This window comes from Ictidomys tridecemlineatus, chromosome 11, assembly GCF_052094955.1.
Source record: "Ictidomys tridecemlineatus isolate mIctTri1 chromosome 11, mIctTri1.hap1, whole genome shotgun sequence".
Lineage (NCBI taxonomy): Eukaryota > Metazoa > Chordata > Mammalia > Rodentia > Sciuridae > Ictidomys > Ictidomys tridecemlineatus.
In genome coordinates this window covers 130117199-130363235 of record NC_135487.1, presented here as the reverse complement: position 1 = coordinate 130363235, position 246037 = coordinate 130117199, and the positions used below count along the sequence as shown (strand labels likewise).

The window sequence follows — 246037 nt, the reverse complement described above, 5'->3', positions numbered from 1 at the left end:
CTGGGTTCGATCCTCAGCACCACATACCAACAAAGATGTTGTGTCCGCCGATAACTAAAACATAAAATATTAAAATTCTCTCTCTCTCTCTCTCTCTCTCTCTCTCTCTCCCTCTCTCTTAAAAAAAAAAAAAAGAAAAAAGAAATTAGCCAAACTCAGAAACTCCAAAGTTGAGTATTTTCTCTCAGATGTGAAAGCCAGAGTCAAATAAAACCAAGGGGGAAGAAAGCATGGGGTACCATAAAGATAAAGGGACCATCAGCAACGGAGAAGAAAGCGATTGGGAGACAGAGGGAGGGACGGGCAAGGAGGGGCGACACAGAACGAGTTCTTTAAAAAGAGACGTTGTGTGCACACATAAATATACCATGGGAACTTCCCCTTTATGCATGATAGAAAGAATCAATCGAGGGCTGGGGCTGGGGCTCGGGGCAGAGCACTTGCCAAGCACGTTGAGGCACTGGGTTTGATCCTCAGCACCACATAAAAATGAATGAATGAATGAATGAATGACTAAATAAAGGTATTGTGTCCATCTACAACTAAAAAAAATTTAAAAAAAGAAAGAGAATGAACCAAATATATAACAGACGAGTGAAAGGAAGTCTAGTAGAAGAAGGAGAATGGGGGAGGGGAGGGAGGATGGAAGGAAAAGAGGAGAATCATAAACTGAAATCGAATTCCAGGCAGGTATGAGTTTGTCGGGATTAACCCAACTATTATGTATAACTATAAAGCTCTTAAAAAAAAATAAAAAAAGAAAGAAAGCTGGAGCTGCTGGGCGTGGTGACACACACCTGTAATCCCAGAGGCTTAGGTGGCTAAGGCAGAAGGATTGCAAGTTCAAAGCCAGCCTCAGCAATTCAGTGAGGCCCTAAGCAACTTGGCAAGACTCTGTCTCAAAAAATAAATAGGGTTAGGGATGCGGCTCAGTGGTAAACTACTCTTGGGTCAAATCCCCAGTATCCCACCTCAAAAAAAAAAGTATATGAACAGAATTTGCTATTGTACAAAGCACTGAAAGTTGTGAATGTTTTTATTATTGGCTGATGTCCCAGATATAAGGAAATGTCAATCAGCAATTATTTTTTTTTTAAAGAGAGAGTGAGAGAGAGAGAGAATTTTTAATATTTATTTTTTAGTTCTCGGCAGACACAACATCTTTGGTTGTATGTGGTGCTGAGGATCAAACCCGGGCCGCACGCATGCCAGACCAGCACGCTACCGCCTGAGCCACATCCCCAGCCCCAGCAATTATTCATTGAGCATCTACTATACGCTGACCATTTGTATTAATCTTCTATGGCTGCTATAACGAATTATCAGAACTTCAGTAGCTTAAAACAACACAAGTTTATTTCTTACAGTTCTGGAAGTCAGAAATCCTAAACTCAAAATTTTACAAGGCTCTGTTCCTTCCAGAGGCTCTAGGAGAGAATCTATTTCCCCGTCTTTTCTAGCTTCTAGAAGCTTCTGCATTCCTTGGCTCATGGACCCTTTTTTCCATTTTTAAAGTTAGAGGCATGGCATGGTTAAATTAAATGAGTAGGAGGCCATTAGCCTGAGACTGTCTGCATACCTTGAGTTCCTAGGAGACAAACTCCAACCAAACTGAGTATGTAAATGAACCTAAATCTAACTCAGGAGTACAACCGCCAAGTTTCAGCCAATCACAGGCAGCTAACTTATCGCACCAGCCTCACATAAGGTAGACACCTTTGCTTCTGGGACAAGCTATAAAAGCTTGCTGCTCACCCTGATCTGAATCTCTTCTGGTTCTGAGAGCTTCCTGATCCACAAATCCTACTGAGCTCAAACGCTGCTAAATTTAGTCTGTCCACAATTGATTCTGTTTTGTGCTTTGAGAATTGAACCCAGGGGCACTCTACCCCTGAGCCACGTCACCAGTGTTTTCATGTTGAGACAAGTTCTGACCAAGCTGTCCAGGTGAGCCTAGAACTTAGGATCTTCCTGCCTCACCCCTCCACCTTGGCCCCGTAACTGGGATTGCAGGCATGGACCACCTAATTTTTCTAAATATTTCATCAGCATCTTCAGATACTTCTCCCTCTCTCTAATCACTGCCTCTGTCATCACATCTCCTCTGACTCATGCTCCTTCCTTCCTCTTGTAAGAACTCTTGTGATGACGTCGGGCCCACCTGGATCATCCAGAATAATCTCCCCATCTCAAGACCCTTAACTTAATCACATCTGCCAAGTCCCTTTTGTTATGTCACATAACATGTTCAGGGACCTTTGATGTGGACATCCACGATGAGGACATCTCTGGGAGGACAATGTTTTGCATTATTGTGGCAGTAAACACCCCAGGGAGAAGATCTGAGCTCTCCGGGAGATTCTGTCCTAAGGTAGGAGAGATGGATAACACTCAGATCAAAGAATTCTTTCAGAGGCTGAGAAACGCTACAAAGACATCTTAAAAGAGCAACAAAAATGCTGGCTATGGTGGCGCACTGCTGTCATCCTAACCGCCGGGGAGGCTGAGGCGGGAGGATGGCAAGCCTCAGCAATTTAGTGAGGCCCTGATTCAAAATAAAAAAATAAAAAAAAGACTGAGGGTGTGGCTCGGTGATAAAACACCCCTGGGTTCAAACCCCAGGACAAAGAGGAGGAGGAGGAGGAGGGGGAGGAGGAGGGGGAGGAGGAGAAAAACAATGACCCTCTTGGCAGCTGAATGGAAAGTACTTTCTTGAAGGGAATCCAAGTAGGGCACTGTGATGGCTGCTGCCGTGCACCACGCAGGTGCACTTCTCCATATGTATTTGGTAAGGGCCCTTGGGTTTCTCTTCTCATGTAAAAACTCAGATGAGGGAGGTTAGTGGAATAACATTCAGCCCCCACTGCTGCTCTTGGTCTCAGGGCTGCCACTGGTGTTAGTTTCCTTCTCTAAATTCCCTTCCCTGCCAGTCATGATGGTGCAATGCCCATAATCCCAGCAACTCAGGAGGCTGAGGTGGGAGGATTGCAAATTGGAGGCCAGCCTGGGAAATTTAGGGAGACCTTGTCTCAAAATTTAAAAAACAAAATAAAAAGAACTGGGAATATAGCTCAGTGGTAAAGCATCCCTAGGTTCAATTCCCAATAAAACAAACAAATAACACCCCCTCATCAATATCCCCTCTAGTAGTTCCAGTGGCTTATCTAATGCTATCGCCCAAACCCTAATTCTGAGCTGTCTGAGGTCCCCTTCTCAGGCCAGGCTTGCTGTACTTAACCATTCATGGTCAAAATATGCAACAGACTACCAACAGACTGAGGGCGTAGTGGCACATACCCAGCTACTTGGGAGGCAGAGGCAGGAGGATGGCAAGTTTGAGGCCAACCTGGGCAACTTAGCAAGACCCTGTCTCCAAATAAAATAAAAAGGGCTGGGGATGTGGTTCAGTGGTAGGGCACCTGGGGTTCAATCCCCAGTGCCACACACACACACACACACCCCACATGCACAAAAGAGGTGCCTCAGTGGGTCACCAAACACATTTCTCTCTGCCCCCACTATATAGAAGCAGCCCTACCCTTCTCCTTCCAGGGCCACTTACCCCTGACAACATGGCCATTTCTCTTCTTGCCTGGTGACTGCTGTGCAGGGAGTTCGAGGTGCCCACGTGGCAACCACAGCTGTTGTTGATGCTTATTGTGGCCCTTTGGGGATCAGAACCTCTAATCCTGAGGAGCCAGAGTGGCAGGCTAGGATGCACAAAGTCCCCTGTGGGTCTCCAGGGTCAGTGGAAGTCGGCTGCTCCTTTCCTCCCCCAGGGTCCTCTCAGAGCTGCCCAGTCTTCTCTTCCACCAAGTGTGTGGGTCAGAGCAGTGTGTCTTTTCTTTTCTTTTTCTTTCTTTTTTTTTTTTTTTTTTGGTACCAGGGATTGAACCCAGGGGTGCTTAACCACTGAGCCACATCCCCAGACCTTTTTGTTTTTAATTTTTTAAAATGTTTTTTTAGTTGTAGATGGACACAATCCTTCCTTCCTTCCTTCCTTCCTTCCTTCCTTCCTTCCTCCCTCCCTCCCTCCCTCCCTTCCTTCCTTCCTTCCTTCCTTCCTTCCTATTTATGTGGTGCTGAGGATCAAACCCAGGGCCTCACACTTGCGGGGCAAGCGCTCTACCACTGAGCTATAATTAAAATTATTTTTAATTTTGAGATAGGGTCCTGCTAAGTTGTTCAGGGCCTTGCTAAGTCGCTGAGGCTGGCTTTGAACTTGCAATCCTCCTGCTTCAGCCTCCTGAGCCATTGCAATTACAGGTGTGCCCCGCCACACCCGGCTCTTTCCTTTTTAAGATGGGGTCTCACTCTGTTGCCCAGGCTAGTCTTGAGCTCCTGGGTTCCGTGACCCTCCCTCTGCAGGCTTCCTTGTAGCTGGGACTAAGGTGAGCAGTGAGCACACACAGCTCTGTGTCTTCCCAAGGTTTCTAGAATGCTGGCGTCTTTTGCTTCTCCTACTGATCAGCGTGTCCCATTGTCACCATGATGTTCTGTAGGATGTCCAGACAGACTTGTTCATGATGGAGCAGGGAGGATCCACCATAGCTGGACTTTGGCTAGGACTATTTATTTGTACCTGGCCCTTATAAGCTGCCACTCCCAACAGAGGGGTGAGATGACACTTGGGTCTCCAGGTATCAGTGTCAATTCCAATGCTGTTGCCGGTCTTGGGGACCTGTCCGCCTCTCTATAGTCAATCAGTTTGGGGTCTGACAATAGACTCAGGTCAGGGAAATAGACAAAGGAACGTAAGTGTTTTTGTTTTGTTTTTTAAACTGGGATCTCGATCTCAGAGTCCTGCTCATTCATTCTCACTTTCTTTTGATCACACGTATTCAGCCTCTGTCTTGTCTCTGGGGATACCATGTTCTATTAACCAGGGAGACCCACGCTTCTTGTCAAGTCCCCGTGGCTACCCCTTTGACCTCACTAGTCAGGATGATAATTAAACTCTGACCCCCGGCTTCTGGCGACTAAGTGCGGCCACCAGCTGCTATTGCTGCAGGACCCCAGCATCCCTGTGGGTACAAAGGGGCCAAGCTAATGACGGTGTCCTCTCCTGTTAGGGGTGGCTTACAGAGGAAAGCCACCCCTGAGCTTCTTAGTGATGTTGGCATTTTTCTCACCGGCCCTTCCTGATGGCTTTGGTAACCAGGGTTCCTCCGTCTTCTCTGGACCGTTCTTGGGAGGGGCTTCTGCTCTCTCACAATTGGCTCTAGCAGCCTCCTTCCCTGAGGCATCTTATCCTTTCTCCCCCCAATGACTACAGCAATTCAGGCATCGGACTTTCACTCCGCAAGAGCTATCAACTTCCTCCATATTCCTAAAAGCCTCTGGGGCATGTCCTTACCAGGAATTTAAATTCCATCCCAAGAAAGTGACCCCCAAGTCAAGAAATGCTCCTTTATCTGCTCTTGCATTTCACCCCCGGATTAAGCATCATCAGAAGGCAATACCATAGCTACTCCCCAGCTGGTGTCAGTACGCGTTGGCTAGTTGTTGGATACTTTGGAACATCTGCAAGTATCTCCTTTTCTTCCTTTATCAGGTTCGGCCTGTTCTCACTGGAGTATGGGGCAACCTAATCCTAATTAAGACCCCAACAGTCAGGAGTGCCAGCTCTTAACAGGTAGAGGGGGGCTCCCTCAGAAGGCTCTGAGCATCCAGGGGAGTAGAGGGAGCCAAACTCTCTGAGGTCGCCTCCCACCCTCTGACCCCAGATATTTCCATTCAATGTATCAGAGGCTCTGGTTTCCCAGCCAGGGCCCTGACCTTGGGTGCAGATCTGCCTGTGGGAGTTAGGAGTTGAGTCTTCAGATTTTTTTTTTTTTTCTTTTCCTACTGCTGTGGATAAAAGCCTCTTTGTAAGTCATCAAAGAGGCCCTCTGGCCTTCACAGTTAATTTTCAATGTTTGTTAACTGCTCTCGGCTTTTCACGATCTCCTGCAAGGGTTCAATGCAACTTAATAACAGGCAGCCAATTCCATTGTCCCCGTACTCACTGGGGCTATCCCTCTGCCGAACCATAGTCTTCCACTTTACCACCAGTGAACATGTAAGAGACTGGAGCCACCCTCTCCTCCCAAAGAGTGTCTGTACCCCTACAAAATCCAGGAGGGGTTCTTTTCTTTTCTCCCCTCTTTCTATTTCCCTCCTTCTTTCTCCTCCTCCTCCTCCTTTTTCTTCTCTCTCTCTCTCTCTCTCTCTCTCTCTCTCTCTCTCTCTTCTAGAGTCTTGATGGGTGCAGCGGTGCTAGCCTATGATAATCCTAGCAACTCAGGAGGCTGAGGGAGGAAGATTGCAAGTTTGAGGCCAGCCTGGGCATCTTAGTGAGACCCTGCTTCAAAATAAAAAAAATTTAAAAATAAAAGGCTTGGGGATATAATTCCATAATAGAATGCCCCTGGGTTCAGTCCCCAGTACCACAAAAAGAAAAAACGTTATAGAGCTAGAATCTCGGGTCTTGCTGTGTTGCCCAGGCTGGCCCTGGACTCCTGGGCTCAAGTGGTCATCCTGCCTCAGCCCCTCCAGTAGCTGGGGGACTACACGTATGCGCCAGGGGTGAGTTACGCAGTTTTCAGATCCCACCTTATTCTGCTCTCTCAGACCACTGCTGGCACCAACTCAGTCAGTTCAGGTGGTTTGGACAGGAGACGTGGAAACAAAAATTAGGAGTCCAAAGGTGTACCAAATGGTAATACAAAGGGGAAAACAAAGGGGAAAGAAGCAGAAATAGGCCAAGCAAGCCTCTGGGCAGTGATAAGTATCAGGTGATTTTAAATATTAAGAGAGTAGGACGCAGAATTAAACAAGGAGAACCTCAAGCTATGACGTAGACCTTCCCAAGCTGCAGTCTACCCAGTGAGAAGGTCCAGAGCAAAGAGTGTCCTGTTGAGGAGTCCAACAGTGGGCAGAAATGACCAGACCCTAATGTTCACACTGTGCTTCACCGCCATTGGCCAGGGACTGTCGAGGAGGAAGGCAGCCCTAGCTCTGACACTGTAGTGGACTCCCAAGGTAAAGCAGCTGCTGGTGGTAGCTAACTGTATTCTAGCAGATTCTTGTAGTTATTTATTTGGGACTGAGGATGGAGTCCAGAGGTGTTTTACCACTGTGCTACATCCCCAGTCCTTTTTATTTTCTATGTTGAGACAAGATCTCACTAAATTGCCCAGGCTGGCCTCCAACTAGTGACCTTCCTGCCTCAGCCTCCAGAGTCACTGGGATTACAGGTTGTGCTGGCCACCGCGCCTGACCTGAAGGGCGACTCTACATGGGAGTTGCTGTACCAGGTCTTTTGTCTCTGAGTCCAGTGCTGTTTCTCTATACTGCCTTCCTCTGGACTATGAGACGCAGACTTTGAGAAAGGCTTAGATAAGGACCCTAAGCAAACAAGGAAGTTGGTGGAATTCTGCGGAAGCTCTCTGCCCCAGTGGACGGAGGGAGAACTGGAGGAACCCTGAGGCTTCAGGAAGGGGGGCTCAGGTTGAAGCTGCCAAGTTTCTGTCTCCCTCAGGATGAGAGAAGGAAGGAAGATGGGAGTGGAATCAGCTGTTGTTTGGGTGTAGGAAGGAAAGCTGGCTCTCTCCTCGGAATGGCGCTTTAACAACTCAAAAAAAAAAAAAATGTATACACAGGAGGAATCTGATCCTTTAATTTCATTGGAATCGGAAATATGGGGCTTCTTTTGCTTTTCTTTTTCTTTTAAATGATACTCTTACTCATTCATTTTTGCGGGACTGGGGATGGAACCCGGGGCATCGCGCATGCTAGGCGAGCACACTGTCACTTATATTGGGTGTTGGAATTGGTCCTAGGCGCACTTGACCATTGCGCTACATCCCCAGCCCCTTTTATTTTTCATTTTATTTTTTTTTCCATTTTCAAATACGGTATTTAGGTTTAAATGTAAAATTACTGGGGATGTAAAAAGAAAACAGACAAAGGAGAAATAGAACAAATGGTTACCGGCAGTTAACACCCGAGTGTGACAGATTCACAGCCCCTTCACAAATAGGAGCCTTTTTATTTATTTTTTTTTTATTTTAAGACAAGTTCTCGCTAAATTGCTGAGGCTGGCCTTGAACTTGCAATCCTCCTGCCTCAGCCTCCAGAGTCACTGGGGTTACAGGCATAAGCTACCACACCTGGCACAATACTCTTATTTTGAATGTATACTAGACATTTGGAACACATTGGAAGTTAGTTGCTCAAAGGATTAGAGGTGCTTAGCTGGGACATCAAGGGTTTAGAGGGTGAGTCAACTCAAGGAACTTCCAGAGAGTCTTTCCCGAGGGAGTGACTCTGATTAGGCTGAAAACAAGTTGCTTGGAATTCTTTGTCCCGAACAGTTACCCTTTTATGTTACCAGATATGGTTACACTTATTCACGTACCCAGCACATGACCAAAAGGAGGAGCTGGGAGACAGAACATAACAGCTTTTCTGTTTGTTTGTTCCCTGAGAAGCCCACAGGAGCCTGGTGACGTGGCACACCCCTGTAACCCCAGTGTGACTCAGGAGGCTGAGGCAGGAGAATCCCAAGTTTGAGGCCAGCCTCAGCAACTTAGTGAGAGCCTTTCTCAAAATATAAAAGGCTAGCGGGGGGGGGGGGGTGTAGCCCAGGGGCAAAGTGTCCCCACATTCCACTCCTAGTACAAAAGATAAAGAAGAAGAAAAACGGAGGCAGAGGAGGTGGGGTTGTGGGGAGGAAGAAAGAAGAAGCCCGTGGATCTGAGTGCAGTGGTGCTCGCCTGGACTCCCAGCTACAGGGGATGCTGAGGCAGGAGGATTGCAAGTTGGAGGCTAGTCTGGGGGGAAGAGGGTGGGGGACTGGGAATGTCACTCAGTGGTAGAGCATTCCTGGGTGCAATCCCTAGCACTGAAAGAAAAGCCGGGTGCAGTGTGCACGTCTGTGATCCCAGCACTTCAGGAGGCTGAGGCAGGGGGATAGCAAGTTCAAAGCCAGCCTCTGCAAGTTAGCACAGCCCTAAGCAACTTAGTGAGACTCTACCAAGAAGAAGGAGGAGGAGGAGGAGGAGGAGCCGCCGCCCATAGAAAATGATATAATCCTGAATTCTGAGGGCATATTCTTTTTTTTATTATCTACAAGTATTTATTGTAACACTTGAATAGAACTACAGGAAGCCCTTGGCACGATAGAAAATATTGATTCACTGTTAGGTTACAAAAATTTATACATAGCAAAATTTAATGCTCTTTACCTAAAAAAAACTGTTAGACTACTTCAACAAAACTTTCAAAAATTCCTGGTAATAGCTACCAGAATTAGAAAAGTAAAATTAGGCTTCAGACACTGCCTCTTCTAAAACACTCCACTGCAGGGGGAAAAAAAAATTAAGTCTGTCATCTGAGAGCATCTTCTTCTTCTTCTTCTTTCTTAAAAATATTTTTATACCTTTATTTTGTTTAGTTTTTTTTATGTGGCCCCCCCCCCATATCTTCTTAATTCTCTGAGGAACCTGAATCCCAAACAGTTTAATAAAAGACTGGCTTTCCCAGAAATAAAGTCAGACTCCAGATCCCCGATTCCTGAATCAGAGCTCGGCTCAGTGATGTCATAGGATCTCTGCGGCTCTGCTTCCTGGTCCACTGAAGAGTGGAGGAGGAGTCAGAAGAATGACGTATCTCCTGGGGACTCTTGGAGGTCCGACCCCAAGGTTGCAAGGGTATACAAAGGAAGACTCTCCAGTGACTCTTTTCTTTTTTGTGGAACTGAGGATTGAACCCAGGAGTACTCTGCCTCTGAGCTATCCCCCCCTCAACCCTTTTCTTCTTCTTCTTCTTCTTTTGTTTTTTTTTGGTCCCAGGGATTGAACCCAGGGGTGCTTAACCACGGGAAGGCACACCCCCAGCCCTGTTTTGTATTTTTCTTTGGGGACAGGGTCTCACTGAGTTACCTAGGGCCTCGCCATTGCTGAGGCTGGCTTTGAACTCAAGAACCTCCTGCCTCAGCCACCTGAGCTGCTGGGATCACAGGAGTGTGCCGCCAGGTCCAGCCCTTTTCCTGTTTTGAGACAGGGTCTCTTTGAATTGGCCCCGTTGGCCCTGAACTTTCCATCTTCCTGCCTCGGCTTTGCAATTGCTGGGATCATAGGCAGGCGCCAACACACCTGACGTGACCATTTCTTATTATCGTCCCTAGCCACACCTAGAATAGGAATGTCACTCAGCCAGGAACAGCCTCAAGTGTTGGGAGCATCGTAAGTTCCAGGCCAGCCGGAGCCATTTAGTGAAATCCTCCTCGGTAACTTAGTGGGACCTTTTCCCAAAATAAAAAATAAAAAGTTTGGGGATGTAGCTCAGTGGTAAAGTGCCCCTGAGTTTAACCCCTTGTATGAGAGAAAAAAAAAAAAAAAGAGAGCAAAGTATTTATAAGTGAACTCCAGAGAGAAATGATGAGTCATGTGTTAAAAAGGCATGGGGTCAACGGTCCCTGTCCCCCCCCACCTTTGACACCACTTCGGAGAGTACCACTTCGGAGAGTACCACCTCAGTCAAGCCTTACCATGGCATTTATCTGAGACCTAGATTAGCCTTCTGAAGAACTGCCATTTTCTTGCTCAAAAACCCTCAATAGCTCTGATCACCTTCCAATAAAGTCTTGCAAAAGTGACCTTTCATCTGATTTCCTTTCCCCTGTCCCTTTTTTCAGTCCACGGGCTCTCTCCTTGCAGTTCCCTCAATAAACACGCTTTTCTGTCCCGGGGTCTTTGGACATTTTCCTTGTTCTTTTTCTCGCTTCCCCTTCATCTGCCTGTTTTTTTTTTTTCCCCCAAGGGCCATATTAGATATCACATTATTTTAGTTGAAAGGGAGATTTCTCTAGTAAGCATTTCATTTGTGTCATTCAATTGGCATTTATCATATATTTTCTTGGGCTTACAGATAATTCCAACAGCTCCCAAAACTTTTTTTTTTTTTTTTTTTTACAAATTCTCCAGCCTCAAAGATAAAACATTACTCTGCTCTTCGCCAAATCCAGCAATCTGTGAACTAAAGTTATCAGACTCAACTGCAACTCCTCCTTCTTCAAACTTGCTCTTCCGAGTTCAGTTCTAAAACACACGGCACCTTCTCCTCTAAGTCCAGGCTCAGACTACCCACCCTCTTTTATTTCTCGAATCTCGCCCATTCTTCCGGTGGCTTCTTCTCAAAACATGACCAATCTCTCCTTGAAAACAAAAAAACAAAACAGAACCAACACAAAACTTCCACTTGTTTTCGTTTTTTCCTCTAAGTCAAGGTACCCGCTTCTCTTCCCCGTTACTGACATCCTGCTCACATTGCCCTCTGAGCTGAGAACCTCCTACTATGCCCAAACCTGAAGACCCACTACTTCTAATGCCAAACTGCAGTCTCTTCTACTGGATCAGTTCTCTTCAAAGGGCTTTCTCTCCTCCTTCTCTATCACTGGTTTCCCCTTCATTTTTCTTCCACCTGACCTATGTTTCTCTCGATTTCTTCTTTGGGACTTGTTGCAAACTTTCCCGTCTATGAGAGTGATTCTTAGCTCTATCTCAGGCCTGACTTCTCTTTTAAACTCTCCTTGTTTGTTAGGTACTTTTTCTTTTAAAATTTGGACTTGAACCCAGGGGTGCTTTCCCACTGACCCACATCTCCAGACCTTTTAATTTTTATTTTTTATTTTTTGAGACAAGGTCTGGCTAAATTGCTGAGGCTGGCATTGAATTTGTAATCCATCTGGCCTCAGCCACCAGAGCCGCTGGGATTACAGGTGTGCATTACTGCACCTGGTTTAGGCACTGTTTTGTAGATGTCCCAGATACTTCTCCGTCATGGTAAATTCCAAAGTTAATTTACCATATTCTTTTTCTTCTGGGTTCTCTCCCAATCAATCCCTTCTATCTTTTGTCCTTTGGGTCTCAATCAGTAGCATCACGTCCTTCAGCTATTATTATTATTAGTGGTGCTGGGAATGGAACCCAGGGCCTCAAGCATGCTAGGCAAGTGTACTATCGCTGAGCTACATACATCCTCAGTTATTATTTTTCTAATAGTAATCTTTGAGAGAACAATTTTAGTGGAGTTGTTAGTGGTAGTGATGAGTCCTGGAAAACTCAGGAATGAATTCAGAAAAGAATTATAGAACAGCAATTTTCTCCAATTTATATAGAATTTTCTCTTCTACCCCATTATATCATGGGAGAAGAGATACATCCAGAGAAAGGTCCAAGGAGTTCCCAGAAGAGAAGGGAACTCAAGTCAGAACCAGTGGGGTTCTTGGTATATGAAAGGGAAAAGAATTTCAGCAGGTGCCAGGCAAAGGCATAGACAGAGGTTTATTTAGAAAGGTAGATACACACTCAAGGGAAATGCGGGCTATCTCAAGGGTGAGAAGCCTTGCCTTGGGTTGGGGTCAAATATTTATAGAAGGGCTGTCAAGCCTGGACTGGAGGTAGATCTAGGGTGGAGCCCCACAATTTCTCGACAGTTTTCCTGAGCTCAAGTATTTCCCTTATTTTACAATGGCTTAGGCTAACATTTACAACTGTGTTTTCTGCATTTCAATGGCTGGAAGGTGTTGCCCTTAAGATTCTGAATTTTCGGGCTGCGTTGTGGCTCAGTGGTAGAGCGCTTGCCTAGCATGTGCGAGGCACTGGGTTTGATCCTCAGCACCACGTCAAGAATAAATAAAATAAGGTATTGTGTCCAACTACAACTAAAAAATATTTTAAAAAGATTCTGAATTTCTCTTTCCTTATCCTAAATCCCTATCTCAATTTCGCGAAATAAAATTGTTCTCTTGAATATATCAATTTTTTCCCCTGGACGTTATATTTGTTTTGCTTTTGGCATGTTTATAAACTGGACAATTTTTTCATATTGTACTATTTCTTTTCTTTCTTTTTTCTTTTTTTGTGCTGAGGATTGAACCAAGGGGAGCTTAAACACTGAGTCACATTCCCAGATCCGCAGCCCTCCTTATCTTTCTTTAATTTTGAGACAGGGTCTGGCTAAGTTGCTGAGGCTGTCCTTGAACTTGCCACCCTCCTGCCTCGGCATCCGGAGTTGCTGGCAGTACAGGCTTGAGCAACTACATTGGCCTCAAGCTACAGAATTTCTTTCTTTCTTTTATTTATTTTTTTTTAGTATTGGGGATTGAACTCAGGTACACTTTACCACTGAGCCACATCCCCAGTCCTTTTAAAAATTTAATTATTATTTTTAAATTTTGAGACGGTCTCAAAGTTTGCCACCAAGCCTAGCCAAACTGCACCATTTCTTAAGGAGAGGGATCATTCTCTTTTGAACTTTGGAAAAAGATCCTGGTTTTACCTTGGCCACCTGAGCCTGATGATGTCAGACTGAGTGCTTCCTGGAGGAACAGATCAAGGAGCAGTGACTCAGAGCTCCTTGTAACTTGCATTTCTAGTGCTGGGGAACTACCTTTTTGTATTTACTACAAATACACTAAGTATCCTAATCGTTAAGGGGTTTTCTAGGAGAGTTCATGCGCTTTCACTTTTGCATCTGGGTCAAGTCAACAGTCCCACATTAATAAAAATAGCCTCAAAAAAATCACCGCTGTGGAATGAACGTAATCCGATCCAGGAGGGACACCTCTTCTTCTGATCCCCACCCCTCACCGCACCTTTTTGCTATTTCTCCCCAGGGCATGGCTCCATTCCCAATAAAAAGCTTCCTTTGGAATGCGGGACTTTACAATCCTGTAGGTGGACTTTCCCCTTCAGGCCCACACCTAGCTTCTGAAAGCTGGGGGCAGGGGGAGGAACTAAGCTTCGGAGATCGCTCTGGATTGCTCACGGCGTCGAAGATTCCTCTTCAGACCTGAATAGGTACACAACAAATATTCGTTGAACAAATAAACGAGAGAAATGATTTAAAGCCCAGCCACAAAAAACGAAGTCAATCGCGTAAGACATATGTCCACTGGGACTGGCCAGCTTTAATATTTTTTTTTTTTTTTTTTTTTTTTTTTAAAGAGAGAGTGAGAGAGAGAGGGGGACAGAGAGAGAGAGAGAATTTTAACATTTATTTATTTTTTCTTAGTTCTCGGCGGACACAACATCTTTGTTGGTATGTGGTGCTGCTGAGGATCGAACCCGGGCCGCACGCATGCTAGGCGAGCGCGCTACCGCTTGAGCCACATCCCCAGCCCGCTTTAATATTTCTTAACCTTCACTCTTTTCTGCGCATTGCGACCACTATCCCTACTTCTTGGAAGCTAGATTTCAAGAAAGGTGGGTTCCCACCTGGGGTTGAGCCCCCTTGCGCTCAGGACGAAGGTCATCCCAATACGTGTCAGTGTACGTGTCTGGTACCCATTCATTCGGCAGCTGTTCATCAAGCGCCTAAGGCGTCTCTGTGGCAGGCGTTTGGGATGAAGCAGCCAGCAAAACAGAAGATCCTTGCCCAACAGAATGATGAAAATGATTTTTTTTTTTTAGAATCATGTAAATTTATGGTGATAAATATTTCAGAAAAAAAGAAGGCTGTCAGGCTGGAAAATGACAGTGGAGGTCAGGAGACAGGAAAGGAGAACCAAGGCTGGGGCTCAGGTCTGGACTGGGGGGAAGCGAGACGCACTGGGGTGGAGGAAGCTCTGATGTCGGAGGACAAGGGAGATATTTTCTGCAGAAAGTGACAAGAGAGTGTCCTGGCTGGTGCGCAGGCAGATGAAGGACAAAAAGGGCTAGGACCGAGATTCCCGCGGAGAAAGCCGCAGGCAGGAGGCTCTTTTCCAACACAGCCCAAGAGATGCTCTGCAGGGAGACGGCCGAGGCCCAGGTGGGGGACGGCCACTGGCGGCCAGCCACTACGCCCCGAAAATGGCCTCCCGTGCCCCTGGCCGCCCCGCCCCGGCGCTTCGCGGCCCGCCGGCCCACGTGACCCAGCCCGCCCCTCCCGCCTACCCCGCTCGCGACCCCGGGTCTGGGTCCCCACGGCGGCGGCCCCGCCCCCTGGGAGGAGCGGACCAACCGGAGGAGCGCAGGGGCGGGACGGGCGGTGACGGCCAATGGGGGTGGAGCTCTGGACGGGAGTAACAGGTTGGTGGGAGGGGGAAGGAGCGAGCGCGAGGCGCGGAGGGGGAGGGCCGGAGGCGCGCGTGCAGCTCCGCCGGAGCCCGAGCGGAGCGCCCGCCCGGAGCGCCGACCCTGGCCGGGGTGAGTGACCTGGGAGCTGGCAAGGGTACCTGGGAGGCAGACGGCCCCCCAGGTGAGCCCCGAGGGGCGGGGGTGCAGGCGAGCAGAGATTGCTACTTGCATTGCACAGGTGCTGAGTTGAAGGGGAGAGATGGGGAGGTCCGCTAGGGTGGCAGGACTGATCAAGGGTTGACCCCTGCTCTCAGGTGCTAGAGCAGGGGCCAGAGAAGGTGTCAGCGTTGGGCACCTGAAGCTGAGGCTACTCCCAGGGCATGAAAGCGTTTCAGGGCCAGGAGATCTCTGGAGGTCAGGTGCCAGCCTTAGGGGCAGAATTTTTCTTGGAGACCGGGGTGACGGTGGGGTAAAAGAATTAGTCCCAGCTGGGCGAAGGGAACTGCTGCCTGAGGTTCAGAGACCTAAGGGGAGGGCAACAGCAGGTGCTGTTTTCCTGAGGTTGCTTTTCCGGATTGCCAGTCTGAGCTGGCCACAGACACCTCTCTGGGTTGGAGATGGCTCTGAGGTGCGGAATCTTTCTGTAACCAATCACCTACAGGTGAAGGCAGCTGCCAGCAGAAATACGGGAGGGGAGAACAAGAGGGCACCCCCCATCTCCTGGCTAGGTGTGAAACTATCTAAGGCTTTCCTTGCTTTCCTGCCAGGGAGCATTTTTCCTTATTCCCCCGGAGAGAGAATGTGCTCTCCAAGAGAGGGATATGCAGAAGCATAGATCCATGGGTTTACAAAATACCTAGAAATCCTTATTTCTCATGAGAACTCTTTCCTCCAAGCACACATAATTTCTTCTTTAATTCTAGATCGGGGCCACTGAGTGAGGTCTGGGAGCCAAATCAGTTTCCTTGATGTTTTCCCCGAAGCCTCATCACTCCCTGAAACCCCTTGAGGCATCCCTGATCCCTGATCCTTGATGGCTGTCAGATTGGCAATAGGCACTAGTGGTGCAGGAAATAGGCAGAACTCCCCAGGAGACCAAAAGACTAGGGGAATTACACCTCCAAATCCCCAGGCCAGTTGAGAGGTGCTCACTGGGGCCCAGACAAGACTTCTAAGGCAGATTTCCTTGCCTGAGGCAGCTATGGAACCAGAGCTAACCTCAGCTTGGCCCCTTGGATGCCCTGCCTGAGGAAGGTTGTAATTGGGAAATAATTAGCAACTGCTGTTTGTAGATGGTCCGCATGCACGTGCCACAGCACCTCTTTTTTTTTATTGGGGGTATTTGGGAGTAGGGGTCTGGCTCTGGGGGCCTGCTAATCCAGAGATTTGTCTGACTCTAAGAGGATTCTGGCTTCCTAGACCGCTGCCTGCAGTTCCCAGGCTGGTCTGCATGCCATTACCCTTGTGGGAGGTGCGGAGGGGGTAGGGCTGCTTCTCTTCGGGCCAGGGAGGGGAGATCTTGGCTGGGGATGTGGCAAGGTAAGTGTGGGATCAGGAATGCAACTTTGGGAACTTGAGAGGGAGTGGTGAAGGGAGACAAAGTCTTCCTGTCACACACTGTTCTGTCACTCACCGGGTTCTTTGTGCATCTGCTTCTCCTGCCTCTTCCCTCCTGAACGGGTGCCTCCTCCTTGGGAGCCTTGGCTTTGGCATCCAAGCTGGACAGAGCCCTTCCCGTGGTCTTGCCCTTCCTCCCGCCTCCTCTGGTCTGCCGTACCAGCTGCCCATGTAGTTTCCCTGGCCCTCCCCTTCCCCTTGCCTCTCAAACCAGTCCAGCCAGTTTGCAGGGGCCCAGTTCTTCATTGTGTTTTTTCCCCCACTGGCCAAGCAGCTCTAGCCTGGCTCTCAGGTTTCTGCCTTTTTCGGTGGACCTAGCCAGGAGTCCACTTGGGGAGAGGGTTCTATTTGGACTCATGGGAAACCTTGTTATAGAGATAAGAAACTTTGTCAAGTTATAGAGATAAGAGAAGGGGAGCTGTCCTTTTCTATTTTGACTATTTACTTTATTTGTTACCATGCAGGGGCTTCTAATCTCTGTTCTTCTGATTCTCCTGTTTTCTAAATATGCCAGTTATTTGGCATCTGGCATATCGCCTGGCCCTCTGTGTACCAGTTTGTCCTGTGTGTGTGTGTGCCTGCCCACACACACACACATACACACACACACACACACACACCCCGAAACCACCCCACCCCCACTTCCTGCTAGAAGTCCAGGGACCCTGTCACTCCTAGTTGGGAACCAGATGCCTATGGCTGGGCCAGAGGTGATGGAACTGGGGCAGGGCAGGCTAATGAGTAACTCAGGAGAAGCGGCTGTCGGCCCAGGTGCAGCGGGTCCTCCTCTCTGCAGGAGGAATGGCAGAGGCAGACTGATGAAGCTGAATTAACTTGTGTCCTAGTCTCTTCCCAGAGTACAGTCGGTGAGAAGAGCCCTGGGCAGATGCGGGGGGAAGCAGGGTCGGGCATCTGGTGAGAGCACAGGCCCTGGGCTCCATGTTGCCTGGTGCCCAATCATTGTTTACCTGCCTCTGGGACTTACGCAAGGCCTTGGAGCTGCCCTGTTCCCTTGGCCCCGCCCTGCTGTCCTCGGTAACTGAAGGAGGGTAGGTTTCTGGTTTTCCGTGTTGAATCATTTAGAACCCTGCTGTCTGACCCACCCCAAAGATCCCTCAGCCCTCCTGGCCCTTGACCCACATGCCTTGGGACTAAAGGTGATTGAGCCTGGGGAGTCATGGGATCTGGGGCAGTACTCGGTACTTTGCCGGGCCTAGGTGGGAACTGTTTGACCTGCATCTGGAAGATCTGTAGACGGACTGACGGGAGTTCTGCCATGCATAAGTCATGTGACTTTTGAGAGCAGCAGTCTAGGCACAGATGATTCTAGGATCATGACTGCGTAGGGCCAGGACTTCAGACCAAGAAGAGGTCTGGTTAGTAGGGTGAGAGAGAAATGGCTGTGGGCTATCGCTGGGCGACCTTCCCGCTGCTGGGCGACTCAGCCTAGGTTCAGGATACAACCTTCAACAAATATTTGTTCACATCTACCACGCGAGGCACTGGGCTCAGATGTCGATGGTCTTTGCCCTCTAGGAACTTATAGTCTGGTGGGGGGAGCTAGAAAACAATCACTCCAATGTAAACTGAGATGAACTCACGCGAGGGTTAACTGTAGAGCATATAATGGGGATCTGATCTGGTTTGTGGGAGGTAGCCGTCAGGGAAGGCTTCTCTGAGGATGTGACATCCTTCTGTGAACCAAGTAGAACCAAGAAGTTACAGTGGAAAGGAGGTCATTTACGTGAACAGTAGCATTGACTGTCAGATTTGTGACAGGGCCTTCATGTTTAATATATTATCATTTCCTCGCTCTGTTAAAGTGAAATCTAATAAGCGTAATAAAGTGCAAAAATTTTAAGAGCATAACTTGACGACTTTTTGCCATCGTGTACGCTGTGTAATTATTTATTGTCATTCTCACAGCTGATTACCTTGTGAAGTTTCATTATCCCCATTTTATTGATGAGGAAACAGAGGCTCAGACAAATGGTGATTTGCGAAAGGTTACAGACATCAAGTGAAGAGCTGAACTAGGATTTTCCAAGCCTGATCTCGGCTCTACTGCAGTGTCTTTTCTACCAGATGAATGGTTTGGAGAACTACTATACCTCTCTGCTTTCTCAAACCTTTTGAAGATTTTGTGGCAGAAATTTGTGTGGGGTGTCTCCTGGGGGAGGATGCATGGCTTTCACAGTTTTCTCAAATCTAGTCCCAACGCCCCCAAAATGAAGAACCTTCCCCCAGAAGGACCCCTCCCTCCCTGTTCCTTTCTCCTGAGGAGAGGGGCTGGGAATGCTAGAGACCCCCACCAGCCCTTTCTCACCTGGAGCTATGCCTCTGCATCTCTCCCTCTCCCTTCTTGTCTCACCCTGGTTGCTGGATTTCTAGCACTTCTACAAGATTCCTAAAAGGGATCTTGCCAAGTTTCCTTGGCCCAGAACTCAACAAGGAGGTTGCGTTGGGCATGTTTACTTTTCTGTCTGGCACATTAGAGGCTCCTCCTGGAGGTTGGGGCTGGGCTCTGGTACAGACTAGCAGAAGGGGTGGGGAAGCTGGATTTTTTTTTTTTTCCTTGGAGTAGAACCTCTCCCCCAAGTTCCTGGAGCCAGAGCACACCTGAAACATTCCATCTGCTGACTCCAAGCTTGGAATGCGGACCAGGGAGCTAGTCCGGCATAGCCTTGCCTCTGCCTACCTGTTGGGGGTGGGGAGTGTGTGTTTGGATTGGCCCACTTAAAACCTAATTTAAGTCTTTTCTTTTTCGTTTGGTGTTTGTTTGCTGGGGATCAAAACCAGGGCCTTACACATGCTGGACAAGCATTCTGGCACTAAGCTGTGTCCCCAGCTATAGATCGTTTCTTGAATAGATAAAATGTATCTACATGGTCTCAAAGGCAAAGGGAGTAGAGAGCCCATGCCTTTCTATTGTAGAGAATAGAAACACTCCCTTCTCCCATCCCTGACCCTAGTTCTCATTCCCCCACCGCAGATGCATCACTGCCATCAGAAAGGGGATGCCACATTTTGAGGTCATCTGTATTTTAAATGAGCTCTGGGAGAGGAGGCCCCCTTTTCTCCAGGGGGTGGAGGTTATCTGGTAGGCAGGCCTTGGATCTGCCTTTACTCAGGGGAGGACGGAGGCACTTGGTGTTACATGTGCGCAGTATGTTTGAAAATCAAGCAGAATCTTTAAACTCTTGACAAAGCCAGGCTCCCCAGGGCTGTATCAGAGGAAATGGATTCTTCTAGGTCAGTGAATTTCAAAGTGTGCTATCTGGAACAGCAGATAGTACCAGATCGTATCAGCCATCACCAGGGAGAATTTAGTTAGAAATGCACATTCTCAAGTCTCACCCCAGACCTACTGAATCAGAAACTGGGGGGGTGGGGACCCACATTTCAATGTTTCTGCTGCTCAGGTAAAGTATGAGAACCACTGTGGTGGCTACCAGGAACTGATAAGGCAACCAGTTTCCTTAAAGGTGTTTGGGTTTCTGTTGCAAGTTGTTCAGCTAAAACCCTTTTCTTCATTTTCTAGGATCCCTCCTACCCATGAGCAGGCATCCGCCATGGCTGAGCCTCGGGGCCCGGTAGACCATGGAGTCCAGATCCGCTTTATCACAGAGCCAGAGGGCGGTGCAGAGATGGACACCATCCGTCGTGGAGTGCGACGCCCTACTAAGGATGCCAGAGCCAATACCTACGGGGTCGCCGTGCGCGTGCAGGGCATTGCTGGGCAGCCCTTTGTGGTGCTGAACAGTGGAGAGAAAGGAAGTGACTCCTTCGGGGTCCAGATCAAGGGATCCGACAACCAAGGGGCCCCAGGAACTCTGAGCTCTGATTCGGAACTCCCCGAGAACCCCTACTCGCAGGTGAAGGGGTTTCCCGCCTCCTCGCAGGGCAGCACGTCCGACGAGGAGCCTGGGTCCTACTGGAATGGGAGACTACCCCGATCCCAGTCCCAGGCCTCCCTGGCAGGCCCCATCCCTATGGACTCCAGCAACAGGAGCAGCAGCTTGCTGGAACTGGCGCCCAAAGAGACGTCCCCAGACAGCACCATCGACACGGCTCCCCTGTCGTCAGTGGACTCCCTCATCAACAAATTTGACAGTCAAGTTGGGGGCCAAACCCGGGGACGCACGGGCCGGCGTACTCGGACACTGCCCCATGAACAGCGCAAGCGGAGCCAGAGCCTGGACAGCCGGCTCCCACAGGACCCCCTGGAGGAACAGGAGCGCCAGTCCCCCGACCACTGGACTCCGAGCGCCAAGTACGACAATCACGTGGGCAGCCTGAAACAGCCTTCCCAGAGCCCGAGCCCTGTGCGGGGCCTTAGCCATCCCCATCCGGCTCAGGACTGGGTCATTCAGAGCTTTGAGGAGCCACAGGAGAGAGCACGGGATCCCACCATGCTGCAGGTCAGCCTCAGTCCCTCCCCACCTGTCCCCGCTCCGTCTCCCCCACGCTGGCTCACCAGCCCCAGGACTCGTCCTGTGCTCTCCATCCACTGAGTGGGTGATGTTCCCGTATAGGAGGTGATTCTGTGGGCAGAATTCTAAAGAAAGTGGAGCTAACTCTGAAACCACTATCCACAAGCCAGGCATGTGTGCACACTGGTTTTTTTTGTACCAGGGATTGAATTTAGGGGCGCTTAACCAATGAGCCACATCCTCAGCCCCTTTTTATTTAGAGACAGGGTCTTGCTGAGTTGCTGAGGCTGACTTTGAACTCATGATCCCCCTGCCTCAGCCTCTTGAGCCTCTTGGATTACAGGTGAGCGCCACTGTGCCTGGCCATGGTGCGCACACTTGTAATCCCAGATCCTGGGCAGGAGGATCACAAATTTGAGGCCAGTTTGGGCAACTTAGCGAGATCTTCAATAACTTAGCCATAGCCTGTCTCAAAATAAGAAAATAAAGGACCCGGGATGCAGCTTAGTGGCAGAGCACCTCTTGGTTCAATTCCAAGTACTGCTAAAGAAAAAAATAAAGAAATCACTATTCACAAGCATGGAGAGTCACTTGTCATTGCCGCAGCCATTAACCAGGCCTCAGTCACCTGCAAATATTGATTGGCTGGGTCTACAGTTTTCATAAGACCGACTTGGAGAATATGAGCAGTTCCCCGGTGCTCTTGCCAAAATTCCACAACTTCTTTCTTTATCAAGAATGTTATGCCGAGGACTGGGGATGTAGCTCAGTGACAGGGCACTTGCCTTACATGTGTGCGGCACTGGGTTCAATTCTCAGCACAGCATACAGATAAATAAAGGTCCATCAACAACTCAAAAAATGTTAAAAAAAAAAAAAAAAAAAGAACCTAATGCCGAGCCGGGCAGGGTGGCACACACCTGTAATCCCAGCAGCTGGGGAGACTGAGGCAAGGATCGTGAGTTCAAGCCCAGCCTCAGCAACTTAGAGAGGCCCTAAGCAACTCAGTGAGATCCTGTCTCTAATAAAATATGAAAAAGGGCTGGGGATGTGATTTGGTGGTTAAGTGCCCGTGGGTTCAATCCCTGGTACCAAAAAAAAAAAAAAAAAAAAAAATTTTTAAGGAAGAGGGGGAACAACTTTACTTAGAAACAAAGTTATGTTCACTCTAAAAGTAAATCATTTAGAAGCTCTAAGACATCAACCACCGCTAGTGACAAATTCCTGGTGACAGAGCTCAGGGCTTGTTAAGATCTGCTTACTGAGGAATAACGACGTGACCACGGTGTGTGTGTGGGGGTGTCCTGCCTGCGCTCCCCCCTGGCCCATTGCTTGGCCTTATCATGCTTGAAGCTGCCGCCTCCACTTCACGGTGGCTCCATACCCACCTCCGGCCTAACCTTCCTATTTTTTTTCCTTCTTTCTCTTTCTCTCTTTCTCTCTTTTCAGTTCAAATCGACTCCGGACCTTCTCCGCGACCAGCAGGAGACAGCCCCACCAGGGAGTGTGGACCACGTGAAGGCCACCATCTATGGCATCCTCAAGGAGGGGTAGGCAGGGCCCCCCGACACTGGAGACACGCCCTTCCCTTCTTTTCCCTTCTCCTTGTTTATTCCCCCTTTCCTCTGCTCACTCTTGCTTCTGTCCCTTTGCCTTCCAGAAGCTCAGAGAGTGAAGCCTCTGTGAGGAGGAAGGTCAGTTTGGTTCTGGAGCAGATGGAGCCTCTGGTGGTGAGTGGCCTTCCTCAGGCGGGAGCCAGGGTCCCGGCGAGGGCTGGGAGGGCTCCGGGGGTCGGGGTCTGGATCAACTCCCGCCCTCTCCTCCTGGCTCACCTCCAGCAGATGGCTTCTCCTGATTCGACTAAGACCATAGCAGGGCAGAGTGAAGTCACCCGGAAAGTGGAGGAGCTGCAGAAGAAACTGGAGGAAGAGGTGAAGGTGAGGGGGTTGGAGATGCAGAGGGAGGCAGGGGGAAAGCCGTGGCCGGAAGGTGGACTGGGCGGCTCTTGAAGAGGGAGATGAGCGCTCAGGTGTCCCATGAGGCTAGACAAGAGTGTGCACGAGAACTAGCAAGGACTCTTGGGTTCCCTGGACTCAGGAGGCCGAGTACATTAGGATCCAACTACTTCCCATTGCATTTTCTTTGGGAGTTCTCATCCTGGCTCTGCTATTTACTGGCTGTCTATAGCTTGAAAAAATTACTAAACTTCTTCGCCTCTGTTCTTTTCATCATGTAATAATGACGGCTATACTCGTAGCTGTCATTGATTGAACATATTTTTTTTTTTTATACTGAGAATTGAAGCCAGTGGCTCTTTACCACTGAGATACATCTCCATCCCTTTTTATTTTGAGACAAGGCCTCACTAACTTGCTGAAGCTGGTCTCAAACTAGAGATCCTCCTGCCTCAGCTTCCTGAGTTGCTGGGATTACAGGCATGCATCCCCCATGCCCAGCTTTTGAACACAAGTTTTGTAGCAGGTGCTGCCCTGGGTAATATGTAGTCATTATAGAAACCTTGCAAAGTTGTTGTTTCAGATCTTTCTGAGGCAAGCACTTTACCACTGAGCCACATTCCCAACCCATCTAGACCCTTTTCTGATGAGAAATCTTAAGATCAGAGAGGTTAAGTAAGTTATCTGTGACAGTAAGTTGCAGAGAAGAAACGAAAAATTCAAGTCTCACTCTAAAAAACTGTGTATCCTTTTTTATTTTGTAGTACTAAAGATTGAACCCAGAGGTGGTCTACCACTGAGCAAATCCTAGCCCTTTTAAAAAAATTTTTGTGGTACTGGGATTTAACCAAGGGGTGCTTAACCACTGAGCCACACCCCAGCCCTTGTTGTTTCTTATTTTGCAACAGGGTCTCTCTAAGTTGCCTAGCACCTCACTTAAGTTGCCTAGGATAGCCTGGAACTCGAGATCCTCCCGTCTCAGCCTCCTCAGTAGCTAGGATTACAGGCGTGTGCCACTGCATCCAGGTTTCGGTTTCTGTCCCTTTTTATAATACTGCTTCCATCTTTCACAGTATTGCCTTGTTTGTGCTCAGTGAGTGTTGGACTGTGATCTCTTTGTTTTCTAGAAAGCAACGCAGTGGACTATAGCGTCAAAGTCGATTGGTTCTAATTTTGGTACCGTTGTCTTGTTGTAACTGACCTTGGACCAGTCCTTTTTTTTTCTTTCTTTTTTTTTTTTCCCTTTTTATGGGTTTGGGGATTGAACCCAGGGATGCAGTCAACCACTGAGCTATCCCCTCAGCCTCTTGGATGAATTCTTTAAGTGTTCTAAGCTTCTGTTTCCTTAAATGTGAAGTGGGAATAATCATAGTATTATTATTTATCATTTAGTTATTTGTTGCCTTATAACAAATTATCCTCAAACTTAACAGCTTAAAACAAGAATTTCTCAGTGTCTGATGACCAGAAATCTAGGACCCGCTGGACTGAGTCACTCTCACTCGGGGTCTCCCAGTGGAGCTTTTAACTGTGGCTGTTGGCATTAGCAGACTTGAGTAAGGTGGAAGGATCCGCTTCTAAAATGACTTTCTCAAATGGCTGTGGGTTGGGGCCTCAATTTTTGGCTCTATGGCTTTATAAAATTGCTTGGGTGCTCTCACAATAGGGCAGCCACCTTCCCTCAGAATGAGTGACCCAAGGAGGAAGCCCCCATGCCTTTTTATGACCCAATCTCAAACTTAGACATCACTTCCTCATTTCCCTATTTGCAAGAAGGGAGCCACTAAAGGCAGCCCGTCCTCAAGGGGAGTGGAACAGAACATCAGAATCTCTGGATGTGTTTTAAACCGTCCCTGGTCCCCAGGTGATTCGGAAGGCCCTTGGTTCCGTGCCTGCCGTGCAGCGAGTGTCCAGTGCCTGTTAGACATTCCCGTCGTCGTTCTGGGTCTTTCTGAGAGTCTTCATCCCTTTCCCAGAAGCGACAGAAGCTGGAGCCGTCCCGGGTTCGACTGGAGCGGCAGCTGGAGGAGAAGGCGGAGGAGTGTGACCGGCTGCAGGACCTGCTGGAGAGGAAGAAGGGGGACGCCCAGCAGAGCACCAAGGAGTGAGTGAGGCGATGGCACGTGGGGGGCGTTAGCGGCCCCACTCCCAGGTCCAGGGAAACGGGATCTTCAGAAGCTGAAGGGGGGCGGTTCCCCCAGGACCTGCTCTTCCCTTTCTCTAGTAATGGTGTTAGGTGGACTGGAGTTGGGCCACCTGGTGGCCTCTGTGCCTCAGGTGCTTAATCTGCAAACTGAGCTTCCTTGTCCGCTGCAGGACAGGCACTGGTCTTAGCTCCTGGGGTACGTCAGTGAGCGATGCAGAGAGGCACCCTCTTCTCCAGAAGCTTAGTTTTATATATTCTGGATATTAATCCAGAAACTTCTGGAGAAAGGGAACTGACAGGGAGCTAGCATCGTCTGGAACTTGGTAACACACGAGAAGACGGTGAGTAGAGCAGGCTCAGCAGATCAGGAAGGTCAGGTGCTCGGGGGGCAGACTGCAGTATTGAGTAAGGTGGTCAGGAGAGCCTTGGTTAAGACTCGAACAGCCATGGTGGCCCACACCTGTAATCCCAGCGACTTGGGAGGCTGGGCAGGAGAATGACAGTTTTGAGGTCAATCTGGATAATTTAGGACACCCTGTCGCGAAATAAATAAAAAGGGGTGGAAATGTGCACAGCAAAGGAGACGATTAAGAATATGAAGAGAAGGCTGGGCTGTAGCTCAGTGGAAGAGTGTCCGCCTCCCACGTGTGAGGCACTGGGTTCGATCCTCAGCACCTCATAAGATAAAAAAAAAAAAAAAACAACAATGTGAAGAAAACCTGCAGAATGGGAGAAAACCTTTGCCAGCTATTCTCCTGACAGAGGATTAATATCCAGAATATATAAAGAACTCAAAAAACCAAATAACCCAATTAATAAATAAGCAGATGAACTAAACAGACACTGCTCAAAGGAAGAAATGTAAATGGCTAATAAATATATGAAAAAAGTTCAACGTTGTTAGCAGTTAGGGAAATGAAAAGCAAAACTTCGCTTTCATCTCACTCCAGTTAGTTGGGCAGCTGTCAAGAATACAAACAGGGCTGGGGTTGTGGCTCAGTGGAAGAGTGCTCACCTGGTATGTGTGAGGCCCTGGGTTTGATCCTCAGCACCATATAAAAATAAATAAGTAAAATAAAGGTATTGTGTCCAACTACAACTAAAAAAATAAATATTTTTTTAAAAAAGAATACAAACAATAGCCAGGTAGGGTGGTGCGTGCCTGTAATCCCAGCAACTAAGGAGGCTGAGGCATGAGGATTGCAAGTTTGAGGCCAGCTTTAGCAACTTGGTGAGACCTCATCTCAAAAGATAAAAAGGGCTGGGATGTAGCTCAGTAATTAAGTGCCCCTGCATCCCTGGTAACAAAAAGAAAGAAAGAAAGAAAGAATACAAATACAAACAATAATAAAATGCTAGAAAGGATGTGTAGAAAAAGGAACACTTTTACACTATTGTTGGGATTGTAAATTAGACAACCAATATAGAAATCAGTAGGTGGGTCCTCAAGACCTGGGTGGAATCACCGTATGACCCAGCTATCCCGCTCCTTGGTATTTGTCTCTAAGAATTAGTCATACTGTAGTGGTATATGCAGACCTGTGTTTATTGCAGCATAATTTACAATAGCCAAACTATGGAACCGGCCTAGATGTCCTTAAGTGGATGAATGAATAAAGAAAAATGCGGTATACTTACTCAATGGAGTTCTATTTAGCCATCAAGAAGGATGAGATTATGTCATTCTCAGAAAAATGGTGGAACTTGAGAACATTATGATAAACCCAATAAGCCAAACTCAGAAAGCCGAGGGTCATATGTTTTCTTTCATATGTGAAAGCTAAAGAGGAAAAAGGAAAAGAAAAGTGAAGGGGACCAGGGGAGGGAGGCAGGGAGGGAATGGGGAACCACTGGGAATTGATACTGGCCAAAATACATTGTTATATTATGTGCAAGTGTGAATATGTAACAATAAAACCCATTATATATACTATAATGCGCCATTTTTAAAAAGTGGGAAAAAATAAAAGGGTTGGGGATACAGCTCACTGGTAGGGCACTCCTGGGTTCAATCCCCAGCTCTGAAAAAACCAAAATAGATGCTGGGCGCAGTGGCACATGCCTATAATCCTAGTGGCTCAGGAGGCTGAGACAGGAGGATCGCAGGTTCAAAGCCAGCCTCAGCAATAAAGGGGAGGTACTAAGCAACTCAGTGAGACCCTGTCTGTAAATAAAATACTGAATAGGGCTGTGGTTGTGGCCCAGTGGTCGAGTGCCCCCGAGTTCAATCCCCAGTGTCAAAAATAAGTAAATAAATAAAACAAAATAGAACCCAAACAAACAAAAGATTTGAATACATACTTAAAGGGGGTTAAAGGGGCTGGGGTTGTGGCTCAGCGGTAGAGCGCTCGCCTAGCATGTGCGAGGTCCTGGGTTTGATCCTCAGCACTACATAAAAAATAAATAAACAAAATAAAGGCATTTTGTACAACTAAAAAAATAAATATTTTAAAAAAGGGGGGTGGGTGAGTGGATGAATGAACATGCAGTGTTTAGAAGACTGCCTGGCACCTGATGTTCCATGGTGTCATCTATTATTAGGCTCCAGAACATGAAGCTGCTCCTGGACCAGGGCGACAGGTTGCGACACGGACTGGAGACCCAGGTGATGGAGCTGCAGAACAAGCTGAAGCAGGGTCAGGGTTCTGAACCTGCCAAGGAGGTGCTGCTGAAGGTAGGGAGTGGGATTATGTGCCCAGTGTGGTTCCTCTTACCTGGAGCAGGCTCAAGTCTGCCCATTCATGGGTAGATGGCTGGTTTCAGGTACTCCTTAGTGTGCGTGCAGGCAGACTCAGGTGGGATTGGCCCTCAGCCCAGAATAACAGGTTTCCTTTATCCTAACGAGGCATCTTGGTGGGCAGGGAAACCTGGGTACCATATCTAGCACAAGGTGCTCAATAAATGTTTTTTTTAAAAATATTTTTAAGTCGTAGATGGACACAATACCTTTACTTATTTATTTTTGTGTGGTGCTGAGGATGGAACCCAGGGCCTCACATTGGCTAAGCAAGTGCTCTACTGCTGAGCCACAGCCCTCAATAAATGCCTCTTGACTGAATGAATGAATTGGTAAACAGAGGATCCTAACCTGTCACCCTGTGCTCTTCTCTTCCCTTTCCCCAGGAATTGTTAGAGACCCGGGAGCTTCTGGAAGAGGTCTTAGAGGGGAAACAGCGGGTGGAGGAGCAGCTGAGGCTGCGGGAACGCGAGCTGACGGCCCTGAAGGGGGCCCTGAAGGAAGAGGTGGCCTCGCGAGACCAGGAGATGGAGCAGGTCCGCCAGCAGTACCAGCGGGACACGGAGCAGCTTCGCAGGAGCATGCAAGATGCCACCCAGGCATGTGGCCAGGGCAGGGGCTGGGGGTTGGGGGTCTTGCCTATTTGGACTCTTCATGGTTGAAACGGGGCCTCTCCCTAAAGGACATGTGTGAGATGTGGTCGGAACCGGGCCAGGAAACCTAGAGAGACAGGGGGAGGGAGAGCAGGTCCGACTCACTGTGAGGATGTGTGGCCAGAGGGCCGCCGGGAAGTAACGGGGGAGGCTTCCTGTAGAAGACAGAGAAGAGGAGGCGACCTGGGGGGAGAGAACCTTCTGCTAGCCTTGTGCTAGGTACCACTGGGATGTTGGGGTGCAGCTGGCTTGGTGCCCTCTGGGCCTTAGCTTCCCCCTCTACACTGCATTTTGCCTTGAAGTAAGCCTCCTGGCACCCACCTTTGCCCTTACCTAGGACCACGCCGTGCTGGAGGCCGAGAGGCAGAAGATGTCAGCCCTGGTACGGGGTCTGCAGAGGGAACTGGAGGAGACCTCAGAGGAGACCGAACACTGGCAGACCATGTTCCAGAAGAACAAGGAGGAGCTTAGAGCCACCAAGCAGGAGTGAGAACCTTGCCCTTGTTCCAGGAATACTTTTCTGTGACTCTTGTACCCACGGCCTTTCTCCCCGGGCTGTACTTGTACTCTGCCATCTCCCAAATGCATGTCCACCATGTCCACCTTCCTCTCTCTCTCGAGAGTGGGTACTCGGTGTAGTGGCCTCCAGGAAGGTGGGTTCCACTGTCGTACACACCTCTCCCAGACGTGAGGTCTGACCCTGTTCCCTTTCCCCTTTGTTTGACCTTGGCTGGGCTCAGACTCCTGCAGCTGCGGATGGAGAAGGAGGAGATGGAAGAGGAGCTTGGGGAGAAGGTGGAGGTCTTGCAGAGGGAAGTGGAGCATGCTCGAGCCAGCACCAGAGATAATCTCCAGCTCGAGGAGCTCAAGAAGGTACGTGGGAGCTGGGGCGCAGAGCAGCAGCTGGTCACCTGGGCTATCCACAGGACTTCCTGCAGGGCTCTGTCCCCTGTGCTGGTCTTCAGGCCTCCTCCTGCCCCTGGTCTCCTCACTGCAGAGACAGGGCTCGCAGCAGCCAGGTCGGGGTGTAGCCAGAGGCTGCTGGCTGCCCCCCAGGAGACTTCCTGGTCAGCAGCCTTTAGGTGGATTTGGAAAACTCCAGGGTCCTTTTCACAGGCTCAAACACGTGATTTGGTCAGCATAGCAAAAGCCGCTGTCCTTCAGGGGGGTTCATTAACTACGTGATGAAACAAATGTGTACAGTTAGAAGGCCGTTCATTAATTCCTAATGAGAAATTTCATCCCATGGGCTGAGTGCTCTCATTGGCATGGGCAGCTGACCTACAGAGAAGCCAAATTGTAATCTGAAGGCTGTTCAGAGAGTACACAGTCAGGACGTGGGGAGCTAAGGGGTCCTGGTGTTTCAGGTCTCCATCTCTCCAGTCTCCAAGGCACAGCCTTGCTGGTAAGGCAGAGACACTTAAAGTTCATGGTCAAGTTTTCTCTTTTGTCCTTTATTTTTTAAAAAAATTAATCCTTTTTTTTTAAAAATCATACATGGATAATATTTCATAGAAGAGTCACAAATAATAAGGTCATAAAATTGAAGTGAACCCAAATAATTTCTTCATATTCTTGCTGTTTCTTTTATAAGGAGGCAATAATTATTTTTGGATGACTGTTCCCTACAATTGATGAAAATACTTTCTTCCATTTATGGCCTCCTAAAGATTCTTTTAGCTCTTGTGCTTCATTGATCCACAATCCTGGATATGTAGTAGATGCTCAGTTAACAAGTATTAGTTAATCCATGCTTGTTTATTACAACTCTACTAAAAAACTGCTGAGGTGGAATTAAAACAACTATATTTTTAAATGAAGAAAGAAACTGCTGTAAATTATTATTTTGCAAGAAATAAGAACCCAAGATTATGCAAAATATTTGGTGGAGAAAAACATTTAAAAAAAAAATGCTAGTTGGGCACGGCAGCACATGCCTGTAAACTAATGACTTGGGAAGCTGAGGCAGGAGGATCACAAGTTTGAGGCCAGCCTCAGCAACTTAGCAGATCCTATCTCAAAATAAAAGATAAATCACATCCAGGATGTGAGATGTGATTCAGTGGCAGGGTGCTCCCCTAGATCCAATCCCTAGTACCACCCCCCAAAAAACAGAATCCATAAAAAATGTCAGCCAAAGATACATTGATGAGTATTGTGTCGTTATGTAATTTAAAACTGTTTTCCCAGGAAGCTGGGTGTGGTGGTGCGCACCTGTAATCCTGGTACTCAGGAGGCTGAGGCAGGAGGATTTAAGTAAGCAAGTAATTTAAAGTTAAGTAAGTTTACTTAAGTAATTGCCAGCCTGGGCAAGTTAGGGAGACCTTATCTCAAAATAAAAAATAAAAAGGGGCTGGGGGTGTGGCTCAGTGGTAGAGCGCTCGCCTGGCATGTGTGAGGCACTGGGTTCAATTCTCAGCACTGCATAAAAATAAAATAAAGATACTGTGTCCACCTAAAACTAAAAACTAAATATTAAAAAAATAAATAAAATAAAAAAATAAAAAGGGCTGTGGATGTAGTCAGAGGTAGAAAGCTCCTGGGTTCAATCTCTAGTAACACAAAAAGAGGAGAAAACTTTTTTCTCACAAAAGCTTCCCAAAGAATGATGAACTCAGAAATACTCTTAAATATTTATTACGTTGTTTTGAAGTTAACAACTATCAAGGATAGTCTGGAATCTATCTAAGTTCACTGTATTAGCTAACAATGAACTTGGACAGTTCTTTCAACAATCTTTTTTTTCTCTTTTTATATCAGGGATTGAACCTGGGGGTACTTCACCACTAATCTACATCCCCAGCACTTTTTATTTTTTTATTTTGAGAAACGGGTCTCACTAAGTTGCTGAGGCTGGCCTTGAACTCCAGATCCTCCTGTCTTAGCCTCCCAAGTTGCTGGGATTACAAGTGTGACCGCCATGCCTGGCCACCTCTCAACAATCTTAGTCAATTTCTTATTTGGGTAAAACCGAAAAAGTAATAACTAGTGTTTAATTTATCTCATATACTAAATGTATTTTATCACATATTTAGTAAATAAACAAATAAATTTAGTCTGTTGGGAAAACAGACTAAACAAGTCTAACAGAACTTTCAGTGTGCTGTTTTTCTTTTTCTTCATAATTAGTCCTATTAGTGTCTTACGTTGAAGATTCACCATGTTACGTGGTCCTTCAGCCTAATTATGGTTATTTTTGAGTTGTAAGAGTAACTAATATCTAAAGAATTCATATTTTAATTTTCCTTTGAAAAAGAAATTAGAGATGTCCTAATATTTATAGCATAACATTTTTGGTTTTCACTATTTTATAGACGACCAATCTTGTTTTGTCCATCAGCTAACCCACTCTCCCCCTGCATAATTTTTTAAATGGAGTTATATTTTACATACCGTGAAGTTCCTCCTTTTAAAGTGTACAGTGACTTACTGTGATCACAGAGTTGTGAGACCACCACCACTGTCTAGGTACAGCACAAGGCCCTCTGTTCATTAGTAGTCATTCTCTCCACCCCCTGGCCGCCACTGAGCCGCTGTCTGTCTGGTTTTGCCTATTCTGGTTATTTCATATAAGCACAATCCTACAACATGTGGCCTTTTGTTTCTTTCACTGACATGTTTTCAAAATTCCTCCATGTGGTAGCAAATGTCTTCATCCCTTTTTTATGGATGAAGAAGATTCTTCTCTAGGAATATGCTATATTTTGACCATTGATCAACTGATGGACACTTGGTTTGTTTCTGTTTGACCTATAATGACTAATGCTGCTATGAACATCATATACAAGTTTTTATGCAAACTACATTTTTCAGTTCTTTTGGGTATATACTGAAGAGTGGGGTTTCTGGGCCTTATAGTCAGTGTGTGTTCAGCTTTTTTTTTTTTTTTTTGGTGGTACTAGGGGTTGAACCCAAGGCCTTATTCATGCGGGGGCGGTGCTCTACCACTGAGCTATGTCCCCATTCCTTTTCTTTTATTTTGAAACAGAGTCTCAATAAGTCGCCCACGCTGGCCTTGAATTTGTGGTCCTCCTGCCTCAGCCTCCCGAGTAGCTGAGATGAGAGGCATGTGCTACTGCACCTGAGGATATTCAACTTTTTGCAAAACTGCCTAACTGCTTTCCAAAGTGGCCACATCATTTTTTTTTTAAATATTCTTTCCTGTAAAATGTGTGAGAGTTTCCCTATTTTTCCATCCTCTAGAACCTTAGTCTGGCTCTTGGTTCCTTCAAAAATCCCCTCCCCTTCTAGGAGCTTCGCTGGGCCCAGGATGAGCTCAAGGAGCTGCGAGCGCAGCGGCAGAACCAGGAGGCCGCCGGGCGGCACCGCGACCAGGAGCTGGAGAAGCAGCTGGCCGTCCTGAGGGTCGAGGCCGACCGAGTCCGAGAGCTGGAACAGCAGAACGCCCAGCTGCAGAAGACCCTGCAGCAACTGAAACAGGACTGTGAAGAGGCTTCCAAGGCAAGGGGAGTGGGCACCGGGCTTGGAGGTGGAGCTGAGGGTCTGCAGGGCTGAGGAGCCAGGGGCTGCAAAGTTCCCTGTGACGGGTACGTACCGCCCTGCTCTGCGGGACCCTGGACCCGAGGACCCACCGCGTCTGTGCAGGGCCCGGACTCCCAGGGAGCCCTGCCTGGGACCCCTCCTCCGTGCTCCTGGGTCCCCTGGGTGTGCGTGCTCCTGGCCCGAGCCCCGAGGTCTGAGCCCCTGCTCCCCCCTGCCCGCAGGCCAAGGTGGCAGCGGAGGCGGAGACCGCGGTGCTGGGGCAGCGCCGGGCAGCCGTGGAGACCACGCTGCGGGAGACCCAGGAGGAGAACGACGAGTTCCGCAGGCGCATCCTGGGTCTGGAGCAGCAGCTGAAGGAAGCCCACGGCCTGGCCGAGGGTGGGGAGGCGGTGGAGGCGCGGCTCAGGGACAGGGTGCAGCGGCTGGAGGTCAGTGGCACCCACAGCTGGCTTCCTCCCGACCTGCCCCTCGGATCTCCATAAACCCTGGCTTGCCCCGGCCGTCGGGTTTTGCCTATTCTGGTTATTCCATGGCGCAGTTCTACTTGTAGAGCCATTCTGTTCTGCCTTCCCGAATCTTCTGTTTGCCTGGTTCGTGTCCCCACGTGTGCTCTGGGAATGTTTCAGACCGTCCACCTCTGAGCTCCCCCCTTTGCCTGCTCTCTGTGTCTTGATTCTTTGCTGGTTCTTGGAAGCCAGTTTTTCTTGCCCACCATTTTCATAAACACCTGCCTCCCCTCCCTCCCATCCCCCCACATCCACATGACCTGGACCCAAGTTCTGCCCGGTCTCAGCCCAAACCAGGCACTCTCCCCTCTTCCAGGCAGAGAAACTTCGGCTCCAGGAGGCTCTGAATGAAGCTCAGGAGGAGGAGGGGAGCTTGGTGGCAGCCAAGCGGGCTCTGGAGGTCCGGCTGGAGGAGGCCCAGAGAGGGCTGGCCCGCCTGGGGCAGGAGCAGCAAGCCCTGAGCCGGGCCCTGGAGGAGGAGGGGAAGCAGCGGGAGGTACTGCGGAGGAGCAAGGCAGAGCTGGAGGAGCAGAAGCGTTTGCTGGACAGAACTGTGGACCGACTCAACAAGGAGGTGGGCCCTGGGTGTTCTGGACCCTCAGAAAGAGGCCCAGCTTATACAGAGGCTTGCCTGGGGGTGGGCTGGGGTGAGGCAGAATGTGGGGCATCTGCCTGCTTCAAAGATACCTCAGGTGTCGCTGGCTCCCCCTGTTTTCTCCTGCCCCCCCCCCCAACAACCTGCTCTTCATAGTCTTCATTGTTGGGGGCTGTTTCCTGGAATTCTGCTTGAGAAGTCTCTAAGATCCAAACTCAAGAATCTTCCTGAATAGAGTTTTAAACTGAGGGAGGGAAAGGAGAGAGGGAGGCAGGGAAATAAATTGCTTTTGGCGGATAAGGTTCTTCTCACAGTTTCTTGCCTTACAATACAAGACCGACACCTCTAGGATCAGTTCTAAAGTACCCATTTTACCCTTTCTGAAATTGGATTGTGTCTTATAATTGGAATAGGTATGTTACAGTTCAGTTGGCAGATTCTTTCTTAGTGTTACACCTTAGAATTATTGTCACCTTGCGTTTTCTGAAGGTTTACTTTGTTTCAGACACTGAGGAAAGTTCTTTGTGTAATTAGTATCATTCTCTGACAACTCTGCAGTGTAGGTACTATTATTATCCTATTTTATAGATAGGAACAGAGCCAGAAAGGATAAGTACCATGCCACTGGTCACTAGTGGTAGAGCCAGAGCTTAAACCCCAAACCTGTGTATCCAATAACTATCCATACTCGGGCCCTAGGCTTCGAAAGAGCAAGAGAGGGCCGCCTTAGCAGGAACAGGCTCTAGGCAGAGTCTTGTGAGCGGGGCCTGGGGAGGGGACAGGGTCTCTCCTGACAAGGTGCAGGGCTGAAAACTCTTTTGTACATTTCAGCTGGAACAGATTGGGGATGACTCTAAGCAAGCCCTGAAGCAGCTCCAGGCCCAGCTGGAGGACTACAAGGAAAAGGCCCGTCGGGAAGTGGCAGATGCCCAGCGCCAGGCCAAGGACTGGGCTAGTGAGGCTGAGAAGACCTCCGGGGGGCTGAGCCGGCTCCAGGATGAGGTGGGAGCCTAAATGGCAGGCGGATGGGAATGTCGCTCTAATGTCCTTAGGTTTGAGGGTCACTGCCTCTGAAATGACCCTGTGGCCTGGGTTCCTGGGGCTGAGGTTTAGCTGTAAACACTTGTAATGAATGACATATGAAAGTGGTGGATGGTAGAGGGTGTTTCCTATCCTAGGTACAGACGACAGGGAATGCATTGTCTCTAGAGCGGTGGTTTTTAAGCTATGCTGCACATTGGTCAGCTGGGGAGATTTTTAAAAATCTCAATGCTCAAACGGTATCCCATACTACTTAAATCAGGATCAGCATTTTTAAAAACTCCTTAGGCTGCCAGGTGCGATGGCATTTACCTGTAGACCCAGCTACTTGGGAGGCGAGGCAGGAAAATCCCTTGATCTCAGAAGTTTGAGACCAGCCTAGATCGTAACACACACACACACACACACACACACACACACACACGCACACACATACACACGCGCACACACACGCACACACATACACACACGCGCACACACACACACACCTACACTCCTACCTTCAAAGACCTCAAGTGATTCTAATTTGTATACAGAATTTTGAAACAACAATGAAAATGAACTAAAATTCAGTCTGCTTTTTATCATCATGTTGTGCTGGCAATTCTAAAGAATGTCACCGAGGGGCTGGGGCTGTGGCTCAGTGGTAGAGCGCCTGCCTTGCACATGTGAGGCACTGGGTTGTATCCTCAGCACCACATAAAAATAAATAAATAAAGATATTGTGTCCATCTACAACTTAAAAATATTAAAAAAAAAAAAAAGAATGTCACTGATTTCTTCCCTCAAGGGCAAACTGACCTCACCCCTCAGTTCCCACCTCCATGTGACACTGAACTCTTCCATCCTCCCCTTTGGCAGATCCAGAGGCTGCGGCAGGCCCTGCAGGCCTCCCAGGCTGAGCGGGATACTGCGCTACTGGATAAAGAACTTCTGGTCCAGCGGCTGCAGGGCCTGGAGCAAGAGGCAGAGAACAAGAAACGCTCCCAGGATGACAGGACCAGGCAACTGAAAAACCTTGAGGTGAGGACCTCGGGGGGTGGTCCTTTGGGGGAGAGTGCAAGGAGGGGGTTCTGGGCCCCGGCACAGGTGGCCTTCTGTGAAAGGAACCAGGGTACTCTAAGCCTCTTCCTGTACTGGCACCCCAAGTGGATGGGTTTTGTTGGGTTGCAGGATTTTAAGCAACCTTAAACTAAATACCAATGCTTAGAAATTTATAGGTGTCATATAAGCATTTAGATTTCTGGCTTCTTTTATATTTAAAAAATGTAACACTGAGCTTCTAGACCTGAGTTTTGCAAAGCAACAGTTGACTGGAGCTGAGCAGGGCATCCCCCCTTTAGGGTGAAGAGTGGTCTTCAATTTGCTATACTTGAGAACAGTAATAACAGCAGTAGCAGCCGCAGCAAACATACATTGTGCCGGGTGCCAGGCCCTTAAGACTCATTTCATTTTCAGGATAACCCTGAGCTAGATAGTCTTGCTTTCTCCGTTTTACAGATGAGGAATACTGAGACCCAGTATGATCTTCAAACCCGACAGACTAGTCCCAAGTCCGTGTTCTTAGCCTGCCTGGCTTAAATTTGCTCTCCCCGGATATGGACTCTGGTGCTTTGGTTTTGGGGTTTGCCTTCCTGCCATGACCACAGTCTGCTGCCCATGCCGCATGTGGTCAGAAGAGGGCGCTAGGTCCACGATGGCTCTGGGCAGGGGCGAGGCTCTAAAGGCTCCTGGGCCTAGGCCAAGGGAAAGGCAGTGGAGGCTGGAGTTTGACAGGGCCCTTGTCTGAGCTTGGCATTCCGTTGTCCGGCATTCGGGGAAGAACTGACCTTGTGCCCTTCTGCCTCAGGAGAAAGTCTCTCGCCTGGAAGCCGAGTTAGACGAGGAGAAGAACACCGTGGAGCTGCTGTCAGACCGCGTGAACCGTGGCCGGGACCAGGTGATTCCCACTGTGTCTGCTCCTGACTGTGTGACCTCTGGGCCTTCTCAGAAACCATTCTAGCCTACGTCTTCTGTGATCCGGAGACTTCTGGCTGCAGGCTCGAGTGTGGCTAGGCCCACTTCAGGGCCTCTTCTACTTTAGGAGGAGTCGGCGGGTTTCCTCCAGTGGAAGGAAGCCAGGAATTTGAGTGGAGGGAAGAGTCCTGCTGGCCTGGGCTGCTCCGACCTGACTCAGGGCTGCTGCAGTTAAGGGCTGCTGGTTCCTGCTGGGACTAACGAAGCTCTGTCTCAGTCTCTGGCTCCTCTCATTGGGATAGATTGTGATGGCTGAGTGGCTTGGGAATTTGGGGGTTCGCAGGCCATCCTCCAGGGTCTGCCCCACCAGGGCTCTGTCCTGCTCGGCTCAGCTTACTGGCGCATTCTTTGCCCTCCCCAGTGCTAGTCCCTGTCTCCCATCCCCCAGGTGGATCAGCTGAGGGCAGAGCTCATGCAGGAGCGGTCTGCTCGGCAGGACCTGGAGTGCGACAAGATCTCCTTGGAGAGACAGGTAAAGGAGGGAGGGTTTGGGAGATGGACCTGGGGGTGGGTAGAATGACCACGTGGAGTACAGACTGACCCAGGGGGCTTCCTGTCCTCAGAACAAGGACCTGAAGACCCGACTGACCAACTTGGAAGGCTTCCAGAAGCCCAGCGCCAGTTTCTCTCAGCTTGAGTCCCAAAATCAGATGTTGCAGGAGCGGCTCCAAGCTGAAGAGAGGTAACACGAGCCTGTCCTTCCTGGCTCCTTCCTTCCTCCCTCTGTCTGGGGCTCCCTCATCTTCCACCTCAGGCCTGGCCAACTTGGCCTGATCTTCGGGGAGCCCCCTTTTCTCCTGATACAGAGCAGAAGGAGTTGCAGAAATTCTGAGATGCCAGTGTCCTCTATTCCCTCAGTTCTTTGGATCTTCCCTCAGCCCTCCTTGTGCTGTCGACGGGGCTCATGATGGAGAGAAGTCCCTGGAGGCAGAAAAGAACCAAGCAAGGTTCTCTTAGAAACGGTGATAGCTTCCATTCCACTCTTTACCTTCCTCTCCCAGGGAGAAGACTGTTCTGCAGTCCACCAACCGGAAACTGGAGAGGAGAGTTAAAGAGTTGTCTATCCAAATTGATGACGAGCGGCAGCATGTCAACGACCAGAAAGACCAGGTAAGGACATGGACCCTGAGGCCAAACCATCGTGGGCAAGTGCGTTATGTGTTTGCTTGCAGGATAAAGGAGGCCTCCATCTCCTGTAAGGTTTTCGAACCTAAACTTTCCTTGTGTAAGGACAGAGAGACTACATTGAAAGGAGAGAGTAGAGCAGTCATAGTCAGCATGTGTAGTGAATGCTGGTTTCTCTTGCTGAGTGTTCTGCATGCATTAATTCATTTAATCCCAGGGCAACTTCTGAGGCTAGAGAATTTGCCTATGGTTGCACTTTTTCAGAGGCAATTATCCCTTGTTAAGATTGTTACAGGGGGGCTGGGATTGTGGCTCAGTGTAGAGCGCTTGCCTCCTATATATGAGGCACTGGGTTCGATCCTCAGCACCACATAAAAATAAATAAATAAATAAATAAAGGTATTGTGTCCATCTACAACTAAAAACATATTAAAAGAAAAGATTGTTCTAGGGGCTGGAGTTGTGGCTCAGTGGTAGAGCACTTGCTTAGCATGTGGGAGGCTCTGGGTTCGATTCTTAGCACTACATATAAAAAAAAATGAATAAAATAAAGGTCCATCAGTTTCTAAAAAAAAAAAAAAAAGATTTTTACAGAGGAGATTCTAGGCCTTGGTAGCAGGTGCGTTTCTAATGTGGGACTTGGTATCCTGTCCAGTTAAGCCTGAGGGTGAAGGCTCTGAAGAGGCAGGTGGATGAAGCAGAAGAAGAGATTGAGCGACTGGATGGCCTGAGGAAGAAAGCACAGCGTGAGCTGGAGGAACAGCATGAGGTCAATGAACAGCTCCAGGCCCGGATCAAATCCCTGGAGAAAGAGGCCTGGTATGAGCTGCCCTTCTGCTCCCAGCTCCACGGGGGCAGCACAGAATCTCTCAAATGGGGGATTCAGCCTCGTCCCCTTCCTTACCAGTATTCTTTCTGACTCAGGCGCAAAACTTCCCGTTCAGCGGCAGAGTCGACCCTCAAACACGAGGGACTGAGCTCAGATGAGGAATTTGACGGTGTCTACGACCCCTCATCCATTGCATCACTGCTCACGGAGAGCAACCTGCAAACCAGCTCCTGTTAACTCGTGGTCTTCCAGGGTCCAGAAGCAGGCTCAAGGCCTTCCCCAGCCAGCCCCGCTCTGCCCCGCTCTGCCCTGCAGGCCTTGGATTTGTCTTTCCTGTGGGTGACCCACTTATTCAAACCTAAGACAGGGATGGGTCCAAGGGATGGTGATAAAAAAAGACATCAGAACGAGCTGATGGATGAACTTGGCCTTTCCATTGGAGAAGTGGATATTTTAGGCCTGTAAGGTCCTTCTCTTAGATGCTGACTCCTCCTTCCTCTCTCTCTGGTGGAAGGATAGTCAGCATACAGACTGAGAGAGACTGAGAAGGGAAGGAAAGGGTAGAAATTGCCATGTATGAAGCTTTGTTTCTTTAGCCACTAACCCTATGGCTCAGGGAAATACCCTATGCTATTCTGCAACCTAGTTTTCTCCCACCCTGGAGCAGGGTGAGGGGAACATTATGGGTAATGAGCACGCCGGCGTGACTCTACCCACTTCTCAAATGCTTCTCTTTGCACAGTCGTGGGGCCCATGTGGTTGTCCCATCCATTTCCATTTCCTATATATTTTTTTTGTCTTCAAGCCAGTGGGTCCAGGGGACCCTTCAGCCTCTCCCCTTCCATCTTCATCCTTCTTACCTTGTTTCTTTCCTCTCAGTGCCTTAGCCATGGTGAGGAGATAAGTATGCTCTTCTTGCCTTTTATACCTGCACACTCAGACCTCTCCCAAAACCATCCTTTTCCCAGCTGGGACCCTCATCCTGCCCTGCTTCCTCAGTGACTAGTCAAAAACGACTGGCTGCTTTACTGGTGAGCCCTGGGTAAGGGACTTTGGTAGGGCCATAATAAGGTGGTGGGGGCCTGGTTCTGCTCAGGGTTTCCATCCTCCTTTTTGTCTCCCTCCTCTGTGACTATGGTGGTTAGAAGGTGACTGAACCTGGGAACCCTAACAACTGTGTGTACAAGTTCAAAAGCAAAGGTCTCAGTTCCTGTGGCCTTCCTTGTGGTTTCTCTGACTAGGTATGTCCAACCTCAGTGGGGAACCAAGGGATCCTTATTTATTTAAGAACTGGGCCCTTATTTAGGGTTTCCCTTGGATTTAGAAGCTGACTCTTGGTACAGATCAGAAGATGTGATGGGTTATGTGTCCCTCCTTTGGATTTTGGGGAGAGCCAGTCCCTGGTGGGGAGGCGGTAAGGGGGATGATTCACCTCTTATTTCCAAAGCAGGCTCTGCGGGGAGCCTCGTGAGCCTGTGGAAGAAGGCTGTTCTCACCAATGACTTGTGATTTCATGATTAAAAAAAAATTCCTATGTTCTTCTGCAAATCAGACATTTTCTCCTAATCCAATCCAGCCTTGTTTTTATTTTTAAATTAAATATTAAGATTATATAGCTATATTGAAATCCTTGTCTTCTTTTTTTGGTGGCTTATTTAGAGGTCTAAGTTTTACAAAGAAGTTGTTTTAACTCTACAGCTTAGTGGCCATGTGTCTTTTACCAATGGTCATATGTACCTAGAAAACCTGGCAGTGTTTATAGCAGCATTCATATTCTCTCCTGTACAACCTTCTCAGAATAGCAAGGCCAGAAAATGTTTTCTTTGAGGTTTTATTCCATTGGTTCCCAGGGGTATCCCTAGCATTCACCTCCCAGGCAAAAAGATCCTCATTCATTACTAACTGGCATGGGAACTTACCTGGGAGGTGGAGAAGTTTCTGCCATCCCTGCCTTTGTGTTGGTTTGAAGAAGGAGCTGGCCATTCACCAGAGCCTATTGCCAGGTCCTGCTGGGCCAACCCCCTTAACTTCTCACTTAAGAGTGGGTCAGATCTCCTGAATGATTCTGCCTACTGCCCATGTGGACCGGAGGCAAGCAGACCAGCCATCTGCTGAGAATAGCTGGGCTGGGAAGAAACTCCAGGGTCCTGCTGGGCCAACCCCCTGTCTTCTAAAAGCCTTCAAGATCCCAGCCTAGGCCTAGGTAGCAAATGCTACTGAAGAAGGTGAGGCTCATTCTTTTTCTAGAATACAAATTCCTTTTAAGGCAATGTGTCCCGCCTCTCCCCACCATATAAGGGTAGCTTTGGTTTAATAGCTTCTGCAAAACCAGCCCCACCCAGAGCCTGGCTGGCTTTGACTTTGGCCTGGGCATCTTGCCAGGGAAGAGCACCTGCCAGACTGGCTTAGGCTAGTCTGAGTGAGCTGGCCTTTGGTGCCTGCCCCGCCTTTTTTTTTTTTTTTTTGACGGAGAGATACTGGGTATTGAACCTCGGGGCGCTTTACCACTGAGCTACATCCTCAGTTCTTTTTATTTTTATTTTGAGTCAGGGTCTTTCTAAATTGCAGAGGCTGGCTTAAAAACTTTCCATCCTCCGTCCGGCCTTCGCGTCCCCAGTCGCTGGGATTCCAGGCGTGCGCCACATGGCTGGGCGGTGCCTACCCTTCCACCTCTGGAAAGGTTTACTCAGCTCTCCCCAGCCTACAGGCTGGAATATCCAGGGAGAGGAGAAGGCGACTGTGTGCAGGTTCCACGTCCTCATTCCCTATAGAGGGGCACATAGGGTGGTTCCCTCGGGCCGACCCTGATCTGGGGAGCTGAAAGGAGACTGAAGAAGAACGTGGAGGTGAAACCACACATCCTGGACAGAACTGGGCAGTTGAACAGCCTCAGGTCACTTCCAAGCCCCGCCTTTATGTAAATCTGAGGAGCGCCGGAGGGCGTGTCCTGGGGCCGCCCACCTCGCTCTCTCGCTCGCCCATTGGCGAGCAGTGTTCCGGGGCGTGGCCTACCTTCAGCCCGCCCCTGACGCGTCTATATAAGGGGGTGATTCCGCGCGCGCCCGCCGACAAAACGCCGGACGGCACCGAGGAGGGGTGGTCCCGTGTGGCTGTCCCTGCGGGAAAAGGATGAACGGGACGCGAAACTGGTGTACCCTGGTGGACGCGGACCCGGAGGGCCAGGCTGCGGTAAGGAAAAGCGCCCAGACCGCTCTCCCCACTGAGAATCCTCGGTTTCTAGTTCCGCCCCTCCCGCGCCCGCTCCGAGTTCGCTGACATCACCTGGTGCTGGACTCGGGCGGTCAGCCCTTCGCGGAGCTTTTCTCTCTTTTCCTCTGACCTGCCTTGGGGCGGTGGCGCGGGAGGAAGACGTCGGAGTCTCGGGGCCCCGAGGTGACCCTTTCCTTTGGGAGAACCCTGCGGCTTCTGCCCGGGACTGGGCGCGCGTGAGCCCTCGCTTGGGCCGCGGGTCCCAGTGCACATTACTCAGGCGTCCGGTGGGCAGCTGGATTGGATTGTGGGAGACAGAACTCAAGGGACCGGATTCCTGCCCCGCCTTGGACACTGTGTCCCGCCAAGGCGGAGTAGGCTTTTCTGTGGGTCCTGGTGACCTCAGAGGCCTTTCAGAGAATTTTGTGGTGCTCTGGATGGATGATCAGTAACAGGATACAAGAAACAGGGGTGGAGGGTGAAATCCTGGAGTTTGGAATGGAATTACTCCGAGATTGGCTAGGGATTTTGCCTTTCCCCAAGAAGGATGGAGCATTCTACCTGGTGCTCACCTTTTTTCTTGAATTTCTCCTTTTTGCCCCTTGCAGTTCTCCTGCTCCCCTCCCCCAGTCGGTCAACTGATAGCTTCCTGGGACGGTTTGTTGGTTTTGCTTCCGTCTCCAGCCGCCAAGCCCAGGGCAAGCGGATGAAGGGATGCAGAACCTGGGCTGAGAAAGGAAGGGAAGCGAACCTCCAGAGGGTTTTTGGACTCGGTAAAGGCTGGAGAAATGGAGGTCGTTTTTCTAGTGCAAGCCAGTGTGCCCTGCTTCTCTCATTTCCTGGCTCGCAGTCCTTGCACATTTGTGCCATGACCTCCTCCAGCTGACCATATGGTTTTTCCCCTTCACAGGCAAAGGAGGATAATTTGTGGCTAAATATTTCTAGGCTTTGCTGGGGAACCTAACCTAGCATAAGCGTGTAATATTTCATCAATTTCTAAGCTGTTGTGGTGAGAGTGAAATGGAAGTCAAGGTGATGGCTAGTTTGATCCCCCTCCCCCCATCTGATTTCCTTACCTCTGCCCATCTCAACATGCCCTGGAGGTAGAGCTAACCCAGCTTCCCAACTGCCGCTGGATTGTGGCTCTTCTTTGTAGAGTATTAGTAGAATAGATGCTTATTTGAATTTTAGGGTCCAGGTGATCATTTAACTCTATTTGCAGTTCCCTTGTTATTTCTGTTTAGGCTTATGAATGTTTCTGCTGCTTTACAAATTTTGCTGCTGCCCAACTTCTGTCCCCTACATCCTAGTCTTCTCCAGCTGTAGGATGCTGAAGAGATAGGAAAAAAAAAAAATCCATCCCCTGTTGTGTCTAGCCCAAAGTCCTACTCCATTATCTTACTGTTTTGGAATGGTTGAGGCAGGGAAAAGGGTGTGAGATGAAGGATAGGGGTGTTTCCTCTTCTTTTTGTTGCTGTAGAAAAGAGATCCAGAAAGAGGTCTAAAACTGTGACATTGGCAGCACTGAGAATGAATTGTCACCCTCTGCTTTCCCTTGATATTTTTTACTGCTTGTTTGGTTTGGCAGAAAGAACAGGTAGAAAAATAGTGAGCAAGGAATTCAGACATAGATAACCAGAGATCTCTAAGAACAAGAGGAAGAGAAATTTCCTTTTATTCCTTTTTTCTAGGTTGAACTTGAGATTTATTTTACACCAAAGCTGGGAATAAAATAACCATTGGGTTTGATCTTGAAGACATTCCTGGGCTCTTAAGGAGGGGGAGGAGATGATAAACAATCAGTCAGGAGATAGGCATTGTCCTGAATTCTTCTTCTGTGAGCCAGCCTGCAGATAGAATTTGTGGCTTTGGACAGTCCCTAGAAAATTGTCATACAATCATACCATTGAATGAGTGCTCAGTATATGTGAAAAGTGAATGAGTGAATAAATAAATGAACAGATGTTTTTTCTGGAGTTGGCATTGTAGGCTTTTGATTGGAGTGTTCTAGTAGAAATCAGGATCTTGGATCTTGGTGTTTGCTCAGGAGCCAGGCCATGTGCCTTAGTACCCCATATATGGAGATGGGAATATAGCTAATACACTTTCTGGATTGTTTCATTACAGACAGGTGTGTGCCACTGTGCCTGGCCCTTTTTATTTTTTATTTTGAGACAGGATCTTGCTAAATTGCTGAGGCTGGCCTGGAACTTGCTATCCTCCTGCCTCAGCCTCCAAGGTTGCTGAGGTTACAGGTGTGTGCCAGTCCACCATGCTGGATTATTTTTATTGTTGGATGCAGATGCAGCATGTTCAAGAAGCCAGTGTTTTTCAAAACCGTAGACCTTAATCACTTAGTGGGTCTGAAGTCACCATAGTGGGTAAAACCAGAATCAAAAAAGAAGTATGGGGCTGGGGATGTGGCTCAAGCAGTAGCGCGCTTGCCTGGCATTCGTGCGGCCTGGGTTCGATCCTCAGCACCACATACAAAACAAAGATGTGTCCACCGAAAACTAAAAAATAAATATTAAAAAATTCTCTCTCTCTCTCTCTCTCTCTCTCTCTCTCTCTCTCTCTTTAAAAAAAAAAGTACATGGTTAACACTCTGAGTTTTAGTAAGGATAGATTTTTTTTTTGGCAAAACTTTGTTTCAGTTATATCTAGATATGTACTTTCAACATATGCATGTTTATTTACTGAACCTTGATGCAAAATTTATTTTTTAGGTCAAAAAAGTTTGCAAGGGCTGGGGTTGTGGCTCAGTGCTACTAGAATGCTCACCTAGCCTGCGTGAGGCACTGGGTTCAATCCTCGGCACCACATAAAAACGAAGTAAAGATATGTGTTCACCAACAACTAAAAAATAAATAATTTTTAAAAAAGTTTGTAAGCCACTTTGGTAGGTTATATCAACATATAAAAGTACAAAGTAAGGCTCAAACTCATTTTTTTGGTGGGGGCGGTGGGTACCAATGATTGAACTCAGGTGCACTCAACCATTAGCCATATCCCCAACACTATTTTGTATTTTATTTAGAGACAGGGTCTCACTGAGTTGTTCACTGCCTCACTGTTGCTGAGGCTGGCTTTGAACTTGCGATTCTCCTGCCTCATCCTCTTGAGCCACTGAGCCCAGCTCAAACTCATTTTTATTAGACATTTCCTTTAACTTTCTTTGGTAAAACAACAGAGAGTAACTCTAGCTAACTTAAACAGAAGAGGAATTTATTAGAAGGCAACGGGGCGGTGCACAGAATTTAAGGGAAAACTTAAGTCCAAATTGAGGAAGTGAGTTCTGGGGCCTCAGAAGGTGGAAGGAACTAAGGGAGATTTTCTACTTTTGGATGAATTGGTTCCAACTGTTTTAGGTATTATTTATTTATTTATTTAGTTAGTTAGTTAGTTTTTTGCCATTCTGCCCAAGATTCCATGGAGATGGTGCCAGGGAGAGGGTTCCTTGATTGACAGGCCCACAAGATTACTCAGTGAAGAATTGAGATTCTTCAAAACAAAACCCGTGTTACCAGAGGAGAACAGAAGTTGTGGGATAAAAGATGTCTGTGACGTTTGACTTTAGCATGATGAACTATGATCCCCCCTTTTTTTTTAATGGAAAGAGTATATGTGCATGGTTTTTAAAAAATCTAAATAATACCAAATGGCTTTTAAAATAATATAGTGGACCTCAACTTCAAGCTTTGCACCGTGGAAATAGCCACTTTCAACTGTTTCAGTTATCTTGTCTCCTGTTTACCTCTATGTTAAAAAACATGCTCATAGGTTTATAGTGATATTTCTTGATTTATCAGTTGTAGGCATCTGTTGACTTCCTGTTGTAGGAATTATGGGAGGACTTATACTCCCACCTCTTACATTCTCCTTTCCCATGATCCCGCAGTTTCTAGCTGAATCATGATTTCTGTTAAAAGCATTATAGTTAAAGGCATGGCTCTGGGAATTTAAGGTGGGCTTTAGTCAGGGCTCTGATGTTTTCTTTGACCAGAATTACTTTGGTAAATTAATTTCTTCATTCTCAGTTTCCTCGTGGGTAACATAGGGATAATAATTAACACCTCATGAGGTTGTTGTAAGGATTAAGTAAGATAATACATACAAAACATTAAGCACACTTCCTGCCACATGCTTGCTAAGTGCTCAGGTGTTGGCTGATATTTTCTATTCATTTCTCCACTATTTTAACCTCCTTGGAGCACCCTGGCCAAAGGATGGGGGAAAAGTCGGGGGCCTCTTGGGCTTGGTCGAGGTGTGTTCCTCATTCTGTTGACATTCGTTTTTTCTTATCTGTTCCTTTCCCTTTCCTTGATTATTTAGATCCCTCTGCCTTTGGAGGACCCCAAGGGTGAGAGAGGGCCTTGGAAAGACCCAGAACAAAGATGTGGGTGACCTTTGCTGAGTCCTTACTCGGCCAGGACTGGTCCTAAATGGGGGTGTGTTTAGGGTTTATTGTTGACGTCCCTCTTGGCCCTTTCCTTCTCCTTTTTCTGGCCTCAGAGCCAAGGCACTGTTGTCCCCCGATTAGCGATTCCCTTTAAGTAACCTGTCGGTGTCACCCTTCCTCAGAGCAGTTGTGTTTTTTTCATCCTGCCTAGTGTTGTGTTGGGTTGTGTTTGATTTATGTTGGCCAGAGAGGTTCTTTCAACACCATGGTAGATCTGGATTCGTCATCGGTAATGTGAACTCTTGTCTTTGCCATGGAGTAGGTGATATTCCTGTAGGACCTCTGCTAAAATTGTTTAATGCCAAATCTTTCCTGAGCCCCACTTTTTGAAAACCTAGAACTCTGGTTTATTGAAGGTTTACCATAAGCTTCATATATTTTTTAAAAAAATTTGTAGTTGTAGATGGACAGAATGCCTTTATTTTATTTGTTAATTTTTATGTGGTGCTGAGGATCAAGCCCAGGGCGCCTCGCATGCTAGGCAAGCACTTATAACAGCTTTATTGAAATATTATTCTTTTATTATTTGGTACTAGGGATTGAACCCAGGAGCACTTAACCACTGAGCTACAACCCCAGCTGTTTTTTATTTTTTATTTTGAGACAGGGTCTTACTAAGTTGCTGAGGCTGGCTTTGAACTTGCAATCCTCCTTCCTCAGCCTCCCGAGCCACTGGGATTGTAGGTGTGCCCCATGGTGCCTGGCTAGGGTTCTTATATTCATAGAATTGTGCAGTAATCAATAAATCAATTTCTAAAAAGTAAGTCAATTTGAGAACTTTTTTTTTTCATTTCATAATGAAATCCTGACCCAAAAGCAGTCATTCCCTATTTCCCCTAGTCCTAGGCAACTACCAGTCTGCTTTCTTTTCTGTATGAATTCAGTGTTCTGGACATTTCATGCAAATATAACCACGCAGTATGTGATCCTTTGTGGTTCATGTCAATGAACATGCTGTTTTTAAGGTTCATCCACATTGTAACTACATTTTGGTTGTTTCTACTTTTTGGTGTTTGTGAATGATACCGCTGCAACCTTTGGTATACAAGTTTTTATGTGGACAGATGTTTTCATTTCCCTTGACAAGAAATACCTGGGTGTGGAATTGCTGGATTGTAGGATTTGCAGTTTAAAAGAGGGCTGATCCTTGGTGCTTATTCTAAAGGAATGAATAAATTCTCAAGTGCTGAGATTCTGGCTCTGTGATACCTGGATGGGGAAAAACTAGGTAGAGGAATCTTTCAAGTTTGGTGGCTGTTTCTTCCAGTCGTGAGACTTGCCAGACTCAGCCCATAAATTTCTCCTCACACCATCCAGCTCCTGCATTTTCTTACTTTCAGGAGCACTGTGCCTGATACCTTCCAGCCTGCCAGGAATTTGGAGAATGCTGGCTTTTGCCTGTGGAGGGAACTGTTGGGAGACTGTCCTGGTTACCAAATCAATTGGCATTTGGTGACAACATTGCTTATACTCTGGGGTGGAGGGAGGTGTGCTCCTGGATGGTTTCGGTTCCAGACGTGTGTGCTCAGAGCAGGTGGGACTGGCTTCCTCACCTGCAGGTAATTATGGTGCATGCCTCTTTGGGTCACAGCACAGAGCCTTGTGTAATGCCTTTGTTTCCTAGAGGTGGGCAGGTTCAGTTGGTGGAATAGGTGTGTGCTTAGAAGGCTGATAACCCAAATTTAAGCCTGGTTAGCAGAGGCAGGAAAAGGAGATGGGATGGGTACATGAAGGAAGGAAAAGGAAATGGTTTCCTAGGGTCTGTGGCACAGAGACTAAAATCACAAAGTAAAGTGGACAGAGAATACAGAGGCAAAGTCACTTTTGCTAGCCCTTTGAGGGAAAGAGCCCCTAGGATTTTACCTCTTCATTCCAGGCTGGCTAGGCGCGAGGCAGGTATCCTGGAGAGCAAGTGGCTCCGCAACAGTGTCTCCTGCAGAGCTGGGGATCAGGAGCCTGCTTCCCTCTGTGTGTCAGCTCACACCAGGCCCCAGTGCCAGGCTCCTGGTCATGAGAAGGACTGTCCCATTTAGGACCCCATCCCAGATCTCTCTTCTCATTTCATCTCCCAGTCTCCCTGGTCAACCCGCGGCCTAGAGCTTGTTCAGCCCCTGCCTCTGGGTAGGTAGCCAGATGAAAAGCAAACACTGATTTTGTTGGCCAATCTGTCAGGAGGAAGAAAGGGAGTGAGTCTTCGCATTGTGCTTTGCAAAGGGCCACTTCTGGGAGAGAGCACTGAGCCTGCAAGCTGCGTGGCTGGGAGTCTGCTCCAGAGCAGGGTGGGCACCCCACCATCCCGCCTGGCCCTTGTTTTTTTTTCCCCTGGCTTATGGGGCTTTCCCCATCCTTCCGTCTTGTTACAAGAGGATGACAATTCCCCTTTCTCAGAGTGGGCAAGTTGAGTGGCTGCTACTGCAGCAGCTGTATGTTGGGGCGGGAGAGGCACAGAATTGAGGGACAGAGTAGTGGAGGAGTGGGGAACAGGGTGAAGATGGATTCAGAATGCTGGTTTCCACTCAGAGAGAGTCTCTACTTCCTTTACTTCTCCTTAGAAAAAACTTTACCCTGGGTCCTCCTTGCACTGCCCCCACCACCCAGTCCTAGGGGCCACACAGAACCCTGGAGAGGGGCCTGGGGAAGCAGGTTCTCCCAATAGTGATCTTTTCCCACTGTCCTGAGCCTGCGGGATGAGAGCCCCTGGGGCGCCTAGTGATCTCTGGAGCCTCCCTACTTATCTCCTCTCTTCTCTTTTTCTCCCTGAGTCTTGATCGCTGAACCCTCCGCCGTGTGTTTACCCCTCCTGCTTTGAGGAGTGAGTCACCCTTGGAGATTTGTTTGAACAGAGTGCAGAGGCTGCCTGTAATTTGGAGGTTGCTGGGCTTCTCCCCATAGTGTTTACGAGGTCGGAGGCTGCTTACCTTGTCATCAGGGCTGCTTTTTCCCTGAGAAGAAGCCACCACTTCCATCTTGCCTCTCACAGAGTCCCCAGTGGGGCCCACCCTGCCAGACATTTGGGGGACTTCTCAAGCTCCCTGGAGCCTGTTCACGGGTATGAGGTCGCTCAGCTCCAGAACACAACTGACCCACCAAGCCCAGAAGCCCCAGGGGGCTGGGCACACGGCTCAGGCGGTAGCACACTCCCCTGGCATGCGCGGGGCGCTGGGTTCAATCCTCAGCGCCACATAAAATAAAATGATGATGTTGTGTCCACCGAAAACTGAAAAATAAATATTAAAAAATTCTCAAAAAAAAAAAAAAAGAGAAGAGCCCCAGGTTTCCCTCCTTGGCTCTGGGTTGGGGGCGGGGGGGGGGGGGGCTGTGGCCTTGTAGACTAGACACTCTCTGGTTCTGGAGGGAGAGGTGCCAGAGAGAGCCCTAGAGTTTTCACTAACTCCATTTAGACAATTTGCTTCACCACCACCCTCCCCGACCGGCAGGCTCTCCAGAACTACCTGAAAAGTACTGCTGTCTCACCTCTGTGCAGTGGTTTACGGTTTGAAAAGCACTTTCACATTGTTTCTGCACATCCACCTCCCCTGCCTAAATGTCAGCAGGACGGGCGCCTCCACTTTACACAGAGAGACCCAAGCCCAGAGAGATGAAGGGTTTGCTCAAGGATTAATGGATTTTAGTTGGGACTGCACATCCTACCCTTAACTCCAAGTTTAGTACTTTTTCTTTCCTTTATTTTGTTTTATTATAGGAGTATTGCACAATTTTTATTGTTTGTTTCTAAAGTCTAAAATACGATAGAAGGATGTAGAACAAAAGGTCTTTCACTCACCTACCTGCCTCTCTTTAGTGTATATGACTTATATGCTTTTCCTATGTGGGTTCCCCCACCCCAAAGAAAGGCCATGTGACATGGTGGTTAGGAGCCCAGACCGAAACAGTAGGTTCTGGATTTGAACAAAGTTGTGTGACTTTGGACAAGATACTTCTGTGCCTGAGTTTTTGAATCTCTATGTTGATAATAATACCTACTATATAATATTTTTGTGAAGATTAAATGAGTTGATAACTATGAAGCCCTTTGAACAGGGCCCAGATACACAGTAATTGCTATGTTTAGGAGCTGGCAATTACTGATACTATGTACATGTATATATGTACTTAAATAAATGAGAAATCATATTTTATTTTTCCATTACTTGGAATTGAACCCAAGGGTGCTTTACCACTGAGCTACATCCCCAGTCATTTTTTATTTTGAGAAAAGGTCTTGCTAAATTTCTGAGGCTGGCCCCAAACTTGCGATCATCCTGCCTTAGCCTCCTGAATTGCTGGGATTACAGGTGTGTGCCACATCACCTGGCAACCTTCTTCCAACACAGAAGTGATCACTGTCTTGAATTTTGTGTTTATTTCTTTGCTTTTTGTTATAATTTTATGACATGCTCAAATGATACCTTGTCCAATTTGGCATGTTTTGAATTCTATATACCTATTGTTTATATTCTATAGGTTGCTTTTTTACTTAACATTAAGATTCATTCTTGTTGATGCATGTTGCTACAGTTCATTTATTTTCACAGCTGAATAGTAATTTATTATACTAAAACACCAGAGTTAATTTATTCCTTGTCAGTGGGCCACCTGGGTTATTTATGGTATTTTTATTTAAATTTTTAAATTTTGGGGGGGGTACTGGGAGTTGAACCCTAGGATGCCTTACCACTAAGTCACATCCCCAGCTCTTTTTATTTTTGTTTTGCCACAGGGTCTTGCTAAATTGCTTAGAGCTTTGCTAAATTGCTGAGGCTGGCCTTGAACTTGTGATCCTCCATCTTATCTTCCCAAGATGCTGGGATTATAGATGTATGTCGCCATGCCCAGCTTTTTATTTTTATGTATTTAGTGATATTTTTCTATTTCTGGCAATTCTGTAACCATGCTTGCATATGTATTATTGTTGCATTTACAGGTTTAGTAAAATTCCCCCGTGTTATCTTAAGCAATAACATTTTAATTTGCATTTCCCTGATTACTAGTTAGGTAGAACATCTTACATATATCCAATTACCATTTAAATTTCTTCTTGGAGTTGCCTTTTTTGGCCTTTGCTTATTTTTTCTTGACCCACCCTCCCACCTCTGGGTCTGCTTGTTCCAGTACTGCATACTGCTTCTCTAAACTGAAAAGTCTAAATTTCTTAAAAAAAAAGGTTGGGAGAGGATCCAGATAATCCCTGACTTGCATGGCCTGGAATTCATGTACCTACTGCATATCTCCCCCCCCCTCCCCAGTATTGGGGCTTGAACCCAGGGCCTCACTCTTGCTAGGCAAGCACTCTATTACTGAGGTATATCCCCAGCTCAGCATATGTCTTCTGAGTAACTACTCTGGGCCAGTCACTGTGCTATATGAGCTATCCATGTCTTCTAGGAGTTTGTGATTTGGGGGAGCAGATGAATGTATAAGTAGTTATAAAAGAATGGGGTCAGTGTTGTGGCATAGGATATGTAGGGTGCAGTAGGTGCAGATAGCAGGCTCTGCACCTGTGAGTCTTGAAAGCTGAGTGGGAATTCTCTAAGGCATCAAGGTAGGGAAGGGCATGTCACTAAATGCTATTCTTTTTTCTGGAGAGGAGAGAAAGGTGATCTAAGTACTATTTTGTATCATTTTGTTCTGTCAAAATGCATTCCCTGGGAATGTAGTGCAGTGACTGAGCGCTTGCCTAGTGTGCCTGGAGCCTCTGGGCTCAGTCCCAGTACCAACAAAAACAACACACACACAGCCACCACCACCCCCCCACGGAATACACTAATGGGGCTAATTCTAGGTGATAGGAAATTGATTTTTTTAAAAGTATGGTTCCACATTCACATGCAATCCCTGTACTCTTGGCTCAGTTTGCCCCAGTGGTAACATGTTGCGGAATGTTGCTGTGGATACAGTACATTTCCATTCACCACAAGATCACCCTAATCCCTTTTAGAATCACAACCTCTTTCTTCTTGCCCTCATCCTTTCTTTAACTCCTGAAAACCATTAATCTGTTCTCCATTTTTATAAAATCATCATTTAAAGAAAGTAATATAAATGAAATCATTAGTATTTGTGATTGTTTTTTCACCCATCATAATTCTCTGGAAATCATTGCATTTACCAATGTTTTGTTTCTTTTTATTGCTGGGTCATATTCCATGACAGTAGGAATATAATAGTTGGTTTAATTGCTCTCCCATTGAAGGCATCTAAATTGTTTTCATCTTTTTTTTTTTCTTCCTTTCCTTTTGTTCTTCCCCCAGTTACTGGGGATTGAACCCAGGCATGCACTCTCTACCACTGAGCTACATCTCCAGCCCTTTTTATTTTTTATTTTGAGATGGTCTTGCTAAATTGCCCAGACAGACTTTAAACTTGCCATCCTCCCCCTCAGCCTTCGAGTATTATTACAGGCATTGCATACAACCACATGGACTCATTCTACAGTCTTTGCTTCGTTTTCAGCTCTTCTGTTCAGTGCATATCCGTTTTGGACTGCTATGCTGTCTTCGTGAAATGACCCTTTTATCATATCTAGTGTCTGCCTCTGTCTTTTGTAATTTTCGTTATTCTGAGCTATCAAAGTAAAGCCACTTTGGTCAGTGTTTACATGACATATCTTTTCATATCCTTTTACTCTCACCCTGCCTTTATCCTTATATTTGAAGTGCATTTCCTGTAGATGGCATTTATTGGGTCATTTACTTTATTTCATTTCTTTTAAATGGACAGATAAAATTGTATGCATTTACCATTTACAATGTACTGTTTGGAGTATGTATACATTGTGCAGTGACTGAATCTAGCTAATTAGCATGAGCATCACTTCACAGAGTTATTTTTTTTGTGTGTGTGTGTTATGAAAGGGTCATTTTTCTTGGTGTATTTAGACCACTTACATTTACTGTAATTATTGATATGGTAGGTTTGCCATTTTCTTTTTGTATTTTGTTCTCTCTTTATTCCATCTCTCTTTTCTTTTGCCTGCCTCCCTATTACTTGAACACTTCTTAGGATTCCATTTTGATTTGCTCTAGTATTGCTTTATATGTGTAACTTATCACAATTTGCTGGTGGTGTCATTTTACCAGTTTGAGTGGTGGGGGGCGGGGCTAGACTCGGTGCTACATGCTAGAAATCCCAGTGGCTCAGGAAGGAGGGTGTCAAGTTCAAAGCCAGCCTCAGCAATAGTGAGGCCCTAAGCAACTCAGTGAGACGCTGTCTCTAAATAAAATACAAATAGGGCTGGGGATGTGGCTCTGTGGTTGAGTGCCCCTGAGTTCAATTCCTGGTACCCCCCCCCAAAAAAAAATCTTTTTTTTTCCTTTATATCTCTTTACCCTCCCATTTATATTAATTTAAGTATTTCCTCTGTATAACCATATTACATGGTGTTATAATTTTAGCTTCAATCATCAGACATAACTTAGAAACCTGAGAAGGGGAAACCCCTGTTGTATTTAACCATATTTTTTCTATCCTTGTTTCTTTCTTTATTATTCCCTCTGCTTAGAGAACCTTGTAAGCCATTCTTTTAGTGTAGGTCTGCTGATGAGAAAGTCTCTTAAATTTCCCTTCATCTGAGGATATCTTGATTACCTCCCCTTCCTGAAAATACCTTCCCTGGGGATAGGATTCTGAATTAACAGTTCTTTCAACACTTGAAAAATATATTCCACTTTCTTCTAATCTCTGTCATTGTAATAAGAAATCTACTATTAATTGTTTTGTCCTGTAGATGATGTGTCATTTTTTTTCTGGCTTTTAAGATTTTCAGAAATTCGTTTTTAGTTATCAGAAGCCTAATTATGATGTATCATGATTTTAGGTTTGTTCTATTTGGGGTTTGCTTGGCCTCTTGGATTTGTAGGTTTATATCTTTTGCCAGGTTCTGGAAGGGAAAATTTCTGTCAGTTTCTTTTTCTTTTCTTTTTTCTTTCTTTCTTTTTTTTTTTTTTTAGTTGTAGTTGGACACAATACCTTTATTTTCATTTATTTTCATGTGGTGCTGAGGATTGAACCCAAGGCCTTGCACATGCTAGGTGAGCGCTCCGCCACTGAGTCCCAGCCCAGCCCTCTGTCCCTGTTTCTTTGGGTACTTGTTGAGAGAGAGAGAGAGAGAGAGAGAGATTTTTTAATATTTATTTTTTAGTTCTCGGCAGACATAACATCCCCATCTGTATGTGGTGCTGAGGATCAAACCCGGGCCGCACGTATGCCAGGCAAGTGCGCTACCGCTTGAGCCGCATCCCCAGCCCCTCTTTGGGTACTTTTCAACTGATCCCTGTCTCTGTTGTCTGGTCTCTGATGACATGAATGGGTGTCTCAGGGACTCTAGCCAGCCTCCTGCCCTGTGCTCTTCCAATTGGAATGCCTGGGTTCATGAAAGAAACCAGGCTGATGACTTCCATTAACTAATAGCTCCTTTGTTCTGGCTGAAAGATGCCCTGCCCTGGCTTTTCTCAGCTGCCTCCAGGTACAAGGAGATACAGTGTTGTCCTGAGGAGGAAGAACTGGCAGCCTCTTTGCCTGTTTTGAAATTGTTTCCTCTTCTTTCTTTTCTATTGTTTTCTGGAATGTCACAGAGCGGTCACTGTAAACTCAGAAAATGCTTTACTTCCCCAAGGGCTGTGGCAGGCGGCAGCTCTCAGGATGTAGTAGCAGAAGGAACACAGGATGCCTGGAAGGCCTTGGAGTGCTTAGGGAGCCACCCAGGAATCATTCAAATGAAAGCAGACAAGGTAATAGGAGCCCAGAATGCAGGGTAGCCTCGGGAAGATGTGGCCTTGAGGTGAACTCTGTGGGGCTTGAACCTACCCCAGGTGAGAACGGGAAAGGGCACTGAAGATGGAAAGCATGGGGCGGTGTGGCCAGTTTGAGGGACCACAGCAGGAGAGTAACCAGACTGGAGAGCCCTGTGGATCTGCCTAAGGATCTAGCTTTTATTTGGTAGGAATTAAGTGTTTATAAAACCAGCTACTTTTCGGGGATTGGAAAGTTTTGGGGTCATTCCAAGAAGTGGGAATAGGCTAACATTTGTGTGCTCCCTCTAGACATTTTTAGTTAACCCCCTCATTGCCAGGGTGGGGTAGAGCACCCCTATAATCCCAGCAGCTAAGGAGGCTGAGGCAGGAGGACTGGGAGTTCAAAGCCAGCCTCAGCAATTTAGCAAGGCACTAAGCAACTCAGTGAGACCGTGTCTCTCAATAAAATACAAAATAGGGCTGGGGATGTGGCTCAGTGGCTGAGTGTCCCTGGGTTCAAAAAGAGAAAACCTCATTTGGATGTAGTATTCCATTTTATAGATAAGCACACTGAGTTAACTGACCACACTGAGATTTGAGTGTCTGACCAAAGACTGACTTCTTCTCCACCAAGTTCTATAACATTTGAAAAGAAGGTTCCTTCAAACCTTCTAGGGTAAGATAGCCCCTGCTTTTCCCTCGTGCTCGTTTTTACCCTCTCTCATTTTTAAATTGTATCCAGAAAGTTAAATTTTTACCCTTTGAGTCATGAAAGAAAATCTACGTTATCTTTTGAAATTAGGATGATCTCTAGATAATACCTATCATCTTGTCTGCTTTCATTTGGATAATTTCTGTGTGGCTCGGAGAAATGGGTTTTAGATTTAGGTATTTTTTTGTAGTCTGGGTCAGGAAGCATTCCCTAGTCCTGAAAGTGCAGCGATGACGTCGTGGCTGTTTGCCAGGGCCCTTGTGGATTGGAGTGATCACTCCAGGGACACCCTCCCTGGGGGATGGGGAGTGGTCCTCTGGGTGTTTCTTGTGATGTGAGAACCACAGTGGCTCCCCTGGAACTGTTTGGAGCAGTGTGCCATCGAGTGTCTGGTATGGTAGAGACGCCCCGGGGACATGCCAACACCTAGGAGTGACTGATCTATGGCCAGCTAACACCACATCTCTGGGCCTGGGTTCTCGCCTGTGAGCAGTGACTGGTCCTAAGGCTTACTGCACAGGGCTGGCTAACATGCACCTGCACCAGCAGAACTTGTACTGCAGACTGTAAAGGTAAGGAGTCACTGTTGCTGTCATTGTCATTGTTAGGGCAGCGTGGACATTCTCAGACTGACTCTCCAGAGTGAACTGACAGGAGAGGAGCTTGAGCACATAGCCCAGAAGGTATTGAGGTTCCTGGGGTCAAGGCCTCACCCCTCACCCCTTCTTCTTCCCTGCTGCTGACCACTCACCCCAGTGCTGCCTGAAGCTACCCTGCTGCTGTGAGCTTGGGAGCCCCTCCTGTCAGACACATCTAGCTGAGCTCAGCATTACGCACTGCTTTAGCGGGTGGGGACCCACCGAAGTGAAACTAACCTGCAGTTTCTACTAATGATCCCACCGAGTGTCCTTGTGTCCTTGTGGCTTCCTTTGGAGGTTCTGAAATGAATTTTTGGATGGGAAGCAAACTAACGCTTCATGTCTTTTGAGGAGCAGGTCTAAGTACTGGTCAAGGGACAGGAGTTCTGGGCTTGTCGTGTGGTTTGTGAGCCACTCTTCTGTCTCTCTTCCTGGCAGGCGGGCAGGAAGACCTATGCCATGGTGTCTGGCCGTTCGACTGGTCATTCTCTGGCCTCGGAACTGGTGGAGTCCAATGATGGACATGAGGAGATCATTAAGGTAAGCATGACACCCCCTTCTCCCGCCCTCCTTTTTCCTGCAGGCACATGCAAGGGGACAGCTGAGTGTTGCCAAAGGGAGCTTGTGGTCTGACTGGAAGGGCTAGACCTGAGTGCTGGTTCTTGGTCATCTCCTGGACAGATCTTAATTAACCAGGAAACCGCAGTTTGCTGTAATGACTTTGGTACAGCCTGGCCCGGGGCACGGGGATGGATGGGATGATTTTTCTGGGTACGTGTCCACTTTGCCTATGTTTTGTTACTGGAGATAGCGGGGAGATGTGTTTATGGTACTTACTTTTAAGAATTAAAATGATTTGGCTGGACATGGTGGCACATGTCTACAATCTCAACAACTCTAGGGGCTGAGGTAGGAGGATCACAAGTTCAAGGCCAGTTTGACCAAGGTATCAGGATGCTGTCTCAGAATACAAATAGAAAGGTCTGGGATGTACTTCAGTGGTAGAGGGGGTTCAATCTCTGTACCAAAAATAAATAAAATAAAACAGTTTGCCTGGTGCATTGGTGCACATCTGAAATCCCAATTACTTAGGAGGCTGAAGCAGGAGGATCTTAAGTTCAAGATCAGCCTCAGCAATTTAGTGATACCCTATCTCAATAACAAATAAAAAGGGAGTCAGGGGTGGTGGTGTATGTAGGAGGATCATGAGTTCAAAGCCACCCTCAGTAATAGTGAGGTGCTAAGCAACTAACTCAGAGAGAACCTGTCTCTAAATAAAATACAAAATAGGGCTGGGCGATGTGGTTTAGTGGTCGAGTGTCCCTGGGTTCAATCCCAGGTACCCCCAAAATAAATAAATCAATAAATAAAATAAAAAGGGCTGGGGGTGTAGCTTAGTAGGGTAGGGTGCCTCTGGGTTCAATTCTCAGTACCAGAAAACAAAATTAATACAATTTTTGTTATTTCTTTTGTAGAAATAGTTTTTTGTGATATAACTCACACACCGTACAATTGACCCAGTATTCAGTGGTTTTTAGTATGTCCACAGAGTCGTATAATCATCAATATTGCTAATTCCAGAATATTTTCAGTTATTTTTCCCAGCTCCTGGCAACCAAGTCTACTTTCTATCTCTTGGATTTGCCTATTCTGGATATTTCGTTATATATTTATTTATTTTGGTGGGGGTACAGGGGTTGAACTCTGGCGCTTGTCAACTGAGCCACATCCCTAGCCCTATTTTGCATTTTATTTAGAGACAGGGTCTCACTGAGTTGCTTAGCAGCTCTGTAAATTGCTGAGGCTGGCTTTGAACTCGTGATCCTCCTGCCTCCACCTCCTGAGCTGCTGGGATTACAGCCCTGGGCCACTGCCCTTTTTTTGTGTGTTGGGGATTGAACCCAAGGCCTTGGGCATGCGAGGCAAGCACTCTACCAACTGAGCTATGTCCCTAGCCCTGGGTATTTTGTATAAATGGAACCATACAAGAGATGACCTTCTGTCTGTCTTTCTTTCTTTCTTTTTCTTTAAAGAGAGAGAGAGAGAGAGTGTTTTTCAATATTTGTTTTTTAGTTTTCAGCGGACACATCTTTATTTTATTTGTATGTGGTGCTGAGGATCGAACCCAGCACTGTGCGCATGCCAGGCGAGCACGCTACCGCTTGAGCCACCTCCCCAGCCCGACCTTCTGTCTTTCACTTAGCATACTTTGAAGGTTCATCTATGTTGTAGCTTGTATTGGAACTTACTCCTCTTATGAAATAGTGAACGTGAGTTGGTAAATACCTGGGTTGTTTCCACTTTCTGCTCTTATGAATAATGCTGGTATAAATTCTCATGTGCAAATTTTTGTGTGAACTTGTTTTCAATCCTCTGGGTATATCCCAAGGAGTGAAATTGCTAGGTCATTTGGTAACTCTATATTTAATCAAAAGGAACTGTCAAACCTTTTTCCAAAGAAGCTGCCGCATTTTACATTTCCAACTTTCTCTACATAGTGGTCAACACTTGTTACCTGACTTTCACATTATAGCCGTCCTGGTGAGTGTGAAGTGGTATCTAGTTGTGGTTTTAATTTGCACTTCCAGCATGACTAATGATGTTGAACATCTTTATGTGTTTATTTCCTGTTTATATTATCTTCTTTGGAGGAATATTTATTAAAATCCTTCACTCATTAAAAAAATCCAGTTGTCTGGGGCTAGGATTTATAGCTCAGTGGTAGAATGCTTACCTAGCATGTGTGAGGCACTGTGTTCAATCCTCAGCACCACATAAAAATAAAATGAAGATGTTGTGTCCACCTGTAACTAAAAAATAAATACTAAAAAAATTCTCTCTCTCTCTAAAAAATAAATAAACAAAATAAATAAATAGAATGAAGGTATTGTATCTATCTACAACTAAAAATTTTTAAAAACCCAGTTGTCTTTTAATTGCTGAGTTCTAAGAATTGTTTGTCTATTCTGGATATTAGGCCCTTATCAGATATGATTTGCAAATATTTTCTCCTATTTTGTGGATTAACTTTTAATTTTCTTAATAATATCTTTTTAAACATAGAGGTTTTTAATTTTGATGATGAAATTTCTATGAGTAGGTCTGTGATCCATTTTGGGTTAATTTTCATGTATAATATGAGGAAGGAGCCAAGCTTCATTTTTGATAAGTAGGTATCCACTTTTCCCAGCACCATTTATTGAAAAGATTATCTCCCCACTCCATTGAATTGTCTTGGCATTCTTGTAAAATGTCAGTTGAGTGTATTATTACAGTATTATTATTGTTTCTAGATGTTCAGTTTTATATCAGTGATTTACATGTCAATTCTTATGCCAGTAACCTGTCTTGATTTCTGAAGCTGTATAGTAAATTTTGATATTGGAGAATGTATATGAGTCCTTCAGCTTTGTTCCTTTTCAAGGTTGTTTTAGCTACTTAGGGTTACTTGCATTTTCATACGAATTTGAGGATCAGTTTATAGTTTCTGCAAAGAAGCCAGACTGGATTTTTTTTTTTCTTGGACTTTTTTTTTTTAATTTTTTTTTTATTGGTTGTTTAAATGGATTTTTTAAAATATTTATTTTTTAGTTTTAGGTGGACACATATCTTTATTTTGTTTTTATGTGGTGCTGAGAATCGAACCCAGTGCCTCACGCATGCCAAGCGAGCACGATACCACTTGAGCCACATCCCCAGCCCCAGACTGGATTTTAAAAATAGGAATTATGCTCATCCACAGGTCAATTTGGAGAGTATTGCTGTCTTAACAGTATTGAGGGTTTTTTGTTTGTTTGTTTGTTTTGGTTGTAGTTGGACACAATACCTTTATTTTATCTTCATGTGGTGCCGAGGATTGAATCCAGTGCCCCGCACATGCCAGGCAAGCGCTCTACCTCAAGCCACAGCCCAATATTGAGTTTTACAATCCAGGAGAATGGGATGTTTCTTTCTTTTTTTAGGTCTTTGATTTCTTTCAACAATGTTTCTTAGTTTTGAATAAAAAGTTTTGAACTTCTTTTGTTAAATTTATTTGTAAGTTTTTTTTCTTTTTAATACTATAATAAATGGAAATGTGTTTTTCATTAATTTTTGTTGATTATTAGTATATAGAAATGCAACTAGGGCTAAGGTTGTGGCTCAGTGGTAGAGCGCTTGCATAGCACATGTGAGGCCCTGGGTTCCATCCTCAACACCACATAAAAATAAATAAACAAAATAAACATGTTTTTTTTTAATTTTTTTTTAGAGAGAGTGAGAGAGAAGAGAGAGAGAGAGAGAGAATTTTTAATATTTATTTTCAGATCTCGGCGGACACAACATCTTTGTTTGTATGTGGTGCTGAGGATCGAACCCGGGCCGCACGCATGCCAGGCGAGCGCGCTACCGCTTGAGCCACATCCCCAGCCCCCAAAATAAACATGTTGTATCCATGAATAACTAAAGAATATTTTTTAAAAATAGAAATCCAACTAATTTGTATATATTGACCTGGAATCCTTAAGCCTTGCTTAATTTGCTTATTTTACTATGGTTTTTTTCTCTTTGAGGATTTTCTATATGGGTTATGTCATCTACAAATAGAGATAATTTCACTTCTTCCTTTCCTATGCCAGCATCTTTAATTACTTTCTTTTTCTTACTCAGAGTCATTGCATGCCCCTTGAGGAAAGCAAAACTACTTTATCATTCTGTCAGTGTAACCATTATGAGCATCTTATAGTGTGTTCTCTCAAATATCTTCCTGTACATATCTATTTTTTTCAAACCAGTGAAATTGTATTATTACACTGTTTTATTATGTCCCCTGCCCTCATTTTAATGATATATTATAACATCATCTATATCTAAAATGTGAATAACTGACTTTTTTTAATATTGTATTTTTTTAAAATACCTTTATTATATTTTTATGTGGTGCTGAGGATCAAACCCAGTGCCTTGCACATGCCAGGCAAGTGCTCTACCACTCAGCCCCAGCCCAATACCTGACTTTTTTCTTTTTTTAATGATTGATCTCTCTTTTACTTCTTTATTTTATTTATTTATATGTGGTGCTGAGAATTGAACCCAGAGCTTCACACATGCTAGGCAAGTGCGCTACCACTGAGCCACAGCCACAGCCCAGTATCTGACATTTTAATGACTATATAATATTCTGTTAAATACATACCATAATTTAATTAATCACCCATTTTTGGACATTTTGTCTCTTTTCATTCTTTTATAACCATGCATAATATTTTGCGGAACATCTGTTACTAAATTGTGTATGTAATTTATAATGCAAGTAATACAGAAATATTGTCTAAATTTTAGAAGATTCAAGCATGGTATGCAAAGTATTTAAATCCTCTTTTTTACCCCTCTTTTACAGAAGGAGCCATAGTGAATAGTTGGCTATTCATTCTTCTAGTCCCTTTTCCGTATTAAAAAAAAACAACCCATATATAGTTATATGTTGTTTAACTGATTTTTTTTTGCACTAGTATAAATTCCCAGAAGTAATTTTAATAGTTCCACAAGTAAACATATTTTCAACTCTTCTGTTTTGAATCACAAAATTGCTACCCAGTAAATTGGTGGTAATAATTTATCCTCCCTCCTTCTACCAGTATATCAGGATGGGCTCTTATGTGGAATTAATTTAACTTGAGGTTTCTTTTTTTTTTCCTTTACTTTTTTGGTACTAGGGATTGAACCCAGGGTTGCCTAACCACTGAGCCATATCCCCAACTCTTTTTAGTTTTTATTTTGAGACAGGGCCTTGCTAAATTGCTGAGGCTGGCTTTGAACTTGCGATCCTCTTGCCTCAGCCTCCTGAGTCCCTGGGAATACAGGCATGTGCCACTGCACCCAGCTTAATTTGAGGTTTCATGACTAAATAGCATGTCTTTCTTCTTTCAGGTGTACTTGAAGGGGAGGTCTGGCGATAAGATGGTCCATGAGAAGAATATTAACCAGCTCAAGAGTGAGGTCCAGTATATCCAGGAGGTGGGTACCCCTTCCCTCTGAGGAAGTACCTATGCCATTTTGCTAAGCCTTACATTTGGGGGGGCTCTTCTTTTGTATGGGGACTGTTTTTTTTTCCCTTCTCACTTTGTATCACTGAAGTGCCACCACTCTCCCATGTGTCCCGTGTCACTTTTTTTTTTCGTTGTAGTTGGACACAATACCTTTAATTTTAAATTTATTTTTATGTGGTGCTGAGGATCCGTCCCAGTGCCTCACACATGCCAGGCAAGTGTGCCGCTACTGAGCCCCAGCCCCAGCCCCCGTATTGCTTTTAACCCTTTGGATCCAGCCCATTAATCAGTGGATACTTACGGAGTACCAGGTGCCTAGCAGTCTCCCTGCATCCTGCCTAACATTCTAGCACCTTCCCAGCATTTCCCAGCGCACCCCTGGCTTGTCTCTCCTTGGCACTCACCACCGTAAAATATGCTCTCGTCATCCTCCCAGCTAGGATGCACCATTACCAAGGCAAGGTGTCCTTGACTTTGTTGCCGTGTAGGAAGGACCGAGCTGTCACCCCACTTGACCAAGGCTCCAGTGTCATGAGCCAGTGCTTCCCACCGTGCCAGGCTCGCAGCAGCGTGGGCTGGGGAGGGAGCACAGTTTGCTTTCTTTCCCTACCCTGGAGCTCAGGTGCCTCGCCCTCCCCTCCCAGGCCAGAAGCTGCCTGCAGAAGCTCCGGGAGGACATAAGTAGCAAGCTTGACAGGGACTCAGAAGACGCTCTCCATCGACAGGAGACACAGGTAACGGGTGGAGTCGGCACCGCAGCCAGGGAGGAGAAGGTGTGGGGCGCAGCCTGTGCAGGGGCCCAGCGGGTGGGCACTGCAGTCCCACCTGTCAGCCTACACGCTGCTCCTTAACACTATGTACAGTTGAACCTGTGTAAGTTAAATCATCATGTTGTTGGCCAAGCCTCTTTATCGACGGACTCTGTAATAAATTGTAGAGCAATACAGAAAGTTACAAAGCAGTCATAGATCCAGACTTCTCATAAGGTTATTTTACTGAATTTGAGTGATACCTATATGTGTAAACTAAAATCTTGGTCTGACCTGTGGCCTGTCTGTGTGTAGCTCTGTCTCTCCTGGGTGGGAGTCCTTGAAGTTCGAGATTCACCATCCTGTCCCTTTATCCTGAGGCAGGTTCCACGTGTGGGATTCAAAAAAGACGTCAGTAAATGTTAGACCCAAGAAACTGGAAAGCCTGTCTTGGGATGGGTAATCGGGAACCCTGCTTTTCAACTTTTCTAGAATTCTAGAATAGCAATATCTTCAGCAGAGCAGAGCTAGGTCTTCTTGACTCCACTTACTTCCTTCTTTAGATTCTGAGTTGTATCTCCTTCGTTTGCATTTTGGTGTGGGCAGGGTGGTCTTTCTTCAGCTGCCCCTGCCCCGTCCCTCTGAAAGAACAGTGGTCTAATCTGGTGCCAGGAATGTTCCTCTTGGTCCTAGGCATGCTCTAGGTTTGTGGGGTGGACTTTCCCTCATTTATTTTGATTTGGCTGAAAGTAGGACTTTCAGTGACTGATCTCACACGTGCCTGGTAGGAGGTGCTTTGTCAGGTGGCAGAAGAACTTCGGAGGACACCGGCCCCAAAGCCCAGCCCCTTGTCTGTACAAACCAGCAGCCCTAGGCTGAACGATCCAGCTCTGGGCCAGAAAGGGTTATAGCAGGAGCGGCTTTCCCTGTGATGGATGCGTGTCAGATCTCATCCGCAGCCTGGAGGCTGGCAAGCAGCTGCTTGTCCTCCTGGGAGGAGGGGACCCACATATTTCCAATCAGCTGAGCGGTCTCTTTCTTTTTCTCTCAAGGCCGTGTTCCCCCTACCTCTGGTTTTGTTTTTCCGGGGACACTGGGAGTTCTTTCCTCACATCCTCCCTCCTTCCTTCCTTCTCTCCTCACTCTCACCCTTCCTTCTATCTTCTTCCCTCCTTTCCCTTTCCTCCCTCTCCTCATCACTCTTTTCATTCCTGCTTCTTTCTCCCTCTTTCCTTTCCATTTCCTTCCCTCTTTCCTTCTCCTGAGATCTGAGGTCTTAGGAATATGATGTTTCAAAGTTGCTTCAGTGGACTTTACGACGGGGACGGTGGTGCACGCCTGCAAACCCAGCAGCTCGGGAGGCTGAGGCAGGAGGATGGAGAGTTCACAGCCAGCCTCAGCAATGGCGAGGCGCTAAGCAAACTCAGTGAGACCTGTCTCTAAATGAAATACAAACTAGGGCTGGGGTGTGGCTCAGTGGTCGAGTGCCCTGAGTTCAACCCCCAGTAGACCCCCCCCCTAAAAAAAATTGTCTTTAGTAACAGTTTTGTTTTTCTTCAAACAGATGATGCTAGAAAAGCCAAATGGTTTTAGTCAAGATACCACGAGCCTGTATAGCAGCCCACCTGAGGTCAGTGCAGAGGGTCCCACCATGTGACTGCCGCTCCCTGGCCCCTTTCTCATTGCTTTCTCTGTCTCTGTCTTTCTGTCTAAATACAAGAGTAATGTTTGGTGTAAAATTTGAAGTAGAGAGCCAGGCACAGTGGTACCCGCCTGTAATCCCAGGAACTTGGAAAGCTAAGGTAGGAGGATTGCAAGTTCAAGGCCAGCCTCAGCAACTTTAGTGAGACCCTGTCTCAAAATTAAAAAAAAAAAAAAATTTTAGCTGGACATAGTGACACATGCCTGTAATCCCAGCAGCTCAGGAGGCTGAGACAGGAGGATGTTCAAAACCAGCCTATGGGCTGGGGATGTGGCTCAAGTGGTAGCGCGCTCGCCTGGCATGCGTGCAGCCTGGGTTTGATCCTCAGCACCACATACAAAGATGTTGTGTCTGCTGAAAACTAAAAAATAAATATTAAAATTCTCTCTCTGTCTCTCTCTCGTCTCTCTCTTAAAAAAAACCAGCCTTAGCAAGGCACTAAGTAACTCAGTGACACTTTTCTCTAAATAAAATACAAAAAAGAAAAAAAAATATTGTCTCGGTGGTTGAGTGCCCATGAGTTCAATCCCCAGTACCCCCAAAAATAAATAAATAAAATAAAATTTTTTTAAAGGGCTGGGGATATAACTCAGTAATAAAAGCACCCCTGAAATAGAGGGAAAAAAAGCGGAAATTCTCTTTCCCTCAACCTACTGCTTAGAAATCTTCTCTGTTGACAGGTTGAAGTGGGTGGGTGCTTCTAGCACAGTGCATCTTGTTCTTGGCTGTCCATTGGAATGGCCTTGGGGGCCTTGAACAGGATGATGCTGAGGTCCCATCCCTAGACCCTGTGCAGTAAATGTTCTGACATGTGGCCGGGCACCAAGACCGGCTCCTCAGGGCATTCCACACTCTAGCCAGCCTTGGGACCAGTCTTCTGTGGTATTTCTCTGTGCACAGACGCTCGTAGTTGGGTACTGTAATATATGTATGAAGCATGTCCTATGTGCATAAATATATGTGTGCTGTTCATACATACTTTTTGCAGATGTAGTCATGGTTTTTCTTTTGTTCAAATAAGTAGTACATTATAATCTTTTCCCCGTGTTAGTTACATATAGATCTACCTCATTGTTTTGAATAATTGCATGATATTTCTTTCCATGGCTATACTTTTTAAGAAATTATGTTTGTTATATTGTTTTGTGATTACACAAGACATCCTTATTGTAGGAAGTTGGAAAGTGTAGAAACACAGAAAAAAATGTGAATTTTAGTCTCCCCAGAGGGGGGAAAAATGTAGTTTCGTGAAAATTTGTCTTTTCTTCAATGAAAATATATATTTACAATATTGAGATTGTACCATATGTAGCATTTATTTATTTATTTATTTTTGTATCTGGTGCTGAGGATCCAACCTAGTGCCTCACGCATGTGAGGCGAGCGCTCAGCCACTGAGCTACAGCCCCAGCCCCCTATATGTAGCATTTCTTTATATTTATCTTTTGTTTCTTTGGTTGGATATTGACTTAGGTGCTGGGAATTGAACCCAGGGTCTCCTGCGTGCCAAGCATGGGCTCTACCATAGAGCTACACCCTAGCCCCAAGGGTATGTTTTTGGATTGGATGTTTTGAGCTCTCAAATGCAGAGTTGACTCTTATCTGCCTGCTAGTCATGGCACATTGTCATCATGGGTCCCCTCAAAGCCTCTGATTGGTTTTACTTTTTTTTTTTTTTTTTTTGGTGCTGGGGATTGAACCCAGGGCCTTCTGCTTTCGAGACGAGTACTCTGCCGACTGAGCTATACCCCAGCTTCTGGTTTTACAATTTTTTTCTCTCTTCCCCCATTCATGCTATTGTATTCAATGTAGGACTTGAAATGTGGCTATAAAATGTTTTCAGTTTATATTATGGACTTGTGTTATTTCTTTTTTCTGTATTTTTTTAACCCAATATGTTTTTTAAGATTTTATATTACTGTGTTAAATCTAGTTTGTTAGTAAAAAGTTTTTTGGTTTTTTTTTGTTGTTGTTCTGGGCACTGGGGATTCAACCCGGGGCACTCTGCTACTGAGCTGCAACCCCAGCCTGCTTTATTATTTTTTTAGTTTGAGACAAGATCTTGCTAAGTTGCTGAGGCTGACCTCAAATTCAGGATCCTCTTGCCTCAGCCTCCCAAATTGCTGGGACTACATGCATGTGCCACTGTGCCTGGCTCTCCCTCCTACATGTAAATAAAGTTTATAACTCAGGGGTTTTTCCCCTTCGTATTGTATGATAAATTAGTATTTTCTTAAAGTTTTTCCATGGCATTAATCAGTCTCATGAGAACACTCTTTGAAATAAATACATCATGGATATGTCCCAGCTGCTTAGGTGAGGATATAGGGAATTGACAAAATAACTCATCGATGTCTAGATTTTAAAGTTGTGATTATAGCCACTTGCTTTAGACTTGCAGTTTGGATTTTTCTTTGAATCACTATATGTAGCCCATATATTGTTGGCAAAAGACTGAAATAATGCAGTGGTAATGTCTGTCAACTTCTTAATTCTCAGAAGCTCAAAGCCCCACTGAATATTAGCTTGCCTATTTTTGAGCAGCCTGTACAGCAGGGTATGCTGAGGAGTCTTCTTCTTGTTCACAGAGAAAGAAATGGAGGCAGCTGGGCAGGTGGTGCACACTTATGATCCCAGCTATTGGGGAGGCTGAGGCAGGAGGGTTGCAAATTTGAGTTCAGCCTGGGAAATTTAGTGAGCTCAAAAAATAAACAGGGCTGAGGATGTAGCTCAGTGTTAAAGTGCTGCCGGGTTCAACCCCTAGTACCAGAGGAGCAACAACAAAACAACTTTGCTAGCCACAACTCACCCAGCTATTTTAGGCCACACGGTAATCTTTAAATTTTTATTTATTTATTTATTTATTTTTTGGTGCCGGAGATGGAGCCCAGGGGCACTTAACTACTGAGCCACATCTCCAGTCCCCTTTTAAAAAATATTTTATTTAGAGACAAGGTCTCGCTGAGTTCTTTAGGGCATTGTTAAATTGCCAAAATTGGCTTTGAACTCAGGAGCCTCCTGCCTCAGCCTCTGCCTCCCAAGCTGCTAGGATGAGAGGTGGGCGCAACTGCACCCAGTTGAGTAATTTTTTATACACAAATTAACTGAATGATCTCTTTTTTATTTTTTGGCACCAGGGATTGAACTCGGGGACCCTTGACCACTGACCACATCCCCAGCCCTGTTTTGTATTTTATTTAGAGACAGGGTCTCACTGAGTTGTTTAGTGCCTCTCTCTTGCTGAGGCTGGCTTTGAACTTGCAATCCTCCTGCCTCAGCCTCCCAAGCCATTGGGATCACAGGCGTGTGCCACTGCGCCCACCCTGACGACCTCTTCACAGGTAGGAGTGTGCTCTCTTGATGTGTAGGTCCTACTTCCCTCCATCAAACCAGAGCCCTCTGGAGCAGGGACATGATCTCCTTTGGACTAAACTTCCTCAAGCACAGGAACAATCTCACTCCATCACAAAGGAGAGCAGCTCAAAGGCCCATCTTTGCTGACCTCCGCACAGGCCAGCATGTTAAAGGTCACCACCCAGGGATGGACAGGTTTATGGCCAAAGCACCCAAGGAGCCCCAGAATCTGATCAGACACAGAAAAGCTGTCTCGTCCAGGTGCTGCTCAGTGTCTCCCAGACACACCCAGCGTGGGCTGGTAGTTAGGGCTGAGCTGACATGCAGGGTCTGGCCCCCGTCTCTGCTGCGCAGGCACCAGGCCTCAGATACCACCCGCTCCCTGAGCGTCTCTGAGACAGAAAATGTCTCCCGTCTTGCAGGACAGGGAGCCGCAACACCTTCACCCAGAGGGTAGAGTTCCCAGTGGAAGGACAGAAACAGCTTCCATGTCAGTTGCTGCCTGACTACTTGCTCCTTTGGGCCTTTATTTTTCTTTCTTTCTTCCTTTCTTTCATGACACTGAGGATTGAACTCAGAGCTTCACATAGATAGGCTAGGCAGGCACTGAACCTCGGATCTACGTTCCCAGCCCTTTTTTAAAAAATTAAATCTGTTTAATTAGGAACTGGGGATTGAACCCAGGGGCATTTTACTATTGAGAAACATCCCCAGTCTTTTTACTTTCTATTTTGAGATGAGGTCTCACTCGGTTGCTGAGGCTGATCTTGGACTTGAGATCATCCCCTGCCTCAGTCCACCGAGTGCATGTGCCCTGCCCCCCGGGAGGCTGGCGAGTCCTTCAGGATGTGAAGGGGGATGTTTTCATGTGAATGGCCCAGAACTCTTGGCTGGTGAAGACCAGCTCTCCCCTGGTGTGATGGTGATTCTTTTGTGGGTCTCAGGGAGGGATCTTCTCTTCCCGCGTCTCAGACACGTGGCTTCACCTTCCCCTCCCTGCTCTGGTCATAGGTGGACACCTACGTAAACGAGGATGTCGAGAGCTTGAGGAGGACCGTGCAGGAGCTGCTTGCCAAGCTGCAGGAGGCTGAGCGGCAGCACCAGTCAGACCGGGCGGCTTTCGAGGTAGGATTTGGGGTTGGGGGAAAAGGTGCTCAAGGAATAGGCAACTGGACGCACATGACAGTGTCCTTCTTGGCACGGACTTCATTATTTTTCCGGCTGGTGCCGCCAACTGGAAAGGGGGTGCTTTGAGGCCTGGGGCACTCCCTGTCTGTTTTTACTTCTCTTGGACATTTACAGTGTTCATTGTCCATAGTTCAAAGGTCAGATTTCAGCTGGGTACAGTGGCACAGCTACTCGGGAGGCTGAGGCAGGAGGGTCACAAGTTCCAGGACAGGCTCTGCAACTCAGTGAGGCCCAGTCTCAAAATAAAAACCACACAGGAACTGCCGTGACGCCGCTCAGTGGAGAGTGCTGGGCTTCACCCCACACAGCAACAGCAAACCAGGATCTGTGAGTGGTGAGAGCCCTGCTACGGTTAGGAGGATGGGAGGTCTCCCACACTTTTTAGAGAATTCTTTCGAGTACAAAATGAGACACAGAGGGTGGTTTCTAACTACTCCACGAAACTGTCTGTGGCCGCTATTGTTCATTTACATATAAAGTGGTTTTATTTCAAAAAATGTTATGTGAGGACTAGATTCTGCCTGGGCGTTCCAGGTGGAAAGAGGAAGACCAGCCTGAACGCTGCTTTTCATAAATTAAAAAAAAGAAGGCAGGGCCAGGCTCAGTGGCAGAGCATCGCCAGCACGTGTGGGGCCTGGGTCGACCCTCAGCACCTCAGAAGAACAGAGTGAAATAAAGGAATTGTGTCAACTACAACTAAAGATAAAAATTTAAAAAAGAAACAAATAGATAAGGGTACTGTGTCCATCTACAACTAAAAAAATCTTTTTTTAAAAGTTGATAAGGAAAACAGGTACTGAGAATGATAAATTGCCTCAAGGTTAAAGTCTTACTTGAGCAAGTATTTTAACATCCTGTAGAGTCAAAGAGCAAAAAAACAAAAAGTTGTTTTCAACTTTTGTCAAAAAGAGTCATGAAATACACTTCACATGTGGATTGTGTGAGGACTGTGTGATTGTGCAGTATATACATAGGATACTTTATTCTAAAAGGGTTTTAGAAATATAAGCTATGGGGCTGGGGATGTGGCTCAAGCGGTAGCGCGCTCGCCTAGCATGCGTGCGGCCCAGGTTCGATCCTTAGCACCACATACAAACAAAGATGTTGTGTCTGCCGAGAACTAAGAAAAAATAAATAAATGTTAAAATTCTCTCTCTGTCCCCCTGTCTCTCTCACTCTCTCTTTAAAAAAAAAAAAAAAATAAGCTATGGTCAGCAGGCACAGCGGTGCACACCTGTGATCCTCGCTATTTGGAAAGCTAAGGTGAGGGGATCAAAATAGAATAAAGTAAAAAGGGCTGAGGATGTACTCGTAGCAGGGCATTTGCCTAGCACGCATGGGATGCTGGGTTCAGTTCTCTGTGTATATGGATGCATGTGTACATGTATTCCACACACACATTTTCTTTCTTGGTGGTCGGTTTCAGCTTTTTCTATGGTAAGTGGTTTGGTTTAGGGTAGTGCTAAGAGTCGTTTGTGGTTCAGAACAATGCAGCCAAGGCTGGGATGCACCACCTGCCCAGCATGCCAGAGGCCCTGGTTCGATCCCCAGTGCTGAAAATACAATAAAATGAAGGCAGCCATGTGGTGAAGGCGTTTCAGCTTCCACGGTCTGAGTGATTCGGTTGTGATGGTCAGTTTGGGGACCTGCTTTTACCTACCTTTCCTGGGAAAAACAAAGCGGAGCAAGGAGAGGTTGAGGCTGCAGCTCTGACCAGATTGTGGATTTTGGAACGAAGCTTCTGCACGCAGAGCACCATGAACTTGAGGAAATTCCAGAAGCACAGTGTGGGTTTTGAACCTGCAGGCAGGGTCTGCTGCTCCTGAGCAAAGTCCCAGAATCTGAGCCTAAAGCCACAAGGCCCCCAACAGCTGCTGCCAACTGCTCTCAGATTTAGAAGAGGCTTGTTTTTTCTGTCCTTTTTTTAGTAGTGCTAGAATTGAACCAGGAGAGTCACATACCCAGTCCTTCTGGCTTTTTATAGACGGGTCTCTCCAGTGTCCATGACAAGCCTCAGACTCGTGACCCTCCTGCCTCAGCCTCCTGAGCTGCTGGGCTCACAGACATGCACACACCACGCCTGGCTAGGAGGGACTGCCTGCTCTCCAGCCCCACGGTATACCGTAGCCACGTGTAATGGGAGGCGCTTCGGGTGGTCCCACTGTGGGGTACGTTGGGACACTCACAACATTCCACAGTCCTGGCTGGAGCCACTGGACACGTTCAGAAGGAAGTCCGTAGTCTTTATGTTCTAGACACTTTCATGATTCTGTGGTGGGGATTTGCGGTTGGGACCAGACCCTGTAAACACTTACCTGGGCATCTGCCACCCTGGGTGCCGTTTTCCTTTTTTTCTTTCTCTTTTTGTGCTGAACTGGGGATAAACCCAGGGCCACTCCGCCACTCTGCTAAATCCCCTGGGGACGTTTTGCCTTTGTTATTGTTGTTTTCTTTTTGTGCCAGGGTTTCACTAAATTGCCGAGGCTGGCCTCAAGCATTGTGATCCTTCGGCCTCAGCCTCCTGAGTTCCTGGGGTTCCAGGTGTGTGCCATTGTGCCAGTACCTGACTGGGTGTAATTTTTATGTACTGACATGAAAGGCATTTGTGTTTAAGTTCCTGCCTATGGAGCCAACCTGTTTTAGGCTCACATGGATTACTTGAGGGCCTTTCTCAACTCTCCTAGTGAGTTGGCCTCTTGGTCTACACTTACCATAAAAATAAACAGCCATTAAACATGGGTTTCCTTGCTGTGCGCAGTGGTGTGTGCCTGTAATCCCAGTAGCTTGGGAGGCTGAGGCAGGAGGATCACAAATTCAAAGCCTTGGCACTTAGTGAGGCCCTCAGCAATTTAGTAGATCTTGTCTCAAAGTAAAAAATAAAAGGGCTGGGGACGTGGCTTAGTGGCTAAGCGCCCCTGTTTCAATCCCTGGTACCAAAAAAACAACAGAAAAACATGGGTTTCCTGTTCTGCTGGCTTCTCACTGCGAGGACAGATTTACAGTGAGCCTGCTGTGCGCAGGACTGGGGTGTAGTGTGGACACATCTCTCACACACCTTCCTGTGCCCTACTTTCTCCTCGCTGAGCCGGACTCTGGGAGGAGCCGGACAATCTGGCTGCTGTTTTCTCAGGGTACGGCTAGGCCTTCTAGAGGTCACCTCCATTCTTTACCAAATGATGAGGACTCAGTTGGAGTGGATGTGGGTACCTGGGTTTTGGGATCCCTCCTGTCGGTCCCTAGCTGGCCAATCTTGAATAGGGCCATTGATCTTCACTTGTGAAAAGGACAGAATGGGATTAATGGAACATCATTCCACTCCCAGCCTACGGAGCCGCCTGCAGGTGCAGGGTACCTGTGCTGCTCCAGGCCTGTGCCGGCACGGAGCCTGCAGGGCTCTCAGGAGCACACAGGAGAGTGCGTGGACAGCAGCGTGTCCTGTGGGCTTCTTCCAAACGGATGTCTAAGGGAGAGTTCAGAGATCAGTAGGAGTTGGTGAGATGCAGGTGGAGAACGTGAGGAAGTTCTGACCTTTCTTCTCATTCTGACAGTCTAAAATCCTGCGCTGTCCTTCCAGACTGGCACTAGCTCTTCTAAATGCCGTGGTGGCCCTAATTCCCAGGCTCTGAAATGTTGCTTGCCATGGGAAAGAGGAAGAGTTGGGGAGAAAAGAAGGACACGGGCATATCCTTCCGTGGATTATTTGTTTTTGAATTAGTAGGAAAGCCACAACATTGGAGCAAGCGTGGCTAGCATTGGAGGATTGGTGGGGATGTTAAAGTCAGCCATGTCAAAAGTGTCACTTGTGTCACTTTATTTATTTAGGTACTGGGGGTTGAACCTAGCGACTTTACCATGAGGCACATTCCCATCCCTTTTTAGTTTTTATTTTGAGACAGGGTCTCATTAAGTTGCTCAGGGCTTTGGTAAGTTGCTGAGGCTGGCCTCAAACTTGTGACCCTCCTGCCTCAGCCTCTCAAGTTGCTGGGATGACAGGTGTGGGCCACTGTGCTCAGCTTTCTTTTTTTTCTTTTTTTAAGTTTTTTTATTTAATATTTATTTTTTAGTTGTAGTTGGACATAATACCTTTGTTTTATTTATTTATTTTTATGTGGTGCTGAGGACCGAACCTAGGGCCTTGCACGCGCTAGACGAGTGCTCTGCCACTGAGCCACAACCCCAGCCCCCTTTTTTTTAAAGTTTTCTTTTTTAAATTTTATTTCTTCATTTTGTTTTGTTCTATTTTTATGTTTATTTAATTTTATTTTGTAATACTGGGGATCGAATCCAGGGGCACTTTACCCACTGGGCTACATCCCCAGCTTTACTGATTTTGAGACAGGTCTCTCTAAGTTGCCTTAATTTGGAATCCTCCTGCCTCGGCCTCCTGAGTATAAGTCCCTGTACCACTCACCCAGCCAAGAGTCACATTAAGTGGCATCAGTGAACTGTGCTAGTGAGTCTTAGAGAGGGGTCAGTCCCTGAAAGTCCTCCAGGGGGTCCTGAGCAGGTTGGGAGGGGGCAGTGCACTCCTACCACAGCTCCAGGGCCCCGCCCCCCCAGGTTCCTGGGTTCTGTTCTGGTGCTTCCCCCCACTGAACACATGCCCTTCCTGTGTCAGGTCACACTCAGCCGGTACCAGCGAGAAGCAGAGCAGAGCAATGTGGCCCTTCAGAGAGAGGAGGACAGAGTGGAGCAGAAAGAAGCAGAAATCGGGGAGCTGCAGAGGCGCCTGCTGGGCATGGAGGCGGTAATGGCTGGGTCTTGTCCTCAGGGCCTGGCCTGTGGGCTGGAGGGGCCAAGGATGGGCCAAGATGGCCCCTGAACTCTCCTTTTCCCAAGCAGCTCCAAAAAAGCTCATTTCACAGCTCTGACAGCCCCTTGAGTACCCTTTGGCCTTTAAGGAATCGGAGTCTTTTTCCCTGTGGTGTGGGGCCACGTCGCCCAGGAAGGTTGGTCCGCCACCTCCCTTCAGTTCCCGTCACTTGAGCTGAACCCATCTACACTTTAGCTGGGTTCACACAGAGCCCCGTACTAGATGGGCATCTGCTAGGTGCTCCTTTTGGCTTTTGAAGACTGTTCCTTAGCAGTCACTTGATCTGGTTCTGCAGAGACTGGCCACCAGCGCTGGCCGATGGGCTTGTCTAGTGTCGGGCCGGGTCCTTCCTCGGGGCGGCTGGGTGAGGCTGGGAAGTTTCTGTGTGCTGAGGGTGGGAAGGGTTCTCCCTGCCTGGGGAGGGCACCCATCCAACCAGCTTGGCCTGCTGCTCTCTGGCAGCTGGCCCAGGACCAGCAGGGCTGAGTCCCAACCTTGGTGCCTGCTTACCCAGACCAGAGACCGTGCCGTCTGCCGTGCTAGGTGTTCTTTCTTTGGCCCACCAGGAGCATCAGGCCTTACTGGCCAAAGTCAGAGAAGGGGAGGTGGCCCTAGAGGAACTTCAGAGCAAGAACGCTGACTGCCAAGCAGAACAAGAAAAGTAAGAGCTGTTGTCCATGTGAAGTTGGGGTGCACAGGAGGGTGGGCCGTGAGCCCGCAGCTCCCAGGGTGGCCAGGTCTGGGGAGGAAGCTGGTGCTGACGTCCGGTCTTCCCGCCCTGCCTCACAGCGTGCTTGCTCAGGTGGAGCCCCACCCCGGGAGATGCTACTTGGAAGGCTGCTTGCTGTCTGCTGGGATTTCATTTTCCATGGGGCAATCAATAACTTCAAAATTTTTTTAAGAAGAAAGGCTTTTTCTCTAGATATCTATCTATGTAGATATCTGTGTGTTTTTGCAGTGCTGGGGATTGAACCCAGGGCCTGGTGCATGATAGGCAAGTGTTTTACCACTGAGCTGTACCACAGCCCAGTTGTTACGATTTTATAGCTTAGGTCGAGGAAGAGCTGGAAAAGCCCCTGTTGTCATAGCCTGTCATTCCAGAGGTGACCCCACTGGATGTACCACTCCATGGTGTCCAACCCCCAAAGCAGAATCTGACTACCGCTATCTGAGGGCCAGTAACTTCCTCTCAGCCATGCTGATGAAAGACAGGGTGAGCAGCTTCACGAGGATTTTCTGTTCCTGGAAGCAGTTTAGGTAGAAACTGAGACCCACCTGTCCACTGTGGCATGGAGGGGGTCACGGAGGTCTTTTTGTTGTTGTTACATATGAGAGCGGAGTGCATTAGGGTAATGATGTCTGTCTCATTCCACTGCCTGAGGTCTTTTTTACCTCCAAGGTTAGAGGGTTTTGCAAATTCCCTCTCATCAGAGGAGAAAAGAAGCTTCAGAGCAATGAAATTACAGGGAAAAGAATATGCCTTCCGAACCTTCAGGAATTTGGAAATTATTTATGCCATTGACAATAAATAAAATCTCAAATAGTAAATAAGTTTTAACATCGGCATATTGGGTATGACCCCATTGTGTGAGATGGGCAATTTTGTACTTGAGCAGACATTACCTAGAGCGCCTTGTGAGGGAGTTCAGGGTTAACAGGCACAGTCAGAACTGCTCAGCCTTAAGGAGGCCTTTTCTCTTCCTCTTATTTTTTTAAAATTTTTTAGTTGTTGATGGACCTTTATTTTATTCATTTATTTTTATGTGGTGCTGAGGATGGAACCCAGTGCCTCACACATGCCAGGCAAGTGCGCTACCTCTGAGCCCCAGCCCAGCCTCCCTTTTCTCTTCTTTTGGACAACTTAGGTTTGTCCTTCCTGGAAGGAAACTGTCGGTGTCTTATTGTAGCCTCCTTTCTCATTTGACTTTATATCAGAATGACTTTTAAATTATAATTGGCCCTCTGTATCCACAGCTGCAGATTCAACCAACTGGGGATTGAAATGTTCAAGGGGAGGGGCTGGGCTGAGGCTCAGGGGCTGAGGCTCAGTGGCAAAGCGCTTGCCTAGCATGCCTGAGACACCAGGTTTGATCCTCGGCCCCACATAAAAATAAAAACAAATGAAATAAAGGTACTGTGTTCATCTACAACTAAAAAAATAATAAAAAAAACTAAAGTAGGAAAAAAATGTTCAGGGGGATAAAAATTGCATCTGTACTAAAACTGGGCGAACTTTTTTTCTAGTCATTGTTACCTAAACAGTACAGCATAACAACCAATTATCTAGCATTTACATAATGTTTTTTTTTAATAGTTTCATGCCATTTTTTAAAATTTTAATGTTTATTTTTTAGATTTCTTTTTTTTTTTAAAGAGAGAGTGAGAGGGGAGAGAGAGAGAGAGAGAGAGAGAGAGAGAGAGAATTTTTAATATTTATTTTTTAGATTTCAGCAGACACAACATCTCTGTTTGTATGTGGTGCTGAGGATCGAACCTGGGCCGCACGCATGCCAGGCGAGCGCACTACCACTTGAGCCACATCCCCAGCCCCTACATAATGTTATATAAGTGATCTAGAGATGATTTATAGTATTCAGAAGAATATGCAGAGGTTATGTAGATACCTCATTTGATCTAAGGAACTTGAGTATTCCTGGGATTCCCGGAACCAATCCTCCTGGATACTGGGGAATGACTGTATTCAGTACTCCTTTGTGTTTGAGGCATTCATAGATAGACCAAGAGAGGGGAGGAATAAGAAACAAAAAGGACTAGATTATCCCAAATCTAGGCTTGAAAATAGTAATCAATAAATAGCTATGCATCTTTTTTTTTTTTTTTGGTACTGGAGATTCATTGAACCAGGGGTGCTCTTCCACAAGCTATGTCCCAGTATTTTTTTTTTAATTTTTTTTATTTGGGACAGAGTCTTGCTGTTATTGAGGCTAGCCTTGAACTTGCGATTCTCCTGCGTGAGCCTGTTTAATCTTGGGATTACAGGTGATAGCCATGCATTCTAAATGCTGGTTTTCTAAATAAAAGGAGACTGAGAAATAGGGCATTGCAGAGCTGAGGGTGGAGAGTAGAAGTTTAGGAAGGATGTGGGATGGCTCAGGTCCTGTCTACCCCACCCAACCCCGAGTACTGCCCACTATTAGCAGCATGTGCTTGTCAGTTTTTTCAAGCAGAACTGGGAGTAACTAGGAAGAGCAGCTCTTCAGGGATCCAAACCTGACTAAAGGAAAACTGTGTCTCTTCTTGTGACACTTCTGACTCCAAATGTGTAGGTTTGCACACCAGCAATTCTCCACTTCTCTGTCAACATAAACTGAGTACCCTACGACTTAATTCAACCTGAGACTGACTGCCCAGAGTCAGTGTAGACCTCATTAGCCTACCAAAGACACTCTAATCATTCCTGGAGATCCTAAGGGTCTTTTCAGGATCTAGAAACAAAGACCAAATATTAAAACACACCTCTACCATCATTCCTCTAGTTAGGGAATTCTAAGAGTTTAGGAATTCTCTGTCAAGAACTGGGGCCAGGGTCAGGGTTGTGGCTTGGCAGTAGAGCGCTCGCCTAACACACGCAAGACCCTGGGTTCAAGCCTCAGCACCACATGAAAATAAGTAAATAAAATAAAGGTATAAAAAATTTAAAAAAAGAACTGGGGACAAAGACCAAATACATATTTCTTATTAGGGAACTTGGCTCAGTTTCCTTAGAATGCAAAGGAAGCAACAGTGGTTTAGGAATCAGGAGATTTAGAATAGAAGCTTTAAGTATCCTTAAATCCTATCTCCCTCCTGGTACAAAATTCCTGTCAGTTTCATGGCACTGAATATAAAAATTCCAGTTCTAGATGGGCACAATGGTATACAGCTATGATCTCAGTGTTCAGGAAGCTGAGGCAGAAGGATTGTGAGTTTGAGACCAGCCTCAGCAACTTAATGAGAGCCTGTCTCAAAATAAAATAAGAAGGGCTTGGGGTGAAATTCAGTGTTAAAGCACCTCTGGGTCAAACCCCAGGATGCATAAAGAAAAAGAAATCCCAGTTCGTATGTGAAGCTTCCCAGTAATGAGGGGCTTATTACACGTCAGGCAGTTCACTCCGTGACAGCTTCTATACTGAGAATTCTTCCTGTGTTAATATAAAAACCACCTCCCAGGAACGGCTGTCTACTGGCCGGGTCTAATTTTACCCTCTAGAGCTATCCAGAATGACTTACCCCTCCAGCCTGTCTGAACTACACTTTCCTTATTTGAAGTAGATGATCTGATTGTGCTTCTAATGTGATGTTCTAAGGTGTCTCATCACCTGTCCTTTAGGGCAAACTGCTGGGGAAATCAGGGAATCACACTTGGTGGGAACCTCCCAAGTTCAAGTGCAGTCTCCTCTTCTGTCCCTGGCATCTTTTCCCCCTTGCCTCAGGCTTCTGGTCTTTATTCCCAGGGCTGCCACCCTGGAAAAGGAAGTGGCTGGGCTGCGGGAGAAGATCCACCACTTGGACGACATGCTCAAGAGCCAGCAGCGGAAAGTCCGGCAAATGATTGAGCAGGTGAGCAGAGCTAGACCTCAACCCGCCCTGGGTTTTCCCTAAGCCTGTGCTTTTATTTATTTATTCTCCTGGGTAGCTTGGCTCAGATTCATGTATTTCTCATAAAAAATTTATATCTACCAATTACTAGGGTTTGAGTTATTGGGATTTACTTTCCTTCTACTTGTTTTGGCCATTTGGATATTGCTGTCCAATGGGAAAGGAAGGAAAAGGTCTTTCTCCCTCATCCTCTGAAGAGTGCTGGAAAATGAGTAATTGAGCCATAATAAACCCAGTTGTCTATGTGCAGGTCATCAGCCTTTGTCCCTTACTGTGCCCGAACTTTAGGGTAGGACCTCCAGAGGTGCCAGTTTGTAGAACTGTGTTGAAAGAATTTAAGAGTTGAGCTGGGTGCTGGTGGCACACACCTAAAATCCCAGCTACTTGGGAAGCTGAGGAAGGAGGATTAGAAGTTCAAGTCCATCCTGGGAAACTCAGTAAGACCCTGTCTCAAAATAAAAATATAAAGGTGCTAGGGATGTAGCTCGGTGGTAAGCCATCCTTGGGTTTAATCCCCAGTACTAAAACACACACACACACACACACACACACACACACACACACACACACACACACACCCCTAGTCGGGAGGTCCTGTTTCCTTCACGTCAGCGTCCCTTGTTTTGTTCTGCCGTCTCCCTGTCTAGAACAGGTATTGGGTATTGTCATGCAGTTAAACATTCAATTTTTTGGGGGGGGGGCGATACTGGGGTTTGAACCAGGGCCTTGTACATGCTGGGCAAGTACCCTACTACTGGCCTATATCCCCACCCCTTTTAATTTTTTCATGAAATATATTTTTTAGTTGTCGATGGACCTTTATTTATTTATATGCAGTGCTGAGAATCGAACCCACTGTCTCACACATGCTAGGCAAGTGCTTTATCACTGAGCCACGACCCACCCCCTAATTTTTTCATTTTGAGACGGATCTTGCAATTGCCCAGGCTAGCCTTGAACTTGTAATCCTCTTGCCTCAGCCTCCCAAGTATCTGGGATTAAGATATACACCACAACCTTCCTAATAAATATTTATCAAATGAATAAATAATTTGTATTTTCCAGAGCCAAATGGAATAGAGTATATATTAATGTATTTTGGATTATCAGAGTGATGCGCCCCTCATACTTCCCAAGTCACTCAAGAGTTGCACAGGACTGGGGTTGTGGCTTGGGCTGGGGCGGGGGCTCAGCGGTAGAGTGCTCGCCTAGCATGTGCGAGGCCCTAGGTAAGATCCTCAGCATCACATAAAAATAAGTAAATAAAATAAAGGTATTATGTCCAACTATAACTAAAAAATAAATTTAAAAAAAAAAGAGTTGCACAGCCCTCCTTTCATCTCTGCTGGCGTCCCCAGCGGATGGGGTGCAGTTTGGTGTAATGAGTCATTGCAAAAGGAGCTCCAGTGTCTCCTACATCTTTGCAGCTCCAGAATTCAAAAGCTGTGATCCAGTCTAAGGATGCCACTATCCAGGAGCTCAAGGAGAAGGTCGCCTATCTGGAGGCAGAGGTATGTGTGTGGGCAGCTCCAGCTGCAAACAGGGCTCTTGAGGGAGGGAGCAGTGATGGGAGGGGTCTTGGTCCTGTCTAGCTGCTACTTAGCAGAGAGACGTATCTGTGACGGTTGCTTGGTGGTCATTGTTTGAAGACCTTTAGGGACTTGCTGGCAATGGTAAGACCAGCCCCTGCCCTCAAGGGGCATAATATTATGGTGCAAGTCACCTGCCATGGAAACCTCTGACTGTCTGGACTTCAGAGGTCTGGCAGTGGGGCCGGGCTTTGAAGGAGCAGGAGGCCTTCCACAGTTGGAGTCTTCTCATGGCTGAGGTCATGAGGTCAGCTGGCTAAGGGGCTGTCTTCCTAGTCTGACTTCTGCTTTGCTGCAGAGCCCTTCCTGTCCGCTGGCCACCTGAAGATCATTTTGCATCCACTGTGTAATGATTCTTGTAGTGGGGGAGACAAATGGAGACAGGTTGTTATCGTTAGTGAGTTTGTAGTCTATAGAGTTAGAGACAAAAATACATTTAAAAAAAAAGAATACTTAGTAGGATAGTATAGAGACCCATGAAATCGCAACTGGCATCAAGAAGCTACACACAGGAAATATATACAGAGAAGATTTGGGAATGATTGCACAGTTACTGAGAAACAGGTGTTAGAGGAAGAGAGCCATCTGCAGTGACAGGAATGAGGGGAGAAAGGAGGTGGGGTGCATGGTCGGGGTGTGGCAAGAGCAGCGGAGACAGAGGTAGAGAGACCAGAAGGAGCTAGCTAACTGTGACACACGGAAAGCCAGAGAAGGGCCACTGTGACCCCAAAGCCTGTGTTGCAGAATTTAGAGATGCACGACCGGATGGAACACCTGATAGAGAAGCAGATCAGCTACGGCAACTTCAGTACCCAGACCCGGGCCAAGACCGAGAACCTGGGCAGGTGAGCGCCTGTGTGGGCCCAGGTGGGGAGGGGGAATGAAGGGTACTAAGGCAAGGACAAGGCTCTTTAAATCGAACTTTGCTCTCTCAGTCTCTGATCTGACCCATTTTCTAGCCTATTTAGAATAAAGCCTGATATCAGGAAGCCAGGAAGGCCCATGGGTGGATGCTAGAGGTGAATGAGCCTCCTGAGATTGCATGCCAAGTTTATTGTCATATTTGTATATTATAAATATGTATGTTAATATCGGTATATTTTAAGAGAGGGTCTTCATAGAGATTCACAAAAGGGCCCAAAGTACTGAAAAAAAATCAAGAACCATTTCTTGGACTTTTTAAAAAATACTTATTTTTTAGTTTAAAGTGGATGCAATATCTTTGTTTTATATTTATGTGGTACTGAGAATCAAACTCAGTGCCTCGTGCATGCCAGGTGAGCACTCCACCACTGAGCCACAACCCCAGCCCATTTCTCAGATGTTTAACTGCCTTTATCTTTTGGGGGGGTGGGAGATATTGGGGATTGAACCCAGGGGTGCTCAACCACTGAGCCACATCCCCAGCCCTAGTTTGTAGTTTATTTAGAGACAGGGTCTCATGAGTTGTTTAGCGCCTCGCTTTTGCTGAGGCTGGCTTTGAACTCAAAACCCTCCCGCATCTCGAGCTGCTGGGATGACAGGCATGTGCCACTGTGCTGGGTTTTTTGTTTGTTTGTTTATTTTTTAATTTTGAGACAGGATCTTGCTAAGTTGCTGAGGCTAACCTCGAACTTGGGGTCCTCCTACCTCAGCTTTCTGAGTCCTTGAGATTATAGGTATTTGTCACCAGACACATGTATCATGCCCTAGATCTTCTCTTGGGTGTTTCTAAAACTTACTGTTTCAAAGCCCTTGAAACTCAGGAGGTCCGCCCGCAATGAGGTGCAAGATTCCAGAGGCAGATGAGGGAGGGAGGCCATGTGCGGGGAGGGCGGCAACATGCCCTCATCGTCTCCACCTTTCTTTTCAGTGTTAGGATATCCAAGCCCCCCAGCCCCAAGCCCATGCCTCTGATCCGGGTGGTGGAAACCTGAGCTCCAGGAGATGGACGTTGCCACTGCTGCCACCTGTCACCTGCGGAGAAGCCCACCTTCCCTGTAGGCTGTTAACATTGGCTTTGACTTCATTCAGACTGTTTCCTGGCTACACCCAGGACGTGGGGCGTGTGTGCTCCACTGTCCCCAAGCTCGTGTCCTCTGTTTGCTGGGCAGACGGAGCACGAGCACCTCCTGGACACTGCGGCCCCTTGGAAGACTCGCTTGCTAGCAGGAGCGAGGCGATATCCTTATCCTCTAGTCATTGTTTTCTCTGCAGCAGAACCTCTCTCTGTATCCTGGAGTCCGCAGCACCAGAAGCCAGGCCCTCATGTTTGTCAAACACTAAAAGTCGGAGGCCCAGGTGTCCAGAGTGACTGGGGCATGTCCTGGAGGAATGAAGTTCCTCTGCAAACAGCTCAGTTCTTAGCAACTAACTGTTTGTTTTCTCCTTGCCCCACCCTCAGCCCCTGTGGACTTGGGCGTCCTTCAGACAGTTGGGCCACCTGCTGAGGCCTGGTCAGTCAGAGAACCTGACTTTGACTGGACAGCCTTGTTTTTCTGGGGACAAGGGAGTAGCTAGAGCAACAGGACTCCGTGGGACTGTGGGAAGTTATTTTCGGCTTCTCTGTTGTGCCAGCGCCTGGGTGCTCTCGGGTCTTCCCCGAGGCACGCTGCAGGGCACGCCTCAGCCTCTCTGACCGCGCCTCATCGCTGTGTTTTCACTGAATTACGTCAGTCCCAGCAAAACCCTCGTTGTATTTATTTGCTAAGTTATTGGTGTTTCTGGTTACATCTCATCATTGATTAATACCAAAGTCCTGTGGCCTTCTCTTTGGGGTGTTTGGATTTACTGGAAACTTGGAAGAATGTTCCCCTCGGCCTTGCTGAGTTCGGAATGGGTTGTGATGGACCTTACTTGCCTTCTGCTACCTGCTTCTTCTCCCTTTCTCCTCAAGCTTGGTCTGTACTCAGGAAGGCGGGTGCACTTTCCCTGAGGCTCGGGGTCGGAGGAACAGGGGGATCAGGACCCTTTCAGAGCAGGGGTGGATTCTCCCCCGGCCCCTCTGAAGGGCTCTGCTTTATGATTGTCTTTAAGCCTGGTTCTGAATGACCCTGTAGCTCGTTATGTTTCCTTTAGGACTTTCCTGCAGCCCTAAGAAGTATATAATCATCGTAAGAGTGTGATGCTTTAGGAAACAGATCTTAAAATAAATATGGATAAGTCCAGGTTCTGCTTGGCTCACAGTCAGAACCGTTGCGTCTGTGTGTCTGTGGATCAGGACTGGGTGCGTGTTCTGGCTTTGTCATGGTGTTCTGGGACTCCAGGCAGTCCCCTGTCTGTGAGATGACGGTGCTGGGCCAGGTGATCTCCATGTCCCTCCAGTTCTCATTCTTTGTCTGGTGAACTTAATAAATTATGTTAATATGTCCCTTTAACCTCTTGGTCTGGTTTCCTTTTTACTTTTGGGGGAAGACGAAAAAGCGGAATTTAGGGCCTGGGGATGTAGCCTAATAGCACACATGAGGCCCTGGGCTCAATCCCCAGTATTGGGAGGACTCAAGCATCATTTTAGTGCCTCTTAAAGATGGGCGCCTGTTGTTCACGTCTGAGCGGTGTGGTCCAAATGTCCCAGCACTGTGGTGGGAGGATGCTGTGGCCACCAGAGGAGTAGAAGCAGACCAGCTCTGCAGTTGAGTCCCCATGGCAGAAGGTGGCCCCTATCTTTAGCTTTGACCCCGTCTTAGGCAGAGGCCTGTGGATTCATTCCTGAGCTTGGCCACTCTGTGTCCTCCTCATTTGGAAATGGTTGGAGGTAGAGGTGTTGAGATGACATAGAGATATGCCAGTCAGCCCTGGGGGGAAATGAGCAACTCCACGTCCTTGGCAGAAAGGAAAAACACCCCACAGAAATGCTGACTGCAGCTGTTCAAGGGTTGAGTTTCTGACTGTCTCTGGGCATCATCCAATTAGTCCAATGGCTTTTTTTTTTTTTTTTCTTCCAAAAAGGCAGTCAACAGCAGGGCTAATTGGGGACATAGCTGAATTTACATGACCCCTCTCTGGGCCAAAGAAACGGGAAACACCAATCCCCATTTCCTGCCCTATTTCATTCTAGTCCCCTCTTCTCCTTCGGTGGAGAGTGTGACTTTTCCTCCTATTACTTTTCCTCCCCTTCTGCTTCCCAGCTAATTCTCACTATAGGTTTCACAAGGCACCAGAAATCCTCCACAGACCTGGATTTGTGTTCTGACAGCTGGGTCTCTTCTTTCCCCGGCAGTCTTGTTTGGCATGGGTCTATCTAGACTGTGCTTGTCTCCGAATCCTAACAGGGTGGAAGCAGGGCGGGGTTGGTCACGGTGCCAAGAAGACTGGCCTGGCTGGAGGAGTGGCCTGGGAGCCTGTGTGCTGCCCTGCAGGAAAGGAGGCTCTCCAAGGGGCCTCCTGGGCTGGTGGGAGGGGCAGGGATTGGGGTTAGAGACGGTAAATGGCCTGGAGCCTGGAACTAGTGCTCTAAGAGAGTCCTTGGACAGAAAAGTACCTCTGATGTTTGTTTCCCAGAGTTTAGACACCACTGTCAAAAGGAAGGGGGCTTGCCAAGGGGATGAGGAGGGTTTGTGGAAGAGGAAGCAGCCCTGCAAAGCTAGTGGACACGCTGGCGATCTTTTCAGTTCAAGGTGGAAGTTGGGTGGGCGGCTGGCTCAGGAGAAGGTGCTCAGGGCCTGAGAGAGGGGTGAGTAAGCTGCTCCTGGCCTCTGAGGCCCGTTTATTGCCTGTGTTTTGTCATTTTTCAAAGCCAGTTCCTCTGTGCTGCTTCCATATTCTGTGGAGGCAGGACTGAGTCTTCCTCTCTGGGACCTTTGCCATGGGGGCCTGTTTCCCAGAGCTGGGTTTCAAGAGCTGCCCAGACTTGTAGCTTGCCATCAGCCGCCTCCGGTGAACCTGGCCAGAGCCCCAACCTGGGGACGGCAGCGAGCGGGAGCTCTCCTGGCCTCCCCAGAGCTGCCCTGCCTTCCACTTCACACCTTCCCTTCCCTGAACAGGAAAGAGCCTGACAGGGACGTGGCATTTCAACCAAGTGGCACTCTGCAACTTGAAAGTACCGTTTCTAAGGCCCAGCACGGATGGGCTTACTTTTAGCTCTATTTGAAGGTACCTTTCACTGTGAAATGTCCCATTATGAAGGGTTCCCACTTTGGAAAGATGCTCTGACAGGGAACAGATTAAAGCAAATTCACTTTGACCGAGGGAAGTAATATCCTTCAGGCTGGAAAAGCAGCTTCCCTCTCTAGCCAGTTATTCACTACGCGCGTCTTTTTCCGTGAGGCCTCTAATAACTCTCTGGGCTCCCTCATGCCTCAGAGCCAAGCTGCTGAGCTTGGGCCCAAGCTTGTTCAGGCTCTGACCCGACTGCAGATGTCAGCCGAGGGCCTCTTTTCCATGCTTTGATTTAGAACTCTGGCTTTGCAGGGAGTAATTGTTTCCTATCTGTCTTGGCCCAGTTCTAAGCACCGTGGCCTTGAAACTCAAAATTTGGAGACCTAAATATTCTCTCGCCCCTCTCTTCCAGGGAAAATCCTCATTCGGGCTAAGGATAAGAGATGCTTCTTAAAGGGGAGTAGTTTCTAGGTTAGCATGCTGTGTGTGCTGGCACTGAGACCTACTTATAGTCTAAAATGTGAGTGACCTTTCTGCCGGAATCTTTCTTCCCCTGGATCCCTCTGGAATATGGGATTGAGGGTAGGTAGTGACAGGATAGTTAAATTCCTGAGAGCGTGTTGGTGGCCAAGTCTTAGACCACAGGATCTGACAGTTGAGGGAAAGGAAATCACTAATCCTCATGACTTGATCTATCAGTGCAGTGCTGATGACTCAACCCAGCTCTGTCTGACCTCGCACGGGGTTCCCAGGTCCAGACTCGTCGAGGTCTGTGGGAGGTTTGCGATCTCTCTGTGTCTTTCAGTATGTGTTTGTCTTTTAACTGACTTGCTATGTAAAATAACATTTCTTACTTGGTAAAAAAAAAAAAAAAATTGAAGAACACTGGTGTATAACACAGACTCTCTCCTAGCCTGTCTTGTCATCTCAGGTCAGGAGGTCCAAAATCGAGTCCCTCCCAAACTGTTCAACCTTTTCAGTCTCTTCATGCTTTCTCTTAGAAAAATCATAAACCTTCAGTGGTTCCAACTACATCTTTCTTTCTTTTCTTATCTTTCTTTTCTTTCTCTAGGAATTGAACCCAGTTTACCACTGAGCTATATCCCCAGCCCTTTTATTTTTGAGACAGGGTCTTGTAGGTTGCTGAGGCTGCAATCCTCCTGCCTCAGCCTCTCGAGTTGCGAAATTACAGACATGCATCACTGCACCTAGTCAGATTAGATATTTTCAAGTCACCTTTGCTTTTCTTTCCATGCCTGTAACCAGCTATATCCAGTTTGTCAACAAGCTCTAATGTTTCCTCCTCCTAAATCTCTGCCTTGGGCCCCTTCCCATGGTCAGAGCCCAAGTAAGTCATCTCTTTACGCCTGGATTACCACGGAAGCCAGTCCTTGCTGTCCCTCACCTCTAGTCTTCTACCTAAACCCACCCTCTTACCACTGCCATCTGAGTATCTTCCAAGTGCTATTTTCATTCCATCAGTTGGGCAGTTGTTCAAGGACAAAAGGAAAAACATGACAGTAGTTTCTAGCGATGAAAGTCTGTCTCTTAGGAGGAGGAACAGTTGTACGCCCTCCAGCTACACAGGGCGGAATCCATGGTTGTGGGTGGTCATTGTAGGGAGCCGGCCAAGAAAGGAAAGAAGGCATTGACAGTGAATAGTGGAGGGGGCTCTTGTGAGAACCAGGTTTCCCTGCTTACAGCATCTTCCAGTTACCAAACAGCATGAAACAACAAATAGAAAATGCCTAGGATAACGCTCGGGATGTTGATGATCTATGTGAGAAAACTGCCAACTTTTCTTGAGAAAGAAAGATTTGGGGCTGGGGTTGTGGCTCAGTGGCAGAGCACTGGCCTAGCATGCGTGAGGCACTGGGTTCCATCCTCAGCACATCATAAAGATAAAAAAAGGTATTATGTTCACCTAAAACTAAAAACCATATATATATACAAAGAAAAACTTAAAGAAGGAAAATTAATTCTTCCTTAATTTTTTTATTTTTTGTGGTACTGGGAATTTAGCCCAGGGCCTCACATACTAGGCAAGTGATGTGCCACAGAGCCACATCCCCAGAACCATTTTATTTTTTATTTTGAGACAGGATCTTGCTAAGTAGCCAGGTCGGCCTCAAATTTGTAAACCTCCTGCCCTATCCCCCTAGGTAGCTGGGCATGCACCACTGAGCCTGGACTTTTTATTTATTTATTTATTTATTTATTTATTTATTTAAATAATCACAGTGAGTGACACTGTAATTCAATAGAGTCTTTTTAGAATCGAATATAATTATTTTAAAATTCATCCGGAAGAATAAACAGGAGAAAATGGCAAAAGAAAAATTTAAAGACAGAACTTAATTGGAAGGAGTATTAAGCCTTGCCAAATAGTAAAACATTACATTGCTTCCACATCAATTTAACAGATTAGTTAGGCAGAAATAGACCCAATTTTATATAAGCATTTAGAAAGAATAAAAGAAGCATTGCATCTCAACAGAGGAAAACGCATTTGAACAGTTGGTTAAAATTTTTTAAAAAAAGACATGTTAATTATCCTGATTTGATCATTGCACATTATATACAGGTGTTGGAATACCACACTGAAATCCCTGATTATGTTTAATTATTATGATTCAATTAAAATCATTTTAAAAATATTTGTGGACTTTTATTTTTATTCACTTATTTACATGCTGTGCTGAGAATGGAACCCAGTGCCTCACACATGCAAGGCAAGTGCTCTGCCACTGAGCCACTACCCCAACCCCAATCCATAAAATCATTTTTAAATTAAAAATTTGGGAAAAAAAGGACTGGTCTTAAATACTACACCTCGATAAATTCTGGGTAAGGAATTAAACACTAAAATTTAACTTTAGAAAAACTTGAAGAAAATACATTGAATATTAAGTCTGAAAGGAAATACATTTCAGAATTTTTTTATACTTAGCAGTTTTATTTTATTGATTTTTAAAAAAGAAATGTGGAATGCATTACAATTCTTATTACACAAATGCCACAATTTTTCATATCTCTGTATATAGTATGTTTTTTGTTTTTTTTTATAATCTATTTTTATTTCATCAACACTTTTTCTTTTTTTTTTTAAAGAGAGAGTGAGAGAGGAGAGAGAGAATGTTTTTAATATTTATTTTTTAGTTCTCGGCGGACACAACATCTTTGTTGGTATGTGGTGCTGAGGATCGAACCTGGGCCGCACGCATGCCAGGCGAGCACGCTACCCCTTGAGCCACATCCCCAGCCCCTCTGTATATAGTATGTTGACATCCAGTTTGTGTCTTCATATATGTACTTTGGACAAGAAAAATGTTGGCTCATAAAAATAAAATATCAACTTCCTTTTTTTTTTTTAATGGTGCTGAGGATTGAACCTGGAGCCTTGTGCATGCAAAACAAGAACTCTACCAACTGAGCTATATCCCCAACCCAAAATGTCAACTTTCTTAATTAAAAAACTAAAAGGGGGGCACAGTGGCACACCCCTGAAATCCTAGCAACTTGGGAGGCTGAGATAGGAGGATCACAAATCCAAGGCCAGCCTAGGCAACTTGGTGAGACCCTGACTCAAAGTAAAACAAGAAGGGCTGAGAATGTAGCTAAGTTGTAGAGTGCGTGTCCCTAGGTTTAGTCCCCAGTCCTACAAAACAAACAAATAGCTAAAGAAGGCCCAAAACATGAGGAATTACTGGTGGCAATTGGGATGAAGAGGCAACATTTTTATGGAGAAGCTCAAGCAGATTGATAGAAATACCAAGATCCCCCTCAAACAATGGTCAAGAAGGGATAGTTCAAAAGAGAGGTCCTATTATTTTATTTCTGCATATTTATTTAGTTCCTACACTTTGTGCAGGCCACCGTGCCTTGACTGAGGATTCAAGTGGGACCACAGCGGTGAGCAGGACAAACAGTGCTGCCCTTGGAGATCTTGCGTTAGGTGGGTGACATGACGGCAAGTCAGAGAAAATGTAACTCCCGTGGGCTTAAGCAATAGGGCATAGTGTTCCTGGCTCACGGAATGGAAAGGTTCAGAGACGTCAGCCGCTGGGGTCTCCCCAAGACCCAGTTTCTTTCCACTTCTTATGCAACAAGTTGTTGCAGTGCTCATTACAGCGTTATGGGAAAAGACGCTGCGTCTGATGCCGGAGAAATGGGTAAGTAAGTGAGGACGCAGCCTCTCTGGGTATTATGCATTCACTACAAATGGCTGCTATGAAGACTGTCGCACCAGGGAACAGTGCTCAGAATGCTAAGTGAAAAAAGTAGGCCACAGAATTTTATGGAGACTGATTACAGCTCTGCCAAAGGAAAAAAAAAAAAATTTCTAAAAAGTCTAGAAATAAATTCACCTAAACGCTAACCACAGTAGTGAGGTAGGTTTTGTCTGTTATCTTGAGTTTTCACTTTCCAGATTTTCTAGGTTTTGCCATCCTCTCTCCAGCGGGCTGTGTTCTCACTGCCTCCTGCACGTGCTGAGTGACCCGGTCTTTGTCCTCTTGCTGGTGTATGCCTTCCCCTTTTGAACCCGTTAAATATTTATTGATAATTGACACAAGGATATCATGTAGCTTTGGGAAGAAAATGTATTTATGGAAATACTTTGTCAAGTGCTTTACAGGTGTGTGTTGTATTGTAGGAGGGAAAAAATGGAGGGAAAGAACACACTATTTGCATAGTATGGAGTCCTGTGCTGTTGGGGAGGTCAGGATGGACAGTCGGAACAGGGCTGGGACCCTCAAGGAGCTTACGATATCATCAGCTGCACAGGGCGCGAACCCCTAAACAGTCAACAGCGACGGAAGGCTGAGGGGAGCAGAAGGAGGTGGCGGCTGGGAAGACGCTGCTCTTTGGCGTAAATGGCAATCGATTAGGGCTGGCTTCTCAGACTCGAGTTAGAAGTGAGAGTTCAAAGTCCAGCACTAGGGCTCCTTCTCCTACCAAACGCAAGGACCGCTCTGATGAGAAGCCAAGGGTGGCTCTAAAGCAAAGGGACCACCAAGGAGTAGGACCACCAAGGCGAAGGACCGGGCAGGGATAGGACTCGGTCTCGGTCCAGTTCCACCTCCAGCTCAGGATCCAGGACCAGCACAGGCTCAGGCAGTGGCTCCAGCTCTTCCTCTGCATCTCAGAAGCTCCAGGACCTCCTGCAGCTGCAGCTCCAGCGGTTCCCCCATCTCCCAGCCCTTCTCGGTGACAAAAGGCCGCGCTCCGGCTCCAAATCCACGCCACCTAAAGAGAAGGAAAGGGAAGGAAAAGGCGGAGCCCTTCCCCTAAACTTACCAAAGTGCATATTGGAAGGCTCACCAGGAATGTGACCAAGGATCACATCACAGAGATGCTTTCTACCTATGGAAAAACTAAAATGACTGGCACGCCTGTGGGCAGGATGCATCCTCATCCATCCAGAGGCTGTGCACAGCTGGAGTTGGAGAGTCTAGATGAAGTGAGAAGGCGCTGAAGCGCGTGGATGGAAGACAAGTTGATGGCCAGGAGATCGCTGCTACTGCTGTGCTGGCCCCCTGGCCTAGGCCACCCCCCAGGCGATTCAGCCCTCCCAGGAGAATGCTGCCGCCACCTCCCATGTGGCGCAGGTCACCCCCACGGAAGAGGAGGAGGTCACGCTCCCCAAGACGCAGGTCCCCCATGCGTGGGCGGTCCTGCTCCCCACAGAAGCGGCTCCAGTTCAAACTCCTCCGAAGCTCATCTGTACCTTGTTCCCCCAGCTCAGTGGGTCACTTTTCTAGCTGAAGGAGGGTCAGCAGGAAGGACCCCTCCCTCGGCAGGCTTCGGAGGCAGCAGCTGAGGCCTTTCCTCTGCAGGCAGGTTCTGGCTGCGGAGGTGCTCATGGCTCAGGGCTGGGCCCACTGAGGGGCCTCCAATTTTCTGGCTAGAGAGCTCACCCATTCCTGCTCCTAGGTCTGTTCAGTGGCAGCGCCGGCAGGGACCGGCAAGTTTCCAGGTGGCAGTGTGGCCCAGCTTTCTCACAGATGACCTGAGCGAGTCTGGCAAACCTGGTTGTGCCCTGGCTGAGGCTGTGCTATGTCTGCAGGGGACCAAGCTGCCGTTCCTGTTAGGCCTGGCCTCCCCCACCCACACTTTAATTCTCTTCCCCTCACCTGTTAATTGCTGTAAATGGTTCTGTCTTTCCATCTCCTCTCCACACCCCGCTGCCCCATATATCCCTTACTCTCTCAAATTGGTGAGCAAGTTGAGCGCCAGCTCTGCAAACATTACAGAGCCCCCGTTCTGACTGCCGGTGGTGGTGGTGGTCTTGCAGGATACCTTGGCAACCTGTAGATTGCTTTTTTTCCCTCATTGTACAGTTGGTACTATAAAATTTGTTTTGAGTTTTGTAACTGTAGCATTTTAGATAAGGTTGTGTTTGTAAGAAATTGTAATACAAGAGATTAGGACTAAGCCTGGAGGATCGAAGCAGGTAGATCCCAGAGAAACGGCAGGGAGAGAGCTCGGCATGTGTGGGGCACGGTGAGCGGAGGTGTTCTGTGGGAAACGGTGGGAGGGGAAGTGGGGGAGAGAGATGGAGCGTCTCCGCTGGGGAACGTCTGGTTTCAGGGTTCCATTAGCATCCGAATCCTAGGGAGCCAGGAATCTTTCCGGCCTATCTTGCTCAGCACTGAATCTCTGGTGTATCTTCTAGAGTAGTTTCCGGCACAAGGTAGACACTCAAAAAATATCAGTTAAAGGGAAAGTGGAATGAATGAATCGCACAGTGACGTGATAAATAAGGCTGATCCCAAAGAGGTGATTAGAAGGAGTTGAAAAGGTGCAGGCTGGTGGCAAGGAGACAAGTCACAGAGGTCAGAGCACCTCCAAACCTGAAGTAATAAGAAGGCTGAACTGGGACCGCGGCTGCTGTTACGGTTTGGATACGAGGTGTCCCCCCAGAGCTCCTGGGCCAATGCAGGAATATCCAGAGGTGAAATGGTGGGATTGTAAGAGCTCAAACCTCGTCAGTCCGTCTTCGCTTTAATGAACTAACCAGGAGTGACTGTAGATGGGTGGAGCACGGCTGGAGAAGACGGGGCACTGGGAGTGTCCTGGAAGGGATCGTCTTCCCACCTAACGTCGGGCCCAGAGCAGTGAACTGAAACTGTGAGCCCCGATGAACGCTTCCTCCTCTAGGTTGTTCTTGTCGGGTGTTTTGGTCTCAGCAACAAGAAGCTAGTAATACAGCTCTGACCTTGAAGGTAAGGAACTGGTACACAGCTCACCTGGAAATAGCTGATGCACATTGGTGACTAACCAACCGGGTTCAGGAGATGAAGGAGAGAAAAGAATAAAAGATGACATGAAAGGAAATGACTCATTCTTCAAGACTTTGCCTGAGTTCTCTTTCTCGAAGCCTTTTCCAGAATCCCCAAGCCTGTGCTGTGTTCCCTTTCTGAACTCAGTTGACATAAACGATCCGTACCACTCTGTTGAAGGAGACAATAACGTATTTTCATGATTATAATTCAGACTTTGCATTGCATTTGTTTCCTCAACTAGATTGCAAGCTTCCCCCCCCCCATATAAGATGGTTAATGTGTTGACATCATAACAAGGTTGAGAGGGAGGCACATCTCACACAACAATGTGAACACACACTGAACCAAAAAGGATCTAAATTGCAAGCTTTTAAAAATCAAGGCTATGGGGCTGGGGATGTGGCTCAAGCGGTAGCGCGCTCGCCTAGCATGCGTGCGGCCCGGGTTCGATCCTCAGCAGCACCACATACCAACAAAGATGTTGTGTCCGCCGAGAACTAAGAAAAAATAAATAAATGTTAAAATTCTCTCTCTCTCTGTCCCCCTCTCTCACTCTCTCTTTAAAAAAAATAAAAATTAAAAAATAAAAAAAAATAAAAATAAAAATCAAGGCTATTGGGGCTGGGGATGTGGCTCAGCACCACATATAAACAAAGATGTTGTGTCGGCCAAAAACTAAAAAATAGATATTAAAATTCTCTCTAAAAAAAAAAATCAAGGCAATCACTAATCCTTACAGTGCTCAGTCCTAGAAGATGCCACATAATAAGTGTTCATTGACTTAAAAGAAACCCGGATTCTCCTTTGTGCTAAAGATAGCACTTCGTTCTATTTATTTATTTATTTAGAATTGTTTTCAACTCTCTTAGTTGGTCCCAGGACATGGATCCTAAGTACCAATATCTTCCTCCTGGAAAAGTCAAATACCAACTATTACCACTGCCATCAGCAATAGAGAATCTCATTTATTCCCTCATTTTTTCATTCAGTCATTCAATAATGGGGGAACAGAGTAGCATAGAGTTTAAAGAGTTAGCATAGACTGGGTGTGGTAGTGCAAACCAGTAATCCCAGTGACTTGGGAGGCTGAAGCAGGAGAATTGCAAGTTTGTGGCCAGTCTGGGCAGCTTAGTGAGACCCAGTCTCAAAATAAAAGTTAAAATTGCTGGGCATGTAGTTAGTTAGGAGATAGAGTGGTAGAGCACCCCTGGGTTCAATCCCTACTGTTGCAAAAAAATAAAAAAGTTAGCATGGGTTTGGGATCTTGCTTATAATGTTAGATCTATACTGTGCATGCTTTAATTCCGCATCTGTAAAGCCAAGATAATAATGTCTACTTAATAAGACATTCAGTGAGTGCTTACAGTGTGCCAGGTGCTGTCATGTATTTCCCATTTTACAGATGAGGAAACTGAGACAGTAAGTTCTTCATCTAAGGATGCACAGATCACAAGCAATAATCAGGTCCTAGAACCTTGTGGGTAATTCTGTGCTTTACACACTCACAACTGCAACAGTGGTCCACACAAAGCCATATGCAAGGATCATAAGACACATGTCTGGCACACAGTGTACAACGAATATGTCATTATCCCGTGAGTATTTTAGAGCATTTAGTATGTCAAACATGTAGGGTTAGGCTTTGAGGAATAAAGAGGAAAAAAGCCGGTGTGGTGGCACATGCCTGCAATCCCAGCTACTTGGGAGGCCGAGGCAGCAAGATTGAAAGTTTGAGGCCAGCCTCAGCAATTTAGTAAGACCTTGTCTCAAAATAAAAAAAAATTAGAAGGGCTGGGGGTATAGCTCAGTGGTAGAGCCCCCTGGGTTCAATCCCTAGTATTGAAGGATAAATAAATAAGAAAGAAACTGTCCTCAAATTGCTACTAATCTAGTAGTGCCACCAGATATCTCTATGCCAAGAGGCAAACAATCAGTCATGTACCATTACTGCTAAAAGAAATTTTAGAAAGCATCTAATCCAATCGAGGCTCCAAGGTGGAGGTGGGATGAGTTACTTTAGGTTGAAGTTTGGACAAGAATCTCGATCTAACTGAAATGCCATGTCCTTGGCCTAAGGAAAGGGTTCAAAAAAGTCAGTCCCAAGATTGTCCCTATCCCAGCTGGCATCACTTTCAGAGGGCTTTCCTTGGGAAACAGAAGATTGGGGGTGGGGGTAGGCAGAGAGTGACTGATGGACAGATCCAGGAACCTCTCGGCTCATCTGCCTCCCCTGAGTCCACACTCTTAATCATAATTGTGTTTTTCTAAATTTCAAGTGATGCTGGACATGGTGGCAGCACGCCTGAAATCCCAGTGGAGCAGGAGGCTGAGGCAGGAGGATTACGAGTTCAAAGACAGCCTTGTCTTTGAACAGCAACTTAGTGAGACTCTAACTAATTCAGTAAGACATTGTCTCTTAAATATATATATATATATATATTACACACACACACACATACATAAAGGAGGGCTGGGGTGGGGGCTGCGGTTGTGGTTCAGCAGTAGAGCATGCTCCTAGTACATGTGAAGCCCTGGGTTTGATTCCTCAGCACCACATAAAAATAAATAAAGGTATTGTGTCCAACTACAACTAAAAATTAAATATTTTTTCTTTAAAAAAAAGGGCTGAGGTGCTGGGGTTGTGGCTCAGAGTTAGAGCACTTGCCTAGCATGCGTGAGGCACTGGGTTCCATCCCTAGCACCACATAAAAATAAAATAAAGATATTGTGTCCCCCCACATCTAAATAAATGTGGCTGGGGATGAGGCTCAGTTGTTAAGTGTCCCTGGGTTCAATCCCCGGCACACACACACAAAAGTGATGACCACTTCTCTCTTCCCTGTCTTCCATAAGGGGTTCCATTCCAGGCAACTTTTCTAACTGTGGTTTTTCCTTAGCTGAAAGATATAATCTTCCTGATCCTTGGACCGGACTAAGATCTCTTTTAGCTCTAAAATCATGGAAGTTTGGCAGGAGGGAGGAGCACATTTTTTTCCCTTTTGTCAATTGAAAGTATTACTGCATCCCCAGGTTGCAACCACTAGAGGGCAGCAGGTGCGAGAGCACCTGAGCAGGTGGCCACTCTGGGGGCCACCACCCAGCAGCTGTCTCAGACCTTAGTTGAGTCTCTTATTAGAGTTTTCTTGTTGTTAATACCAATTTCAGTTTTTAAGCAAAGAGCAGCCAGTCAGGTTAGGGTGAGATGAGAGGGTAGTTCTGCAAATTAGGTCTGGCACTAGAAAGATAAAGACCAGTCTTAAAAAGAAAATGATTCTGAGACAGTAAGTATTTTATGAAAAGTTGAAAATGTACTTAGTTTAGGGCTGGGGATGTGGCTCAGCGGTAGTGTGCTCGCCTGGCATGCATGCGACCCGGGTTCGATCCTCAGCACCACATACCAACAAAGATGTTGTGTCCGCCGAGAACTAAAAAATAAATATTAAAAATTCTCTCTCTCTCTCTCCTCTCTCACTCTCTCTTTAAAAAAAAAATTAAAAAAAAAAAAAGAAAATGTACTTAGTTTAGGCTGCCTGCAGCTCACATCATCAGAGGCAGAGTTCTAGGAGCATTTTCCAGACTGGTAAAAATTTTGGTAGACTGAAAGATGATTTTTGTTTGTTTGTTTTTGTTTGGTGTTTGTTTTTATTTGATGGTAAATACAGATTCACGTGCAGTTATGAAAAATAATAGACGCCCATACACATTTCATTCAGTTTCAATGGTAATCTAGTGCATAACCAAAGTATAATATCATAACCAGGAAACTGACATTGATTAGTCCACACACCTTATTTCAGCTTCCCCAGGGATGCTCTTTTGTGGATGCTGTGTGCATATGTATTTAGTTCTATGCAATTTTACTACATTATGTAAATTTATGTCGCTACCACAATAATCAAGATATACAATAATTCTGCATTAGTCAGAATTTTCTAGAAAAACAGAACCAAAAGGATGCTATGGTTTGGATATGATTTGGATACAGTCTGGATAAGCTATCTTCAAGATGAAAAATAAAGCCAGTGGTTCAATTTTGTCCAAGTTTAACAGCCTGAGAATTAGGGACATTGACAGTGTAACTCCAACTTTGAGATTAAAGGCCTAAGAAACAGGGGACTGATGGCGAAAGTCCAGACTCCAAAGGCCCACATACCAGGGGCTCTGATGTCTGACAGCAAGAGAAGATCAATGTCTCAGCTCAATAAGGAAGGGAGAGAATTCACCTTTTCCACTGTTTTTTCCCCCATTTCTATTTGGGCCCTTGAAAGATGCTTTTTAAAATGCCTAAGGCTTTGTATGCTAGACCAACTTTTCCTAGAGTCTCCTGAGAAATTTTAGTTCATTTCACATGTTAAATAAGCCCTTACTCAGAGAAGAATTGGTTCTGCACGTTTTCAGAAAGCTCCACCAAGTCAGACACTATTTTTCCTTCTAGAAAGGATCAAATAACCAGGATTCCCATGTGTCCACTGAAGGAAGAGCACCAGCCTGGGCATCTTAAGGGGAAAAAGAAAGGGAGGAAGCTCAGGGTGGGTGTAAGGAGAGCTGAGTGCCAGCCGCTTATCCTGCCATGACAGGGCTGAGTGGTCCCTTCATCTCCCGGAGATGAAATGTCAGGTTCTTCACAATCATAGTCAAGTAATAATCACATTTCACATTATCACAGTTGCCTAAAGGTTCAGATGATCTGCCCAGTGGTCTTTTCAAGTAGGGAAGAGTTGGATTCCTTGAGAAGACAATTCCCATTAGTGGATTATGAGCTGGCAGAAGAGCTGCACACCACAGAACAGACTTACGGTGTGCTCTACTGTTTCCTTAGCAGCTACAGAGAAGAGCTTCGATCTGCTGTTGCCCCACTGTCAGAGCATGGAGCGGTGCTGCTTGGAAGGAAGCTGCCCACCGCCTTACTCATCCCGCCTCATTTCTGGGCCTCTGCTATCTGGCCAGTTGTTTCTGAGACCTAGCAAGTCCTTTGTTACCTCTCTGCCTTTCCATATGTGAGTCCTTCCTCCTGGATTCTTTTCCCTGCCTTATCCTTTTTTTTTTCTTTTTTTTTTTTATTGTTGGTCGTTCAAAACATTACATAGTTCTTAATACATCATATTTCACAGTTTGATTCAAGCGGGTTATGAACTCCCAACTTTACCCCGTATACAGATTGCTGTATCACATCAGTTACCCTTCCATTGATTGACATATTGCCTTTCTAGTGTCTGATGTATTCTGCTGTCTGTCCTATTCTCTACTATCCCCCCTCCCCTCCCCTCCCCTCCCCTTTTCTCTCTCTACCCCTTCTACTGTAAATTATTTCTTCCATTTATATTATCTTGTCTTACCCCTCCTAAGGCAGGGTCGCCTTCCATGGAAATGGAAGGCGACCCTGCCTTATCCTTTTGGGAAGCTTTTAGTCATCCTTCAAAACCCCACGCAGATGACACTGTTTTGTGAAGCCTGTTCTCCCTGCCCCCATCTCCCTCTCCAGACAGTGTCAGTCAACCCTCATCTGTGCTCCCCTAGTGACTGTTGCAAAACCCAACACCCTGCAGGTACTTGTTTGTTTCCATGCCGGCCCTTCACCCAGATCTGAGAATTGCTGCAGGGGCAGGGTGGATCCTCTCCATGTGTCCAGCCCTGGCCCAGTGCCTGGAGGGTTGTGTGGACTCCACCAAGACTAGTGGATCCTCTTTCCTATCACCAGCAAGATGTTCTGCCAGGTGGCTAACCAGGTCACTGAAGAAATCACCCAGGAGGGAGCCCTGGGGCACCTGCCTGGCATCGGGGCTAAATGCAGAGGATTTAACGCTATCAGTTACCATTTGTGCTCTGGAAGGCGTGCAGCATTCAAAATTTGGTGGCCGCTGTTGGGAACCTGTTGTAGTTACAGAAGGGTTCCATGTAAGGGGCAGCTTTCTGGCAATGTGGTGAAGTGCTGGGGTGTGCATAGAAGCGGGTGGTGGGAGCTGTGTCGAAAGTCTTTATCATCTATGACATTTGGGGAAAAACTAGAGAGAGCTGGTTCAATGGATGGATGACATCTGACTCCCAGTTTAGGTAGTTTAATTGGATGGGCCTTGCACCCAGCCCTGGGTATTGGAAACGGGGTGGGACACTGGCAGCTTCAGGCAGAGAGTCCTGACCCTCTGGGGATGGGTGTTGAGTCAGATCATGCTGCGCCTCTGTGCAGGCTCCTCACAGCTTAGACTCACTTGAAACATCTGAAGGGTGGTAAATATTAGTCCAGATGTGTTGTCAGTAAATGCAGTCGTCCACAGCTGCCAACACCTGCCACTGCTTCGTGCTGGTGGTCCTCTGTGTCTTCTCGCCCGCCCCAAGGCTCTTTGCATGGACATGGGGAGAGCTGGGTTGAAGAGGACTAGAAGACAAAGGTGCAAAGGTGTAGGTGGCCTTTGAGGGGAGAGGTAAGCATGGGCCACAGTCAGTTCCATTCTGTGCAGGGCATTTTTCTGAGAGTGGAATTTCTCAGTCAAAACAACCATTGAGGCTGGGGCTGGGGCTCAGTGGTAGCGCACTTGCCTGGCACGTGTGAGGCCCTGGGTTCGATTCTCAGCACTGTATATAAATAAATAAAATAAAGGTCTATCAACACCATGGATATGCGGCGTGTGCAGTGGTGCACCCACCAGTGTTTGGGAAGCTGAGGCAGGAGCATCTCTTGTGCCCAGGAGTTAGAGGCCAGCCTGGACAATATAGGGAGGCTCTCTAAAAACAAAACAACAAACAATTGTGGACCTGAGGGAAAATGGGAGGGAAGGATGGTACTTCACTGGGAAACAAGTGACAGATGAGGCCCGTTATCACTCACAAATAAAGAGGGGTAAAAGGTCAACATTGTGGTTATTAGAGAATACCATGAATTTACACATTTTTTCAAGATTAGCATAATTTCTTTGCCATATATCTTTTTTTTAAGGAAAGAGAGAGAGAGAGAGAGAGAGAGAGAGAGAGAGAATTTTTTAATATTTACTTTTTAGTTCTCGGCGGACACAACATCTTTGTTGGTATGTGGTGCTGAGGATCGAACCCGGGCCGCACGCATGCCAGGCGAGCGTGCTACTGCTTGAGCCCCAGCCCCAGCCCTGCCATATATCTTAAAGAGCCCCACTGTTTTACTTAAACTCTTTTATTGTGGTAAAATATATATATATATAACATAAAATTTATCATTTAAAAAAATTTTCTTTAGTTGTTAATGGACCTTTATTTATTTATATGTGGTGCTGGGATTCAAATCCAGTGCCTCACACATGCTAGGCAAGCGCTGGACCGCTGAGCCACCACCCCAGCCCTGAAATTTACCATGGTCACCATTTACTTTTTCTCATATAGGTATTGAACCCAGGGGTGCTCAACCACTGAGGCACTTCCTCAGTCCTTTTATTTTAATTTTTAAAAATACCTTTGTTTTTATTTATTTTTATCTGGTGCTGAGGATCGAACCCAGGGCCTCACACGTGCTAGGTGAGCACTCTACTGCTGAGCCCCAGACCCAGACCCATATTTAATTAATTAATTTATTTTTTGGTATTGGGGATTGAACCCAAGTGCACTCTATCGCTGAGCTACAAATCCCAGCCCCCCATCTTTTTCTGGTAGTGGGAATTGAGCCCAGAGGTTCTTTATCTCTGAGCTATCCCCAGTGTTTTTTTAATTTTTATTTTGAGACAGGGTCTCACTGAGTTGCTTAGGGTCTTGCTAAATTGCTGAGGCTGGCTTTGAGCTTGTGATCCTCCTGTCTCAGCCTCCTGAGCCCCTGTGATTACAGGCGTGTGCCACATCCCCAGCACTCTCTCACTATTTTTTAACTAAACTATTTTAACTAAACTATTTTAATGAGTGTCCAGAAAAATCCCATTTTTAAAAATATCTCCATGTACTGATGAAGCAGGTACCATCATCTCTAGTTCATGGTTGGAGAAGCCAAGGGGAAGGCACTAGATGCAACTGGCTGCCTATCTAAAAGCATCCTGCCTTCTCCCTCCTAGCTCCCATCCTTTGGTTTTGCAAAGCCCTAGTTTATTATTGTTCTGGTATTCACTGGCGAGTGAGGCGCACAGGGATGTGTCGACTCTTAGCCCCAGGAGTAAGTCTTTCTTAGTTTGAGTCAGCCACAGTAATTTTGGCTCCTTTACCAGTGACTGAGTTAGTGGATTAGCATGTGATACACTTTTGCTCATGAGACATGAAAGAAAGCTGATGCAAGGATATGGAGGAGTTTCTTTGCTTTTACAAACAAACACAAGAACACTGGGCACGGTGGCACACGCCCATAATCCCGACTCAGGAAGTTGAGATGGGAGGAACACAAGTTCAAGGACAGGCTTAGCAATTTAGTAAGACCCTGTCCCAAAATTAAAAAAATAAAAATAAAAAGGGTTGAGGATGTAGCTCAGTGGTAAATTGTCTCTGGGTTCAATCCCCAGGACTAGAAAAAAAAAAAAAAAAAGGAGGGCTGGGGTTGTGGCACAATGGTAGAGAGCTTGCCTAGCATGTGCGAAGCGCTGGGTTGTATCCTCAGCACCACATAAAAATAAATAAAATAAAGGTCCATCAATAACTTAAAAAAAAGAAGCTTCAATAAGAAACTTCCTATTTCCTGCTTCTCGATATTGTAGCCATGTGTGTTGGTGATGCCTGGAACTCAGCAGCCATTTTGCCACCATGAGAGGCGTTAGTGAAACCGTCCTGATGATACAGTGAAGGTGGCAGACATGGGAGATGGGTGAAATGAATCCTTTACATGGATGAACTGTTGAATTAACTGATCTGGAATTTGCCACCTTTAGTCCTGCTACTTACTTGAGACCATACATTTCCTTTTAAAATCATTTTATGTAGCTCAGTGGCAAAAGCATCTGCCTTGATTCACAAAGCCCTGGGTTCTACCCCCAGTTCCGAAATAGACAAAAACAAAAAACACCCCCCCCAAAAAAATAGATAAATAAATAAATAAGATCTTTTAAAAACCCATTTTTAAATTTTCTGTATTTGCAGCCCAAAGCATCCTAATGACATGTTAAGGATTAAAGCTAGATAGGAGCCAAAGTGGATGACACAAGTTTCATACCCTTTTCCATTGGATGATGCTAACAACTCAGAAACCCTGTTTTTTGGTTGTTTTTTTTTTTTTTTGGTCATGTGATCTCTTGACGTATTGCGTTATTTCTCAACTGTTGGCTCTGGAAGGTAATTTCCAGGGAATAAAGGACCCTTGAAAAGTTGAGTTTGACTGTGAGGGGGGCAAATGGGGAGTTCCTGGGACACAGCTAGTGGAGTGACAATGCCGAGGGAGTCGACACTAGAAGGATGGTGAAAAGTGACTACTTAGGAAACATGGTAGTCAGGTGTGGCGAGAGGGAATGGTGGAGAAAAGCAGGCCAGGGTGGCTGTCAGGTCCAGGAACTTTTCCCTCTGAAGGGAAATCCAAAAATCTCAGAGTCACGGTGTGTGGCCACGTAGAAAATAGTGCATGATATGATCATCAGGTGAAAGACTCGGAAACAGTACAGCTAACAGAAGGGTGGTAGAGAACTAGCCTAATTATGGTTGCACCCCAAGCTGACAGAGAGGCTTACTGAAGTTAAACCTGTGGTAGACTCTTCTAGCTCGTTTCTATTCTATTCTTTTTTTCTTTTGTAACTTGGATTGAACCCAGGGGTGCTTACCACTGAGTTACATTCCCAGCCCTTTGTAGTTTGAGTCAGGGTTTTGCTAAGTTGCTTAGGACCTCAGTAAATATCCCGACTGGTCTTGAACTTGTGATCCTCCTGCCTCAGCTTCCTGAGCTGCTGGGATTACAGGTGTGCACTTCATTGCACTAGCTGTTCTTTACAGTCTACCCAGTAAGCTTTCTTCATAGGTATGTGACCTGAGCATGTGATCCAGGTGTGGATAATCAGAGCTGTTCAGGTACCGTTAACTGATCCAAGTGGTGGGCCTTATGACTCAAGTAAGGCCATTCAAAGCCCTTCTCTGGGAAACTATACATATGCTGAGAAAAATAAGGGGTGTGTGTGGCTCTTTTTCCTATAAGAGAAACAGAGATGAGTAAAAATGAGAGGCAGATGAAAAGAGAGAAGTCTCCCTGAGCTCCCCGGGTCCAACTCCAAGGCTGGTTCTTGTAGCACTTGCTGCGCATTACCCCAGTGTGGACGATTCTATTTTCCAAAAGTGGAAAATATACATCTCATCTCATGACATATCTCATTTCACATGCTGTAATGCTCCTTCCACTGCAGGATGGTGTTAAGTCCTCTGCCCTGGCACCTAGGCCAAGTTCTGTGACCACTTGGGCCAAAACCATATGCTATATGACTTCTGAGGTCAAGTTATAAAGATGCCACACGCACTACTGGTTTCTTCCTTGGGTCCTCACCGTGAGCCTGAAGCTGAGTAGCCATGTGGAGAAGCCATGGCTGGGGGCAGACCACAGGCCGAGAAGAGGTTCCAGCCAGCAGCCAGCCTCAGCCACCATATGTGTTTCCAAATGAAATCAGACTCCAGTCGCCAGGTCACCCTGAGGCTCTGAGTTCTTCAGAGAGGCTCACAGAGCAGAGACAACCATCCCCACTGACTCCTATCTGAACTTCTGACCCAGAGGCTGTGAGCATAAAATGATGGTTTTGCCGTTAGGTTTTGGGGTGGTCTGTGTCCTCCTTAGCTCTGTGAACATGTACATACTCTTTTTCACTTAAGTTAGTTTGAATTGAGGATTTAGTTGATTTCAATCACTTGCAACTAATCTATTCTTGACTAGTAAACCTTCTCGTCTCTAGGTTTTCCTGTGAGAGTCAGTTACTCCATTTACCAAAAATATAATTTCTCATGTGGTCTTCATGGAGCAAGTATAGACAAGGAGTGAAGAAAGAGGAGGGAATGAGGGCAGGGTCCTTTGTTCTCCTCGCCCGTGATGCCACAGGTCATGGAATGCTTCCTTGCCTCTTTTAAGTCATCTGTCTTCTCAGGGCTGAATTCTGACCACTGTTCTGCTCTGTGACCTTTGACGAGCTGCTATGCTTTGCTGGGTCTTTTTTGGTTGGTCGATCGGGAAGCTATTTCTTCACTAGGGAAAAAAAAAAAAAGGGAATGAGGTTAGAGGTGACATTAGTGTTATTATTATTTTTCAGTGTTGGGTGCCAGGGGTGCTCTGTGACTAAGGTACATCCTCAGCCCTTTTTATTTTATTTACTTACTTGGTACTGGGGATTTAATTCAGGGGCTCTTGACCACTGAGCCACATCCCCAGCCCTATTTTTTGTATTTTATTTAGAGACAGGGTCTCACTGAGTTGCTTAGTGCCTCGCAGTTGCTGAGGCTGGCTTTGAACTCACGATCCTCCAGTTTCAGCCTCTGAGTCGCTGGGATTGATGCTGGGAGTACAGACAGACAGGATCTCGTTGAGTTGCTGAGGCTGGCTTCAAACTTGGGATCCTCTTGCCGCATCCTCCTGAGCCACTGGGATTACAGGTGTACCACATACCTGACTAACAGTGTTGTTAATGATACTTATGTCCTAAGCATGCTGTTCTGTGTTCTCCACGTTAGTCGTGTGAGTCCCCCCAAGGTCCTATGCAGCAGGGGTCAGCCACTTTTGAATCTTTTCCTGGACTAACATTGTTTGTTTTTGGTATCAGCAATTGAACCTAGGCACACTTAATCACTGAACCACATTCCCAGCTCTTTTTAAATATTTTCTTTAGAGACACGGTCTCACTGAATTTCTTAGGGCCTAAGTTGATGAGGTTGGCTTTGAACCCACAATCCTCCTGCCTCAGTTTCTCAAGCTGCTAGGATTACAGGTGTGTGTCACAGCACCAGCTCCTGGACTAACATCCCATAAACATCCCTCATTCTCATATACTATGGGGGTATGACAAATCATATGTAACCAGTTCCTTGTTTTCAAGAAGCTTATGTTCAGATTGGAAAGGTGAAGCGAAACTAGGCATTATATTCTGGTCTAACTTGAATAGTGCTGACCATAAATGCAATAGGAGGTATGTTATTTATCCATTGCTGTGTAACAACCTGCAACAATTGTTATTCAATAACACAAAACAAGATGCAGGAGCTGTGGTTGTGGCTCAGAGGTAGAGCACTTGCCTCGAATGTGTGAGGCACTGGGTTTGATTCTCAGCACCACATATAAATAAATTAATAAAGGTCCTTCAACAACTAAAATGAATAAAATTTTAAAAACTCCAAACAAACAAAACCAAGCTGCATCCCTGGTCTCGTGGTTTCAGTCGGTGTCAGGAATCTGGACTGGGCTTTGTTGGATCCTCTGCTCAGGTCACACTGCAATCAAAGTGGTGGCTGGGCTGTTTCTTTTTGGAGCTCAAGATCCTATTCTAAGTTCATGTGGTTGCTGGCAGAATTTCCTCAGAGTACAGGACTGAAGGCCCGATTTTCTTGCTGTCCCTCAGCTTCTGGAGGTCTCTGCTGTTCCCCACAGTGTGGTGTCCCCAGAGGCACTTCTCAGGAGGGCAGCTACTTTCTCAAGGCCTGCGGGAGAACCTCCTCACTTAGCCTGCTAGGGAGGAATGTTAAATCATTGCCATATTTTATTGCCTAGAAGAGGTCACAGGTCCCATTTACCCTCAAGGGGAGGGAATTACACAAGAGCTCAAAGGGGGTCACATGAAGGTGTATCTTCCTCAGGAATTTCGAAGAGAGATGTCAGAGTGAACTGGAGTCCTCGTGGAAGGCTTAATGGAGGGACTTCTGTAGGGCTTGAAAAATGAGTAAAATTCACACCAGTGAAGAGAGAGAGAGAAAAGATAGCATATCTAGGATGCAAGGATCATGTGAGCAAAAGTTCAGAGGTGGAATTCTCACCTAAGAATTCCCACAAAAAGGTAACAGAAACCTGCTAATTCTGCAGGTCACAAAGGGCAGGTGGAACTTTTTCATAATTAACCAAAAGGAAGCTAGATAGTGAAGAGTGCCCTGACCTTGGTGTCAGAACGTCTGGGTTCAAGGTTCAGTTACCCTGTTAACTAGCAATGTGACTGGGTCTGATGGTTATCTGGGCCTAGTTTCATGTGAATACTTCTGTTTGTTAATGCATGGTGAAACAAGCCCTTGCATGGAAAGTGCTCGCTCTGCATATGGTCCAGGTCCTGGATGTCAGCTTCGTTGACATCTCTCTGGGTCCCCCAGCTCTCTGGCTTCTCTTAGTCTTTCACTCTATCTCCTTCCTCTTAGGGGGAGGAGGTTGGTGGAGATTCCCTGGAATCAGCCATGACACTCCTCTCATCTTACTACAATGCCTACCTTGGCACTCTCATCTGCCACCACCCAGACTCAAAGACTCCCAAATCTGTGCTAACCCATACTCCTTTCCCTAGCTCCAGACTCATGCATCCGCAGTTACTGGATGATTCCTCTTGGATCTCCACAGAACCTTCAAATCCACCAGGCCCCAAACTAAACTCATTATCTTCTTCCACTCAACCTCTTTTTCAAACATTGTCTTGGGGAATCAATCATACACCCTTCCTTCCCTGCCACACTTAGAACTGATATCCTAATAGTCACCAAGTCCCTTCTCTCCCAGGTGTCTCCTTCCTTGTATTTCCACTGCCCTAATTGGAATCCTATTAATTTTCACCTGAATCACTACAATTGTAGGTCCCCCCGCCCAGTACTGGGGATCAAACCCAGTGTTGCTTAACCACTGAGCCACATCCTCTAGCCTTTTTTTTTTTTTTTTTTTTAAGAGACAGGGTCTCATTGAGTTGCTTTAGGGCCTCACTAAGTTGCTGAGGCTGGCTTTGAACTTGTGATCCTCCTGCCTCAGCCTCCTGAGCCATTGGGATTACAGGTTTATAATCCACCTAGCTTGCAATTGTTTCTTCTTCTTCTTTGTTTTTTGGTAACCCTTGGGAATTGGACCCAGAGCCCTGCACATGCTAAGCAAGTGCTCTACCACTGAGCTATATCCCCAGCCCTTGCAATTGCTTCTTAACTGATCTATCTCAATTCATTCTCCTCACATCCTGAAGTGAACTTTCTGAAGCACAAATCTGATGATACTTCTGCTTTGCTGAAAAAACATTCTGAGGGGATTGAACTCAACCACTGAGCCACACCCCCAGCCCTTTTTTGTATTTTATTTAGAGACAGGTCTCACTGAGTTGGTTAGTGCCTCGCTAAATTGCTGAGGCTGGTTTGAACTCATGATCCTCCTGCCTCAGCCTCCCGAGCTGCTGGGATTATAGGCGTGAGCCACTGTGCCTGGCTCAGAGGCCCTGAATTCTTAGGCATGAAATTCAAACTCCTGGGCATGGAATTCAATGTCTGAAGCCTTCTCAGATCTAACTCTTGCCTACCTCCCTAGCGTACTTCCTGCTCTGTTGCCTCTGCTCCTATCCTACTGGACTGAATGTTCTCACACTGCACTATTATTCTTTTTTTTTTTATTGGTTGCTTAAAACATTACAATGATCTTGACATATCATATATCATACATTTGATTCAAATGGGGTATGAATTATTATTTTTACCACGTGTACAGATTGCAGGATCACATTGGTTATACAGCCACATTTATACATACTGCCATAATAGTGTCTGTTGTATTCTGCTGCCTTTCCTATCCCTTACTATTATTCTTTTAAATCTCTTAAAGATGCTGTTCCCCTTTCCAAAAATGCCCTTCCACCACCCTTCTTCTCTCTTGCTCTCTCTTTTCCTCTCTAATCACTCAGCTAAGCTCTCCCATTTTATGAAACATCTTCCTTAACTCCTCAACCTCTGGATGCTTGAGAGTCCCTGATTATGTGCCCTTTTAGCAGCTTGTGCATGCCTCTGTATTGTAATCATTTTATATTTTGCTGCTTCTCCTGCTAGATTGTTAGTTCTCAAAAATAATTATGGTGTCTTATTCTCTATTTTTGATGATCTGATCACCCTTTCTGCCAATCTGATTCTTACTTAATATTTTACTTATTTTCTGGATGGGCAACATAGTCATATGACTAAAAATGCAGAAGTTAGAGAACTGTTACAGAAAAGAATTGTGTTAATCAGCTTTTCATTGCTGTGACAAAATACCTGAGAAAAACAATTTAAAGGAGGAAAGATTTATTCTGGCCCACAGTTTCAGGTCACTGTCAGCAGACTCCACTGTTTCTGAGCCTGGGATGAGGCAGAGCATTGTGGTGGAAGGGAGTGACAGAGCAAAGCTGGTAACCTCATGGCAGCTATAAAGCAGAGGGAGGCAGAGAGGAGAGAAAGAGAAGGGGTCGGAGAAAAGATACAGTACTCCAGGGATCCATGCCCCTCAACTAGGCCCCGCCTCCTACAGCTTCCACCATCATCCAAAAGTCCATTCAGCTATGAATTCATCAATGGATTAGGTTAAAGCTTTCATGATCCAACCACTTCCTGCCAGGGCTGCCCTGCAGACGAGCTAGGCACACCCCCTCAATCTTGAGTAATGGGGGTACTGAACTAGCATTGCACGCTGTGAGAAGCAAGTGGGTCTTAACCTTTGTTGGGCAAGGAAGTGCCTTAGCTTTGGGCTTGGGCATCTCCCCCACCCCCATTTTCTGTAATTGTATCCCTTTCCTTATTTGAGTGGAATATTCTAAGGAGTGTCTTTTTCCTAATAAATAGAGGGTTTCTGGTGTGTTCTCTCTTGCTCCTCGTGACCTTTTCCAGTGCTGTACAGTGTGGGAGCTTGACCCTTGAGGTCGAAGAGCCATCCCTGACCCCTGCAAAAGGTACTTCTGTGTTTGTGTGGTCTTTTCATTGCCAGACCAAACCACACAGAGTGACCCTGATCTCATCACCAGCACAGGATGTGGGCAGTGACTTCCTAAAAGCCCTACCTCTGAACACTGATGCAGTGGAATCAAGACTTCAATACATGAGTTTTGGGGGTACATTCCAGATCCAAACCAAAACAGGAATAAAGTAAAAAGTCTCCTTTCTACCTTTGACTTCACCCTAGCTGTCTAGTCTCCCTCCCCAGCAGCATAATGTTATCAGTTTCTTGTGATATTTCTAAATATATACATATATACATGCTTCCCCTTTCATATAGGATGGTATTATGTGCTAGAGTCTGAGCTGCACCTTGTTCTCACTTAACCATACACAGTCTCCATGAGACCTTTCCACAGCAGTGCATAAACAGTTTCCTTATTCGTTATTTACAATGATTCAGTTTTCCATTGTGGATGTATCATTTAACCAGTAACTGTTAGATTGAATTCACAAACGATTGGAAACTAACAGTACTGCAACAACTTCCCTTCACACACACACACACACACACACACACACACAGTCATTTTACACCTGTGAAAGTGTAATACTAGCATGAACTCCTGGAAGTGGAACTGCCAGATCAAGATATATGTGTTTTGTTAGTTTGACCATGTATTAGTGCCCTTCATGGAGTTTGTAGATATCATCTTATTTATCTCTGCATCCCTAAGCTACTATTTTTTAAAAAATATTTCTAGTGTCAAGTGCTCTACCACTGAGCCACAACCCCAGCCCAGTACTGTAATCTTCATGCTTCATCTTCCTAGGTATGCCAAAAATGCAAGGTCCTGACTGTTTTTCACTGGGGTTATATTTCAGGGTTGCGGGGATGTATTTGTATGAGCAACCACGAGGGATAAAGTAATATCTCCCTCTAGGTCAAAGAACAGGTTTGCTTACTGCTTCCTATAAAATGGCAGCTTCCTCAAGTTCAGTGTTTCTTAGCTGTGTTGTGAATCCACTAAGGGCACAGCATTCATTGGGGCCCTTTGTTTCAAGCATGTGTTACTCAGGATGTGGGAAGGGCAAAAGGAACTGACACAAACACGCTGAAGCTCCTTGCTTCTTGGGTCTTGAGTAATAGACGGTCTTTTGTCTCTGACCCAGAAATCTTGTGTCTTCCACAACACCTATGAAACAGTAAACAGATTTACCTTATCAGTAGGGTGAAATCAATTGTCAGACTGGAGTAATAATGGCTTAAATAAGCTTATTTTCACCGTTTTTCACTCTCACTCTTTTTACTTCTCTTCACCAGGCACTTTGCACAACATCTGTAAGTTTGTGTTTTGGTAGGCAGCCAAAGCCACCAATTGCCACCATTTGTAAAGAATTCTATTGTTCTGCTGGGGAAAACACCATGAATTTAAAATAAAGGTAACTTCAAAACCACGGCACAGTTGAAGTCATTACTGGGCCGCTCTAACGCCCGGTTAGAGCTGTTTGCTTCCACGCTTTTGGTTTAGTTGGTGCAGCTCTTACACAGTTAGGGCAGTTGTGCAAACACGGCGAGGCCTTGCTTCCGGTTACTCAACATCCGGTTTCCTCGGGCTCTCCGAGCTTCAGTTTCCTCAGGAGTGAAACAGGGAAACGAATTCAGATCCAGCTGTCTCACGAGGTGGTTCTGGGCCGTGGAATAAAGCGAACACGAGTTACCAAGCAAGTTAGGTTCGTGATGAATCACAAACATCACCTACGACGAACCCCGTTGGGTTTCTTTCTTTCTCTCTGCCTTTTGTCCCTTCTCCCGTCGCCCCCACGGGGCTGGGGAATCCACTCCAGTCCTCGTGCAGGCCACGCACAAACTCCACCTCTCTCCTCTGGGCTCCAACCTTAGCCCAATTAACGTTTTTAGAGGCTATGAAATGAAAGGACGAAACAAAAACCGAACCTTGCCCTAAGCCAGCGGCCCAAAACCTCGCCAGGTCGGCGCTAGGCTGGAGGCTCACTTAGGCAGCACGTGGATCTCCTCACAGACCCCAGGAGAGAAACCACAACTCCCAGCAGGCCTTGCTCCCGAGCGTGCGCCCTAGAGCTCCGCCCAGGCCGGGCCCAGCCTCGCCCCGCCCCCGCGGCCGGAAACTACATTTCCCGTGAGGCCTCGCGGTGCCCAACCTTCCGCTTTCCCCCGCCCCCTGCTCCCCTTCACCCCGCCGACAGCTCCGTGGCCGTCTCGGTCCCGCGGCCGGTGGTTCGGGCGCGCGCGCCGAGGGTCGCGCGGCTGCTGAGGAGGGCGAGCGCGCGCTGGGAGGGAGTGGAGGCGTAGGGGGGCGGGGGTACGGCTCGATTGCTCGCAAGATGGCGGACGAGGACGGGGAAGGGATTCACCCCTCAGCCCCTCACAGGAACGGCGGCGGCGGCGGCGGCGGAGGGGGGTCCGGGCTCCACTGCGCCGGGAACGGCAGCGGGGGAGGCGGCGGCCCGCGGGTCGTGCGCATCGTCAAGTCCGAGTCCGGCTACGGCTTCAACGTGCGGGGCCAAGTGAGCGAGGGCGGGCAGCTGCGGAGCATCAACGGGGAGCTGTACGCGCCGCTGCAGCATGTGAGCGCCGTGCTGCCCGGGGGGGCGGCCGACCGGGCCGGGGTGCGCAAGGGGGACCGCATCCTGGAGGTGTGAGTATCCGGGCCCCGCGCCGTCCCCGCGTCTCCTCCTCCCTGTCACCCTCGGGCCGCTCCTCTCCCAACCCTGCCCGGGTCTCGGGACCCCCGCCTCCCCCGGCCTACGCTGCCCGATCCCTCCCAGTGAGTCGACCCACCTCTCCCGGTTCTGCGACTCCCACACTCCTGTCTGTCTTCTCCAGTTCACGTCCTTGCGCCCCCATGCCTTGGCTGCTTTCTGTCCCTTTGGCATGCCGTCTTTTGCTCCCCACTGCGCCTGGTCTGCTTCCTAACGAATGTCTTCTGCTCCTTACTAACGGCATCCCCTTTTCTGACCCAGCCAGGATCGTGTCTTCCTCAAGTTCTTGTCTTTAGCATCATAGTTTCCTGTTCCCTGCCACTCCCCTCAGTCCCTGTGGACTGTCCCTTCTGCCCTCTAGACCAAGTAAGCAGGACCTCGGTCTGCTCCCACTTCACCTCCGGAAACATCTCTTCTTACTCCACTCCTTTTTCTTTCCCTGTCACCCTTCCCTTACGGTTAAGCACCCCCAGTGTTTCCCATTTACCTCTTGTCCTTTCTTCCCCTCCTTTTTGTATTCATAACCAACAGTACACCTTCTTTTCTGACCCTTGCATGCTTTTTGGTGGGGGTGAACTGGGGGTTCCGTAGTTCTGGTATTATACCCTGACTGCATCTGAGTGCATCCCTGTACTGACCTCCTATCTTCACTCCTGCACTAGACTCACACTTCTTTTGAGTACGGTTTATGGTGGAGCTGTCTAGCTCCTACTTTCCCCAAACTACAACCCCTTTTTGGGTCCTTGACTTCTGCACATTTTTAGTGCATGCCCAGTTCCATTTTCTCTTCTATTCCATGCTCTTGGGATCCCATACTTGACTTTATCCCATTTCTCTCCTATAGGTTGTTCTCCCTTTCTTCTCTTTTTAAGGCCCTTTCTGGCTGCTGCAACCCACCCTTTTCCCCTGCTGCAGTCCCTCCCCCATCATTCATCCTTAGTTCCCCACAGCATCCCTTAAAGCTCAGAGATTGCTGTCTTGTCTTGCAGTTTCTATGCAGACTTCCTCCACTGCCCTAATCTAGGTGTTACATTCACATTTTTGTACTTGGTATTAAAATTCATAACATGGTTGCTGGTTGACTTGGAGAGGTTTATGTTCTCATTGTCTCCGTTCTCTCTAGCAATCTTCAATTCTGTACTTCTCTTCTTACTGCCTCTATATTATATATTCTTTTTTTACTTTTATTGTCTTGCTTTATGCTGACAAATCTCTCATTTTTTAAAAAACATTTTAATTGTAATTTCCACAATTGTCTGTCTTTGCTCTTTTAAAATAGCAGGTTTACCCAAGGTTTATAAAGAGATGGTATCTTGAAGAGTCTGGTCTTTTTATTTTTATTTTTCCTTGGTGGACACAGTATCTTTATTTCATTTTTATGTGGTGCTGAGGATTGAACCCAGTGCCTCACATGTGCTAGGCGAGCTCTGTACCGCTGAGCTTCAATGCCAGCCTGCCAGAGTCTAGTCTTATATAGGAGTCCTTTCTTATTCATCTTGTGCCTCTGCTCTTACCCTTGATGGTCTTAATCTAGAGTATCTACTCATTTTTTTCTTCCTCATCTCTTTTACCTCAAGAAAGAATAGGTCACCAAAATATGTGTTTGAAGATATTATACCTTTCTTGTTCTTTCTATAAATAGATGCTTTCTTTTCTCATTAGTGTCCTACATACTATTTTCTAGTAATCTGCAAATATATTCTTAGTCTTTTACAGGGGCAGGACATTCAGATATAGAATATAATAATGATCTTTGATTTCTAATATCTGAGCACTTAGTTGTTTTCTTCCTAGATAACTGAAAATCTGTAGTTAATGTTTTCTTCTGATAGAAGCTCTTGGAATTGTCATTTTCCTTTCCCTTTGGATCCACCTATTTATTTTTAGACAATGTATTTAAAATTATAGATCTGTTATAAAGTTTTTTTTGTTTGTTTTTTGTTTTTGGTATCAGGATTGAACATTGAGCCATGTTCCAGCCCTATTTTGTAGTTTATTTAGAGGCAAGGTCTCACTGAGTTGCTCAGTGCCTTGCTTTTGCTGAGGCTGGCTTTGAACTCGAAATCCTCCTGCGTCAGCCACTCCAGCCACTGGGATTATAGGTGTGTGCCACTGCCCCCAGCAAGATCTATTATAAAGTTTTAAATTATTTACTCTTTATAGGATCTAAAGGAACCAAACTTAAATAAAATTCTGTAGGTGACTACAGCTAAGGTGATCTGCCACATATATATATATATATAATCACGCCCCCCCCAACAAACAAAGTTGGTGGCTTCTTTCCTTTATTATATTTTCTGCAGTAAAGCCCAGGTATAAATTAGGTGCTGTAAGGGAGACCCCAGATGATCCTGTAGGACAGGTAGATGGACTTGCCTCAGCTCTAGGTTCCAAGCTAGGAACCTAGGAAGTCTTTTCCTTCTAGAGAAAAGACATTGCTTTTTAGCACATCCCTAGTAATGAGTGGAGAACTTTGTCTCCTTTAAAGGACAGGGGGAAAGGACAATCTTCTCTGGAAGGTTGTGATGATCAGAAATCTTCCTGGAATTGATTTCTCACCCTTCCCACTATATTTTGATATCCAAATTATTTGGAACTTCTCTGATACTGTAGTGAGAGGTAGTGATAGTTGTAACACAAAGCTAACCAAAGGGTAAATTCTCTTGAAACCTCATCTATATAGTTTCTTGTTTGTTTGTTCTTTCCTTTTTTGTCTGCATCTTTTCCTTAGGTTTTCATGTGAGAGGAGGAAATAAACCACCAAAAAGACATTGTTCTTTCTGTACCTGCAGCTTGTTTTGATCGGATTTGATTGATGCTGAGTTTCATAAGCATTCTTTAGACAATACTCTTTAGAACTTTCATTTGCCTCTTCTTTAAGTCAGCCTCTCTGTTGTCCCAGGAATATTTTCCATGTTGATGAAGTGCCAGGTGGGGTCTGAGTTAGGGATAGGTAGATTATCATTCTGTAGATTATTGTGTGTCAGATTGTAGGTGGACTTTGCTGTTTAAGACTTGCCTATCTTAAACCTTTTCCCTCTGTGTACAAATTTGTTTTATTCCAGTTTCCATATATTACACTCATAGAGGCATGAAAGAACAGTGACTGAGATTTAAGGGGATATAAGTTTGGATACAAGTAAGAGGCTGAGTCTCTGTGATCCCTTTAGAATCTGCTTATCAAGGTTCTGTCTTCACTGAATCTTGGAACTATCCTTAAACTATTATTGGAGTCAGTCTGGTTTAGTCCTTTTTCCTATCAAAACTGACTAGATTGTAACTGGTTCCAGAGAGATTCATGTTGCAGGACACGGTAGTGCAGTATGAAGAAGCCCTCTGGGCTCTGAATTTTACTACAGATGGAAAGTTTTCTTGACTAGCAACAGTAGTCTCCACCTTGTAATTTTTCCGGGTGTAACATACACTGAGTGTTTTCTCTTTGATGTGTGTGTACCTGGAGGCTAATGTGTGAAGGATGCTTTCAACAAATGGACCCCAAATAAATATGTCTTTGTGCTAATTACATAGTATGTGAAGTAATTGACTTCAGGTTAATTTTCTTAAGGTTAAAGTAATTCCAAGGGCTTTTGATTTCTTGAGGAATGCCTTTATGAAGCTTTTAGTGTGCTGTGAATTTGGATTTGGGATTGTCTAGATTTTTGAGGGATTAGGTTTGTCTCTTGGCTGTTTCTTTTGTCTCTTTGGTATTTGGATAGTGTGATCTTTAATCATGGACCCCTATGGTTGGTTTGCTAGCATTCAAAATCACATGATATACTTACACTAATCAGAGTATAAATGTTTTCCTACTCGATAGCTTTCAGATAATACATCCATCAGATTTCCCTTGTTAAAATTAAACCATAAGCTAAATTAGGGTACCTATATAAATTTTCTTATTGAGAGTCAACTTTTTTGCTTTGTTTTGTGTGAAAATTTGAACATCATTGAATAAAAAGATACGACATTGGTGCCACAAGAAGTATTTTTACAAGTTGTGTGATTCATGTAACATTGACTGCTAAGTAACTTCTCAAGAGCTGCTTTCTTAATTGTAACTGAATTCTATTTGGATCACATTTTCCAGGTAGATTTTGGTAATAGTGTTTGAAATGCTTTATTAATCAGAGGAAAATTTTATGGCAGTAGTTCTCGTTTTTGTGCATGTAGGTATCACTTGGGCGTTCTTGTCGAAAGCATAGATTCTCAGGCTTTACCTTTTAAGAATTGTGATTAAATAGGTCTTGCATGAGACCTAGCAATCTGTATTTTTTACTCCTTTGCCAGATTAGGGAATGCAATCCACATACAGAGCCACATGCCCAGAGCAACACTGGATGTACCTTCATTCTCAGTTCATTTTATCACTATGGTTATGTTGAGAGTCATGAGGGAAGACTATGCTAACAAATAGTGATTTTTTTTTTTTTTAGGCTTTTGAATTCCAGCCTAAGTAGAAAATCAGAAAAGTACTAACTATTCTACCTGATTATGTATACTTTACTTATTGGATCTTGCTAAGCTCTTGCAATAAAGGTGGGTTGTTAAGAGGTAGAACAAACAATCATAATCATTATTCTGCTTTGCAATGTGTACAGTGTGTTAACTGTTTGCATTGTTTTTGCATTTGAACTTCACAACAGCCCTGGGAGGGAAATTATAAACTCCTTTGAGGGCAGGTATTATATCAAACATTCTGTATTTGTTGACCCTCTAGCCAAATGTCTGGTGGCATATAGAAGGTATTTCCCAATAAATACTTGCTGACTGAATATGAGTAAAATTACCCCACTTTGTAAGAGGAAAACTGAGTTTTGCACTAATGAGTAGCAATCAGAATTAAAGGCAGGTCTTTGCATTCTAAATATTTTCCATTTCTTTGATTTTTCAGCTATTGACTATTATATTCTTGATTGTAATCACTTAATTTATAATTGTTAAAATTCAGTTACATTCTTATAAACTTGGATAGCAATTGAACTTTGGTTCTACCATAGTGAAATGTAACAATCTTATATATTTATTTACCCTTTATCTCCTGTTGTTAATTGGATAAGAGATGGGGACCAAAGCAATCTTCTTTGTCTTTATTGTTGGTATCTTTACTGGTTGTCAGTGAAGAGAGCATGACAATCATAATTGTAACTTCAAAAATACTTCTAATTTCATGTGTAGTTAAAGTTGCAAACAAATAATACTGATTTGAAAACAGCATTACACTTTCCTCAGAAATCACTTCCACAGATTGCTGTAACCAGGAAAAGATCTTTCTTTACTATCATAAAGATTTGTCTGGGTCTTATAAATTGTTGTGAACAGTTGTCTTTCCTGGTTTGTTTCAGTTTAGAGCTTGTTACCATGCTCTCAAGGATAATTATTTTTAAAGATAAGTCTCATTGGGAATAATTCTTATGATCTTGTAGATAAGCAAAGAGACTTAATTGACAAGCAAACACTTTATAATTTATGATCACAGCAAAGTGCTTTTTGAACTTGAACTGTGGTGAGTTCATTCATTAGATGATGGCATTACTGACAAAGGATATTGTAGTGGTTTAGGTAAGAGCCAGTTAAGTTTATTCTGTTTCTCAGCTGTCAGCCATATAGATGCTTTCTGTGCTTCAGTCAGGCAGTTCAGTAAGAGACTATTTATGGGTGGTACAATTCTAGCCCACATTTGGAAAAAATGTTTGTGCAGTTTAAAATATTTTTTCAAAAATTGCATCTCACAGCAAGAGATTACAACCCAGTACATATGTAGCAACAACAACAAACCACCTGAAACAAGTTTCACCAAAACTGTATTTACGGTATCAGGCATTCTGGTATTTTTTTAGTCTGTTCAATATTTGGTTGTTTTGTTTAGTTTTGTTTTTTGAATGTGAATGGTGGCCCATAACATTAATCTCACAACTTGTTAGGTTGTGATTCACTGTCTGAAAAACATGGATTTAGGCATCACTTTTCCTGATGTTGGACCACTACTAGCTCGTGTTCAATCTGGTTTCACAATTAAGCACAAACTATATGAAAGTACTGCTAGGCTTGTGACTCAGTGTCCCTTCTTTTGAGCAGCTTACACTGCAGTGGAGAAGGTACAAATAACAATTTACTTTATGTAAAGCAAAATGAAGGAGCGTAGGTGAATGAAATGCACAGTGGGAATTTAAAGGAATAAGTGAATGTGCTTAGAGTATTAGTGGAGAGAGAGGTCATAGAGGCTTTTCAACTGTAACTGAAAGACAGTAGAATTCCAGTAGCAGAAAAAGTGGAAGGATTTCACAGGCTGAGGAAATTGTGTGACCAAAGAGAGGAAGATGTGAAAAATTCTTAGGCAAGCTAGGGGCCTAAAGTTTCTGTTTGTAGACAATGTGGTGATAGAAACTGGAAAGGAAGGTTGAAGTGAGATAAAAAAGGGGTTTGGGGCTGGGGATGTGGCTCAAGCGGTAGCGCGCTCGCCTGGCATGCCTGCGGCCCGGGTTCGATCCTCAGCACCACATACAAAGATGTTGTGTCCGCCGCCGAGAACTGGAAAATAAATATTAAAAATTCTCTCTCTCTCTCTCTCTCTCTCCTCTCTCACTCTCCCTTTAAAAAAAAAAAAAGGGGGTTTGAATGCAATGCTAAGATGTTTAGATTTCTGTTTATGAGCTTAGAATATAGTTGTATGTGCATTAATACCCAGGACTTCCTGTGAATTTATTTATTATTATTTACCAGAATAGGTTGAATAGCTTTTCCAAGGCCTAAGAGAAAAGCTACTTAGAATTAGAAGAATTTCAGAGCACCCAGTCTCTTGGACTGTCTTATATATAAAGAAGGGAACTGAGAACAACTAAGCTCTAACACACAGCATTAGAAACAGCTGATGAGAAGCTGGTTGGCATACATTTTACAATCCAGTTTCTGAAACATCGTATTTCTTTGTCTTATGTTTTAAATAACAATGATTATTGTTGGGTTTACAGTTGATTATATTTTCTTTTCTTCCTTTTTTGGTACTGGATACTAGAAATTGAACCACTGATTGTACCACTGAACTATATCCTCAGTTCTTTTTAAATTTTGAAATAAGGTCTCGCTAGCTGAGGTTCTTGCTGAGTTCTGAGGCTGGCCTCTAATTCATGATCCTCTTGCCTTCTGCCTCACTGGGATTACAGGTGTGCTCCATCATGCCTGCAATATTTTCATGCTTATAGGCTACAGGCCCACTTGTTCTTGATGTTTTGTTTTAGGTTTAATTTTTTTCCAACTCTGTTCCTCTGATTTGATGATGACTCCTTTAATTTAAGTCTTTTATTTAGTATCTTGTTCATTACTTGTTTGCCAGCTAAAAAATTATTAGTTGAGGAAATGTACCTATTGGCTAGGTATTGAGTTGCTAAGTAAGGAGCTGTATTTGAGTGCCCTTATATGTATTTCCTCCTTTGAACTTCTGTTATGAAAACATCTTTTAAGAAATCATTCATTTTTGCTTAAGCTGATTTTTTTTTTTTTTTTTTTTTTGGTGTTGACCCCAGGACTTTTCACATAGCTGAGCATTCACTGTACCACACTTCCAGCCTTATCTGAAAAAATTTTAAACTGTTGTATCAGACCTCAGAGCTAGAACAACAGATCTGTGTATTCTATGGACTTGATACACAAGTAATTTGCTTACTTCCCTTTGGAAAAGTACAGAGCCATCTGCAGAGAGTCAGCTGCTTATGTGGATACTCTCCAGCTGCTTTCAAGAGGCTGATTATTCTTACAGAACTATTCAATGAAAATAACGAGGAACCACCCCTCCCCATACTGCAGTGCTTTTATATTCTGTGTCTATCCAATTTTAGTTATATTTAGTATGTTTTAAAAATTGGGAGATGGATTAAGTATTTGGATATCTTGGAAAATGTGATGACCTCTTAGAAATTTTGGAAACTTTTTCTACTACTTTTGCTGATCAGTTTAAAAATCTAGAAAATTTATCACTTGTAAAGTTTGTCAACTGAATGTACTCTGAGGGTTGCATAGTTTTTACCCAATATTATAGTCATTTCAAGTCTGATAGGGTTAAAAATGTTTTGAATGTTTTTCTAAGGTAAGTAATCTGCAAAACAGCAAGTAGTTTTGTTCTGTCTCCTTGGTATTTTGAGTCCAAGGAAATGTGACACTAAAGTTTCCTTCGTGAGTTATGTGCTAATAGATTATTCTACATTTCCCTGTCTATCCAACTATCTTTTAAATTACTGACTTGAGAAAGGCCCTACTACTGTACCTTTCTTTCTTTCTTTTTTTTTTTTCTAATTATAGGCTTACAGAAACTGTAGTCTCTTCAGCTTTCAAAATAAATTGCCCAAATTTAATTTCTATTAAAAGATGCTATTTGAGTGCTAAAGCTTTATATCCCTTCAAAAGTAATCTCTTGTTATTAATTTTTAAAGGTTATCTTTCATGGACCAAGATTGAGCTCGCTCCTTCCTTCCTTCCTTCCTTCCTTCCTTCCTTCCTTCTTTTTTCTTTCTTTCTTTCTTTCTTTCTTTCTTTTAGTAGTAGTGATAGCTTTACTATTCATATCCATGCACAATGCCTCTTGGGTTGAATTGAAGAATTGAATATTTAGGAAATGGGTGGTTGGTGGTTCTGTAGCCCCAGAATAAATTTATCTCATCACATGAGAAATAATATTTTTAATTTCATTGTATAGTAATTTAGAAATTGTAGTGAAATTGAATTTCAGAAGGTTGATTCCTTCTTTGATAGTTTACCTGACTTGCAAACCAAGGTTGTTGATTAAACTGGTAGGTTTTATTCTTTTAATTTTTACTGTGATCAGTCTACCAAATCAAAAACATTTGGGGATTGAGCTTAAATTGGCCATGTGTAGGCAATTATTCAAAATGTAGCAGATCTCAAACTCTGAGTTGGTGTTAGGAAATGATTTGGGATTTGTATTTGTTTTGCTAGAGAATAATTGAGAGAGGGCTGGGGTTGTGGTTCAGCGGTAGAGCACTTGTCTAGCATGTGCGAGGCCCTGGGTTTGATCCTCAGCACCACATAAAAATAAATAAAATAAAGGTACTGTGTACAACTAAAGAATAAATATTAAAAAAAAAGACAGAATAACTGAGAGAGATGTTCAGCCCCCTCCCCGCAACTTTCCCATTTCTTTCTTTCTTTCATTAGCTGTGGATGAACCTTTATTTTTATTTATTTATTTATTTTTATGTGGTGCTGAGAATCAAACCTAGTGCCTCACACTTGCTGGCAGGAGCTCAACCACTGAGCCCCAGTCCCAGCTTTCCATTTCTAACATTCATTTTTCTACATGTGAAGAAGTAACCTATTGTTAAGTCTAGCCTCCTTCTCTCTCTAAATTTTTAGTTGTAGATGGACACAATCTTTGTTTTATTTATTTATTTTTATGTGGTGTTGAGGCTCAGACCCAGTGCCTCACACATGCTAGGGAAAGTGCTGGGCCACTGAGCCACAACCCCAGTCCCTCCTTCTCTCTCTCTCTCTCTCTCTCTTAAATATTTATTTTTGAGTTATAGATGGACACAATATCTTTATTTATTTTCATGTGGTGCTGAGGATCAAACCCAGGGCCTCTCACGGGCTAGGCAAGTGCTCTACTGCTGAGCCCCAGCCCCAGCTCCCCTCCTTCTCTTTTTTAATAGACTGTCATAGTGTTGCTATATGCTGATGAAGTTAATGAAAGTTAAAAAACAAAACGTCTTATTTAAACAAAATAAATCGGTGTTATATTTTTGAAATCAATATGAGAACATTCTTTATTTTTTTATTTTTTTTGAGAGAGAGAGAGAGAGAGAGAGAGAGAGAGAGAGAGAGAGAATTTTAATATTTATTTTTTAGTTTTTGGTGGACACAACATCTTTGTTTGTATGTGGTGCTGAGGATCGAACCCGGGCCACACGCATGCCAGGCAAGCGCGATACCGCTTGAGCCACATCCCCAGCCCTCAGAACATTCTTTAAAACATTAGTGGTAATTATTTAGCCTCTCACAGGTGAGTAAAGGCGTCTTTTTTTTTTTTTTTTTTAATATCAAGTGTGGTGCATTTAGTTTTCATGAGGTGAAGCAGTATGGAATTGTGGCTTGGTGGTAGAGTGCTTGCCTGGCATGCATGAGGCACTGGGTTCCACATAAATGTAAAATAAAGATATTGTGTCCACCTAAAACTTAAGAATAAATATTAAAAAAAAAAAACAGTGTAATTACAACTTTTTTTTTTTTGGTACCAGGGATTTAACTCAGGGGCACTTGACAATTGAGCCACATCCCCAGCCCTATTTTGAAATTTATTTAGAGACAGGGTCTCACTGAGTTGCTTAGCACCTTGATGTTGCTGAAGCTGGCTTTGAACCATGATCCTCCTGCCTCAGCATCCCATGCTGCTGGGATTACAGGTGTGCACCACCACGCCCAGTTACAATAACTTATTCTCATAGTTTTCATAAAATAAGAAGCTTGTCTGTCACACCACCCCCCATACACACTTTGAATTGAACATGCTAGGCAAGTGAGCCACATCCCCAGCCCTGTTTAGTTTTGAGATAGTCTCTACTGAGTTGCCGGTCTGGCCTCAAACTTGCAGTTCTCCTGTGTAGTCTCAGCAGTAGCTGGTATTAGAGGTGTGCCACACTGCACCTGGCTACAGCTTCACTTATATCATTAACTGTTTATTTCTTATTCCTTCTCCTTATTTGCTTTTGCTGTCCTTGGTATCATCGATGTTTATATTTTAAAATTAAAACGAATGACTGTTTTCATTGCATTTCAGTAAAGGAAAGCATCCTTATTTTGAAATTGTTTACATAGTAGAATGTCATTTTCTGATCTTATATATCATTTCTATATGCCTTCTGTAATATAAAGCAAAATTACCATTAATAATAAAGTTTGAAAAATGTAGAGCCTGCACAGCAGATACTCTACCACTGAGCTATGTCCTTGGCCTGAGCATGCACAATATTTTTAATACCTCTAAATAGTGAAACCAGTTGGAAAACTAAAGAAGTAATGAAATGTAAAGAAGTATGTAAAGAGGAAAACATTGTGTTTGTGTGCTTGCCTTAATTTTTTCCCATTTATTCAGAAAAAACATTTTAGTGAATGCTTAGTATATGATAAATATGGCATTAGACAGTAGGGACAAGAAGCTGAGTAACGTGTAGTCATTATCATTAGGAAGCTTAGGATCTGGGGGAGTCTAGCAGATCAGTTGTAGTCCTGGAGTAAAGTTGGGAAAGGCAAGAAAACACAGAAGGTGGTCCTTACTAGACAGGGGTTGGTAGGAAAGATAAGGATAGTAGCCTCAGGTCTTTTTTAAGATCCAGTTGACTTGAAGTCTCTTGTCAGCCCCTGCCCTACAAGAAAACCCAGGACAATTCTTCCAAGTTCCTATAAAATATATTTCTGCCATCAGTTATCTGAACTAGGTGCCCAAAGACCATGTGTATCTTTTTTTGTTGTTGCTGGTACTGGGGACTGACCCCAGGAACACTTAACCACTGAGCCACATCTGCAGCCCTTTTTATTTTCTATTTTGAGATAGGGTCTTGCTAAATTGCTAGGACCTCACTGAGTTGCTAAGGCTGGCTTTGAACCTGTAATCCTCCTGCCTCAGCCTCCCAGGCCACTGGGATTATAGGCTTGCCGCCACTGCATCTGTCCCATGTGTATCTTAACATGAGTCTCCCAGAGACAGAATCTACTAAAACTAGGAGAATCATATTGTAGTTTATCATACAAAGAAAGATAATTTTGAGAATTTAAAGGAACCTAGTTAATTATGCCAGGACAAGAGCTGTAAACTAGGTGTGTCCTGGCAACCTGAAACAAGATTTATAGCCTTAATAATTTTAAAATTTGAAGACTGGAGTTTTAATTCTACTGGGAGAAAAATAAATGAGTTTGATATTATTCTTGATGACAAGTAATTATGTTGACTTCACAGGTAATTATCAAATGAATTTTTTTTTCTGAATAGCTTGATTATATTTTTATAAGTATCTTAAAGCCTGAAATTTTATTTTACTTTTTTTTTCCTGAATGACAAATATGATTCATTTATTCAGAAATAAATCTACCTGAGTAGGTTATATTTGTATCCCAATTGTCTTGGAATTAGAGTCTTTGAGGAATCTATCACTTTGCAAGTAATAAGGCCTGGTTACTTCTGGCTGGAGAAGGTGAAGAACAGATAAACTTTATTTGTACTTTTCCTGCATTAGGCAGCATTCTTTTTTTAAAAAATTTCTATTAGTTATTGATGAACCTTTATATATTTATTTGTGGTGCTGAGAATCGAACCCAGTGCCTCACACCTGCCAGGCAAGTGCTCTACCACTGAGCCACAACCCAGCCCCTAGGCAGCATACTTTTTGAGTAGAACATCCAGCCAAAAGTAAGTCTCTGTGATGGGGTAAGCTGCTTACTTGACAAATTAGTTATTCTCTTTTTTCGTATTTTGGGAACACCACATGCTGATTGACACAGTTCACAGTTTCTCAACTTTGTGAGGGTCAAACTTTACTGTTATTAACACTCCCTTTTGCCCAGTGTTAAGTTTCTAAGTTTAAGTGCTCTAAAAATATTGGCATACAGCACCTTCCTTGGGAGGCTGAGGCGGGAGGATTGCATGAGCCAAAGAGTTCCAGGCCAACCTGAGCAACTTAATGAGATCCTGTTTAAAAAAAAAAAATTAGTATATGTTTTGAATGTTGCTTTTGATTCTTAAAAAAGGCACCAAAGATTTGTGAAGTATGCTGGAAGTTTGTTCAGTTTGATCTATATGCAGTTAATATTTATTTCTACCCTCATCTACCAAAAATGACTCCTAATTAGAGTAAGATGAGGTGTTTTATATTTGTTTTGTTTTTATTGGTTTTTGTATTGTATGTATCTTGGTTATCATTTGTGTAAAGACACTTGCATTTAGGCCTGGTGGCACACATCTGTAATCTAGTGATTTGATAGGCTGAGGCAGGAGGATTGCAAGTTCAAGACCATCTTCGGCAATTTAGGGAGACTCTGTCTCAAAAATAAAAAATAAGGGGCTGTGGCTGTGGCTTAGTGGTAGAGCACTTACCTAGCATGTGTGAGGCACTGGGTTTGATTCTCAGCAGCATATAAAAATAACATAATAAAATAAAGATACTGTTCCCACCTACAACTAAAATTTAAATATTAAATAATATTTTCAGTGGAAAAGCCCTTCAGGGTTCAATCCTCAGCCCCTTACCCCCCAATTTTTTTTTTTTTAAAGAGAGAGTGTGTGTGTGAGAGAGAGAGAGAAAGAATTTTTTAATATTTATTTTTTAGTTTTTGGTGGACACAACATCTTTATTTTTGTATGTGGTGCTGAGGATTGAACCTGGGCCGCACGCATGCCAGGTGAGCGTGCTACCGCTTGAGCCACATCCCCAGCCTCACCCCCCAAATGAAGATTTCAGATTTTGGTTTTATTTTCATGGCAGAAAGTGGAATAGCTCATTTTGTCTTGTTATTGAGCTATTCATTATGAACTTATATGGAGTCCTAGTCATCTGTTGGGGGGGGTTAGTGTTTAAGGGCGCTCATCAACTTTGATTTTTTTTTTTGAGGTTCTTTTTATTCTTGAATTTTAAAATTGATTTTTTATTTTATTTTTTGGTAGTAGGTGTTGAATCCAGGGGTCTCATTGAATTACTTAAAGCCTCACTAGTTTGCTGAGACTGGCCCCAAACTTGAGGTACTAAGGATTGAACCCTCAGGGGTGATTTGCACATCCTTAGCCCTTTTTGTTTATTTTTCATTTACTTCTGAGCCAGGATCTTGCTAGTTGTTGAGGGCCTTGCTAAGTTGCCGAGGCCGGCCTTGCACTTGGTGATCCTCAGGCCTCAACCTCCCGCGTTGTCACTTTTTAAATTAGAAAAGTAATATAAGTATGTTATAGAAAATTTGGAGTCTATGGAAAAGAGGGGGGATAAAAACCCATAATCTTATATAACACAATCGATATTGTGTTTTGACTGTTTTGTATTTATGCATTTTTTATGAAGTTGAAATCATACTGTTGTATACAATTCAGTTGTAATCTTTTGAATGTTAATAGACTTTATTTACCAGAACAGTTTTAAATTTACAGAAAAATCGAACAAATAGTGTAGAATTCCAATATTTCCCTCTTCTTGGCTTTGCTACACAGTTTCCCCTATTATGAACATTTGACAATACCATATTTTTTTTAATTAATGAACTAACATTGATGTATTATTATTAACTAAAGTCCATAGTTTCTTCATCATTCCCTAGTTTTTACCGAATTTTTTGTTGTTTCAGAATCCTCTTCAAGATACCACATTATATTTAGTTAGTTGTCATATCTCCTTAGATATTTCTTGGCTATGAAAGTTTCTCAGTCTTTCTGTGTTTTTGATAACCTTGGCAGTTTGAGGCATATGGGTCCTGGTCAGGTGTATTATAGGGTGTCTGACTTGAATTTATTTGATTTTCTTTTTCATGATTAGACTGGGGTTATGAATTTTGTGGGCTAAAGATCACAAAGGGAAAATACTATTAGCCTCTACATTTTGAAGATATATAGTTAATTTAAAGCTGTTGATGTTTGAAAGTAGTGCTTGCCAGGTTTCTCCACTGTGAAATCCTCCCCATCTCCCGCCCCGGTTTTCATACTGTGCTCTTTGAAAAGGAGTCACTGTGCACAGTGTACACTTAAGGACTAGAGAGTTATGTCCTCCCCCACCCCCCATTTTTTTTTTCCCAGTACTGGGGATTTAACCCAGGGGCACTCTACCATTGAACTATATTCCCAGGCCCTTTTATTTTTATTTTGAGATGAGGTCTCTTTAAGTTGCCCAGGCTGGCCTTGAGTTTGCAGTCCTCCTGCCTCAGCCTCCCAAGTAGCTTGGATTACAGGTGTGCACCTCTGTACCCGCCTGCATTCCCCCTTCTTTAGGCTGGAATATCTGTGTGATTTATTTGGGGTTATTTTGGATAGGAGATTGTCTCTTCTTCCCCTTACTTATTCTATCATTTATATCAGTATGGGTTCATCATTATTGGTTTTATGCTTAACTATTATAATCCACCTCTTTTTGCTCTAATTGTTCTAGTTTTAGCCTTTGGTAGCTCTTTTATTTGGCTCTTGTGCCCTTTAGCCACATCCCCATCAATGTATGTGTGTGTTTGTTTTCAATAGTTCCTTTCTTTCTTTCTGGCACTACAAAAAGCTCTAGGTTTATCTTATATATTTCCGGCCCCAGTCCTAGAATTTTTCCAAGAGGCCCTTGTTTCATTTATTGGAGGATGATATTAAAAACCAGGATCTGAACAATAGGAATTAAGAAAATGGAGGGGCCAAGATGTAGCTCCGAGGTAAAGCACTTATGAGTCTTGTCACAGTCTAAGATGCCTCTGACCTCCTGATTAAAATACGTATGTGTGTAAAATAAGGTTCACTCTTAGTGAACATCGAGTTCTGTATGTTTTGATAAATGCATTGTGTCATGTATTCACCATTACAATGTCATTCGGAATAGTGTCACTACTTGAAATATCCCTTGTACTTTACCTGTTCATCCTTCTGTCCCTTCACTCTCCTGATGTGATCTTTGCCTTTTCTTCAATGTTGATGATTGGAATCATTCAGTATGTGGCCTTTTTGGATTGATTATTTTTCCTTAAAAAAAAAAAAAGTTTCTTCACATTTGTTTATTTATTTATCTGTGTGATGCTGGGAATTAACCCCAGAGGGTGCTCTTCCACTGAGCTTCCTTTTCAGCTTCTTTGTTTTTTATTTGGAGACAGGGTCTCAGTAAATTGTCCAGTTGAATTCGTGATCCTCCTGCCTCAGTCTCTCAGGTTGCTGGGATTACAGGTGTGTGCCACCATGTGACTTTTTGTGACTAGATAGCTTATTTATTTTTTTAGCTGAGTAATACTCCATTGTATGGATGTCCACATTTTGTCACCTAATGTCACCTAATGAAGGGCATCTTAGTTACTTCTAGATTTTGAGCAGTTATAAATAAAATTGCTCTAAACATGTGTGTGCAGGTTTTTGTATGGATGTATGTAAATTTTCAGTTCACTTAGGTAATTACCTAGAAGTAAATATGATTGGTGGATCATATGGTTAAGAATCTGTCAAACTCTTTTCTGAAGTGACTGTCATTTTGTATTCCCACAGCAATGATTGAAGGTTACTGTTGCTCCACATCCTTACCAGCATCTGGTAAGGAAGTGGAGCAACATCCTTTTTGTTTATCCCCCCCAAGCCATTCTAGTAGGTGTGTAATGGTATCTGGTTGTTTTGGTTTGAGATTTCATGGTGATAAATGATGTTGAACATCTTTGCATATGCTTATTTGCCATCTGTGTATCTGAGAAGGTGTCTGTCCAGATAATTTGCCCATTTTTAAATTGGGTTGTTTGCTTTCTTATTGTTTGAGTTTGAGTTCATGTATGCTTCGGAAACAAGTCCTTTATCAGATATGTGTTTTGCAAATTTTTCTACTCTGTGGCTTGTTTTTTTGTTTTCTTAATGTTTTACAGAGCAGAAGTTTTAAATTTTAGTAAAGTTCAATTTAGCAGTTTTATTTTCATGGACTGTGCTTTTGGTATGGTATCTAAAATCTCATTGTATACTCAAAATTACTGTTTTAGTCAGTGATTGAAAGACCTGACACAGTTAGAGGTGAAGTTTACTTTGGGGCTCATGATTTCAGAAGTCTCAGTCCACAGATGGCCAACTCTGTTGCTCCAGGCCCAAGGTAAGATAGAACCTCACGGTGGAAGAGAGTGGCAGAGAAAAGCAGGTGGGAATATGGCACGAGGAAGCAGAGAGAGACTCCCCACACTATAGACGAAAGGCACACCCCCAGTGACCCACCTCCTCCAGCCATACCCCCTGCCTACAGTTATCACCCAATTAATCCCTACCAGGGTATTGATGCACTAATTAGGTTAAAACTCTCAAAACCCAAACATTTCACCTCTAAATTTTTTTTGCATTGTCTCATACATGAGCTTTTGGGGGACATCTAAACTATGAACAATCATGTCGACTTTTTCCTGTATCTAGAAATTTTATAGATCTTCATTTTTACAAGAAAATATAGATTTTATAGATTTTCATTTTACTCCAGCTTATTGTTGAGGATGGAACCCTGGGCCTAGGGTATGTTAGGTGAGTGCTGTAACACTGAGCTAGCTATCCCTCAGCCCTGAAGTGCACTTAACCCAGGGGTGCTTGACTGCTGAGCCACATCCCCATTCCATTTCTGTATTTTTTATTTAGAGACAGGGTCTCACTGGGTTGATTAGGGCCTCGCTAAGTTGCTGAGGCTGGCTTTGAACTTGCGATCCTCCTGCCTCAGCTTCCCGAGCTGCTGGGATTATAGGCTTGTGCCACCATGTCTGGCTGTGCAATACACTTTTTAACATAGCATTAGCACAAATATAGATTATTTTATTGTTCATATTTATAATTTTAAATGATTGCTCTATTGTTTATCAAATTATTGTGCTATCATGACCATTCATCCCCCTATTGACTATTTATAAAAAACTTAGAAACAGCCTAAATAATAATGTGTTTCTGTTGAACTTTTCTATTTAAGATTATCGCTTTCCCATATACTTCCCCATTTACTGAGTGTTCTACACTGTTCTATCACTGTAAAGTCTTGCCTTTATTGAGCTGATATTTTGGTAGTTTCCTTAGGACAAATTCTCAGTAATGCAATTATTTTTTTTAAGAGAGAGAATTTTTTTAGTTATAGGCAGACACAACATCTTTGTGGTGCTGAGGATCGAACCCGGGTTACACGCATGCCAGGTGAAGGGCTACCGCTTGAGCCACATCCCCAGCCCAGTAATGCAATTATGAGTTGAAATAATATGAATATTTTTATGACCTTAGATGCATTTTACCAGTGAAATTGTTTCCCACAAGAATTTTTCTTTGCTTTCTTTCTTTTTCTTTTCTTTTCTTTTTTTTTTTTGGTACTAGGGATTGAACTCAGGGGCATTTGACTACTGAACCACATCCTCAGCCCTATTTTATTTAGAGACAGGGTCTCACTGAGTTGCTTAGTGCCTCACTTTTGCTGAGGCTGGCTTTGAACTCATGATCCTCCTGTCTCAGCCTCCTGAGCCTCTGGGATTACAGTGCACCTGGCTTCCTACAAGGATTTTTACATGTTCACAAAGTCATAATTTTATATTCCAGATGATAGAAGTTGATGTTAAAAATAATTGAGATAATTTTACATCTTTAAAATTGTTGACCAGATTTTGCTGTTTATTAGAAGAAACTCAACATTGTGGAAACACTTGAGCACCTACTTCCTTTCTTGTGCTTCTCCTATCCCATTAAAAATTAGTTATTCTCAGATGTAAGGTGCACAATTTTACTATTTCTGAAAACAGTATTCTAAAAACTTCTTGACATCTAGTGGTCCAGAATAGTAATTTTGTTCAGACCTGTTCAAGTTTCACCTTCTTTGGCTGTGTTTTGTTTTATTTTGTTTTGGGTATCAGGGATTGAACTTGGGGACACTCGACCACTGAGCTACATCCCCAGCCCTATTTTGTATCTTATTTAGAGACAGGGTCTCGCTGAGTTGCTTAGCACAATTTTTCATATCTCTGTTTGTATACAAAGTACACTCACATCAATTCGTGTCTTCATACATGTACTTTAGATAATAATGATCATCGCATTCCACCATCATTTCTAACCCCATGCCCCCTCCCTACCTCTCCAATCCCTCTGCCCTATCTAGAGTTTGTCTGTTTCTCCCATGCCCCCACTCCCTATCCCACTATGAATCAGCCTCCTTATATCAAAGGAAACTTTCAGCAATTGTTTTTTTGGGTTTGACTAATTTCACTTAGCATTGTCTTCTCTAACTCTCTCCACTTACCTGCAAATGCCATGATTTTATTCTCTTTTATTGCTGAGTAATATTCCATTGTGTATATATGCCACATTTTTTTTTTTATCCATTCATCTACTGAAGGGCATCTAGGTTGGTTCCACAGTTTAGCTATTGTGAATTGTGCTGCTATAAACATTGATGTGGCTGTGTCCTTGTAGTTTGCTGTTTTTAAGTCCTTTGGGTATAGACAGAGGATAGGGACAGCTGGGTCAAATAGTGGTTTCATTCCCAATTTTCCAAGGAATCTCCATAGTGCTTTCCATATTGCCAGCCCATTTTTTTTGTTGTTGTTTTTAACAATCTAGTTTCTAGAACAAGCAGGAAGTGAACCAGTGTAAAGTCAAAGGAAGTGTCTCTCTTCCAATGTATCAGGGATCTAGTTTTCTCCAACTTGTGAGGTTTTCACTCAGTTTCCAAAAGAATGTATATGGAAAAGGTAGGAAGGGCATTGAAAGAACTGTATACTTGATAAGATTATATAATAGCTATGTTGGATTTTAAATTACTCATATTTCCAGCTACCTAACTCAACTGTTGTTATATTTTGCTTATTATACCCTTTGTGGGGCAAAAATATTTTATATGCTTATAATCACAATGGGCAATATTTTAATAATAATAATTATTATTATTATTATTATTATTTTGGTCCTAGCGTTGAACTCAGGGGTCCAACCCATTGAGTCACACCCCCAGCCCTGTTTTGTCTTTTATTTAGAGAGAGGGTCTCACTGAGTTGCTTAGTGCCTCACTTTTGCTGAGGCTGCCTTTGAATCCGTGATCCTCCTGTCTTTGCTTCCCCAGCCACTGGGATTATGCCACACCGTGCCCGGCAATATTTTAATTTTAAATGTGTAAAAAACAAGTTATAGTCTCTTGTTTTTAGCATTTAACTAAAGAATTTTTCTGGGGAATTTTTAAAGAGATATGTAGTCCATATGCTTGATGTACTTAAAGGTTACATGTTAGATATTTGGCTGAATTCTTTTTCAAGTACTCTGTTTTACAGTCTTGAAAGCTTAACATTCTAACAAGTGAAATCTAGATCTCCCAAGAAATGAAGTCTCAATTACATTTATAATGAAATATGATATTAATGCAATATTTGGTGAATTTTACTCTTCTCAAATTATGATTTTGACAGATTTGAGAGATGCTACTGCTGTCTGGTTTACTTTATAATATTCTGTTAGTGAGATTCTTTACTAAGGTTGAAATATGTGTCCTATTTTTCCTCCCCACATGAATGTGAGCATTGCATTGAATCCTGTTGTGAACAGATGTGAGTATAAACTATTACACAAAGGCATTATAGAGTCAAGGGGTAGGGCCAGCAGTGAAAGGTGGAGAACATGGTTATTAGCACTAGCCCTCAAAATTCTTTATCATCTGTGAAATTGCTTGCAAGATTATCCTGAGCTGGTGGTAAAAATCAATGATTAGAATGATGCTGAACAACAAGTGCAGAGGTTCAGGCTCTTGGTACATCTGGATTCCATCTTCCTGTCCCTAGATTTCATTGGAATTGGTGATTGCTATGAAGCCCAGGCAACACCTGTTCATGAAGAGCTTGTTGAACTGGGACTGGACCATGTGGGTGGGCAGGGAGGTAGGTCTTGCTGGGGATGTTTACTGCAGAGATCATCCTGGGAGTAGAACCGTGGAGCTTTGCCGCATCATGCTCTTTGAGTATCTCATAATTTGCTGGGAGACCACTGTTGTGTGAGGGAAGAATGTTTGAGAGGTGTGGTTCATGGTGCCAATATACTATCACCTGTCTGTAGGATGAAAACTACCTCTGGCTCAATGTTATCTTTATTACTTGTCATGAAATAATCTTCTAAGACTTGGAAATTGATCCAAAGTTTAGCTTATTTTTCCACAAAGGTATGGAAGGTAAAGGAAGCAGCATACATTTTATTCATTAAACAGTTTTGTGATGCAGATATTTATAGATTCATCTACTAGGATCTTCATGACAATATTGTTAATAACTGGAAAAAATTCCAGAGTAAAAGTAGAATAGAGGTTTTATTTCACCCAGAAGATGACTACTATTTTTCACATTTAGAGATGAGATACTTATATAACTTCTGCATTTATTTACTAGTATTGGGGATTGAACCCAGGGATGCTCCTCTACCACTTAGCTACATTCCCAGCCCACCCCCTTTAATTTTTTTTTTTTTATAAAAAAAATCTTGCAAGCAATTTTTTTTTGAGATAGGGTCTTACTAAGTTGCCTAGGCTGGCCTTAAACTTGTGATCCTCCTGTGTAGCCTTCTAGTAGCTGGGATTATAAGCATGCACCATTGTGCTTGGCCTAACTTCTGTTTTTAAATCAATTTATTAAGAGTTAATTTACATACAGTTAAATGCATATAGAGTAAGTGTTGAGTGGTTTTGTTTTTGACTTTCTGATGGCGCTGAGGATTGAACCTGGACCTTGTCCATGGCGAGTGCTCTACCACTGAGCTGTGTCTCTAGTTCTACAGAGTCTGAGTTTGATAGAAGTGTTCACCCGTTTAACCACCACCACATAAGACCAGAACACCTTTGCTCACTTTAGAAAGCTTCCTCGTGTCCCTTTGCATGCGATATCATCCCTTCCTCTCCAGATAACCACTGATCTGCCTTCTACCACAACAGAATAGTTTTGTTTATGTTGGAACTTTTTATAAGTAGAATCAAATCAGTCATACCCTTTTGTTTCTCTTTTTTTTTCCCTGTGTTTTTTGTGTTTGTTCATGTTGTGGAGATGAGTAGTTTCTTTTTTAGTGGTGTAACATACTCTGTTGCATGAATATGCCACAGTCTATTTTTTATTTTTTGATAGAAATTCAGTTTTGGAATATTATGAGTAAAACTGCAGTGAACAAGTAAACTACATTTGTCTGTGTGGACACATTTTCAGTTTTTCAGGGGCAAACATCTAGAATTGCTGGGTCATCTAGTAATGTACTGTAAGAAATTACTTAATCTAGTCATTAGAAAAAAATCAAAAATGTTAGTAATAATAAAAAAGAAATGGCTAGATTGTTGTATTGTGTTCTCATCAGCATTATACAAGAATTCCATTTACTCCACATCCCTGGCAAAACTTGGTATTGTTACCCTTTTAACTTTAGTCATTCTTTTTTTTTTTTTTTTTTTAAGAGAGAGAGAGAATTTTAATATTTACTTTTTAGTTCTCAGTGGACACGACATCTTTGTTGGTATGTGGTGCTGAGGATCGAACCCGGGCTGCACGCATGCCAGGCGAGTGCGCTACCGCTTGAGCCACATCCCCAGCCCCAACTTTAGTCATTCTTAAGGGCGTGTAGCCATTGTGTTTTATCTGCAGATTTGAAAAATATGTCTTATTGCTTAATAGTTATAGGGATTTATTGTCTATTTTAATGGGCTGCTTCTGAGGGACTAATTACCATTTAATTACTTTTTGCATGTCACAAGGAATCAAAAAAGTATTCTGCTTACTATGTAGAATGGCTCCTTGCTCCCAAACAGTGTAGATTATTGCCTTTGTCCTATTTCCATTCCTACCTAGATTTCATTATATTAAGCTTCCTTCAAAAGCTGTATAAAATTCCTATTTAGGGTTTATTCTTCTACTTCTGGGAGTATTTATATTTGCTTTCCAATTTCCTGAACTGGCTAACTTTGGTTGAATAGAAGTCTTATTTGAAGTCACTCCCATTATCTAGCTAAAAACCTCTCCTTTGTAATCAAATGTTGGTCTTATATAAAAATGAGAATTTTGTTATAACTATCAAGTATATATCTTCCTGAAAATAAGAGTACTTTAGGTCTCATTTGGATGCCTAACGGAACAAAATTCTGGTCTTATTTGTGGATTGTTGGAATTTTGGGCAGCCACCTCCCCCAGAATTGTACGTGAGTGCTTGTATACTTACCACTTCAATTCTGTAATTAACGTTTAGCTGCTTTTGCATAATCACATATTTGTTCAACTTTTTTTAATATTTATTTTTAGTTGTAGTCGAACACAATGCCTTTATTTTATTTATTTTTATGTGGTGCTAAGATTCGAACCCAGGGCCTCACACGTGCTAAGTGAACGCTCCACCGCAGAGCCACAACCTCAGCCCATGTTGAACTTTTTGTATAGTGTAGGCTACTGCCTTTCTTTGGAAGAAACATAAATTGGTAGATCTTACTGGGCAGTTGGTACTTTTGTCTGGCATGTAGGACTTAGTGGTTCTCTGATGAAATAGTCATGTAAAAGTGGCAACTATCTCTTGATCCTGATTATCATTGGTTTAGATCTCAACTATTTATTTTCAAATGAATTCCAACTAGATTATGTTTCAAAAACAGAGGAAGCTGGGTTTGGTGGTGCATGCCTATAATCCCAGCAACTCAGGAGGCTGAGGCAGGAGGATAGCAAATTCAAAGCCAGCCTCAGCAAGTTAGTGAGACTCTAAGTGAGTAGTTCTTCCAACATCTCCATTAGCTACAGAAATTACTAGCCACATTTTGTGGGGATTAGGAAATTGAGGTTTAGTGAGATTGAGTAATTTACTTAAGGTCCCACCTGTAAATGGTACAATTGATTTTAAAACCCAAGTGTGTCTGACTCTAAAACCTGTGCTTTGAACTAGGAGTTTGTTTTACTGAAAGTTCTCCTTTATTGGGGCTGGGGATGTGGCTCAAGCGGTAGCGGGCTCACCTAGCATGCGTGCGGCCCGGGTTCGATCCTCAGCAGCACCACATACCAACAAAGATGTTGTGTCTGCCGAGAACTAAGAAAAAATAAATAAATGTTAAAATTCTCTCTCTCTGTCCCCCTCTCTCTCTCTCACTCTCTCTTCAAAAAAAAAAAAAAAGTTCTCCTTTATTGCAGAATTTGTATTTTGCATTTACTCATATCTTTAGAATTATACAAATTTGAGCCTGGTTTAATAGTATTCTTATGGGATGGAGTGTGCTTTTTTTTTTTTTTTTTGGATAGAATGCCTTTATTTTATTTGTATATGTGCTCTGAATTGAACCCAGTGCCTCACATATGCTAGGCAAGCACTCTGCCACTGAGCTATAGCTCCAGCCCAGGATGGAGTGTTTTCTATGTAAATATTTTTATGACTGTGAAGACCTCTTAATTCTTGAGGAAGGAGGACTCTTTTTTCAAATCAGATGTCCTAGGGTTTTTACTGACCTCACTTCATTCTCTGAAGAATGAAGATCCCTCTTTGTATTAAGCTGTGGAATGCGAAGCATTCTTTCTGTAGTTGAACCAGGTAAATATTATCGGTATATTTAGGATATGGCACTGCAAGTTATTTCCTATCTTTTTTTTTTTTTTTAAATGAGGCTTTTGGGATGTTAGCCATTTGAAGCTTAGTCTTACTAATAAGGAAAACCTAATAAGCAAGCTCCCTTACTCCCTGGCTTCTCTTAAGTTAAGCCTCACTTAAGTTTCTCTGAAGACTTTTAGGGGTTATTTTTGTGAGAGAGCCAAGAAGCAGTGCATTTTGATTTGAAAAATGAGTGGATAGAGGTGTGTTTTGAAAGCAGTAGTTCTTCGTTTTTTTGGAGATAACATATTTTTCTAAATATATCTTTTTAGTTGTCCATGGACCTTTATTTTGTTTATTACTCTGTGGTACTAAGACTCGAACCCAGGGCTTCACACTCGCTAGGCAGGTGTTTTACCACTGAGCTACAAATCTAGCCCCATGTACTCCTTTTCAAAGATGATGAGAGTTAATGTATTCTTTTCCCAGTAAGAAAATGCATAACATGTCTGTGAATTCAGTTGTATATGCAAATTCTGTAGATTGATGATCTCTCAAAACTATTACCAGAGTATCCCCAGATTAAAATCCCTTAAAGGAAAAAATATTAGGGTTTGAAAAGTAAGATTTGAGCATTAGTTCTTAAACATTTTTTTCAAATGTTCATCTCATTAAATAAAATTAATTGTTTAACCAAAAATTTTGTTTTAATATGTAAGATAATTTGTTCAGTCTCTAAGATGCTAGTTTCACTTGTTTTGTTAAACAAACTATTAACATGGATATTTGTGAGTAAGCAAAGATTCCTAAGGATGGATAGATTCTCTGATTATTTCTGATTATTTATTCTACAATAAAATATTTTCTCAGAACTACCAAGGCCAAAGAATTAGATGGAATCCTTTGCCAACCCCTAACTTTCAGTTTCCATTTCTTCTTTAACTAAAATGGCTTCATACATAGTTTTCTGAGGTGGTGTTGGTGGTCCTGGGATCTGACCCAGGGTCTTCTGCATGCTAGGCAAGCACTCTGCCCTGAGCTACGTTCTAGCTTCCTGGTACTCCTTTCCTTTTTAGGTATTGTGATGTGAGTGCACAGGCATTATTCAAGACATGTTAATTAATTACATTAATCCTCATAAGGTCTCTGTTAGGGACTTCTTGTCCCCTTTTCACAGATATGAAAAGCAAGGCTAAGAAACATTAAATAACTCTTATCAAGACTAATTTTGATGTTAATAGCCAGGGCCAGAATTTTGTTCACTTACATCTAGGTTCAAAGCCCATATTTTTTTTTCCCATTTTACCATTCTGCTGTATGATAAGAGTTGAGTGTGTGTTTTTGATCATTAGTCTGACCTGGTCTGAATAAAAGTCCAAGTTTCCATCAGTAAAAGGGACTCTCTTAGTTGTTCTTCGGTATTTATTTAAAAATAAAACCTAATGTTTGTTTGTTTGTTTTTGTATAAGTTTAGGTTGTGAAATGTCAAGAGTGCTGAATTTACTGGCTAGATAGTTAAACCTAAAATAAGGAAGAATGCAAGTGAGTGATCTCTTGCCTGTTGTGTTTATGTAAGTGGATGTTTCGGATACCAGACTCTCTCTGTCTGACAAAAGCAATTCCAGTGACTGAAAATCGTGTGGAAGGCTTGTTACTAAACTTAGTGTCATCTTCAGGAAGGAAAAACCCTAATGGTTTGGAATGGAACTGAAAAAGAATTTAACTCCAAAAGGGTAAATAAGTTTTAAATATTAAATTGATTAGAGGCCAGGTGTGTATTTCCTGTCTCTCTTGGGATAGCCATGGTAGGGAACCTCCAGGCGAGCCGCCCAGTGTTTTTGCTGAGATGGACAGGCTGGGTCAGCATTCTGGGGAGTGAGCAAGTTTTATGAGACTCAGCATCTTTCTTGACAAATTTTTTTTTCTTTCTTTTTTTTTTTTTTTTTTACAAATTTGTACTTTTCCCATTTCAGCCTTTTGTACACAGTGAAACAGGAAGGAGAATGAAAAGGTTGATTTACTGTTTAGGTGTTTGTTGTTGTTTTGTTTCCTTGGACAGATTACACAGGGCTTTAAGTGCCATAGCACAGAGTTGAAAAAAAAACAAGTCCTGGCCTGGGGTTGTAGCTCAGTGGTTGAGTGCCTGCCTCACATGCATGAGGCACTGGATTCAATCCTCAGTGCCACATTAAATAAATAAAAAATAAAATAAAGATATGTGTGTCCATCTACAATTAAAAAAAAAAATTTTTAAAAGTAAGTCCTGAGGGATTAATTAAAGTGATTGGGAGAACAAAGGAAGTTGGGTCAGACAATGTAAGTTTAGGAAAAAAATGTCCTTGCCTTTTTAAAAGCCAATTAGAAGAAAGTAGCGTGTATGAAGTTTAGTACTGTTTAACTCCCAAGGTAATAAAACGTGGTATAAAGGAAAATTGACTGATTTGAAGATATGGAGAAAAATTGGATATAAATTGAAAAGGAACTGTTTTGAGTCATATTTTTTGAATCCCTATTTACAAATCAAGGGAATGCATTTTATGAAGTTTCTTTTAATAAAATTCCCCCGAATTTTAAAAGGATGAAGAGGATAGTTCAAATGGCAAGATTGTCCAAAGCCATTTGTGTTGTATATGTGCTTAGTTATGATGAGGAAGTTGGAGTGCTTTCTCCTGGGCTTCCCCCTTTACCGTGCTCTTTCTTGAAGCTGGTGGGGGTGGGGTTCTAGAACAGAGGAAGGATAGGTCCTCTCCCAGGTTTCCATTTTTTCCTCTGCTGTAAGTTCACAAACGGCTCTTCACTGTAGAATCTGTAAAGAACCAAATGAATCTTTTGATTTTATGGTTCACGCTGTGTGACACTGGAGTGGGGGCAGGAGGGTGGAGATACAAAGTGTTTGGACCCTTCTGGTTTATGGGATTGTCTTTTTCCCTTTTTCCCCTTAGGAACGGCGTGAATGTTGAGGGGGCGACACACAAGCAGGTGGTGGACCTGATCCGAGCAGGCGAGAAGGAATTGATCTTGACAGTGTTATCTGTACCTCCTCATGAGGCGGATAACCTAGATCCCAGTGACGACTCGTTGGGACAATCATTTTATGATTACACAGAAAAGCAAGCAGTGCCCATATCGGTCCCCACATACAAACATGTGGAGCAGAATGGTGAGAAATTTGTGGTGAGTGTCAGCCCAACATGATTCTCAAACATCTAGCTTTCTTTTCCTGCAGTCTTACCATTGTGAATACATTAGAGTAGTAGAATAAAAGACTGCAGCTTAGGTCAGTTTGTCTATCAGGAAGGTGGGTTCACACGTAAATAAGAAACTAACCCTGTTTATCTCCAGGAGTGAACTACAGTAATGAAGAAGAGTCCTATTTCTGCTTAAGCACGATTCCATTTTATTTCCTGTTTCACATTTGCTTTCTACTCCGTAGTAAACAAGTGTGAGCTTGTTTTACCTGTTTGTTCTTTTATTGACTGTCATGTTTCTTTGCTAAGAGTAGTTGCTTGGTTATTGTTGACACTTTGGAGCATAGAGCAAGATTAATTTTAAAAAGGTGCTGTCTTTCAAAATATCGGGGTAATACAGAGGTTTGTGCATTTGGGATTCTAGGCCTCCCTACACTTTCTTCATATTTAGTTTTTTGTTTTTTTTTTTCATTTCTTTGGCGGTGTTTTTGTGCATGAATAACTCTGGTCTTTCCCAAGGTTCTAGCACTCTGAATGAAATTTCCATGAGCTATTTTACACATTTCCAAATTGCTGCTGTTGGCAATATGTAGGAAATCCATCTTGAATTCAAGGTAATATGTGTTAGCCCCTTTCCTGAGTGCTGCTGTTTGTTTTTCAGCACCTAGTTGCCACTAACACCCCACTCTACATATTTTTCTGTTGGTTGCAGTAGGCTTTATTTGCCTTTGACTATATTGGGAATGTTGATACAATGAAAAGCGTTCATTAATGAATCTTTTATTCTTTGTAGACAATGTCATGGGTTAGATATTGACAAACAGACTGCAAGCGTTTAAGCCTGAACTGCTACTTAAAGTTGAGTTCTCTGGAACTAGAATCTGTCCTCTCCATAGGAATGAGCCACTAAACATTTAGAGTATTTTTTTTTTTTAATGTGGGAAAATGGGAAAGCAAGGAAGCTGGAAAAGTTGCCGAGGAATCAAATACTTTTGCTTCTCTAAATCAGCTGAAATTATAGCACATAGATTATATATCTGCATATATATCTGATTATATATCTGCATACCTGTTTTAGAAATGTCTACAAAGTTTAGAGGTTTGTGCTTCAGAAGTGCAGACTTTGAATCATAAGGCAGATAAGAAATTGAAGTCAGGGTCAGGTTTTCAAAGTAGAGTAGATTGGTTGCTGAGACCTTGTGGGAACCCTAAGACCTTGAGAACTTCTATGGACTTGGGAAAAGGATTGAAATTGCTAATTATTCTTTTTTTTCAAAATCAACCTTATTGAGCACATTCTACCTATTTTAACATTCAACCAGTTAAATGTCCAATTTTTTGAGTTTTTACAAATGTACATAGTCTTATAACCTTCAGCACTGCCACAAGAAAGATAGAACATTTTCAGCACCCCCCACAAATTTCCCTGTGCCCCCTTCCAGTCTTCTCTCTCTAGTACTGCCCTTGTCAACCACTGATTTGCTTTCTATCAGTGTGTTTTATTTTATTTTTTTAAATATCAAATAAGTGGAATTATACAAAATGTATTTTTCTGTGTCTGGCTTTTTCAGTTAGTATAGTCCTCTTGAGATTGACACAAGATTGACACACTGTTACATGTTAATGTGTGTTAGATAGTTCATTTGGGGGCTGCATCCTTTTTTATTTTCCCTTTGGGGGATTGAACCCAAGGTCTCATGCTTGCTGGACAAACACTCTGCCCTTGAGCTATCTATCCCCAGCCCTGTTCCATTTTTTTTTTTTTTTTTTTTTGGTGGTACTGGGGATTGAACCCAGGGCCTTATGCATGAGAGGCACTCTACCAACTGAGCTATGTCCCCAGCCCAGCCCTTTTCCTTTTTAACTGCTGAGTAATAGTCCATTAAATAATTTACTATAATTTGTTTATTCACTCATTATTGATGCACAATTGAATTGCTTTCAGTTATTACGACTGAGCTGCCATGAAATAACATTAATGTATGGATCTTCTTGAAGATATGTTTTTCTTTCTCTTGAGTGTATACCTAGAAGGGAAATTGCAGGTTCTCTTTTTTTAAAAATATATTTTTTAGTTGTAGGTGGACACAATACCTTTATTTTTATTTATTTATTTTTTTTTGTTGCACTGAGGTCGAACCCAGTCCCTCACACATGCTAGGCAAGTGCTCTACCACTGAGCCCCAGCCCCAGCCCAGAATTGTAGGTTCTTATGGTTAAGAGTTTAGTTTTAACTTACAGGAAACTAAGAAGCTGCCACACTATTCTACAATGTGGATATACTACTGTTTTCATTCTCATTTGCTGTAGAGAGTTCAGTTGATCCAAAATTTCTTGAACTCTTGGTATTTTCTGTCTTAAAAAAAAAAAAACAAACACACAAACCAATTATCTATTTATTTATGTATTTCTGGTCTGAGGATCGAACCCAGTGCCTCACATGTGCTAGGCAAGCGCTCTGCCACTGAGCACAGCCCCTTGTCAGTCTTTTTTGTTGTTGTGTACCTGAGCACATGCTTTGAGCTGCATCCCCAGCCCCTAGTCTTTTTATTTCTAGCCATTCTCATGGGTATAATCGTAACTCATTTTGGTTTTAGTTTACAGTTACCTAATGACTCATGATGATGAGCGTATTTTTCTGTGCTTAGTGGCCATTCATCTGTCTTCATTGGTGAAGTATTTAAGCCTTCTGAACATTTAAAAAATTGAATTTATTATTTCATTGTGAGGATTCTTTGTATATTCTGGATATAAATCCTTTATCAAATAGATGTTTTAATAAATGTTTTTTTCTGGTCCATGGCTTGACTTGGCCTTTCTTTCTTTTTCAGTACTGGGGATTAAATCCACTGACAACATCCCCAGCCTTTTTTTTTTTTAGTTGTAGATGGACACAATGCTTTTATTTATTTATTTTTATGTGGTGCTGAAGATCAAACCCTATGCCTCATGTTGTGCTATGCAAGTGCTCTACCTACCACTGAACCACAACCATAGTCTCCCGCCCCGCCTTATTTTTTATTTTGAGACAGGGTCTCACTAAGTTGCCAAGAAAGCTGATCGCAAACTTGCAATCCTTCTGCCTCAGCCTCCCTAGTGGTGGGATTATAGGCATGTGCCTCTATGTCTGACTTTTTTTTCTTTTTTCTTTTTGGTATTAGGGATTGAACCCAGGGGCACATAACACAGAGCTACATCCCCGGCTCTTTTTATTTTTTGTTTTAAGATGGGATCTGGCTAAGTTGCCAAAGCTGGCTTTGAACTTGCAATCCTTCTGCTTCAGCTTCCCAAATTGCTGGAATTACAGGTGTGTGCCACTGTGTCTGACAAGGACACCCGTCTTTTATGTGTTCTTATAAAAGTTGAGTAGTTATTTCTCTTTTTGAAATAACTATAGAGGTGTGATTTTTCTACTACATATTCATTTTTATAAATTGTACAATTTAGTAGTTTTTGGTGTGTTCATAGAATTATATACACATTATTACAATCAATTTTAGAATACTGTCATCACCTCAAAAAGAAACTATGTGCTGTAGCCATTATCCTTAAACCTTCTGTCCCCTCCAGTCCTAGATGACCACTAATCTACTTTGTGTCCTGTAAGCTGGCCTATACTAGACATTTTATATAAATGGACCCATGTGATTTTTTGTGTGTGACTGATTTCTTTGATTTTTGCATAATATTTTCAAAGTTTATCCATGTTATAGCATGTATCAGTATTTCATTTTTATTGCCAAATGTACAACTTTTAATCTCTCCATTCTTCAAATGGTGGGCATTTGAGTTGTTTCCACTTTGAGGCTATTATGAATACTACTCTTAATGAGTGGTTTTTGTTCTGTTTGCTACTGGGGATTGAACCGAGGGGTGGCCTATGTCTCCATCCCTTTTTGTGTGTGTGTGTGTGGTGTTGGGGATTGAACCCAGGGCCTTGTGCATGCTAGGCAAGCACTCTACCAACTGAGCTATATCCCCAACCCCTTGTCCCCAGCCCTTTTTATTTTTTATTTTAAACAGGGTCTTGCCAAGTTGTTGAGAGCTTCAATAAATTTCTGAGGCTGGTCTTAAGTCAGCCTCTTAAGTTGCTAGGATGGCAGGTGTGTGTCTCTATACCTGGCTTCTTTTAATCATTTATGTATAAGTTTAAACAAATTAAAAAAAATTTGTACTAGGGATTGAACCCAGGGTACTTTACCACTGAACTACATCCCGAACCCTTTTTATTTTGAGACAGGGTCTCCCTAAGTTGATGAAGCTGGTCTTGAACTTGGGGTTCTCCTGCCTCAACTCTTTTTAATTCTTTTATTTTGAGACTTTGCTAAGTTGGGCAGGCTGGTCTGGAACTTGCAATCCTCTTGTCTCAGATCCCTGAGTAACTGGGATCATAGGCATGTGTCACCATGCCAGACTCACTGTGCCATTTTAATATGTGTATATAATATGTAATGATCATATAGGGGTAACTAGATATCTTAGAGGAAACAATTTCAGCTTTTCCTCATTCAGTGTGATATAGGCTGTGGGTTTGTCCTTATTGTATTGAGGTGAATTACTTTTATTCCTAAATTTTGAATTTTCTCTTTTTTAATATCATGAAGGGATGTTGAATTTTAGTGAATACTTTTTATGCATTTGTTGAGATAATCATACATTTTTTATTCTTCATTATATTGACATTATTGATTTGTGTGTGTTGAACTATCCTTGAATCCCTGGGATAAATTCCACTTGATATTGATGATGATTTGATCTTTTGTATATGCTGTTAACATAGACTAGCTTGTATTTCATTGAGGTTTTTTTGCTTCTTTCTCAGGAAAGGAACACTACATCTTTCTGTAGTTTTCTTGTTATACCTTTGTCTAGTTTTGTATCAGGGTAATGTTGGACTTATACAGTGAGTTTGGAAGGGGTCCCTTCCTTTTAATACTTTGGGTTTGAGAATAATTGGTATTGCTTGTTGAAATTCGGCAGTAAACCATCCATTTGGTCCTGGGCTTTTCTTTGTCAGGGGACTTTTTATTACTGAGTCAATCTTATTACTTGTTATTGGTCTATTTTTTCTATGTCCTCATGGATCAAATTTGGTAGGTTTTATGTGTTCAGAAATTTATCCATTTCTTCTTGACTTTTCTAATTGATTGGTATATAGTTATTCATAATAGTCTCCAATCATCCTTGTATTTCTGTGTTATCAGCTATAATGTGTCCTTTTTCATCTCTGATTATATTTGCCTTTGTCTTCTCTCTCTTTTCCTGGATAGGCTAACTAAAAGTTTGTCAATTTTATTATCTTCTCAAATGCTACCTCTTTATTTTGTTGCACATTTTTTTTACATAGGTACTTGTTGCTGTTAACTTTTCTCCTGGTACTATTTTGCTGTATCTCCCAGATTTTGGCATACTGTATTTTCATTTTTATTTTGTTTCAAGAAATGTTTAAATTTCCCCTTTTGTCTTCTTCATTGACTCATTGGTTACTCGAGAGAGTTTTGTGTAATTTTTATATATTTGTATAATTTCTAAAGTAGTTCTTGTGGATTTCCGGTCTATCTCATTGTGGTCAGAGAAGATAAATGCTATAAATGCAGTTCTTTTTAATTTGTTTAAACTTGTTTTGTGGCCTTACATGTAGTCTGTCCTGGAGAATTCCATGTGCTTATGAGAAGAATGTAGGTATATTCTACGGCTCTTTTTTTTTTTTTTTTTTTAAAGAGAGAGTGAGAGAGGAGAGAGAGATAGAGAGAGAATTTTTAATATTTATTTTTTAGTTCTCTGTGGACACAACATCTTTGTTGGTATGTGGTGCTGAGGATCGAACCTGGGCCGCACGCATGCGAGGCGAGCGCGCTACCGCTTGAGCCAAATCCCCAGCCCCAATTCTACAGCTCTTGAATGAAATGTTCGATGAATGTCTTTTAGGTCATTTGGTATATAGCATAGCTTGATATTTTCTATGGATTTTTTTTAATCTGGATAATCAGGATATTGAAGGTGGGATGTTGAAGTCTCCAACTACTGTGTTAAGAGTGTATTTCTCCTTTTAGATCTAATAATGTTTGCTTTATATAATGAGGTGCTGCAGTGTAGGATACATATATATTTACAGTAGTTATTTCCTCTTGGTCCCTTTATCATTATATAATGACCATCTTTGTAGCATTTTATATTTTTGGACTTAAGGACTCTTTTGTGTTAAGCACAGCTACCACTCCTGCATACTTCTAGTTTCTATTTGCCTGGTATATCTCTTCCCGTTTGTTCACTTTCAGTCTATATTTGGTTTTACTGGTCAAGTGAATTTCTTATAGGCAGTGTACTTTTGGATTTTGTTTTTTAAAATCCACTCAGTCTATATCTTTTAATTAGGAAACAATCTATTCACTTTCAAAGTAAGGAGAATTTCTTGCCATTTTATTGATTTTTTTCCTAATTGTTTTATATATTTGTTTTTTGTTTATTTTGTGATTTGGTAGTTTTCTATATTGATAAGGTTTGGTTCTTTTCTGTGAAACTGTTCTACTGAGTTTTGTGCTTTCACACATTTTTATGGTGGTAGTTTTAGTTCTCTCTCTTTTTTTTTTTTCTTAATACCTTTATTTTATCTATTTATTTTTATGTGGTGCTGAGGATTGAACCCAGTGCCTCACACATGCTGTGGCTGTGGTTCTACCACTGAGCCACAGCCACAGCCCATGATGGTAGTTTTTTTTTTCTTCTTCTTCTTTTTGTGGTTCTTAGGAATGAATCCAGGGACGCTTAACCACTGAGCCACATCCCCAGCCCTTTTTATATTTTATTTAGAGACAAGGTCTCACTGAGTTGCTTAGGGACTCGCGAAGTTTGTTGAGGCTGGCTTTGAACTCATGATCCTCCTGCCTCAGCCTCCCAAGCCACTAGGATTATAGGCATGAGCTGCTGTGCCTGGTCTTGATGTTAGTTTTTGTCCTTTTGCTTCTAGTGTAGGATTCCCTGAAGCATTTCTTGTAGGTTCAGTCTAGTAGTGATGAATTCCCTGTTTTTGCTCTTTCTTTCTTTCTTTCTTTCTTTCTTTCTTTCTTTCTTTCTTTCTTTCTTTCTTTCTTTCTTTCTAGAAAGGAGGCCAAGCCTCACTTTTATTTTATTTTTTCATTTGTCAATGGACCTTTGTTTTATTTATTTATATGTGGTGCTGAGAATCAAACTCAGAGCCTCACATGTGATGGGCGAGCACTCTACCACCAACCTACACCCCCAGCCCCCTGTTTTTGCTGTTCTTAGAAAGTTTGGTTTCTTCATTTCTGAAGGATGGCTTTGCTGCGTAGGTATCTTGATTGTCAGTTTTTTCTTCCAGAACTGACTATATTATCCCATTCTCTCCTGGTCTGCAGGGTCTCTGCTGAGAAGTCTGCTGTTGGTGTAATGGGGGTTCTCTTACATGGCTCTCTTCTTGTTTTAGAATCCTCTTCGCCTTGTACTTAGGACAGTGTTACTATGATATGCCTCAGAAATTCTTTTTTTGGCCAAATGTATTAGATTCAGACCTGAATGTCTTATATGTTTCCCCAGATTTGCAAAGTTTTCAGCAGTTGCTTTACTGAATTGGTTTTCTGTGCCTTCTTCCCTTTTTTCTCTTTCTTGAATACCATAATGTAAATGTTTGCTTGCTGAAGGGTGTCCCATAATTCTCAGTCTTTCTTTATCCTCTTTTTAAATGCATTTGTTGGTCTGATAGGGTTATTTCAAAAGACCTGTCTTCAAACTCAGGAATTCTTTCTGCTTGTTCTACCCTCTATTGAGATTGTTAACTGTATTTCTTATTTTATGTATTGAGTTCTTAAGCTCTAAGATGAATTTTCTTCCTAATTTCATTGAATTGCCTGTGTATTCTTTTGTATCCCATTAAATTTCCTTAAAATTAGTAGAGGCAAGAATTCATTATTTTGGATTCTTTTTCAGGTGGTTTGTTGATTTCCTTTTCTTTGAGGTACATTGTTAGGGAGTTATTTGTTCCTTCGGAGGTGTCACGTTGTCTTGTTTTTCCATGCTTCTAGTGTCCCTACATTGATATTGTGCATTTAGCGGATCATTTGCCTTTACCAGTTTAATAGGGTGGCTTTTGTAGTCAAAGACTTTCTCCTGGCAGTGTGTCCTAGGGTGTCAGTTGGATTGGCAGCCTTGGCTTTGGTTATAGGTGGTGCTTTAGTGGAGTGTCCAGGAGAGTAGCTTCTTAAGCTGTAATCTATATTGTTGGTTTGTGTGGATATCTCAGTGGCTTAGAATTCTGCAGGCTGCGTGGAGGTGGGGTCACTCTTGACAGGTGCAGGTGGGGTGCACTTGTTGTAACAGCAGAGCTATGGTATCATTACTTTCTAAGGGCCATGCAGGCGTGGGACCGCCTAGTGGTGGGTGAGGTGTAGCATGTTTGGTAGTAGAGCAGGGTACATGTCCTGCTCTGGGGGAACAGGGCCAGGCCACATCAGTGGGCCCAGATGGGGTGACCATCAGTTGTATCCAAGGATTGTGAGGTGGACTTTGTAGAGCCTCTAGGGGCCAACCTGTACAAGGTACGTTGCCTAACTGCTTCCCAGGATAGAAGGCTGCCTGATTGTTATTCCCAGGGCCTTTGTGGGCCAAGTCACTCAGTATGGGCTGCCCTCGTACTCCTGGGGCCAGGGGACGGTGAGGAGGCCAGTTTGCGGGACTGAATCCATCAAGTTGCTGGTGGCAGCTGCTTTGCTGCTCCATGAGGTCCTGGTGGGCAAAGTCTCACTATGGCATTGTGCAGTAGGAGCCTGGGTAAGGATGGAGACAATGTGGGCTGAGGTTTTTCTGTGATGAACAGTGACGTGGTAACTTGGCACTCCCCACACTGGGCTCAGGGCCTATGAGGGGCTCTATTTTTCTCCACTAGCAAGTGCTTCAGGTGTCTGAGGCTTGAGTGGACTGCTTATCTTTTCTCTGCTGAGCAAAATCCCTCTTGGTTCAGGGTTGATCTCAAGAGACAGGATGTTAAATGTTATGTGCCACTTGTTTTGAAAAGAATATACTTTCCCCGTTGAAATACATTGGCATTATCATGGAAAATCATTTGACCCATGTTATGTGTCTTTCTTTTTTTGGACTTTTTTCTGTTCCATTGACTACATATGAACATCTCAACATAATTTTCGGGTTGACCTCTTAAGAGTCTTAACCTAAATGGGTCATATCCTCCTTGTTCTTTGTATATTGTATAATTTTGTATTGTATTATGGATACTGTGAGTGTACATGGGGTAGACTCTGGGTCCTGTAGTATTCCTCTGATAATTTTGTTTTATCTGTCGATCTAAGCTGTGTCACCTGTGAGCTGTAGTCATTCTTTTAACTTAATTCTGTCAGTTTAATTCTTTCAGCCTTTGCTGTATTTCTTTGAATCTAAAGACATCATTCAAGGAGAGGTTAGTCTGAAATACATGAAGTATTCATTCACAGAATTAACAGATGCCCTTCTCTGACTCTTCTTTGGGATTCTTTGCTCACTCTGGTGACAGACATAATTCCCTATCTTCCTATATCTATTCTCTATTTCTTTGAGACAGAAAGATGTCAGGATTTATATTGGAGATTTTTATTTTTATTTTTTGTTTTGGCAGTACTAGCGATTGAACCCAGGGTCCAGCACATATTAGGCACACACTCTACCACTGAGTTACATCTCCAGCCCCCCCTTTTTTTGGCTGGGGGGTACTGGTGCACTCGACCACTGAGCCACACCCCCAGCCCTATTTTGTACATTACTTAGCGACAGGGTCTTTCTGAGTTGCTTAGCAGCCTTGCTTTTGCTGAGGCTGGCTTTGAACCCAGGATCCTCCTGCCTCAGCACCACTGTCCCCAGCTGTCCCCCACCAGTGACTGGGATTATAGGCATGCATCATCCCCACTTGGCTGTTGTTTTCTTGGTATTTGTTCTAGGTTTACTGTATACATCTTTATAAATGTTTACCTTCAAATACCATTTTTACTTCACATGTAATGTAAGACTCTTAAAAGAATGTATTTCTTCTACCCCATCCTTTGTGCAATCGTTGTCATACATTTACTTTCATACCTTTAAAACCCCATGGTATGATGTTTTCTTTATTTCAAGTAGTTACTCTGTGGGAGTGGGTGGGGAGATGGTAATGAACATTGAATCCAGGTCCTTGTGTATAGGATGCAAATGCTTTACCACTGAGCTGTACCCCAACCCAAATAATTTATCTTTTAAAGAGATTAAAATTGAGAAAAGAGTACTTTATATTTAATCATATATTTACCATTTCTAATGTACTTCATTACTTTGTGTAATCCAATTTCCATCTGGCATCATTGTCTATTAGAGGCAATGAATCCTTTTAGCATTTGTTGGTCTGAAAAAGTTTTTATTTCACCTTTATGTTTGAAAAAGTTTTTTTGTTGTTTTTTATTTTTTTACAGGATTTAGAATTCTGGGTTGATAGGTTTTGTTGTTGTTTGTTTGTTTTCTTTTTGTACTTGAAAAATGCCACTCAGTCTTCTGGTTTGTATAGTTTGTGGTGTGAAACTTGCTCCTTTTAATTTTTGATCTTCTTTATGTAATATTTTGACCCCTTCTTGCCACCTTTATCTTTGGTTTTTATAAGTTTGATTTTTAATGTGTATAGTGGATGTTTCTTGATAAAACAGGATAAACAGGTATTTGTTCTGTTTTGGGAATCTGTAGTTTGATATATTTTATTAGTTTGGGGAGATTTTCAGCCAGTCTGTCTTCAAATATTTCTTCATCTCTGTTATTCTCTTTTCTTTCTCAGATTTCAGTTACAAATATATTAGACTATTTGATATTGTCCAAGAGCTTATATTTTTTATTGACTTATTTTTTGTTATAGGTGGACACAATATCTTTATTTTATTTTTATGTGGTGCAGAGGATCGAACCCAGGGCCTCACACATGTTAGGCGAGCGCGCTACCACTGAGCCCCAGCCCTGTCCAAGAGCTTTTGGATGTTCTTTTGTTTCTGTTTAGTTCTGTTTAGTTCATTTTTATTGACTGTCTTTAAGTTTGCTGATTCTTTCCTTAGCTGTGTCTAGTCTACTGATGAGATCATTGGAGGAATTCTTCATTTCTCATACATTTATTTCTATATTTCCATTTGATATTTGCTTCTAATTTTTGTATTTGCTAATCTGTTCATATGTTTTTCACCTTTTCCATTAGATTCTTTAACATATTAATCACTGTCTAAAGTCTAATAGTTGCAATACCTATATCATCTTTGAGACTGATATATATCTCATGTAGGATTTCTGTTTTCTTGCTTTTTTTTTTTTGGTCCTGTAATATATAGTTGACTGCTAAACATCATGTGTAGAATAGTAGAGAATGAAATAGTATTTGAATCTGGAAAAGGGCAGATCTTTTCTGTTAGGGAATTGAGTCAATTAATTGAGCTGGGTTTGGGTCTCGTTGGAGCTGTCGTTGTCTTTATTGCACCATGCTTCAAGTTCCTCTTGTAGGCTGCTATCACCTGGTATTTAGAGTTGAGGCTGGGGTTCTAGAGGATTTTTCTCTGTTCCTGAACCTACCCCTCCCTAAGCTTTCAGCTGCATTGCCTGTACCACAGACAAATTATCTCTCCATATTCTCGTCCCCTGCCACTGGTAGAATGTTCTTGGTTTTGATTTTGGCTAGATTTCATGGTAGAGGTAGATATTGTCTAGCCTAGCTTTAGTTTAAGGTGGAGTCTGTGTCTCTATTTCTTAGTTCTTCTGTCCTTTCTCCTTACTGTAGCTAAACTGTCACATCCTTGTATGTATGGTTCTCTTGGAAAAGAGTTTCTACTTCCTCCCCGGCTATAATTGACCTCTTCTTATCAGTATGGGAACCAGGACCTAATAATGGTTTCTTGTCTCTCCTTAGAAGTACAGAATATTTTGTATTATTTAGTCTTTCTTGTGAGCATAGGAGAAGCCCATGGAAAAGACTTGCATAAAAGTGGGATGTATCCTTGTGCCTATGGTGGAAGTGCTCTTCTTTCAGCTTTCTAAATCTCAAACAGAAGCAGAAACAGACTGAGAGTGGCTTAATGTCCTCATCTATTAGCCTTTTTTTTTTTTTTTTGGTCAGGGTTGGTTCTGAGGACTGAACTCAAGGCCTCATAAATGCCCTACCACTGAATTACATCTCCAATCCTACTAACTTTTTTGTTTCTCTCATTTCTGAGTCTGTTTCTACTCTTTTTTCCTGGTTACAGGTCAAATTTTCTTGCTTCTTTACTGTTAATTTTTGTTTGCTATCATACATTGGCCCTAGATTTTTTATATTCCTTTGAAGAGAGTTTGATTTTTTTTTTTTTCTTTTCCTGGCATGCAGTAAGTTACTTACAGATTACTCTGGTCCTTTCAGTGTTCTAAGCTTTTAGGATAGTTTAGAGTAGTTTTTCTCTAGAATTAATTTAGCTAGCCCCTAAACCATGGCCTATTTGAGTTCCCCTTATGAATTCCATGCAGATTTAGGGAGGTGTTTTTATTCTGGTTGGAGGAACGTTGAATGGTTTCATAATCCTGTTGGAACTCTGAGAGTTGTTCATTTACAGTCCCTTACCCCATAATAGTTCTTTCCTTAGGTTGTTAATTCAGTCAGAATTCAAGGTGACCCAGTGAGGATTTTTTTGAGTTCTTCCTCTCTTTAGCTCTTTCTTGTATGTTCAGTCTTGGTAATTCTAGCTACTTTGGCCTCCTTGAACTCCAGTCTGTCTATTAAACCTAGTGAAGTTGCCAAATTCAGTTTGGGTGATCCTCCCTGAGATACGCTTTAAAAGTTATTTCTAACCAGAAAGCTAAGATTATATATAGTAGGCCTCTGCTTGTTTCTATTTTCTCAGGGACCATAGTTCTTAGATGCCTGTTGCCAGTGTCTGAAAAATAGTTATTTCCTGTTTTGCGTCTGGTTTTCTATTTGTTTATGGTGAGAGGTTAGTTACAGACCACCTGGAAGTTTCCAGATTGGGATTTTCTTGTAAAAACAGAATATTCTAAATTAGGGATAATTCAATTCGAAATTGATTTTTTAGGGCTGGGGTTGTGGCTCAGTGGTAGAGCGCTTGCCTGGCACGTGTGAGGCACTGGGTTTGATCCTCAGCATCACATAAAAATAAATAAAATAAAGGTATTGTGTCTGTCTACAACTAAAAAATATTTTTTTAAAAAGAAATTGATTTTTAAATATTCTTGACTTTAAAAGAAATAATGAAACACTACTTTATATTTGATAGGAAAATTAATTCCAAATGGATTAGGGACTTAAATGACAAAATAAAAAATTTAAAGCTCTTAGTAGAAAATATTGGTGAGTGGCTTTTAGATCTTGGTGATAGAAAAAATTTTTTTAAGATACAACAGTTATTTATGAAAAAAGATTGATAAATTTAAACTATTTATTAAAGTAAGAGATCTTTAAAATTCAAAATTTCTTTTAAATAAACTGAAAGTGCTGGTGACAAGTTGGAGACAATATTCACAATACACATAACTGAAAAAGATTATGTCAAGAACATATAGAGTTGGACATGGTGATGTATGCCTAGTCCCCACTATTTGGAGGCTGAAGCAGAAGGATTGCTTGAGCCCAGGAGTTTGGGAGCAGCCAGGTCAACATAGCAAGACTCTGTCAAAAACAAAATGAAAAAACAAACAAACAGAAAAACAACAAATACATGGAAAAGCACAAATATCCAGTATGTAGCAGGTAAAACACATGAATTGGTATTTTACAAAAAATAAACTCATGTGGCCAATAAATGTAGGAAGACATGTTTGGCATCTTTAATAACTAAGGAAATGTAAGTTAGGACCACAAAGGTAACTTTTCACACCCCTTCATTAGCAAAGGATCTTTTTATACACTACTGAAAGGGGAAATAAATTGGTGCAACCACTCTAGCTTACAGTTTGACATTAATATCCTGAAGTAGCATATGCATATATATTTTAACCCTGCTGTTGCACTTTCAGGTGGTGTACTTAGGAATATCTCTTCTGTATGTACAGCAGGAAGCATGTATACAAATGCATATGGCAGCATTATTCACAATGAATAGCAGAGAGTCAGAAACAACCCAACTCTCATCATTCAGAGAACCGATTAAAAAGAAAGAAATATGATGTATGCATACAACAAAATGCCATGGAAGATGGAAGAAATGACGAAGATATTAACACTGTGGATGTAGACTAATGTCTAGGGATTTACTCTTAGCATTTTACATTAGTCTACATCCACAGTGTTAATATCTTCGTCATTTCTTCCATCTTCCATCTCATTCATTGTGGTACTCTGGGTTGTAAGGGCGATCTGGCTGTCTCGTTGGTTGCCAGGATTGATTTGACTGAGCTGGCTGACAGCTGTCCCCTTGTCCCCTTACCACTCCATGTGTGTCCCTCTTGAAGCTACTTTATTATCTTCAGTTAGTTGAAGAGGATGACCTTCCCTGAGAGAGAAGGGATGCTCTTTGGTCAAGACTGCATCGGTTGGTGAAATGAGTTGGACATCATTACCCTGGGTACATGTATGATTGCACAAATGGTGAACTCTACATCATATACAACCAGAGAACTGAAAAGCTGTGCTCCATTTGTGTATGATAAATCAAAATGCCTTATGCTGTCTTGTATAACTAATTAGAACAAAGAAAAAAAAAAAGACAGCTTCAGTAACTGTGCTCCCCTGCTAGAATCTCCAAACTCTCAACATGATACTCTGTTTTTATAGAATTAAAATACCTGTAAAAGCTAAAATAAAAGATAAAAATTTAAGAATTATATATAAATGCAAAAATAAAGCAACAACCATAAGAAGAAAAGCAGTCAGGCACAGTGGCATATGCCTGTGGTTCCAGTTACTCAGGTGGCTGAAGCAGGAAGATCACCTGAGCCCAGAGCCTGGGAATATAGTGAGATCCTGTCTTAAAGAAAAAATAAATAGAAAGGGGGCAGAATAAGAGGGAGGGAAAGAAAAGGAAGGGATTGATGAACATGGTTGATATGATAGCTTGGAAATCAGGGAAGCAGGAAGATAGGATTGAGGGGACAGACACTGTATGGCTTTGAAAAACTTCTAATTTTCTTAAAATACTATCCATGCTTAAAAATTGATAATTGCCTTTGAAAATGTTTAAGATTATAATGGAGGTAATTTTATCTTCAAAAATAAGATCATATCCTCCTTGAAGATAGTAGCTCTCTTTGTACATATAGCTTTTGGCATGTTTATTAAAAATAAGTCTTGTTTTAATTGTCTGGGATTGTGGCTCAGCGGTAGAGCACTTGCCTAGCAAGCATGAGGTACTGGGTTCAATCCTCAGTACCACGTAAAATAAAAGGTTATTGTATCCACCTACGCTAAAAAACAAATATTTTTTAAAAAGTCTTGTTTTAAAATGGTCTCTAACATAGTCTCTGTTAAGTGCATAGAAATACCACCTAAACAATATCCATCGAGCCTGATGTTAGATGATTCTGTGATTTAATTTATAGTAAGTAGGCTTTTCTTTGTTCTTCTCCCTCACCAGGTGTACAATGTTTACATGGCAGGGAGGCAGCTGTGTTCTAAGCGGTACCGGGAGTTTGCCATCCTACACCAGAACCTGAAGAGAGAGTTTGCCAACTTTACATTCCCTCGACTTCCAGGAAAGTGGCCATTCTCATTATCAGAACAGCAGTTAGATGCTCGACGTCGGGGGTTGGAAGAATATCTAGAAAAAGGTAAGCTAGCCTATTAAACTCTACCATCCTGAATAGACATAAGTTCTAGTATAGATAGTGCAACTCCAGTACTGCATGGCTGTTTCTTGAAGCTCAGTAGTCAAAGTGAGTCAAGTTTCTGACTATGAGAGTTGAATGATCTGAGCTTTGAAAACTGAAATGTCCAGCACAGTGATTAGTAGCTTGTTTTAAAGGCTCATTGAGCCTTTAACAACAGAAAAACAAATAATTTGTTTTTGAAGCATTGATGGTCCTTAATGGACCTTATTTATAGGATCATACTATTTGCCAGCAAACACGTAGAAATGTATGTATCAATATACTAAATTAATTTGGGAACTAAGTGAGCAGTATTAAGATGTTTTCATTTAAATGACTCTTGTTTCACTAGCATATCCTACATGAAAATGCCTTATTCCTTTTACAAGTATTCATGGGTAGATTTGCTGAAGTAATCCAAAAGTCCCCTTCTAAGCAAGCAGAATTATTGCAAGTTTTTATCTCAGAACTTCCAAGTGATACATTGGGAGTCTATGGATATGAATGTCAAAATATTTGTTTCTCTAGAAAGGCAGAGAAATGACACAGGTCTCCTCAATGAGGTAGTTCACCTTGTGGCTCCAAAACAGAAGAGGCCTTGCCTTGCTACCTTACAGAGTTACCTTACTTTCTAGCTGTGTAGTAGGTCTTGCTTTAAAATATTAGTTGAACAGAATAATGGCCATTTGTGAGTTTAGTAATTCTGTGTCCTAATGTCCTTGTGTAAGAACTAATTGACCTACTTGAATTTTTTTTAAAACTTTGGTAGGGATCCTTATCCCTGAAGAAAAATCATTTCCCCCACAGAAGGTAATGGAACTCCTCATCTGTTTTTAGCATTTCCTAACATGAACTGGCCTCTCCAACATAGCCCTAGGGAAATGAGAAAGGGTGCATTTTTTTTTTTTAATCAAATGAAGTAAAATCATCAGTGTAATTTACCATCCTCTTGAGAGTGTCAGGAAATTAACTTTCTTAGATTTAGACGATTAGCTATCTATATGCCTGCTTTCTCTCCTCCTTTCCTCCCTTGCTCTCCCACCCTTTTTTCTTCCCTCCCTCCCTTGCTCTTCCTCTCTTTTTTTAAAAATTATTGTTTTGAAGCTAACGTCATTGAGGTGAAATGATGTGCTCAGCTTAATACTCAATTAAAAGTTTATTGTTCTCTGACCTGTTCCTAGGCCAAATAGATATTTTTTCCTCTAGTGTTTCAGTTTTTTTATTTGGTTTATTCTTAATTGACCCTTCTCTTCCACTGCCTCTTTTCCCTCATGTTCTGTTGTTTTGGATATTATTAGGTCATACAAGACTGCTCAGTAGATTTACTGTACTTTAATTTTTTCTTTTTTGATATGTTTAATATTTTTAGCAAAACTTTATATTTTCTATTATTCTTTTCCCTCATGTTCTGTTGTTTTGGATATTATTAGGTCATATAAGACTGCTCAGTAGATTTACTGTATTTTAATTTTTTCTTTTTTGATATGTTTAATATTTTTAGTAAAACTTTATATTTTCTATTATTCTTCTGTTCTAGATCATAATTAGATGAATATATGTTATGCCTTAAAAGTCTCATACATCAGGGGGCTGGGGTTGTGGCTCAGTGGCAGAGCACTTGCCTCGCACATGTGAGATACTGGGTTCAATCCTCAGCACCACATAAAAATGAATAAACAAAATAAAGATATTGCATCCATCTGTAACTAAAAAAATATTTTTTTAAAAATCTCATACACCAGGGTACATGCTGCCTTCTCATTGCTTGTCACTAATGATTTGAATTTAAATCTTGCTATGTTCTTGATCTTATGTTATTGATTTTGGGGCCTTTTGCTAGATTCTGTCTTTGCTTTCTCCAGTGTGTTCAATACGAGTCATTGGTGAGAGTGACATCATGCAGGAGTTCCTGTCAGAGTCAGATGAGGTAGGTGAATACCCACTTTAATAATTGTTCTCCTCTTAGCTCCTTAGGGGGGAAAATAAGTCAAAGATATCAATTATGGGTTGGATTTCAATAAAGTCTCCAAATGACTATTTCTTTTACCTCTTTTCCATACATATCTTGCTTATCTATCCTTTAAGACCTGGTGTCAGGTCTACCTTCTCGTTGAAGCCTTCTCTAATGACTCAGGTCATCAATTTTTCATTTCATGAAGAATTTCTGCAGTCAGTACCACTCAGTTATTACCTTCTTGCTATCTCATTCTCTAATTTTTATACATATAATCAGTTTGTCACTTTATATTTTTAGCTTACAAGAGTGTGAGCTACCTGTAGGTAAGAGCTAAATCTTGATCATCTTTATATTAAAGTACCTTACCACAGCCTCAAGCATGTTGTAGGTGCCTAATAAATATTGAGTAGAAGAATGAATATGTAATACTAATATATCATTCACTAGTTATTTCATATGTATATGCCTTGTTTTTTTCCAATTAGATCTTGAATGTCTTCTAGATAAGGGCTTATAATTAAGTATAATGGTCCCCTTATCCATGGTTTTGCTTTCTACAATTTCAGTTACATGTGGTCACCCATGTTCTGAAAATATTAAATATAAAATTCCAGAAACAAACATTTCAAATGTTTTAAATTGTGTGCTATTCCCAGTAGCATGATAAAGCCTGTGCCACTGGGATCTGAATCATCTTTGTCTAGCATATGCACTCTGTATATGCCACCCGCCTATGAGCCACTTAGGAGCTGGGTAAATTATCAGATTGAGTGCCCGGATATCACAGTGCTTATATGCAAGTAATCCTTATTTTATAGGAGTGGTGATGCTAGCAACTCAGATATCTCTAAAAGGAGTCATAGAGTGCTTACTTTAAATTTGAAAGGTAAAAGTTCTTCACAATAAGAAACATTTTTTAAAAATCATATCCTGAGGTTGCTAAGGTCTAGGGTAAGAATGAATCATCTATCAAAGATATCAATTATGAAGAAGGAAAAGGAAATTTATGCTAACCTGGGCATGGTGGTACATGCTCTTAATCCCAGCAACTTGGGAGGTGGAGGCAGGAGGATCACAAGTTTCAGCCTAGCCTCAACAACTTAGGGAGACCCTGTATCAAAATTGAAAAATAAAAAGGGCTGGGGATGTGGCTCAGTGGTTATACACTCCTGGATTCAATCCCTGGTAGCAGAAAAAAAGGAAGAAGAAAGAAAATTCATGCTAGTTTTGAGGTGGCAATTCAAACTGCAAAAGGTATGACCACAGTGCATGATAAGTGAATAATGAAGAAGGAAAAGGCATTATAGGATTTAGTATTATCCTTCTGTCATCCACTGGGAGTAACGGAGACTACTGTAATTCTTGGGATGTTTTAGGCAATGAATAGTAATTTTTTAAAAAGTGGTGAATGAAGATGGACTGATTGCTAAATAGTTATTTCTCTCTAATAAAAATTACAAGGTCAGGGCTGGGATTGTGGCTCAGTGGTAGAGTGCTTGCCCTAGCATGCATGAGGCACTGGATTCGATTCTCAGCACCAAATATAAAAAAGTAAATGCAGTAAAGGTCCATCAAAATCTAATAAAAATATTTTTAAAAAAATTACAAGGTCAAACATTTGTTAAAAGAAACAGATTGTCATCAAAATCATATGAGGTGATTTTATTTTATTTTATTATTTTTTAAATTTTTGGTGCTGGGGATCAAACCCAAGGTTTCACACATATTAGGCAAGCACTCTGCCACTGAGCTACACACACCCCACCGGCCCCCGTAAGTATTTCTTTTGAAATAAAGAGAATAAGAATTGTTTACTCTTTGCTAGAAGAAAATTGGGCATTAAACTAGTTCAAAACCGAGTCCCATTTTTCCTTTTAAAAATGTCCGGATTACGGGCTGGTGTGTGGCTCAGCGGTTGAGCGTTCACTTTGCACATGAGAGGTCCTGGGTTCAATCCTCAGCACCACATAAACATAAATAAATAAAATAAAGATATTGAGTTCAACTACAACTAAAAATTTAAAAATGGGGCTGAAGCTGTAGCTCAGTGGTAAAGCGCTCACCTCACATGTGTGAGGCACTGAGTTCAATCCTCAGCACCACATAAAAATAAACAAACTATGTTCATCTATAATAAAAAACAATACATAAAAATATTTTTAAAAATTGTCTTGATTATTTCAGAGTTCAGAAAGGAAGTTAGGATAGATACCCTTTGAGCCAGACTATATTCTTAACCCTTAAGACCAGAGAATATTTGCTGGAATTACTGCTTTCAGTTATTTTCTTTCTTATTTGTGAATTCTGAATGGGTGACAGAAGTGAACCAAAAATCTCATCTGTGTTTGACCTAGACTGCTTCACACGGTTGTCTGTTTTGAAATGTGAACACATTGACTTCAATATGCTTCTTTTTTCCCTTTTCATCTTAAAGGTTAACTTCTGCTGCAGCCTGAAGTCAGTTTTACGACTTGTAAATATATTGACTTTTAAGATGTCATTTTCCCCTTTTATTGGAACTCACTTCCTCTCCATCACATGTCTATTGTTTAGCTAACATGTTACAGGGAGAGTGAGGATTTATACTGGGTCATAAATTCTTTCTCTGTGTCTTTTTCTCCAGAACTACAATGGTGTGTCTGATGTAGAGCTGAGAGTAGCATTACCAGATGGAACAACAGTTACCGTCAGAGTTAAAAAGAACAGTACTACAGACCAAGTATATCAGGTAAGTCAGACTTGAACACATTGATCTGACATTGGATAGTGTGAAACTAAGAAACATAAATTAAATGAATTAATACATATGAAGTGAATAGAGTGTCAGGCACATAATCAGTTTATTAAATTATTGTTATTAATGTAAAAGAATTTTGCCCTTCTTGAAAAAATAGTACGTAAATATCCCAAGGTATAGGAGCTAATGTCCCTCCTTTTTTTGATTTTACTACTCTTTTTACTTATATTAAAATAGAATTGTAAAAATTCTCCATATACTATACTATATTATTTATTTATTTATTTAGGTGCTGGGGATTGGATCTGTGAGTGCTTTACCACTGAGTTACATCCCTATCTTTTTAGGGTTTTTCTTTTCTTTTTTTTTTTAATTTGGAGACAAGGTCTTGCTAAGTTACTGAGGCTGGCCTTGAACTTGTGATCTTCCTACCTCAGCTTCCCCTGTCTGTGGTATTATAGGCATGTGCCACTGGACTTGGCATCCATATACTCTTTTTAAAAATCCTCCTTCCTTCCTTTTTTTGCAGTCCTATGGTTTGACCCCAAGGCTTGTGTATACTAGGCAAGTGCTCTACCACTGAGCTACATTCCCAGTCCTCACCACTTATGTTGAATAATTATCAAGATTTTGCCACATTTTTACCATATATCTTTTTTTCTTCACATTTAAGGGTTCCTAGCAAAATCCATATTATTAGACCTATGTGTACTTCAGTATACATCTAAAAAATATGAACATTCTTCACAACATTATCAGACCTAAAAAATTAGCACCATTTTCTTTCCAAAGTCAGATTTTTCCATTTATCTGAAGTGAATATTTACAGTTCATTTGTTAAAAATCTGGATCTAAACAAGGTTCTTATATCACATTTGACATACATGTTTGTTTGGTTTTCTTTTTATGTTGTTTTTTGGTTTTCTAATATAGAGCAGTCCCCTTGGCCTCCCCAACCTTTTTCACACCATTATTTTATTGCAGAAATTGGATCAGTGTACTGTGGAATGTCCCACATTCTGAATTTATCTGTTTGTTTTCTAGTAGTGTCATTTAATATGTCCTTCTTTCTTTCTATATTTTCTATAAATGAGTTTTGTTCTAGTGGCTTGATTAGTTTCAGGTTCTGTATTTTTGATACAAATACCATAATTAGTGTAATATATTATCATTACTTCTCAACAGACAGTACACAATATGTGGTTATCCCACTTTTAGTAGTAACAAGAATAATCAGTAGGTTTAGTGGTAATCTGATTTTTCCATTGTAAAATTGCCCATTGTTCTTTTATCAGATGAGTGAGTCCAGAATTATTGCCTTAACCAGTGATTTCATAAAGGTTACATAGTTCTGGTTTTCTAATTATCTCATTTCTTTATATAGCCAAAGTTCTTTTTTTTGTTTGGTTTTTGGTTTTTGGTACCAGGGATTGAACTCAGGGGCATTCCACTACTGAGCCATATTCCTAGCCCTATTTTGTATTTTATTTAGAGGCAGGTCTCACTGAGTTGCTTAGTATCCTTGATTTTGCTAAGGCTGGCTTTGAACTCACGATCCTCCTGTCTCAGCTTCTGGAGCCCCTGGGATTGCAGGTGTGCACCACTGCTCTAGGTCACTAAAGTTCTTTTGTACATATCTTTTCATTAGCAACTAAGATTGTTTAGTTATCTTAAATGCAGTTTGTGGGAAAGGATAAATATTTAATTCTTTTCTTTTATTGACAATTTTCAGTGTAAAGAATTGGGACCCTACTTGATTCCAATGATGTCCAATGAGATGATTGTTACATTTTATTTAATTATTTTATTATTATGATTATTTTATTTGTTCTAATTAGTTATACATGACAGTAGAATGCACTTTGATGGATACATCAATGTACATAGGGTAGTAATGTCTCATTCTTTCTACTATGCTTCCTTCTCTATACCCCCTCCCCTCTCTTTATTCCCCTCTACTTAATCTAAAGTAACTGTATTCTTCCCTAGCTTCCTCTTTATTGTGAATTAGCATCCACATTGCATTTAATTTTTTAAAAATATTTTTAGTTATAGGTAGACACAACACAATACCTTTATGTTATTTTTATATGGTGCTGAGTATCAAACCCAGTGCCTCATATGTGCCAGGCCAGCACTCTATCACTGAGCCACAGCCTAGCCCCCCATTTTATTTTTTAAATTAGCTGTGATTTAATCATGTATTATTTCTTTGATGCTCCTCTGGGTTTTTGGTTTTTTTTTTTGGTACCAGGGATTGAATTCAGGGGTGCTTAACTACTGAGTCACATCCCCAGTCCTTTTTTGTATTTTATTTAGAGACAGGGTCTCACTAAATTGCTGAGATCCTTGCTAGTGAATATAACTTTGAACTTTGGATATTCCTGCCTCAGTCTCCCAAGCTGCTGGGATTACAGGCTCAGGCACCGTGCCTGGCAAACGAGTTCATTTTTGGCCAGTGGATGTTCCTTCATACCTGCAACTGTTTATTCTTGATGCAATCCATTAATTTATGATGTCATTCTTTCTTTTTTGGTATAACAAGATATTCTGTGCTCATCTTCGTACATTTCTTACCCTAGATCTATAACAAGTCATTTCTCTAAGGAATCTTGGTTCTTTTTAGTGAGAAATGGTATTTAAAGATCATGTGCTAGATATAATCCTTGCTTGTAGGCCTTTTGTATGCCTTTAGACCTAACTATCAGGATTTTCAGTGAGACAAGCAGGCTTCTGGGTATCTGTGCTTATTTCTCCTTTATAGCAAACAAAAATATATTTTTCTCATACATTTATTCATCTATTGTATATCATGACAAAGGACAAATGTAGAATATATAAAAATAAAAATAGGCAATTTTGAAAATTATACAATGATGAAGTAATTGCCAAGAAAATGCTTCTTTGTTTTGTTTCTTTGCTTTTCTCAATTTTTTAAGCCTAGGTTTTTTATATATTTTTTTTTCTTAATTTGATATATTAGTTATGCATGACAGTAGAATGCATTATGATACATCATACATAAATGGAGTATAACTACTCATTTGTCTGGTTGTACATGATGTAGAGTTACACAGGTCATGTAATCATGTATGCACATAGGCTAATTATGTCTGATTCATTCTATTATCATTTCTACCCCCATGCCCCCTCCTCTCCCTTCACTCCCCTCTGTTTAGCCCAAATTACCTCTGTCCCACCCCCCCAACCCCCATTGTGGATTAGTGTCCACATATCACAAAATATTTAGGCCTAGGTTTGTTTGTTTTTTTTAAATACTTTTTCTCCTGTGCTAGTACTAGAAGATATTTTCTAAACCTTGAGTGCATTTCGGTTTCTATTCAGTTCAGTACAAAATGGTATTTTAATTCCCAGTTCCCATAACACATCAGTGATGAACTTAGGCTTGATATTCGAACAGATAGGAGAAGAAGGGATATAATTATGTTTGCTTTACTGGGTACTAATAGTCAGCAGTTTTATCTTGTTAAGTTAATACCTTATTTATATCAAGATTGATCTTAAAAAGGGATTTTGTTACTATTTAGTTTTTGCTTTGTTGTTTGTATGTAATTTCAATTTTCACTTATTGCACATGGGATCTTTCGATTTATTTTTTGTCATGTTAAGACCTTAGTTCCTGGAGAGAAGGACTGATCTTTGTTTAATATGCCTCTTGTCACAACATTTTTTATTTTTATATACTTAGTACATTTCTTATAAGATATTTAAGAAGATCTTTGTGTAATGTTTCATAGGAAAACTGATATTAAAAAAACCTGTTACTAGCTTGTATTGGAAAGGAGAAACTCAGATCACAAGGGGTTAAATAAAGGAATTTTTTTTCCTTGTTATATCTGTATACATGTGTGCATGTACACTTATAGAGGATAGCTCTGCCTGGGCATGGTGGTACAGGCATACACTATACTCCCAGCAATTCAGGAGGCTGAGGCAGGAAGATCACAAGTTCAAGACCAGCCTCAGCAACTTAGTGAGATTCTCAGCAACTTAATGAGATTCTCAGCAACTTAATGGGATGCTATTTCTAAATAAATAAATGAATAAATAAATAAATGGAGGGGAGGCTAGGGATATAGCTTAGTGTAAAATAAGTACAAAATAAAAAGATAACTCTGAACCAGATAGTTTTTATGAAACCAAAATGGGCTGCCCTCTCCCCACTCCCCTGTTCACATGCTTGCATTGTCTAATTTAGTTTTCCTGAAACCATTCTCTTCTGCTTAAACTTCAGGCTATTGCAGCAAAGGTTGGCATGGACAGTACAACAGTGAATTACTTTGCCTTATTTGAAGTGATCAATCATTCCTTTGGTAAGTGCTAGTGGCTAATATTGTTTTATTTGGGTATTTTTGTCTAATACCATTGGATAGAAAATAGCTTGAAGATAAGCGAGATCCCACTCATCAGAACTATCTACAATAACCAGTAGATAGTTAGTTCTGGTCATAAAGATGCATGATTGCTGTTGATTCTTCTGCCTCTGTTATCAGTACAAAAAGGTTTTTACACTTTCATGAGGTTCTTCTAAATCAGAGGTTCAAAATTCATATATTCTACTGAAATAGCCTTAAAAAGGGGAAGTTCTCTTTAACCACATGTGGTTTCAATATACTTTATGCTTTTTGTAAAGATTTTTAAGAATAGTTTTTTGTTTTTAGAAGTTAGAGATTCATTGATTAAAAGCCTTTGTTTTAATGCTTATGTTTAAGTTTCTGTGTGAATAAATTTCCTCTTACTAGAAAGTTATATTGCATAATGGCAGGAATTTTTTATTTTATAAAAGTTAGGATGGTGGTCACATGGATTGCATCGAGACTACACAGAAGAGGGTGTCTGAGGACTTGCTCTGAAAGACATGGATTTTTTTACACTTCATGGATCTTTTCCACATCCTACACAGGGTTAAGATTAGAAATATCAGGCCTTCCTCATCCCAGGAGAAGGGGTGGTAAATTTGGGGAGCCTTGCCATCCCTGGTCAAGGTAGAGCAACTTTGGTTCCTCCAAAGCAGTCGTGTCCCTGTTATTACTTGTCTTCCCAACTCTCAACAGCCTAACTAGGAAGTTGTAAATTATGTTACAAAAGAATACTAGGATATCTAGGATGCTAGAGTACTAAAATACTTGGATTCTAATCTTATCCCTTTGTTAGCTTGAGGTTTCACTTTGTATAAAATGAGAAATATTAAATCTGTCTTTCACAATGTTTTAAAGCCAAATAGACATCAAGAATATGTCTATTTGGCTTTAAAACATCTATTTATTTATTTGTTTGTTTGTTTATTTATATGTGGTACTGAAGATTGAACCCAGGGCCAAGCAACTGCTCTACCACTGAGCAACAACCCCAGCCCCAATTGGTGGTGTTTTATCCTGCTGTGCACTGTTAGGGAGAAGAAATATTATTCAGAACACACTTTTTTTCTGTGATGGAAGCCTTAGGGTTTCAGGGAGGGGTGGGATGGGAAGAGCTTTTCAGGTCTTAATAAAAAGTTCGTTGAGAATGGCCACAGGAGAGTTTGTGAGTGCCCGTAGTTGGGTAAGAGGAGAGGCTTGCTCTGAAGATGTTCAGATAATGGATCAGGTATTTTAACTCAATTTGGAGTTTATGCTGTCCACAGGGGTCATCATGTTAACTGAAGGAGCCTCCATTCAAGTGATAAATTTCAGTCAGTTTGAGGCTGGATTGGTCATAGTTACAGTGAGCAGGGATATGTTTAGCTAAATACATGGTTATTTTGTGTTCCCATGGCAGAGCTCCTTGGTGAAATTGAGCTGATGCTTTAGTCAATGATAACATACCATTCTTGATCTGCCTGTCATAGTTCATACTAGGAAAATTCCTTACATCAGCTTTCTTTGTTTTGTCTTTTCTTCAGTACGTAAGCTGGCTCCTAATGAGTTTCCTCATAAACTCTATGTCCAAAATTATACATCCGCTGTGCCAGGCACCTGCCTGACTATTCGAAAGTGGCTTTTTACAACAGAAGAAGAAATCCTCTTAAATGACAATGACCTTGCTGTTACCTATTTCTTTCATCAGGTGGGTGAATTGATCTTCCTGAAAATCCTGGTTTCTTTTTCTGTTTGTTATAGTTGGTAATTTGCCAATTCATTGTGAATCCTTGGGTAAGCCACTTTGTTCCTGGGTCTGAGTTATATTTATAAAATTTCTATCCTATTTTACAAAAGATGTCATAAATTTTAGAGGTAAAATAATTTTTAAACAACAGAAAATGAGCATTATGGCTAGGTGTCTGTTCAGAATTCTTTTTTTTTTTTTTAAGATAGGAGAGAGAGAATTTTTAAATATTTATTTTTCAGTTTTCGGTGGACACAACATCTTTATTTTATTTTTATGTGGTGCTGAGGATCGAACCCAGTGCCCTGTGCATGCTAGGCGAGCGTGTTACACATCCCCAGCTCTGTTCAGAATTTTTTTCATCAATATTATATATACTATGTGGGAAAAATAAACTACCTGTTTTCCCTCTTCTCTCATCTCATAGTCAGTATAGGAATAGGGATTGCTTCCCTCTAGCAAGCAAGCAATTCTACAGTGGATACCAGCTGGGCATTGTTAAATTTAACTCAGTTCTAAGGCTGTCTACCTGGAGATAATATCAGGATCCCAAAGGTCGTGGCCTCAGTCCCAGGTCTGCCTTCACTTTTGACCCAGTTACAAATCTTGGCCTGTGAACCAACTATAAGTAGGTGGTCATCCACCTTCTCAGGTTTGATTAATTTGCTAGAGCAGCTCACAGAACTCAGGGAAACATTTTACTTAACATTTACTGGCTTATTATAAAGAAATTTTAAAGGCTACAAGTAAGCATGAAATGAGAGACATATAGAGACATACAGGGCAAGATCTGGAAAGGTCTGGAAAGGTGTGGAGTGCAGAAGCTTCCATCTTCCTGAGTTGGAGTGTACCCCCTCCTGGCACATGGATATATTCTGTTTACCTCCCTATGAATCTCCATGTATTCCGTAGTCCAGAAGCTCCCAGAACCCTCTCCTTTGGGCTTTTGTGGTAACTTTTATTGCATGGGCATGATTGAAGTATAAACAACCATGTCAAAATGGAATTGTACAAAAATACTATAATCTAATGCTAATAGACCGAGAGGGAATACCCGGCAAGGCTTGTTTGTTCAGATTCTTCTTGGCCTCTCTGTGCAGCATTCCTTCCTGATGGACTCCATCTGAAATGGGGATCTTATTATCAGAGAATTTTTTTTTTTTTTAATTTTTAAATTTTGGGACAGGGTCTCACTAAGTCGCTGAGGCTGGCCTTGAACTTGGAATCCTCTTTCTTCACCCTCCTAAGCTGGTAGGATGATAGGATTGTAGGTATGTATCACTGCTCCTGGCTTGAGAATTTCCTTATGGCCAACTTTGACACAGAAAAACCAAGGAATTATATTACTTCTACTCAATTTTTCAGATCATGCAGTATATCTTAATTTTCTACTATCAAAGATGAGACATTTGTTTTCTTCCTCCCCCATTTCCATTCTTATTACATACCCATATGACTAGAAGATAAATCTGAGAAAGTTCTGGTAAAAAAAGAACAAGAAAACAAATTAAAAATATGAGAGATAAGATATTGAAACAATGGGTCAGAACAAGAAGTCCCTTATCAGAATATTAAGAGTTCCAAAAGGAGAGACAAAAAAATAAAAATTAGATATTATCAATATAACAATTCAAAAAACCAGATCAGAAAAGACACAAATTTCCCATACAGGACTCAACATAATAAATGAAAATAAATCCACAGCAAGCCTTGTTTTTGTGAAATTTAAGACTGATGGATTTTGGATTTTTTTTAATTAAATTTTATTTTTTTTTGGTACCAGGGATTGAACCCAGGGGCACTTGGCCACTGAGCCACATCCCCAGCCCTATTTTTGTATTTAACTTAAGACAGGGTCTCACTGAGTTGCTTAGCACCTTGCCATTTGCTGAGGCTGGCTTTGAACTCGAGATCCTCCTGTCTCAGCCTCCTGAGCTGCTGGGATTACAGGCCTGTGCCACTGTGCCCAGCAAGACTGATGGAGACAAAAAAAAAAGTTATATAGGCTTCTGAAAAGAAAAGAAAAAGTCACATAATGACCAGGGTACAGTAGTCAGTGGCAGAGTGCTTGTCTATGCAAAACCCAAGATTCAGTCCCTAGGACTGAAAAGAAAAAAAGCCACACAAAATAGTATAGTAATAAGAACATCCTCACCTCCAGCCCGCTGCCGGCTCTCAGTACTGGACTTCACACATGCTCTGCATGCACTCACTCTACCACCAATTAATTACAAGAACACAGAAAATTAAGCAAATGAAGAAGGAGGATAAAATTAGCTGAGGAAAAGCAAAATATTATAAAAGAGATGAAAACTAAAAATAGTATCTATTATTAACTTTGCTATAAATTTCATAATTATTAGAGCAATAATCATATAAACACTGAATATTATCTAACAGATATTATAATTTGACTCTACTATGGGAATGAGAAAGATGAAAAGGATACAGGTATGTGGTGGGAATAAAAGAGGAAAAAGCTAGTGTGAAAAATTAAGAGATGCTGCATACACAGATAGTCTATATTTTGGATTTTCTGTTGATTTCTGCTTTTATTTTTGACTCAACATCCCCTATTTTTTTTTCCAAGTGAACTGAACATAACCTCAAGATTATATTATATCCCTAATAAAACAAAAGATGAAACTTAGAATCACTTAGCTCTTTCTCTTATCTCTTCTTCATGCAAAATATGTGTTATCTCTTAAAAGTCAGAATTTTCTTAGGTCTGCACTTGGGTCCAGTACACTGAAATCTCTGCATGATCTTCTTTGTAGTTGTAGTCTTTTTCTGGAAAATTGGCAGAGTGTACCCACCATAGGACCTCTATTTCCTGTCATAATGCTACTTTCCTTGGGCATAACAAAGAATCTGTGCTTTTTTTTTTTTTTTTTTTTTTAAGGTACTGGGAATTGAACCCAGGGACAATTTATTTTGAGATAGGGCCTTGCTAAGTTGCCCAAGATGGACTCCAACTTTCAATTCTGCCTCAGCCTTTCAAGTCTCTGAGATTAGTGTCATGGGCTATCACACCCAGATCTTTGCCCTTCTTATACTAGGTCAAGAAAAAAATTTTTTTTTTTTTTTTTTTTTTTTTGTACCAGGGATTGAACCCAGGGGCACTTAACCATTGAGCCACCTCCCTAGCCCTTTTTAAAAATAATTTTTAATTTTGGGTCAGGGTCTTGTTAAGTTGCTGAGTGCCTCATTAAATTGCTGAGGCTGGCCTTGAACTTTCAATCCTCCTGCCTCAGCATCCTGAGCCACTGGGATTACAGGCATGTGCCACTGCACCCATCCTAGATCAGTTTTTGAGGTTGGTGCTTGACACACTTCTGAAAGGAAGTCTAGAGGGGTTTTAGGAATATCACCATGTTTGTAGGAGCACTCTTAGCACCAAAAGCTCCCCATTTTGGTTATTATTTATTTGTGTGATACTATGATACTATTGTGTGATAATATTTCATAAAGCTAAGCCTTCTGTATTAATCAGCTTCATGTTACTATAACAGAATACCTGAGGTGATTAATTTAAAGAGAAGAGATTCATTTTGGATTACAATTCTGGAGGTTTCAGTCCAAGATTGGATAGCCTCATTGCTTCTGGCAAGGGCAGCATCTCATAGCAGGGGTGCATGATGGAGCAAATTGCTTGTCATGAACCATGAAGCATTTAGAGAAAGGAAGAGAGTGCGGTCCTAAAGTACCATTTGAGAGCAAGTCCTCAATGACCTGTGCCCCATCTCCCAGAGGTTCCTCCTCCTCATAGTGCCACCCAGGGGACCAAGCCTTTAGCACAGGCCTTTGGGGAACATTCAACATCCATCTACATATAGCACCCTCCTCTTTTACAACACTGAGTAGTCTTGCGCCTTTTACTTGTGATTTACCAAATGATTTTTATCCCATTTTGTAATACCTTATAAGATACCCTGTAACGATTCCAGTTGGAATTTTGTTAAATTTATAGTTTCCTAAAATAATTACTGTTTTTATTAAATGCAGTACTCCCAACTAAATACATAAGATTTCTATTTTATTCAACTCCTCTTTCCTCAAATAAAGTTCTATAGTTTTGTTTCACATGTGATTTAAACTAATTCTCCAACTTTTTACATTTTTTTTGCTATTATGAGTGGAATTTTTTTCATTGTTGGAGTGAAAAAGTCATTAGCTTGGAGTCAGAATATTTGTTTCAATATAAGCTTTACATTGAGTAAATCCCTAGCAGAGCCTTGATGAAGTCTGTTTTCTGGTGTATTAGAGAGGAATAATAGTGTTTCACAGCTGTTTTTATTAAATGAGTATTAGAATTTAGATGAGGCCGAGCATATGAAATTGCTTTTTGAATTATAAACCTGTAAGACAAAAGTAATTTAGGGATATAAAAAAGCTATTGCTGTTGTAGCAGTATCTCATACCAGCAGCTTTTTTAAACTCTTCTTATTGCCCCAAATTATTTCACAGCTTTATTGAAGTATTTGATATACAGTAGGCTATGCATATTTAAGATATACAGTTTGATTTTATTTAACTTTATTAAATATATATGTAAATATATGTTATTTATTTATTTATTTGCTTATGTCTGTGTGTGCTCATAGTGCTGGAGTTCACACCTGTGGCCTTGCACATGCTAGACAAGTATTCTACCACTGAGCCACATTCCAAGTTCCTCTTAACCATTTTTAAGCATGTAGTTCAGTGGTGTTAAGTATATTAATATTGTTGTACAATAGATCTCCAGAACCTTTTCATCTTGCAAAAGTAACACTATCTGCCCATTAGATAACAATTTCTCATTTCCTTCTCTCTGCCACCCTTGATAACTACCTTTCTTCTATCAATGAATTAGACTACCTTAGATACCTCACTCATGTAAGTGGAATGAGAGTTTTTGTCTTTTTTGGGGACTGGGTTATTTCACTTAGCAAAAGGTACTTAAGGTACATATATGACAGATTTTCTTTCCTTTTTAAGGCTCACTGATAATATATGGTATGCATACACTGCATTTTATTTTTTCATTCATTTGTAGATGGACATGCAATTTACTTCCACACCTCTTGGTAGGTGTGGATAATGCTGTTTGAACATGAGGTTCAGATATATCCCTTTGAGATACCTTTTTTAAAATACCTAGAAGTGGGGCTGGAGTTGTAGCTCAGTGGTAGAGTGCTCGCCTAGCACATGTGGGGCCCTGGGTTCAATCCTCAGCACCACGTAATAAATAAATAAATAAATTGAAGGTATTTTATCCAACTACAACTGAAAAAAATAAAATACTAGAAGTGGCTTTACTGAATTATGTAGTGATTCTATTTTTAATTTTTGAGGAATTACTATACTGTTTTCCATAGTGATTGCATCATTTCATATTCCTGCTGACATTGTACAGGGCTCAAATGATATTTTGATTGTGTCTTTTAGAAAGTAATATTCATTTTCCCTTAATTAGTTTTAGTTATTTTTGTATTATATTTTGGGTGGGGGGGTACCAGCAATTGAACTCCGGGACACTCAACCACTGAGCCACAACCCCAGCCCTGCCTTATTTTATTTTATTTTTTTTTTACCAACAGGGTCTCACTGAGTTGCTTAGTGCCTCGCTTTTGCTGAGGCTGGCTTTGAACTCCAGGTCTTCCTGCCTCAGCCTCCTGAGCTGCTGGTTACAGGCATGTACCACTGTGCCTGGCCTTTGTGTTATTATTTTGATGATAGGAATATCTCATGTGTTTCTAAAGTGTTATAGATTCTAAGATACACCAATATTTTATGTATTGCTAAGAAAGAAAAAAGCTGCCAATTAAATTGACACATCATTGATTGTAAGATATGGCCCAATTTCAGATGTTAGAATGTGAAATAATGTGTACCTTAAAATTGATGAAACATTAGATATCGAATACCTAATGAGGATAATGAGCCTTCTTTAAAAAGTTTAATAAGGAAGAAATTCTTGGGAGTTTATATTTAAATTCTAGGTAAACCTGGTAGATCATACACACACTTAAGCTGTTCCTTCCTGAAATTTACTAAAAGAACAGTAATGGGATTGTCAAAGGTCATAAATCTGCAAGGACAAAGAGAACAGGAGAGGACACCATAGCAGATGATAACTGTCTACAATTTGTAGGAAATATTTGAATGACTCTAGAGAAGTTTTGGTGTTTGGTGTTGGTTATAGGGGTTTCAGAACTGGTTACTGTTTGTAAGTGTTTGACAAGAACTGGATATTGTTTGTAAATAGAAAGTTATGAACAAAAACATGAAGCAGTTTAATGTCAGAGAAAACAAAACAAATACACACACACAAGAAAGGAAGGCAGAGTACAGCAGTGCCTTAGTTTGAGTGCTGTTCACACGCTCACAGTAATGTAGAGAATTGATTAAATTTTTATTGACAGGTTGAGGGAAGAGGAAGAGAGAGTATTTGGGTGTTATATGAGAGCTAGAGCTCAATGTGTATGACACAGCAAATCAACAGTGTCTAAAATCAGTAAGACAGAAATTATTAGTGTAAGCATGACATTTAGAATTATTGAAGGATGATCATAAAAACTGCTTAAGGTGCTTAAAAGTAGCTGCCATTATGGAATGAAGCTCTGGATCAGGAGACTGCTCTTTTTATTAGGAGCCTTTTAGTAATAGTTTTAAATTATGTGTATTAAAAAAATTTTTTTTAGATGTTGATGAACATTTATTTTATTCATTATGTGGTCCTAAGAATCGAACCCAGGGTCTCACACATGCTAGGCAAGAGCTTTACCACTGAGCCACAACTCCAGCCCCAAATTATGTGCATCTTTTACTTAAATAATTTTTTTTTAATTAAGAAGAAAGGAGTCTAGTGTGGTGCTATTTATATTTTCCACTCAGGGATAGTCCAGCAATATAATCTTGATTCGAAATGAAAAAGGAGAGAACATTTTACTGCCTCGTGTGAAATAGAGCTCATTCAGTGTAGCTAAATGGAATTGATAATTGCTCTGACCCACCTCTGCCCTGGGGAAATATTTATCAAATAAGTACTACTATGAGACAGACACCACTCTAGGTATTGGGATCTGAATAAAATAGAAACAAGTATTTTTATTTGGTCATCAGAAAAAGTTGGAAAGCCTTTTCCCTTAGCTAAATAACACTTTAAGTTATAGTCTACCTATGGTATTCTCAGGGATTGGTTTCAGGACTCACTTTTCACCCCCATGGATTCCAAAATCTGAGATGCTCAAGTCCCTTCTGAAAAATGGCATAGTATGTTCATGTAGCCTACCACGTCCTTCTGCAAGCTTTAAATCATCTCTAGATGAGAACTAATACAATTTAAGTGCTAAGATAATAGTTGTTATACTGTATTGTTTAGAGAATAATGCCAAGAAAACTCACCTATACATGTTCAGTACAGGCACGATTTTTGGGAATATTTTCTATCTGTGATTGGTTGAATCTGCATATGCTAAGCCCAAAAACATGGAGGGAAACTGGATAAACCAGCATTTTTTTATTTGCCCTCTTTACTTCTGCCCCAGCTTTTATTTAAATTTGGCCAGGAACAGCATAACCTTGTGATGATAAATAGCAAATGTTCAGGTTCTTTAGGACATTGCGTAGCATTTCTTATTCAGCATCCCCTCTGTACTTATGATCTTCTGTGCTCAAGGGAGCCCACTTGTATGGCCAAGTTTAGGGAGTCTGGCATAATCTTTCTACTAAACAGTTCCTGGCAGGATGTTCATATCCTTGTGTGGTTCTTAGAGCAAAAAGATACTAATATTGATTATATACTTTTAAACATTCTTAACATCTATTATTTCATTGTATTGTCTTTGAAGAAATGAGCATTATTCATGTTTTACAGATTGAGGGTTTAAATGACTTTCCCAAGTACATATTGGTAGTTGACAGAGGTAAAGGTTGAACTAGTGTCTTGATTTGGTCCTGAACTCATTTTACTGTCCAACTCTTTTCCCTTAAGACTATGGGAAATAATTCCTACCTTAAGTACCACAGCATCTTTGATCTCACTTTGATTCTCTCCTCAGCTTAATTCATTTGGCACTCAGACAAAAATCTGTCTTTCTTAAAAAAAAAAAAAAAATCCACAAATTTTTGCCAGGTGTGGTGACACATGTTTATAATCCCAGTTACTTATTACATGGAAATGGAGGGAGACCCTCATTGTTATACAAAATTACAAATAAGAGGATGTGAGGGGAAAGGGGAAAAAAAAGAGAAATGAATTACAGTAGATGGGGTAGAGAGAAGATGGGAGGGGAGGGGGGATAGGAAGGGGATAGGAAAGGCAGCAGAATACAACAGACACTAGTATGGAAGTATTATAAACATGGATGTATAACCAATGTGATCCTACAATCTGTACACGTGGTAAAAATAAGAATTCATACTTGAATCAAATGTATGAAATATGATATGTCAAGATCATTGTAATGTTTTGAGCAACCAATAAAAAAATCCTTTTTTTCTTTTTTTCATAAAGCTCTTTACTTAAACCTATTTCCTTAAATGAAATTCCTGTGTATGCTTTTTGGGATCTTTAAATAATCTATTGCTTAGCCAATCCTTAAAAAACAAATGCCAAATGACTTCTTTGATATAAGGGGAGTAACTAAGGACAGAGTTGGGACGAAGAGCAGGAGAAGAAGATTAACATTAAATAGGGATGAGAGGTGGGAGGGAAAGGGAGAGAGAAGGGAAATTGTAGGGAAAGGGAAGGTGATCCTCAGGGTTATACAAAATTACATACAAGAGGAAGTGAGGGGTAAGGGAAGAATAATACAAGTGGAATAAATGTTTTACAGTAGAGGTGGTTGAGAGAGAAGAGGGGAGGGGAGGGGAGGGAAGGGGGGATAGTAGAGGATAGGATAGAGAGCAGAATTCATCAGACACTAGAATGGCAATGTGTAAATCAATGGAAATGTAACTGATGTAACTGATGTGATTCAGCAATCTGTATACGAGGTAAAAATGGAAGTTCACAGGGCTGGGGATGTGGCTCAAGCGGTAGCGCGCTTGCCTGGCATGCGTGCAGGCCGGGTTCGATCCTCAGCACCACATTACCAACAAAGATGTTGTGTCCGCCAATAACTAAAAAATAAATATTAAAAACTCTCTCCCTCTCACTCTCTTTAAAAAAAAAATGGGAGTTCATAACCCTTTTGAATCAAATTGTGAAATATGATATATCAAGAAAGATGTAATGTTTTGAACGACCAACAATAAAAAAAATTTAAAAAAAAAATCTATTGCTAAGCTATCTATCCAGCATTATCTTTCATTTTTCCCTTCACATGTGTCCTTTGTTGAAATCAGGCATATCTCTTTTCTAAGTGTTTTTTAAGCTCAAACCCATTCCTGCTTCCTGACTTCACTGTGTACTTTCTCTTATTCAGCCTGTCCTTTGGAGGTCTATCCAAGGCCTTTCTTGTAACTATGATTAGCTTTAAGTGTTTCTATTTTGACTGCACATTTCTCTTATAGTCTGTACTGTATATTTTTTCTATATCATTATTACTTTTAATGTGGTATTATTTCAGTGCTAATTGTTTTCACATGGATAAATTTGCCAGAATTTAGGTCTCTTGACAAGAGAAATCAAATCCCTTACATGCCTAGAACAATCCTTGAACACACATGCCAGGTACTCTTTATTTATTTATTTACTTATTTATTTATCTAAATCAGTTATACATGACAGCAGAATACTCTTTATACACAAATGGAGTACAATTTTTGACTTATCTGATTGTACCCCAAATAGGATCTCACCATTTGTGCGATCATACATGTATCTTGGTCTCACTCCACTATCTTTCCTACTCCCATGCTCCTCCCCCACCAGATACTCTTTAAATACTAGTTATTCCAATAAATATACCCATGTAGCAGTTCACTGTGATGGTAATGATGATCCAAATGGATACAGGTTTTTCTGAGATTGCATCTATCTCTTTACTTTGATCAAAAATGTACTTGATAATGACTTTTACATTTCCTTCTTCCCTGCCTTTGTCTTGGTGATAGGCTGTCGATGATGTGAAGAAAGGTTACATCAAAGCAGAGGAAAAGTCTTACCAATTACAGAAACTATATGAACAAAGGAAAATGGTCATGGTAAGTTAATGTCCCCATAATACTTTTATAAAATGCCCCCTTTTACCTCTTTAACCTGTTGTTCCAGTCATTTTTTAAAGGTCCTGCAGCCTGATAAGTGACTTAACTAATTTAAAAAAAAAAAAAAGAAGAAGAAGAAGAAGAAGGGATATGTAGATGTTGATGCAGGCAGTTGTAATTCCTCCATTTAGCACCCAGAAAGCTTGGATTACTATACGTCTATAGATAGGCATATAATTTTTATTATTAATAATAACATTTTTTATAAAAGAAGTGCTAAAACAGATATACAAAACATTATGATATACTGAAGATAAAATTGTGTAATAACGACATTTATTTTATTTATTTTTTTAAGAATTTTTTTAAGGGCTGGGGATGTGGCTCAAGTGGTAGCGTGCTTGCCTGGCATGCGTGCAGCCCGGGTTCGATCCTCAGCACCACATACAAACAAAGGTGTTGTGTCCGCCGATAACGAAAAAATAAATATTAAAGATTCTCTCTCTCTCTCTCTCTCTCTCTCAAAAAACAAAAAAGAACTTTTTAATATTTATTTATTTTATTTTTTTTTTAGTTTTCGGCAAACACAACATCTTTGTTGGTATGTGGTGCTAAGGATCGAACCCAGGCCGCACAAGCCAGGCGAGCGCGCTACCGCTTGAGCCACATCTCTAGCCTCTAATAATGACATTTAGACTTTCTTTTTTTGTTTTGTTTTGTAACACAGGATTGAACCCATGGGTGCTTAACCACTGTGCCACATCCCCAGCCCTTTTTTATATTGTACTTAGGGCATCATTAAGTCGCTGAGGCTGGCTTTGAACTCGAAATCCTTCTGCCTCAGCCTCCCAAACTGCTGGGATTACAGGTGTGTGCCACTGAGCACAGATAGATTTTTAACATTACAAGTTTTTTTAATTGTGATTTAGCAGTAGCAAAATAATTTGTTTTTACAACTTGCATTTCTGCAGTTGATTGGACATTTATGCTTAGTTGTGCTTTGGTTTGTCTGATATCCTAGAATTGTGGTGTTTGATTTGGCAGCTACTATTTCTCATGTGACTATTTAAATCTAGATTTAAATTCATTTGAATAAAGTTTAAAATTCAGTTCTTTGGTTGCAGTAGCCACATTTCAAGGGCTAAGTAGCTATATGTGGCTAGTAGCTGTCATATTGGAAACACAAATATAGAACATTTTCATTACCACAGAAAATTCTGTTGGACAGTGTTGCTTAAGATGTTCCTTGAATATTTTAACGTTAGTTTTCAATTTGCGTCTGCTACAAATACTGGAATGGGAATTGTCAAAAATTAGTAAAGAAAACATACAAAAATTTTCACTCATATCTTAGAATTTCTCTTTTGGCAGATTCACATGTAGTTGAAATTTTTCCGTTTATTTTTCATGATTTCACACAGGGTAGTACTTGCATTTGTAATGATTCTGATAGCTCACTTGAATTATTTTGTACCTTCTGTATGCTTTTTATGAGGGAATATTCATCTATTTAAATTAATTGAGTTGGATAAGACTACAAAGAAGTCAACCATTGACCTTAGTCTATAATCTCATATCTAGGTAGGATAGTTATTTTATCATGTATCTGATGGAAAGTAATAAATCTCTTTTTGGCCCAGAAAATTACCAAAGATTGGGGAGCTGTCTTACCAATATAAGATATGTACCTCTTGTACATATCAAGAGGCTGAAATAGAAAATGCAAAAATCTTTTAAATATAATTAAATCTTGGCAGAATTTTGGGGAAGGAAATTTTTCAGTGTTTGAGACAGGATTTTAAAATGCAACTTCATGTTTTTTGTTTTTTTTTTTAAGATAATGACATTTTCTTCTATATATTAATAGATCATTCTAACCAATACATTTACATGTTTTTGGTGATGAGGGCTAAATACTAAAAGGCCTAAACCTCGGCAGTAGTTCTTTGATTCTGCCAAAGCCAACGAAGTCTTCCTGTTCCTAAAAGATAATAGAAATCAAAGTAGTTTCACAATACATATTGTTTCTTTGTATAAACAGGACTCCAAATACTATCCTTCTATTTATATGTTCAACAAAAAAATACTTCTTGAGCACCAAGTATGTACCAGTCACAGTACAAGGTACTAGAGAAGTAAATAGGTTTGGATTGTTCTTTAGCAAAATATAGGAAATCTGAATTTAATTAAAGCACAGAAATCTATTATCAAGTCATTTTTAGACTCAGTTTTGTAATTTCGTAGTCACCCAGTTAAGAACTAGAGTTTAGTTGATACACAGATGTTTTCCCATGAGTCATTTTAGGCAAGGACTATAAAATATGCTTAAACATTTATGGAATTCTGTTGTGTTGGAAACTTAGCCAACATGTAAGTATATTGGGAAGGGAATCTCACCAAAGTTTGAATTTTTATGTATTCAAGTATCTGTGTTCAAAGACAGCCTAGCTAATATCATCTCAGACATGCCCTTCAGGTCCTGGTACACTAACTACAATAACTTAGCGTGGTTTGATAGGACTGCACTTAGGCCAAATCACTACATTTAGTTGCTAAATTACCATGAGATCTGCAGCAACTCAATAAGATTCTCAGTTTTAGTTCCTTTCCCACAAAATGCCAATATTCAGTTTGTCAGCTATCAAATAGAATCTTGACAAAATACTTCAGGATTCTTAGTCAGTTAATAAGATTTGTATACCTTCCTCATGTCCTTCAATATAAAGGACAGCTCATATCCTTGCCATGGTTTATAATATCCAGTGTCATCAAAAACATTTTTTTAAATCGTCTTATTACCAAGATAGAATGAATCTCAAATTTGGCTGGTTGAGAATATAATGTACAAGTCTGTTTTCCTTCCCTGCCTCCTTCCTTACTCTTGCTTATGCTCTCTTCTTTCTTTTTCGGCTCATACAAATGATAGACATGTATAAGTTATGCTTTGCTTATGTTGAGGTGGCCTGTTTACCATTGTTAAACAGAGTTTTTATATTATTAATGTTTCTCAGCACAATTTGTAATGATTTCACACAAGGCAGTCTATATGAAAGTCAATGTTTCTCAAAGTGTGGTCCCCAGCCCACTTCCACGGAAATCGCTTTGGAAGCCCCTTAAAATGCAGATTTTAACCCTACCTCATGTCTACTAAGCCAGAGCTTCTGGGGGTAGGACCTAGGGATCTTTTTTTCATAAAGCACACTGGTAATTCTGAAACCTTAGATACTCCAGTATCACTCTATAGGGCTTAGGAAGAGTTGGTACTCAAGAGTCCTCTCAAGCCTTTGTTTCAATTTTAGACCAGTTTTGACCCTTGGTAGGTTGAGGAGCACAGAGAGTTCTTCAGAGTGGACCTTGACTCATTCTCCCAAAGTGTTCTGTTAAATACTGAATCTCTGTATTAATAACTGTCCTATTTATGTATTTACCTGTCTTGCTGAATATTGAACATTTATAAAATGTCCCTTACTATATAGTAAATGTCCCTTTCCTCTTCTCTGGCGTAAATGGGACGCTATGTAAGTGGTATATGAATCAAGGAAGGTAATTCAGGGTCATATTTAGCTACTCAAAACTTAATATGAAAGAAGAATTGGCAGGATAATTTTGTGTTTTAAATGTGTTATAAATATGTCTGAGGGCTGGGGATGTGGCTCAGCAGTAGAGTGCTTACCTAATACGTGTGAGGCCCTGGGTTCGATACTCAGCAAAACATAAAATAAATAAATAAAGGTATTGTGTCCAACCATAACTAAAAAATAAAAAATATGCAAGCAAAAATCTGTGTGTGTGCATGTGTGTATGTGAGAGATAAACAGACAGACAGATATACTGGGGATTAAACCCAGGGGTATTCTACCACCCCAGCACTTTTTATTTTTTTATTTAAATAGGATTGATCTGAGTTGCCCAGGCTAACCTTGAACTAATGATCTTCCTGCCTTAGCCGTCCCAGTAGCCAGGATTACAGGCATGTACCACCATACCTGGCAAAAATTCACCTTTCCTAATTTTGGATTTATGTTTAATTTTAAGTGTTTCTTCTTTTTAAGCTTGGTGCAAACCCAGGAATGTTGGGATTACCCACCTGAAATTGAGACATTACCCAATCAGAGAATCTCTGGAAACCTTAAGTCTGTTTCCCAGTGAGACCTTACCTATGACTTCTTACAAGGACACAGATGCCTTAGTTTTTTATTTTAGAACTTATATGACTTCTAGTAAGAAGCCCCCCAAAGGTCTTTTGCTTTCAAGAACCTTTGGGGTTTTTTTGGAATCAGCTTATTTCACTTAGCATGATAGTCTCTAATTCCATCCATTTATCAGCAAATGCCATAATTTCATTTTTCTTTATGGCTGAGTAACCATTGTGTTATATATACACCACATTTCTTTATCCATTTATCTGTACAAGGGCACCTAGCCTGGTTCCATAGTTTAGCTATTGTGAATTGAGCTGCCATAAATATTGATGTGGCAGAGTCACTATATCATGCTGATTTTAAGTCATTTTGGGTATATGCCGAGGAGTGGGATAACTGGGTCAAATGGTGGTTCCGTTTAAAGTTTTCTGAGGAATCTCCATACTGCTTTCCAGAGTGGTTGTACCAATTTGCAGTCCCACTAGCAATATACGAATGTACCTTTCCCCCCACATCCTCACCAACACTTATTGTTACTTGGATTCTTGATAATTGTTGTTCTGACTGTAGTGAGATGAAATCTCAGTGTAGTTTTGCTTTGTATTTCTCTAATTGCTAGAGATGTTGAACATTTTTTCATATATTTGTTAACTGTATTTTTTCTCTAAAGTGCCTATTCAGTTTCTTTGCCCATTTATTGATTGGGTTATTTGGGTTTTTCTTTTAAATATTTATTTTTCAGTTGTCATTGGACACAATACATTTATCTTATTTATTTATTTGTATGTGGTGCTGAGGATCGAACCCAGGGCCTCGAATGTGCTCATCGAGCACTCTACTGCTGAGCCACAACCCCAGCACCTTATTTGAGGTTTTTTTTTTTGGTGTTAAGTGTTAATAACTGTCCTATTTATGTATTTATCTGTCTTGCTGAATATTGAACATTTATAAAATGTCCCTTACTATACTAAATACATTTTAGTATATTTTGAGTTCTTTATATGTCCTGAAGATTAATGCTGTATCTGAGGTACAGATGTCAAAGATTTTCTCCTCTTCTGTAGGCTTTTCTCACTCTTGATTGTTTCCTTTAATGTGAAATAGCTTTTTAGTTTGATACCATCCCATTTGTTGATTCTTTTTTTAAAGTTTTTTTTTAGTTGTCAAGGGACCTTTATTTTATTAATTTGTTTTTTGTGTTGCTGTGGATCAAACCCAGTTCCTCACACATTCTGGGCAAGCTCTCTACACTGAGCCACAATCCCAGTCCCTGTTTATTGATTTTTTTTTTTTTAAAGAGAGAGATGAGAGAGAGAGAGAGAAAGAGATTTTTTTAATATTTATTTTGTTTTCAGCGGACACAACATCTTTGTTTTTATGTGGTGCTGAGGATCGAACCCGGGCCGCACGCATGCCAGGCGAGCGCGCTACCGCTTGAGCCACATCCCCAGCCCGGTTGATTCTTTATTTTACTTCTAGCACTTTATGAGTCTTGATAACAAAGTTGGTTCCTAAACTGACATGATGTAGATTTGGGCCTACTTTTTCTTCTATTAGGTGCAGGGTCTCTGGTCTCATGTCTAGATCCTGATCCACTTTGAGTTGAGTTTTATGCAGTGTGAGAGAGAGGGGTTTAGTTTCATTCTACCACATATGGATTTCTATTTTTCCTAGCACCATTTGTTGGAGAGGATATTTTTTCTTCATTGTATGTTTTTGGTGCCTTTGTCTAGTATGAGATAACTCTGTGTGTACTGTGAAGATCCCATTGATCTTCATGGCTATTTTTGTGCCAATACCATACTGTTTTTGTTACTATAGCTCTATAGTAAAATTTAAAATTTTGTATTGTGATACCTCCTGCTTCACTTTTTCTCACTAAGGATTTCTTTGGCTATTCTGGGTCTCTCATTTTTCCAAATGAATTTCATGTTGAGCAGGGCCAATCTTAAGGCTCCATGATATCCACTGGCATTTGCAGAAGTCTTACTATCATTGAGCAGAAATGCTGCTTACTAAGCATGTCAGGGTTTCTGATAACTCTGAGGGGGTCATGGCTTGGACTGTATGCTGAAGGTCTGGTTGCAGGGAACTTCTTTTTCCATTAACATTTTATTTTAAAAAGTTTTCAAATACACTAGTACAGTAAGCTGTTACTACTTTCACCTCCCTGGTAGCCAGGATTACAGGTATGCACCCCATACCTGGCAGGAGCTCACCTTTCCTGATTTTGAACTTAGGTTTAATAAATAACCCAGTCAGCCCTTATGCACCCATCTCCAGCTTCAGTAGCCTTTAGCTCTCCACTCTTGTTTCATCTATTTCAGTCACAGGCTTATTTTCCCCTGGAGTTTTCTCCTTTGTCTTCTCTGCTGGCATTGAACCCAGAGCCTCATACCTGGTAGGCAAGTGCTCTGCCACAGAGCTGCATGTCCACCCCTTTTCCTGGAGTTTTTAAAAGTAATTTCCAGGACAAGGGATGTGGCTCGGTGATAAGAATGCTTGCCCAGCATGCATGAGGCCCTGGATTAAGTCCCTAGAATCCATAAATATAATTTCCAAGTATTTAATTTTTAAAATATTTTTTATTTTGTTTATTTTTATGTGGTGCTGAGGATGGAACCCAGTGCCTCACACATGGTAGACAAGCGCTCCACCACTGAGCCACATCCCCAGCCCCCCAAGTATTTAATTTTCTAGGGTGTTCTTGAGAGAGAAAATGGTTGACTAATGATAATAGAGCTTTAAAATTTTTTAAGTTATCATTTATTAAATACATAATTATGTACCAAGTACTATACTAAATACTTTATATTGAATGCAGTAACATTATAAGTGCTATTACTGTTTCCCACCTTCTAGAAGAGAAAACTGAGCCTCCGGGGATGAATTTGCCTGAGTTCAAGTAACCTGCCTAGAGTTGCACTGTTAGGAAGTCATGGGGTCAGATTAGATCCCACTCCTCAGGGAAAGAGAGGGTCACACTGAGTGGTGCGGTGGTGCTTTCTAGCTCTGAGGTCTTGGTGACAGTGTCTCTTCTGTCTCCTACTTACATGTCTTTAGATAGAGAAAAGAGGATTGGTAGTGTGGAGGCAGAAGCTGGGAGTGGGTAAAGGCTGCCCTGGAATTCTTTCCAGTCGAGGAAGGGATTGAGACCCAGGGCAGGTCTTTGGGTTCCCCTTGCTTTTCTCAGCAACTCTCCCCTGTGCTTCCTTGTCATGGTAACACTGTTTCCCTTCCTTTCTGCCTAGTACCTCAACATGCTAAGGACTTGTGAGGGCTACAATGAGATCATTTTCCCCCACTGTGCCTGTGACTCCAGGAGGAAGGGGCATGTTATCACAGCCATCAGCATCACGCACTTTAAGCTGCATGCCTGCACTGAAGAAGGACAGCCGGAAGTGAGTCTCCCATGGACCGGGCTGCAGCACTGCAGACGGGCTCGCTCGCTTGCTGTGCTAGTGCTTCTTTGTGAGGAAAATGAGATCCAAACTGTGTTTTGATTGGGGTGATTTGATGGGATCCACACTGACCCTTCACTTCACTGGCTGTCCCCCACCTTTATTCTTTTGTCAGTGTTTGAACCCTGAAATGTTGCAGCCATCTCCACTCATTTCTCTTCTGCTTCCCGGCCGAGAATTCCCTTCCCTCACTCCCCGCACTCTCAAACTCAAACTGTAGGCCTTACTCTCTCGTTCTTGGTTGTCCAGAACCAGGTCATAGCGTTTGAATGGGAGGAGATGCAGCGATGGGACACAGATGAAGAAGGCATGGCATTCTGTTTTGAATATGCGCGAGCAGAGAAGAAGCCCCGATGGGTTAAAATCTTCACACCATATGTGAGTGGGAGATGGGGAGCATACTTAGGGAAAGGAGATTGGGCTTTAGGTTTCCTTCAGGCTGCGTACATAAATGGAGAGATTGAGACAGACAGACACAGAGTTTTCTTGAGATGGAAACCTTTCTGAATCCTAGAGCCCCTGGTTCAGCCTATTTTTTCCTTTAGGCCCACCAGGATCAAGTTTCCCATCCCACTTGGCTCACAGAGTTACCACTAGGGGGAGCTAGAGAACGGAAGGTGGCCAGGCCTGGAGTCAGCCAGGGTTTTCTCTGTACTGAGTGGGTTTGGAAGAATGGGTGACCTGGCTCAGAGAAGTAGTGAGTGTTACTGTTTTTTTTTCCCCCAGTTCAATTACATGCATGAATGCTTTGAGAGAGTGTTCTGCGAGCTCAAGTGGAGAAAAGAGGTATGAAAAATCCTTGATTTCTTCATTTTTTTGTGTGTATTTAAAATTTGTAGGCCCATGGCCAAATACCTGGGACCCTCACCTCCATTTCTGTCTTTCTAGGAATATTAGTTAGAGCCTGGTTATCTCATGTGTGCCAGGACATTCTTCCAGCAAGGCTGGCTTCTGGATGGTGAATGGGCTGTGAAAAAGGCCCTGCTTCTTCCCTTGTCTAGAGGGTGGACGGTGGCTACAGGCTCTTCCATCTCTCATGACTTCATGGACTCTCTTCTTCCTGTTTCGTTTTAATTTTGAATCAAATCACCCTCCATGTTCTCCCTGACCCAGAAGGGCAGCTGTTCTCAGATTTAGCTGTCTGACTCGATGAGTCATGATAGTCTCTAAATTAACAAAGAATGTGTATGCAGGGGGAAGTTTTTGCTACTGTCATCTGTAGGTGTCAGTGCTAGAGCAGAATTTAGAATATTCTGAATAATTAGGTAGGAGTTGGAGATGCAGCTCAATGGTAGAGCACTTGCCTTACATATGCAAAGCTCTGGGTTTTGAGCCTCAGCACCATCACCAAAAAAACCAAAAAAAAACCCTGAAATATGAAAACAAACTTAAAAATCAGCTGCTGCAAGGCTGAGATTATGGCTCAGCGGTAGAGCTCGCCTAGCACGTGAGGGGCACTGGGTTTAATCCTCAGCACCACATAAAACTAAATGAATGGAATAAAGGTATTGTGTCCAACTACAACTAAAAAAATAAATATTTTTTAAAAATTAGCTGCTGTACTCAAAATCAGGATCAGGAGGTTAAATCAGAATATGAAAGTTTATATTCATATAGCAAAAAGAACATTAGATTCTGGGACTCATATCTAGGTTTTCTCCTAGCTTTCTTTTTCTATAATTTTGAGTAACCTCCTTAGATCTGAGTTTCCTCTTCTATAAAATAGGACCTTTTAGTTCTAAAAGTCTGTGATTCTAGATCCGAGATGTATTAGGGGAAGAGGCCAAAAAGATTAAATCATCCAGCCGTACACCGTTTTAGTTTCTGTTGGGGATTGTCTCGAGATTGGAGGAGATGTAGCTTCCCAGTAACTCTTTTCTTTTTTTCCTTGCAGAACATTTTCCAGATGGCAAGGTCACAGCAGAGGGATGTGGCCACCTAGCCTTCCCTTTTCCCCTTCCCTTCGTCCTCTTCCTCTTATCCTTCTTGTCTCCCATGTCAGACAGAGTAACCATTAACACAAAAGAAGAGAAAAGGAAAAAAGTCATTATATTCAAAAGCCCTGATCTAAATATTCTTAATAACTCCCTCTGAATTTTATGTATCTGGAATTGAGCTGGTAGAGAACAATAGATAGTCAGTACCAGAAGTCCACTGAGTTAAGACAGGAAAAGAAGTAAGCCCAGCCAACTCGCCAAAGGTGTCTGTCCTTTCTCCTGGGCCTCACATCGACAGACTCTCCTTGTACTATATTTTTAAAACTGGAACTATGAACTTCATCCATTTGCACTGTTCAGACATATATATGTATGTATGTAAAAAATTATATATACACAAATTAACTGCACGTATATACATATATATATTTCTTTTTAAATTTCATATTGATGGCAGTACCTTTTTTAGCTTGTGTTTTTACACACCTTTCACTAGAATTCATGACCTCTCTCTTGCTCTCTTTATTTTGAAACAAACTTTTAAAAGAAAAAAAAAATTACAGGGAAAATACCTCTCCTCATGAAGGACTCGAAAAGTTTACAACCTGCTTGGGTTTTTTCCCCCCTTTTTTGTATCGAGTGCAGTTTCTGGCTCATGGGTTGCCATAGAGTCTGAGGAGCAAGGAGCATAGAGTGTCTGTCTTCCAAGAAGGTGCTGGGGAGGAGAAGGAGGTGTGTTTCTGGGACAGCAAGGCTGCAGATATGCAGGAGAGTCTGTAGATTTGGTGTGATGTGATTCCAGGGCAGTGTTCCTGGCCCACACTCCCATTCATGGCTTTCTAGCCCACTGTGCATCTCCTTCCTGCTTCTCTAGGGCACCTCATGTGCTTTCCCTTAACTGGCCCAGAGCCAAGTTGAGCATGGGCTCAGGACACCGATGCCACAGGAACCCGAAGCACCTCCTGGTAGTCATTTTCCAGCTCCCTGCCTATTCCGCAGGGAGAGTATCCATGACCAGAGGTCACACAGACACCTTAGGCATGAAGGTGGGACTTACAGAGGGAAAGGGAGGAAGGGGTACTGTGTGACAGGTCTTACCTGCTCCATTCCTGCCGAGAACCCCCAGAACTGTTAACTCCCTGTGACTTCCTTCCGCAGAGCGTTGGGGAGGGATCTGACAGTGTCTTCAGGGCCTTAAGGGAAAGTCGGAAGGGGACTGTGGTCTAATCAAACCGTGGCCTGCCTAAACCAGCTAAGAACCCAGGAAGGCGTGGGATTATGGTAGATTTGGGTTGGATCTCCATCTTTTACTTCCTCCTTGGAAAGAAAACCTTTTTGTCCCTCCAAGTTCCTCATCTGATTTTGCAGCTAAAGCCAGGTCTAATAAGTAGAGTCACATTCCCGGCTCTGTACTGTATCCTGAGCTCTATACGATTGAGTAAGAAGCACGAAGTCGGGCTCAGATGCAACTGAAACACATCTTTGAATCTTTTTTCCCCTCTTCACCTTTGAAATAAAAACCTCCACAGGATGGCATGGTCTGCTTTGTGTGCCAGGAAATCAATCAGAATTGGTTGTAGTCGGCTCCACTGAGCAGTGTGGGGTGATTTGAAATTTCTCTTTTTTATAATTGTCACCCTGTTATCCTGGCAGCCACTTGCCCTGGGGACCTTTCTCCAAACCCAAGTGGAATCAGCATATAAAACATAAGAATGTTAATCTTTAAAGTTGCCGAGGGTACTCATGGTTTGAAGGCTTTAGTACAGGATTGACTCCTTTTGGCTTAAATGAATTTAATAATGAGCCAAAGGACCCTAAAAAGAAGATATGTTTATTTCCACTTCAAGATGCTACAGATGCAGAGGCTTTTGGCACCAGCTTTGTTTAAACTGTAAAAATAGCAGCAGTGCACCCCTCCTTCCGCTAGAGGGAGAGGGATGAACACACCCGTGAGTCTGTGCGCAGGCTGAATGCTGACCTCCCACACACAGGCCGCCCAGAGATTTAGAGGCCCCTGAGAGTGGGCAGATGGTGCGTGCTCCCTTTCTGACCAGCATTCACTTGGTTCTTTGGAGTCTGGGTGAAGGGCCTCATAGGTAGTTAGCCTGCTGGCAGAATCTGTTGGGGGACAGCCTGTACTTAGGGGTCTCGCAAGACAAAGCACCCAGCTGCAGCAAGCAGGTGGGAAGGAAGGAGACCCTAAAGGGTGGCATCTTGTCCTTCACGTACTCCAGGCCTCCAGTAATGGAGGCAGAGGTCGCTGTGGCTGTGGAGGTCCACAGGATTGAGCCGAGCCCTTCTTTGCATGAAGCAGTGTCAGGTGTGACTCTACTTTCCCCTCCTCCCCTGCACTTCCTTTCTCTAATTCCTGCTCTTTCTCTTGGTCCTGGCTTCTGCCCAGGGAGGTGTCTACCCAGTCTTCTTTTGCAGTTTGTCTCTGGGAAATGGGGCTCCCCGTCCCCAGCTTCACCCCAGCAGAACCACAGGGTCTTCGTGGCCTTTTGCTGTTGTTCCCTCCATACTGGCCTTCTGTCCTCTGGGGCAAAAGCTCAGAGCTTTTTATGGAGCAGCAGAAAATGTAGGCCCTGAGAAACCTGTCCCTGTGGAAAGGTTCCCTTGGGCCACGCTTTGAGCGCTCTACCCCGTGTATTTTCATTCTATTCTCCATTTCTCTGCCCTCCCCTTGCCCTAGGCCTAAGCTCAGCACGAGTACAGATAAGTGTGTGCTCGGGCAGCTCCTAGGCCTGGACAGAGCCCTCAGGGAGGAATTAGATAAATATTCCAGCATCCTCATGCCTGGCCCAGTTAGTTCTCTAGTTACCTGGGCCAGTAGCTTTGGGTTATCCCCTTTTGAAGCTCCAAACCCTATGCTTGGAACAGCAAAATAGGGCACTGACAGGAGGTGGCACTTTTCTCTCTCATCTCAGAATTTGCCAATTTATAAGCCGAGCTACTGGAGGCAGTTTTCTTAAAGGGAACCGTATGCTAGTTGACCTGAAGTCTCCCTGTCCGTATCGCGCTGTCCGGCTGGACTAGCTCAGCAGTAGACCTCAGCACACTGCTGCTCCTGCTCCAGCCCGGCTGGACCACACTGGCTTCCTCTGATGTGGGCTGAGTGGCTGAGCACTTGGAGAGGGAGTGGCAGAACACAGGCAGGGGGGTGCTTCTGTAGCCCTCCCCTCCTGCTGCATCCTGCCAGGCCTCATTCACTGCAGGATGGCAGCAGCTCACTCCTCAGCAATAATCTAGGGTGTGGGGGAAGCTTAGGGCTTGGGGAGGGACAGACCTAAACAGGGGAGTGACGTGGGCTGGGGGTACTTGGCCAACTGCTAAACTTGGACACCAGTTTTATTTCATGCCCCTATTCAGCTGGTGAGCTGGGCTTCAGTTTTTCCCAGGCCATGCATACTTTTAATTTATTTGAGAGAAACTCTAATTGTATTTTCACTGCAGTATCTTGTATTTTTTATTTGTGATTTAAGAAATGTGAAGAGAAAATACACAGACACATAATGGCTAACAGTGTTTCTTTCATTCCTTGTTCTAGAGCTAACCACTCTAAAATTGTTTGGTAATGTCACTTAGTGTAATTAATTGTAACATATTCTTTTAAATAAATTGATTTATTGATGAAACAATTCTTTGGTTTCCTAGACTACAAATCCTTTGGGTTGTGTGGGAAGAAGGGAAGAGGGACCTTTGAGATTTGAGTTTAGAGTGGTCAATCTGAAAGTGAGAAGGAACATTTAACCAGTTTTTATCTAACCGGATAACTAGTGGGGGGGCAGTCTTTGGAAGGCAGGGCATGAAGGAGAGTGTAGTAGAGAGAAGCCAGGGAGGTCCTGGTTTGCAGTTCTGTGCCCAGTAGCTCCTTTGAAAATTCCTTTTCTCTCTCAGTTCTCAGAGGTGACTGAGCTTGGCCCTCCTGTCTGCTGGTCATTCGTGGCATTCCTTCCCAGCTGAGAACAGTTAAGGCCCCAGAACCCTTGGGACAGCGTTTGGCACTGGCCTGCCCAGGCCAGCCCAGCCCAGCCCAGCAACACGCATAGATTTTCTCATTTTTCAAGGAACTCGGGAAGCTTTCTCTTACGGGGATCTGAACTGAAAAGTACACATTACCCCTAATGAATGCCTAGGAAATACTAGGCACTCGGGGTGCTTGTATCCCTTCTTCTGCCCACATCTCTGAGGATGTGACTCCACTCACCTGCTCAAGATCACCTGCTCTTTTATGGACTGAACCAGCTCTGAAAAGCATTTGTAGTGGATCAGACATTTTTGTTGTTTTTATTAATCTTGCTTATTGTTTTTATAATCCCTGACTATGTACTTTTGGTACTTAATTGATATAAGAGCAAGGAGCAGTTTGATGTTTGGTTTGTTGTTGTTGTTTTGCGGGGGGGGGGGGGGGGTCCTGGGAATTGAACCTAGTGCTTTACTACTGAGCCTTTTTTTTTTTTTTTTTTTTTTTGAGTCAGGATCAGAATTGTTTGGGGCCTCACTAAGTTGCTGAGGCTGGCCTTCAACTTGTGATATTCCTGCTTCAGCCTCCCAAATCACTGGAATTACAGGCCTGTGCCACTGTACCTGGCTTCCAGTTTGACATTTTGTCATTCAGGGTCTTATGCACCAGCCACTGGCGTTGCATATTTGGAATCTGATAAATATTACTATGTAAATGGGAAAAAGTTTTTTTTTTTAAACAAGAATACATGGAGAAGTAGAAAGTAGGATTACAAAATAAGAATTAAAGTCAACAAACATTAAATATCTACCATGTATTGGGCATTGTATTAAGAAACTACAACAGATAAAAAAAAAAGCAAAGAAAAACATCCTGCTCGCTTACAGCCTCACAGAGAATGAAACACAAATGGCCATAATGCACAGTGGCAGGTTTCAGATTGCTATAAGGACTAGAGAAGGAGGGACCAGAACAGAGGGACCTGGGGAAGAGGGCCAAAAGGAGGTCTTCATGAAGGAGGGTGTTTACGGTGAGTCATTTAACATGAGCAGGATTTCATCAAGCTGGCATCCAACAACCATGTGTCTGACACTAGTGATGGAGATTGGAGAGAGAAGGGGCCGGGTGTGACGCACAAGTTTATAATCCCAGCAGCCGGGGAGGCTGAGGCAGGAGGATCACAAGTTTGAGGTCAGCTTCAGCAACCTAGCAAGGCCCTGACTCAAAAAAGGGCTGAGGATGTGGCTCAGTGGTTAAAGCAGCCCTGGATTCAATCTGGTACCAAAAGAAAAGGGGGTAAAAAGAATCAGCCTTGTCCAGAGAAATGCAAGAGTCCTGCTGGAGCAGGGCTTAGTGTGTAGAATGAAGTGAAAGTAAGACCTTGAAGAGCTTTGGTGCCAGGGAGGTGTGAGGAAGAAGAGGGGTCGGGGAAGAGGAAAAGAAGAAAGAAGAAAAAAACTTATCAGTTTGAATTAATAAGTAGAAGCAGTGGATAATTGGAAGGAAATATGAGAAAAAATGGGAAAGTAAAATCTTGCATGATTTAATAACACTGAATTTATGTGAGAAGTAAAAAGACTCCCAAGGCTTTACGTCTGTATGACTGGAATATAAAAATATTTAAGAGTTGAGACTTTTGGGAGAAAGACAGTTTTAGCCTTGGACTATTTAGGCATGGGTGGGAAGCCAGCCCAGATGTCAGCAGTCGTTATTAATTAATTGTTCCCCAAGCACCTCGTAGTGTCTGGACGCTGTCCAGGGTAATGGCAGTACAGTGGTGAACAAGACAGGGCAGGTCCTCAAGAAATGTCCCTGAATTGGCTTTTCACATCAACTCCGGCTCCTTTGGAGAACTCAGACCTCAGGAGAGCAGGAGGAGACACTGCAGCCTCTGGGTGGATGTGCACGGGAGACGGAGAGGCCCGACGATGAGGGACTTGGAGGTGGACCCGCGGGGGCTTTGCAGCTGGATTGGCTATGTGAAGAGGGAGAAAGGGTACCCCAAATTCAGGCTCTCGTGGGTACATCGAGAGCTGTTTACTAATGAAGACTAAGAGAAAAGGTAATAACGAAACTCAGTTCAGGAGGCAATCCAGCTTGGGAGCACCTGGCTGCGCCTGCTTCCTATCAGGTGGTGAAGGCCGCAGGGCATGGAGAGAGCTGGTGGGGGGGCGAGTCCTTGGGAAAACAGGGCAGAGGGCAAGGGGTTTGTTAGAAACAGGAGTGTGGGTCAGGGCCGTGGAAGTTCTCCGGTTTGGAGGAGAAGGAGCCTGGCTGTAGAAGGCTTCCTTCAGTCACAAACCCTGGAAGCTAAAGCTGTGGAGGGCTTTGAAATTTTGGCAAGAGAATTCAAAGACGAAGGAAACCCTGAAAGAGAGGCCATGGCTCTCAAGCCAGCAGGGTCCGACCCCAAAGGAAAGGGGATGCCTTGGATTCCGTGGCTACAGTTCAAAGCTCTAAAAATGCAGAAAGGGGATGAGAACACATTGAAGAAACCGTCAGGGCTCCTCTCCCTGAGCCCCCCATGTTCTGATCACCTCGGTCTCCCTAACGGAGGCCTTTTTTTAAATGTCTGTTTTCATTCTACGCCTGAAAGTTGCCCCGACCCTGCTGGTGACAGCCAGTTCACCCTTCTGCCTCAAGAAGTTATCTGCCTTCTTTTTATGCTGCTGTTAACAGTGGACACAGCTTGATTATCACAGAAGAAGAGAGCAGTAAAGGCCGTTGCTGCGCTTGGGTGAGGGGTGGCCACACCTCAGCTCCTGAGCTCAGAGGAGAGGGAGGAAGGAGGAGTGTGGTCGCCTACCGCGTCCCGGGAGGCAGGTGCTCTTGGTCCAGCACCTACCTCTCCATCTTTCTGTTCTGACTCTCAAAACCCCCGAAGCTGAGACGGCTCGAGGGAAAATTCATAATAGGAGATACCAGTTGGTCCTTTTCTGGGCTCCTTCCCGTCCCTGACCACACACACCTCCGTCTCTGTGGAACAGACTCTTTTATGAACTAGGCGAAGAAGCCCGCCTGGTCCTACTGAAGTGTCCCATTCTTGGCCTCTACCACCCAAGAGTCATTTTCCCCCTGAAACCACCTCCACAGAGCTGTCTCCTAGAACTTCCCCTTTTGCTTCTCTTTTTAAATAGTCTTAGTCTGGGGCCCTTGGAAGAGGAGGCAAAAGTGAGGTAGGGATGGGGATTTACTCCTGTCCAGGGTAATGGCCAGATCAAAGCGGGAAGGTGAGCAGTTTATGAGAAAGCAAGTGACCTATGTGCCATGAAGTCAGAGGCCACACCTGTGGGCTCCTCCTGAGCCAGCCCTAAAGAGGGGCCCAGAAAAGGTCTAGGAATTGGAGGGACCTTAGCGCTCAGAGAGTCTACCCTCTACCTGCTGGAGCTCACTGCAGCCATCTGCTCCCTACTTGTTGGGACTCTGCCTCAGAGGACAGGTGAGGACAGGTGAGAAGAGCATCGTGGGGCCTGGAGACGGCCCACAGCCTTCCCTTATTGGCCTTGTGACTCCTCAAAGCCTCCTTTTCCCTGTCTGCAAAGTTATGTCCCGCCTCGTGGGGTTGTTGGAGGTGGAATGAAGGAATGTTCACAAAAGCCTAGAACAGGAGGACACACAGAACGTGGTCGACGAAATAGAGGTCCAGAATGGAACATGCGTGGGGACAGGGCTCCCGAGAGCCTGTGCCCAATTCTACAGAGCATTCCGGAATTAAGCCCCAAAGAGGGGTGAAGAATAGAGTCACAGAGCTGCGAACAGGCGTGGACTCGCTGAAGGAGAGCTGAGCCGCCCGCCCAGCTGCTCCCCTGCTTCCTTCTCTTAACCTCCCTCCTCCCCTCCGGTCCCTGCCCTCAACTTTCCAAGACTCTCATTTGGTGCTTTTAAACTTTTTTCTTTATTTAGACAGAAAAGACCAACTCTTTAAAAGTAAAATGCAATAAATAAATAAGTTAAGCATAGAGAACTGTCTGAAACTGACTCCCCAGTCTCCCTTCCCACTCCCACCCCCACCCCATTTTCTTTTCCCTAAAACCTTTTCCTAAAGAAAATGATCAGGTAATAAACCCCTTTAGCCCTCCCCACTCCCTTCCTCCCAAATACCCAGTTACCCCCCAAAAGCAAAGGGAGAAATCAAGAGAGAAAAAAATCCAAGGGCAAAATTGTCTAAACTCCCAGAAAGAGAGATGGCAGCGACCGGCCGGGCCGGGCGGGCTGGGTGACGCACGGGTGGTGGTGGTATTTACACGGAGGGGGCCAGCAGAGACTGTAAACATTTTTAGGGGTTCAGGGGGAGGTCTTTTCCTCGAGAAAGGAGGAGGGTCTCTGTGGCTGACTGGCGGAGAGGCAGCCCTCAGGGCTCCCCCACACCCTCCTTGGAGGGGGCCCTTGGGGGAGGCAGTGAGTTTTAGGGCTGGGAGCCCAGGATTCAGGGATACCCTACCTCTAGCTGGGTGGAGGGGAGTGTGAGGCCAGCTTCTGAGGAGCCCCTACTGCGGGGAAGAGGCTGGGGTGAGGGTGGGCTGGGGAGTGTGGGAGCCCCGCCGCCCACCCTGGGCTCCACGACTAGAGCAGGCCCACTGGTCGGGAGGCAGGTGTGAGCACTGGGCACAGAGGGCCCACCACAGGAGCCCGAGCAGAAGGCAGATACCCTGGAAACTTCCAGCCTATTCCTTGCTCCCTCGCAAAGGCCAAAAGGGCACCTGGGAGGAATAGGCCCGCGGAGCCAGGGAAGCCAAGCCACGGCCGTCAGAGAGGCAGGGTAGCAGGAGCAGGCTAGTGCCCTGTGCCCCCGGGGCCGTGAAGCAGCTTTGGCCCCAGAGCCCGATCGAGGCCCAGGGCAGATGTGCAGAGAGGGCCGGAGCCAGTTGTGGGAGGAGGGTGTGAGGCACCCCTTCCTCTGGCATCTCCAGACCTGTGAAGGAAGGAAACCCGGGTGAAGCTTGCGGAAGATGGGGGCAGTGCTGGCCACAGGCTCTGGGCAGAGGGAGGGGCTGGGGTGGGTGGTGGCATCAAGATGGGGCTGCCCGAGAAGGCAGGTCATCAAAAAGGCCTCATTCCAAACGGAACCATCCGGCCCCCCAGCCACGAGAGCAAAGGCCAGGAACGAGGGGATGGGGGGCGTTGGAGGAGACAGAAGCCAAAGGCCATTAGGGAGGAAGCAGTCGGACAGCCCAAGGGAAGAGTGAGGGCTGCAGAGCCAGAGGGGAGGCAGAGATGAGGAGCAACAGGCAGGCAGAGGGACCAGGAGGAGGGAGGAGTGAGAGACAGACAGACACCTGGAGAGGAGCCTCCGCAAGGCCAGGGCCACCCGGACTGGGCTTAGGGACGAGTCTCGGGGTGAGACCGCCCCGCCTCTAAGCAGAGCTCTCATTCCTTTTAGGAAAGGAACAGAAAAAGCAAGAGAAATGCACAGAACACAGACCACAGTCACCAACCACTGTTGACCAAGCACATCCCGCGAGCTGCCCCCGGCCCTGTCCCTGGGCTGGGGGGAAGCTTCCCTCCACGGCCCCTCCCCAAATAACAAACAATTGGCTCCAAAGACAACACGCTCGTTCCATGCAACTTACAGGGGCCCGGAGCAGGGGTCCGGGGATGGGGGCTTCAGCCGACAATGGACACGGGCCCTGGGCTGGGGGCCCCCGGGGTGGGGGGAGTTAAGCAGCCAGGATTGGGGGGAAAGGGGAGAAACAGAAAATGTGGGTATTGTTCTTGGGTTGGGTGCTTTTTTTTTTTTCCAGGGGTTTAGTCCAAAGGAGATTAACACAAAAATAACCAAGGCGCACAGATCTGTGGCCCTGAGGTTGGGACGCTGGCCCACAGTGGGGTGAGGGGCTGCTAAGCGAAATTCACCAGGCAATGCAACACTCCAACCTCCGCCACCTAAACCAAAGTGACTCCCACCAGGCTGCAGCTGGGCTGCCCCGGTCGGCCCTGGGCCCTTTCCTGGCCCAGGGGCCCAGGTGCGCTGCTCTGAGTGGAAGTCACCTGGACATCAGGGCAAGGAGGACCTGGTGTTTCCACCACTGGGAGGACAGAGATTCCAGAAGCCAGGGACTGGGACCCTCAAGTACCCTAAACCAAACCTTGCTCCCCCAAACCTGCTCTCCTAATTTCATCAACCCAAAGGAAAACCAGAGAGTGAGAGAGACACAGACACGGACACACTGACCGGACAAACAGAACAGGTAGTGTGAAGCTCTGGGGCAGACACAGACAGACTCGGTTCCTCCTGGGCTCACATGGAGTGAGTGTGAGTGAGTGTGAGTGAGTCTGTGTGTGTGTGTGTGTGTGTGTGTGAGAGAGAGAGAGAGAGAGAGGTGACTGAACAACAGCTGAGGCAGTTTCCCAGGTCCGTTTCCCATGCCCAGAGCCAGGTAGGGTGAGTGGCCCCTGAGGATGGTGGGAAGGGTGGGTGGCACACCCGAGGGCCCTGGCTGCAGTGTGGGGGTTGGAGGGGGGGCACAACACCAGAGCAGCACCCACCTGGAGCCCTCAGTAGGGCCGGTTGGCATCCTTAGGCCGCTTTAGCTGGACTTTGAGGCGCTTCATGCCGATCTGGAAACCATTCATGGCCTGGATGGCCGCCTGGGCACTGGCCGGATTGTCGAAACTCACAAAGCCTGGGGTGAGAGGGGCATAAGGCCAGCCCGGCCCACCTCCCTCTCCTGCCGTGGGCCCAGGGCTGCCGCTCCAGCTCTCCAGACCTATTTCTTCTAGGTCTCACTAATGCCTAGAATACTGCCTGCACACCGTGGGCATCAGGAAGTGCGTGCTGATGGGTGGGCTGAGCGCGTGATCCCAGCACAGCCACTTACAGAACGAGGACACGCTTTCCAGCACTCTCTGCAGGGTGGCCTCTTCCTCCGCCTGGTTATGTCTGAATCGGCCTTTTGAAAACTGTCATCGCCAGACCTTACATGGCTTTGAAACAAAGTCCCTGGAGCAGCCTTTCAAAGATGTGAAGTGACTAAGACCTACCCCCTTTGGAAAACCAAACTCCCCAGACGGAGCCTACTTGACTCCATCAAGTATGAATTTGGCGGGTGAACTTTTGTGGATGTACATGCCCAGAATCAAACCCAGGGCCTCAGGCGTGCTAAGCACCCGCTCTACCAGCCAGCCATGTTCTGGCCAACGTTGGTCCTAACAAGATAAAGCTGTGGTTTTCTACAGGAAGAGAAGAGCTCAGGTGCAATAAGTATGGGATGCAGGGTGTGTCAGAGACGGTCCTGTCCTGCCCTCGGACACTCAGGATCTCAGGTTCAGGGCCCATTGTGACCACAGCGCTTTCAGTGGTATCAGACCGTGTTCTAACGTGGAGTTTGGCAACAACAACAACAACATGTCTACACTTGGTCTTTTGGATCATCGTATTCTTACCAAAACATTTGCTCTGATTGGTGGCCCGGTCAACAAAGACTTTGGCTGAGATGACATGGCCAAAGGGGACAAACATCTGGAGGATCTCTGAGTCCGTGAACTCCTGGGGCAGGTGGTAGATGAAGATGTTACAGCCATCAGGGCCTGGGTGGCGGCAGAGACCGAGGACGTGAGCAACAGGGTGCCAGGAAGCAGACCCCGCAGGACCCTCCACTCCTAGCCCAGCATGTGGCCAGGGCTCCGACCACCTCATCCCCATTTGTTTTCATCCCCACACACGGGCAGGAGCTAGGTTTGGCACAGGGCAATCGGAAGTCCCTGAGACCACAGGAGGACCTTCCTATCCCTGAAGGCTTGTGGCTAGGAGGACCCTGCCCAGGCCTAGCACCTTCTCGCTGCTGCTGCTGCTGCTGCTGCTGTTGCTGCTGCTGCTGTTGAGGCGGAGGTGGAGGCTGCTGGGCCACTAGGGCGGGAGGCTGCGGGAACGCAGGCGCAACCAGGCTGTAGGCTGCCGGGTAGGCTGCTGGGGGGGACAGAGAGAGCCAAGGTTAGGCTACTAGGGGGGGACAGAGAGAGCCAAGGGTAGGCTGCTGGGGGGGACAGAGAATGCTAACGGACAGACCTCCCTCCCCTCACCCAGGCCAGTGGGATCCCCAGAGCTAAGGTCTGTCAGGAAAAGCCCCTCGGCCCTCCAGACCCATCCTGTGGATAAGGCTTGTCCAGAAAGTGCAAGGAGGCACTGGCAGAGCCGAGAAGCCCAGATCCACACCTGGCCTCCTTCCTCTTGTGGTCCCCCCACCCGGGCAGGGCCTGTGCGAGGAGCCTCACCTGTATAGTGCTGCATCCCTGCGTAGGCCTGCTGCAGGGGGTCCACGGGGGCCGCGGGGCTCTGGGCTGCAGAGAGCAGGGACCCTGAGTGGCTGGCACCCAGCAGGAGCCCCCACCTCCGAGCAGCAGAGACGGGCAGGGGAGGAGAGCCTCTGCTGGGCACGGGGTGCGGGGCCATAAGGCAGGAAGGACTGGGGTCTGGCTGTCGTGCTACCCTGGAGAAGTGGTCCCAGCTCTGAGCCCCAGCTTCCCTGGTCAGAAATAGGGAGTACCCCTGCCCAGGATGGAGGAGCCTGACCAGCCCTGGAACCCTGGGGCTAGATAGGGGCGGTGTGGCCTGACTGCCAGGACAGGACAGGTGGCTTGGAGGAGGACCAGGCAGGGTGACAGGCGGAGGGCCCACCTGGGTAGGGGTGAACCCCGTTGGGATACAGAGCGTCGGGGGCAGGCTGCCCAGTGGGCTGGGTGGGCACCGGGCTGTAGCCGTTGACGCCCAGGGCAGCAGGGATGGCAGAGACGGGCGTGGCAGCGATGGCAGGAGGGGTGCTGGTTCCTGGGAGAAGGGGACACAGAGGCGGAGGCCCAGTCAGCGAGCCTGAGGGCGGCGGAGCGACGAGCCCCCCTGGGCCCCACCAGGCCGTAGTGCCCTGGCCCCCGTGATGCCCAGCCCGGCCCTGCCCTGCACAGGCCTCACCTGAGGAGGGGGTGATGGGGGTGGCGATGAGGCCGTTGGCATTGATGGCGGCCATGTGCTGCATCTGCACGGCAGCCATGGTGGCCATGGGGCTGAGGTAGGCACTGTGGGCCGCTACCAGGGCCGCCTGCTGCTGCATCAGCTGGAAAGAGGGACACAAGGTGGGCTGGGCCCAATGTGTTGGGAAGATGGGGCAGGACACGGCGGCCAGGAGAGACGGGATGGGCCAGGCTCAGCCAGGGCGAGTGCTTACGGCCTGGGTGTAGGCGCTGTAGGCTCCAAACTGGAGGGCGATGGGGCTGAACATGCCCAGCTGGGTGGCCACCTGCTGCATGCGTCGCAGACCTCGCTCCTTCTCAGTGTCAGCGAACTTCACCACCAGGCTGGATGAGGCACCCTGGGCACGGGCCCCACATGCAGGTCAGAGAGAGAGACAGTCAGCACCTCTCTTCCCCAGGGGCCAGCCCCTGGCCTCGTCCCGCCTCCTGCACTGGCGTCTTTGGATCAGAAGCCAATTGGGGAGATTCTGCTCTACCCTCTCCCTGCGCCAGGATATGCAAAAGGCTAGAAAGAGTGGGGGACCGTGAAAGGGCGTCACCGCTCCTCCAGAGGATCCACACCTGGAAGTCCTCCCCTTGGTGGAAGAACCACAGCAGAAGTCTACTCCTGCCCCAGAACTGCCCCCACCTCCTATAGGGCTCCTGCCCACAGCCTGGCCCTCATGGTGTGCTCAGTGGATGCAGCCTCAGGCTCTAACACCAGCCTGAGCTGAGTTAAACACACACTGGGACATTTCAAGGACTGTCATAGAGTCTTAGGCTCTAGAGTGGCAGGGGCCTGGGGTCACCTAACAGGGTTCTCCATCCCATGCTGTCTCCTCCCCTCCGAGCCCCGCTCAAGGCTGCCCAGCTCTGTTGGAGACCACTGCCAGCCCTCAGGGCTCCGGAGTCGTTCAGAGGTTTGTTCTGCTGGGGTTCCCAGAGGCACTCAGGTGACCAACACCAATGTCAACATGCATGGGGCTTCTAAGCAAGAGTCTGGCACCCCAGAAAGTGGGGTGGGAATATGGCAGGTCTGAAAGCCATGTAGGAGGATGGAAGGGCTGAGGAACGGAGGCGGAAGAGGAGCTGAGGGCCTGGGACTGAGGGTGAGGTGGGTATAGGAGAAGAGAGGTGGGGAGAGGCTCTTTGACATACGGCCCTAAAGGGATTGTTTTTCTGCCAAGACATTCCTTCAGATAACTGAAGAGGGCTGGGGACGTCACTCAGTTGGTCGAGTGCCTGCCTCGCGTCACGAGGCCCTGGGTTCCGTCCCCAGCACCACCAATGAGTGAAGAATCCTATCCTGAGTGGACTGCCCCTCTGCGCCAGGGCCTGGGAGGGGAGGCTGGGGAGGGGGCTGGGCTCACAGGCAGGGTCCGGCTGCTGTGGAGGGTGTTGATGGCGGCCTGGGCCTCAGCATGGGTCTGGAACTTCACGAAGGCGCAGCCTAGAGAGGTGGAGATAAAGAAGAGAGGGGTGAGCCCCACCTCAAGGCCACGGGAGACCTACTGATAAGGGACCAGCAGGGAGGCACAGGAAGGCCAGCGGGAGAGGAGCGGTAACTACCTTTGCTGGTGCCATCTGGCCCCCGGAGCACAGTGCACTCATCTATGGTCCCGAAGGGCTCGAACATCTTCCGAACGTCCTCATCTGTCTGCTGCTTCCCTAGCATCCCCACAAAGAGCTTCCGGTCTTCTGGGGGGTAGGGCACAGGAGGAAGGGCATGCTCAGGCCTCCAGCTACTGTCCCAGCCTCTTCCCCCGCCTCTCTTCCCTGGAGTCTGCCACTACTTCCCGCCCTGGGGACCAACGCCAGGGTGTGAAGTGGGTGCCGCTGGGAGTAGGCTGCTGGCGGCTCGGAAGGACTTGCACTCCACTGAGCCTCCGCGTGGCCATCTCTCCCGAGGCCAATCTCCATCCCCTGCAACCACACGGACTCCCCTCTCCATCTGGCCTGGGAACTCTTCAGAATGATCAGAATTTCTTCCTGGAGGAAGACCGCCCCTCACCTCCCCAAGCCCTGGGCCTGGGGTGGGAAGAGAGGCATGGAGTCTCGGGTGCGGACCTACCTCCTCGGCTCTCGCTGTCGGCGGGCTTGACCTGGATCGGCCTGTTCATCTGAAGGAGAGAAGAGAAGGCAGATCTAGGGCCTCCCAGAACTCCCAGGAGCCTCCCGCTGGCCTGCAGAGGCTGGGAGAGCAAGCCCCAGGCCCAGGCAGTTTCCCTAGCCCCTAAGTTTCCGATGGGCAGCAAGGGCCGGGCCTAATCTTGTCTAGGATTAGGACCCGAGGGGATTAGAGGCAGGAGAGAGAGGATGTGAGGAAGATGCTCATGGGCACATGGGCTCAGCTTGGCCCCAGTGCCTGGGCCAGGGACAGGTGCTACTCTTCCTAGGGGAGAAGGGGTCCTGCCCATAGGACCCAGGCCCTGAGACAAAACCCAGCCAAGGGACTATTCAAGAACTGCCTTCCTCCTACAAAGTCGGAGCAACACAGGCCACCCCATGGAGAAGCCCCCAAGGACTCTAGACTGAGGGAGACCCCACAGAGGCCCAGACTTCCTTCTGACCCCTGGAGGTGTGTCTGCTTCTCTTTCTGCCCCCCTACACCCCTTGACCCCAGGGGGAAGGCACTCGGGCAGCACAAAGGGAGCAGATGCCCAGTCTCCGTGGCAACGGGAGAATGCGCACCATGGCAACCGCCCACTCAGCCTGATTTATCCGTCCCCGTCGCCCTGGCGACCGTGGTGACGTCATCACTTCGGCTGCTCCACACACCCGGAGCAGGAGTGGGGAGGGGGGTGGGAACAGGGTTTGCTGGGGTGGAGGACTGGGTGGGGGCTGGGAGATGGGGGAGGGGCCAGGAAAGCGTCCTGGTCCTGGAGGGAGGTGTGCAGAGCCAGCCCGTGGGGGCCACACTGCCCCTTCTCTGCCTCCCTCCTCCAGAGCACATCCCGCTGTCTGCAGAGACAGCGCTGAAGGAACAGAGGATGTCCCCAGCTCCTTCGCAATTCTCCCTGGCTCAGAAGTCCCCCAGAGCTCTCCCCTCTCCCTGACCCTGCAGGGTCCCCCTTTGTTCAGTCTTCAGTGGGGATGGGGAATCACTAGTTCACTCTCCATGTCTTGTTTGGTGAGAGGACTTGGAAATGACTCCCACAGGTTGGTTTCCTTAGCAGGGTGGGGAGCTTGGTAGGAACCGGAAATGGAGAAGGACTCAGCTGCAATGTCTGAGGACTTTGACCACTGGGACCACACCTGTCCCCCTCATTCACCTGATGGTGGGGCAGTCCTATTCCAGTGCCTGTGAATAAATAAAAGTAAGAGTCGGGGCCGGGGCTGGGCTCAGTGGTAAAGGCACCGGGTTCGATCCTCAGCACCTCATGAAACTAAATAAAGATGCTGTGTGCTCATCTACAACTAAAAAAAAAAAAAATTTAAAAAGTAAAAAACTGTTCCTTTGCATTCTGGGGGTGGGGCTGTGAGTTAGGAGACCTGGGCATGGGACCAACCAGCCCAGCCTTCCACTAGTTGTGTGACCTTGGGTTAGTCACTCTCTGCTCTGCCCTTCAACTTCCTCATCTGAAAAACAAGGGGGCCGACCAGGTGGTCTCCAGTCAGGTTCCCTTCCACGCTGGTGTCCCAGCGTTTGGAGACTCTGTGTGGCATCACTCAACCCAAAATGCAGAAATAACAGCTGCCCCTGCACCTCCTTATGCTGGACCCATGTGCCAAGTCACGCCTGGCACTCTGCAAGTCAGGCATTCACAGCCTGGGACCAACCCGAAACCCACCTCAAAGGGCACTCCTGCGCCAGGCCAGGCCCCACCCCCAGATCTCTGGGTCTGAGAGCAGCTGGTGGGGGAGGGAGGTCACAGTCCACAAATCCTCCAGCCAACAGCCCCCAGCTTTATCTCCCACCAATCTGGGATTATCCCATCTGGGGCTCAATCTCCTTAGGAGTGTGTGTGTGTGTGTGTGTGTGTGTGTGTGTGTGTGTGTGTGTGTAGGTCTGGGGTCAGAAGCCAGGGGCTTCATGGTCCTGTACTGCAGCCAAAACAATCAGGAGATTTCCTCACAGACACCTTGGCAGAACCAGCTCGCCCCACCAGGGGCTCAGCACAGGGGACTCTTATGCGTGGCACCAACCCCTTCCCAACAGGCTCTTGGGGATTTGCTGTTCTGGTTGGAGACGGGAACCTGGGACCCAGAGAGAAAGGATGTGGTTCCCTCCCTGCACAGACTTGCAGGCACGAAAATAGCTCACAGTAAACAGCACGGCTGAGGTGGGTTCTCAGACACTCCAGTGCCCAGCCACAGCGGGCACCATGGCCAGGGAGACCGCACTCCCTCCAGGCCCCCGGTGCCCACTTCCAGCCTCCTTCCTCCTGGCCCAGCACTTCCTGTGGGAAGCTCAGGCTTTGTTAGCTCAGCTCTGGCACACCTGCCCCCTCCCCTGAGTCCAGCTGTGCCCTGTTTACCTGGCAACCCGGCAGGCGCCTCTTTCCTAGCTACCACCCACCAGGTGATAAGCCCTCCCCAGGGCCTCCCAAAGAGGAAGGGGCAACTTCTACCCCAACCAAGAATCACTGAGCTGCCTCGGACAGGATCGCTTTTAAGTCCCCATCCTTCCCACCAAGAGCAAAGCCCCCTTTTCAAGAAGAGCTCATTGTTCCCACAAAGTCTAATTGTCTCGTGGGTGCAGGTCTTCCACTCCTGACTCGACAACTCTTCTCTGTGCCTGGATCCCTCACAGGTGGAGCCAGAGCCCACCTTCCCCTGTCCACAGAGTGGGATTTCGCAGAGTGAAGGAAACAGAAGAGGACAAACAGATGCATCCTCCAAGAGACCCCACCTGGCTCACAGGACCCCTTCAGGAACCTGTAGCAAAGCAGCCCCTGGGAGCTATTAGTGGAGAGAAGAGGAAGTGGGGCTTAATAGTCATAGATGCAACCCCCATTCTTTCTTTATGCAGCCCCAAACACTACTCTAATATGGTAGCACCTTCTAGATTTGGTGGTAAAAAAGATGGGGAGCAAGGAAAGAGGGTTAAATGCCCTTATTAAAAAAAGAACCTGCACCAGGCATGGTGGTGCATACTTATAATACCAGATACTTGGAAGGTTGAAGTAGGAGGATTGCAAGTTTGAGGCCAGCCTCAGCATCTTAGTGAGATCCTGTCTCAAACTAAAAAATAAAAAGGGCTGAGGTTGTAGCTTAGTGGTTGAGCACCCCTGGGCCAATCCACGGTACTGGGCAGAAGGGGACCTGCAGTAAGAGGGCTTGGAGATTACAGAGTAGGAAGAACTTCCCAACAGAATCATGCAGCAGCTGACACACTGTACACACTGAACACACACACACACACACACACACACACACACACAATCTAAGGGAAAAGGCAAAGAACCAGGAAGGTAAAAAGGGCCAGGGAGGACTTGCTTGCAGACACCTGCTCCCCAAGCCCCCGGCCAGAGGCACCCCGTGGGAGAGTGGGACCCCTCATTTCTTATTGGAAGCTGTCAGGTCTCTCTAGATTCTGTCCCCTGGGGCAAGGGCCAAGGTGGGAACTCTGTGTCACCTGGAAGCTTTGGAGAAGGGCTAGACAATCATTAACCTGGGCTCCCTTCTCCCTCCCCCTCCCTGGGGCCTTAAGAAGGGTAGGCAGTGTCTCTGTGTCCTGGACACAGGGTAGATACCCCCAGTGGCAGGACCCACACTTGGGACTCACACCCACCCCTGCCTGTCTCCAAGTCCCCACTCTGGTCTCCCTTCTCTCTCTCTCTCTCTCTCTCTCTCTCTCTCTCTTCCCCTGATCCCCTCTGGTTTCTGCAGAGACTCTGAAATAGGGAGCCAACAGGGAAAGACTAATGGCAATGGATGTGAAAACTCTTGATTTGTTAGGGGCATCCAGAGAGAGAAGGGAGGGAAAGAAAGATGGGACTCAGTGGGGACCAGGCTCATGTGTGCCCCCCCACATCTGGCCTTCTGGGTGCTCACATGCGTGCGTGCACGAACACATGCTCGCCCTGGATCCCAGAGCCTCTCGCACACATGCAGGGTCCTCCGCTGTGCAGGGACGCTGTTCTAGCTACCGAGTGGGACAAGGTGGTGGGGGAGGGGCAGCGGGGTTACCTTCCCGGCTGAGGGCTGAGGGCAGAGGCCAGGGAGGACCTGGAAGGGTTTGAGGTTGGGAGAGGTTCAAACAGTTCTGATTTTCTTGGATCCTCTCCTCCCTGCCCCCATCTGTTCTGTCTGTTTCCCTCCCAGGAAGAGATGGATGATCAGCACCATTCTCTGCTTCCCACGTGGGGAAGGAATAGAGGCCAGATGTGTCTCCAGCACCCAGACTGTGCTGAGCAAATGTTTGCTGAGAGCAGGGGTGGAGTTAGATCTCAGGAAGTACTTCCTGGGATTCACAGTCTGGGGAAAACAGAAGCAGACAGAGCAAAAGGGAATGGGGTCTCCTCTCCCTGCAGTTTCAGGAGTTGGGTGGGGGGCAGCCTGAGATTCTTTATTCCTAACCTCAGTTGTCACCCAAGCTGGGGACAGTCTGCAAGGCCGACTGAGAAAAGAAACAAAGAGATGTGACCTTACTGGGGGGGGGGGGGACACCACATCAGGGCCATCCCAGCCTCCCTGGGCGCACTGGGCAGGGCAGGGGCAGGCCTGCTTCTCCACGGTGTTGCAAGCCCTGTCCGGGCTACCTCATCCTCATGTTCAGGCCTTGCTCGAGCCTAGGCCTGTGCCTGTTCCCAGGGTTCTTCCTTGGAGACCCGAGGGGAGCATGGCTGAGTTCAGAAACCAGCACGAGGATGCCAACCAGCAGGCCCAGCTGCCCGGTCCCAGGGTGGCAGCACCCCTCCCCCATCTCACAGCCCCCCCAGGCTGCTTCTCCAGAGCCACAAAAGAGTGCTTGGGTGCCTCTGTCAACCCGACCCGTGGCTCCTGGTCCAGGGTCTTCTCCCCACACTCCCCACTAAGTCTTCCCTCCAGCACGGTCCTGAGGGCAGGTGGGGAAGTGGGGGAGGGGCTGCATCTGCACCTCAGAAAGGAAAGGTCAGTTTACTCCACTAAAGGTTCTTGTTCCTCCTTTCCAGGTAACAAGAGGAAAATGCATGCATCTGCAGTCAGAAAGGTGGATGCTGAGAAGAGAGGGACTTCCTGGTGATGACAGCGGGGGAGGAGTGCCCTGCCACCTCTAAGGCCTTCTGGCCTCCTGGCCCTGCACAGGACGGCACTCACCCCTGGAAGCGTCTTCTGTTCGTGCAGGGCACTCTGGGCCTTCAGGGCTGAATCGCGGGCACAGTATGTCAGGAAGGCACATCCTGAGGAGGGGCAGGGGCAGAGAGACAGGGTGGGGGTGAGTCCTGGCCTCCCTCCCTGACGGGCTCCCCCAGGAGACAGAGGGGACTGGGGGGCTTTTCCCATCTTGCCATCCTGCCTGCTGGGGTGGGGAGCTCTGAGGGGTGGACGCTCGGTCTCAGAAGTGGGCCAGAGACCTGGAGCTCTGCATGCTGGGGAGGTGGACCAGGGAGGGTGCCGGGCTCTTAGGAGATGGCCCAGACAGAGCTCATGGCCTGGTTCTCTCTTCCTCATCCGCTCTCCCTCCTCTTCCTCCCTTGCCTTTTCTTCCCCTCCATCTTGGCCACCCCTCTGCTCTCCTGTTTTGCCTGCTTTCTTCTGTCTCCCTGATGCCAGGGGAGGCAGGTACAGGGTGGAGAGTGGATCAGAGAAGGAGAGGAGAGAGCAGTTAGCCGGAAGTGCTTTTTCTCGGAGCCCAGTGGTGGGAGGGAGGGAGTGTGGCCCTCCTTTCCCCAGCGATTGGAGCTCTCCAAGCCCTGACCCTGGGTCAACCCTGCTTAGCCACACAGTCCTTGGAGAGACCTCAGGGCATCCTCCCTTTTAACTTTCTAAGTCCCCTGTGCCACTCAGACCCTCACCAATCTATCCTTCCTGCCCTACTTCTCAGGTCATTTCCACAGGCTGGGCACCTGACTGTGCCCTGACCCACGTCCCAACATTATCTGAGGCTACTCAGAGTCTCAGTTCTGCCCAAGACACACACACACACACACACACACACACACACACACACACACACACACACCTCCAGCTCCCTGTCTTCCAAACCAGCTCTCCTGTCCCTTCATTCTTCCTGGAGTCCACCCACAGCGTCAACACCTCCTTTCATCTCTGGGATCCACGTTTTTGCAGCCTCTTGAAAACTCTTCACCCAAGAGCGCACCCCTAAGTGCTCCATCCTCAGTCCCCTGGTCACTCTACCTGAGTTCTCGTCCACCTCCTCCATCCGGAGTCCCCTGAGCCTGAGCACTCCTCCCTCCAGATCAGCCCTTCCCAGTCACTCCGTTTCTCTAGCCTGGCCTCTCCCTTCGTCCCAACCTCCTGGTCCACCCACTGCCACCTCTCCAGCCTGACCCCTCACCCTTGTGCAGCCCGGTGTACTTGTCCTTGATGACAGTCAGCTCGAAGATCCGACCAAACTGCTCGAAGATGGGTTTCAGGTCCTTTTCCTCCAGATGCCTCGGGATCTGCCCCACAAACAGCTTGATGGCATCCGGCTCCTTCATTGGGGCGGCCCACGAGGAGGGGCCGAGGGGAGCAGGGAGAGGCCCCAAAGCCAGGGGAGCTGCCCAACCAGGAGGCAAGTGGTGGGGGCCGGGGGCCCCGCCTGGGCTGGCTTTCCCTTTGGCCCCCAAACACTCTGAGCAGAGGAGCAGCTCTTCACACAAAGGAGGCCCAGGGAGCCGGGGCTAGGGGTCAGGGGTCTAGGCAGACACCGTCGTGCCACCAGGGGGCATAGCCCAAACACACGGTCTCCCTCCCGGAGACCTGGCAGAGATCCCAGGATGGGGGTCAGTGTGGCCGGGACCCGAGGGCCGGGGCGCAGCAGGGGTGCTGGACTTGGAGGGCTGGGGGCCGTGGGAGGCAGCTGGAGGTGGGGGCCCGGGCCTGGCCAGGGCGCTGGGCGGAGACTGCCAGGGCTGCCAGGCGTCAGAGGGGGCCCTCCTGATGGGGGCAGGTGGATCTCTCGCTGGCTTCCCCAGGGAGGACACCTCCCTGTGGCCGGTCCTTCTGCGGGGTCCGAAAGATGCCAGACGCTGGGTCTCGGACGGCGGCAGGGCTCCGGGGGTCCCTGTGGCCCTGCCGCCCCCTCAGGTCCTCCCTCGCCCCCCCACCCCACCCCGGCCCCGGGCCTGGGCTGCTGCCGGCTGCTCCCGCCGCGGGCCGCCTGCTCTCCCGGTCACCTGGGTCCCGGAGCTCTGCTCTCCGGCCGCGCTCTCCTCAACAAAAACCTCCCCCTCCACACCCCCTCCCCACTCCCACCCCCTCTCCCCCGGCAGCGGTGATGTCAGTCTCAGGGGCAGAATGCAAATTCTCTACCCTGGAGAGGGACGCACAACCCGGGCGAGAGCCACGCCCTCTTTCCGTCTCGGTCCTCCCGGACTCCCTTCCCGCCCCCAAAGAGCAGCTGGTCCTGTTGATAACAACCCTTCCCCCATCTTAGCCCCAGCCAGGAGTTGGGCCAGGCACTAAGATGGAGAATTTATAGAGGAGCCCTAAGGTGGGGTCCATTGTTCCGGGGGCTGGAGCTGTCCCCGGTGCTGGAAAGAAGACCCAGGAGATGGGAGCTGGGGGCGGGGAGGAGAGGGAGTCGGCTTTGGGGGAGCCTGAGAGTGGAGATCCAAGGGAAGAAACCACGGGAAGGAAATCACGGATACAACAGTTGGGCGGGTTGAGAGAGAGGGAGGCATGGACAGGGAGGGACACAGGTCGCAGAGTCTGGGGACCGAGCAGAAGGGACCCGGGGAGGAAAAAGGGAGGTGGGAAGAGGAAGAGCAGGTTGAGAGGAGGGCAGAAGGAGAATCGTGTGTTCTCCAGAAAAGGAACCAGGAAGCACTGTCCTTGCTGGCCTTTGCCGACACCCCCTGGTCTCTCTCGGGTTCGGGTGTGTAAGTGTGTGGGCAGGGAGGCAGCGGGAGGTCTCACTTGGAAGCGCCTTCAAGACCCAGACAGGTTCAGTCCAGGGTTCTACTGTTCCCGGTGTCTAGCACCGTGCCTTTTTCAAGCGCAGTAGGTGCTTAACAAACACTTCATGCCCAGAACCCCTGACAAGAGTGGACTCCTGATTCTCTCGGTGGGAAGAAACACAGCTGCCAAGTCCCCGTTAGGGAAGCAAAGCCAAATTACTCCTTCCTTTGCTTCTTCCTTCAAGTGAGTTCCTTGGATGGGACTCGCTCTAATTGAGTCAGGTAGCAAAAGGAGAGCGGAAGCACCTCTGGGGGCCATTATTCCCTGAAAACAATTGTATGCATGATTGGTGTGCTCCAGGATCTGAGGGAGCCTGGCCCTGAGTTCACTGGGCCCACTGAGTGACAGTGGTGGCCGTCAGAGGCTCTCCTACCAGGTCTCACGGCTTTTGTAGAACACCCGCCCTCCCCGTCATTCCCTTCCTCACCCCAGGGTGGGGCCCATGTCTTCACTGTGGTGCTGGTGTCTTTGAAGTGTGTCCCAGCCCAATCCCAGAGGCTGACAGTCTCCTCTTCTGGAAACGAAATAATAGTAACAGCACTTATGTGGCACTTACATTGTCCCAGGCATTGTTCCAAGTGTGTTTTACTTTCTAACTCATTAAAATCTCACCACCGCCCTGCCCTGCGAGGTGGATTCTATCATTATCTCCAAACAGAGATGAAGAATCCCAGGTACAGAGCGATTAAATAACTTGCCTCAGGCCATGCATCTAGAAAGAGGTCTTGCTGAGATTGGAGCCTGGGCAGTCTGCCCCCCCACACACACTTAACTCCCACATCAAACATTCCTCTTGGGAATGGGGCCAGTGGTTAAGCCTGACCTTTCTTCCTCTTCTGTCTTCATTTAAGCCCTGGGTGAGACAGTCCTTTCTACTGCTTGATTCCATACTGACCACCTGCCATCCTTCCTTAACCTGGGTTTTTGTGTCCTGAAGCTACATTCTGACAGGTGCGTATATTTGAGTGGATGTGTGTGCGTGAAGACTTGTGTACACTTCATCCTGTGGATGCCCAGGCCCTCAGTAGGGGACCCTGAGATGGAGATGGGGTGAGGGCAGTAGTAGTAGTAGTAGGATCTCAGGGGCCAGGTTCCCTAAGATCCTATCTCCAAAGTGGCTTTGAGTCAGGTAGCAGTTGCCCACCCCCCCTGCTGCTTTCCTGCCTTCTAATCTGATCTTGGTATTTATGGAGATGCTAAATAGCTCACGCCCTCCGAGGAGGCCGAAGGGAAGACCCCACAGCCCCACTCATCTCCTTACTCTGTGTCTTCTCAGCAGATCTGCCGCCCTGAGGCTCATTCAGGCTTGGACCTAATCATATTAATTGAAATATTAAACATTCACAAAAATGAATTTCAATGGACTTCTCTCACTCCTCCTCCCAGTCAGTAATTGGGGAGGCAAGGGCAGCCAACAAAATGCCTCTGATCCTTCCCTTTATTTGTGGCCCCAGATGGGAGGTGTCAGTCTGAGAAAAGAAGCTGCGTTTAGAAGGCGGGGGAGCGCTCATCAGACCCTCCTGGCACATCTCTGACACATCTCTGACCTCCTGGCATATCTCTGACGTTCTTTCAGGACAGGGGGATGGAAGCCCCTGAGGTAAAGATTGGGGGGTGGAACCCTATGACTCAGGGGCATATTCTGGGGAATTTTTCTCCAGGAGGAAATGAGGCCTCACGCCCTAATTCTTCCAAGATACTTTCTCTGCCTACCATCCCTCTTTCTTATTCCTCTGCAGTCAAAGCTACCTGCCCTATATAAAAAGATTATTGACTTTATAAAGGAAGAGTCCTGTTCCTGGTTTTAGATTCTTAGGAAGTGCCAGATAATGGGGATATTTTTTAGAAAAGGTAAAATGGGATGGCCTATGTGGGCAGAGCAGCTGATCATCCAGTACTTACTGCTTCACTGAACCCAATGAAAACGTCTGCAGCAGAATTATGAAAGTACAAAGGACAGATTATGGAACCTTCCTGCCTTCAGGTGGCTTCTACCTCAAGTGGGGAAGTGAGACAGAAAAACACAATATGTAATAGTGAGAACGGTGATGCTGTTAAGAAAGCAAAAGTAGCCTCTCTCACATACTGGCATCTGGACAATAGGGAGTCATCAGTCAAGAAAGGATAAAGTGCCAGGCATGGTGGTGCCTACTTGTAATCCCAGCGACTTCAGCCTTGGCAATTTAGTGAGATCCTATATATCAAATAAAACATAAAAAGAGGGGCTGGGGTTGTGGCTCAGTGGTAGAGCGCTTGCCTAGCACCCGTGAGGCACTGGGTTTGATCCTCAGCACCACACAAACATAAATAAATAAAATAAAGCAGCTGTGTCCATCTACAACTCAAAATATTTAATAAATACATAAACAGGGCTAGGAATGCTGGGTGTGGTGGTACACATCTTTAATCCCTGTGTCTCTGGAGGCTGAGACAGGAGGATCACTAGTACAAAGTTAGCCTCAGCAACTCAGTGAGACCCTGTCTTTATTTTTTAATTTTTAAATTTATTTATTTATTTGTCTATTTATTTATTTATTTATGTGGTGCTGAGGATGGAACCCAGTGCCTCATGCATGCTAGCAAGCGCTCTACCACTGAGCCACAACTCTGGCCCAATAGTCTATATTTTTTTTAACCTGCTATATCCAAATTCTATTTCAACAGGTAACCAATAAAAAGTTATTAGCAAAATACTTTACATTATTTTCACACTAAGTCTTCAAGATCCAGAGTGTCCTTTACATTTCCAGCACATCTAACACCTACAGCCACATTTCAAGTGTCAGAGCCGTGAGTGGTTCTCAGAGACCACACTGGCTAGTGCAGATCTGCAGGGTTCACCTAGCTTTTCTGGGCAGTGTGAGGTGGAGAAACAGATCTTAGCCAACAGGACCCATGGAGTCTGCTTAACCTCTGCTCCCGCAGGAAAACTAACTGTTCTGACAGATGGCAGCTTATCTCCCTCTCACTCTCTTAACCTTCTCTCCTAAAAAGCAGACAAACCACCAAAATGATCACTAATCCACAGGAGGCTCCGGGAAGAGGTGTGCAGCCCAGCAGCTAGCGTACCTCTTTCCCTGGCTGGGAACGGCCTCTCCGAGCCTCTGCAGACCACTGAGAGCCCATCTAATGCTGAGCCGGTTTCCCGGGCTGTTCCCCTGTTCCTTGGGGCAGTGGTTCACAGTCCTGTCGGCTTCTCTCAGCCTCTGAAGGCTGCTGCTGCGCGAGACCCCGTGGGTGGGGAAGCTCAGCGTGTTGACAGGCTCCTGCCCTTTCCAGGGGCTACTCCAGCTCCCTCACCCTCCTTAATCAGACACTAGAAGGCCCATTCCCCTTCTCCTCCCTTATCCCGTAGGGAGTGAGAGAAATAATTTGGGATTTTTGGGGAACCCGGGGTGAAGAGAAAATCTACATATTAGAGGGGCAATTCTGCCAGGGTGCCCTCTCGGTCCTTTCCAGCACCTTCTCTGGGAAGGCCCTTCCTTTGCAGAGCCCCTCACTCCTGTTTTAGGAGTCCCAGGCTGCAGAGAGCGTGGGGACCGTGCCTGTGATTCCCCCTGCTCGGGAGGCTGAGGCAGGAGGATCACGAGTCTGAGCAAGTCTGGGTGCTGGGGAGGTACTTGAGTGGTACAGTGACCCACGCCGAGGGGCCCTGGGTTCGAAAGCCCAGGTCAAGGGGCAGGGACGGGGACAGGGACGAGGGCGGGGAGAAGCGAGATTCAACGTCCGAGTCTGGGGACGGACAGCAGGTCGGCCTCGGGGCGGCGGATTCCCCGCCCCGCGACCAGGCGTCCTCGGGCTTCTGCCTCCGCCAGGACGGATTCCGGGGGACCCTGCCCTAGGGACCTTTATTCCTGTTTTGCTCTAGAACTCAGCACGGCGCTCGGGTGGGGCCAGAGGAAGGCTCAGTTCACAGTAACTCAGTTCAAGAACCAGCCCCGGAGCCGGGGCACCTCCCACGCTCGCTCCTCGGCGCCCGCGGGGACCCCACTGCGCCTCCCTCGGCCCCGCCCCCGCAGGGGCGGGGAGGGGCGGGGCCTCGCTGCCGCGACCCGTCGCCTTGACGACCGCCGCAAGATGGCGACGCTGCAGGGCGGGCTGCTGGGGCCGGACCCCGGCGCGCTGAGCCCCGCGCAGCTGGAGCAGCTGCGGAACTTCAAGGTGCGAGCAGCGCGCCCCGCGCCCGGCCCCTCGAGTCGTAGGTGGCGAGGCCAGGCGCCCGGGCCGGGAGGAGGGTCCTGAGAGGAGAGCGGGCTGCCCCCAGGAGGGGCGCAGCGCTCAGGGACGCCCCCACCCTGCCCGCGGCTCTCCGGGCTGCTGGGTCCCGCACCGAGCCCGCCAGGTCTGCAAGTGCGAGAGCGAAAGCTGGGGTGGCGCCGAGCCGTGGGCCCGAGGTCCAGCCTCGGGTTAGGGCGGGACGTGGCGGCGGGCGGCGCCTGACTGGGGCAGCGCGGAGGTGAGGCCCGTGCGAAGGTGGGCGGCCGGGACCTCGGCGCGGCTCCCCGCCTTCCCCGCGGGCGGAGCCTGGTGTGCGGCTGGGACGTGACCCCCGCCCTTGCCCTCAGATCCAGACCCGGATCGCCAACGAGAGGTACCTGAGGACACACAAGGAGGTGGAGTTGCTGCTCGGTGGCTTCTTCAGGTAGGCGCGTCTGCGGAGCCCAGCGGAGAGCCACGTCTGCGGGACCGAGGAGTGCCAAGGACCTTTTAGTCATTCCCCCTCGTCTGACTTCTTAAAAGTCGGAAAATACCCCAAGATTTAATTTTTTTTCTAACTCTGGAGTTTGTCACACCAAGGGTTTTCTTCAGTTATTTCTTGGAGATTTCCTCCAGTTATCTCTGAATTCTTAAAAATATTAAGTTCCATTCAGCTGTAAAGGTAAACGTATGCCTTATGACACTAGAATCAAGAGGGAATCTGGCATTGAGAAATCCAGCAGGCATCCACTGGGTAAACACTATTCTTGATCAGAAGGACTGAACAGGATGAACAGTAGAACTCAAAAAGAAAAAAGTCAAATGTCTGCCCTTCTCTACCTGAGAACCTTGATGTAGAAAAACGGCAAGAGTCAGAAGCCACTAATTCCTTGGGCAAAAGAAGACCATTTTCCAGTGTATCCTTCCCCTTCTGCCTGGCATTGCTTGAATGGAAAGGCAAAAACTGAGGCAAGGAAAAAAAAATTTTTTACGGAGCAGCGATCAGGATGAAAACAACAGACCACAGAATCTCAGATACTGTTTGGCTACAGACTGAGCTGCAAGGTTTAAATAATAATGGCTTCCATTTCCAGGCACTGTGTTGTTTCACTATGTAGGCTGTCATCACACTCTATTGTAATTGCGTTGCCACTCTTCTGTTTCTGGTCCAGAGCTCCAAGCTGGAGGAGCCCTGTGTGTGTGTGTGTGTGTGTGTGTGTGTGTGTTTCCAGTGTTGACCCCTACACAGTGTTTGGCATTTTGGTTCCATTTTGCTGATCCCCCCAGCCACACTACAAAAAAATAGCTTATTATCATTTATGTTTTACAGGTGAGACAGTCAAGCTCAGAGAAGTAAAGTACCTTCCTCAAGTTGCTGACCTAGGATTCGAACCCTTGGTTCTTCCACTGTATTGTGCTGTAAACACAGGTCCACAGCCAAGGGGCAGCTCAGTGGCAGAGCACGGGCCCAGCATGTGTGAGGCTCTGAGTCTCTCTCTCTCTCTCTCTCTCACACACACACACACACACACACACACACACACACACACACGCAGACCTGAAGGCCCCTTTTTGTTTTCTTGGGTCTCGCTATTCTTCATATTTTAGCCATTTCTCCCAGCAGCAGCCTCACAGGGCAGGGAAGCAGCAGGGAAAGCTGAAACCTGCTCAGTTCCTGGTGAAAGTGGGCTCCTGGGGTCAGGGATAAAGGCACAGGAGTCATCTGTCAGTACCAGACCTGGGATCAGGCCACCCCCTTTTGCATCTTTTCCTCTTAAGGGAACAAAGAGGGACGTGGTTTCTTATGCTAGGGAGTGTGCAATCCAAGTTAGGAATGGTTCCAGCAGGGAGATTGGGTATAAACGGTAAAAGCCTGAATTACATCACCACTTCATTGTTCACAAACAACAGGGTTAGAACACTTGGGGGTGGTGAGTGAAGAGGGGGCTGTGGTTTCAGTCACATGTTGGGGATGCCCTGCTTCTCGGTACAGAAGAGTTTCCAGGAGGAGGCCTGGTGTCTGGGCCTGGCTGCTGCAGGGAAGCCCCAGGCGCCCTCCCATTCCTTCCTTGCCATCACCCCCCTTCCCAAGACCAGGTTGGCCACCAGGCTCTTCCTTTTGCTGTTCCTGCAGCTGCCCTGCATGAACTCCTCCTGGCCCTTTTTAGGCCTTTTTCTAGGGTGGAAGGGGGCTATGTTACAGCTGCAGGGTTTGCTTTGTGTGGGGGTGACTATTATTTCCTTTGAGTGGTAGCAGGGTGAGCCAGAATCAGCCCCGTCTTTGTACCTGATATTTCACAGGGTCCTTCCTGTGAGAAGAGGAAGGGTGTGGAGAGGTCAGCTTGCCTGTCTCTGCCCAACTTGCAGGTCTCTGCTCTCTACTTGCCCCAAGCCAAGAGAAGCTCAGAACCATTTTTGTGAACTTGCCCCTTGAATTTTCTGGAATCTCGTGATTGATGGTCATTCAGCCACACTTCTCCAGTCTGTAACAGAAATATGCTGTACAGAATCCTTACCTTAATACTTCCAATTTTGGACCTGAATAATGAAAAGAGTAGAGGTCAAATTTATTTTAGGCACCCAGAAGCTAAAGGTTTGGGGCCAGAGATATGATAGTCATATGTGAAACTGTAGAAAGCTTTATTAGATGTTTTGGTAAAAACCTAGGCAGATGAAACTTCCAAATTGTAGTACTGGTCATATTACTCCTTGGTTGGAAAAATCTTCAGTGACTCTATCTTATCTTTTTTTGTTTCTAAACATTTTATGAAAATATATAGAGAAATGACATATTCTAAGCTGGATGAACTTGTCCTCACACATGCTACTAGTGTCCAGGTGAATAGATTAAATGTGAGCAGCACCTAAGACCTTTTGTGGCCCCTTCTAGACACTCCCTGCTGGCTCAGGGGTCCCTCCAGGTAAACTGGGCTAACTGGGCTGTGCACAATAACCCCACAAGAGACACAAATACCTTTTTCTTTGGGGTCACTGTGTCGGCTCCTCTGACCTTAAGGGTCAGCAGGAAGGGAGAGCAAGAGCATGCGCTGACCCCTTTTATTGAGGAGAAGCTATTCAAATGAGGCAAGGGGTCAGGTTTCAGGGGGCTGAGTCTATCTTCATGATGTCCACTTCAGCAGGTTGACTGACACCTGGGTGGGCCACACCCAAGGGCACAGTAAGAGAAGGGGACACACACAAGGCACTTCCATGGAAGATTCTATCCTAAACAGGGCAAGGGGTTAGATTACAAAGGAACAGGGTAGTGTAGCCTCACCCATGGGGCTGTAGCAAGACACACCCATGCACGAGACACCGACCCTTGCACCCAAGAAGGGTGGGGAAAGCTCTGCCACATTTCTGCCACTGAGCGCCTCAGCACCCAGCCGGGGAGTGTGACTCAGTCACATGTAAGGTTGGTCTCCCACAACTCCCCTCAAATGATAACCAGTATTTTTTTTATTTTTTATTTTTGGTATGAGGGATTGAACCCAGGGAAACTTAACCACTGAGCCACATCCCCAGCCTCTTTTTATATTTTTTACTTTGAGACAGGGTCTTGCTTAGTTGCTTAGGGCCTCACTAAGTTGCTGAGGCTGGCTTTGAACTCTCAATCCTCCTGCTTCAGCCTCCCAGGCCGAAGGCTGACTTCTGATAGCCCCTATTTGTTTTGCCTTTTTGGAATCTTACATAAGTGGAATTCTGTAATATGTGTTCCTTTGTGCCTGCCTTCTTTGCTCAGTATCTAGTAGATCTTCCATTCTTACTTCTGTGATTGTATGACTGTACCATATGCTATTTACCTATTCTCCTTGTTTCGCTTGTTGTGATGCTGGAAATTGAACCCAGAGCCTCTATATTCCAGTGCTTCCACTGGGAATATAGGTATACAGCTGGACTTGCTGAATACCTTCCTGCTCCCCCATGGAAATTCATAGTTAGACTTCCTTGGGACACTGTGGGTCTGCATGTCTGTCCCATCACACTGGTGTCCCTTGAGGAACCTGCAGACACTCTCAAGTTTGCTCTCTGTCCCTGGCTTGTTCCTGGTTTTGTGAAAATGCTTGTTGAGTGGATGACCAGATGTATTTAGCAGTACAGCTCTTCTGTGAACTGAGCAGTAGCCCGTGTTCCCACTTAGGATGTTTTACTCCTTGCCTAGATCCAAGTTGAAGAAAAATCACAAATGGAAAGGTCCTTGTCTTTGGTCCCCTGGCTTACTGACCTCTGGAATGGGTGTGACAATCTGCTATGAGAGAGCCTGGGGTGGAAGCAGTGGCCACAGCCTTCTTAAACCTGTGCTATCTCCTTCCCTGTCCCTTAATGTTTTCCAGAGAAATGTTTCTGAAAAGACCAGACAACATCCTAGAGTTTGCGGCAGGTGAGTAGGGCAGGTCAGTTGGCCCCCGGGTGGGGTGGGGTCCTCCTTCACCTGATGTCCCTCAAGGGAGCTGTTCTCAGAAGGCTTCTACTCTACTGTCCTCTCCTCAAAATGAGGCCAGATGAGAAATGAGGCAGAACTTCCTCTTGGTGGGGATTGTTCAGAATTCCGAGATTCCCAAAGGAATTTACGGGCAGCCCTTGCCCTGAGACTCTGAAGCAGTTCTGACCCTGGCTGTGCCTTACCATCACCTGGGGAGCCTTTTAAAAGAACCGATGCTCAGGCCCCACCCCAGAGAGTTTGATGCAATCAGCCTGGGGTAGGCCCGGCTCCAGAGTTTCAAAGGCTCCCCAGGTGCTGGTCGTGCACTTGGCTGCGAGATGGCTTAAGGTCAGCAGTATCTAGAGGGCTGTTTTGGGTGCAGTTAACCCTGGGAGTTGGCTGTGTCCTCCAACTGTGTCTAAGGGAATCTAAGTCCGCTTTGCTGCCGCGGCAGATGCTGCCTGACTCACATTCTGCGGGTGTATAAAACCCTCTTCTGTCGTCAGACAGCAGAGCCTGGCTCTCCTCTGGGAGGGTATTCGCAGAGAAGGCGTACCTTTCAGAGACGGGAGCTGGCTAGCTGCGTGGAGACAAGAATACTTCTTGGCATGTATTTGGGCCCCAAGATGGGCTGGGAGCAGAAAACCCAGAGAATCCCCGAGCCCTTTGATGATGGCTCCTTGTGCGTCAGCAAAGGACAAACAGCATGGTGTGGCAGGAGCAGGAGCCACCCTGTGTCAGCCCTACCCAGGGCCATTTGATCCTATTTTTTTTTTTTTATTCCCGGGCTGAGGATTTAACCCAGGGCCTTGCGCGTGCTAGACGCTTGCTCTGCCACTGAGCAAATCCCCAACCCCTTAGGGCCTTTTGAGCCTGCACACTCAGCTGCTCTGGTGAGGGCAGTGACCACGGGGATTTGCTGTGACTACCCATTATGTTGGAAAGTGGGCCACCAGCAGTGGCTAGGACCCTGCCACCCTAGCTTTTTAGCAGAGAAGCTGTCTCCCAGTCTTTTTCCCTGAGTCGAGAGGATTTCTTCTTTTTGATTTTTATTCCAGACTATTTCACGGATCCAGGACTTCCCAACAAGATTCACATGCAGCTAATTGAAGACAAGAAAGCGGCTTAATTAGCAAAATCACACGATGCTCAGCTGCTGGGAGACACCAGACTGAGGCAGCCTTGGGGTGCGTGTCAGCCTCACCCTGGAGGCGGCCTCAGCCTTGGAGAAGAAGCAGTGGCTTAGTGGTCCAGGGAGGAAGAGATCAAGTGGAGAAACCAGAAGTCCCGTGCCAGTGGCTCACTTCCTGACACTGTTCTGGGGAATTAGGGACAGTGAAGAGAGGGCTAGGCTGGTCCAACCTGTCAGTGACAGGGCTCTTCCTACTGAGTGAAGTGGATCAAGAGAACGGAGCAGGGAGGGGTGGAGAGCGGTGGAGATGGGGCGGATGTCAGCACCCAGTCGTGCTCCTGCTCCTGTGATGAACAGAAGCAGTGCTCCTGGGATCGGCTGCTCTAACCCGGGCTGGGCCACTGAGGCCAATGTGGCGTTTGTTGTTGTTCTAATTAGTCTTACTGAGAGCGCTTGCCTTTGACGCACCAGTGGAGTGTAACTTCTAATCTTCTGGTTGTACACACGTAGGTTACATGGGCCTCAGAACGGTAGTCACACTGGCTAGGAATGTCCGATTGGCTCTACTGTCATTCCCACCCGTCCCCCCCACTCCCCTGGTCTAATCCATAGTTCTCCATTCTCCCCTAGCCCCACCCACAAGGCCAACACAGTTTTTAAGCAAGATAATTCCTGAGACAATTTTAAAAGCTGCTTTTTGGTTTGTTTCTTTGTTTTAATGTGAGGGGGGGAAAGGCCACACTCCTAACCTAGCAGAGCCACTTCTGTTTTGCAGGGTCCGCTGGAATTACAAGAGCCCTGTTGCCATCAGTGCGGGTCTCCCAGCTGCCTTGGGCTCTCTCTGCTGTCGCAAAGGCTTTTGAAGATCCTCATTAAAACCAGCCCTTCCTGTTCTCTCTGCTTGGTTTCACTGGGAGGGAGGACAACCTCCTGTTGGGAGGGCTGCCCTGCCCCACTCTGAGCTGTTAGGCAGCAGGTCTGTGCCTGTGTCTGGTGGTCGGGGGCTTCTTGCTATGGCAGGGGACATTCCCACTCCAGAGCAGAGGACAGGGCTGGGGACCCTGAGAGGACCACAGCTGGCTGCGGTGGGACAGGAACAAGTGAGTCCAGATTGAGTGTCTGCGGTGGAGGAGGACCTGGGCTGGAAGGACATGGAGAGAAGATGATCTCAGTCACTAAACCCACCCAAGGTCATGAATCTTGTGAAATATGAGCCTAACAGGTGCCTTAGGATGTGGTGGACTTTGTTCTTGAGGGTCTTTAGGAATAATGTCCATCCATTTGATTTTTGGCTAAGAGGCAGGGAATGGACCCGATGGTCTCATGAAGTCCCAGAGGCTCACGAAGCTAGGAGGCATGGGGTCTTTTACGTTTATGTCATCCCTCTCTGGCCTCCACTGTCCATTGGCTCCATGGTAGGAAGAACCGCTCACCTGTGTGTCACCTGTCAACATCACTATGGCAACAGAAGCACAGACCAAAGCAGTGGTGGTGATTTTTATTTCCCTTGCCTCCGCCTGCCTTGTCCCCAGCTGCCATCACCTGAGGAAGAGAAGGGGCAGAACAGGGTGTTGAGGGGACTATGAAAACTTCACACAGTAACTGGGATGGGGGCCTGCGGAGCCAAGGAGCACACCCAAGCAGCTCCTGCACCGACAATGAGATGTCCTTGCTCAGAAAACCCAACAGCGCCTTCAGCAAAACAAACACCCACCAAGGGCTCTGGTGTGAAGGGCATGTGAATGCTCTCGGACCCTTTCCTGGGAGAAGAGACCTGCAGTGGTGGGGAGGGAACACTGGGGGTACATGGATCACTCTTTGGGGGTTTCCTGTTAGAAACAAGGACTACATTTCTCTTAAAATGTTTACATTTAAAATACATTTCTGGGCTGGGGTTGTGGCATGTGTGAGGGCCTGGGCTCAATCCTCAACACCACATAAAAATATGTATTGTGTCCAACTACAACTAAAAAATAAATATTTAAAAAAAATAAAATACATTTCAGCCAGGCATGGTGGGACAGGCCCATAATCCAACTACTTGGGAGGCTGAGGTAGGAGGATCACAAGTTCAAGGACAGTCTGGTCAATTTAGCAAGATCATATCAAAGATATGTGGTACAGTGCCCCTGGGTTAAAGGGAAGGGAGGGAGGAAGGAAGGAAGGATGGATGGATGGATTCAAAGCCTTCCTGAGGAAAGAATGAATTTAACACATGGACATAGTGCTTTGATGTTGAGAGCCACAGCAGAAGGGGCCCCAGCAAACTTCCCGCTGCCAGCTGATGATTGGCTCACAGCAGCCCCAGCAAACTTCTAGCTGCCAACTGATTGGCTCCTCTGCGGTGATGCTCATTGGGCTGTTTCCCTGCCCTTTCAGACCATGGAGCTGCTCATTGGGGGACTTCTTTGGCTCCGCCCACACGACCCAGCCAATCGGCCTCAAGAGCAGGAGGACTGTGGGAGGTGGAGAGGCTGGTGTGTGGGTGAGAGGCTTGTGGAAGCCGGTGGTGGCAGTTGGGCTCTGAGGGTTTTTTCCTGAGGAGCTGTTTTGCTTGGAGTGTGTGGTTCTAAAAATAAAGTTAGTTTCTTTTGACAAGTGGCTCCTGAATTGTGCCCAGCCAGACTGCGGCACTTTTACTTGGTGTCAGATGCTCTTGCTAGGTCCTGGGGGTGAGACATGACTGTCCTGCCATATAGTTGTTGCTTGTGGCCCGAGGAGAGGAGTTTCTGCCTCCCATGACTTATCAGACTAAAAACTTTATGAGGGCAAGAACCAAACCTAAAGATTTAACTTGTTCTCTGCTGAATTCCTGGTTCCTAGTAGGGTCTGGCGAAGAGCAAGTGCTCAGCATTTATGGAGAGAAGGAATGCATGCATAAGGAATGAGCGGTCACCTTACAATGCACTAACTGCTGTAATGGAACACAGAAGAGAGCAAAGGAGCGAGCGTCAGGTTTGGCTGGGGGAGTGAGGGAGTCTTGTAGACACCGATATGTGATGTGCAAGAAAGGTTTTCCCGGCAGACCTGAGGAGGAGGGGGATGATCAGAGCACCTCAGCAGCTCTCATTCTTCTAGGTGGGAGGTGGGAGCAGACCCTGTTTGTGGCCTGGTTACCCTCACTGCCCTGTTCTTCCTTGCTAACAGAACTCCAGATTTGTCAGCCTCAAGTGGAGGGTCATATTGGATCTGGGCCAACCGTAACTCTGACATTCTGATTTCCAGCCTCCCTTGCAGCTAGCGGCTCCCCTGTGCCCATGAATACAGGTAGAAGGGCACTGGGGGTGGGGGAGGTTTTAGGAAAGCCTTAGCTTTCTTAAAAAAGGGGGAGCGAGTGAGTACGACTGATTGAGCTGGTGTAGCTCTCCTTTTTGATCTGGACCTGAATGTGATGTCTAGAACTGAGCAGCCATCTTAAGACCAGGAAGTGACAAGTGTGACGGTGAAATGGGGGTGGGGGCGCAGGATTGCGGCTCAGTGGTAGCGTGCTCACCTAGCACGGCCGGGACCAGGGTTTGATCCTCAGCACCACATGAAAATAAAGGCATTGTGTTGTGTCCATCTACACCTAAAAAAAAAAAAAAAGAAAGAAATCCAGTCCTCCTTTGAGTACCTGAACAGCAGAGCCATCCCTACCGTCAGACTTCTTGGTAAGAATGGTGAATTTTAATTCTGTTTTGAAATCAGACCAGAGTTTACATCCTGACCCCCACCTGCTAGAGGTGTGGCCGTGGCCAACACTTAATTGGGGTTCTCATCTGTAAGTAAGACTTGCAATACCCACCTCTTAGGTTGCTTGGATTAGACATGAATGGATCCATCGCCTGTCACGTGGGAGGTGTTCGCTGGTGGGCGAGCCTTGTGGGAGGTGTGTAAACTACAAGGGTGGGAGTAGTGAGAGGAGATGGCAGGTGAGGTGAGCGAGTCACAGAGGGTACTGTGTGCTAAGATAAGGAGGTTACATTTTTATCTTGTAGGAAATGGAGAGCCAGCCAATAACTTTCCCCACAGTTTTTATTGGTGCATTATAGTTGTATTTAATAATGGAATCTGTTACACATCCCTCTCTGCACATGATGTAGTAATTTGGCCAGTGTCACTCGCTACTTGCCACCCCAGTCCCCAGATCTCTACTGATGTCCCTTTGGTTTTCATGAGATCTCTCTCCCCACCTTTCTTTTCCTTTTTCCTCTCTAGCTCCCACATAGGAGAGAAAACACATGACCGTTAACCCAGCCAAGAATTCCAAGTCCCAGGAAACTCAGGAGGGGATGTGCATTTAGGAAGTGTGGTCATGTGGAAGACAAATTAGAGGAAGTGAGGACAGAAATGGAAAGCCGAGGGGGAGACAGTCTCAACAGTGTGTCACTGTTGTCTCACCCACACCCCTTCAGCACTTCTTACCCCCTCCCGACTCTCCTGTCCACTACAGCAGTTGAGAATGTACTAAGCTGCAAGTAACAGAAAACCGGTTTACTGTGCCTTAAGCAAATAGGGACTTATTTTGCTCACCTAATGAGAAATCTGGCAGCAGGCAGGGTCAAAGTTTAGAAATGTCACCAAGAGTAGGCCTGTTCTCTTTGACTCTGCCAGTCATCGCTTCCACCTTTTGGTTGCAGTAAGGCCTCTGCATTCCCAGGAGTCACTTCTACATTGCAGACAGGAGAAGGGGACAGAGCCAGACCAACTCTCTTGAAAGTAAGTCCTCCCCACCAGTGTCTCTTGGGCCAGACCAGAGTTAAGTGGCTCATTCTAAGTTCAACAGAGACCAGGGAAGAGAGAGAAAGGTGGTCAGGAGTGGTCAGCCCCAAAGCAGGATGTGCTCCACTGCACTCGCCAACTCATTCTGTTATAGCTAGAGGTTTTTTGATTTTTTTTGGGGGGTAGAGGGAGTATCAGTGATTAAACTCAGGGGTACTTAACCACAGGGATACATCTCTACTCTTTTTTATTTTGAGACAGAGTCTTGCCAGGTTGCTTAGAGCCTCACTAAGTTGCTGAGGCTGGCTTTGAATTTGCAGTCCTCCTGCCTCAGCCTCCTGAGCTGCTGGGATTACAGGCGTGTGCCACTCACTACTTCTGGGTGCTAGTGTTCTTATTTATTTTTATTTTTTGTTGTTCTTTTTAGATATACATGACAATAGTGTGTATTTTGACATATTATACATACATGTAGTATAACTTATTCTAATTAGGATACCATTCTTTTTTTCTTAACTTTTTTTTTTTTAGTAGTAAATGGACACAACATCTTTATTTAGTATTTTTTTAATGTGGTGCTGGGGATCAAACCCAGTGCCTCATGCATGATAGGCAAGTGCTTTGTCACTGAGCTACAGCCGCAGCCCACGATACCATTTTTGTGGCTGTACATGATATGGAGTGTCACTGGTGGTGTATTCACATATAAACATATATGAAATATAAACATATATGAAAACACATAGAAAAGTTAGGTCCAGATCTTTCTACTGTCTTTCCTATTCCCATCCTCCCTCCCTTCCCTTCATTCCCCTTTGTCTAATCCAATGAACCTGGAACTAGTGTCTTTTAGGAAACCTAAGTCAGGCTAGGACTTTCCTCCAACCCTTCACTGGCCTCCCATGAACTTAGAAACCAGTTAGCTCTCAGGCGGGGACCTAGCTCAGTGGTAGAGAGCTTGTCTGCATGCACAAGGCCCTGGGTTCAATTCCCAGCACCTCCAAAATAAAAGTGAAAGACAAAGCCCTGTTAGCTCTCCGCAGCCACAAAGCTCTGCGGCTCCCTCCATCCTGCTCTGCTCCATTCTCACAGTGCTCCAGCCACACGGGTCTTGCCTCTTCCTCAAGCCGGTCAAGTTCCCACTTCAGAGGCTTTGAACTCTGTCTCTTTTCCTTCCCCAGACCTTCCCACGGCTAGTGATCCAAGTGGCTGTATTCTGTGACGAGAGGAAGACGGAACTCCAGCGAGAGTGGCTGAATCACCAGGGCCGGCTTTTTCCACAGTGCGCCTGGAGGAGGCAGCTGCTCATGCTGGTCCAGGGAGTCTCCTCTCTCCCCAGAGAAGGAGCAGTAGGACCAGGAAGGGGCTCTGTAGAGGATGTGTCCTCCCTCTCAGGAAGTGAGCTTCCCCAGCACACACGGCATCCCAGTGGACTCTCATCCCAGTTGACATCTCTTTGGCCAGAACTATGTACATGCCCCTCTGAAAACGAGGCTGAGAAACTGAGTATTCAGGCCGCCTCAGGGCTCCACGTGGCTGCCCGTCACCGCCTGAGAGTCCTCTCCTGGGGCCTGATTGGAGCAGCCTCCCCAGCATTATCGTGATTTAATCTCTGGTGCTGGGGATCAAATCCAGGGCCTCCAGCATGCTAAGCAAGCTCTCCACTACTGAGCCAATTCCACAGCCCTCGCCCAGACAATTTTACATTTTTAATTAAAAGATTCATTCCCCCCGGCCATTTTCCATCACACTACCCTGTCTCATATGATCTCATTTACTTTATTTTCACTGTGTGGGTACCAAGCATGTGGACCCCGGTGAGCAGGCCTCGTCAGTCCTGTTGTGGCATCTGTAGCTGTCAGCTGGTGTTTGCTGAATAACCACATGGCTAGATGGATGGGCAAACGGGCAGTTGGAAGACTGAGTTCTGGATCTATGCAGTGGTGTGAAAACAGGACGTGGACTCTCGACATGGTTAGGAGGAACTGAGGGAACCTGTGATTTGAATCAGGAAGGTAGAGATTCTAGAATGACTTCCAAGAGGTTTCTTGTTTGGGCAAGTGGTGATGACCATTCATCCATACAGAAGGGAAGGAGGTAGGAACATGGGGAATGAGGGAATGAATTCAGACCAAAGAGTCTCCACTGCGTGTGATGTTCATATTCCTGGCTCTGGCAGGAGGGTGGAGGACGCGGACGCGGTGGGCTCAGCAGCAGTTGTAACATGAGGATGTGGAAGTGGACGCCTGGCCAGGCGGACAGCTTTATGGGAGCACAGCTGTGAGAGCAAGATGGAGGGGCAGCATCACTGAAGGGCAGCAGGTCAAGGGTGGGCTCTTGTCAGGGGAGACGCTGGAGTCTCCAGTGATCTCATGTTGTCATCTGATCTACTTTACTTTTAGGTTTTAAAGTTAGGAGCTTCTTGGAGTTGTTGCTCAGATGGGATCTGAAACCCAGAGCTCCGAGAGATTATCAGGGGCTCCAGGTAGGCCCAGCTTTTTCCACCAAGCTATGTCAGGGCCTGGTGATAGACCCAACCTGATCTTTTCTTAAAATTGGGAGCCATCTCACCACAAAGCCATGAAAAGCTAATTTCGGCTCTACTATAAATTACTGCAGATTCTGAACCTGCCTGGAATGCCTGCCCGTGCCTTGAACTCACCCATGCCTGGCTCTCTGACCAGATAGCAGCCCTCTCTCAAACTTAGTGACGCCTCATAAATCTTGGCCTTCCCTGGCCAGACAACGACCCTCTCTGAGGCTCTAATGACCTTCATAAATTCTGATGTCGGGGCCAGCAAAAATGTAAACTAGCAAAATGTAAACTACAAAAATGTAACACTAGCATTAGTGCTATGCTCGTCAGAGTTCTGTTATCTGTAACCCCCCTTTGTGTAACTTTCTGGGCTATGAAGCTGGGCTACAAGAAAGCTTCGGGGCTGTCTTTGGCTCTCGCAGTTTTTGTTGGGAGAGGCAGCCCGGCTGGTTGAAATTGCTTTAATTTGATTTCAATTGGAGTCAGTGGTCTTTTCTTGCGTCCTGGTCTAACACTTGCCCCCAAATAGGGGCAGGAGCTCTCTCGTGGGCTTGGAGGATGGATCACCTGGTTCCCAGGGTGAGAAGGCCGGCGGCAGCTAGGAAGCAGGGCACTGCCTCTGGCTGGGCTGGCCTCTACTGCCCTCTCGTGGACACTGCACACCACCCAGAGAAAGTCTGCCCTAGGACCTGGGAGAGCCAGCGAGTGGAGCAAAGAGAAACCGGCAGAGTGAGAAGTGCGCACGCTTGTAGGTTCCTGGAGCAGAAAGTCCCTTCAGCAGGTACAGAACCCAGGGCCTCAGATCTGGGCAGTGCCGCTTCATGGTTCTTTTGGGCACTGGGGCTTGAACTCAGGGTTCCTTACCACTGAGCCACATCCCCAGCCCTTTTCTTGTTTTATTTTGAGACACGGTCTCTCTAAGTCGCTTAGTGTCTGGCTAAGTTCCTGCAGCTGGCTTTGAACTAGGGATCCTCCTGCTTCAGCCCCTTGAGTTGCTGGGACCACAACTGCCCTAGTCCATAATTAAAGGCAAACACAGGGGCTGGGGTTGTGGCTCAGCAGTAGAGCGCGCATCTCGCCCGCGCCGGACCCTGGGTTTGACCATCAGCACCACGTAAAAAATAAATGAGGGGCTGGGGATGTGGCCCAAGGGGTAGCGCGCTCGCCTGGCATGCGTGCGGCCCGGGTTCCATCCTCAGCACCACATACCAACAAAGATGTTGTGTCCGCCGAGAACTAAAAAATAAATAAATAAATATTAAAAATTCTCTCTCTCTCTCTCTCTCTCCTCTCTCACCCTCTCTTTAAAAAATAAATAAATAAATAAATGAGTGAAATAAAGGTTTTGTGTCCAACTGTAAAATAAATATATTTTTTAAAAAAGGCAAATGTCGGTTTGGCTTTGGAGTATACCACTCTCTGATTTCCCCCTTCAACTGGTGACCTGTTGAAGTCACATGGTGAGCCACCACACACCATACCAACGAGGGAGTGGGGAGCTGGCTAGAGCTGTCCTGGGGAGAAGTATGAGAAACCAAATGTGTCCCACTGTCACGTTTAAAGGTTCCATAGTGGAGGCCACGGGCCCAGCAGCTTTCCTCCTACGACCTCCTGTGTGATGTCTGCCTCACCTCAAGCCCGGGAAGGCAGCTGACCATGGACCGAGACCTCTGAAAACGAATCAAACAGGAGAGAGAGAGAATTTTTAATATTTATTTTTTAGTTCTCGGTGGACACAACATCTTTGTTGGTATGTGGTGCTGAGGATCGAACCTGGGTCGCACGCATGCCAGGTGAGTGCGCTACCGCTTGAGCCACATCCCCAGCCCCCGAATCAAACATTTAAATAAGAAGTTGAGCTAGTTGTGGTGGCACATGCCTGTGATTCCAGTGGCTCTTGAGACTGAGGCTGGAAGATGGTGCGTTCAAGGCCAGCCTTAGCAACTTAGTGAGGCCCTAAGCAACTTAGCAAGACCCTGTCTCAAAATAAAAAAAGGCTGGGGATGTGGTTCAGTGGTTTAGTGCCTCTAGATTCAATCCCTGGTACCAAAAAAAAAAAAAAAGTTGAAAAGAAAATGAGCAAATCAAAAGTGAGGAGACACTTGGGTGCAGTAGCACACACCTGTAATCCCAGTGACCTGGGAGGTTGTGGCAGATGGATCACAAGTTCAAAGCCAGCCTGAGGCTCTAAGCAACTTAGTGAGATCCTGTGTCAAAATAAAAAGAGAGCCGGCCTGGTGGCACACGCCTGTGATCCCAGCAACTCAGGAGGCTGAGGCAGGAGGATCTCAAGTTCAAAGCTAGCCTTAGCAAAAACAAGATGCTAAGCAACTCAGTGGGATCGATCCTGTCTCTAAATAAAATACAAAAAAAGGGCTGGGATGTGCCTCAGTGGTCAAGTGCCCCTCAGTTCAATCCCTGGTACCAAAAAAAAAAAAAAGAGAGAGAGACAGCACTTTTCTATATACAGGATTTAATACTCTGACAAGGGCTCTTGGTGATTTTTTTTTTTTTAACAACAGCTATTTCATTACTTTGTTCTTTTTTTTTAATATTTTATTTATTTTTTAGTTTTCGGCGGACACAACATCTTTGTTTGTATGTGGTGCTGAGGATTGAACCCGGGCCGCACGCATGCCAGGCGAGCGCGCTACCTCTTGAGCCACATCCCCAGCCCTCTTGGTGATGTTAACATCCTAGTAGGATGGCTCTGGGAAGCTTAGAGAATGCCATGGCCACATTAAGTGAAGTTGAAATGCCAGGACTGTTGTGGCACTGAGTAGAAGAAGGTATAAAAGGCTCAAAAAAGTGGTCATGCTGGGTGAATGCTATGTAGTCAGAAAACTCGCTGAATGATCAGGGTCCATTAGAGCCCAAAGCCCACCCCATCCAGAGGAGATCAGAGCGTCCTGGCAGGTCGGTGCCACCTTCACTGAGCAGCTGAAGAATGGCCACACTCCATGGGCGTGGGCAGGCAGAGGGAACTGCGGAGGACCGGCTCACTGACACAGTGGGGAGGAGGGCACTGAACCCGGTGGGGGGTGCTCAGTTACTGGAATCAAAGTGGTAGCACTACTGTCCCAAGCCCAGAGGTGGGAGAGGTAGCCAGGGTCTGACCAGCAGAGAGCTTCCTGGGGACAAGATGGATGGCACTCCACAAGGATCTTGTTTAATCTGTACAATAAAACAAAATCAAGGATGGCTCAGGGCAGCTACTCTGATAAAAATTTTCAATGCTTTGCTTTTTGCCCGTGAGCCAGCTTAGAAAATTCATCTTTATTGAGATATGATTTACCTGCATTAAAATTAACCAATTTAGAGCTGGGATTGTGGCTCAGTGGTAGAGTGCTTGCCTGAGGCCCTGGGTTTGATCCTCAGCACCACATAAAAATGAAGTAAAGATACTGTGTTCACCTACAACTAAAATAAATAAATAAATATTAAAAAAATTAAATCAAATCAAATTAACCAATTTAAAGATTTTGATGAGTTTTGCAAATGAGCTCTCTACATACATGTCAGTATCCATGATGGACACCATTGCACAGTGTCCATCACCACAGGACACGGAACTATCTATCATCCCCCCAAGTCTTTGTGCCCGGGGTGCGCTGCGGCCAACTTACCAGCACTGTGTTCCGTGATGTCACACTGGTTGTTTGGACCCAGCAATGTCAGAGGTATCCACGCCGTGCAAATTGACATCTTCACTGTTGTTGAGTGTTCCCTGAGCACAGTATTTCTCTCCATTTATCTAAACTGACTTCTTTCATCCACGCTGCATATAGTTTTCATCATACAGAATCTAGATATTTTAAACAATTATAAACAGTATCATCTTTTAAATTTTGGTGTTTGAATGGTGTGTGTGTGTGTATTTCTAGGAGTTTTTTGGTAGCGTTCTTGATATTTTCTACATAGATAATCCTGTTATTTGCAAATGGAGACAGTTCTATTTCTTGTTTTCTGATTCCTACCTTCTATTTCACTTCCTTGCCTTACGCACTGTTGAACTGCCAGCATTCTGTTGAATGTGAGGGTGAGAGCAGACATACTTGCCTTTTTCCTGATTTTAGAGGAAAATAATTCAGACTTTCACCATTAAATGTGCTAACTAAAGGCCTCTGTAGGTGTTCTTTGTCAAACTGAGGAAGTTTCCCTGTACTCATGTTTCAGAGTTTTGTTTTTTAAATCATTAACTACTATGGAATTTTGTCACATGATTCTTCTATATCAATTGATATGATCTTGGGATTTTTTTTTTTCTGTAGAGTACTAATATAGTGTTTTACACTGATTTATTTTTTAAAATCAAACCAGCCTTGCATCCCTGGAATAAACCCCACTTGTGCATAGTGTGTATTGTTTTATTCTTTTTTTTTTTTTTTTAAGAGAGAGTGAGAGAGGAGAGGAGAGAGAGAGAGAGAGAGAGAGAGAGAGAGAGAGAGAGAATTTTTAATATTTATTTTTTAGTTCTCGGCGGACACAACATCTTTGTTGGTGTGTGGTGCTGAGGATCGAACCTGGGCCGCACGCATGCCAGGCGAGTGCGCTACCGCTTGAGCCACATCCCCAGCCCAAGTGTGTATTGTTTTAAATACCTTGCATTTACATTTACTGATACTTCTTCCTCTTATTATTATTGGTACTGGTAATTGTACCTGGGGCAATTTACCACTGAGATACATCCCCAGTCTTTTCTATTTTTTATTATAAGACAGAGTCTGGCTAAGTGGCTGAGGTTCTCCCTAAGTTCCTAAGGCTAGCCTTGTACTTAGAATCCTCCTGCCTCCACCTCCCAAGCTGCTGGGATTACCCAGATTTGTACTACTATGCCTGATTTAGTAATACTTTAAAAATAATTTTTGCATCTCTATTTATGAAAAATATTGATCTATACATTTTTGCACTATTTGTCTGTTTTGTTTTCTTTAGAGCTACCAGTTTCATAAAAAGAATTTTTTTCCTTTTTTATTTTGTGGAAGAGATAATGTAGCTATTTTTTTAAAAAAAACTATCTAGCAAAATCACGTAGACCTGGAAATTTCCTGTTTGGGCAGGTTGGAGGGAGGGTTTTTTTTTTTTCCTGGTACCAGGGATTGAACTCAGGGGCACTCGACCCCTGAGCCACACCCCAGCCCTGTTTTGTATTTCATTAGAGACAGGGTCTCACTGAGTTGCTTGGCACCTCACTAAATTGCTGGGGCTGGCTTTGAACATGCTATCTTCCTGCTTCTGCCTCCCAAGCCGCTGGGATTACAGTCATGTGCCACTGGGCCCTGCCAGGAGTTTTAAATTATAAATTCATTTTTCTTAAAAGTTAGTATTTAAATGACAGTTACTATTCAAATGATCTATTTCATATTGGGTTATGTATGGTGTTTGTGCCTTTTACGGGTTTGGCCCATAAGTCGTCAACTTGTGGGTACAGAGTTCGTAGTATTCTCTTCCCTTTCATCAATGGTATGGCATGTTTCATTCCTGATATGATGATTTGTGTCTTTTTTCCACCTTTGTCAGTTTTGCTAGTGGTTTGTCAATTTTATTGATTTTTTCCCCCCAAAGAACAAGCTCTGTTTCTTTGATTTTCACCTATTCTTTTTCTTTGTATAAGTTTCATTGGCTTCATTTCCTTGTCTTTATTATTTCCTTGTTCATGGTTTTTTTTTTTTTTTTGGCTTATTTTTGTCTTCTTTTTTTCTAGGTTCTTGAGGTGAAAATTTAGATTATTGATTTTATTTATTTATTTTTGGTGGTTGGGTTTTTTTTTTTTTTTTTTTTTTTTTTTTTTTTTTTTTGTGTGTGTGTGTGTGGTGCTGGGGATTGCGAAGCAAGCACTGTACCAACTGAGCTATAGCCCCAGCCCTAGATTATTGATTTTAGATTTTTTCTTTTTCCTGGTGTGCACATTTAGTGCTACAATGTTCCCTCAGCTCTGCTTTAGTTATGTGATAGGAAGTTGAATATGTTGTTTCATTTTTATTAATTTCCAAGTATTTTTAGAGTTTTTCTTTGACCTATGTATCATTCAGAAGTGTGTTGTTTGGTTTCTAAGTATTTGGAGATATTCCTCCTATCTTTCCATTATTCATTTTCAGTTTGATTCCATGGTGGTCAGAGAATGCACTCTATGATTCAGCCCTTTCTTGTGTGTGTGCTGGGACTGAACCCAGGCCTTGTGCATGCGAGGCAAGCCCTCTACCCACTGAGCTGCATCCCCAGCCCTGGGTTCCTTTTTGTCTGTTGAGACTGGTTTTATAGTTTATGTAGGTATGTGTTCTACGACAGTGAGCGCACACACGCACACACGCACACAGTGTACTCTGTGGTTGGGTCATGTTCTACACATGTAATCAAGTCCTGTGGTTGATGGCGGTGTTGAGTTCTTCTGTATCCTTGCTGATTTTCTGACTAGTTATTCTATCAATTATTGAGAGGGGTGCTGACATTTCCAAGTGTACCGGAGGATTTGTAGATTTCTATTAGTTTTGCTTCTTTGCTTCATGTATTTTCAACTCTTTTGCTCTTTTGTTTGGTGCTTATGCATTTAGCAGTGCACATCTTTTATTTATTATTATTATTATTGGTACTGGGGGTTGTGGGGAGCCACTCTGAATGATCACGTTTTTTCATAGTGACTTGGTATTGTCCCTGTTCAGGAAGTTGGGGGCATGTCTTCAGGTGAAGGCGTGTCACTCACCTGTTCCTTTGTAAGCCTACCCTTTGCCCTGTTTGGGGTAGAATGTTCCATGGAAACGCCCTTTGTGTGTCCCCTTCTCTTGCTCTGCCTTTGGGGGTGGCCTTCCTAGTCCTCCTGCTGACAGCAGACATCAGCCCCCTGAAACCTGACCCCTGCCTCATTTGAATGGCTTCTCAGCTCGCGCTCTCGCCCTCTCTTTCTGCAGACCCTAAGGTCAGAGGAGCCGTCACAGGACCCACTGTCTCTTGTGCGGTTATTTCGTGCAGCCCAGTTCACCGGGAGCGACCCTGAGTGTTCTAGTTGTGAGAAACCCGACAGGGGGTCTAACCCAAGGGTGCTTTACCACTGAGCCACATCCCTAACCCTTTTTCTTTTTTAGTTTTTACTTGTTCTTTGTAGATATCCATGAAAAGTAGAGTGTGTTTTGAAATATTATATATACACGGAGTCTACCTTATTTAATTAGACCCCTTCTTGTGGTTGCACATGATGTGGCGGTCCACTGGTCGTGCATTCACATGCAAATATAGGAAAGTTATGTCGGATTCATTCTATGGTCTTTCCTATTCCCATGCTTCCTCCCTTCCCTTCATTCCCTTTGTCTAACCCAATGAACTTTTATTCTTCTCTTTCCTGCCCTCCCTTGTTGTGGGTTAACATCCACATATAAGAGAAAATATTTGGCCTTTGGTCTTTTGGGATTGGCTTATTTCACTCAGCATGGTTCTCTCCAGTTCCGTCCATTACCAGCAAATGCCATCATTTCATTCTTCTTTATGGCTGAGTAATATTCCATTATATATATATATACACCACATTTTCTTTATCCATTCATGTGTTGGTGGGCACCTAGGTTGGTTCCATAGCTTGGCTATTGTGAAATGAGCTGCTATAAACATTGATGTGGCAGAGTCACTACAGAATGCTAATTTAAAGTCCTTTAGGTATATTACCGAGGAATGGGATAACAGGATCAGATAGTGGTTCCATTTCAAGTTTTCTGAGGAATCTCCACACTGCTTTCCAGAGTGGTTGCACCAATTTGCAGTCCCACCAACAATGTATGAGTGAATATTTTCCCTCACATCCTCACCAACATTTGTTGTTGCTTGTATTCTCGATAATTACCATTCTGACCAGAGTGAGATGAAATCTCAGTGTAGTTTTAATTTGCATTTCTCTAATTGTTAGAGATGTTGAACATTTTTTCATATATATTTTGATCATTTTTATTTCTTCTTCTGAGAAATGCTTCTTCAGTTCCTTAGCCCATTAACTGATTGGGTTATTATTATTTTTTGGTACCAGGGATTAACCTGAGGGGCACTCAACCATTGAGCCACATCCCCAGCCCTTGTTTGTATTTTATTTAGAGACAGGGACTCACTGAGTTGCTTAGCACCTTACTTTTAATGAGGCTGCTTTGAACTCACAATCCTCTTGTGTCAGCCTCCTAAGGTGCTGGGATTACGGGCGTGCACCACTGTAATTTGTTTACAGTGGTTATTTGTTTGTTTGTTTTGGTGTTAAGTTTTTTGAGTTCTTTGTATATCCTGGAGATTAATTCTCTGAGGTGCAGATGGTAAAGATTTTCTCCCATTTTATAAGCTCTCTGTTCATGTTCTTGATTGTTTCCTTCGATGTGAAGAAGCTTCTTAGTTTGATACTATCCCATTTATTGATTCTTGATTTTACTTCTTGCATTTCAGGAGTCTTATTGAGGAAGTTGGTTCCTATGCCAACATGGTAGAGTGTTTGGCCTACTTTTTCTTATATTAGGCACAGGGTCTCTGGTCTAATGTCTAGTCCTTGATCCACTTTGAGTTTCATGCAGGGTAAGAGGCAGGGATTTGATTTCATTCTATGACATACAGATTTCCATTTTCCCTAGCACCATTTGTTGAAGAGGCTCTCTTTATCCCATTGTGTGTTTATGGTGCCTTTGATGTGGGTCTGTGTGTACTATTGGTCTTCCCGTCTGCTTTGGCACCAATACCAGGCTGTTTTTGTTCCTATAGCTCTGTAGTATAAGATCTGCATTGTGATGCCTCCTACTTCAGTCTTCTCACTAAGGATTACTTTGGTTATTCTAGGCCTCTTATTTTTCCAAATGAATTTCATGACTGCCTTTTCTATTTCCATGAAGAATGTCATTGGCATTTTAATAGGAATTGCATTAAATCTGTATAGTGCTTTTGGTAGTATGGACATTTTGACACTATTCTGCCTATCCAAGAACGTGGGGGATCTTTCCATCTTCTAAGGTCTTCTTCAATTTCTTTCTTTCGTGTTCTGAAGTTTTCCTTGTGGAGATCTTTCACCTCTTTTGTTAGATTGATTCCCAAATATTTTATTTTTTAGAGGCTATTGTGAATGGAAGGGTTTTCCTGATTTCTCTCTCAGCTGATTTGTCATTGGTGTATAGGAATGCAACTGACTTATGGATGTTAATTTTATATCCTGCTACTTTGCTGAATGCATTTATGAGTTCTAGACGTTTTCTGGTGGAGTTTTTTGGGTCTTCTAAATATGGAATCAAGTCATCAGCAAGTATGAATAGTTTGAGCTCTTCTTTTTCTATTTGTATCCCTTTAATTTCTTTCTATTGTCCAATTGCTCTGGCTAGGGTTTCAAGGACTATGTAAAATACAAGTGGTGAAAGAGAGCATCCCTGTCTTGCTGCAGTTTTTAGAGGGAATGCTTTCAATTTTTCTCCATTTAGAATGATGTTGCCCAGCTGTTTTTAAATTTTTGAGACCTTGAACTTGAGAGCCTCCAGTCTCAGCTTCCTGAGTGTTGGGTTGGCAGCCTTCCCTTCCCGGTCCCCTTTCATGGTGGACGTAGGCGGAGACTTTCCACCTAGCTGAGGAGACCCGAAATGGCCAATCAGAAGCTGTCATGGCAATGGACCCCAACCTACACGCTTCCGCCAGCTGAAGCAACAGCCCTGTCAACTCACCTGGTCCTTGACCAGCCAGTGACAGACACTATGCCAACCTGCTGTCAGTAGCTGCAATTTAGATGGCCTAGGCCTTCCTACCTCCAGATCCTTGCCTTTCCCGCCTGCAACTTCCCCGGCCCTCGCCCTTTTGCAGATGGTGAGCCTTGCCCGCCCGGGAGGGCCCCCCAGTAAACCTTCTTTTGGTGCCTCATTCTTGTTCTGTGGTTCCTGATCCTGCACGCCCTTTCTGCTTTACAGAGTTTCTGGGGTTACAGGTGTGTGCCATGGTGCCCTGCAGAACTGCTACCTCTTCTTGGTGGACTGACCTTTCTATCATCACATAGACTTTCCCTGTCTCTGTAATTTTCTTTGATTCAGAGTCTACTTTATCTGATATTAATATAGCCCTTTCTTACTTTCTTTAATAATTGTTTGCATGGAATAACTTTCCCTATCCTTTTGGAGTTTCCTGTAGAGAAGGGACAGTTGGGTCATGTTTTCCAGTTCACATTGCCAAGGTGGTGCTGGGGATTGAACCCAGGGCCTTATGCATGCAGGGCAAACACTCTACCAACTGAGCTATATCCTCAGCCCACACATTGCCCATCTTAGTTCTTATTGGTATATTAGACCTCAAGTCAACCATTTTATTTTCTGATTTTATTGTTTTTTTTTAATTTTTCTTTTTCTTACCTTCCTGAGAATTATGTGAACTTATTTTTTAAACAAAACTTTTTTTATAGCTTTATTTATTTATTTTCATTTGGTACTGAGGATTGAACTCACTGCCTCACATTGCTAGGTGAGTGCTCTACCACTTGGCCACAAACCCAGCCTGTAAACTTTTTTTTAATAACTCTCTTGTGACGTATCTGTAGTTTTGTTTTGTTTTTGATACACTGGGGATTGAACCCAGAGCCTCACATATGCTAGGCAAGTGTTCTACCACTGAACTATCTCCCCTGCCCCTACCTGTCATGTTTATGAATATCTCTTTGTGTAGCTTTCTAATTGGTTGTTCTAGGCATTATATTATAGAACAACCAATAAAATATACAATGTAAAAACAATACATAATGTAACAGACATACCTATATCCTATTATAGCCTACTATTGTCATTATTTTACCAATTTGAAAACATGCAGTATGGAAACCTATCCCTCTTTTTGTTTTTAAATTATTTTAGTTATTGATTGACCTTTTTTTATTTACTTATATGTGGTGCTGAGAATCGAACCCAGGACCTCACACATGTTAGGCAAGCCCCAGCCCAGGAAACCTATCCCTCTTTCAATTCCTTGTCTCATCTCCCACTTGTCGTCTAATTTATAAAAAATACGTTTCCTTTACATATTTTTAGAAACAAATCAATAGCATCATAATTTTTGTTTCAATTGTCAATTTAGAAAACTCGAGCGAAGGAAAGCCTACTGACTTAGCCGTATTTGTTTCTCATTGCTTTTCCTTCCTTCCTGGTGTTCTCAGACTTCTGAAGCTATTGTTCATTTCTCTTTAGAAAACTTCTCATTCTTCTTTTAGAATAGGTCTATGGGTGACAACTTCTTGTAGTTTTTCTTTGTCCAATAATCTTTTTTTTTTTTTAAAGAGAGAGAGAGAGAGAATTTTAATATTTATTTTTTGTTCTCGGCGGACACAACATCTTTGTTGGTATGTGGTGCTGAGGATCGAACCCGGGCCGCACGCATGCCAGGCGAGCGCGCGCGCTACCACTTGAGCCACATCCCCAGCCCCAGTCCAATAATATCTTAATTTTCTCTTCATTCCTGGAGGATATTTTTTCTGGGTACAGAATTTTACATTGATAGTTCTTTGCTTTCAGCACTTGAAAAAGACTGCACTATTTCTTTCTGTTCTCCATGGTTTCTGATGAGAAATCCACTGTCATTGATTTTTTTTCCCTTTTAGGGAAGGTGTCATTTTCAAGATTGATTCTTATAACACCTAATACAATGTAAATGCTATATAAATATTAGACTGTGTTGTATAGGAATAATAACAGTAAAAAAGTGTCCATGTTTAGTACAGATGCCACCATCATAATAGGACTAACTACAAGTACACGGAAGAGATACAAGGAAAATAATGCCCAAACCATGAGTGGTTGAGAGAGAGTGAGGATCTGTCAAGCAGTGGGAGACCACAGCAGGGTGCACCTACACTTCACTTCAATCATGTAGATTCAGTATAGTATTGGTGCACGGTAAATTCAAATTTTTTTTTGGAAATTTTCTGGAAAAAAAATTTCCAAATGTTTTTGATCTATAGTTGGTTGGGTCCAGGAATGCAGATACGAAGGGCCAACTCTACAGGAACTGGCTTGCGTTATTATGGAGGCTGTGCAGTCTCATAACCTGCCATCTGCAAGCTGGAGACCCAGGAAAGTCAGTGGTGAAATCTAGTCTGAGTTGGACACAGAGAGCCAGGGAGCCAAGGGCAACAAGACACATGTCCCAGAGCAAGTGCAAGGCAGGAGGCCAAGGAAAAGCATTTCTCCTTCCCTCACATTTCTGTTCTATTCAACAGTCTCAACAGATTGGAGGATGCTCGCCCACACTTGGGAGAGTAATTTACTGTATAAACTGGTTCAAATGCAGTCTCCTGTGGAAACTCTTCATAGACACACCCAGAATAATGGTGAAAGTCTTCTGTCTTGCTAAATTGTCCCCTTCCTTTGGCTAGCAATAATAGGGCTCTTCCTTCCTCTCTCTTTTTTCCTCCCTCTTTCCCTCCCTTCCTTCCTCTGTGCCTACTGGCATTTCCAGATTGCTGTTTTTTTCAGCTCCAAGTCTGGGATAAATAAGGCAAAAACAAAAAACTCACCAGGGCTGGGGTTGTGGCTCAGCGGTACAGCACCTGCCTAGCACGTGCGAGGTGCTGGGTTCAATCCTCAGCACCACATAAAAGTAAACAAATAGGGCTGGGGATGTGGCTCAAGCGGTAGTGCACTCGCCTGGCATGCGTGCGGCCCAGGTTCCATCCTCAGCACCACATACCAACAAAGATGTTGTGTCCGCCGAGAACTAAAAAATAAATATTTTTTTAAAAAAAGTGAACAAATAAAATGAAGATATTATGCTGACTCTAATATCTTCTTGAAAAGGTTAACAGTTTTGTGCAAAAAAAAAATATTAAAAAAAAAAAAGAACTCACCAGTGTTTCCTCAGGTCGCACAGCTCCTAACAAAGTCTGCTTTTTTCTTCTCACTTTTTAAAGTCTTATGTTTATTCTATAGCAATTTCAGAATTTATAGTTATAATGATGGCAAAAACACATCTACTCTATCTTCCCAGAGGCAGAAGTTCCATCCAGTGGATTTTTCAATTCAGATATATTTGTTTAAATATTTATTTTTTTAGGTTTAAGCGGACACAATATATTTTACATTTATGTGGTGCTGAGGATCGAACCCAGTGCCTCATGCATGCTAGGCAAGCACTCTACCCCTGAGCCCCAGCCCCAGCCCCTCAATTCAGATATTATATTTTCCATTTTAAGAAGATCCATTTGGGTCTTTAAAAAATATGTTCCATTTCTCTCATTATGTTTTTGTTTTCCATTTCATTCTTTCTTTTAAACTGATTAAATATGTTTTCTTTTGATTTACTTTCAATTTTGCACAAAACTGTTAACCTTTTCAAAAAGACAACTAGGGAATATGGTTAGATACTTAGTTTCACAATCTTTAGTTTCACCACTTTGAGACTTTATTTCCTCTAACATTCTAGCAAAGTCAATGAACGTCCCCCCTTTGTCTCTTATTTTAAATTGAAAAAATAAAAGTTATATGTACTTATGGTATACACACAGAATAGCTAAATCAAACTAATTTTATATATACATTACCTCATATAATTATTTTTTGGTAAGAAGACTTAAATTCTATTCTATTCCAATTTTTATTTTCGTTTCTGAAATTATTTTCCCCCTTTGATTCTACATTCTACATTTTGGAATATTTTGGGAAGAGTTTACTCTTACATATGAAAATATAATCTATACCATTTTTAAGTATACAATAGATTATTAACCATAGTCACCATGTGGTACAATAGATCTCTTGAATTTACTTCTTAAAATTTTGTATTCTTGATGATCAACATTTTCCCCCAGTAACCACCATTCTACTCTTTTGCTTTCATGAGTTGAAGTTTTTAGATTTTACATGTAAGTGACAATATGAAATAACTGTCTATATCTGGCTTAACAACTCGATAGCAAGATAATATTCTTCAGGTCTGTGTTGTTGAAAATAAGAAACCTCATTCTTTTTATAGGCTGAATAGTGTTTCACTGTGACCATGACTCCCTTTTCTTCTCCATTCATCTTGATTCCATGACTTGGCTACTGTGAATGATGTCTCACCGGACCCAGAAGTGCGGAGCTCTTTGATATGCTGATTTTGTTTAAAGAGAATACCTACTGAGCAGTGGAACTGCTGCATCATGTGGTGGTTCTATTTTTTACTTTTTTGAGGAATTCCCATACTATTTTCCATATAGCTTAACTGAGTTACATTCTTACCAATGGGGTACACTTCTATTCTTCACATCTTTGCTAATGTCATCTTTTTGATAACAGCCATCGTAACAGGTATGAGGTGATCTCTCATTGTGGTTTTAATTTTCATTTCCCTGATGATTAGTGGTGTTGAGCATATACCTGTTGGTCATTTATATGTCTTAAGAGATATCTATTCAGGCCCTTTACCTATTTTTTTTTAAAGAGAGAGAGAGAGAGAGGGAGGGGGAAGGAGGGAGGGAGGGAGAGAGAGAGAGAGAGAGAGAGAGAGAGAGAGAATTTTAATATTTATTTTTTAGTTTTCGGCGGACACAACATCTTTGTATGTGGTGCTGAGGATCGAACCCAGGCCACACGCATGCCAGGTGAGTGCTGCCAGGTGAGTGCGCTACTGCTGAGCCACATCCCCAGCGCCCTTTACCTATTTTTAAATTTTATTTGTGTTCTTGCTATAGAACTGTTAAAAGTGTTGCTTATATATTTTAGATATTAACCCCTTACAGGTCTTTGGATTGCAAATATTTTCTCCCATTCTGTAGGTTGTCTCTTCACTCTGTTAATTATCTCCTTTGTTGTGTAACTCTTAATTTTGCTGTAGTACCTTTTATCTACTTTTGTCTGCACTTTTGGGGTCATATAAAAAAAATCAGACCAATATCATGAGCTTTTGCTGTTTTTTCCAAGTAGTTTTAGTTCCAATGTTAAATTCTTTAATCTATTTTGAGTTGGTTTTTGTATATGGTGTGAAATAAAGATCTAATTCCACTACCTTTACATTCCTGAAGAGCATAAAACATATTTGTAGCTCTTCTATTGTCCTGTTTCTAATTCCACCAACACTAACATTTCTTGGATTGTTTGCCTTGGTTCTGGGTGACATTATCCTCTTTTTAACATGATATTTGATTAGATATCAGACGATGGAAATTTTATTTTGCTCAGTAATAGATCTGGTGATTTCTTTTATGAGTATTGATACATTTGGTATCAATTTGATCCTTTCAAGGCCTGTTTTTCAAGCTTTGAATGGTGGGCCCAGAGTAACCTTTATTCCAGTGTCCATCAGTGAGTCCCCCCTTTTTTTTTTTAGTTGTAGATGGACACAATACCTTTATTTATTTATCTTTATGTGGTGCTGAGGATTGAACCCAGTGTGTCACTCATGTGAGACGAGTGCTCTACCACTAAGCCACAACCCCAGCCCCAGCCCAGTGAGTCCTTTTAAAATTTTTTTAATATTTATTTTTTAAGTGTAGATGGACACAATACAATGCCTTTATTTTTTATGTGGTGCTGAGGATCGAACCTGGGTCCCACCTACACTAGGCAAGCACTCTACGGCGGCTGAGCCACAGTCCCAGCCGCCCAGTGAGTCCTTTTTAAAAAATATTTATTTTTAATTTTCAGCAGACACAACATCTTTGTTTATATGTGGTGCTGAGGACTGAACCCGGGCCACAGACATGCCAGGCGAGCGCACTACGGCTTGAGCCACATCTCCAGTCCCCAGTGAATCCCTTTTAAAAAGATTTTTTAGTTCTAGATGGACACAATCTATTTATTTATTTACTTTTTTTGTGGTGTTGAGTATAAAACCCAATGCCTCACACATGCAAGGCAGGTGCTCTACCACTGAGCCCCAGCCCCAGGCCCTAGTGAGTCCTTTTAAGTTGGTATCTCATGCCCCATGTATTATAAGATCTATTCATTCTGGCAGACAGAAACACAAATGAAATATTATCCAATTCTGTGTGAGCTCTGGGAACTGATTGGCCTACCCACTGATTGTGCACACTTGTATGTTTTAACTCCCAGCTTAGTAGAATTTTACCTTTGCGTGTACATGTCAGCAAATTTTTTCTTTGAGTGGAACTGTGTCTTGATCCCAGATTCTCACACGCTAAGTACACACCCTGTCACTGAGCTACCTCCCAGGGGCCAGCCCAACACTGAGGGGGACATTCTATAGATATCCAAACTTCTCTGTCATTTCCTCATCTCCAGTGTTCTGCCTTTCCATTTCTGGCCAACTCCTCCAACAATTCCAATCTCTTTCTTCTATACTCAAGCCCGAGGGCTCTATTGTGCTCCCTTCTAAGCAGTGATCCTTACCACCTAGTTCAGGAGAGCACTTCTAGGCAGTAAGCTGAGACAATCATAGGGCCTTTATTTCCCTTTTCTCAAAAAGTTCTGTACCACCTGCTATCCTGTGTCTGTAAACATTTTAAAATACTTTGTTTCTGTTTTTGTAATTTATAGTGGGAAGGCAATTTGTAGCTGTGATTCCTTCATGAGTGGAAGTAGGAGTCTTCTTGAGCCAGATGGTTTTTCAGCTAGAAACGATTGGAAGCTACACTCCTAAGGGAAAGGACTCTGAAACACCAAGACAAGTGTATAATAATTACCCCAGTCCTATCCCACAGAGACTTGTGACCTTTTATGTACATAATACAAATCAGAGAAAGAGGAATACCTAAATCTTTTGAGAACTGTTGGATATAGTTTTATTTGACATTCACATCCCAGGATCTGATATCCTACCATTGTGGACCTCTATTACAGTGGCAGTGCAGAATGACAAAACTCAGGTTCAGGTCTGGCTCTCAGGACAATCAGGACAGTCTGAGGACAATCACAGGCTCCAGGGAGAACAGTCAAAGCAGGATCTCCTTTACTGAGAAAACACACACAGCTAATATAATGTGCAGTAGCCAATCAGGGTAAAGGTCAGCAGGGTGGGGAGAGTTCACATGTACACCCCTCCTACAGGCAGTAACGGGAGACATGAGCTGTGAGCTGTCCGTGAGGGCAGAAGGGTTCTGAGCCTATCCTAGAGGTGGTCCATTTCTTCATCACAACCCACAGCAATGCCTTCTGGCTAATCGCTAGGTGCTCTCATAGCCACCTGTGGCCCCAGGACTGGGAAGCGGGTAGCAGTCAGCAAGTTAAGTTTCCTCTTTTCTGATGCAACATGCCCCACATTACATCATGCCCTACACAAGTGCTGGGGATGTGGCTCAGTAGTTAAGCGCCCGTGGGTTCAATCCCTGGTACTTGCTTTCACTATTGAGAAATAATAATACACAGTTATAGCTCATCCCTGGACCATGCCCAACCCTCTGTTAAAACATAGTATGAAGGGATGTGGCCCATCTGGACATTCCATACATCCTAGTACTTTATTGGTAATTGTACAGGATGAGCAAGAAATGGCAAGAAATGGGGCCTTGGCAGAATAAAAGTTCTTCAAATGGTGATACAAACTGAGTACAAGCAGGTTTTCAGAATCCTGCCCGTCAGCGAGGTTCCTGGAAGTTCAGTGATCTGGAGCACAAAAGGATATTCCCTCATAAGTAAAGGAATTTGCATTTTACACCTCTATTAAGAAGGGAGCTCAGTGCCTGGTAAACCTCTTTGAGGTTTACAGATAGTATATTCCACCCGTGGGACTGAAGTGGCACCCCCTTTCTCCACAGAAAAGCCCTCTTCACCATGGCTGATTTTAGGACTGTCAGAAAAAGAGTCCATTGTAGATAAACTTCCTATTTTCATGTCACCCTGTTTAGCTTGGCCACTGGCTGAGAAGATACAGCACTCCAGGTGCTGGACACCCCCTTACTAGTTATTCACAAATGTATCCAGTATAGTACTTTGAAGAAATGTGCAAACAAGCCCTCTGTCCTTGAGCTGGGCTTCACAGAGATGTCTACATTTTTAAGAAAAGTTACAGCTGGGCTCCATGGTAACTGCTGGCAGGGGGAGGAAAGAAAGGGGAGAAGAAACTCTCCCCTTCTCAGGTGTTGTCCTTGAAGAGTTAACTTGCCCAGAACAGTGAGAGAAAAAGCTGCTTTTATGTGAACTTCTGCAGACTGTGATCTTCTGAGCCCCTCCCCTTACACCTGGGTATAAAACTCTGAAACTCCCTGAACTCGGGGTTCAGGGGATTGATGGATTACAGCAAAAGCTATGCCCCCTGAACCTGGCTGCAGCCAAATAAAATTGTTTCCTGCTATCTTTGGTGCCTTGCCTCGTTTGTCCCTACAACATTTTTGGCGACCCAGATGGGATACAGGAGGTAAGGAAGGCTATTCTGCCTCTCGTCTCTGGGGACCGGCTTCCCTGGGGCGATGGGGGACAGCATTCCCCTTGGCCTGCCCAAGCCACTCTTGGCCTGAAGGAAGATCCACTCACCCAGCGCCCTGGGGCTGCCACCCCGGAGCACAACAGAACCCACAGGCAGCAGGAACTAGAATTAGGGTTTTGGAGGCACTGCCCATCTGAACAGGTAGGACCCGGGTCCATTTGGTTTTGTAGCCCACCTGACTTCCCCTTCGAGGCCTAAGCGGGTGGAAGAGAGGCTTGATCACCCTCTGTTGGGTCCCGAGTACCCTCCAAAGTGGTTGGAGCTGATTCCCCCGGACCTGGGGAGTCGCCTGAGAAGCCTCTGTTTGGGGTCAGCAAGCAGAGGGGAAACCATGACTCCCCTTTCTGTTTGGTTTGGAATTGTAGGAATTTGGGCGGTATGGAAATTCTGTCCTGGCCATGTCTGTGTGAAAGTGTGTGAATAAAACGGACAAAGGGAAGGGTTCCGACCCCACCTGAGTGCAGAAGGGAGTGCAGAGTCCTGATCCGCAGTTCCGTGTCACCTCACACAGTCTATGGCAGAATTTCACCAACCAATGTCTAGGTGAAAGCTCCAGGTCAGGGGCTGATACCGACCTGCAAGGCTAAGAGGGCCTTAAATCCCCGCGAGGGAAGTGGCCGGAGATGAATGAAGCAAGTCTTGTCCTAAGTGTGTTTTGTTCTAAGTGTGCGACACAGATGCAGGGTGGAACATGGGAGGCACACTAAGGAAACTGAGCCTTCTGAAATGTGTGTTAGAAACCTTTAGGAAGGTTTTCCTGGTAACTGTGGGGTGAGACTCACTTCTCAAAGGTGGCATACTCTGTGAATTAGAGTGGCTCACCCAAGATGTGGACTGGCCACCAGAAGGATCTTTAGATGAGAGTCATTGCTGAGGTCCTTTGATTGTTGTTGGAACCCCTGAACCATTTCTCTTATATTGATTGCTATCAAGAGATAGTACAGAAACAGTCCCCTTGGTTGAGAGCCTGTCTAGATGGACAGTCCAAGCTGATGTTAGCCAGGAGCATAGTGGTCTCTAAGACCCAGTGGAAAGCAGCTAAACAGAAAACCTGACTAGGAAAGACAGGAAAGAAAACAGTATTCCCCGTGAGCCAGAAGAGGACCCATGACCAATTTTGCCAAGACCACTGGGACAGCAGACTGTCCTCTCAGTCCCCTTGTCCTCAGAGGCAACAAATGATGGCCCCCCAATACTGGCTATTCCTTCCTCTGTGATGTCCTCAGAGCCAAAGGCTTCCTAGGACCAAAGACTCTTTCACCTCCCAAGATGAAGGTGGGAGATTTGTCCCGAGACCACAGGCACAACCTACAGATAAAAACTCTCCAGATGCCCCTGCAAGGGACTAAAGGACCTGCCCATATGAACCAGGAACATATTCATGTTAACAGCCAATAGTGGGCCATAGGGTGCTCACTCCAAAAGGTCATGCCACCCTGGCTCCAAGCCACACTCTGTGAGCCGCCAGCAGGAAGGGCCACAGAGCCCCATGCACCCAGGCATACTGAACAAGAACACAAGCGGGGCAGCTACTATATACAATTAGAGCAGGCTCCCACCTGACAGGAGGAGAAAGCCACACAGACAAAGAGCAACACCTAGGGGGGCACAATGTGGCTGCCACACCAGGACCTGCACGGGACCACACCACTGCCCTCCAACCTTGACAGACAGCCCACGGCGAGGTTGACATAGGTGCCTTTTACACAAATGATGTCCCAGGTCATCAGCCTCTGCTAAGATTTAAGAGTTGGAGAATCCTAGCAGCCAAGATCCTGCACTGGGAGATAACAAAAAAATTCCTGCATCTTAAAGCACCAGAGGTTCTATGTACGCCTCCCTTCCCTAAATGACAGTTCCTCCCAGGGGCTGGAGTACCCCATCCTTGGGACAGCACTGGACTCTGACTTAAAAGCCCATATCCATCAAGAAAAAGGTCAAATACGTTGGTTACCATCTGACTCAGCAACAGAACAGAACCACCACTGAGCCTCGAAAGAAACAGAGCTGCTCAATTCCAGTCCCTCCAACCTGCCATCAGACTAGAGAATTCTTGGGGGCTACTGGGTTCAGCCATACATGGATCCCCAACTTTCAGTTATGACAAAAGCCCTCTATGAAGCCACAAAGGGGGGAAAATGGGATCCTCTATATGGGGGTCATCTAAGCGAAAGGCCTTTGAGGACATTAAACAAGCACTCGCCAGTGCACCTGGATTAGGGCTCCCTGACCTCACAAAGCCTTTCTTTCTGTATGTCCATGATGGGTCTGGAGTGGCTATGGGAGTTTTGACTCAGATGCT

At 44.6% G+C, this 246037-nt stretch overlaps 6 protein-coding genes, 3 long non-coding RNA genes, 1 other non-coding gene and 2 pseudogenes across 41 annotated transcripts in view; 6 read left to right on the top strand and 6 right to left on the bottom strand.

Annotated features, from left to right (window-relative positions):
• The first annotated feature begins 15032 nt into the window (after window positions 1-15032).
• Cgn (cingulin) lies at window positions 15033-40822 on the top strand. Of its 5 annotated transcripts, none has more exons than XM_021730461.3 (21): window positions 15033-15176; window positions 20206-21085; window positions 22547-22647; window positions 22758-22827; window positions 22936-23034; window positions 25029-25156; window positions 27740-27872; window positions 28322-28534; window positions 28926-29074; window positions 29329-29461; window positions 32840-33049; window positions 33313-33519; window positions 33914-34171; window positions 35024-35194; window positions 36095-36256; window positions 37083-37172; window positions 37638-37721; window positions 37813-37931; window positions 38251-38359; window positions 39030-39193; window positions 39299-40822. In XM_021730461.3, exons 2-21 carry the CDS (start codon window positions 20237-20239, stop codon window positions 39438-39440), a joined length of 3591 nt encoding a protein of 1196 aa, XP_021586136.2. In that variant the 5' UTR covers window positions 15033-15176; window positions 20206-20236; the 3' UTR covers window positions 39441-40822. The 5 variants fall into 5 exon arrangements, with proteins under 5 accessions (XP_021586136.2, XP_040143505.2, XP_040143507.2 ...); XM_040287571.2 differs by lacking the exon at window positions 15033-15176 and adding an exon at window positions 17380-17530; XM_040287573.2 differs by lacking the exon at window positions 15033-15176 and having other exon boundaries at window positions 22939-23028.
• A 1415-nt stretch (window positions 40823-42237) lies between these two features.
• Tuft1 (tuftelin 1) lies at window positions 42238-84330 on the top strand. Of its 2 annotated transcripts, XM_013361122.4 has the most exons (13): window positions 42253-42392; window positions 56925-56999; window positions 57393-57494; window positions 62862-62948; window positions 63625-63714; window positions 65294-65359; window positions 69797-69910; window positions 74592-74720; window positions 75353-75447; window positions 79241-79346; window positions 80813-80896; window positions 81719-81819; window positions 82827-84330. In XM_013361122.4, the coding sequence occupies exons 1-13, from the start codon at window positions 42333-42335 to the stop codon at window positions 82888-82890; spliced, it is 1173 nt and encodes a 390-aa protein (XP_013216576.2). In that variant the 5' UTR covers window positions 42253-42332; the 3' UTR covers window positions 82891-84330. The 2 variants fall into 2 exon arrangements, with proteins under 2 accessions (XP_021586138.1, XP_013216576.2); XM_021730463.3 differs by lacking the exon at window positions 56925-56999 and having other exon boundaries at window positions 42238-42392.
• Window positions 84331-90207: 5877 nt separating this feature from the next.
• On the top strand, window positions 90208-108988 carry LOC144368771 (uncharacterized; annotated as a pseudogene).
• On the bottom strand, window positions 93600-93691 carry LOC120891103 (small nucleolar RNA U13; annotated as a pseudogene).
• Window positions 108989-110321: 1333 nt separating the features above from the next.
• LOC120890560 (uncharacterized) lies at window positions 110322-111598 on the bottom strand. Its single transcript, XR_005734838.2, has 2 exons — window positions 111460-111598; window positions 110322-110755 (listed from the first exon to the last, which is right to left on the bottom strand). It is a non-coding gene; the product is annotated as an uncharacterized LOC120890560 (long non-coding RNA).
• Snx27 (sorting nexin 27) lies at window positions 111246-189100 on the top strand. 3 transcript variants are annotated; one of them, XM_005331223.5, is made up of 12 exons: window positions 111246-111743; window positions 138955-139186; window positions 154758-154950; window positions 156852-156916; window positions 159570-159674; window positions 163939-164017; window positions 165586-165749; window positions 175833-175922; window positions 183316-183465; window positions 183775-183903; window positions 184252-184311; window positions 185420-189100. In XM_005331223.5, the coding sequence occupies exons 1-12, from the start codon at window positions 111430-111432 to the stop codon at window positions 185465-185467; spliced, it is 1629 nt and encodes a 542-aa protein (XP_005331280.1). In that variant the 5' UTR covers window positions 111246-111429; the 3' UTR covers window positions 185468-189100. The 3 variants fall into 3 exon arrangements, with proteins under 3 accessions (XP_005331280.1, XP_005331281.1, XP_077883688.1); XM_005331224.5 differs by having other exon boundaries at window positions 184414-189100; XM_078027562.1 differs by lacking the exon at window positions 138955-139186 and having other exon boundaries at window positions 111613-111743.
• Window positions 189101-193297: 4197 nt separating this feature from the next.
• Window positions 193298-207702, bottom strand: Celf3 (CUGBP Elav-like family member 3). Of its 11 annotated transcripts, none has more exons than XM_005331225.4 (14): window positions 207636-207702; window positions 206813-206918; window positions 205612-205694; window positions 200441-200489; window positions 199939-200067; window positions 199740-199819; window positions 198585-198728; window positions 198332-198473; window positions 198041-198190; window positions 197638-197703; window positions 197198-197332; window positions 196810-196953; window positions 195913-196049; window positions 193298-194338 (listed from the first exon to the last, which is right to left on the bottom strand). In XM_005331225.4, the coding sequence occupies exons 4-13, from the start codon at window positions 200487-200489 to the stop codon at window positions 195922-195924; spliced, it is 1167 nt and encodes a 388-aa protein (XP_005331282.2). In that variant the 5' UTR covers window positions 205612-205694; window positions 206813-206918; window positions 207636-207702; the 3' UTR covers window positions 193298-194338; window positions 195913-195921. The 11 variants fall into 11 exon arrangements, with proteins under 11 accessions (XP_005331282.2, XP_040143509.1, XP_077883683.1 ...); XM_040287575.2 differs by lacking the exon at window positions 207636-207702 and adding an exon at window positions 201642-201670; XM_078027557.1 differs by lacking the exons at window positions 206813-206918; window positions 207636-207702 and adding exons at window positions 201642-201670; window positions 205993-206110.
• LOC120890563 (uncharacterized) lies at window positions 207696-209773 on the top strand. The gene is made up of 2 exons (XR_013428285.1): window positions 207696-208602; window positions 209271-209773. It is a non-coding gene; the product is annotated as an uncharacterized LOC120890563 (long non-coding RNA).
• Window positions 209774-212424: 2651 nt separating this feature from the next.
• Window positions 212425-219065, top strand: Riiad1 (regulatory subunit of type II PKA R-subunit domain containing 1). 3 transcript variants are annotated; one of them, XR_013428284.1, is made up of 5 exons: window positions 212425-212580; window positions 212985-213061; window positions 216951-216997; window positions 218098-218226; window positions 218947-219065. XR_013428284.1 is itself a non-coding variant. In XM_078027560.1 (5 exons), exons 1-4 carry the CDS (start codon window positions 212497-212499, stop codon window positions 217617-217619), a joined length of 282 nt encoding a protein of 93 aa, XP_077883686.1. In that variant the 5' UTR covers window positions 212425-212496; the 3' UTR covers window positions 217620-217645; window positions 218098-218864. The 3 variants fall into 3 exon arrangements, 2 of the variants coding, with proteins under 2 accessions (XP_077883686.1, XP_077883687.1); XM_078027560.1 differs by lacking the exon at window positions 218947-219065 and adding an exon at window positions 217546-217645 and having other exon boundaries at window positions 218098-218864; XM_078027561.1 differs by lacking the exon at window positions 218947-219065 and having other exon boundaries at window positions 218098-218864.
• A 7686-nt stretch (window positions 219066-226751) lies between these two features.
• Window positions 226752-229812, bottom strand: LOC120890564 (uncharacterized). The gene is made up of 2 exons (XR_005734846.2): window positions 229035-229812; window positions 226752-227078 (listed from the first exon to the last, which is right to left on the bottom strand). It is a non-coding gene; the product is annotated as an uncharacterized LOC120890564 (long non-coding RNA).
• A 5748-nt stretch (window positions 229813-235560) lies between these two features.
• Trnaa-ugc (transfer RNA alanine (anticodon UGC)) lies at window positions 235561-235641 on the bottom strand. Its single transcript has one exon. It is a non-coding gene; the product is annotated as a tRNA-Ala (tRNA).
• A 6428-nt stretch (window positions 235642-242069) lies between these two features.
• Mrpl9 (mitochondrial ribosomal protein L9) overlaps window positions 242070-246037 on the bottom strand; it is a 14540-nt gene continuing 10572 nt past the window's right edge. For 3 of the 13 annotated variants that reach the window (XR_013428277.1, XR_013428283.1, XM_078027550.1), the window contains 2 exons: window positions 242856-242915; window positions 242070-242260 (listed from right to left, as the gene is read on the bottom strand). Coding sequence is in view for 5 of the 13 variants with exons in the window: in XM_078027550.1 (XP_077883676.1) it covers window positions 242246-242260; window positions 242856-242915 (75 nt within the window). In the remaining 8 variants the exon portion in view is untranslated. Of the gene's footprint in view, window positions 242266-242751; window positions 242916-246037 lie in introns of those variants that run through there. The other 10 variants (XR_013428278.1, XR_013428282.1, XM_078027554.1 and 7 more) reach the window with 4 other exon arrangements.

Coding starts and splice junctions, on each gene's coding strand:
- Cgn (XM_021730461.3), top strand. CDS start 20,237: ATGGCTGAGCCTCGGGGCCCGGTAGACCATGGAGTCCAGATCCGCTTT. Junction 29,075..29,328: donor CTTAGAGCCACCAAGCAGGA/GTGAGAACCTTG, acceptor GGCTGGGCTCAG/ACTCCTGCAGCTGCGGATGG. Junction 29,462..32,839: donor AGCTCGAGGAGCTCAAGAAG/GTACGTGGGAGC, acceptor CTCCCCTTCTAG/GAGCTTCGCTGGGCCCAGGA.
- Tuft1 (XM_013361122.4), top strand. CDS start 42,333: ATGAACGGGACGCGAAACTGGTGTACCCTGGTGGACGCGGACCCGGAG. Junction 69,911..74,591: donor CAGACCGGGCGGCTTTCGAG/GTAGGATTTGGG, acceptor TTCCTGTGTCAG/GTCACACTCAGCCGGTACCA. Junction 74,721..75,352: donor GCCTGCTGGGCATGGAGGCG/GTAATGGCTGGG, acceptor TTGGCCCACCAG/GAGCATCAGGCCTTACTGGC.
- Snx27 (XM_005331223.5), top strand. CDS start 111,430: ATGGCGGACGAGGACGGGGAAGGGATTCACCCCTCAGCCCCTCACAGG. Junction 139,187..154,757: donor AGAATGGTGAGAAATTTGTG/GTGAGTGTCAGC, acceptor CTCCCTCACCAG/GTGTACAATGTTTACATGGC. Junction 154,951..156,851: donor GGAAGAATATCTAGAAAAAG/GTAAGCTAGCCT, acceptor TGCTTTCTCCAG/TGTGTTCAATACGAGTCATT.
- Celf3 (XM_021730465.3), bottom strand. CDS start 206,957: ATGAAGGAGCCGGATGCCATCAAGCTGTTTGTGGGGCAGATCCCGAGG. Junction 205,695..206,812: donor GTACACCGGGCTGCACAAGG/GTGAGGGGTCAG, acceptor GCCCCTCCTCAG/GATGTGCCTTCCTGACATAC. Junction 196,954..197,197: donor GCAGCAGCAGCAGCGAGAAG/GTGCTAGGCCTG, acceptor GCCGCCACCCAG/GCCCTGATGGCTGTAACATC.
- Riiad1 (XM_078027560.1), top strand. CDS start 212,497: ATGGCGACGCTGCAGGGCGGGCTGCTGGGGCCGGACCCCGGCGCGCTG. Junction 212,581..212,984: donor AGCAGCTGCGGAACTTCAAG/GTGCGAGCAGCG, acceptor CCTTGCCCTCAG/ATCCAGACCCGGATCGCCAA. Junction 216,998..217,545: donor CATCCTAGAGTTTGCGGCAG/GTGAGTAGGGCA, acceptor TTCTGTCGTCAG/ACAGCAGAGCCTGGCTCTCC.